Raw genomic sequence first — 258,111 nt, forward strand, 5'->3', positions numbered from 1 at the left:
ATATTTTTGCCAAGTCTTACTTTTACTTCACTACATTCCTAAAGAAAAGTATGTACTTTTTACTCCATACATTTTCCCTGACACCCAAAAGTACTCATTACATTTCAGACAGGAAAATGTTCCAATTCTCACACTTATCAAGAGAACATCCCTGGTCATCCCTACTGCCTCTGATCTAGCGGACTCACTAAACACAAATGCTTCATTTGAAAATGATGTCTGAGTGTTGGAGTGTGCCCCTGGCTATCTGTCATTTTCTTTTGAAACTTAAGTACATTTAAAACCAAATACTTTTAGACTTTTACTCAAGTAGTATTTTGCTGGGTGACTTTCACTTTTACTTTAGTCATTTTCTATTAAGGTATCTTTACTTTTACACAAGTATGACAATTGAGTACTTTTTCCACCATTGCCTCTAGTTTAGTTCTAGACAGAGAAATAAGCCCAGCCATTTATGTCTCCCCACATTCAGCCATTGCAATTAGCTTGTGAAGGCCTTTAAATACAAAGTTACAGTATGTCTCTGTCAGGATGTGGTTTGTCCATGTGGACACAGCAATATAAGTATTACTTTGATACAAAGCTTGTCAAAGATGTCAAATGGTGTTTGAATGTCCTTGCATCGATTTACCATTCATTCGCTGCTGTTCCTGCTTACAGTTTGTATAACAGATGGAACTGGTCTCTGTTGTATTTTTAACCATAAAGCATTTCCCCTATAGGAGGTTGATTGTTATTTCTGTAGTTATGCTGCTACTGATTTATGAAAGTTTAAGCTGGATAATTCGTAGTACAACATGAGAGTTGTGTACAGCCTTCCCACGACCTTGCACACTCCTCGGATTTATTTATGAAGAGTGCTGGTGCTTGGTATGAAGATTTAGCCTCTCTTATGCCGGCCTGATCTCGCCAGCTTAGTACTATAGAATATGAGTGTATTTGGCTATTTAACCTTATACTGCAGTGGGCTAAATCAGGGTCACACAGAGTGTTTCTTGGTAGTCTTAAACAAATCTACTTAGAAACAAAAGTATACACCTCACATACATGGTTATGGACTTAAAAAGAAGACACCTGTACCATGTCAGATATAGAGTTGAATGTATAATATTTTGAGTTTGCATCCCAATACTACAATTTATATACATCACAGAAGACTGAAATATAACAAATCCATTTGACATAGAAACACTGGATTGTCAGTGTAAAAAATAATTAAATAATGTTTATTAATTATGAAATTGTGAAAAAAGATTAATGTCATTCCACCCATGAGGCCAAATGAAGGAGGTACACAGTGTAACCAAACATCCATGGCTAGCTGGAAGTTTAATCTGTCTGGAAGGCTAGTAGCATTGGGTGTAAAAGGGATATCCTGGAGGACATGATTACACATGGGCATCCATCCATCTCTCTGCTCTGCCTCTCTGCAGCAGGGATTAAACTGTTTACAGGTTCCCTACTGGCACCTGACTAGGGCCAGGAGCCTTATTAACCTTCAGGGCTAAGGACAGCCTTAGCATACTAGCATACTGTACATCATCTGAAAGGACAACTCAACCTTGTTTGCTACAGCGGAAGTCTGTAACATCATGGGTCACCAGCCTGACCTGCTGTATGGTACTACTTAATAACGTTCAGTCTAGGAGGAAAACCTGCTCCAATTATGCAGATCAAAGAATCGTGGGCTAATAAATTGAATGTGATTGAAATTGAGAGAGAGAATGATGTAAATAGCGAGAGAGATTTGGTTCCTTTCATGGCATCCATGTCAGTCAGGCCCAGTCATTCTAAGGATGTAAAGTGTTAATTATCAGGTTGAGAGACAGCCGGCCAGTCGTAAATCTGTGGTCCGAGGTCTCTCGGTAAAGATATACTGCTCAGCTCTCTGACTTCAGGACATGCAGTTGTTTGTAACACTTTGCCTGTAGTTAAAGTAGCTAGAGCTGCAATGTTGTCCTGCTTTAGACCTCTATTCAAGGTATTCTCATTACATTTACTGAATGACTGTATTGTTTTTGCGCTGCGTTACGTTCCCAGCATTGTTGTCAGTGGTTCCTGGCACCTAGTCTGACCGTAAGGAAGGTTTGTGGTATGGCAGTGAGTTATGATCTATGTCTGTGTCTGTTTAGTCACTGAGGCAGCACTGCTTTAAAAATTCACTTCATTCACACTGAGGGCTGATTCAATCCTACACTCTTAGAAAAAAACGATGCTGTCTACAACCTAAAAGGGTTCTTTGACTCTCCCCATAGGAGAACCCGTTGAAGAACTACAGTATTGAATAGTTTTGCGTTCCGGGTAGAACCCTTTTGGTTCCAGTGCATATGGAACCAAAATGTAAAACCCTTTCCACAGAGGGTTCTACATGGAACCCAAAAGACTTCTACCTGGAACCAAAAAGATTCAAAAAGGGTTCTCCTATGGGGACAGCCAAATAACCCTTTTGGAATCCTTTTTTTGAAGAGTGTAGATGTATTCTGAATGGAACAGGCCCATGGTCTTCTTCGATCGCCCTGCTGGTTATGGAAAGTTCAGGACAAATCGTTTTTGGTACATTAGTGTCGTGTTTGTTTTGATTGTTGTCATGGTTATATCCTTTGCAAGCTGCCACAATTCACTGGTATAGATAGACCTAATCAACAAACTGCATATGCATTGGATTGAATACACTTACATTATGATTGATGGAAATTGTACAAATATTTACAGCATCTATTCTAAACAGCTTGAGTTCAAAGGAAACATTTATTGCCTGTCTACTCATATTGCATACTAGAAATATTAGAAATCTCACCAAACACACACACACACACACACACACACACACACACACACACACACACACACACACACACACACACACACACACACACACACACACACACACACACACACACACACACACACACACACACACACACACACACAGAGGCTCTGTAGCAGTGTGCTACAACCTGGAGCCCACAAGCTGATCTTGATGACACGAGGGTGCTGGGGTGATTTACACTCTGAGTTCACTTATCCATGTCACTGTTTGACGCACAAGAGGTCCAATGAGAGAGTTAACGGACAAGGGCGTTTTAAAGCACAGCCAGGCACATTCCTCCAGTCAGAGCTCAACGGGTGGGCTGCCCCTGAGAAACACACTCAGAGGACAGACAGTAGTGAGAGGAAGGAGAGCTGACCGAGCCCCCCTTGTACATGTATCCTTTATTCCCCTTCTGGGTTAGACACAGCACAAACCATGTACCACTACAGCAAACGCAGTAACTTTACCTGGAACGGAACCCTGAAAGAGCTGGGTAACTACTCCTGCAGTGGTAAGCAGGATATGCATCCTTGATACAGTATGCATCCTTGATATGTCTTGAATGTGCTTTTGAAATCCCTCACTTGGCGCAGGTCTCGAATCATTCATTGAGAAGTGGTGAGAGTCAGGGCTTGACTTACACATGCAAAGCTCTCGGTTTATGCAATAATATTGCATGCATATCCTTTTTGTTAACACTGTACAGTGTTACCTTATTTTTTTATGTTGCAGACATGATTATTTTCAGTGTCAGTGCAAACATGGATCCCAGCATAGATTTGAATTTCACAATGTTATCTTACGTGCTACTTTTTGAGAGGCTGTGATTCTAAGTCATGCGTGAGTTCAGTTTTATTAGTCGGCATCCCATTGCCTCTCCCCCTTCTGTCTCCACAATGAACTCGGCAACCACCACTGGTCTTGCAAAAATATATTTACCTAACTGATATCTAGCCTAGTAGTTTCAATGAAAATCTTACAGTTGATTGCCTAATTAATATTGTGTTGAAGTTAAAATACAAAAATGTTTCCTTCTTTCTGCCACAACATTACAAATGCTTCATCTGAATAATGGTGGTGCAAGCATGCAGATGCAGGATGATACAGGATCCTCCAAGCTAATACCAAGATATGTCCAACGCAGCAAAGTTGTGCCTCAACATCCTTTCTGTTACCTATAGGAACAGATACATACATTGCAGTATATATACAGTATGGTGTCGGCTATTAGGACTACTTGGAGATATTTATTTTAACACCTTCTACTTGATTGCCTTTTTGGTGGAACCCAATACGATAGCACAGCAGCAGTATCATGGTGTGTTGCTATTAGGAGATACACTTGAGACTATATACAGAATCTCCGCTTTGCACGCTTCGGTGTACTGGATATGTATAGAAATGTATGCCATCTTGTCTGGTGTCTTTACAGGCCCATGCATTAAGGAGGCTTCTGTGTACTCATTTCACCGGGAACTCAGTTTCTATATGCACCTGAGTAGCAAGCTGACAATGTCAAGCATTGCTATACAAATGCCCTTACTTCTCCTTTCCAGCCAGTCATTTCTATGGCGCTATCCCTTTCATTATCAGATAATGTTATATTCGATGGTTATATCTGTTTCCATATTGTATGTTGTAAAGTCACAAATAGGTTATACTATATGAGTCAAGTGTATTAAGACAGTGTTTAGGAGCAGTTGAACATATTGTGTGGAGAGAGAGAGAGAGAACTACATGTCCCACAGGTGTAGGTCATAACTCATAGACCGTGTGTGTGGATTAGGGAGGGAATTTAGTTCTGTTGTGACAGGCAGTCACCTTGCTTAATTCGCACGGCTGTATGGACGAGAGCTATATAAAATGGTTGCAACTCCTCCTCAAGAAGAAGTAATTGAGTTGTGCGTGAGTTTGTGTGTCAGTAAAACACCTTGAACTTAACGCTGAATCTTCAACAACAGATCTTCATTTCATATTAGAAAGACATAAATTGCATCTAGCCTTGACAGCAGACATGTTTTGAGATTTTAATTATCTCAGCAATTCAATTTTAAATTCTCATTCATTTTGGTATTTTGCTTGAAGCTGCTACTGCAAAAACCATATGAGAAGGGGAAAAATTGGTTTGATACCTTCTAGGTACATATCTTTTCATGATTAGAGCATAGCACTGGTAGAGTGGTAATTTTAGCTCTGACTGAGTAGTGAGTCATTTTAATATATGACTGTTGTTTTTGTGCCACAGAGGGATTTAGGTAGCTTTAGTGTAAAAGCCAAAAGGCAGTACTTGTGTGACACCAACGCTGAACACCAGTTGGGGGGGGGGGGTAATTCAACTCCAGGGTCAAATTGTTTCTTATTAATAGCTACTTATTCACAGAGCCATAGTTATCCCTCTGTGTCGTTCTGAGAGGAATCTGTTTGATGAAAGATGCCTTCAGTCTCATCATCCTATCCCACTGTGAACGAGCCATTTGAGTCCTGGTTTACCCTGTGATGTGCTAATTAGCTAGGATTTAGGTTACCTCTAATTCATGCACCTTAACTGGACAAAGATGTCGCTCTGTTGTGGCTCTGCAGATTAGCAATGTGATAGCGCTTCTTTGCAACTGTGGACTAATAGGACTAATAGCCCTGGCTCGTGCTTCTGTGAGGAAAGATTTGTCTCCACAGCCTGGAGGTGGTTTCTAATTTCCCTCTGAAGTTCAAGGTCAAGTTTACCGTCTTCCTCCTCCTTGAGTTATTTTCAACGACGGACTAGTCACCTAAGGAAACAATGCTTTAAAGGGACAAATTAATTTCTCGCTTCTGAAATATTAGTAGGGTTATCTTGGGGTGTTGATATTCGCTGATATTGGACCTGTCAGAGAGCCAGTGAAACTTAATGAAGCCAAGGCTCCCATAATGCCACAGCATTCGTCCTCAGCTTTGTTTTATGACATACTAGGTTTCAATCTCCCACCTAAATATAGCTGCTGGAGCCAAAACAAGAAATTACCATCTGGTCACCTTGTCATCAGTTAACATTTTGACCTGAGGAACTGGATGTTTAACCCCTATTTTATAGTCATCCAATACTAAACATACAGGACATCTTTCAGCAATTTCTGAAGCAGTAAGCAGTTATTTGACGTTTACAGCCACAACCACCCACCCAAATTCCTACAAGATCTCAGCCACAGGTTGTAGGTTAGATTTAGGAGTGGACATCCTTTATGATTTGACACCTGTCTTTTTAGGGGTCTATGTTAACAAACCAAATTCTATGCACTGGCGGTAGTGCTATATGTTTATGGGTCTACTATTTTCACAACCAGAATTATGGGCGCAGTAGCTGGTGGTAGCACGAAAGTGCTGGGTTTCGATGAATTTTTTTTTGAAGGTGTGTTGACCCCTCACTGACCAATCAGGATGTGCACCATGGCTAAATATGTGGTTGTTTCAAGTTGTGTATTTATGGTCTTTTATGTCATCACATTATCATCAACTCTGATTCAAATGTTAGTCTGTTATAGCCTAGTTTGTTAAATAGCCAACAGTACCAAAATAACAAAATGTAGGCCTATCCCATATTTGTTAAATATGTTGAACTGTTTTTGAACTCTAATTACATGACTTCAATATATTGTTAACATAGCATTTGCACTGATATAGGCCTAGGCCTACTGTAAAATGCGTTATGGCTGAGCCATGGACATGCCAATCGTTGTCAATAAGCAAGATTAAATTCACTATTGATAAGGCCTAAAAAGATTCTAATAAAATAAACTTGTTTTAACTAGGTTATGTCTAAATACTGTTACAGGCACCATAATTGCTCCCTGTGGGCATATCATATTAGGACTAAGACAACGTAGACTATGGAGGGTTTTACGCACATCCAAACCTTCCATAGGAGCTGGAAAAATATCCAATATAAAGAGAAACGGGAATGTCCACTCACCATTACTGCTCCCAAATATATATATAGCTATAGCCTACCATCGCCGTTGACATGGCCAGTAGTGACTTTGCCACGCAAAAGGTAAACAAACAAACAGGCAAATATAGCCTACAAATGGATTCAGCACCATGGGCGGCCATCGGAATTCCTGTGATTTGACAGTTAGGTCCAACATAGGTAAGTGGAAGATTCCTTTTTGACAAAGTGAGAAACGAAAAACAATAAGCAGTCTTTAAAAAAAATGTATTGTTCCTTAACGAGGCTTCCTACAGTTACTGACACCTTTCATGCAATGGGTATTGCACATAATGGGTTCAAATGTTTCACAGAAGCTGGACAAAAATAATGTTCAATATAAATAAAAAGGGGAATGAGTGTTTTGCTGCTTGTAATATTTGAATAATACATTGGCAATGCACACAAGGGTACTATGTGCGCCTCCGCTGGCATAATCAACACCATAACCAACTGCGTTACCGCTAAGACCAGCTTTTGCACGGTCTTAAATATATCTATTTTTGCACATTGAAATTGGAATATTGGGGCACGTTTTTAAGGAATTGCAAACAAAATTGCAAACTATCGGCGTTTGACACTTGCGCCTCCTTACCGCCACCCGAAAATAGAGCCCTTAGTGTGTTATGTCCATCGTTAAGAAACATTAGTGTGATTTAAGTCTTAGCTGTTATTGTAGAGTGTATACCGATGAAGGTTGAAATGGCCACCAAGATGTGTTTCACAGCAAAAAGGGAGTAGCCCAGGAGATGGTGTAACCTTTCAAACCGTAACTTTTCAGATGACGAGACAACCTACACACTGGAGGGCAATGAGGGCAGAGGGACTATCTGAACGCTAGCATCCTAAAACGCTAACTGGGCTACGACTATTACATGGCTCAAAATGATGTTAAATATTAGGCTTCATACTTTAGCTGGACAACATTATTTTATTGTGAGGCATGAATGAAGCTTTATAGGGACAACTTGGCTCTACAGTCTATTACATGTTTACATTTTACAGCTCATCAGGGCCGTTTCTATGCATAACCAACATAAGCGGCTGCTTAGGGCCCCACGGCCACTAGGCCAGATTTGATCGGCAGTTTTCCTCATGTTTTGTCAATCACTGCCATTCAGTCACTCAATTGATAGCTAAGTTAGTTAGCCAGCCATTTAAACCTTGTAATTGTTACAAGTTCTAGAAAGCTGGCTAGACTAACTTACCTCATGGCTAAATTACTTACTGGGCACTCAAGACACGTGCCAAGTGGCCCTGAACTCCAGGGGCCCCCATTAATTGATATCATATGAAGATGGCATAAGTCATTACAAAATGTATAGAGCTGCAGGGAATTAGCCTTAAAACTGAAAAATCTTCTCTCCATCCAATGGCAAAATATGTAGAACTGCAAGAAATTTGCACGCTTTACTCTCACCCCCCCACCCCCCAATTTTAGTTTTTTGAATCGCAGAAAATGTGCTTTAAAACAGCAACATTTTCTCTACGCCCCCATGGCAAAATGTGTAGATTTGCAGGACATTTACTTAAAAGCTGTACATTTTTCTCTCTGCTGCCAATAGCAGGGCCACTAAAATGTTTTGCCCACAAGGTGGGGGGGCCCCCAACCAAATCTTGCTTAGGGCCCCCAAAACGTCTATGCAACTCATGTAACCATTATATTGTATTGGCTGCAATAACAGTACTTGATGACTGTATTCAATGTCCTTTTAGTGTAAGGGGGGTAAAGACGAATTTCATTCGCACATTTCATTCGCACATTTCACAGGCCAAACTGTAAAGTTTTCATGTTTTGTTGAAATGTTAGGGTCATCCATTTGGTGCATGACCACAAATTGGCTGCCCACTGTAGCAAAGAAAACTAATAATAATTGTCAGACTATAATGTTTAATCTTAACACAACAAATCCTTTTGCACCTGTGTCAGTAACCGATAGAGCACTGGGGCAAAGGTCCACTTTTTCCTCTGTTTCATAAAATACTATTCTGTTAGATAGTCTCCTACGCTGTATATTTTTTACTTTTTTCAAATGTCTGAAGACTTGATGGCTAAATTATGCCCTTAGATTTAGAAGGCGTAAGAACACACTTCATCGATAAGAGCACACCACTTATTTAGTGTACTGTGTCCAATACCAGGTTTCTATGACATTATCACAGCAGATTATCTTTTCGTTGGATCCCCCTGTTATCTCATGTCTATTTTTAATGTAATTGTCTCCCTTCGAATGTCAGATGTAATTTGGCAAAGAATAGCTTCATTTCAATCTGCTTCCTCACTTTAATTATACAGTATGTTACCCCATAGGCTACACTGTGCAGCCTTCTCGTTACAGCCCCCCTAACATTCATTGTAGGTTCATACAGGTTCATTGTAGATTTGGCCTCCTTGGTCCCCTTGACATGAGAAAAAGTGTACCTGGTCCGTACTCTGAAGGCTGCTGTGTAATAAAGTTATATCTGGTCCTAGCAGCTGGCTGTTCTCCTCTCTGGTTCCATCTCGGGCCAGTTTCATCTCCCTGCCAGCCTGGCCTGTGTCGTCAGGAGGCGGGTCAGGGTGAAACATGGTTGACTTCTCAAACCAACTGGCGTCTCCATTCTGACGCCACCAACACGTACAGGAGGCCTATACATCAAGCACATATAGGCTATACACTTAAAACACCTGCACACACACACACACACACACACACACACACACACACACACACACACACACACACACACACACACACACATATGCAAAACACCCTCTCTTTCTTTTCCTCCTTCCCACTCTCCCTCAGATCGACACATTCTGGAGCCGGTCTTTCTCTGGCTCATTTGACGTCAGGCAGTGGCTCATTTATTTTCCATCTGTTTGCTTTCATTAAGTTATTTCTGATTTATTGCTGCATTTGCAAGTCAATGGCTAGCAAGGTTACATCCCTGTACCTTTCACTGTACAGTAGAAAGGAACATGAACTCTTTGTTGCATGATGTGCTGTTGTGTTAACCGTTTATGTTTAAAAAAATGTTATTTGCTTATTGAATATGCTATATTAAGATGAATGGATTCTATTTACAGTATAGGAAGTGTTTTATGTACAGTAGAGTTTAATCCAGACAGTATTGCCAGTACGGAACATAGCACTTTGACTAGACAACAACAGAGGAGAGAAAAACCTTTTTTTTTGGGGGGGGGGGGGTGATGAAATCGAGCCTTGTGTCCTGTCCTTCAGCCTGACCCCTTGTGGTCTGTGGAGCCTTGGCTCTCTCCCCTAGTTCCCTTTGCCACCTTAATCCTCACTGTCACCCACCTGCCTTACTGCCAACTCTTTAGCCCATGAACTTCACAGTGCCCTTTGGATCCCCGTTAAATTCACAGTGGTAATCTCAACCTGACATCATTCAACCCATTCTGTTCTGCCCAATGATTTCCGTCTGTCCGAGTTTGTCTGCTGAGCACCCTGCTACAGGTCAAACAGACAGTTGGGATTGGTCTCTGAAGACCGTCAACACATGGACCTGGCTTAGCATAGCGGAGAGAGTATTTTAGGTGTGTGAATAATGATCTCTGTCCCCTCAGCGGCAGGTCAACAGCACATTGGATTTAGGGCGCTATCTTTGGTTGGATAGTTGAATGGTTCAAAATAAGAAAGGGGGGTGTTGTGGGGTATCCGTTGTCTTTGGGACGAGTGTAAAATGGGGTTAATGCAGGAGGTGGTGGGGGAGCTGTATACCCAACCCAGCCGACCCCAGCAAGATCGGGCATGTCTCTGTATAGTCCACTACTCTGCAGGGAAGTCAATTCCCAACCGTGGAATCACTCATCCTCACTAGGCTCAGTCAACTGTATTTTCACTAAACCTAATCGTATTAACAAAATCATTTGTCTTGTCTGTTTTATCAGAGCAAAATCCCTTTTACAGATAGTTTTATAATCTGTATAACTTTTATCAGCTGGGTAATGAGCCAGTCAGATTGACTATGACTTCATCAAATGTTAAATTGAAACTCTCTTACGATGACAGAAATACTCATGCTTATTTAAGTGTCCAAATTGTGATGGCTTGTAAAATCTGTGTTGTTAACAATATAATCGCTGTAGTCCTGCAGACATTATTCCACAGATATTGCTATCAGCACCCACATTGAACAGAGCTCTCTGACAGGTGGTCCCTTACAGTACACAATGTTTATTTTGGTGTACACACATAAACACACTTACAAAACAAGTACATCCCAAGTTGCCCATGTTGGATAATGGTACACACTTTTTGTAACAAAGTTGGTATAATCTGTACACAACACTTCTATAGCACTTCTATACACTTCTATAGCATTACCAGTATTACCCCCATGATTTGATAAAGCAAGGAAAGGTATACTGGCCTCTAGTGTTTAGATCGGGCTGCGGGCACCATATGCAATTTATATACTGAACAAAAATATAAACGCAACATGTAAAGTGTTGGTCACATGTTTCATGAGCTGAAGTAAACAATCCCAGAAATGTTTCATACGCACAAAAAGCTTATTTCTCTCAAATGTTGTGCACAAATTTGTTTACATCCCTGTTCGTGAGCATTTCTCCTTTTCCAAGTTAATCCATCCACCTGACAGCTGTGGCATATCAATAAGCTGATTAAACAGCATGATCACTGCGCAGGTGCACCTTGTGCTGGGGACAATAAAATGCCATGGTATGGGTTATGGTATGGGCAGGCATAAGCTATGGACAATGAACACAATTGCATTTTATCGATACCGTGACGAGATCCTGATGCCCATTGTCGTGCCATTTACCCACCGCCATCGCCTAATGTTTCAGCATGATAATGCATGGTCTCATATCGCAAGGATCTGTACACAATTCCTGGAAGCTGAAAATGTCCCAGACATGTCACCCATTGAGCACGTTTGGGATGCTCTGGATCGACACGTACGACAGCGTGTTCCTGTTCCCACCAATATCCAACAACTTCGCACAGCCATTGAAGAGGAGTGGGACACCATTCCACAGGCCACAATCAACAACCTGATCAACTCTATGTGAACTCTGTGAAAGAGACGTGTTGTGACCACCATTTGCATGAGGCAAATAGTGGTCACACCAGATACTGACTGTTTTTCTGATCTATGCCTCTACTTTTTTTAAGGTATCTGTGACCAACAGATGCATATCTGTATTCCCAGACATGTGAAATCATTAGATCAGGGCCTAATGAATTGATTTCAATTGACTGATTTTGTTATATCAACTGTTATTCAGTAAAATCTTTGAAATTGTAGCATGTTGCATTTATATTTTTGTTCCGTGTACATTAGGGACCATATGGGCAAGCCATACGAGCATTCCAAGCCCCCCACTGTGAAACTATGCCAAGTGTTCCCAAGACATGACATGTCTTTTAAATGGAAAATGGATATGAAAGTTTATACGCCTCCTGAAATACTATAAATACTACCTGTCCACAGTTTGATAATTTACATAATTTCCATCAATTCGTATACATTTCGTATTAAGTTAAGCAGCTAAAGTTCTGTATATATTATAGAAAATACTGTAAACCCAAGAAGAGCCACTCTTCCGGACATTATCATAAGGCTTGACATGCTAACGACAGGTTTTTAGACTCTGATTTATTCTATTGATATCTAATGCCAATCCAAAAAAGTGGCCCACCAAATTAAAAGTGGTCCTTCAAAGACTATTAAACATTGACCATAATGACTGATATTATTGGTTTGAGTCTTATTTTAGCTCAATAACAAGCAACATCTAAGTAAATGTACCCTCTGATGAACAGCTGAAATCCATATGGAGTTATAGAACATCTTAGCCATTTGTCACTCATCTTTGGTGAGGATGGGTAAGCTAAGCCTCCCCGTTTTATCAGCCAGCGTCGTACACATCCTCTAGCCTTGAGTTGGATCTCGGCCACCGCTATCAGAGCACACAGCACCTTGTTTCCCTAGACGTTGGTCTGTCTGGACGACGTCTTCCAGGAGATCATGACTGTGCTGTGCTGTGTACTGTAGTGGTTGTTACAGTAGCTCTGAAAAAAACCTCAAGTCTGGACGTAGAGGTTGACCTTTAATGTTACAGGGGTCATAGAAAAACTATTCTAAAGCCAGTCAAACAACTGAGATAAAAGCAGTTGATTAAACAGTTGATTCTTTGTGTGCTCTCCAATGACACATCAACGGTAGGCCTATGGGTTGATTCCTATTTAGATTTGTCCATATTCAGAAATGAATGTAAGAAAATTGTTAGTGAAATCAAAGTACTACTCATGTTACAGAGCAAGCTTCATATGACACCAATACTTACTTTGTAGCACCTACAGTACATATGAAACATTATGAAGTCTTGAAGGAGGCCAGGGTAATGCCAAAATGTCCGAAATATTCCAACTTCAATTAATCATTTCCCAATTATGATTTTAGATACAAATGTCAAGTATATGTCAGCAATCCTTCCTCCAAAGGACCATTCTATGGATTAAATCATGGTCCTTTTTTTGTCCTGGTTTTGTGAACAATCACCCTATGGGTTGTTAGATATCTCAAGGAATCAAAGGCCTTATACTCAGTAAAGGCTAAATACTATGCTCTAAGACCTCTCTCAGCACTCAATGACACAGCAAATGTGAAAACCGGGGCACTGAAAAGTAGAGAGAGAGTGAAGATGGTGACATGATAGTACGTTTGAAATTTTACATGCCTCTCGTGTCACATTTCATAATTTACAGGGTCGGTTCTAAGATGATAAATCCTTGTGGGCAGTCAGACATTTTTTGTCTGTTTCAAGCTTGGTTACTGCAACATGACATTTTGGGTGGGCAATGCCCAACCCTGAACCCCCTAGAACCGGCCTTGTTTTTGGGTTTTGTTCTGTTCTGGTTGTGTTTGTGTCCTAGACCTGGTGAGTGGGTTTCCCTAAACTAACAGCAGATCAGTATTATCCTCAGCATTGCATATATTCCTTCAGAGCGAACACCATGTTCCATTCATCTGTTGGTGCCAGAAAGTTCCTCTTGACATACCCTGCTGTCATCGCTCATAATTTACAGCCTCTCCTGTCCATCCTTTCTCTAATCCACACGGTAAAAATAGCTCAGCTCATACATACTCACTCTGTTCTCCATAGCCATACACTGATGGGGTTTTGAGGAGGAATAGGACCCATTACAGTGTTGTCATATGATTTGATGAAACACCATCGTTATATGACATTTTAATGAGCTCTATAAAGATGATCCAGGGCTTGGGGAGGATGGCCAATGTCATAGGGAAAGAATTCTCTTCCTGTGGGCCTTTAAAGGGACTTTTTTTTAGAAGAAGGTGGTGTGTACAATTTGAGGCAATGATTTCTCTGTCAGCCCACCAACTGCGCTTGAGTTTGCCTTATTGGCGCCATTGTCGCTCCTGTTCCCTCGTTCTAACCAGACGCTGCCCTCTTCACAAGGGCTTGAGCCAAAGACGTGTCAATCCCAACCACTGTAAACGTAAGGGAAACCTCAAGAAGAAGAGTATCAGTTTTCAAAAGCAAGGACACTTCACCTTTGTATGATCTTTCTCATGAGAACGTGTCCAGCTTGGGCTTTCGTAACAGTATCTTCACTTAGGGCCCTGCTGGCCCACTTGTGGAACAGCATTTAGCACTGAATGTGTTGCTTGCAACGTTTCTTAAAACAGAAAGTTCTCAGTCTATTTCTGTATGTCACTGTATGTGTGCCTTTAACATTGACATAAATTATCATGGGAAAATATACATACTGTACTGTATGCGTCACGCACATTTCTGTTAAATAGTTAGGTATGCAGAGACCTTGCATTATGTGGATAATCATAAATAGGTTGACACCAGCAGATCATTTGAATCAGGTAAAATTAATCGAACACAGCAATGGAAAACAATATTGAGGAATAATTTTCCTTCATTGCTGATTTCCCTTACCTAACACCTATCTCCAATCTGCTACTGTAATGTGTCCTTGTTGTTTGCTGTGGTTAGCTCGACCACTCTATCCCCATGACGCCATTCACACTACATAATATTTCCCAAACACAAATAATCCTACGCCAATCACACTTTGCCTGTGGAAGATTTTAAATGACACTATTCAAGTGAGACATTTGAAATAAATGCCGTTCTGCATGTGAGACATTTAGCCCCTGTAAGTGTGAATAGACTAGGCATTATAAGCAGTTAAATACCGTGTGGCGTTTGTATTTCCTATGAAACCTCAGTGTGTTGGTTGTGTGCTGTTTATTAAATAGTTGTTACCACTGGATGTGTGACCTATTGTTCATTAGTGTTGCAAAATGTAAAACAAAACAGAAGCTTTTACCATAGGTTAAAAGTGAAAGGGTAGGTGTAATGTCTTTCATGTTCTCATTGTGTCATTCATGTTAGCTTCAATAGAGCCCCACAGTGGAGGTGTCATAATACCAATAAAACCTAGCGGTCAAACAGGGAAGTAAATCTCTCTCGGACAAAGTGACTTTTATCAATATATTCAGCTCTATTGACTCTCAGATTCAAAAAGACTAATTTGCATCAAAGTAGACATCATGAAAAACTACAATCCCTGCAAGCTCATGCCCGTCATCTCTATCTGACAACTTTGCTAACAGATATTGGGTTAATTTAAAACTTGCACAGGTTAGTTCACAGAATGGTCCATTTAATGAAATGTAGCTAATTTATACATTACTACATTTAGCTAACATTAGATAGTTAATCCAGAGATTCAGCAGTCTCGTCCAGATCATTATGGCATTTGTAGTTCCTTCTGATAGCCACATTAACAGCTAATTAGCGTTTAGTTTTTTTTGCGGCGTAAATACAGACGAATATGTTGATAAAAGTCACCTTGTACGAGAGAGATTTACATGGTTATCAAAACATCATGCCTACACGAAACACAGCCTTTATTTGAAGTTTTTCTAAAATCCCTTATGGGAAATGTTAATGGTGGAAAAACGATTCGAACCATTTTCCTGTTTGACCGCCAAGTTTAATGGGTATTATGACTCTGTGGTACTCTATAGTTACTAACCAACATCCTGAAAGTTTTTAAATGCATCTGACGAAACACTAATTACTAACATGGATGATAGACAGTTGTGTTTTGTTTTGTTTCCCATTTGTCCGGTCAAGCTCCCCCCTCCACCCAACACACACACACCCCTCCACCCAAACATAATAACGACACACACACACACACACACACTCCTCTCTCTAGCCCCTGTGTGTTTTCCTAAACTAGGGCGGCCTCCTGTGGAATGCGGGGCTCTGTTTAATCCCTGAGTCTTGTCAGGCCCTTTTTATAGGAAACTCATCTCAACGTCCAGCAACAAATGGAGCGCAGGGATTTATCCGTGGAGATAGAGTTTCAGCCTGCAGCTGAACGCCCCTCTCTCACAGCTCCACTAGGCTTCCTTGTTAAGTTAAGCCACAAGGAGACTGTGTGTCGCTGCTGCTAGGCTCCTTGGCTGGGTCTGTGTGTGTGTGTGACGTGGGCTTGATTCTAGCCTGATCTTCCTTTCTGTTTCCCCTGTGTACCTTCAGAGCGAGTACGGGCCAGCATGGCAGCCCCCGGCAGCTCCAGCGGACTAGAGGTTCTCCTGTCTACTCTGCAGGTAGGAACACACTGGGTCTGGGACTGTGTATGTGTGTGCCTGTCACGGTGTGTGACTGTGTCTCTGTTTGCCCATGGTCGCTGATATGGCAGTCTAAAGTGGAACGCTCCAAATAAAGTGGGCAGGGGTTCTGCTGACGGACGGGAAAGGGACGCTAGGCTAGCAACAGGCACTTTCTCCGTAGAGCTGAACGAGGAAGATAAATGGCGAGCTTGGAACTAACTATAAGGTTCTATCTGCATTTTTGTCAAAATGTAGTTATTGACATAACCTTGTTCTGTTCAATGTTCTCTACCTACTGTATATAGCACTTTAAATACCCCAATTCATGTTGTTAAATTCAAAAGAATACTAAATAGAAATCGCTGACACCATTCAAACCAATGAGGGTTCGGAACTTTAAAGCCAATTATCTCAGAATCCTATTTTTGCAGATAAAACCTTATAGTTCCAAGGTCTCAGAATAGTGATCACCAGCATCAACACCCAGAAAATACTACCTGGAAACATGTTCACAACTTTCACTTGCCAAACAGCTACTGTTCGTACAAATTAGCACAGGGCATAGATCACTCTAGTATTACACAGACAGCTAATAATGTAGCTTACTGTGTAGCTTCTAGAAATGTACGTTTCAATTTAGGTTGTGTTGTTCAAATAACTTTTGTGAGATGGTTAACATTTCCATTTCAATATCAGTATATTGTATAGTAGTAGTATTTTAGTGTACTGTTAGTCAGTGTCGAGAATACTGTAATTTATACACTCCTGACTGAATTAAATAAATGGTGAAAAATATTTTCCAATATTGGTTTGTGCCCACTTTATTTAAAATAGCTAAACTACTTCATAAATCAGTTTGTGTAGTTTACATGACATTAACTTGTGTATGAAAAAGCTTGTGAAGTGAAATGCATGACCAGCTGTAGGAAGGCCGGCAGAAGGCTGGCGGGCAGATGTCAGTGGGGATAGCTAGCTATACTGTAGCTGTTCTGGTGGGAGAGGAGCAGAGGATTACAATATAGACCGGATGGTGTGTGAGATATTATCTACAGCCCAGTGAATGCAGCTGATCCCTCAGTACTGCGGTTGTCAGGATCCACATTTAAAACCAGTTTCATAATGTTATGTTGTTGGTGCTGTTGATGCATTTGGTTCTGTTGAACCACAGTTGTCAAGCATGTTGGTAGACTATTCCTTTTTTTCATGAGTTTGTAAGTAATTACATTTTCAATTATGTCAAAGCTGTTATATGTTTTGGCCTTCACGGTTGTTGTGTTTTTGCTTTAAAAAAGTATGAAATTAGAAAATAGTATGAAAATAGAATTGCATTATAACCAAATGTAAACAACATAAATATAAAGAACTTTGTATTCTTATATAAAAATGGGCAACTTTGTATTTTTTAAATATTCAATGTTTTAGCATGCTTGTTGGTAGAAACAGTATTTTAATTTTGACCAAAGAAGACAGTAGGTTTTCTCTTAATTTGAGTGATAATTATTAATTTGATTTCTGATCCACTTCCCAGCAATGTATCCTGATCAAATCAAATTTCAAATCAAATGTATTTATATAGCCCTTCTTACATCAGCTGATATCTCAAAGTGCTGTACAGAAACCCAGCCCGAAACCCCAAACAGCAAGCAATGCAGGTGTAGAAGCACGGTGGCTAGGAAAAACTCCCTAGAAAGGCCAAAAACTAGGAAGAAACCTAGAGAGGAACCAGGCTATGAGGGGTGGCCAGTCCTCTTCTGGCTGTGCCGGGTGGAGATTATAACAGAACATGGCCAAGATGTTCAAATGTTCATAAATGACCAGCATGGTCAAATAATAATAATCACAGTTGTCGAGGGTGCAACAAGTCAACACCTCAAGAGTAAATGTCAGTTGGCTTTTCATAGCCGATCATTGAGAGTATCTCTACCGCTCCTGCTGTCTCTAGAGAGTTGAAAACAGCAGGTCTGGGACAGGTAGCACGTCCGGTGAACAGGTCAGGGTTCCATAGCCGCAGGCAGAACAGTTGAAACTGGAGCAGCAGCACGGCCAGGTGGACTGGGGACAGCAAGGAGTCATCATGTCAGGTAGTCCTGAGGCATGGTCCTAGGGCTCAGGTCCTCCGAGAGAGAGAAAGAAAAAAAGAAAGAGAGAAAGAGAGAATTAGAGAGAGCATACTTAAATTCACACAGGACACCGGATAAGACAGGAGAAATACTCCAGATATAACAGACTGACCCTAGCCCCCCGACACACAAACTACTGCAGCATAAATACTGGAGGCTGAGACAGGAGGGGTCTGATCTGATAATGAATTATGATAGAGCACACTGACAACACCATTAATTCCAATGCTTAGCCGGAGACAAAGTGTCGCCCCCCACAAAGTAGCAGTCTTACCAACTGTTATCATTAATTGGCTAGCCTTACAAATACACTGGCCTTGGTGGGCGGCTGTTGGTGCCTGTATTGCTAGCACCGGTAATTAATATATTCATGTCATATACTGAACAAAAATATAAACGCAACATGCAACAATTTCAATGATTTTACTGAGTTACAGTTCATATAAGGAAATCAGTCTATTGAAATAAATTCATTAGGCTCTAATCTATGGATTTCACATGACAGGGCAGGGGCGCAGCCATGAGTGTTCCTGGGAGGGCATATGCCCACCCACTGGGGAGCCAGGCCCAGCCAATCAGAATGAGTTTTTCCCCACAAAAGGGCTTTATTACAGACAGAAATACTCAGTTTCATCAGCTGGGAACAGCTCTGGTGGACATTCCTGCAGTCAGCATGCCAATTGCACGCTCCCTCAAAACCTGAGACATCTGTGGCATTGTGTTGTGTGACAAAACTTCACATTTTAGAGTGGCCTTTTATTGCCCCCAGCACAAGGTGCACCTGTGTAATGATCATGCTGCTTAATCAGCTTCTTGATAAAGGAGAAATGCTCTTGATAAAGGAGAAATGCTCACTAACAGGGATGTAAACAAATTTGTGCACAAAATGTGAGCGAAATAAGCTTTTTGTGTGTACAGTATGAAACATTTCCGGGATCTTTTATGTCAGCTCATGAAACATGGGACCGACACTTTACATGTTGTGTTTATATTCTTGTTCAGTAATAGTATCAAGAATCAAGGTCAGACCCAGATGCAGACTGTCAAAGTAGCACTGTTTATTGTAGCAAACAGGGGCAGACAAAGACAGGTCAAGGCAGGCAGGGGACGAAAATCCAGGGTAGGCAAAGGTACATGATGGCAGGCGGACTCAGGGTCAGGGACAGGCAGGGTTCAGTAATCTAGAGGTGGAGCAAAGGTACAGGACGGCAGGCAGGCTCAGGGTCAGGCAGAGAGGTCAGGTGGGCTGGTACAGGGTCAGGACAGGCAAAGGTCAAAACCGGGAGGACCAGCAAAGAAAGGCTGGGAAACGATAGGACCTGACAGGAAAATGCTGATAAGCTTGAGCGAACAAGATGAACTGGCAACAAACAGACAGAGAACACAGGTATAAATACACAGGGGATAAAAGGGAAGATGGGCGACACCTGGAGGGGGGTGGAGACGAGCACAAGGACGGGTGAAACAGATCAGGGCGTGACAAATAGATATTGCTATGTGATGGGCCCATGTGCAGCGGTCTAAGGCACTGCTTCTCAATGCTAAAGGCGTCTCTACAGACCCTTGTTCAATTCCAGGCTGAATCACAACCGTCAGGGATTGGGAGTCCCATAGGGACAACCAATGTTGGGAATGTTGTCTGGGTTAGGGTTTGTCTAGGGTAGGCCATCAATGTAAATAAGAATTTGTTCTTAACTGACTTGCCTAGTTAAATAAAAGCTAAACAAATAATTGTCTGATCTGATGTGATAGAGACATGGAGAGTAACAGTATGCCAATGTCAGTAGTTCTTAATGAAACCAATGGCCACCAACCATCAATTCTAATGTCTTCTGAAGTGCATGTGACAGAAAGACATGGCTCTGCACAGCTACACCTTATGTCAGCTCAGCTGTAATAGATCACCTCTGTTGGGTGTTGGGTCCTGTCTCTTATTCCCTCTGTGACAACACCTGTCGTAGAGTATGCACACAGAAAGGCCAACAGAGAATCTATCTTCTGCACTGTTAAATGTCAAGGTCATGTAGTAGTTCCCCTAGATCCTGTCATATGTTCTGCTATTGTTTTCCCTTGTAGTTTTTCAGAAATGCTGTACTCACAGAGTGTTTATTTTCGGAGTATTTTACTTACGTTATTTGTTTTCATTTCTTTCGGGTTCTGTAGTTTTAAAGAGGTGCGTAAATACTGTACTATCCTTCAATAATGTCTCCCTTTGCATATCTCTCTCCCAGTGGTTTATTGGAGAACCAGCGTTTGAGCCTTCTTTACGATTCTTCGATTTTTCCAGTTTACTGTGTGGTCCGTCAGTCTGCACCTCGTCAACTATTAAGCTTTGAGTCCGCAGATTCTACCTCATCCCTTTCCATATCTAAAATCATCCCAATCAAATAATAATACAGCCACCTGTCTAACAAACTTAACCCTTTTCAGCACATATGGTATAGGCCAATATTTTCCCTGCCTGTTATCATACAGGAATTCTCTGTTATAAATGTCAAAGTGCGAGCCTGGATCGTGTAGGTGATCCATTCACACCTAATCACCATGCCTGTTTAGGTGCTGTCTGTCTACAGAGATACCAAATAGCACCTTATTCCCTATGTAGTGCACTACCAGGGCCCATAGTAGTGCACTATATAATGAAAGGGTGCGATTTGGGACTTCTCTCTGGGGATTAGTGCCCCCCATACAGAAAGGCTGTCATCTGCTGCTTCTTTTAAACACAGCACCACAGCCCCTGCTGGGCCTGGGGCATTCGGTTTCCTGCACCTGGGCCTGCTGCAGTATTTGGGACCCACGCTGTGTTGTTGTGAACTAAGTGATCTCACCACCTAATTCATCCTCAAAATTAGACGTCCGAGTCAAAGCTCCCCAGCTGGGTCTTGGGAAATGCATTTGCGTTGCCAGTCGAGAGCATGGTCACATAGTTAAATATAACAACAATGCCAATGACAGTTCTCTCGTTCAAGTTGCCACTCTACAGCCAACACTACAGAAGACAACAGCAGCAGCCTGGCTGAGGTTTTGACATAGTGTTGATCTCTTCTCCCCACAGAATGCAGGGGACATTGAGAGCACCCTCAATATCCTCAATGTGCTGGATGAGCTGCTTTCAGCTGGTGAGTCTCTGTTGTTGATTCAGATTCATAGTAATTCCATGCAGATAAAATGCTACGGTACGTCTACTCCCCCTAGAGAGCTACAGTCTACTACCCTTCTTTGGTTTAGTCGTGTGTGTGTGTGTGTGTGTGTGTGTGTGTGTGTGTGTGTGTGTGTGTGTGTGTGTGTGTGTGTGTGTGTGTGTGTGTGTGTGTGTGTGTGTGTGTGTGTGTGTGTGTGTGTGTGTGTGTGTGTGTGTGTGTGTGTGTGTGTGTGTGTGCGCGTGTGTGTGTGTTCCAGGCACAGACAGACGGATCACCTACATGATCTCGAAGGGAGGCAGCGAGGCCCTCCTAAGCGCCCTGGTGACCACAGCCAGGACTTTCTCCCCCAACTTCACCATCCTCCTCCCCCTGCTGCACCTCCTGGCCAAGGTCGGACACAGAGGTGAGGCTCCAACTGACAGATCGGAATGGAAATATAGTTTACAAGAACGTGAAGTGATACAATATTTGGAGATATCATAAAGTGTGTCATTATTTAGCGGTTGTCATGAAAGTACATGGCTATTTGTCTCAGTTATGCTGCATGTTGTCGTAAGAGGTTGTCAAACGGTCTGTAGATCTCAACCTTTCAACACAGTGGGTAGCTTGATGATTTTCTTAGTTACCGTCTTAGAATGTCAACAGGAAGTGAGTCCCCATCAAATAATGGAGATATCATGGCTTTCTCCTCCTTGGCCGAGGTGTCCGTCAGCTTTTAAGAGAAAGGCCGACAGGTCCATCTGACTGTTATCCGTGTTATCCATTATGTGACAAAGCTTCACTGACATGGATGCATACCTTCATATCGTCACAAGTGGCATGTGGCCACTTGTATGAGTGGGATAAGCTTTCTCCATTCATATTCATTGCAATGTTTATTGTCACCCAAGCTAATGAAGGATTTATGGTAACTGGTATCAGCAGCATCAGCTGGTTTCTAAAAACCCATTTTGGTCTCAAGCTATTTTGACAAGAATGAGAAGCAATGGTCAATTTATATGGTGCTATGCAATATAATCGATCAAGGTGATTTTATTACTACTTGAATTAGATCCCACAACTCTTTACTTTCACATCTGTTTCATGATGTTATTGCTAAATAGCACATATAGTTGAGTTGTATTGGTCTCATCTGCATTCCAATAAAAGAAAAGCTTTGCCCTGTACTTCAGGGCCTGATGAGCCTTTTCTGTCTTCTCTACAGAACATAGTACAGTCAGTCATCTAATGGGTGCCTTTGACTGGACTCTTCACATTTAACAGGTGTCCTCCGATCACTAAAATGCCAGCTTTGAATACTGATGCAATATTCAATAAAGCCAGTGACGCGTTTGAACGTTGGTTTAAGTGGTTTTTCCACTGTAATTGCTGTAATATTGTATCATTCACTAGGATTTGTGTGCCTGGTTAAGCATTGTTGTGTGTCAGTGATTAGTAGAAAATCATACCAGATCTATTCCACTCCACAAACCGTCAGGCAATTCACATGTGTTAAAGCAGTGAGAAATCATTCAAGCAGATAGACAATCTAATAGCATATTTGGATTGCATATCATTCAGTGAAAATATTGTCCTCATGCGCCCAAGCAGCTTTTATTCATGAATTCATTTCATTATGGTGATTCTCAATGAGAAGTGTTTTCTTGTTATTTTAAGTGGCGGATAAAATAAGCAAACCACATAGGCCTACAACTGTTTTAATTATACTAATCAAATCTTTATCTTCATTTTAACTTGATCTGTTTTTCTACCCCATAGAATGTTTAATTTTCTCTGAAAAATAACTGTGCAAACATTTGCACTGGTGTAAACAGTGTCAGTGGGTGGTCAGTATCATTAGATCTGGGGGTTACTGATTGCTGTCTGTGGTGTTATGTGTGTCTCGATCAGACCGTCGTATTGGGATGAAGGCAGAGAAGGCGGAGGCTGTGCTGCCAACTCTGACTCTGCTGAAACAGAATGTAAAACACACCAGGAGGACGGCAGCCTGCCTTTGGGTCCTCCAGGTTTTCTGCTCCTCTGGTAGGTCAATAACCCAGTAAAGCGTCAATCACACTTCCCTGCTTTGTCTGTTTTGTGATTTACTCTCAATGTCAACAGTATCCAGAATTAATACAAAGATCTCTATGGGACTCTGTGAGTTCAGGGAGTATGGAGGAGGTCTACATTCTGAAGAGGCGCCACACATTTGACTTGAGTGCAGATGTGCTGGTGCCCTTCATTTAGGATAGTAATTACGATTTAATGAAACCATACTGTATATAAATATTGACCAGTGAAATGATTAAACAACATGGTCACAAGGTCTGATCATTTTTATGATGACTGTAAACTGTCAGAGTCGCTTATATAGTCGCTGGTGAAAGTACAGACTCTCCACAATCTTCCAGTTTTGCTGCCTTAAAATGTAATTATAAAAGGGATTCAATTAGATTTTTTCCCCTATCAATCTACCCAGCCTAATCCAAAGTGAAAGAAAAATTATAGGACATTTTCCAAATTACTACAATATACAAAAGGAGGATGTATTGATTGCGTGTCTTCACACCCCAGGGTTAACACTTGGTGGAAGCACCTTTGGCAGCCATTATACCTGTGAGTAATTTTGAATTGGACTCTTGTTAGAATTATACTCTTGTTAGAATTGAACTCTTAAGGAAACATATGTCCTTTTTTTCATGAAAATTGCTCAAGCTCAGTACATTTGGTTGGGAATCAATGATGGATATATGTATTTTTTAAGTATTATGGTGGTGGCAGAATCATGTTACGGGTATGCTTGTCATTGGCAGGGACTGGGGAGCTTGTCACAATCTAAATAAATATGGAAGGAGCAAAGCCCAGTAAAAAGATAAAGGAAAACCAGCCTCAGTCTTCTGAAACCGTGGGATAGAGAAGTATTTTTCAGCAAGACAATTACACAAATGTTCATGCCAAAGACACACCAGAATGGCTTTCCAAGAGGTGTTGAGCTTTCCTGAGTGGTCTCATCTCAGTCCTGATTATGTTGAACCAACTTGTAACCTAAATCCAATGGCGAGGTCACATTTTTGGTTGATTTCACTTTGAATTCACGTTTGTCGACAACCAAATGTAAATCCAAACTGGACGATGAACTGACATCTGTGCCCAGTGGGAAGATTCTGCAAGGGGTGTGTAGACTTTCAGTAGGCGCTGTAAATAGAAAACTTTTGTCAGTAAGCAAATCTAAAGTATGTGGTGGAAGTTAGAATTTTGGTTGATGTTGAAGTCTCTTGAAATTCCCATGAAGCCAGTAGATTTCCACTCTGGACTCGTAAGGAATTGGACAGGGAGAAACGTCATCAATTAGCACTAGCCATTGAATGCAAGTATCAATGGCATTTCTATATCTTTCAGTCACCACAGCTACGCTGCTGGGACAAAACCAAGGCCTGGACGTTATATTCAGACTGATACCCCCTCACACTACGAGGCACAAACGCACCATCAAGTGAGTATCGTATATCATGTCCACCTGTCATTGGCTGTGCCAGAGACATGCCACAGCTACAGCCAGAGCTCTACAGTATACCCACCGTTGCATTCTCTAAGCACTACACATATCACGGACGGATCAGATCGCACTGAAAATGAGACTAACCAAGTCCTGGGTGAATCAAATACTGCACTCTATATGATTTATAGCCCAAGATTTAAACATAAGTTCTGCTGAAGTGCTGTAAATTGTTCTCTGTGGTTAGGCAATATTTAACAATCTTAGTGTCCTTATCAATAGGCTTTGGCCTAATAAATGATTGTCGCACGAGAGGTGTAATGTTTATTGAAGATTTACTGAAGGTAAAAGTTTATTAATAATATCATGAATTTGGCATTCTATTTATAGGGCTAATGGTAACTACTTCTAAACTTCCAAAGATCCAATCAGCCATGGATGAATGACAGTAAATCAGATCTCAACGTAGCTTTCATAAATCCAACTTCATTCCAAATGTACTTTCACATGTAGATTGTTTAAGAAAACAGTCTACATGTGATTGTAGTACTTTAAAAGATTCAATTTTATTTAGGTAGTATATGCAAAATTGTATGGAAGCTAATCAATGTCTAAATGTGCTGACATGATAGCTCAGCTGAATCGAGCGCAGTTTGTTTCCAAAGCTGAGCATGGTACTTGCTTCAGGTCCTTAGAAAACTATGCAGTTATTCGTTTTTTTATGTATTATTTCTTACATTGTTAGGCCAGAAAATCTCAAGTGTTATTACATACAGCCGGGAAAAACTATTGGATATAAAAGCAATGTCAACTTACCATCATTACGAACAGGAGTACGTCTTTCCTGAAGTGGATCCTTTGTTCGGACCTCCACCCTGGACATGCAATCTTATCCCAGAGGCCGACCCAAAACAATGCGGTCGCTGCAGGAGACTCAGAAGGCGAGCACACCATCCACCGATTCCGAGCATATTACTGTCCAATCTCTAGATAACAAGGTGGGCGAAATTAGGGCACGAGTTGCCTTCCAGAGAGACATCAGAGATTGTAACATTCTCTGTTTCACAGAAACGTGGCTCACTCGGGAGATGTTGCCAATACAGTCGTTACAGCCACCCGGCTTCTTCACGCATGCACCGACAGAAACAAACATCTCTGTGGTAAGAAGAAGGACGGGGGAGTATGCCCTATGATTAACGACTCATGGTGTAATCACAACAACATACAGGAACTCAAGTCCTTTTGTTCACCCAACCTAGAATTCCTTACAATCAAATGCCAACCGCATTATCTTCCAAGAGAATTCTCTTCGATTATAGTCACAGCTGTGTATGTCCCCCCCAAGCAGATCCCTCGTCGGCCCTGAATGAACTTCACTAGATTCTATGTAAACTGGAAACCATACATCCTGAGGCTGCATTATTGTAGCTGGGGATTTTAACAAAGCTAACCTAAGAACCATACTTCCTAAATTCTATCAGCATATCGAATACGCGACAAGAGCTGGTAGCTTTCTGGATCATTGCTACTCGAACTTCCGCGACGCATACAAAGCTCTCCTCCGCCCTGCCTTCTGCAAATCTGACCATGACTCCATTTTGTTGCTCCCAGCCTATAGACAGAAACTAAAACAGGAAACTCCCGTGCTCAGGTCAATACAACGCAGGTCTGACCAATCAGATTCCATTCTTCAAGATTGCTTCGATCACGTGGACTGGGATATGTTCCGGATAGCCTAAGACACTAACATTGATGTATACGCTGACTTGGTGAGCGAGTTTATTAGCAAGTGCATCGGAAATGTCGTACCCTCTATGACCATTAAAACCTTCCCTAACCAGAAACCGTGGATTGATGGCAGCATTCGCACAAAACTGAAAGCGCAAACCACCGCTTTTAATCATGGCAAAGCGACCGTAAACAGGACCGAATACAAACAGTGCTGCTATTCCCGCCGCAAGGCAATCAAACAAGCAAACCGTCAGTATAGAGACAAGGTAGAGTCGCAATTCAACGGCTAAAACACGACATGTATGTGGCAGGGTCTACAGTCAATCACGGATTACAAAAAGTAAACCAGCCCCGTCGCGGACACTGACGTCTTGCTCCCAGACAAATTAAACAACTTCTTTGCTCGCTTTGAGGACAATACAGTGCCACTGACACGGCCCGCTACCAAAGCCTGTGGGCTCTCCTTCTCCGTGGCCAGCGTGAGTAAAACATTTAAACGTGTTAACCCTCGCAAGGCTGCTGGCCCAGACGGCATACATAGCTGCGTCCTCAGAACATGCGCAGACCAGCTGGCTGGTGTGTTTACGGACATATTCAACCAATCCCTATCCCAGGTCTGTTTTCCCCACATGCTTCAAGATTGCCACCATTGTTCCTGTTCCCAAGAAAGCTAAGGTAACTGAAATAAATGACTATCAGCCCATTGCACTCACTTCTGTCATCATAAAGTGCTTTGAGAGACTAGTCAAGGACCATATCACCTCCACCCTACCTGATACACTAGACCCATTCCAATTTGCTTACCGCCCCAATAGGTCCACTGACGATGCAATCGCCATCACACTGCACACTGCCCTATCCCATCTGGACAAGAGGAATACCTATGTAAGAATGCTGTTCATTAACTACAGCTCAGCATTTAACACCATAGTACCCTCCAAACTCGTCATTAAGCTCGAGACCCTGGGTCTCAACCCCGCCCTGTGCAACTGGGTCTCCACCCTGCTGATCCTCAACACTGGGGCTCCACAAGGGTGCATTCTCAGCCCTCTCCTGTACTCCCTGTTCACCAATGACTGCGTGGCCAATCACGCTTCCAACTCAATCATCAAGTTTGCACACGACACTACAGTGGTAGGCCTGGTTACCAACAAGAACGAGACAGTCTACAGGGAGGAGTTGAGGGCCCTCGGAGTGTGGTGTCAGGAAAATAACCTCTCACTCAACGTCAACAAAACAAAGGAGATGATCGTGGACTTCAGGAAACAGCAGAGGGAGCACCCCCCATCCACATCGACGGGACAGTAGTGGAGAAGGTGGAACATTTTAAGTTCCTCTGCGTACACATCACGGACAAACTGAAATGGACCACCCACACAGACAGTGTTGGGAAGAAGGCGCAACAGCGCTGCTTCAACCTCAGGAGGCTGAAGAAATTTGGCTTGTCATCTAAAACACTCACAAACTTTTACAGATGCACAATTGAGAGCATCCTGTCAGCCTGTATCACCACCTGGTATGGCAATTGCACTTAACCTCAAGGCTCTCCAGAGGGTAGTGCGGTCTGCACAATGCATCACTGGGGGCAAACTACATGCCCTCCAGGACACCTACAGCACCCGATGTCACAGGAAGGCCAAAAAGATCATCAAGGACAACAGCCACCTGAGCCACTGCCTGGTCACCCCGCTATCATCTAGAAGCCGAGGTCAGTACAGGTGCATCAAAGCGGGGACCGAGAGGCTGAAAAACAGCTTCTATCTCAAGGCCATCAGACTGTTAAACAGACATCACTAACATAGAGAGGCTGCTGCCAACATACAGACTCAAATCTCTGGCCACTTAAATAAACTGACTTAATAAAGGTATCACTAGTCACTTTAAATATCGCCACTTAATAATGTTTGCATATCCTACATTACTCATCTCATATGAATATACTGTATTCTACACCATCTACTGCATCTTGCTTATGCTGCACGCTGTCGCTCATCCATATATTTATATGTACATATTCTATTTATCCCTTTACATTTGTGTGTATTTGTGTGTATAAGGTAGTTGTTGTGAATTTGTTAGATTACTTGTTAGATATTACTGCATAATCGGAACTAGAAGCAAAAGCATTTCGCTACACTCGCATTAACATCTACTAACCATGTGTATGTGACCAATAAAATTGGATTTGATTTGATACTTGGAGGTAGGCATCTGGATGGTAGACTTGTTCTCACCGCAGTGTATTACCCCTCGTATACCAGTAGGAGTCACTGTTCAGGCAGGAATCTATCGACACTTTTTATTACTTACTTCAATCTTTATTTGGGTTTATGGCATGATGTTGAAACAATGCTGTTGATTCAAAAATACCGTTTTACTGTCAGCATTGAACCAAGGTCAAATAAAATATGCCTAATCAAATATGAAATTCAAAATAATTTCAACCACCCAAATACACTGAGTGTACAAAACATTAGGAACACCTTGCTAATATTGAGTTCAGTTTTGCCCTCAGATCAGCCTCAATTCATTGGGGCATGGACTCTACAAGGTGTCAAAAGCATTCCACAGGGATGCTGGCCATGTTGACTACAATGCTTCCCACAGTTATGTCAAGTTGGCTGGATGTCTTTTGGGTGGTGGACCATTCTTGCTACACACGGGAAACTGTTGAGTGTGAAAAACCCAGCACCTTTGCAGTTCTTAACACACTCAAACTGGTGCACATGTTACCTACTACCATACCCAGTTCAAAGGAACTTAAATCTTTTGTCTTGTCCATTCACCCTTTGATTGGCAAAGATACACAACCTACGTCTCAACTGTCTCAAAGCTTAAAAATCCTTCTTTAACCTGTCTCCTCCCCTTCATCTACGGTACCGAAGCGCTAAGTCTAGGACCAAAAGGCTCCTTAACAAATCCAATGTATTTTCCAATTTTTTTGTCATCTTATCCAGAATGACTTACAATAGTAATTAGGGTTAAGTGCCTTATCCAAGGGGGTATCTGCAGATATTTTACCTAGTCTGCTCAGGGATTCAAACCAGCAACCTTTTAGTTTACTGGCCCAACACTCTTAACCACTAGCCTACCTGCCACCCCACGTCACAATATGTTGAAACAACATTGATTCAACCAGTGGGTCCAGTTCACAGATACTGCTATAAAATCACTCACTCTACATGACCACCACTCAATTTCAACATTAACTTTTTATTTTACCTTTATTTAACTAGGCAAGTCAGTTAAGAACAAACTCTTATTTTCAATGCTAGCCTAGGAACAGTGGGTTAACTGCCTTGTTCAGAATGAAAGATTGCAGCTCGGGGATTCAAACTTGCAACCTTTTGGTTACTAGTCCAATGCTCTAACCACTAGGCTACACTGCTGCCCCTTGAGTACCAGTATACTTGGACAGTTCAATTCATAATTTGTCTAAGCTAACTGTGTCTTATGAGTTAACAAAGTATGGCCTCGCTCAGGAGAGGCTGTAGTGTCTTCCTAGTACTGCTAAAGGGCATGGGCCTACTGTGCTGCCACCGTGAAGCCAAGAGCCCAAAACAGTGTGTTGTTGCTTATAGATTCAGACATTATGTTTGTCTTATATCAAAAATAGTTTTACCCTCTACGAGCAAGAGAGGTTTTACATTTTCTAAAACCGAATCCCTGAAAAAGCGAAACCTTTTTTGTGTCTGCACAAATTTAACAATTTGCATAAGTTTGCCTGGCTCAGGTTTGTAATTAAATGTGTGCCTTAAAGCAAGAATCCGCCGGGCAGAGGAGGAACTTGCTGAACCTGCATTCATCAAAACTTTCCACAGCAGCTCATTTAAAGGGAAGTAGGTTACTCATGTTTAATGGAGTTGGATCACGGCAGGGAGCATATGTATTGGCAGTCTCTTTCTGTGCAAAGTAAAATGGAAAGTAAATTGTTACCGCCTTTGGCTGCAGGGGAGAGTTTGAACACCTGACGTTCTCACTCAATTTGACATAATGTTATAATACTTTGCAAACACTAACGCGCACAATCAAACACATACACATGCAAGCAAACACACGCTGGCCAAGCACACACACAGGCACACAAGCGACAGTCACACACACCCAGACACATACACATTTGTTAGTAGTGCCTGCTATCAACAATCCAGCACCAGAGATCCCTGCTCCCAGCTTGGATTCTGATGGGAATTCTGACACATGTAATTATTTGTTCACATGTTGGAATAGGAAGAGACTTATCAGTCAAGTATGTAGTGAATTGTCCCTTCATAGCCTTTCCCCAACATGGTATTGAAAACGCAATACATCCAGATGTCCCTTTTTATTGCCCATAGTGTTGACTGTGCACCATAGGCACTTATTGCCCATAGGGAGAGCCCCAGTGCTGTATGGCTGCATGGCAACCACATTACTGAGGGCTGACAATGTCACAGTCAGCTGGGTTTCAACACAACAAGCTGTAGTCGATGAGAGGCTATGAGCTAAGCCTTAATATGACCAACAAGCTTTTCAAGGACATAATTAACAAGACTCTCTCCCCCTCTGATGATCTCCTCTGTGTGAGAGGGTGTGTGTGTGATCATTGATCTGTCCAGAGGCATGTTGTATTCCCCGTAGAAACAACAACAGCCACAGCTGTGAGGAACAACTTTATTATGACCCCTGTTCAAACAGGCTGAAATTAGTCCCATTTTTCATGTGATTTCGAGGTAGAAGAAATCGTCCGGATAATTCGTTTTCACCGCTCCGATCAGATATCCCCATGGGCTCTTTTATATACAGCACCGCTAGGTGCCTGTGTTAAACTGTTTCAGTTTGAGTCTGAGACAGGGAGACGGTGTGGCGTATTAGGAGAACTGAGAGCATGGTAACTGATTGATTTAATAGGCTACATATGGTACACTGTGTGAATGGTATTGATGTGGACTCATCAGAGGGGAAGCACACACTGCTGATCCTTAATAATGGGACATGTCACAGGAGACGTATCCTCTTAATGTGGATCCGGGACAATCAACAGAGAACAATTCGCTGGCATGACATTTCCTGTGTTCCAGCGACTGCATGCAACACTGTTTTTTTGTTTGGCTTGTTTATGCCCTTCACCTCAGCTCTAGATCAAAAGAACACACATCCTAATTCAGAAGGCAAAGTTAGGATTTATGTGGCTGTAGAGAGAACCACATTCATAATTAATCTATGTTCACACTGTTGTGGCAGAATATATGTCTACAACCCTGAATCAGCAGTTGTGTTCCTGGTAATAAATGCTTATGATTGCAGTGACAGGGATTTCGACATTACTAAAGCAGGTGCCTCTGTGCTTATGTAAACTATAAAATGCTGACTGGGACATTGGAGAGGTGCCCATCTTCTTGGTTTTATTCTGCAGAAGGAGAGCAGCTCCTTAATCACTGTTGTATGTAAAATTACTTCTCTTTTCTTTCGCAGGGCAGCAATCGATGCACTGGCAGCACTTTTATGTTCAAGTAAGTATTCTTCAGCCCCTCTTACTCATACTTTTTCCCTTTTATAAACTCTTACCTTCCACACTAGCAGTCTGGAATAGTTCTATCCCAATCGACTGTGCTATTGGCTGTCTCAGATGATCTAGTTCAAGGCCATGAGAGTAATCAGGATCATAATGGGGAGGAATATTGAGTGGCATTTTGTGTTGGATAGCCTCGACTCCAGCCGGGTAATGTGTTAGATGGTCTGTGCCACAGGCTTTGTTTTGACCACACATTTAATCTATTCTCTCGATATCAAACCCCTTAATTAACTGGTCAAACGTGGTCATTTTATCGAGTCTGTTTACAAGCCATTGTTGTTTTATAACTATTAATATTATGCAAGCGTGGAAGCGTATACACAAAATATGGTTTAGTGATATAGGGAAACCAGCTGTGAATTAGCTCTGTGCCATTTTGTACATAATTGTGATAATATTCCAGGCAATTTACTTTTTCAAATGAGCACGCAGGAGACTGTTCTTCTGTAGGACCCTAGAAGTTGTTTTGTGACCGGGAATTGAATATGGATATGAAATGTATAGTATTACCAGTTTTAGCAATTCTGCTAGCAGAGGCATTGGTGAAATATGCATATATGACAAGCAATGCTATTGGGATTAAAATTAAGTTTTTTTTTTCATTTTTACTTAGCTCACATCTTCTTGGGTGATAATAGTGGACATCCAATCTCCATGTCTGTGTTAACCCTCAGAGTGATCATCTTCATGAAATTATTGATTTGATTTGTTGTCTTGCACCCCTTCCCAGTCGGATTCACTCAGTTGAAACACAGTCATACTCAGTATAACATGATTACACAGAGGTTCTCCACAACTTCACAGCTTGTCAGACAATGATTTAATATCACATCTCCCTCACTGGATATTTGCTCATAACACAAGCTATATTAGCTATTGATATTGTAGTAAATGTTAAAAATCACTTTAATATTTCTCCCTGTGTGCTTTAACAGAACCGGTATTTCCTTTAATCATCGAGGGAAGCATTTTTTCCCCCCAACAAAATGAAGTTTCTGTTTTCTCCGGGCGTTCAAAATGCGTAAAGGCATGAAAAACACACAAGCTCAGCTATTAATCTGCCAGGGAGAGGTTGCTCAGCTCTGAGCTGTTATAACAGCCAGGGAGAGGTGTTCTGGTCTACCTGTGGGTGGCAGTGTGACTCTGTGCCTTACTCAGCTCCTCAGCCCCCTCTTTGTGTATACAGGCTCTGCACCTGTTGATGCACTGCAGTTGCTGAACGATTCTACTTGTGAATAACATTAGGCTCCTGGTTCTCTCTGAAGCCTATTTTAAAGATGTGCGCCTAGGCGGGGATGGTGCAATTAATTCTCTTTCATTCAGCAGCAATTTCCAGTGCAGTCGCTGCTCTTTGTCTATGCAGTCCACAGGGAGCTTTATTACGCTTTGTGATGTTATTTATTTTTTGACTTTCCTGGTTTCCTGTTCTCTCAAGGGGGATGTGAGTCAGAGGTAGTCGATAACCATCGAACAATTCACCTCCTTCTTCCTTGTGTGGTTTGACGATCAGTTAGTTGTGCAATTTAATTCAGTGCTACACATTTAGTCGTCGTAGGCTAGATGATGTTTCTGTATCAAGCTGCTCAGACAGCAGCTTCAAAAGATGGCTTGACATGTGAAAAGGAAGGTCCCAAATACATCTTTTTTTCCCCAGCTTTATTTTCAATGTTTTACCATTTCAACTAGGCTTGAGCTGCTTCCACTCTTACGCATAGTCCATGTGTTGATGCAGTATTTCTGGGCAGCCGTTATGACACAGTATCTCAATCCAAATTATACTCTCCCCATAGGATTAGAAAACCAAACCTTTTATAAACCTTTCTAGGATAATGAGATAGGCCTACATCAAGACGTATTGCTTGCATACATACCTGTCCCTGTGGCTGTGATTGGAGTTATGTGAATTAGCTTTGTACTATGCATTACCTACCTATCCATCTGCATGCATTTCACCGCAAGTTGATCTCTCGTCCCATGGGAGAGCAAAGAAAAACCATTTCAGAAAGCTAGATAATAGGAGGGAGAGAAAGGAGATACCTAGTCAGTTGCACAACTGAAACGTGTACTTCCACATTTAACCCAACCCCTCTGAATCAGAGAGGTGCTGTTGTTCAGGGTTAGCTGCCTTGCTCAAGGGCAGAACAGAACATTTGTCCACCTTTGCTGGCTGAGGGATTTGAACCCACAACCTTTTGGTTACTGGCCCAAAGCTCTTAGTTGCTAGGCTACCTGCACGCCAGAGTGAGCTACAGAGAGAGAGAGAGGGGAGCTCTTGCACTAGTGAGAGAACCCCCAGTCCTTTCTCATTTGTTTCCATACTCACGCTACACTCCATCTCCTGTGATCATCTGTCAGACACTGTAGTGGGGAGATGCACTTGAGCACTTCCCATGCTGCCCCAGTCCAGCATACTGCACAGTACCCATGTCAGGTTGACCTTCAACGCTAGCTCAGTCCTCTGTGGATTACTGCAGTGGCACTGTAGATTCTCTATCAGTGTAGCTCTGGCTCTGGCATTGGTATTGGCCAGGCCCCAGTTTCCTCATCAGATACAAGGATGCATTCTGTTATAAGATCAGCAAGCTGTGTCAATGGGAGTATACACATTGTCCTCCCCTTCACTGAACAGTAGAAAGGCTCATGGCCATTGTGAATAGTAGATGTACTTACGCTTCTGTTTATACCATCCAGACTGAACACACGCAGCTAGCTACAGTAACTGAACAAAGCCAGCGTATTGTTACATAGCTAGTGCCTTTAAACTTAGATTACTAATGTTCATTCCACAAGTGCTGGCTAGACTAACAGTCTTTCCTTCAATTATGTAGCCGTTGTAGAACTCACTAGACCTTAATTATCATACCAGTTGGACTTCTTACCATATTCTTCATCTTAACAAGTTGTTCTGCCCAATGCTATCATCATGGAGCCTATATGCATTGTAACACAAACTGCCCTCATCTCATTGAGTTTCTCATCTCATCCCTATCGGAGCAGTCTTCCTGCATTTCACATCTATTCCCCCCAAAAATGCATCATTATGACACCGAATGCCATGTGTTTTTATCTGACTTCGACACTTCAGTTCATTATAGTATTGTTTATTTGGCCTCTCAGTGCCAAGATGATGCATGCTCTTATTGTGTTATTTTAATAAAATGCACAGCGAAGCATGACATGGAGGAAAAAAGCGCCAGCCGGCATCAATTTGATTATGAATAGCTAATACAGCTGCTTGTAGTGAACATTTATTTACCCAGACCCAGAGAGTAAACAGACAAGAGACGAATGGAAATGCAACACAGCTTTTTCTATAACACTAAGGTGGTGGCTAATACTTAAATTGATGCAAAGGTCACGTGTGAATAAATATTTGAAAAAGGTTTTCAAACTCCCTCAATACTTTTGAATCCATTTAGCACTCAAGCCTATCTGGAGGACATATGATGGATACTATGTTTTGCCTTCTGTTAGGCCTTGCCAAATTATAACTGAAGAGAAGTAGAGGGGCTTCAGAGAGGTAGTTAAGTGATGCCAACAGGAGAAAGTGCTTCAGGTTTCCAAGTTTATTTCATTCTGTTGTGTTTCATTGTAATGAGGCTGGAAATGAGGACACTTGGGTGTTTCTACTGCTATTAAACCAGGTAGAAAAATGTTGCTTTCTCTAGAGAGCTGTGATAAAAGCTTACCCTGCAGATACTGAATGCAATAGTATGTATTTTTCCAACCATGACATCTCACGCTGTGTGTTATGCAGTATTCTACATCTTCCAAGAAAGACAGCTCTCTATGTCAAAGTAATAACACTCAATGACCATAGGATCAAGATCCTTGACATTACCGCTGTGGGCTTGATAAATAGGGCAAGAATGTATTGTTAAGCATAGCTGCTCAATAAATATATACTATAGTACAACTACAGTGCATTCGGAAAGTATTCAGACCCCTTGACTTTTTCCACATTTTGTTACGCTAAAGCCTTATTCTGAAATGGATTAAATTGTCCCCCCCCATCAATCTACACACAATACCCCATAATTACATTTTTGCAAATGTTTAAAAAAAAACAACATGAAATATCACATTTACATAAGTATTCAGACCCTTTACCCAGTACTTTGTTGAGGCACCTTTGGCAGCGATTACAGCCTTGAGTCTTCTCGGGTATGACGCTACAAGCTTGGCACAACTGTATTTGGGGAGTTTCTCCCATTCTTCTCTGCAGATTCTCTCAAGCTCTGTCAGGTTGGATGGGGAGCGTTGCTGAACAGCTATTTTCAGGTCTCTCCAGAGATGTTTGATTGGGTTCAAGTCCGAGCTCTGGCTGGGCCATTCAAGGACATTCAGAGACTTGTCCCGAAGCCACTCCTGCGTTGTCTTGTCTTTGTGCTTAGGGTTGTTGTCCTGTTGGAAGGTGAACTTTCGCCCCAGTCTGAGGTCCTGAGCTCTCTGGATCAGGTTTTCATCAAGGATCTCTCTGTACTTTGTTCCGTTCATCTTTCCCTCGATCCTGACTAGTCTCCCAGTCCCTGCCTCTGAAAAACATCCCCACAGCATGATGCTGCCACCACCATGCTTCACCGTAGGAATGGTGCCAGATTTCAGGCCTGGCATTCAGCCCAAAGAGTTCAATCTTGGTTTCATCAGACCAGAGAATCTTGTTTCTTATGGTCTGAGAATGTTTAGGTGCCTTTTGGCAAACTCCAAGCGGGCTGTCATGTGCCATTTACTGAGGAGTGGCTTCCGTCTGGCAACTCTACCTTAAAGGCCTGATTGGTGGAGGGCTGCAGAGATGGTTATCCTTCTGGAAGGTTCTCCCATCTCCACAGAGGAACTCTGGAGCTCGTCAGAGTGACCATCGTGTTCTCGCTGACCAAGGCCCTTCTCCCCCGATTGCTCAATTTGGACGGGCGACCAGATCTAGGAAGAGTTTGGTGGTTCCAAACTTCTTGCATTTAATAATGATGGAGGCCACTGTGTTCGTGGGTACCTTCAATGCTGCAGATCTGTGCCTCGACACATTGCTGTCTCGGAGGTCTACGGACAATTCCTTCAACCTCATGGCTTGGTTTTTGCTCTGACATGCACTGTCAACTGTAGGACCTTATATAGACAGGTGTGTGCCTTTCCAAATCATGTCCAATTAATTGAATATACCACAGGTGAACTCCAATGAAGTTGTAGAAACATCTCAAGGATGATCAATGGAAACAGGATGCACCTGAGCTCAATTTCGAGTCTCATAGCATAGGGTCTGAATACTTATGTAAACAAGGTATTTCATCTGTATTTTTTTTATACATTTGCAAAAGAATCTACCAACCCTGTTTTCGCTTTGTCATTATCAGGTATTGTGCGTAGAATGATGAAGGGAAAAAATTATTTAATCCATTTTAGAAAAATGCTGTAACCTAATAAAATGTGGAAAAAGGGAAGGGGTCTGAATACTTTCCGAATGCACTGTATTTAAATAAATCAAATCAAATCAAAATGTATTGGTCGCGTACACAGATTTGCAGACGTCATCGCATGTCCAGCGAAATGCTTGTGTTTCTAGCTCCAACAGTACACTAATATCAAGCAATACAATAACAATACACACATAAGAAATATCAGAACGAGCACTGTCAGAGTCCGGAGTATACACTGCACAAAACATTAAGAACACCTTCCTAATATTGAGTTGCACCCCTCTCCTTTTGCCCTCAGAACAGTCTCAGTTCATCAGGGCATGGACTCTACAAGGTGTCGAAGATTTTCCACATGGATGCTGGTCATGTTGACTCTAATACTTACCACAGTTGTGTCAAGATGCCCTTTGGGTGGTGGACCATTGTTGATACACATGGGAAACTGTTGAGCGTGAAAAACCCGGCAGTGTTGCAGTTCTTGACACAAACCGGTGCGCCTGGCACTTACTACCATGCCCCGTTCAAAGGTACTTCAATCTTTTGTCCTGCCCAGTCACCCTCTGAATGGCACACATACAATCCATGTAAACCTGGTCAGTTTATGTCATGGAAAGAGTTATTGTGTGTGTGTGTGTGTGCGTGCGTGCGTGTGTATATATATATGATTATATATATATATATATATATATATATATATATAATTAGAGTGTATAGACATTATGGACAGTATATGAATAGAAAAAGTGTGTACAGCAGTAGTTATATAGGATTAGCCATGACTAGAATACAGTATATACATATAAAGCGGGTAATACAGAATGTAAACATTATTAAAGTGAGCCCCCAACAAAAAGGCCCTTTATAATAAAGCTATACACATGGGGAACATTTGTTTGCAGGGTCATGACAGAAAGCATTAGCTTAATCTTTTTTATTACCACATACTGACCGGAATGAGTGGCTACACTGACAAACTGAGATCAATCTGGTCTTGAATTCAAACAAACAACAGCCCAGGCCAATGAGGTGACATACAGATTGTAGAATATTAGGAGGTAAAATATATATTATCGGCTACAGCAGGCTACTAAATACAAGTTCCAGTGGCACACTGATTCGCCCAATGATGAAGATGAAGCCATGCTGTAGGATACTACTCACGGTGATGGCCGACGCGCTCCTCTTGGCAATGGCCTATTTCAAGATGAGCTACTTTGAAAAACAGTGCTGCTGTTCGCCAAAAATGTCTGTATTTAAACATTTGCAAAAGGCAAACAGACAACCGCAATCAACCATAGAAAAATGATGTATAGATGGCAGTTTCCATTGAAGTTAGGACTGGCAGCTATTGCTAGCATACCCATGAGTTTAACACTCAAACTGTCAGAGTGAGAGGTTCCAAAATCCTTCTATGAGTTATATGTCTATGGGCACAATGCTACAAGTTGTATATTTGGCGTGCATGCTGCCCAAATTGCGGCCTTCCTGACTATAGGCAACCGGTAACTGACAAAATAAATGAAAATACACTATATATACAAAAGTATGTGGACAACTCTTCATTTTAGCTGCACTTGTTGCTGACAGGTGTATCAAATCGAGCACACAGCCATGCAATCTCCATGGACGAACATTGGCAGTAGAATGGCCTTACTGAAGAGCTCCAAAAGTATGTGGACACCTGCTGGTTGAACATCTCATTCCAAAATCATGGGCATTTACATGGAGTTGCGACCCCCCCCCCCTTGCTGCTATTACAGCCTCCACTCTTCTGGGAAGGCTTTCCATTAGATGTTGGAACATTGCTGCTGGGACTTCCTTGCATTCAGCCACAAGTGTATTAGTAAGATCGGGCACTGGTGTTGGGCGATTAGACCTGGCTCACAGTTGGCGTTCCAATTCCTCCCAAAGGTGTTCGATGGGGTTGAGGACACGGCTCTGTGCAGGCCAGTCAAGTTCTTCCACACCGATCTCAACAAACCATGTCTGTATGGACCTCGCTTTGTGCACAGGGGCATTGTCATGCTGAAACAGGAAAGGACCTTCCCAAAACTGTTGCCACAAAGTTCAAAGCACAGAATCGTCTGGAATGTTATTGTATGCTGTAGCGTTAAGATTTCCCTTCACTGGAACTAAGGGGCCTAGCCTGAACCATGAAAAACAGCCCCAGACCATTATTCCTCCTCCACCAAACGTTACAGTTGGCACTATGCATTCGGAAAGGTAGTGTTGACATCCGCTAAACCAAGATTAGTCTGTCGGACTGCCAGATGGTCAAGCATGATTCATCATTCCAGAGAACGCGTTTCCAGTGCTCCAGAGTCCAATTGCGGCGAGCTTTACACCATTCCAGCCGACACGTCGCATTGCGCATGGGGATCTTAGGATTGTGTGCGGCTGCTTGGCCATGGAAACCCATTTCGGGAAGGTCCCGACTAACTGTTCTTGTGCTAATGTTGCTTCCAGAGTCAGTTTGGAACCTCGGTAGTGAATGTTGCAACCGAGGAACTCTGCCTAGAAGTTGCCTTTTCACCGTTGACGTTGAGACTGGTACTATTTAATGAAGCTGCCAGTTGAGGACTTGTGAGGCGTCTGTTTCTCAAACGATACATTCTAATGTACTTGTCCTCTTGCTCAGTTATGCACCGGGGCCTCCCACTCCTCTTTCTATTCTAATTAGAGAGTCAGTTTGCGCTGTTCTGTGAAGGGAGTAGTACACAGCGTTGTATGAGATCTTCAGTTTCTTGTCAATTTCTCGCATGGAATAGCCTTCATTTCTCAGAACAAGAATGGACTGACGAGTTTCAGAAGAAAGTTCTTTGTTTCTGGCTGTTTTGAGCCTGTAATCGAACCCACAAATGCTGATGCTCCAGATACTCAACTAGTCTAAAGAAGGACAGTTTTATTGCTTCTTTAATCAGGACAACAGTTTTCAGCTGTGCTAACATAATTGCAAAAGGGTTTTCTAATGATCAATTAGCCTTTAAAATGCTAAACTTGGATTAGCTAACACAAAGTGCCATTGGAAGACAGGTGTGATGGTTGCTGATCATGGGCCTCTGTACGCCTATGTAGATATTCCATAAAAAATCTGCCGTTTCCAGCTACAATAGTCATTTACAACATTAACAATGACTACACTGTATTTCTGATCAATTTGATGTTATTTTAATGGACAAAAAAAATGTTTTTCTTTCAAAAACAAGGACATTTCTAAGTGACCCCAAACGTTTCAACGGTAGTGTATACTTAATTTAAAAAAAGTGCTTTCTCTTGGGCACCCCACTGGCCTGGGCCCAGGGGCTTTAGCCCCGGTAAGCTCCTGCATTAATCCGGCCCTGGGTAGAGTACCTAGTGGTGATGACTATTTCAATGTCCACAAAGCAGAAGTTATATAGCAGGGCAGAGACGTAACCCTTGGCCACAGCAGTGATCTCTAAGGAAAGGTAGGTCGAGCCACAGCCTGTTCAACCCATCTACCATCCAGAAGGCGAGGTCAGTACAGGTGCATCAACGCTGGGACCGAGAGACTGAAAAACAGCTTCTTTCTCCAGGCCATCAGACTGTTAAACCATTTTCATATCTTTCTTTCAGAGGCCAATGTCAGGGCCGCTGTGGCTAAGGGTTACGTGTCTGCCCTGTTGAAGCTGTATGAGGACTGGCACAACAAGGACCCGGACCATGAGACCATCCCCATCCGCCTGGCCCTGCTCCATTGCCTGCACCAGACCACCCGCTGCAGCGCTGGCCGGGACACTCTGGTGGCACAGGGGGGCATCAGCCTCCTCTACCACACCACACAGGTATACCCACACATAGCTTCACATGCTACCAGTCACTGTTATAAGCCATAACTAATATCCCTTACTTTAATTGCTTTTTTTTACTCCTTTGTAATTTCTCAGATCTAATTGCTTTAATGATAATGGTTTTTTCTAATTGGAGTTGGTATTGCCTGGCAATTCTGATTGCCCTCGCCAAGTTATTTGCGTATAATACAGAGCTTGATTGTAATGCTGGATAATGCATGCTAATGTGTGTAAAAAAAAATCCTAAATACATATAGGAGGTGGCTGTGTTTCTGTTTGTATTGCTGTTTTGAAGACCTGCCTGGCCAGTAAAGGTCTGGAATCTCTGGTGGAGCCTGCTGTCCAGCTGATGAGGAAGTGCTTTCCTAAATGTCCCCTGCCTCTGACCTCGGATCAAAGTGTTTATACCTTCCCCCTGCCTGGGAGGCCTACTGACACTGCTCCAGGACCCCAAGGTATTGTTTGCCTATCTCTATTTTCATCAGCCTCTCTCCCTCGTACACTTTATCTCTTTCCTTCACTCTCTCTCTCTCCCACTCCCTATCTCTCTCTCTCTCTCTCTCTCTCTCTCTCAATGTATCTGTCTTTCTCTCTCTCTCTTCACTTCTGTTTCTCTCTCTGTCTCACACTCTCTCGGATATTATACTGGGAGGCGCGTGATGTTTAAAATGTTGATGTAACTGCGAGAATATGATGAGCGACATTATCCCACTGTGAACACACTGGCAGTGGTCGGCAGTGAAAAAGTCGTCCTGCCATGTTTGTCATTCAGCGAGCATAGGCTTGGTTACCCTGGCAACCCTGGGTCTCTGAGGCAGACTCTTTAGATGCCCACCTCATTTTTCTTAGTGATGGGGCACACTTCATCTGATCTGCCTATAAGCAGGCGGCAGTGAAACTCTGTGAGAACAGGATGGAGCACAGGCTGATCCATCCACAGGAAAGAATAGGCATGCGCCATGCATTAATATATGATTGTACGTGTTGCTGAACTCCAAACTGGCACGTGCTCTTACAACGTGAGAAAAATCGGAAAAGCCATTGAAGATCTATATATACAGGGACCAACAGGGACATATTTGACAGCTTTCGAAACGGGATACTGTCCGCACATCAACATGATCAGTCTGCAACGTTGAAATGGAGTGTCTCTCCGGTGACATCAACGGTGACACACCTCTAAAATCTGCTAGAGGGCAATGGTTCCTTTAAGACCCCTGCAGCTACCGATCCCACACGGCCCTCTCAGTAATGACCCTCCAAATTGAAATACCTTGATATGGCCGCCGTTGCTACGAGGCAGATTTCAGTTTGCCATGTTCCTAGCTCATTCTGGTGCATTCTTTTCATCTGTCTGCTGAGATAGCCCTGACTTCACCTCTCTCATCTGCCAGTCGAGTTAGCAGACTAGAACATCAGGCTGACAGGTCTACAGAAACAAAAGAAGATCAAGTTTTTGCGTTTTAAGTTCAGGCACATTGCTGTAAAATCCACATGAGACAGACGTGTTAGGACTTTGTAGAGTATAGAAGATACAGGAGCATATTGAAGCTGTCATATGTTTTTTGGTTTTGATCCCTGCCACACATCTGTACTGTGCATTTCACATTTTGCATATTAGCCATGCACACATACATCACATGTCAGACAGGAACAGCTTTCTCACGGACCAGTTTGTTTTGATCCTACACAAATAGTGCAAAAGCCTTTGACATTTACATCTTCGTGTCTTTTCTTTTCCCTAGATGTCAGCTTCGAAGATGATAGTGACGACGACATTGAAAATGAAGAGGCTGACTGCGGCAAGGAATATGTGAGTGATTTGTGATCCTCGCTCGGAGGCAACACACACATGCACACGGCAGTCATGCGCACACATACACACATGCAAACACTCACTCAAGCACTCGCACCCAGTCACACTCGCACAGGCACAGACGCAATCTGACACATGCAATTTTCCTCTGTAATTTCTCCTAAATTAGTATATTTGACTGATCCATTACTTGTGAAAAGGAAGACGGTCTGTGCATGCCGTGAGCTTGACGTGAAGTGCTTCCTGCCTTCACGTTACTTCAATAACAGGACCTCTGATGGAGGCAGAAATCAATGCCACCTCGCTGCTTTCGTTCAAACCCCCAGTGTCCGATCTGGAGCATGAAGTCCCGAGCTCTGCTCGTCGGCTACCTAGCGGTGCCAAAAGCCCTGGTCTGCCTTAGAAATGTAAATTACGATTGCCAGAATAAATTGACAGCCGGTTTTGGGATCTAAAATGTGTTACATCCCCAAGGTGAATTATTTTAAAGTTCACTTTGAAATAAATAGTGATCCATTCTGACTAATACATTTGTCATCATACAGGACCACGTGCTGACACAGACCAATCACGGGCTGGCAGGCTACAAGGAGGCTCGCGCCATTATGCACACTCTTTGCACATGTCTCTCAGGCAGGATGAAAATGACTACATCGACCATGATCCTTTGGTAGTTATGGCCACTCTCACCGTGATTCTTAGCAATTTTTGGTGCCATTCAGCCACATTCAGCAATATGGCGTGCTTCAAATTCAAATACTTCCGGCTTCATGCACCATTGGAAGTTGTCCATAGCAATACGTGGATGCCGTCTGCGCTGCCACTATCTACAGATTTTAACGTCTATGGTTCGAACACACTGAAGCCCCCATTATCCTCCTCCCTCCTAACATATCCATTTCATTGTATGGACCTAATCTGATGTGGCCAGGGGCTAGGCGCGGCTGTGGCTGTTTGTGAATAGCAACATTTGGCACGCTGCAAAATCGACTTGTTGTGGGTAGAGGGAGAGGAGGAAGGCAAAGCCAGGGTATCAGATCCATGCTGACAAACACCAGCAGCCACATCTATTATCTGACACATTTGTGTATGTAAAGCAGCAGGAGTGTTGTGTTCTACTGAGTTACTGCTGTTCTTAAGTCTGAGCACTGTGTGCTGGTTAGCATCCAGGCCCTGCTGCTGGACACTGTCAGAGATGGGGCTCTTTAGCAGATAGATACTGTCCTTAAATGGCCTCACCCACGTAATCGGATATAGCCCAACTCTCTATCAAGTGAATGGGTTTATCATGCTGCTAGTGGACTGTTCTGTGCAGGACAGTATGTGTCTGAGGAGTTGTTGTTGTCTGTTGATGAGCCTGACGCCAGCCGTTTGTTTACCTGCCTCCTCCCTCTGGAGTCCCAGAGTCAAAGGTTCACTATATTCCTGATTAATGGATGTACGCACCAGGTGTGTCGGGGTTTAGAGTGCAGACAAATAGAACAGAGGTCATGTTGTCCGGATGTGTGCAGTGCTGATGTGGCGGTAGAGCTGGGAGGATAACCCGAAAATGATCGAAATCGGTCACTTACCGTGAAGATTTAGCTAATTTTGCTCATGTTGTGAATTACGATAAATAACCTACTGAAGACTTGTGAAGTTTGAAATGAAATACGTTTGCATTTATAGGTGATTGTTAATGGGACAATCGATAGCTACAACATTCAATGTAGCAGTCATAGTTTTAAGGGTAATATATAAAAAAAAACTGTTGTGCACACTAAAGAGGCAATCAGCTGTTGAAGCAATAATATAGCGTACTCCCCAACACTGTTTCGGTAGAAAGTGGTGGGGTTGGGGCTGGAGAAATGTAACCACTCTCAAATTCAAAGACAGAGCTATGGATGCAAGGACTGACCGTCCATGATACCAAAATGATAGTTTTAACCATGTTGAGGCTATACAGTGGGGTACGTGTCATAAAATAAGTTGTACTCATCCTTGAAAATGTCGTACTGGAGAGAAGAGGACCAAGGCGCAGCGAGACTGTGAATACTCATACTTTAATAGACTCCAGTAAGGCATCCACAGGAAAACAATAACACGACAATAACAGTCTGACTAGGCACACGGCTAAGCACAGAACAATTCCCCACAACCCCAAAGACAAACACACACACCTATATAGGACTTCCAATCAAAGGCAACTATACACACCTGCCTTCAATTGGAAGTCCCAATCATCCACCCAACATTTAACCAACACAAACATGCCACGTCCTGACCCCAAAACTAAAACACTAGCTCCATCTGCTGGTCAGGACGTGACAGTACCCCCCCCCTCAAGGTGCAGACCCCGGAATGCACCTACCAACAAAAAACCCCAACACAAAACCCATAAACAATAACCCTAAAACAATAAGGGAGGGAAGGGAGGGTGGCTGCCGTCACCGACGGCACTGTGCTACACCCTCCCTCCCCAACCCACCTATCCTGGAGGTGGCTCAGGTGCAGGGCGTGGACCTTGCTCCACCGTCGGCGTAGCCCACTTCGGTGGCGCTGCTAACTGCGCCGGGCAGATGGGCCACTTGGGCTGACCCTGGCAGACGGACCACTCGTGCTGGGCCGGAGGACAGGAGGACCCCTCGGGCTGGACCGGGGGACAGGAGGGCCCCTCGGGCTGGGCCGGAAGGCATGCGGGCCACTCGGGCTGGGCCGGAAGGCATGCGGGCCACTCGGGCTGGGCCGGAAGGCATGCGGGCCACTCGGGCTGGGCCGGAGGGCAGGAGGACCACTCGGGCTGGACCGGAGGGCAGGAGGACCACTCGGGCTGGACCGGAGGGCAGGAGGACCACTCGGGCTGATCCTGACAGGCCGGGCACCCTGGCAGATCAGGGCAGGCGGACCACTCGGGCTGGGCCGGAAAGCATGCGGGCCACTCGGGCTGGGCCGGAAGGCATGCGGGCCACTCGGGCTGGGCCGGAAGGCATGCGGGCCACTCGGGCTGGGCCGGAAGGCATGCGGGCCACTCGGGCTGGGCCGGAAGGCATGCGGGCCACTCGGGCTGGACCGGAGGGCAGGAGGACCACTCGGGCTGATCCTGACAGGCCGGGCACCCTGGCAGATCAGGGCAGGCGGGCACCTCTGGCAGAACCGGGCAGTCTGGCCACTCTGGCAGTTCAGGGCAGTCTGGCCACCCTGGCAGTTCAGGGCAGTCTGGCCACCCTGGCAGTTCAGGGCAGTCTGGCCACCCTGGCAGTTCAGGGCAGTCTGGCCACCCTGGCAGTTCAGGGCAGTCTGGCCACCCTGGCAGTTCAGGGCAGTCTGGCCACTCCGGCAGTTCAGGGCAGTCTGGCCACTCCGGCAGTTCAGGGCAGTCTGGCCACTCCGGCAGTTCAGGGCAGTCTGGCCACTCCGGCAGTTCAGGGCAGTCTGGCCACTCCGGCAGTTCAGGGCAGTCTGGCCACTCCGGCAGTTCAGGGCAGTCTGACCTCTCTGGCGACTGTTGACTGGCGGGCAGCTCTGACGACTGTTGACTGGCGGGCAGCTCTGACGACTGTTGACTGGCGGGCAGCTCTGACGACTGTTGACTGGCGGGCAGCTCTGACGACTGTTGACTGGCGGGCAGCTCTGACGACTGTTGACTGGCGGGCAGCTCTGGTGATGGTTGACTGGCGGGCAGCACTGACGACTGTTGACTGGCGGGCAGCTCTGGTGACTGTTGACTGGCGAGGCTGGGTTGACACACTAGACTCCTGATGCGTGGGGCTGGTATAGGACGTGCCAGCCTGGAGACACGCACCTCCATGCTAGTGCGTCTGGCGGGAAACACTGGACCGAAAGGGCGCACTGGCGGTCTTGAGTGCAGGGTTGGCATCACCCCTTCCGGCTCGATGCTCCCCTTGCCCTGGCACCTGCGGGGCGCTGGTACTGGGCGAACTGGGCTGTGCGTCCGTATAGGCGAGATGGTGCGCACCTCAGCGTAACATGGCGCCCTCCACCTCGTACGCACCTCCCTGTAGTCATGGGTAGCTGGCTTACGGCTCTTCCCTGGCCTGGCCAAACTACCCGTGTGCCCCCCCCAAAAAAAATCTTGGGGCTGCCTCTCGGGTTTCCTAGCCAACCGTGTTCCAGCGTAACGTTCCCGATGGTTCCTCTGTCCAGCTGCCTCCACTCTCCTGAGTGCCTCCACCTGTTCCCATGGGAGGCGATCCCTTCCGGCCAGGATCTCTTCCCAGGTGTAGGCTCCCTTGCCGTCCAGGACGTCCTCCCATGTCCATTGTTCCCTTTTTCTCTCCTGTGGCTTCCTCCTCTTCTGCTGCTTGGTCCTTTGGTGGGGAATTCTGTCATAAAATAAGTTGTACTCATCCTTGAAAATGTCGTACTGGAGAGAAGAGGACCAAGGCGCAGCGAGACTGTGAATACTCATACTTTAATAGACTCCAGTAAGGCATCCACAGGAAAACAATAACACGACAATAACAGTCTGACTAGGCACACGGCTAAGCACAGAACAATTCCCCACAACCCCAAAGACAAACACACACACCTATATAGGACTTCCAATCAAAGGCAACTATACACACCTGCCTTCAATTGGAAGTCCCAATCATCCACCCAACATTTAACCAACACAAACATGCCACGTCCTGACCCCAAAACTAAAACACTAGCTCCATCTGCTGGTCAGGACGTAACAGTACGTCAGTTCAACTAAAATCATGAGGCATGTATAAGTTATATTCTTCAAGAATCAATTTGTACATATCATTAATTTATAAGTAAGAAAACGTATGCAGCAACTGCTAATTTCCCCTTTAATGTTATAAACGTTTCATAAAATTTGTCGTGATATGGATTTCTGTCCATATCACCCAGCTCTATGTGGTGTTACAGCTCTGTGTGTGTGTGTGTGTGTGTGTGTGTGTGTGTGTGTGTGTGTGTGTGTGTGTGTGTGTGTGTGTGTGTGTGTGTGTGTGTGTGTGTGTGTGTGTGTGTGTGTGTGTGTGTGTGTGTGTGTGTGTGCGCGTGCGCGCGTGCGTATGTATGTATGTGGGTGTATCGCCCCGGCAGGATGACGACCTGGAGTCAGACGTGAACAAGCTGCGGTTCCGGCCAGAACCTGACAGGCCCCTGGAGCAGCTGGGTCAGTACGTCAGACTGTGTCCTGAACTCCACCACGACTTCCAGGTAAACCTTGTTCTCCTGTGCCCTATCCCTCCATCTCTCCCATAGGAGTCCAGTTAGTGTCAGACATTGAAGGTCTGCTCTAAATAAGATGTTATCAATACCACATCACAGCAAATGCCTGACTGACTCTCAGCAGTTTATATCCATAACTACTAATTTACTGGTACATTGTGGAATGTGTTTAATCAATTGTTGATTCCAGCAGGGCTCCAAGAGCCCAGCCTGAGGTGGATAGATGTGTGAATACTAGATGAGTGTCCCATGTAGCTCAGTTGGTAGACCATGGCGCTTGCATTGCCAGGGTAGTAGGTTTGATTCCTACGGGGGACAAGTATGAAAATGTGTGGAATCACTACTCTAAGACACGCTGGAGAAGAGCATCTGCTAAAATGACTGTGCATTGTGCCCATCCTAAAAGTCAATCTAAGTGCTGACGCCACTTCTCAGGTAAACATTTTCTACTCAGCAAGACCCAGAGAGCCTGGGAAGTGGTCTGACTGTGAGAGGCTGATAGCTGGTAGCAGGGTATGACAGCCACTATTATCCTCTGATAAGCAAACCGTTCTCAGGGCAACATTCAAAATCATTAACCTCTATGGAAGTTCTGGGTAACAGGGTTTCGGGAGCAGAAGGATTCTAGTGAACCACAATGGGATTTCAGAATTTGCGTCAAATTTCCTGATGTGAATAATAAGACGTATTATTCTTTACAATTTTCTGTAGGATTGTCAGGGTAATACTAATAGGGTATCTAATTTCACAAGTGAGCTGTTGGCATTTAAATTGCCCCTGTAACTTGACTGACATGTGTCAGGCAGTGTGATACCTTACCCCATGACATTGTGGCATTGTGGTAGATTTTAGACTGTTGTTGAGTTAAGGCAAATTGAAATGCCAACAAGCCTGTGGGAATGTATCTCCTCCCGCTGCATGTCTTCTCTCCTCCTGGCGCAACTCTCTTCATTTCAATGATATCACAAGATTAACTGCCTCTGCTGAAAAATACTTCTTCCCCAATTAATTTGCGGCTGTCTCTCTCTACTGATGTAGTAATTCAGCATGCCATGAAACAACAAGACAATTAGGTTAGTTACATTCCCAGAATGCCCTTCTTCGGAGAGGGGGCAGAGATTACACAGAAAGGTCGAATGCATTTCACATTCATCGTTCACACGAACTAGCGGTGCATTTTAGTTTGGCTACTACAGTGTGTTCACGTTTGATTCTAGTTTTAATTCTATGTAGAAATAGGACTCTGAACACACAGCACTGGAAGTTCATTTTCTCTGAGCATCGGTTGTGTTTCAAGAAGAGAAAATCATTGCGATGCTTAGACAGGCGACGTACAGTAGGCATAACTTATCCATTATTGAAGTCATACCTGACTGATTACATGTAATGAGGTTGTCATATCTGCTGATCTCCATGATCAAACAAAACATATTAATAGGCATACAGTACCTTGATACAGCATGTGACTACAAGGTAAAATAACCATGGTTCATTTATAAATCCTCAATCAGTTTCCTTATATATTTTTTATCTTGTCCAAGTCCAAGAGATATGCTTTCCCTGCCCTGGGGACTGTAGTATAGGCGTATGGGAGTGGAAGGCAGACAGGGGAGTTTTCTCCCCCTTACGGTCAGATGCCTGAGGAGACTGCAGCTTACTTTGATCAGAGCTGCTTGTATAACACCTCTCAATGAGACCATGGTTGTCCATTCTCCACTGTTATCCCTGGATCTTCAAGACGTTCACTGCAGCACAACTCCCAGGTGTTCCTCTAATTATGGCTTTGATTATTATGAGACGTTAGAATGTGAGCGTCGATTTCCGTCCTGCACCTGCATCATATCTACGGTTTAATCAAGAGAGATTCTAATGATGATGTTCTGGAAATTGCAAACAACACAATCATGTTTTCAACAGTCCCTTTTAATTTGCTGGATTCAGTAATCAAATTGACACTAGAGATTCGATCTATAGTGTTTGTTTATGGGGCCTTTTTCATTTTAAATGAAAAGGATAAGTCACATTATTCCTGTGCAGCGAGAAAGCGAGCTGTTAAAATTGATATGCTATTTTGTTTAGTTTTGTTTCACATGGTACACATTGCTTTGTTGAGTGCATGAAGCCAAACATGCATTATTAAAGCCCAAGAAGAATGATGCCTTCAACTTTTTCCCCTGAAACCTGCTACCCTGCTTTGACTGCATAGTGCCCAAAGTGATTTTTCAAAACATTTTAGCAGATGCTCTTATCCAGAGAGACTTACAGAAGCAATTAGGGTTACGTGCCTTGCTCAAGGGCACATCGGACATTTTTTTCACTTAGTCGACACAGGGTTTCAAACCAGCAACCTTTCGGTTACTGCCCCAACACTCTTAACCACTTTCTTTTTCTCTCCATCTTTCTTGCTCTGCTTCAATGATACCTACAGTATGCATTTCCGCATTATACTGTACTGTCCATTGGTATTCAGCTCTGATTTTAATGCTAATATGATGTGAAATGAAGTGAATCAGCAAGTATGCAGTGCAAACACTGAAAAAACTCCCAAACTCATAAGTTTAGCATAACTGCTGAGGGCTAGAGGTTATGAGATACAAAGAACACACAGTAAAAAAATCTGGGTTTCCAGACATTCCCACATGCTTTACTTAACCTTTTACATGCTAATCAATGCCTGTGTCCGTGAACACTAGCCGTTGACACACATCGACTTTCTTATAGCTTCACAAGCTTCAAGGAATTAGTCTCCTGACTCCTCTCTGTGGAATCATAGAACAATTATGCATAGGTTTTAAATTGATATTCAAGTTGCGAAATTGCAAGGATGGGGCCTATGATGCTTCATATTTTCTGCTTGTCAGCTGCTGTAATTGCTAGACCTCATCTGCTTTCAATATCAAAGGACTGAACACCGTTTTGATGTCACTGGGAATGGGACGTTACATATATATTCTTGGGGGCACCATCAGAGGTGTTCTTTATGTTTTATTGACCTTAAGATGTATTTCTGTTTTTACTAATGAATGCATTTTAATGTTCCTTTTTTATTTCGATAAGATCCCTTGAGTTTATTATTTGCATTGAGTTGTTACGACGACAGTATATTTGTTAATCATGGCTGTTGTGCACTTTAAATGTAACCAGAGGCGAAGAGGGTAGAACATACCACCTTTAACCCCATTTAGGTTTACAGAGTACCATGTCTTTCAGGACTTGGACTCGGACTCTGAGGTAGATTCAAGCTCCGATGAGGAGGGTCTACTCAATGAGGACTTCAGGACTGATGGAAGATCCAGAGTAAATCTCAGAGATTCTCAGTCCCATTCTCCCCTGGAGCACCCAGTCTCAACAGTAGAGGGAGACCAGGATGGCAAAGGAGAACCTCCAGAGAACCATCTGCAGGCATGTGACTTCCACAGCCACTTCCTGTCTAGCTCCAGTGTGAAGCAGGACAGCCACCCTAGCATGGTAGACAGGCTGCTGGAGAAACACGGGGCCTGCATCCCCAACCATGACCCACGCATGTACACCGCAGCAGCAGCCCTCACCAAGTCCATCCCTGAGTATTCCATCTTAGCCTTCCCTGACTTCTGGGGACATCTCCCTCCACAGAGTAAAGAGCCAATGGCTGGAAGGAAACCCAATGTGCAAAGGTAGGTAGATGTCTCCATATGTCAACCAATGGTTTTATATTTATGTAAGTTGAAGGAAAAATGCCATGGAGGACAGAAGAAATAGCACTGCTGTGGCTCCCCCTAACTAAATTGCAGTGATTGATGAGTGTGGGAATGATCAAGCCATGTTGATGTATTCATCACGGCATGATGGGAGGCCTTGTCTCAGTGTGGTACTAACCCATTAGACCCATCCCATCACTTCATTTCCATAAATCCCATTTAAAGAAGGAGTTTATGGAGCGTGTTGGAAGCATGTCAGGAAGGAAGATGTCAAATATAAGCTTGGTCCTCCTGCTTTCCCACTGTCTTGATTCCTTTCTCTCTCTGTATTGTCGGCTGTTGCTCCTCTCTGTCACAGATGGCACAGCACAGATAGCATTCATCCTGTCAATTGTCTCGGATTGATTTCATGTTTGGTGTATGCCACCTTTGGAAAGTGGTTGATGGAAGCAGGTTTCTGGAAGTGATTGCCAGAAGAATTTTTGAGAAGAAACAGACATGCCGGCATGATTAAGAATCATGGCGAAATTTTCCCTGTCTTCTTGGATGGTCACCTCACTGTAGTGGTTTAACAGTCTAACACCTTTCATTGAGGCGAACACAGTGTTCAGCACTGTGGGAATGTTTGAGGGGGTTTGTTACTGGTGATGGGGGAAAAAATCGATACAGTTACATATCGGGATATTATTTTTGACTATATTATCGTATTGTTTTGACAATATCGCAATATTCTTTTCGCGCTAGTTGGCTGTACCTGCACCAAAACCCCATCTTCTTTTTAAATAGGGAGTCAATTTGTTTTCAGCCCTTTTATTTCCCTGACTGATCAAAACAAATGTTCTCATGCTCTTTCTTGTCTCTCTGCAGCAGACAGATGGGGCAATATGTTAGGAACATCGAAACGCAATAAAAATATTGAATTGCAATAAAAATAGAATCGTGAAAAATCGCAATACATATCGTATTGGCACCTAAGTATAGTCATAACATCGTATCGTGAGGTCCCTGGCAATTCCCAGCCCTCTTACTTTACTGTACACTTTTCCTGGTTGAATATTTTAGATCATAGTCTATTTCTACACCCTACTACAGAGTAGTAATTTAGAGGGGCCATACACAACAGTGGGAGATGTTTCTGTGCTTGAAACAAATAATTTGCTGCTGCTTTCTGCAGAGTGAGTAATATAGGCTTACAGCATTACAATCTTATGTTGATTGTAACTGGCAAATTATTCTGTAGCATCTGAGTCAGGTTCAAGTGCTCTTTTTCAGTGTGAAATACCGGAAATATTGTAAACAATATCATGTCATTGAAGCGGCATATTAAATGCAGATTTCTTTTGACCAGTAGTGTTTCACACTTGAGCTGAGAACACAGTAGAAGCTTAGACTTCTCAAACCTGTCAAAGGCATTATTCATATCATTTCCTACCCTAGAATATGCACAGAAAGATAGGACTTAGCTAGTCTTGAAATGTTTTCCACATCTGATTTTGGCATTATTTACAAGCAAGACAGTATGTGTAGTGTGTTTGTATTCTATTAAGTAATTGTTTATCCTTTTAATGAAAATGCTTTGGTCATTTGTTTCTGAAGCTTTGGGATTATTTGTGAGTCTCAACAAATGCTTAAGTGTCATTGACATGTGTAATCCATAATGGATAGATACCCACCTTTCGCTTATCATTATCTCAAGCAGCCAAGCTGTATAATTTGTCAGTGCACAGGATCTTTGTCGGTCCCTTTCGTTCTACTGCTCACCACTGAAGTCAGTCAACCCAAATGCATCCCAAAGTGCCAACCTTTTATTAAACACTTATTCAGTAATCTAATTAGGCTATGTAGCGGCTGCCCGGACCAAAACTTGTTTTCTTGGAGAACTTTTCAAGGTGCAAATGGCAGATTGTGTGGAAAGGAAGTTTATTTCAGTCATTTCACAGTTCATTGTGCTCACCCTGGGAAGAGATAAGTCTATGTTAGCTCTATTTAGTGTCTTCTCTGCAAAAGCCATTTTTCGGGACTTAAAGTGATTGACAGTCTGTGACATTTAGGTTGCACAGATGCAATTTTGTCAGGCGCTTTACTTTTTGGGAGTGTTCACATTAAATAGTTCTAAATACTTTTAAATTCAGCTTTCACCACAAGTGTATGTAAATTGAGATTTCCCTAATGTAAAACACATCTAAAGTTTATATTTTTAGGAAAAAACAAGTCGACTCATTTCATTTGAAGGGCATCCCGTCCACTGGGCCCCGCTTTCTTGAGAAAGTGTTTTCAGCCTCTCTCTAACTCTTTCTAACCCAGTGGGATGGTTACTGGCTGTTCTGTCCCCTCAGGACCCGGTGGGATAGAGCCAGGGCAGTGGTCCTCACAGGCATGGCCTGATCAAACAATCACACCCTCAGGCTTCATGCGGCCTGTGTCCCCCTAGCCTCCTGGTGATCTCCCAGCCTTTCTGATTGTCCTCTGGTGTATTTGTTTAGAGTGTTCTGAGTCAGAGCGCCCTGGACGGGGATGAAGGAGGGCTCTGTGGCTGCACTGGAGACTTTTCTCCTGCCTCGTCCTGTAATCCTTTATTCAGAGAGAGGAGGAAAGGGATGGCGGTCTGATGCAGTGCTCCTCTGTGCCCCTCGCCTCTCCTCTTAATTTGGGGAGTGATAATGGACCTTAGGGAGGTGGTGATGGGATAGTGAGAGGAGAGGAGAGGGGAGGAGAGAGTGAAGTGCACCACAGAATCTTTCTTTAGCTACAGTGCTGAGAGAAAGGAGGTCCTGTAAATGGTATGCCCGTTGCTGTGCTGACTCACCACTCCACTACACAGAGAAACTAGGTCTGCATGGGGTTGGAGGCATTTTAGATTTAGTTTGGGGAAATATAGAAATGTCCAGTCGAACTGCCACATGCACTGAGTGTACAAAACATGACAGATTGACAAGGTGAATCCAGGTGAAAGCTATGGGATCCCTTATTGTTGTCACTTGTTAAATCACTTCAATCAGTGTAGATGAAGGAGAGGAGACAGGTTAAATAATGATTTTTTGGTGATACATGGATTATGTATGTGTGCCATTCAGAGGAGGAATGGGCAAGACAAAAGATTGAAGTGCTTTTGAACGGGGAATGGTAGTAGGTGCCAGGCGCACTGCAACTCTGCTAGGTTTTTCACGCTCAACACTTTCCCGTTTGTATCAACAATGGTCCACCACCTAAAGGACATCCAGCCGACTTGACACAACTGTAGGAAGCATTGTAGTTAACATGGCCCAGCATCCCTGTGGAACGCTTTTGACACCTTGTAGAGTCCATGCCCCAATGAATTGAGGCTATTCTGAGGGCAAAAGGGGGTGAAACTAATGTTCCTAATGTTTTGTACACAGTGTACATTTACAGTATATGCCCGCTTTAGGCTGACTTCCAGGGTTTATGAACTCTAATGTAATTGTTTAACTCAATGAGACTATCATAACATGCTTTAGATGACAAAATGCTGTGCTATTTTGGTAATAAACCAATATTTAGGCTAGTATCAGCAAATCTAAATATGTTTCTATGTCTTTAGGAACATAATTACAGAACCGTAATTAATACGATTCTGTATTATCCTCAGTGAAAATGTACTGTACTCTGTCTCTGACAGGAAGAAGGTGTTTGAGGACGTCCAGCGTCTCCTCAACCCTGAGGACGTTATTGATGAAGTTGTGTTTGACCTGGAGGACCCCAGGTGAGTGTTAACAAATCAGCCACTCTCTAGGACTGAAGCCACTCCTCTACACAGGCAGTTGTCATATGTTCCTATCCTCTATGGACTGTTCATGAATGTCCGCCATAGTTGGTTGAGACGGGGACATTTCTGCTGAAATATCTTGCTTGTTATATAGACCAAATGTTGAAACAGCAGAGCACTTGAGTGCGTAGGTGGATGTCTAATGGAAAGAGGACATTGAGTAGAGATATTTCTGGGCTCTGCTGCTGCGGACTCGCCTGTTTTGATTTGTCAGTTGACTGCAGAACTGCTTTTTAAGTGCTGTGGTAATGGAGGATGTCAGAGGTATAGCATGGATACTGTAAGAGCAACTACACCATCCTGGCTGGTGTTGTGTTATTACGGCATGCTTGATAATCAGAGCATCGCCAGGCACTCTCAGCTAGATTATGTGCATAATGAGAAACCTCAGGTGCCATTTTCTGTTACTGGTCAGACTGATAATGGATGGGTTCGGTCACTGAAGTACAAAAGCTAATTCAAAATGACCATTACCCTCCTAGTCATTTTTGATGTAGTCAGGTACTCTGTATTAATGTACCCCCCCCCTTCCATCCCCAGCTCCCAGGGCTCTCCTGATCACTCCGACTCCCTGAGCTTCTTCTCCAAGTTTGAGTGCGGAAACCTGCGCAAAGCCGTTCACGTCCGTAGGTACGCTTCTCCGCTTTGTTCCAGCTCCTTCCTGCTTCCTGGCAGAGACCTGACTACAAGTAGCACATTCCCCTCGGGGCTCATTTACGCTGCATTGGAAATCAAACAGAGTCTCTCAAACCTCTCCTTTTGGTTCTGTAAGGAAGGTGTCCCGTTGACATATTTCAGATCAAATTAAAGGTTTAGTCTATACTTGGACTGGAATTTCTTTAAATAATACATTAAGTCTTTATAAAACCGTTGCATTGTAGAACAGTTAGAATACAACATAGAGGGAAAGACTTCTTTCTTCATGATGTAGGATGTGTCCCAAATGGCACCCTATTCCCTTTATAGTGCACAATGTTTGACAGGCTCTGGTCAAAAGTAGTGCACTATACAGGGAATAAGGTGCCATTTGGGATTCATATGTAATCTTTGTCTTCAACCTCCTCCCTCCTCCTCAGTCACGAGTACGATCTGATCCTGAACGCGGACGCCAACTGCTCCCAGCACCACCAGTGGTTCTATTTCGAGGTCAGCGGTATGGCGGCAAACGTGCCCTATCGCTTCAACATCATCAACTGTGAGAAAGCCAACAGCCAGTTCAACTACGGTAAGCACAAATAGCCAGCATAATGACACCTCACTGGATAAGCACCGAGGTAGAAGATTGTCAGTAGGTATTTTAGGACCCCTGTGTTGTTGATCTGTCTACACGTTGGGGGATGGGTCCTCAGTCCCCCTCAATGTGCCATTCCCAGTCCCCCACACACAGGGCTCCTTCATTCTCATCCTCGTCTGTTCTAGAGCTCAGCAGTGGGCCTGGGCCACAATGGTACTCCCTAGAAATGTGTAATTGGAAAAAAGTACAATGGCATTTTAAAAGTGATTTAGGGAGTTTACTTTCTATAGATTTAGTAAACTGTACTGTATGTTCTCCCTGTACTGTGTGCTCACGTCTAACGGTGCAACGTTCTGTGTCGTTTATGTTGTATTGTTATCAATCTGTTCATTAGTGTATAGATACCTAACAGATGCCTTTCTGTCTGTCCCCAGGGATGCAGCCTGTACTGTACTCTGTCAGAGAGGCTCTGGAGGGACGACCCAACTGGGTCAGAACTGGAACTGAGGTCTGCTACTACCGGTGAGTGACAGGAGAACACTTACACAACATTTATGTTGCCATCACTCAAATAGGCTGCAGATACTTAACGATAGCTAAAAGAGTGAGATTTGCCATGTAATTTGGTGCGTGAACACACCATTATATATTTACTGATATCCATTGCAAGCAGATTTTAATGGCTTGTTTGTTAGAGTTTGCTTTGTTCTGTAGCTAGCAATGCAAGCACTGTCAGTGCTGACACAATGTTACTGTCCCTGCAGTGGACTTGTCCAAATGGCATAACATTTTGTAACTTGAGTAATGCTGTTTTTGCAGAAACAGCTTCTGTCCGAGCCGAGGCCAAAAGAGCTCTTCCTTCTACACCCTGACCTTTACCGTGACCTTCAAACACAACGAAGACGTGTGCTACCTGGCCTATCACTACCCCTACACCTACTCTGCCCTCCAGGTACAGCACTCAACACCCTGCTATGTGTGTGTGCGTGTGTGTGTGTGTACTTACACCCACACCAGCCTTGAGGTAGTCTTGGCATTCTCCTTCCAGAGCATGTGTCTAGTGTGGTTATTTTGGATGTGTGTGTACGATCTATTTGTGTTAGCAATTATGCCCAATGCATCACGGCAGTTTATTTTACAGGCCAGTGGTTATCGCTGTGTTTCAGAGTCACCTGCAGGTGCTGCAGCGGTCAGTGGACCCTCGCAAGTTGTTTTTCCGCCAGCAGAGTCTGTGTAACACACTGGCTGGTAACCCCTGTCCCCTGGTCACTATCACTGCCTGCCCCTCCTCCAAAAGCTGGAAGGACTTGCATCAGCTGCGTGAGTATACAAAACCATGTCCCGCTGCACCTTTGCTGTGTGTGTTTGTGTTTGCGAGCGTGTGTGGTGTGTGTGTGTGTGTGTGTGTGTGTGTGTGTGTGTGTGTGTGTGTGTGTGTGTGTGTGTGTGTGTGTGTGTGTGTGTGTGTGTGTGTGTGTGTGTGTGCGTGCGTGTGTGTGCGCCCATCATGTTTTGTCATGTGAGAGAGAGATGCTCAACATGGGCTCCTGATATATTTCATTTTTTTGCTTTTAGAATGAGATAAACACTCGAATCTAAAAAGAATTCCAGACAAGAAGTGATGAACAACAACTCTATTCAATCAGAATTTAAAAAAAGGAACTTTGCGCCTCAAGTTAAGAAGTTTTGACTCTAGCTAGTTAGCTACACAACAAAAAACCTAGCCAGCAGACTAACAAGCTAGCCAGAAAGAATGAGCTAGAACAAACCTAGCAAGGGGCGTTAATACAACTACATGAAACGACCAAACTGAGTGAGTAAACCAAAAAGGAGCACGGACTAACTTTAAACATATCTTCAGTTTTTTTTTGTGTGTAAAGATTTGTCACTCTTTTTGCTGGTTTTTGAACTAAATTAGAGCCAGCTAGTAACAGCAGCTGATAAACAAAGCGGTTGCCATGGCAACGGGGCAGCAGTAGTTGCAGAGCCCACAGGCACCATGTCCCCACTCCCCCTCAGCACTGAATCCATTCTCTACCCTGCAGAGGCCAAAAATTACACAAGGAAAGCTTTTAAACAGAAACTACTAAAGGGGAGGCCAGAAACCCTTTTTCGCAGACCTCTACAAAAACGGTGATGTGAGTAATCTCATCTTTCTCACTGACCAGCCAAATGCATGGCGCTCAGCAGTCTGCTCTCACTACCCATCCATAAAGAAAGAGGGAATCTGTAATGGGTGGAAGCTGAAAGTCAAAGAGACAGACGACCCTGACAGCACCATGATAACAATCAACCTCTTCAAGACTGGAACTGTCATGGTGCCAGGTAATCTTAGGCTGTTTGAAACAGACTTTCAGACCATTAAGGAGAGAGCAGAGACAGAGAAGGACACCACTAGTGACATGCCCTCCCACAAGACAAACTCCACCAGCACCACCCTCACCCTTACTATCCCCACCCAAAAAGGCACATCAAGCACCTCTCTTCCCACCATAGTGGAAAACACGCCCCAGGAGGAGAGCAACCCCCTCACTGCAGAGAACAGAGGACAGGCTGCAGGAGAGAAAGAGAACAGAGGACAGGCTGCAGGAGAGAAAGAGAACAGAGGACAGGCTGCAGGAGAGAAAGAGAACAGAGGACAGGCTGCAGGAGAGAAAGAGAACAGAGGACAGGCTGCAGGAGAGAAAGAGAACAGAGGACAGGCTGCAGGAGAGAAAGAGAACAGAGGACAGGCTGCAGGAGAGAAAGAGAACAGAGGACAGGCTGCAGGAGAGAAAGAGAACAGAGGACAGGCTGCAGGAGAGAAAGAGAACAGAGGACAGGCTGCAGGAGAGAAAGAGAACAGAGGACAGGCTACAGGAGAGAAAGAGAACAGAGGACAGGCTGCAGGAGAGAAAGAGAACAGAGGACAGGCTGCAGGAGAGAAAGAGAACAGAGGACAGGCTGCAGGAGAGAAAGAGAACAGAGGACAGGCTGCAGGAGAGAAAGAGAACAGAGGACAGGCTGCAGGAGAGAAAGAGAACAGAGGACAGGCTGCAGGAGAGAAAGAGAACAGAGGACAGGCTGCAGGAGAGAAAGAGAACAGAGGACAGGCTGCAGGAGAGAAAGAGAACAGAGGACAGGCTGCAGGAGAGAAAGAGAACAGAGGACAGGCTGCAGGAGAGAAAGAGAACAGAGGACAGGCTGCAGGAGAGACAGAGAACAGAGGACAGGCTGCAGGAGAGAAAGAGAACAGAGGACAGGCTGCAGGAGCAGCTAGAACACCACTCTTATGACCTGCCCTCACACAGCAGAGGAGCCCACCTCAACCAGCCAGGCTTCCCCAGCCCTGCCTGCTGCACACCTCCCCCAGCCCACAGAACAGCATCCCACTGACAGTGGCACCGGCACAGACCAGCCACACCCCAGCTCCAACACCCACCAGCCCCCCCTCTACCCCCTCCAGTCCAGAGGACACAGACCAGCCACAGCCCAGCTCCAACACCCACCAGCCCCCCCTCTACCCCCTCCAGTCCAGAGGACACAGACCAGCCACAGCCCAGCTCCAACACCCACCAGCCCCCCCTCTACCCCCTCCAGTCCAGAGGACACAGACCAGCCACAGCCCAGCTCCAACACCCACCAGTCCCCCCTCTACCCCCTCCAGTCCAGAGGACACAGACCAGCCACAGCCCAGCTCCAACACCCACCAGTCCCCCTCTACCCTTTCCAGTCCAGAGGACACAGACCAGCCACAGCCCAGCTCCAACCCCCACCATCCCCCCCTCTACCCCCTCCAGTCCAGAAGAAACAGACCAGCCACACCCCAGCTCCAACGCCCACCAGCCCCCCCCTACCCCCTCCAGGCCAGAGGAAACAGACCAGCCACACCCCAGCTCCAACACCCACCAGCTCCCCCTCTACCCCCTCCAGTCCAGAAGGAACACTGGCTGACATCGTCCTGTTGATGAACTCAAATGGGAAGTTGGTTCAGGAGAATACACTTTTCCCTAGACACAAAATGAGAAAGGTGTGGTGCCCAACAACGCAGAGTGCCATGGAGCTGCTTGATAAGGCCCAGCTCTGGTCGCCAAGCCACATAATCAAACACACCGGAAGAAACGACCTGCGTGCTCAGCAGGAGAGGGTGGCGTCTTCACTACGGGGAGTGATTGAGAAGGCCTCCGCAATCTTCCCCAACTCAAGGTTTGTGGTGTCAACCCTTCTACAGAGGAAGGACTTCCACCCTGCCACAATCCAAAGAATAAACGCCAGCCTCTCCCGGGACTGTGCCCTGCGACCCAATGTACACCTGGCCCACCATCCCACCCTTGATCTGAACTGTCTCTATGACCATGTTCATCTGTACAGGGAGACAGTCCCCATCCTTGCCAAGACTCTCAAGGATGTTGCTTTAAACCGAAGCCCGACCTCTCCACCCAGGAACAGCGGAGCAATCTCCACCCTTCCAAGATCATCGAGACAACACCCCGGACCAGCACCCTGGACCCCCCCAGCCACGACCACAGCACCGCCAACCTCAATGCCCACCACAGCCAGCGCAGCACAGACCACCCCAGCCCAGCTTCAGAGCCACCCAGACGAGGCCTACCACCCCCCTCCTCCCCACCACAGACCCACACCTGGAGTCGCAGGCAGAGCTACGCACAGACTGTGAGAGGAGCAACTGGCCCAGCCCCCACCAACCAAATGAGTGACATTAAACACATGCTGAGTCTACTATGCTCACATGTGATAGGCCGAGGGTCATGGTAAGATGAGCAGAAGAACTCCACCATCCTCACACTACATCCACCCAAGTGGCATGACACAAATGCTATCTTAAATGATAAACAAATCACATTTGCATCATAAGAGTTTACGTTAATTGAAAAATCCTCTTTTCATAGTTCTTGTTGGATTGTGAGTGTTTGTCTCATTTTGAAGGTAAAGAAAAAACAGTTATGAAATCTTTTTACATTGCATGTTGGAATTTACAAGGATTGAAGTCCTCTGCTTTTGGGCTAAAGAGCAGAAACCCAGACTTCCTGAAAGAAATTGATGATGTTGATATTGTAGTACTACAGGAAACATGGTGCAGAGGTGATGTTTCCACTGGCTGTCCACTAGGTTATAGGGAGATAATCAAATCAAATCAAATCAATCAAATCAAATCAAATTTATTTTTATATAGCCCTTCGTACATCAGCTGATATTCTCAAAGTGCTGTACAGAAACCCAGCCTAAAACCCCAAACAGCAAGCAAAGCATGTGAAAGAAGCACGGTGGCTAGGAAAAACTCCCTAGGAAAAACTCCCTAGAAAGGCCAAAAACCTAGGAAGAAACCTAGAGAGGAACCAGGCTATGAGGGGTGGCCAGTCCTCTTCTGGCTGTGCAGGGTGGATATTATAACAGAACATGGTCAAAATGTTAAAATGTTAAAATGTTCATAAATGACCAGCATGGTCAAATAATAATAATCATAGTAGTTGTCGAGGGTGCAACAAGCACGTCCGGTGAACAGGTCAGGGTTCCATAGCCGCAGGCAGAACAGTTGAAACTGGAGCAGCAGCACGGCCAGGTGGACTGGGGACAGCAAGGAGTCATCATACCAGGTAGTCCTGAGGCATGGTCCTAGGGCTCAGGTCCTCCGAGAGAAAGACAGAAAGAGAGAAAGAGAGAATTAGAGAGAGCATATTTAAATACACACAGGACACCGGATAAGACAAGAGAAATACTCCAGATGTAACAGACTGACCCTAGCCCCCCGACACATAAACTACTGCAGCATAAATACTGGAGGCTGAGACAGGAGGGATCAGAAGACACTGTGGCCCCATCCGATGATACCCCCGGACAGGGCCAAACAGGCAGGATATAACCCCACCCACTTTGCCAAAGCACAGCCCCCACACCACTAGAGGGATGTCTCCAACCACCAACTTACCATAATCCTACCATCCACCAAATTAAAAGGAATCAGACAGGGTAGAGACTCAGGACAGGGCAGAGACTCAGGGGGAATGCTAATATGGTATAAATCTGAACTAACTAATTAAATCAAATTGATCAAAACAAGAGAATTCTTTATCTGGTTAGAAATCAACAAGGAGGCTATCTTAGCAGATAAAAACATCTTCCTCTGTGCCACATACATTCCCCCGTCAGAGTCACGCTACTTCAATGAAGAGAGTTTCTCCATTCTAGAGGGAGAGATGAGTCACTTTCAGGCCCAAGGCAACGTGGAGACCTGAATGCTCGAACAGCAGAAGAACAAGACACTATTAACAGTCATTGGGATAAACACCTACCAGGAAGCAACAACCTTTCCCTCCACACATACCCCCCCAGAAACAACTATGACAAAGTGAAAAACTAAAATGGAGTAGAGCTCCTGAAGCTCTGAGTCTGTACATAGTCAATGATAGGCTGAGAGGAGACTCTTTTACATTTACATTTTAGTCATTTAGCAGACAGTCTTATCCAGAGCGACTTACAGTAGTGAGTGCATACATTTCATTTTGTACATTTCATACATTTTTTTCCCATACTGGTCCCCCATGGGAATTGAACCCACAACCCTGGCGTTGCAAACACCATGCTCTACCAACTGTGCCACACGGGACAACACCCAGGACCAGCACCCTTTTGGTAGGTACACCTACAGCTCATCCCTTGGTAGCAGCACTGTAGACTACTTCCTCACTGACCTAAACCCAGAGTCTCTCAGAGCCTTCACAGTCAGCCCACTAACACCTCTCTCAGACCACAGTAAAATCACAGTGTATCTGAGAAGAGCGGAACCCAACCATGAAGCGTCACGGCCCAATAAATTACATGATACTAAACAGGCCTATAGATGGAGTGCAAACAGTACAGACATCTACCAAGAAGCAATTAGTAGCCAAAAAATACAATCTCTCCGGGACAACTTTTTAGCCTTAACATTCTCCTATAGCAATGAAGGTGTAAATTTGGCCATTTGGAACATAAACTTTATATTTAACAAATTAACCTCCGTGGCTAATCTAAATAAATATAAGAGCAAACCAAAAATAATAGATCATGAAAAATGGTTTGAAAGTGATTGCAAAAATCTAAGAACGTCATTGAGAAATATATCTAATCAAAAACACAGAGAACCAGACAACAAAAATGTACGCCTTCAATATGGGGAAACAAACGCACCCTAAGAACAAAAAAGGAACCGCACATTAGAAATCAGCTGGATGGAATTGAGGAATCCGTAGGATCAAACCACTTCTGAGAGAATTGGAATATATTAAACAAACCTCATCAGGAGGAATTGGCTATTCAAAATTGGGATATGTGGAGAAATCAATTTGCAAACCTTTACAACAATATAACAAAGAGCCCAGAACAAAAAGATATACAACAAAAATTACAAATCCTTGAATCAGCAGTCAAAGACTATCAGAGTCCTGTGGATACCCCAATTACAGAAGAAGAATTATTGGAAAAACTATGCACACTCCAACCCAAAAAGGCCTGTGGTGCTGATGGTATTTTAAATGAAATGATCAAATATAAAGACCACAAATTGAAATTGGCTATACTCAAACTCTTCAACATTATCCTCACTGCAGGTATTTTCCCCAATATTTGGAACCAAGGATTGATCACACCAATCTATAAAAATGGAGACAAATTTGACCCAAATAATTTGAGGAATTTGCGTTAACAGCAACTTGGGGAAAATTCTCTGCAGTATCATAATTCCCACGGGGGGCCAGTACAACAAAAATATATTTATTTTATTTTTTCATTATAATGAAATGTATGAAATGTATGCATTCACTACTGTAAGTCGCTCTGGATAAGAGCGTCTGCTAAATGACTAAAATGTAAATGTAAATAAATAGCAGACTACATAATTTCCTTTATGAACACAACATCCTGAGCAGAAGCCAGATTGGATTTCTAAAAAATTATCGTACAACAGACCACATTTACACCCTCCATACTCTAATTGACAAACAAGTAAACCAAAACAAAGACAAAATCTACTTGTGTTTTGTAGATTTCAAGAAAGCATTTGATTCAATTTGGCAAAAGTTTTTTTTATAAACTAATAGAAAGTGGGATTGGAGGGGAAACATGTTATGTTATTAAATCAATGTACACTAAAAACAAATGTGCGGTTAAAATTGGCAACAAGTGAACAGACTTTCAGGGACATGGAGTGAAACAGGGCTGCCCAATAAGTCCAACACTATTTGCATCTACATGAATGAATTGGCAAAAACATTAGAAGAATCGGCAGCACCTGGTCTCACCCTACACAACACTGAAATCAAGTGTCTACTGTACGCAGATGACCCGGTGCTGCTGTCTCCCACTAAGGAGGAGTTACAACAGCACCTAGATCATCTGCAGAGGTTCTGTCAGACCTGGGCTCTCACCGTTAATCCCCCCAAAATCTAAACAAATATAATGATATTCCACAATCAGGATGACAAATATAAATTCTATTTGGACACAGTTCTATTAGAATACACCAAAAACGACACGTATCTAGGACTAAATATCAGCAACACAGGTAGCTTTCACAGGGCTGTGATTGAGCTGAGAGACAAAGCAAGAAGAGCATTCTATGCCATTAAAAGGAACATTAAAATCAAAATTCCAATTAGAATCTGGCTCAAAATGTTCCAATCAGTTATAGAACCAATTGCTCTATATGGTAGTGAAGTATGGGACCCACTCTCTAACAGTGAATATACCAAATGGGACAAACATCCAATCAAAATACTGCATGCAGAGTTTTGCAAGTGCAAAGAAAACTCCAAATAACGCCTGTAGAGCAGAATTGGGCCAAAACCCACTCCTCATTCGAATAGAAAAAAGAGAAATCAAATTTAACAACCATCTAAAAACAAGTGATCCCAAAACATTCCATCACACAGCTCTACAATGTCAAGAGATGAAATAAGAGAAGAGTCCCCTCAGCCAGCTGGTTCTGAGGCTCAGTTCACTAACCCAAACCAACCCCATAGAACCTCAGGACAGCACTCGGAAATCTGGCCTAACCAAATCATCACAAAGCAAAAATAAAAATATATCACCTATTGGGAAGACAACACAAAAAATCGAAGTAAACTTCAATGCTATTTGTCTCTAAACAGACAGTACATGGTGGTAGACTATCTGACCACTGTGACTGATAGAAAACTGAGGAAAACACAGACTAGGTACAGACTCAGTGAGCACAGTCTGGCTATAGAGACCGGTGGTCACAGGCAAACCTGGCTTCCCAGAGAGGACAGGCTGTGCTCACGCTGCTCCAGGGGAGAGGTAGAGACAGAGCTGCATTTCCTATTACACTGTGGCAAATACTCAGACCTAAGAGAATAATTCAATACAAAGAATTTGAAACTATAAAAGATGAAGAAAAAATCTAATATTTATTGGGTGAAAAGCCAAAATCCTGCCACAACCTGAGGGACAGCCAGTGAAAAGTGCAATGTAATGTCAATAATATTTCCCGTTTTGTTTTGACTTTCATGTCATGTGTCTTCTCAGTCGTGTTGAGACTGGTCTACAACTATTGCTTTAATGTATTATTTTTCTCATGAATATTGTTGTTGTAGTTGCTGTTAATGGTAATCCCATTTCCACTACTACTATCATTGCTGTTGGTCCCACCAATTCTATATATATATATATATATTTATATATTTGTATACTTTGACAATGTAAGTAATTTAACTTGCCATGTCAATAAATCCAATAGAGAGAGAGAGAGAGAGAGAGAGAGAGAGAGAGAGAGCAGTTGCTCAAAGAAACTCCTAGCAGCAGATATAACACAGACAGCTCCTGTCAGAGCTGGAGTTGTGATGTGGAGAATGCAAGGTGATAGACTCACTGCCAGTGCCAACTGTTGACTCACCACATGATACATGTACTGCTGGAGTCAGAGGAGAAAATAAATAACACTCATAGTTACATTGCTTTGAATCCAAGTCAAACAAATGGGCCAGATAGAAGGTGAGTGAGAGGGCTTTGAAGTGAGACGTAATCCCTCTGAAGGACAGTGTGTTTATTTCTGGGCTTTCGTCATGGCCTTCTGGGCATTCTTATTACGTTTAAGCTGATTCCTTTACAGGCGATGATGATGCTGTATGAATGAGAGAGGAGCAGTCTGAGCTGTGTGTCTGGCTTGGCTTGAAAGAGGTAGAGCGAGATAGAGACAGACAGAGGCTGGGGGATGGTGATGGATGTGTGGGGTGGGGAGAGGGAGGTAGGGACAAGCTGACCCAGCTGACCCAGCTGTGGGACACAACCAGGGCCGTGCCCCCGGGGAGGGGAGCACTGTCTCCATCCTGCCCACACCCTCCCCACACCCTGTGGCCTCGCGGTTAATAAGAGTGTAATAAGAAGAAGAAGAAGAAAGGTCGCTGGTTTGAGTCCCTGAACCGGCAATGTGGAAAAATCTGCCATTCTGCCCTTGAGCAAGGGAGTTAACCCCCAAGAACTACTGCTCCCTGGGTGCTGATGACATGGATATTGATTAAGGCAGTCCCCCGCACCTCTCTGATTCACAGGGGTTGGGTTCAATTTGGAAGACAAATTTCAGTTGAATGGATTCAGTTGTACACCTGGCTAGGTGTCCCGTTTCCCTAATGTAAGTCCTATATTATAGTAGGTACATACACTATACAATACTCCATGTTTACAACATGCGTCTTCAGTTAGTTTGTCCTCCCCCTGCCACTCTACTAACACATCACTCTGCAGTGCGGTGCATTAATCCAGCCATGTTAGGGCGGGAAAGTCTGTAATCGGCTGATTCAGCAGCAACGCCATGGACTTATTCCCACTAGGGACATTAAGAGTGCTGTCATTCACTGTCTTTCAAACAGGGACCTGCCCTTTTGCATTTTACTGCCTTTAAGTTGTATTAAGGCCTATAGAACATTAAGTTAATGTTTTGTGGCGCTGCCATGACAACCTTTTGAGGGGAGGAGGAGGGCATTTCAGCTGGTCGGTCCTAACTCCTGTACACATGTTCATTTCTTTGTTATGTAACACATTTGCAAACTAGTGTTATAATTATGCCCTAATTAACACTATGCAAGTCAGTTGCACTACAGAAAGTAGTTGCTATAACTTCAGCTGCATTTGGTGGTTTTATTTCATTAGGGCTGATATTAAATCAATGATACTCCGCTGTCTCCCACACCCTTCACAACAAGCAAATGAAGACTAATTTGTAATCTGATATAATCATTATCATATTTTGTGTAGGTCATGAAAAATTGCTTGGCGTTAAATGTAATAAAGCTTTGTGTTTCCTCCTAAGAGGGCCTGTTGTCTGGACCTCTGGCAGTCTCTATGGGTGTACCACAGTGTTCAATTCTCAGGCCGACTCTCTTCTCTGTATACATCAATGATGTTGCTCTTGCTGCTGGTGATTCTCTGATCCACCTCTACGCAGATGACACCATTCTGTATACTTCTGGCCCCTCTTTGGACACTGTGTTAACTAACCTCCAGATGAGCTTCAATGCCATACAACTCTCCTTCCGTGGCCTCCAACTGCTCTTAAATGCAAGTAAAACTAAATGCATGCCATTCAATCGATCACTGCTCGCCCGTCCAGCATCACTACTCTGGACAGCTCTGACTTAGAATACGTGGACAACTACAAATACCTGGGTGTCTGGTTAGACTGTAAACTCTCCTTCCAGACTCACATTAAGCATCTCCAATCCAAAATTAAATCTAGAATCGGCTTCCTATATCGCAAAAAAGCATCCTTCACTCATGCTGCCAAACATACCCTCATAAAACTGACCATCCTACCGATCCTCGACTTCGGTGATGTCATCTATAAAATAGCCTCCAACACTCTACTCAACAAACTAGACGCAGTCTATCACAGCGCCATCCGTTTTGTCACCAAAGCCCCATACACTACCCACCATTGCAACCTGTACGCTCTCGTTGGTTGGCCCTCGCTTCATACTCGTCGCCAAACCCACTGGCTCCAGGTCATCTACAAGTCTCTGCTAGGCAAAGCCCCGCCTTATCTCAGCTCACTGGTCACCATAGCAGCACCCACTCGTAGCACGTGCTCCAGCAGGTATATCTCACTGTTCACCCCCAAAGCCAATTCCTCCTTTGGTCGTCTTTCCTTCCAGTTCTCTGCTGCCAATGACTGGAACAAACTGAAAAAATCTCTGAAGCTGGAGACTCATATCTCCCTCACTAGCTTTAAGCACTAGCTGTCAGAGCAGCTCACAGATCACCTGTACATAGCCCATCTGTAAACAGCCCATCTATCTACCTACCTCATCCCCATACTGTATTTATTTATCTTGCTCCTTTGCACCCCAGTATCTCTACTTGCACGTTCATCTTCTGCACATCTACCATTCCAGTGTTTAATTGCTATATTGTAATTACTTCGCCACCATGGCCTACTTATTGCCTTCACTTACCTCATTTGCACTCACTGTATATAGACTTATGGTTTTCTTTTGTTCTACTGTATTATTGACTGTATGCTTTGTTTATTCCATGTGTAACTGTGTTGTTGTATGTGTCGAATTGCTATGCTTTATCTTGGCCAGGTCGCAGTTGCAAATGAGAACTTGTTCTCAACTAGTCTACCTGGTTAAATAAAGGTGAAATAAAAAAATAAAAAAAACAGATTGATGACTGTCAGTGAGAAAGGGTCATTTAATTCTGTGACATGTCAAGTGTCTGTGTGGGTGTGGTTGTGTATGGAGAGTCCGGCGATAAGAGTAGGTTGATGAGTATAAACTAATCAAATCAAATGTTATTGTTCGCATACACATATTTAGCAGATACTATTGCAGGTGTAGTGTAATGCTTGTAAAAATGTTCTGGGCTAATAATGTGAGAAATAGCATTAAGCTTAGAGTTGAATTGGTTTCTTGTTTGTTTGCCAATCTGAAATAGCTTTAAACACAGAGGATGTTGTTTCCATAGGAAAAAGATGTTCTTGTGTTCGTGTGGGTGGAAAGATCATAGAAATAGAATGAATAGAAGGGGTTTGGAACGTCTGACCCTGGCAATTTGACTGGTAAATGAATGGGTACACTCACAATGGCTGCCTGGTATTGTGATGCAATCATTTCCATGGCAATGTAAAATGTTCATTCAAATGACGCTAAGTGATGTGACTCATGCAATGGAATGTATTTTGTATAATGTCAGATTGATGGGTACACTTCCTGTTTTTACTTCCTGCTTTGCGCTTATGGGTACACTCGCAATGGCCACCAGTCCACCCATTATGCCATAATTGACTTGGATGGGGACGCCCATTCTATTCATTCTATATCTATGGAAAAGATACTGTAGGAGTGAGAATAGTTTGTCTTTGTCAACATGGTTACTACCGCCTCATTATGTATCTGATTTAAACTTCATTTTAATCGAATCAAATCGGGTTTGAAATATGCACAATCATGAAACAAATGAAGGCATGTACTGGTAAATAAATACAGTATTGTTGTTGAGCTTGGAATGTTAAATAGAACATGTCCCCTCTGTTTACAATACATTCTCTATACACTGTTATTTTCACCATCTGCTCTCTGATGCTCAGTATGTCTCCTGATATTTGACAAGTCCGTCATGACGCTCACATTTATCACACCCCATTGGTCAGATAGCCTGGTCGAGGTACATTAGGTGAAGATAATTACTTTGATATCACATGAATGATCCACTTGGCTCCCCCATCACCCTCAGAACACACTGTCACCACAGTCAGCAGTTGAGGAACTAACTTTGGTGCCGTGTTTCAGTAAATGCAATCTCTGAATGTATTATGCTTTTGGTGATTTTCAGTCCTAACGTCATTCTCAAGGTGTACACAATGGAGTGATACCATACGAACTCAATGACTGATGAACTCAATCAGAATGCTGTTTTTTAGAATGGCTGAAATGGGCTCAGATCTGAGCTTTGGGCGATGTTATAATCGCTCTTTGAATAGGTCAATTTATTCTCCCTTTTCTTGTCCTGTAGCTTGATTCAGACATGAATTGTGTCTTTCATTCTGTATTGAACTCAAACTGGTGATCGAACACGTTGGTATGAAGTACAATCTGAACTGATCTGGCTCTCGTTTAACCCTGATAAATAAACACTAACAGTTTGTCGAGGTCTGACTCCTGGAAGCTATTGGAGTGAAACTAGTCTGACTAATGATATTGGTACACAAGCCTCCCAGTCCCAACAACCAGGCACATTTCACTTTCACACGGAGAGACAAAAATGAAAAAATTACCTCCCTTTAGATAGCTTTTAGCCACACTGTCATGCTAATTGAGATTATGTTTGATAATTAACAACCTCTGAAATGAGCCTGAGTGCAATTGCACTGGAACATTTTTAATTAATAAAACGGAAAATTAAAGCTGCATTTTCATAAGCTTTGCGGGGCAAATTCATCTTATGATTATAAATGGACAACCCTGATTTGTACTAATTAAACCTGATTTGCATATACAGGAAAGGATAACAGAGATTGGTTTTGATTGCTCAAGGCCCCCTTTGTACTTCTGCGTACATGTGTACACGAGGCAGGCAGCCTCTCTCTGCCAATATCGTGTTTGTCTCACTAACTGCCATTTGATCAGGGATTGCTTCAATTTAAAGTTTCAGCAACTTTCACTCACAGCGTGTTGCCTCCTCCTCACCTCAGGTGGTGCACAACATACCAGCTGGATGTTTTGAGAGTACAATTTCTGCATCTGACAGCTATCTGGAGATGATTTTATTTTGCTGGGGCTGAAACTGTGACGATCGTGTCCAAGTAGGTCTGGTTATGTATGCACACACCACTGGAAGTCTCTCTGGATAGGAGCATCTGCTAAATTACTCAAATGTAAATGTTATTAATAACCAGGGTTTTTTTCCTGCATAGGAAACCACCTGATCCAGGAAAAGGACCAGACGTTTAACTCTTTTAAGCTGCAGTTTTTCGAATTAGGATTTGTTTGATCTGTTATTGTGGACCCAAGTGATGGGGCATCATGGATGGAGTGGTTTGATATTAAAAGATCCTTATGAGAATAGGGAATGACAGAGCTTTGAATCACAACACAGGGGACCATTGAACTAATGGAAAAACCCAGACTCTTTACCCAGACAATCTTTACACAGTGTATCAAAAGCATCTGAGTACAGCTGGTCTTCATCTCAGTAACAAGAAGTTCACGCCAGGACACATATGGCATTTTTTGATGCTGTGTTTTGTTTTAAAAGCAAGCGCTTCAGGGCCAGATTTATTACCTGGTAGAGTGGTTGGAGAGTCACCCAAAGGGACTAAAGTGTGTCACTTAATCATCAAGGTGCTCAGTGAGAAAGCCCTCGATGGAGCCTCCAACACCACTTACGCCTCATGGGAGATGACGGATGCACCTGTCCAAGTGGGTGAGTAGCAGAGAGCTCGATGCACCAACAACCACCACTACTCAGTACATAGAGAAAAGGAAAGGACCTGGCAATGAGTTGGCAACCAGACATTTAATGTCAACTTTTACCTTCACTTTTCCACAAACAAGCCACTTATTTCAGGCATGTTCAGTCTAATGTACAGTCAATTCATAGCAATTCATCACTCTAGAGAAGTATGATAATTGTGCAGTTTGTCGGTCAAGTGCATTATAATGGAAGGATAAGTGGTCGTGGTGAATGATAAGCTAATGTTAACTGAATCGAGGGGCTTTTACGGCGAATGTGGCTATTGTATTTTAAAAGGTTTTTTTTTGAGTGTTTCTGTTGCCTACACTACAGGACGATAGCTTATGGGGCAAAACATAATCAAATGCATAATAAAATAAAATAATAATAAAACGCATACTCTATAGTGGTCCAGGCTTTAGAGTCCTACTGCCATATGTGGATTTACTCTTAAAGGACAGTCACTGTCAAAATGTACACCACAGAGCAGGGGTACTCAAGTACTAGGTCCGGCCACACAAATTTCCTAGGTGGCAAAGGTCCGGGTGGATAATGTAATTTATCAGCGTAGTAATAAACCCCCACCTCGCAACCCATGCGACCTCAAACTGTTCACACCCCTCTTGTTAGCGGAGAGAAAATGTTGCTGTTTTAATGCTAATTTCCCGCAATTCTACACATTTTGCATGGGGCAGAGATTTTCTTTGCTGTTTTAAAGGTAATTTCTTGCAATTCTATGCATTCTTCCATGTCTTATGTGTGTTTATATGATACCAGGGGTCGAAGCCTGACCAAGTAAAAAAAAAAAAAAACATTCGGGACCTCCGGTCCGTTCTGGGTCCGGATCTAGTCCACTGTCCGCCAGTTGAGTATAGACGCCATTGAGGAAACATTCTGTAGAGGAACACACCCATAGGAAAACACACAATCACACATGCACATACACACACATTTGAAAAAGAAGAAAACAGTAATTTGAGGGTGTTTGCTCAGATAGCCAGTAGTGGATAGAGAGACAAAAACACACACATTTCCAACCGATTCTCTGTATGACAGCTTGGCTGATGATGCCTGTGTGCCCAACACAGGTCCATATCAATGAGAAGAGTCACAACACACACAGCCTGGCTGTGTGCCTCTCTCTACCTACTGCTGAGAGTGTAGGTAGCTTTGGCCTGGCTGTGTGCCTCTCTCTACCTACTGCTGCGAGTGTAGGTAGCTTTGGCCTGGCTGTGTGCCTCTCTCTACCTACTGCTGCGAGTGTAGGTAGCTTTGGCCTGGCTTGCGTCCGATTGGCAAGGAGAACTGTTGACGATCGCTTGATGCCTTTCAGAACATGTCTACATCCCTCCAAGCTTTATACTTACATTTACATTTACATTTTAGTCATTTAGCAGACGCTCTTATCCAGAGCAACTTACAGTAGTGAATGCATACATTTCATAATTTTTTTTCTCCATACTGTGCCAAGTATTATTAGGCCCTGAATAGACAGGATGAATGGAAATGGGATCAAGGTTACGGTTATGGTAGTTCTGGAAAGGAATGTGTAAGAGCCTACTGTCGTTTGTGTGGTTCTCCAGTTAAGAGTTCATCCTAGTGTTGCTGCTTGTTTGATTAATTTATGCTGTTGTACCATCAGAAGATATCACAGTTCAGTAGCGTAGGTTTGACTTGGTGAGGAATAGGAAACACTCAAACACTCAACACGGATTGGTTACACACACACACACTACATCACACAAAAGTGTGTGTATATGAAAGAGACAGCACAAGGGAGTTGTGGAATCTTTTTCTTCTTCTTGAGTCGAAATTTAATTTATACATTTTTTCCAGGCTCAAACTGGCTGCTCTTGCAGGGAATGGAGCCCCATGCTATTGGCTGATGTGATATTTATCACTCTAATTATATCTTCTGGACTCTTCCACAAGATGACTGCATTCCCACTCAGTCACCTTTGTACGTTCAATCTACTTCAGTTTGCAAAAGCCTGAAATAAATCGTATGCTTTGCAATGACATTTTCTCCCCTCTAATGTGTTTTTTTATTTTTTTATATCATTTCACTCTGCATTGTTATGCATTCGGCTATTCACCCACAACGTATCATTGTTGTCTGAACTGGACAGCCTACAGCCAAATTATGGCTGGTTAAATTAAGGCAAAAGTAGGAGAATGCTGCTTTATCTCATTTTGTTTTACAAAAACAAATTACTTATTGCTCAAACCTGATTGCTCATGCTCACATGGATTCAATTAAACATAGAAACGAAATGAAGCATAAAGAGGGTGTACACTTTACAGGCCTTGCAGAAACTCATTACTGTGTGATCAATGCAGGAGTCAGAGGAATTTGTCTCTTCCGTGGCTGTCTTTTGTGGAGTGGCAGCCCTGGCCGCAATTGCCAGGCTAAATTAAAATTGTATGTGCCTCTGAAAGCATATCCATCTCCTCCCTTTTTCAACATCTACATTTTCACAGGACCTGCTGTATAGATTCTGCCCTATAGAAGCGCATACGGAATATATCACACGCTTCAGAAATGTGATTATCTTTTTCAAAACAAGGGACCTGAATAGGACAGGCGATCATTTTGAGTAAACCTTAACAATACATGTGCGTTAAGATGTGGATTTATGGTTTGTAGAGAGCCTTGTTCCAACACAATGTGGAAGAAGTGGTGGCTCGAGGATTTACTTATTTACTGTAAAGAGTGTTACTAATCCTCTTCAATGTGGACATTGGTGGACTAGCATTCACTGTGTAACCCTGTCTCCCCCTCTCTCTCCACCCCCCCATCCCTCCCCCAGGTAACCGTCCGTGTGTAGTGCTGACAGCACGGGTCCACCCTGGGGAGAGTAACGCCAGCTGGGTGATGAAGGGAACCCTGGAGTTTCTGTGTAGCAGTGACCCTGTGGCTGAGACACTGAGGGAGGCCTACATCTTTAAGATTATCCCCATGCTCAACCCCGACGGGGTCATCAACGGCACGTACGTACTCTGCACTCTGACACCCACCCTAACCTTTGACCTCTGTCCTCAGACCTATACCTGTCACCCTCCATGTTAACTAGTACACAGTCATTTAGCTAGGCAGTCCAGGAAGCTAACCTGTATGTCCAGGTTACCACAGGGTTATCTTACAGACACGATGGGTATGCAATGTCATGTGAGTCTGTGGCATCATCATACTGTCAATAGAGAAAGCAGAATTAACAGGAAGGGAGTTTGGGTTGGAGTCAAGTCCCAACTCAGAAAATACATTTTGGAGTTTGGCCCCTTTTCATTACATTGTATCAAATGCATTTGTAAGTACAAATCTGTTTAGTAGTACCAGTACTTAACAAAAGCTACAGTGTCATATTGGTAGTCTTATTAATGGGCTTGAGGGTGATCGATAAGCCTCTTCACCCCTCTGTACCAATCACTGACCTGACTCCTTACTGACGCCATGTAAGAACTAGACCCAGTCAGAGCTGCACTCTTTTCATTATCACCAGGCTGGTGCTCAGTGAGCCTGAGCAGAACAATCATTGATCAGACTGTAGCCTATTACATACTGCTTGTTTGGGGCTGGAGAGAGATTAACTCAATATGGACAACAACTTGGTACTGTAGGTCATGTTGTCTGAAGCTATTCCAACTTCTCTACGGTGTCCAGGTTTTAGAGACTGCAATGAGAGTACAAGATTATGATTTGTAACGCAACAATAAACATTTAAGGTGTCTTCTAAAAACTGTATGCAGAAATCCCCCAAACTCATATATATGTTATTACCGTTAGCATACATATACATGTTGACATGTCACGACTCTTTGAAATGGAAATTGTGATTTGATATGTTGAAAGGTCACATTTGCTTATATCAGTTTCACCACAGATCTCAGGAAGACAAAAATGCACTACACATAAAGCAGAGCTAATCTGAGATCAGAGCTGTCTGACTATGTTAAACCGTCATTTAATTTCCTTTTATGTTCATCGAGCCATGAAGACACAACATTTACTTTGGCTTGTACATTGGACTTATTGAAATACGTCTTCCGCTTGCATTTTTACAATCCATCTCCCTTGGCAACTGATTGCGGTGTCAAGTTGTTTGCCGTTCGGGGGAACACAAACACAAACTTGTTTCACTGTGCACTATCTTGACTCTGCTGCTATTTTCAGTTCACACATACAGCATGAATTATTGGGTCTTCAGATATGATAATTGCTACGAGTCTGAAAGCCCAATCTGCATCACACAGCTGGTCTGACCAGAGGGAGAGGGAGATGTAAACCGAGCTGACTTTTTGACTAACAGCCTTTTGCTTTGCTGTTATTTTCCTGATTGCAGAGAGAGAGGGTGATGACAGTATGCTAGCTGCTTGTATTTAGCAGGGGACCAAACGGTAAGAGGTGAGAACAGAGTAGTGTGTGTCAGTAGGGAATCCACTAGTGTAAAACCAGGAATAGCACATGCACAGCCACATCCCTATGTCTGACTGTGACACTCACTGTCTGACAGCTTTCATGTGAAATCCCCGGTGCTCTGTGCAGCAGCAGCCTGCCCAGCCGTGCATGTCAGCGCAAGCAGGTATTTACTTAGACATTGGTGTGAAATCTGAGAAGACGGGGAAACCAAGTGTATCTTTTCATACCTTCAGTGACAGGTTTTGCAAATGCATTTAGAGCGCCCTGAAATTGGGCATTTGAGGGCAACGCTGTGAAAGACGAAGTATTGATTTCCTCCAATATAGCATATTGGACAAGCCATTTGAGGTTGGAGCATGACACATTGGGGTCCATTGTTGACAAGGGCAGTATGTGTTCAGTGGTGAATGCTGCTCAATGTTCCAGACTGCCAGATGAGAACTCATTTAAATGTTAGTCATTTAGCAGAGGCTCTTATCCAGAGCGACTTACAGGAGCAATCAGGGTTAATTGCCTTGCTCACGGGCACATTGGCAGATTTTTCACCGAGTCCGCTCAGGGATTCAAACCAGCAACCTTTCGGTAGGCTACCTGCTGCCCGTCTAATAAAACATAAATGCTAACATCACCATGCACACACCATGGAATTGCTTGATGTTTTGTTCCTTTGTTACATCTAATGTGTTCCGTTAAAGGAATTAAGCATCAGTTAATAAAACTCATTGAGCTTTTGAGATATTTGACACAAAATGTCATCATTAGATCTGAGCGGTTAATTGTCCCTGAAATTGAATTCGTTTTCTGTGAGTGATGATTAAAGACGTTGGCATTGCACGGCGCCATATCACTTCTGATACTCTGCTTTAGTGGGAGATAGAAGACATGAAGACTTAGGGTTCAGTGTTGAGGAGTACAGAACAAAAATAGAAACACAACATGTAAAGTGTTGGTTCCATGTTTCATGAGCTGAATTAAAAGAACACAGAAATGTTCTATATGCACAAAAAGCTTATTTCTCTCAAATTGTGTGGAATAATTTGTTTACATCCCTGTTAGTGAGCATTTTTCCTTTGCCAAGATAATCCATCCACCTGACAGGTGTGACATATCAAGAAGCTGATTAAATAGCATGATCATTACAGAGGTGCACCTTGTGCTGGGGACAATATAAGGCCACTCTAAAATGAGCTGTTTTGTCACACAACACAATGCCACAGATGTCTCAAGTTTTGAGGGAGTGTGCAATTGGCATGGTGACTGCAGGAATGTCTAACAGAGCTCTTGCCAGATAATTTAATGTTAATTTCTCGACCATAAGCCGCCTCAAAACATTGTTTTAGAGAATTTGCCAGTACATCCAACCAGCCTCACAATCGCAAACCACGTGTAACCACGCCAGCCAAGGACCTCCACATCCGGCTTCTTCACCTGCGGGATCGTCTGAGGAGGGGGAGGGGTGTATTTCTATCTTTAATAAGGCCCTTTTGCAGGAAAAAAAATAATTCTGATTGGCTGGGCCTGGCTCCCAGGGGGTGGCTCTGTTTTCCAAGTGGATGGGCCTATGCCCTCCCAGGCACACCCAAGGCTGCACCCCTGCCCAGTCATGTGAAATCTATAGATTAGGGCCTAATGAATTTATTTCAAATGACTGATTTCCTTCTATGAACTGTAACTCAGTAAAATGTTTGACATTGTTGCATGTTGAGTTTAGATTTTTGTTCAGTAATAGTTCAACTAGTAATTTAACTACATTTTGTAGTATATTGGTGGTAGTTTAACTAAATTCAAATCTATAGTATGTAGTGTTTTCAGTAGTTAATTACTGTTTTACCATGTTGCATTGTAGCTAACTACTGGAATTACACAATACTTTCTTAGCAAAACGAATAGAACATATGGGTGAAGTAGGCAATCATTTCCTTTCTTTTTCGGTATCAGACCTGCCTAATTCTCACTTGGAACATTGTTTTTGTGTTTAATAGGCTAAATTATACATTCTACTAACATCTGACCCCATAGTGATCTGTTCTTGCAATTTGTAGTCTATGACATTTAAGATTTACAGTATATATGATAATTTCTCACATAGTAATTTGGATGTAGTGAACTACTTTTTCAAAGTAACTTTAGTTAATAAACTGTATTTTTATTAAGGGTAGCTTTAGGGTAGCTTAACTTCTTCCAGTGGTAGCTTGGCAAACTATATTTTTTACAGTATTTTTAGAGTAGCTTCCCCAACAATGCTTTTCCACATGTTTGATCAGCTCCAGCTGTCTGGCTGTACTGCACCTTTGCCCTATTTTTCCTACATTGTTTTGTTCCTATTTTAATGATGTAACGTGTTTTGTGACCCATGTACTAATTGTCACTTGAATTCGGACGTGGCCATGCTCTGAAGGTAACCCACACATGTCCTGGATACTTTGAATGCTGCTGACTCTGCTTGGGTGGGGAGGTTCGGATGCAGACGTTCGCTTTGAGTCAAAATCAGCAATACACGCGACTCAATAGAACATATCCCTGAGATTCGTGGGTTGTCACGTGTGTTGGATACAAGCACTCTTTGGGAATTGAACTTTGTTGGAACAGCCTGTGTGTGTGTGTGTGCATGTGTAAGTGTTTAAATGTGATAATATTCTTCCATTATGCCAGGGGGTTGCTCGGGAAAGACAACATGTTATTTTTAGTCTGTTTGATTTAGTGGATGAGATTTACCCAAGACAAGCCTCCTCAGTCAAGTCTCTTTGACTGCTGGGACTCCTAGTCTCAGCTCGGCTGATTTGAGAAGTTTGAGGATGCGTCTCACATCTTGCCTTTGACAGCCTGTCTCCCTTTCCTCTCCACCATTGATGTTTATCACAACTCTGGTCTATAATTATGTAGGGAGAACAACTCGATGTGCGTGGAGGGGAATACTGTCCTGCTTCTTACCTTCCTACCTGTGACCTGCGTCTCTCACTCTGCCAGCCAGGTGGGGACTGACTGGTGTGAACAGATTGTAATTTCCAACACTGACCTTGGGAACGGAGGAACAGAGGATTGCATCAAGTAGCCCCTGGGGAAGGACGACTTCCTGTAGCCAAATTTGAGAACCTGTCAAAGTGGATCATCTTGTTATCACAACCAGACTTGAAGACCAGAACACGAGATTGACATTTCACAGTCAAGCAAAACTATTTTGTATGTTCACCTTGAGGTATTTGTCTTGTACACTATTAAAAAAACGTGCTATCTAGAACCTTAAAGGGTTCTTTGGCTGTCCCCATAGGAGAACCCTTTGAAGAACAAAACTTATTGGGGTGGCAGGTAGCCTAGTGGTTAGCGTGTGGGGCCAGTAACCAAAAGGTTTCTGGATCAAATGCCCGTTCTGCTCCTGAACAAGGCAATTAATCCCCTGTAGTCCGTCATTGTAAATAAGAATTTGTTTTTAACTGACTTGCCTAGTTAAATAAAGGTAAAACACTTTTTTTTTAAAGAACCCTTTTTCCTTCCAGGTAGAACCATTTTGGTTCTAGGTAGAACCTTTTGGAGTTCCAGGTAGAACCCTTTCCACAAAAGGTTCTACATTGAACCCAAAAGGGTTCTACCTGGAACTAAAAAGGGTTCTCCATTGAACTAAAATGTGCTCTCCTATGGGGACAACCAAATAACCCTTTTGGAACCCTTTTTTCTAAGAGTGTAGCAGAGAGCAGGGGCGTGCTACAGTGGCGTTGGCAGTTTATCTGATCAGCGTTACACCTGCAATGTTTGAACAGAATGTTAGCATCCAGGCAGCTCTTTAACTACCATTCATTGTCAATGGTGCCATCACCACAACACAGAGGCCCTTAGACCATTCAGCAGCACAATGCGACAAGGGACATGAATGGATGAGACAAATGGGAGTTTTTACATTTCTGTTCCCTCTTTACATGCAGTGAGAGTGGGATCGGTGACCATGACATTGGAGGTCACATTTGAGCACAGTCCAATGCCCCAGAGAAGGGATGGTTGGTTATATTTCTATAACTGTTCAGCTGGCTTTAACCATGCTATCCCTCCCAGTTCCTGCCTCTGGGTGAGGGACCAGACCAGCTGGGAGATGGTTAACCCCAGCCAGCCAGGGACAAGGGTGGTTTAAAATATTTTTGTGTCAATAGCATCGGTTTGCCTCAATTATAGGTGAGTGTATCCAGTATTAGACTCAGTAGGGTGCTCTCGCTCCATCTCTTGAACAAGGAGTAAACTTGCCCCTAGCTCAGAGAATCAGAAAAAGGCCTGACCCCATTCCATTTGTATTGCTGACACAGAAAGAACATTTATTCTCAAGGTAGAAGCTGGCCAGATCACATTGGAGAGATGTTTTTTTTCTTGGACTGGAGTCAGTATGAGCCATTTTGTGTTATTGTGTTTTTCATTAGGAGAGAGGTGGTTTCTACACACTAAAAACAAATGACTCTATATAGTGCCAGTTCTTTGGCTTGTCGCGATAGCGGAACCCTTTTTGGCGCTATATAGAACCCTTTTTGGAAGGTTTTATAAAGAACCATGCTCGTAAGGTTCTAAATGTAACCTTTACGGTGCTATAAAGAATCATTTTTTAAGGTTCTATAAAGAACCATTTAAAAAAAGTTATACATTAACACCAAATATGGTTTTTATAGCGGTACAACCCTTTTGATTCTGTATAGAACCCTTTTTAATGGTTCTGTATTTAACCTTTACGGAGAACGGTTCTATAAAGAACCTTTCTCAATCTCAAACGTTCTGCAAATAACCTTTTAAAGAACCATACAGGGTTCTTTTTGCTGGTTAGCCATACTATTGTTAAAATGTCAAAGGTTTTATAATTGTATTATTTGACAAATTGAATCAAGTGTGCTAGCTCTGGAATGGCTGGGGGTCCCCAAGGAGGGAGATAAGAACCACTGTTTTAGACATCAGTTCTCAATTGACACAACGCCATATATGAGTCTTTCAAAAATCACAATCACTGGCCATTTTCATATTTAACATACAATGGCGTAACACAACAGATCAGATCAACTGGAATGACACTCTCACTCACGGTTGCACAAAAAGAGCTTTGCCATTGCCCCTACATTTGAATGATCACTATTAGAAGAAATAACTATTTTCTGAACCGCAAATAACCATTAACCGGCTCAAATGGTTCTTTGAGTCATCATGGTTCTACATACAGTATAACCGTGCCCTTCCCAAAGAACCCTTGAGGAATCTTCTTTGTGTGTACCTGCCTCTTTAAAAACACATTTTTATTCAAGTAGAGTGGTGCTTTCAGTACTTTTTATTATCCTTTTTCATCAGGTACCATTTTATAGTATTTTGTAATGTCTCCTGTTGTGTCTACCTGCCTTCTGTTGTCATAAAGCAGTCTATTTCCTCACTCTTTCACCCTCCATCATCTACAACTCTGTACCGGCATTAGTTCCGCCTCCGCTTCTCTTCAGAGGTTATGGGAAATGTTCTACAGGTGTAGGATCTTAATTTTGAATATAATTAATGGACATTTTTGTAGGGGTTGATAATTTGAATGTAAGGGAATTTCAAGTCGGATATTTCAATGTGGAAATTAAAAACTTCAGAAGCCTTTTTAAACCTCAAATACACTAAAACGTTCTCCTGCAACAGGGTGATCAAATTAAGATCCTACGTCTGTACCCTACCCTTCTGAAATCATTAAAAAAAATTGTATGTCTGTAATTTTCGTTAATGCATGTTTACAATATGTGTAGAAAGCAGCAGACATGAAAGATTCATGTCACGGTTTCCACCCCGTCTTTGATAAAACCAGGAGAGGTACACGGGTCAGCCAGCCTCCCTGCCATGAACAAAGAGGAGAGCAACGAGAGGAAGCATGGAGCTGAGCTGTATTAAAATGCTTTGATGCATGGGGGTGGTCCAGCATGCGACACTGAAGTATTATGGAGACCACTGTAGCCTGGATTGAGACAGGCCCATGATAAATGGAGGAGAATCCACGCTGTTCATCATTTCACAGCAAGGCTAACATTGACCACAGCCAAGCCCGTCCACTCGCCCCATACCATCCTCTCCTCCTCCCGCTCACAACCCTCCTCCCTCCGGTCCAGTGTTCTGGCACAGGTGATGGCTACCTTGCTCAGACGGGCCAGCAGATGAGATTTACCCACGGTTCTCTTCTTCCTCGGAGGCAGTATTATCAGTAGGCCCTTCCCCTCTGCTCTTCCTGTGGGGGAGGGAGGTAATGAGTCACTATCTCCCAGGCTTTGGTATGCCTCCCCAGTCCAGATCAATACCCTGGCATTTGAGTTATGGGGAAATACAATAGCGTGAATACAAAGCCTCACAATTTGTCATTGTCCATTTGTTGATGTTTTCATTAGTGTGCTTACTATAGTAGCAAGGGCAAACATAAAATTGTACATCAGAAATGTTTGTGTTATTAGAGTGGTTCTCATGAATCTGCCCAGAGTCATTACTTCTACCCCTTCTTGTTATTTTCATCCATGGCCTTCATCTCCTGCCCTCATGAAGGTAGACATACAGTACATTTCCAAACCTACTATAGCTCTAGTTGGACTCTGGTGCTTGATGAGATGATACATTTGTTGCCTATATTCAGTGTCATGTGTTGTCATGTGACAGCATACTGCATAGTGTCATGTGTCGAGAGGCTGTCAACACATGATGCTGCATGTTCACTATTGAGGAATACAATATGTGAGCAGAGATACACTGTTGATGGTTGATTGAAAACGTTTTTTTTTCTCTGAGGTCATCTTGGGAAGTTGATCGGTCACTTACAATGACCTTTCATATCTGTCAGCCTTTGGGTGATCTGAATGATCCCAGTTTGCTGCAGTTGATTGGAGGAGATCGAGAGGTTGACTCACGTTCGTGAATGAAGTCTGCTGGTCACTATTCCTCTTAACAGCAGAGTAATAGAGAGAGTCATTGTCCTCACTGAACGCCGTCCAACCTGTATGTTTGTGCCAAGACCCAGTGGTTGTATCATTGATCAGAGAGGCAGCTACTAAACGGATGCATGTCAGATTTGTGTTACATGCTGGTCAGCTGTAAGTGTTGGAGACAGTGTGTGCGCCCCAAATGACACCCTATGACACCTAAATGACACCCTATGTAGTGCACTACTGTTGACCAGGGATTTGGTCATAAGTGGTGTACCTTATAGGGGATAGGGTGTCATTTGGGACGCTCCCAGAAACGTTGGCTGTGACGCCGGCTGGGCCGGCGTGTTGAAGTCACGTTAACCTCCCTGGCCCTGGAAGTAGATTAAATTGACAAAGACATTGGGACTGGGATCCCAGGGGACCACACATAACTGGAAGCCCATGAAGCCCGTGACCTCATCATTGTTAATCTATTAGAGGCCATTTTATGCATCCATTTATGCATCCAGCCACTTTATAGTGAATATCAGGCATTTCTCTTCATCATCTTTACTCTATATTGAATTGCTTCAAAGTACATGGAGATGGGTTGTTTTACTGTGATCTATTTGTTAATGATGTATTGGAACAATACACAACTGCACATGTACGTCACTACAACAACACCCTATTAGTGACGGGCCGTTACTGATAGACCTTCCTCACGCTAGCTACCTAGCCCTTATTGATTCAAGTTGGTGGTGAGAGTCCTAAGAGGGAACCAACCGACGCGAAACACTACCAGATGCATTCTTATAACATTCAAGTGGTGTGGCAGATAACGGATTCTGTAGACAACATGACTGATTCCCTTCCTGCTCGAGGTTACACAGTCTCAGAAATTAAGGATTGCTTTGTGTGCCTGGAATGAAATGACTGGGCCACTTCCAGGCTTACCCAAGCCTATCATGCAGTTCAGAAAGCAGCATTCTGCACCATACCCTATTTACAAAGGCTTAACACGACCAGGCAGGAAAGGAGAAGTTAGGCTCAGACGGCTATTAGATTCCAGAATGTACGTGAAATGGGAGGTATCATTGTGAAGGCAGTCAAGGGCACACCTTTGTGCTCACCATTCCAACTGGCTCACTTTTCTCCATTTCTGAGTCTGCTAGTTCGTTCTGCAGCAGAGTATATGAAATACTTAAGAAACCAAAATAATCCTACCATAAAAGTACATGAGTACATGATTCACAAAAGTATTGTTGTGAATCTTTAGATACAACTGCACTGTTGACACCCGCAAAAACATCTCCTAAACATGTGTATGTGACCAATACAATTTGATTTGATGATGAGATCCACTTGGTCAGTGTCTCAGGGCTCAATTCAATCACTCTCACATTGCATTATTCTCACGGTAGCTCTTTTTGCAGTGGTTAACATTTACCACACAGTGGGGTTTTTTGGACTGTTTAAATCTATACTACTGGTGACAGGTAGACTCTCCTGTTTCCAGTTTTCTGAATCAATTTGTCGGTGTACAGTTTAAACAACGATACAGTGTAAACATTCCTGTTGCAGATTCTATTATATTCCGTCCTAAATGGGCACAGCCCACCAGGGAGAGCTCTGAGGTGTTCTAGCATTCAGTTTATTTTCTGTAACCATTATCCGTTTTGGCCTGTAATAGGTCCAGTGGTCTAGTGATTTGATAATCTGCCTCATGCTCCCTGACCTCTGACCCTCCCCCCCCCCCTCCCCCCCCCTCCCCCCCACACACACCCTCACTTCCCACCTGGTGTCATCCCCAACCACCCTCCTCAGTCACAATCAACCCTCCACACCTCATCCCCAAAATACCTCATCACTCACTCACTCACTCACTCACTCACTCACTCACTCACTCACTCACTCACTCACTCACTCACTCACTCACTCACTCACTCACTCACTCACTCACTCACTCACTCACTCACTCCACACCTAGCGTCATCCCTAGACAGTAAACGCCTCCTTACACACTTTGAAGTAGAGCAACATGCCTACACCACCAGCAGCCAACTAATTGTGTTTCGTTCAAGCATCTAAGCAAGTCCCTCAGCAGGTGACTCATATAGTGTTAGATTGTGAGGGATTTCAAGAGTTACCTCGGAGGTACGTAATCAGGAGGCAGGAGAATGACTCAGATGAGCAGGGATAGAGTTGGTGTTGATGCACACCACTGGATATTTAAGCAATAAGGCCCGAGGGGATTTAGGGCTGCTCTTATGCATTTAGGGCTGCTCTTATGCACGACACAAAGCGGAGTGCCTGGACACAGCCCTTAGCCGTGGTATATTGGCCATATACCACAAACCCCCAAGGTGCCTTATTGCTATTATAAACTGGTTACCAACGTAATTAGAGCAGTAAAAATAAATGTTTTGTCATACGGTCTTGAATTATTATTTTTTTACCTTTATTTAACTAGGCGAGTCAGTTAAGAACAAATTCTTATTTTCAATGACGGCCTAGGAACAGTGGGTTAATTGCCTTGTTCAGGGGCAGAACGACAGATTTGTACCTTGTCAGCTCAGGGATTCGATCTTGCAACCTTTCGGTTACTAGTCCAACGCTTTAACTACTAGGCTACGCTGCCGGTCTGATATACCACGGCCGTCAGCCAATCAGCATTCAGGGCTCGAACCACCCAGTTTATAATGCTCATTAGACTACGAAGTGTAACACGAGGCAATATGTTAGCTCGTTTGATATGGATAACAACAGTAATCTGCAAAGGATTTCAATTTTCAACTGTATTTCATTATCTTTTTAGCTCTGTGTCTGAAACAGTACCTATTTTACAAGTAGCCAACAACACTGCCCCAATCACAGGAGAGGTCTCTGATTGTCATCTCAGCCATTCATTTCGATATGTACTGGAACATCAGAATAAGCTTTTTATGTAACCTTGGTCTGTCAAGCTAAACCACAGCCACTCTAACAATTCACAATGTATTTCTTCCTCCGAAGCTCCAATTTGATGCTGCATAAATGAACTACTCAGATGAGCCCAAGTTATTTCAGAGTGAAACAGGCCAATTAGACCGTGGAGGTCAGTGCTAGTTCGGCAGAACTATGCTTATATCTGGAATAAATAAAGGAAATAGACTGTGTTTTCATACGGGAGCCACATTGACAGAGACAGTGGTGTCATTACCTAGTTATGTGTTTCCAGGACAGGAGATGAGCACTCTGTCTGTCTGATGGAATGGGGACAGGGAATGCTACAAATCTCATAGTTTCCATTCCATTTCCCTCTTTTTGGTGAGACTCGGAGGCGAGGGACGACACTTTCTTGACTTTTAACTAAATTGATTACGGTATCTGGCTTCAACTACCATTGTTATTCTTGGCTGAGAAAACATATGCACAACAACTGGAGAGAAATGTGCAGACGGAAAATGCCAGTGGAACACATGATTTTCCTGAGACTGTGATCAGTCAATAATAATCCCTCTGCATGTGTTTTCTCTTGCAATAACGATGCTGTTCAAAATCCTATACATCCATTGTATTGACATTCGGTTAGAGCCATGTTGACCATTAAAAAGTCAAACTTGTTGTTTCACTCTTCTAGAAATGTGTAAATGTTCCTTGCTGGCTGCTCTATGGTATTGAACTAATAACAATCAATGTGACCATGGTCCTCCTATTGCAGTGAAGACCAAGAGCATTTACATACATCAATACCACAGAGCACCCGCCCTTGGCTCTCACTGCTCAACACTCCATAGAAACGCATTCAATATCTAGCACATTTGTATTACTTTTTACTTGTCCTGTCCGTGCAGACAGACACAAGTATTTTCAGCCTACTTCATACTGGCACTTCATAAAGAGATGCACTAGATAAGACCATGAGTGATAGACAAGCACCCTATGAGGTTCTCATAATCATCTCCTCCAGAGTGGCTGTAGAAAGCATCCCATCCATCCCACCGCCCACGTGCCCCTGTGGCTAAGCTGTTTCAGTAGGAGGAAGGGTTCTGAGGGGTGAAAGATAACAGGTGGAGGGTCTCAGCTTGCCTCCAAGGTTGTTTGACCTGTTAGCTCCATCACTGTGATTAACATAGTGGTGACATGGTGGTCTTCTGAAAGGCAGGCAGTGTGGAGGGTGTTTCACATGAAACCCTGATGAAGACAGCTTGATGTCGAGACTTTGGTAAATAAATGATTGCATCGGAGCTCTGCCATCATGGACATGCACCATCAGGGTGGGCTCTGCCATCAGGGACATGCACCACCAGGGTGAGCTCTGCCATCAGGGACATGCACCACCAGGGTGAGCTCTGCCATCAGGGACATGCACCACCAGGGTGAGCTCTGCCATCAGGGACATGCACCACCAGGGTGAGCTCTGCCATCAGGGACATGCACCACCAGGGTGAGCTCTGCCATCAGGGACATGCACCACCAGGGTGAGCTCTGCCATCAGGGACATGCACCACCAGGGTGAGCTCTGCCATCAGGGACATGCACCACCAGGGTATAAACTCTGCCATCAGGGACATGCACCACCAGGGTGAGCTCTGCCATCAGGGACATGCACCACCAGGGTGAGCTCTGCCATCAGGGACATGCACCACCAGGGTGAGCTCTGCCATCAGGGACATGCACCACCAGGGTGAGCTCTGCCATCAGGGACATGCACCACCAGGGTGAGCTCTGCCATCAGGGAAATGCACCACCAGGCAATCTTAAAGACAAGAATGACCATCCTCAATCAACTCAGCCCATGGGATTGATGCCAAGACCCTTCATTATGTACACTATGGTTAGTGCATGACTTCCCCTCCCACTGCTTGAAATAGTCATGATTTCCCTGTAGGCTGAAATAGTCATGATTTCCCTGTAGGTTGAAATAGTCATGATTTCCCTGTAGGTTAAAATAGTCATGATTTCCCTGTAGGTTGAAATAGTCATGATTTCCCTGTAGGTAAAGCCCCTTACCTACACAATTCCATGTCTCAAGTCATGCCAAGGATAAAATATGACATTTGTATGTTTACTACATTCTAATGGAGAGAAGAGAGTGTTATGCATGGTTTTGTTGTGTCTCACAGCAAACAGTACATTGTAAAGGTTAGATACTGGTCCTTAGAGCGGTCATTAGGGTTTGTCTAGCAGCCCCCTACAGTATAATCTAAAGTCTACATTTTGTTACTTTAACAATATGCACTTTACCCCTAATGTCTATTTCATAACATCCAGGACTGGCCAAATGAATTATGTTATTTCAGTAACACATACTGTAGATCCACACAAAATATTTATTTCAGTGAAGAGACTCTGATGAGTGGTAAGATCAATCATAAGAGCTACACTCTCTGTCTCACAAAGCCTCCTCTATTTCAGCAAGAACCCAGCCCAGCGAGAAGAGCCCTAGAAGGAAGCTGAGCCCCTCTACAAGTTTTGAAGCCTTTGCACTTAAATGTTTAATGATCTGGATATTAATCTTCTGTAATGAGGCATTCATTCTACTTCCTGAATCATTTCACCTATTTTTAATTGTAATTATTGGCTAAACAAAAGCAAACTAAAGCATACAACTGGGTAATAACAAAACCCTCAAGCTCCAAAAAGTTTTGCGACAGACAGAACACAAATGTATTTTTATCCTCATCAACAAACAATTTGTTTAGGGTTCTACTTGGGCTCCATGCAGCTTTCTGATCCAGGCTGCATCACATCCGGCCGTGATTGGGAGTCCCATTGTAAATAAGAATTTGTTCTTAACTGACTTGCCTAGTTAAATAAAGGTTACATTTTTTTTTAAGTCTGCCATATTGCCGTGGTGTATTTGGCATGAAGCTAAAATCCCGGCATCTATACTGGATGTCAATGGGCTGTGTGGAGGGCCACAGACCGACAGCAGCTCTCAGATGAGCAGCAGTACCACACCTCACCACCAGCAACAATACAGGGCCTGCGTAGGGTTAAGATCATCGTTAGAACCATTTAACGATGTATCTTTAGTAGCCTAACAGTTTCCCAAAAACATTGTTTCTAATGTTGGACTTTTAGTTGACCGACTGCCTCAGACCACTCGTAGAACAACTAAGTGCGCTGTTAGATGCTTTTCTCCGTCACTTTATAAGGAAAGGGGGATCCCTAGTCAGTTGTACAACTGAATACATTCAACTGAAATGTGTCTCCCAAATTTAACCCAACCCCTCTGAATCAGAGTGGTGCGGGGAGCTGCCTTGATCAACCTCCACGTCATCGGCGCCCAGGGAACAATGGGTTTACTGCTTTGCTCAGGGGCAGAACGACAGACTTTTGCCTTGACAGCTCAGGGATTCGATCCAGCAACCTTTCGGTTACTGGCCCAATGCTCTTACCCGCCAGGCTAACTTCCTTCCCTCTTTTTACACAGAAGATCAGCAAAACACAGAATCAAGAGGTTTATCTGTCTCTCTGTGACTGCCGATAACTTCAGAACGAAGTTGACTACAAATAGCCTACAAGTTGCTAATGACTTTGCAATTGTTACAAACAAGCGAAGAATAAAACAATCCTTAAAATGAAAACAGAGATGACTGCATGAAATAGATACTGTAAATTATAGGCTACATAGCCCTATATTTCGATCACATTGAAATATATTTCATGTTCATTCAATTGAATTCTATTTAGCCAATTCTCGGCTACTGTCTGTCATTTTTATTTCGCAGTATTTCATGATGTGTAGCATAACATGTACGCAATTATGTGCCAAGTCTCTGATTTAGTGCATTGTTATAGGGTGCACACTAGAATAATCCACCTCAATATTTGCAGCCATTGGTGGTAATATCTCTCTAGGAGCTGATCCGTAGGCAGTATTGTGGAATAATTCTAATGCTATTTGAATGGAGAAAAATGATCAGAGAGCAGCACTGACACATGGTGCAATGACACACCGAGCAAACGTTCTCTCGACCTGCTTCTTTAGGAAACACTATTCAAAAGTTGGCTCGTAAATAACGAAGCATCTGGTACGATCATCGTAATGCTTAACTTACATCACAACTGGGAAACAAGGCCCAGACCTGCTCAGGTGTCTTCAGAGCCCCTAACAGCATGGGCATGTGAATATGCATGACTGCTCTCTGGCCAACTGCTGGGAGCATGTTATCTCAGCCACTAGAGCCATTCTATGGAGAGGATTCTGAAGTGTTGAAGATGAATCATTTAGCATATTTTAAAATATTATGGGGGTAAGAGAAAAAAAAGCTATTTGTACAATAACAGTTTGACTTTGCCTTTGGAAGAAAGATGTAGAGATTAATAAGAACAGAAATATGAATAATCAGAGTGCGTTTAAAAGCTATGAATTTCCTGGGGACTGTAATGGAATAGCCTTTGAAGAGCAGATAATGGAACTTCATTCACATGACTATTCAAATCAAGTGCAAAAACAGGCAATAGAACGGAGACACACTCCTATTTCCTTCAGCTTGTATTGCGTTGGTGGGAGGAACAGCCTTTGTTACTCAACACAGGCAGTGTGTGTGTGTGTGTGTGTGTGCGTGTGCGTGTGCGCGTGCGCGTGTGTGTGTGTGTGTGTGTGTGTGCGTGCGTGTGTGTCTTTAGAGGTGGCCATGTGTGCTGAAATGAGGATGTGTGTGTTTTCCCAGAGCCAGAGTAAGCTGCTGCTCATGTTGTGTTCAGTTCATTTCCCTCTCTGTCTGGAATAACACAAAGAGAAGCCACACAGCAGAGGAGGTTATGTGAGAGTAGCCACATCCTGCGGTATCACAGGTCAGAGAGGACCACTCAACCCTCATCTAATGTCCTCTCAACGTGAGGGTAGTTTACAGATAATGACAATGATGTGATGTTTTAGTTTTCCATTTTATTCTGTTATTCCGAATCCCTTATCATAGTTGTATACTGCAATTGATACTGTATGCGTACTTGACAAAAGTACATCATAAAATTTGATATAACAGGGCAATGTAATGAGCTGTTCTGATTGCAGTTGTATTAGAGCATTATTTGAATGGGATTTTAAAATGTATACAATGAGTCTTGTTTATTTGAATATTCAATACAAATGTTTTTTGTCTTCTCCTCAGAGCTCCACATCAAGGGAGATATTTAACAACCTCCCATGACTTTTCCCTCGGCAGAATGATTGTGCCCAGCAGGCACGAATAAGCAAACAAATGAATATTCAAAACAAAGCCATCCCCCATCTCTATGCTTTGCACACAGGTGATAATACAGTCAGTCCGACCCAGCCATGCACAACAGAAGAAGCTCCGTCAAAACAACTGACAGGCCCTGCTTTAAATCCACTGTGAGATTTGAAAGGAAGAGAGAGCATCCAGGAGAGAGGGGGTGGGTGAAGTAGGCACTTGAAACACAACTCAACTGCTGGCTTCACGCTTCACTCAGGCTTGTTGTGGTGGATTGTGGGACGGCAGTCACTTGTAAATAATGCACAGGCGCAATGCCGGACAGGGTGAATGTGTCTGAACCAGCCCAGCCAATCTAGAGTTCCAGGAGAAGATGTAGACTAAATGGCTGTAGAGTAAAGCAATAAGACATGATGGTATAGGTGTTGCTGCGGTTATTGGCATAGTGGTGCTGAGTGAGGTTGCCTGGCACTGCCTATCAGCATAGTTGTCACATTGGTGTTCTAGATGATTTGAAGATCCAGTACCAGAAGTCTCCACTTGCTTCAGTGTTTCTACAGTATGATTCTCCATGGTGGAGAATAGATGCATATAACTGATATGAGTTCTAAGGATATTTTCATATTTGGGTTCTCAGAGTACATCAGTGTAAGACAGTCAGTAAGAGGTTCAGAGGGTTTCTGAGACGGCTTTGAACTCCGGTATGGAGGAGACGCTGGATCCGTTAGCTTAACGGAGAGCAGAGTTTTTGCATTTAAGAGCATTTCAAAACTAACTATCTTCCCAGCAGCTGTCGTCTGCACTTACGTCTCTCCTCTCAGACATCCCGAGGGACACGTCAATCACACAGACAATGTAGCAGCAGCCAGAGTTCTGTTAGGGTTTCCATGGGCATCATCTGAAGAGATGAATGCCTGAGTCGAAAATGGTTTAAAGCTATCAGGCAGTATTATGGAAGCACACGCTTTGTGTAACAAGCAGGAGCTTTGTTATTATCTCTCTCAAGGTAAATAGAGGGAAATGATACAAAAGAGGATTTAGGAATTTTCAGGTGTTTTGTTTTCAGCGAGGTAAGAAATGACCTAATTTTTTTGTTATGTGAACACAAGGTTTATGCTTTTTCCTGTATACAGTAGGCCTGCCTGGTCTCCGGTGATTTGGTTATGCAAGTTTCCCTCCTTGGCAACATCACAGAGATGAAGCACCAGGCAACGGTGTCAGAACCAATCAGCTCCAGTCTATGCTTTCCACAAAGGTGACAGATCGTTATTATTTATCCAAATCGTACTAAGCGTCACAATTACATCATTAATTTGGTTAAAATGACCTTTTTATTTGAGTCATTGAGCAGAACGTTTTAACATTGGATGAATAGCTGATTGATAATTCAACTGGACAAACAGGGGAAATGTGATTGCCACAATTGGAGTGAGTAACAGAGAAATGTTGGTATTGTTGACATAGCTTTGATGATTTCCTGCCACACGTTGAATGCTCCCGATGTTCAATTTTTAACACCAAGTTGAGTAAAAGCCTTCTAGGCCCTTCAAACGAGTTACTATACCAGCTAGCTATGATCATTTTTAGGCTATTGTGATGTGACGAATAGGCTATACTGTGATAGAAAAAAAACAGCCATTATTCATGGTCTTGTGTGGATGCACAAATGTCAACATTTATATGGTTGTAGCTTATCTGTCTAGCTATGCACACTATATATACACAAAATAATTTGGACACCCCTTTCAAATTAGTGGATTCGGCTATTTCAGCCGCACCGGTCGCTGACAGGTGTATAAAATTGAGCACACAACCATGCAGTCTCCATAGACAAACATTGGCAGCAGAATGGCCTTACTGAAGAGCTCAGTAACTTTCAATGTGGCACCGTCATAGGATGCCACCTTTCCTACAAGTCAGTTCATCAAATGTCTGCCCTGCTGGAGCTGCCCCGGCCAACTGTAAGTGCTGTTACTGGGAAGTGGAAACGTCTAGGAGCAACAACGGCTCAACCGCAAAGTGGTAAGCACACAAGCTCACAGAACGGGGCCGCCGAGTGCTGAAGTGCATAAACATTGTCTGTCCTGTTGCTACACTCACTACCGAGTTCCAAACTGCCTCTGAAAGCTACGTCAGCACAAGAACTGTTTGTCTGGTGCTTCATGAAATGGTTTTCCATGGCCGAGCAACCGCACACAAGCCTAAGATCACTATGTGCAATGCCAAGTGTTGACTGGAGTGGTGTAAAGCTCGCCGCCATTGGACTCTGGAGCAGTGGAAACGCGTTCTCTGGAGTGATGAATCACGCTTCACCATCTGGCAGTCCGACAGATGAATATGGGTTTGGCCGATGCCAGGAGAACACTAGTGCCAACTGTAAAGTTTGGTGGAGGAGGTCTGGGGCTGTTTTCCATGGTGCGGCTTAGGCCCCTTAGTTCCAGTGAAGGGAAATGTTAACGCTACAGCATACATTCTAGACGATTCTGTGCTTCCAACTTTGCGGCAACAGTTTGGGGAAGGCCCTTTCCTGTTTTAGCATGACAATGCCCCCATGCACAAAGCGAGGTCCAAACAGAAATGGTTTGTTGATATCGGTGTGGAAGAATGACTGGCCTGCACAGAGCCCTGACCTCAACCCCATTGAACACCTTTGGGATGAATTGGAATGCCGACTGCGAGCCAGGCCTAATCGCCCAACATCAGTGCCCGACCTCACTAATGCTCTTGTGGCTGAATGGAAGCAAGTCCCTGCAACAATGTTCCAACATCTAGTGAAAAGCCTTCCTAGAAGAGTGGAGGCTGTTATAGGGGGGGACCAACCATGTAGTGTATCCTCTCTCATTGACCTGAATATGAAATGGCATTTTGTTCTCTTTGAGTGCATCAACCATTAATCGCATGATCTTCATCAACCTCTCTCCTGCTCTGCTCTCTGTGGGCTGTATTTGTGTTGTTGATGGATGGAACATGTGTAGCCTTTATGATGCTTTCTCCTGTGAAGAGGAGCCATGTGTCATGTGTGTTCCATAGCTCAGACAGGACATTGATGTGTCAGATCAATCTGCAATGTACAGTATGTCCAAGAACCCATGACTCTCTCCTGGGAGGTCTGCCATGTCAGCCACATTTACAATCTCCTTTAGAGCCAGCCCATCCTCCATCGTGACGGCCGTGGCCACGGACGGAGGTGTCAAGGCTGCTCCCTCCCCTGCTCACCTGAGCCTCTATCCTCTATCTGTGAAGCCATCAGAGCACTCCAAACAAAAGGAAAATGAATTTCCACTTTCCAATTCCACCAGTTAATGGGACTCACCCATGTGCTGCCAGACAGAGCGCTTCCCCCTCCCAATAGTGATAAGAGCTCCAATATCTGCTCAATGTTTTCCATTAGTTTTAAATGATAAACTCTGGGATACAGTAACAGTGATTTTCCATCCTGGCAATGCTTAATGCTTAAATCCGAATCTGTGGCATGGTGGGGTGCAGTGACTTTGAGGTCGAACTAAATGCTCATTGTGCACATCCATGTCTGATGGAGATTTGAGGGTGAAACTAGGATGTAACCCCATTAGACAGGGCATAGAAATCTATTTATCCCCCTGAACTGGCGACTCCCTGTAACAAAACTAAATTGAACTGTCTTTGTCTGGGATGTAAAGTGGACCCAGCGGCAGATTGCTTTGTTTGTAAAGGACAGGAGGTAGACTTCTGTGTCCAGGAGTAAAAAGACAATTTGAATTAATTAATTTTTCATTTATTTCGAAAATTAATTCCGTCAAATGCTATAAAGAGATGAAGGTGCTTTTGTACCCTGACATCTGTTATAATGGTGACTGAAGAAATATCAGACTGTGTGAGACTACAAGTAAACACGTTGTATGAGAACAAGATTGTGCCAGTCATCGACTTTGTGAATTTACAGAAAATCTGTCGATTGAGATTATTGATTGCATAACACGTCAACCCTGTTACCTATAGATAGACAGGCTAGAAATGTTTCAACAATGTATTTTTTTTTGCATTGAACTTCCACTCTTTTTTTAAAATGTTTTATTTTTTTATTGAATATCCAAAACATATAATATAATATACTTGCAGTGAAGCCACTCAACCATACCAGTCATCCAACAGACTCCCATTCAGAGCGACACACAGAAGCATCCAGGGTCAACACCATGCTCAAGGGCACGTTGACAGATCTCCCACAAGGCCGAAAACGGGGACCCGAACCCTCCAAGATCCCCCCCACAGTTCCCCAAGAGCTGCCCCTCAACCATCCGAGATCCCTCCTACAGTCCTCCCCCAAGTAAATAATAATAATAATAATAATAATAATAAGTCCATTCCCCACTCCCAAGAACCCCTCCAATGCACCAACAACCAAGAAAATGAAATAAAAATAAAAAGAGAAATCAACAATGCAAAAAAACAAAGGACATCAAGGACAACTAGAGGGCAGGGTCAACTCAAGGACAACATCAAGGACAACTGGTATGGAATAGCCTTCATTTCTCAGAACAAGAATGGACTGACGAGTTTCAGAAGAAAGGTCTTTGTTTCTGGCTGTTTTGAGCCTGTAATCGAACCGACAAATGCTGATGTTACAGATACTCAACAAGTCTAAAGAATGCCAGTTTTATTGCTTCTTTAACCTGTTTAGGATAGGGGCAGTATTTTCACGGCCGGATAAAAAACGTACCCGATTTAATCTGGTTATTACTCCTGCCCAGAAACTAGAATATGCATATAATTAGTAGATTTCGATAGAAAACATTTTATTTGGATAGAAAACACCCTAAAGTTTCTAAAACTGTTTGAATGGTGTGTGTGAGTATAACAGAACTCATATGGCAGGCCAAAACCTGAGAAGATTCCATACAGGAAGTGCCCTCTCTGACCATTTCTTGGCCTTCTATAGCCTCTTTATTGTTAGCTAATCCAAGTTGATCATTTTAAAGACAAGACTCTCCTTTATCTTACCACATTGTCCAATTTCAAAAAGGCTTTACAACGAAAACAAAACATTAGATTATGTCCGGAGAGTACCCAGAAATAATCAGACACCCATTTTTCAAGCTAGCATATAATGTCACATAAACCCAAACCACAGCTAAATGCAGCACTAACCTTTGATGATCTTCATCAGATGACAACCCTAGGACATTATGTTATACAATACATGCATGTTTTGTTCAATCAAGTTCATATTTATATCAAAAACCAGCTTTTTACATTAGCATGTGACGTTCAGAACTAGCATACCCCCCGCAAACTTCCGGTGAATTTACTAAATTACTCACGATAAACGTTCACAAAAAACATAATTATTTTAAGAATTATAGATACAGAACTCCTCTATGCACTCGCTATGTCCGATTTTAAAATAGCTTTTCGGTGAAAGCACATTTTGCAATATTCTAAGTAGATAGCCCGGCATCACAGGGCTAGCTATTTAGACACCCACCAAGTTTAGCCCTCACCAAAGTCAGATTTACTATAAGAAAAATGTTATTACCTTTGCTGTTCTTCGTCAGAATGCACTCCCAGGACTTCTACTTCAATAACAAATGTTGGTTTGGTTCAAAATAATCCATAGTTATGTTCAAATATCTTCTGTTTTGTTTGTGTGTTCAAGACACTATCCAAATGGTAAAGAAGGGTGACGCGCATGACGCATTTCGTGACCAAAAAATTCTAAATATTCCATTACCGTACTTCGAAGCATGTCAACCGCTGTTTAAAATCAATTTTAATGCCATTTTTCTCGTAAAAAAGCGATAATATTCTGACCGGGAAAGCGTGTTTAGGTTCAAAGAGAGAGAAAATAAAAACATGGGGTCGACTCGTGCACGCGCCTCCGTCCCATTGTCCTCTGATAGAGCACTTACCAAAAGCGCTAATGTTTTTCAGCCAGTGGCTGGAATTACATCATTCAGCTTTTTCCCGCCTTCTGAGAGCCTATGGGAGCGGTAGGAAGTGTCACGTTACAGCAAAGATCCTCAGTTTTCATTAAAGAGAGCCAAGAAGAACAAGAACTTGTCAGACAGGTCACTTCCTGTAAGGAATCTTCTCAGGTTTTTGCCTGCCATATGAGTTCTGTTATACTCACAGACACCATTCAAACAGTTTTAGAAACTTTAGGGTGTTTTCTATCCAAAGCCAATAATTATATGCATATTCTAGTTTCTGGGCAGTAGTAATAACCAGATTAAATCGGGTACGTTTTTAATCCGGCCGTGCAAATACTGCCCCCTACCCCCAACAGGTTAACCTCTTGAGATGGGAAACTTTTTTTATTTATTATTAAGTTGGACATGACAGAATGTTAAAATGAAGTGAAATCAAACGTTTATTTTGACCAAGTTACACTTCTCAAAAAGCACTGAATTGCTGGAACGACCCAGCTGTTACTGTCAAAGATCTGAGTGACTCCCACATCCAACACACACAGAGAGATACACTCATTTAGTGTGATGTTGTATTGATGACCATTATATTCCAATCCATTCACGCGTGATCAAGTCTGTTTCTAATTAGATCCTATAAGAACATTACTCGTGCTTGGGTAAAAATATGTTGGAGCTCAGTCCTGCATTCATGAACTTAAATACAGCATATCTGGGTGAAGTTTTTTTTAGAGACGTTAGGAAGGCCTGGAGTACAATTTTTGTCAGCACAGATTTGTCAGGTTTTTGGTGTAACGGTAGTTTTCTCTTTCATCCCCAACCTGAAATGACTGAGGCACAAAATAATCACATGCGCAAAGATTCACTATATTAGATCTGTATCACACTGTAGTTAATATGAGACACATTGGAAAATGTACTTCAGATGAAGAGTTCACCATTCAAAGCTCACAAATCTGGCTTTAATGTATTATACTGTGCGCTATGACAAGATAGATCGAGCTACATTCATCATGTCCGTCACTCTCATGACATGTACGTATTAGATCCATACCCACCCACTTACTATTCCTAGTCATCCAGATTGTTGAATTTGTGAGCATAATGTGGGATGGCCGGCGGACATCTTGCAGGCTGTGAAACGGGGACAGGCTGTCAGACTGTAACACCCAGTAAATGGAAACAAAATGCTCTGCTGCTCTTGCTCCTCATTGAATGGGAACTCAAAGGTCTTCATAAATTATTACTGTCATGAACAAAGCAGAGTTTAAAACTGAAAGATATAGTCTTTCATTTCTGTGTCATTTTCAGCAAAGCCCGTGGATTACCAAACTGCCTGGCAACAGAGGCTTTGTGATCAGATTGAATTAGAAGTTAGAAGGCATGTCAAGACGGATAATTCGCCAAGTGGAAATGATACCTCAACAGGAGGTCTACTCTATTTTTGGGGAAGCTTTTTTTGTGTTTGAATATACATTGTTCATAATATTATTGTCTTCTGTACAGCAAGTGAATAGATATAACTTTTACGATAGAGACGGGCAGTTGGTTGATGTCCACTCCAAAGGTCAGTGTCAGTTTGAGTATGTCGCTCCCAGAGAGCTTGGAAAGGTGCCCTTTCAACTGCTAGGTTGTTATGTAGAGATAACTATAGATTTTGATGTCTAATATTTAGGTGTATCAAAACTAGCCTGTAGCATATTGCAGGGCATACTGTATTTCAAAGGTATTATCGCTGGTCATATAAAATCTAATCTGGCCTTGGTCTGTTTCTGCTCTAGACAGTCAGTGTCATGGTCTTCACTGGTAGCTTCATTATGTGTACAAAACAATGTCACGTTTATTCCCCTTGAAGTATCGTAAGGTATGGAAACTAACCAGAGGATGCTGGTTGGAGGAGCTATAGGACTCATTGTAATGGCTGGAATGGAATTAATGGAACAGAGTCGTGTGGTTTTCATATGTTTGATGCGTTTGATACCATTCCATTTATTCCATTCCAGCCACTACAATGAACCGTCCTCCTATAGCTCCTCCCACCAGCCTCCTCTGAAATGAACACACTAGTGAATATAACTTGATCCCATTTAATACATAGGATTGGCTAGATAAACACCTTCGTGCCACTTTGTTCCACCTTTTCCCTGTGTGCTTTGCAGTCGTGCTGTAGAAATACCAACCAACAGTTCTCATTCACCACTCAGTCCAACAGTTCTGAGGGTCCAGAACTCAGTCATTGATTGACATCTAACCTGCCAGGCCAGTGTTCTCTGCCTTGGCAGCTCCATGACAGGCTGTCAGTAAAGATTGGAAAGGCTGCCCTCTAGTTTGGCAAGCAATCACATGTTAAACACCTGTCATTTGCCCCTCTCATAAGTCATGGAAAATGATCAAGCTCCTGGCTACTGAGACGTGAAGTTTTGCTTCTGGTGTAGCTGTTATCTGCTGAATTGTTTTTATGTTTACCATTTTAGTTTGATCATTTAGGTGGATTTAGCACAATTTAGAACGTCCCCCCCCCCACTATGTGTGCATTGTATGTTCAAATTGAGCATGATATAAAATGTTAAATCAAACTGCTCTCTGTTGCTCTACCATATCACACAGAATGTTCTGAATGTTACACTTCGAAACGGAACACGGCTGTTAGTGAACGTCTGCCACTAAATGCAGAAGTGCCTAATCTAACCTAAGAGCTGCACTGCCTGACCGTGTGGCACTTCCCAGATGAGTCACGGTATAGCTCATCTGGACTGAGAGAGATGGAAATGAGTACAGGCTACTTTGAAAGCCAGCGACGCTAGTTATCACCATTAAATGCAATGTAACACGGTATAATAAATGATGTGATACATTTTTCACCATAAATGTTCATTTGAGACTATAGCATCATATAACTATTGATTTGAGAAAAACAGAGCTATGCTCATCTGGCTAGGAACATGGCAATAGGATACTTTCGCCACGGTACATGAGACTGTACCTTTCCTCTATATTTTGTATAAATCTTATGTCTTACTGCATTGACGTTAATAGGAGATTTCTGCATCACTTGAGTTGCCCGTGCAGCACAGGAGACTGCTGAGGGGAAAACGGCTTATATTAATGGCCGGAACAGCGCAAATGGAATGGCATCAAACACCTGGAAATCATGTGTTTGATGTATTTGATACAATTCCACTCATTCCGCTCCAGTCATTACCACTAGCCCTTCCTCCCCAATTAAGGTGCCACCAGCCTCCTGTGCTGTGCAGATCTCAAGTCAGATTTGGCCCTATGTGATTTGAGTTGCTGTGTGTTTAATACAGCAGGTACTGTAAATGCTCTCTACATAATGCCTTTCCATTCAAAGGTCATTCATATGATTCCATGCCAACTGCAGGATAGACAGGGTAGACATTCAGTATCGCATAAACAATCCTAAAATGGAGGGTATAATTTGACACTCTTGACTCAACTTGACTGCTACTGTATTGGTCTGCTTAGATCAAACCGAAACGGATCGCTATTGTTTGTATGTGCTGATCTCGCAAACCCTGAGATGGATGACCACATGTTAGGGTTTTGCAGATAAGTGCACTGAAACTGTTTTTTTGCTTTATGTTTGTAAAGAAGACTTGCATTATTCAGCAGTATACCTTACAGTGTGTATCTCTGTTGTGTTGTTAACAGTCACCGCTGCTCTCTGAATGGTGAAGATCTCAACAGACAGTGGATGAAGCCTGATCCTGTTCTGAGCCCTACTATATACCACGCCAAGGGCTTCCTCTACTACCTCAACAGCATCGGCAGGACACCTCTGGTGAGACGTCACTCAACAGCTCCACACTTCACTTCACAAGCATTTGTACAGTCTTAAAAAAAGGGTTCCAAAAGGGTTCTCTTTTGGGTTCCATGTGGAACCTTCTGTGGAAAAGGTTTACAAAACCCAAAACGCTTCTCCCTGGAACCAAAAAGGGTTCTCCTTTTGGGGACAGCCGAAAAAACGTTTAGGTTCTAGATAGCACTTTATTTCTAAGAGTGTAGAACAAATAGATAGCTCTCTTTCACTCTCTCACTTTCTCTCTCTCTCTCTACCCCACCCTCTCACAGAAATACTCAGAGACAGCACATGCATTGCTTTGACAATAATTTGATGCAAATGCACTTATGTTGTTCATTCAGATATATAACTCAACATCCCTGGTCTGTCTGATTCACCTCCCCTGGACGTTATGTTGTTCATTCAGATATATAACTCAACATCCCTGGTCTATCTGATTCACCTCCCCTGGACGTTATGTTGTTCATTCAGATATATAACTCAACATCCCTGGTCTATCTGATTCACCTCCCCTGGACGTTATGTTGTTCATTCAGATATATAACTCAACATCCCTGGTCTGTCTGATTCACCTCCCCTGGACGTTATGTTGTTCATTCAGATATATAACTCAACATCCCTGGTCTGTCTGATTCACCTCCCCTGGACGTTATGTTGTTCATTCAGATATATAACTCAACATCCCTGGTCTATCTGATTCACCTCCCCTGGACGTTATGTTGTTCATTCAGATATATAACTCAACATCCCTGGTCTATCTGATTCACCTCCCCTGGACGTTATGTTGTTCATTCAGATATATAACTCAACATCCCTGGTCTGTCTGATTCACCTCCCCTGGACGTTATGTTGTTCATTCAGATATATAACTCAACATCCCTGGTCTATCTGATTCACCTCCCCTGGACGTTATGTTGTTCATTCAGATATATAACTCAACATCCCTGGTCTGTCTGATTCACCTCCCCTGGACGTTATGTTGTTCATTCAGATATATAACTCAACATCCCTGGTCTGTCTGATTCACCTCCCCTGGACGTTATGTTGTTCATTCAGATATATAACTCAACATCCCTGGTCTGTCTGATTCACCTCCCCTGGACTTTGTGTTGTTCTTTCTGAATCTACTTATCTTGTTTATAGCTAAGCTGTTCTGCTGTGATCTCTACCTGAACTCCAACAACCATTTGCTCTGTTTCCAGAATGTAAAGTCAGGCAAACATCTAGCTCTGAGTTTCTCAGCCCTTCTTACCACAAACTTGATTCAACTGTTTTAGAACTATTTAACCTCAGTTACAGGTAACTCATTTAAATTATGACAATCTGGCAGGTTTATTTCTGTAACTGAAAATGCATTGCACGTGTCTTTAACCTTGAACTGCCAAATATAAGTTAATTATGTCAAATCAATGTTCATAGTGAAACAAAGGCTTTTTTGAGGGCCATGATTACTTTTCCTGCCTCAGCGTAAACGTAACGAATCAGAAACTTTCTCACCTATGGGCTTGATCATTTTTTAACTGTGTTGGGAAATGAACAAGTCAATTGTGTGGCAGCAGTATAATTAAATAATTAACTCGATTTGTAAATCAATTGAACCGTTATTTACAGTTTATTATTATCGTAATCACCCAGTGTACCTGCAAATTATTATGAGCATGAAACTGTATTATTATCACTAAACAAAACAAGTGCTTAATGCATGCAATTTATTGATAGTGATTGACTTCTCTTTGTTGTAAATGTTGCTAACCAAAGTATCTTCCACGTGAATTGATGCGGTTAATGCCCACTTTGACTAGACAGTCGACTGCATTTGTACTAACGCTGCTGTGTTATTATCTCACACAATGGCCCTTAAAACCTTGTCATTTATGTGATCCCCGTTAGATTAATGAGGTTCAACGACGCCCAAAACCTTGTGTTCCTTCAGGGCCGTCATCACAGCTGTGTCATGTTGCCTCCATAGGTGTTCTGTGATTACCATGGTCACTCGCGGAAGAAGAATGTGTTCCTGTACGGCTGTAGTGTGAAGGAGACTGTGTGGCAGTCAGGTTCTGCTGTCAATACTGCCACTCTGAAGGAGGACCCAGGATATAGGGTAGCTATTACTGGATATATGAAGTAGAATTACTTTTAAGCTTGGTCATCATTACCTAGCTACAGTATCAAGCTTTGTTTGGGTGTAGACAATGTGTCTTAGGAATGTTGTCATGTAGTTAAAAAACGATGAATTTATATATTCTAAATCATTTAGCAATCATTTATTAGAGCTTCAATGAATCATGACGGTAATCAACCTTTCTTTATCTACATTATTTGGGCTAAACAGTGTAAAGAATACCCACCCCTGCACCTGTATTAAAGCCCATTTCTTCTCCCTCTGTCTTTGTCTCCAGACCATCCCTAAGACTCTGGACCGGATAGCCCCAGCCTTCTCCTTCAACAGCTGCAACTACCTTGTGGAGAAGTCCCGAGAGGCCACAGCCCGGGTGGTGGTCTGGAGGGAGATGGGTGTGCTCCGGAGCTACACCATGGAGAGCACCTACAATGGCTGCGACCAGGGCGTCTTTAAGGTTGGTACACAGAGACCGCTGTTATAAGCCCTGGCTTAGTGTATATGTCTGTAGAAGTCAACATCACGCTTTTACGATGTGCTTCATGAGTCTGTGTTGGGGCCAGTTCATTGATACATCGGTACAGTAGGACTATTCCGTCAACTGTGGAAGATAATTGGTTTGAGTGCCTTGTCCTAAATAGACAGAGAAGGATAGCGCTTCAAAATGCACCGATGCACTGGTTTCCTCTGGGATTGTAGTGGTATGTAATCAGTGTTCCCTCCCTGAGGCACAAACACTCACACCTCCTTTGAGAAATAACAGTAGTGTAGAAATATTATGTTTGAATAAGCACAGTGGATATCAACAGAAGACTCATACTAGTGCATCTTCTCATGCTGCAACATCTCTTGAGAAGAAATGGTTCATATATTATGAAGAGGGGGAGAAAGGAACACCTCCCAAACGCAACATGGGTAATTAGGCTTGCACTCCTAAAGTAGTCCTAAAAAGTTGGCCTGTAAACTAGACCCACTTTTGCAGTAGTTTTCTTTGACCTATAAATAATTTGTCTTTATATGAGCAGCGGAAGTTTTCACTCTCCTTGTGCTATGATTTTTCTAACAGTAGTTCTCCTATGAAGACAATAAGAAATAAAAATGTCTTAGTAAAGGTTATTCGGTCCATGGAAGAAAATATGTAGCTACAGTTGTGCCAATGTTTCTCCCCTGATAAATATTCCACTAACCTTAGCTGTACTGTAGTAGTCTTGGGAGGGAAGTGTTGGCATAACAGTACAGGTTTTGCAATCCTCACGTGTCCATGGATCCCTCCATTTGACCTTCCCCCAAACACCCCCTACCTACCTCTTCTCCCCCCTTTCAACTCCCCCCCATGTAATGATCTCAACTCCCCCCTCTCTCTGTCTCCTCATTATAGCCTGCAGAAGCTAATAATCAGTTATTGCACTGCTGATTGGTTCACATGGGGGTTTTTTGTAATCATGTTTTAAAAGCTACTAGGCATCGTCTCCCAGGTGATTTCACAAATTTTGCCTGCATTTTCGATGATGCAGAATTATTTTTGATTGTTATTATTTAGCCTTTATTTAACTTATATATATATATATATATATATATATATATATATATATATATATATATATATATATACACTGAACAAAAATATAAATACAGCATGAAACAATTTCAACATTTTTACTGAGTTAAAGTTCATATAAAGAATCAGTCCATTTAAATAAATTCATTAGGCCCTAATCTATGGATTTCACATGATTGGGCAGGGGCGAAGCCATGGGTAGGCCTGGGAGGAAGCCAAGCACCCACTGGGGAGCCAGGCCCAGCCAATCAGAATTAGTTTTTCCCCACAAAAGGGCTTTATTACAGACATAAATAGTTATCCGTTTCATCAGGGTGGCTGGTCTCAGACAATCCCACATGTGAAGAAGCCGGATGTGGAGGTCCTTGGCTGGCGTGGTTACACGTGGTCTGCGGTTGTGAGGCCAGTTGGACGTACTGCCAAATTCTCTAAAACGATGTTGGAGGTGGCTTATGGTAGAGAAATAAACATTCTATTCTCTGTCAACAGCTCTGGTGGACATTCCTTCAGTCAGCATGCCAATTGCACACTCACTCAAAACTTGAGATATCTGTGGCATTGTGTTGTGTGACAAAACTGCACAGTTTAGAGAGGCCTTTTATTGTCCCCAGCACAAGGTGCACCTGTGTAATGATCATGCTGTTGAATCAGATTCTTGATATACCACACCTGTCAGGTGGATGGATTATCTTGGCAAAGGAGAAATGCTTACTAACAGGGATGTAAAGAAATTGTTACACACAATTTGAGAGAAATAAGCTTTTGGTGCGTATCGAAAATGTCTGGGATTTTTATTTCAGCTCATGAAACATGGGACCTGAAACATGAACACCTTACAGTACATGCTGCATTTATATTTTTGTTCAGTATATATATGCTTCTTTCACATAAACATTAAAGTAAGCCACGTCATCTTCCTTTATTCACCCTTTTCAAGCCATCTTTAAACAGCGTTCGACTTCGAGTAAGTACTGAAGATTCACTTATGATCATCAGTGTGGGCAAACAACCTTGGTGAACAAATTACACATAATGTTCAGACCATCAGAAATAAGAGACATTAAATTGGGCCGCAGAGGCAGCCAGTGGATAGGTGGGCACATTGCCAGACTACCTTCTCCTTTTTAGATGAGTGCCATGGGTCCGTTTATGCCCATAGTTAATCTTGACCTTGGTGGTAATATCTTATTGTATGGTATATTTATGCTGTAACTTTCTATAGCATACTTTTATCAAAATGAGGTAAAGGCTGTTCCATAGCAGAGTGTTCCTAAGCATGAAGAAATAAAGTTGAGTCAATGAAAGATCACTTTCAGGAGGATTAAGGTGTTGATTACATGTTCAAGTCCTCTATTTTAACCCCACCAAAAAAAATCTACTGTTAAACTGCCTTCATGGTTTCATGTAATTCCTGATTTAAATGAGATTAAAAGTTCCACAAGTGATGGAACTGTCTCTGTAGAATTCAGCAAGCACATTTTGACAGCAATACATGCAGATCAAAGGAATTCGTTCAAATCGGCGGTCCCCATTGGAGACCCTTTGAAGAACTCTTTTTGGTTCCAGGTAGAACCTTTTTGGCTTCCATGTAGAACCCTCAGTGTAAACTATAAAGGGTTCTACCTGGAATCAAAAAGGATGCTCCTATAGGGACACCCAAAGAACCCTTTAGAAACCTTTTTTTCGAAGTGTGTAGCTATGCTACCAACTTATATGAACGGGAGTTAGCATTTAGCAGGCAAGAAACCCGAAAAGGACAACTTCTAATTACTATGCAGCGAAAAACAGCCAAATATATCCAAATTTGATTTTAGTAACCACATTGTGGCCGGTTAGAACACATATAGTACATGATGGAATCGATGAATATCCAGTTTCTTCCATTTTTTTCAATAATGGTGTCCTTGTGCTTTCCCCCAAGGTCTGCGTTCCATTGCCCTCTTTACCGCATGTACAGTTGAAGTCGGAAGTTTACATAGACTTAGGTTGGAGTCATTAAAACTTGTTTTTCAACCACTCCACAAATTTCTTGTTAACAAACTATAGTTTTGGCAAGTTGGTTAGGACATCTACTTTGTGCATGACACAAGTAATTTTTCCAACAATTGTTTACAGACAGATTATTTCACTTATAATTCACCCTCACAATTCCATTGGGTCATTGGGTCATTGGGTTACATACACTAAGTTGACTGTGTCTTTAAACAGCTTGGAGAATTCCAGAAAATGATGTCATGGCTTTAGAAGCTTCTGAAAGACTAATTGACATAATTTGAGTCAATTGGAGGTGTACCTGTGGATATATTTCAAGGCCTACCTTCAAACTCAGTGCCTCTTTGCTTGATATCATGGGAAAATCAAAAGAAACCAGTCAAGATCCCCAGAAAGAAAATTGTAGACCTGGTTGTAGTCTGGTTCATCATTGGGAGCAATTTCCAAATGCCTGAAGGTACCACGTTCATCTGTACAAACAATAGTACACAAGTATAAACACCATGGGACCCTGAAGCCATCATACCGCTCAGGAAGGAGACACGTTCTGTCTCCTAGAGATAAATGTACTTTGGTGCGAAAAGTGCAAATCAATCCCAGAACAACAGCAAAGGACCTTTTTCTACCTTTATTTAACTAGGCAAGTCAGTTAATTAAGAACAAATTCTTATTTTCAATGACAGTGGGTTAACTGCCTTGTTCAGGGGCAGAACGACAGATTTTTACCTTGTCAGCTCAGGGATTCGATCTTGCAACCTTTCAGGTACAAGTCCAACGCTCTAACCACTAGGCTACCTGCCGGCTAGATGCTGGAGGAAACAGGTACAAAAGTATCTATATTCACAGTAAAACAAGTCCTATATCGACATAACCTGAAAGGCTGCTCAGCAAGGAAGAAGCCGCTGCTCCAAAACTGCCATAAAAAAGCCTGACTACGGTTTGCAACTGCACATGGTCTGATGAAACAAAAATGTCCGTAATGACCATTGTTATGTTTGGAGGAAAAAGGGGGAGGCTTGCAAGTTGAAGAACACCATCCCAACCGTGAAGCACGGAGGTGGCAGTATCATGTTGTGGGGGTGCTTTGCTGCAGGAGGGACTGGTGCACTTCACAAAATAGATGGCATCATGAGGGAGAAAAATTATCTGGATATATTGAAGCAACATCTCAAGACATCAGTCAGGAAGTTAAAGCTTGGTCGCAAATGGGTCTTCCAAATTGACAATGACCCCAAGCATACATCCAAAGTTGTGGCAAACTGGCCTAAGGACAACAAAGTCAAGGTATTGGAGCGGCCATCACAAAGCCCTGACCTCAATCCTATAGAAAATGTGTAGGCAGAACTGAAAAAGCGTGTGTGAGAAAGGAGGCCTACAAGCCTGACTCAGTTACACCAGCTCTGTCAGGAGGAATGGGCCAAAATTCACCCAACTTATTGTGGGAAGCTTGTGGAGGGCTACCCGAAACGTTTGACCCAAGTTAAACAATTTAAAGACAATGCTACCAAATACTAATTGAGTGTATGTAAACTTCTGACCCACTGGGAATGTGATGAAAGAAATAAAAGCTGAAATAAATCATTCTCTCTACTATTATTCTGACATTTCACATTCTTAAAATAAAGTGGTGATCCTAACTGACCTAAGACTTTTTACTGGGATTAAATGTCAGGAATTGTGAAAAACTGAGTTGAAATGTATTTGGCTAAGGTGTATATGTAAACTTCTGACTTCAACTGTATGAGAGTCATTTGAAACCATTCTCTCTATGCTCTCTCTATAGCACAGTCAATGACTTAGAAGACTGAGTCCAGCTGGCTAGAGTAACACTCACTAAGTGTTGCTGTGTTGGTTATCAGATCAGAAGCTGAATGTGGGTGATATGGACTAATGGATGAGAAAATCTGACTTTTCATTAGGATGGCCCAGTGAGCAGGTGGTGGGCCATATGTTTGCTACATGCACTTTAGGGTTGGGAAAAAGCCTGAATGTTTCTTGATTAAAAAGTCTGTACTAATATCGTCAGGCCGTGTCAGAAGTCTGGCAGACCATCAGACTCTCTCTCTCTCTTTCTCTCTCTCTCTTTCTCTCTCTCTCTCTCTCTCTCTCTCTCTCTCTCTCTCTTTCTCTCTCTCTCTCTCTCTCTCTCTCTCTCTCGCTCTCTCTCTCCCTCTCTCTGCTGCTCTTTATGTGCTGCTTGAGCAGTCACTGATGAAATGACCTCAGTTCACCGTTAATTCATGCCAATTAGTGGCTTGTGTGAGACGTGGGATTGGCTGTGGGATTCGTCAGGGACTAGAAGCTTAATTATCCTCTCAGACAGTCACTGAATCAGAGACTGGGTCATTGATGGGAGTTGCTCACCACTGAGTTAGCAATACGCTGGGTTTGGTATGCAGGCTTGGAGAACTAAGTGGTGGTTTTATTCTACATGTAGGAGAATATTTTTAAACAGTGACCAAAAATATTCTGTACTTCATTCACACATGGATTTGTATAATTTTTGTATCCTGAAATTCCTCAGGCTTGAATTTTTATTTTCAGAACTGTATGGGCAATTCAAGGGGATTCCTGGACTGAACTCCTAACATCAGTTTAATCTATTATCTTTGTTTTTCATAATGATAGTCCTGTCAAAATATGAATACATTAATGTGCTTATTGCTGCAAGTATAACTGTTGAATATGAGGTTTTCAGATCAGCCACAAAATAAAAACTGACTATGTGAATTGGGACAAATGCATATTGAAAGCCATATTGACTTTTCCCTTCCCACTGAATCTTTCCATTCACCACCATGACACTGGGTTTCTATTGCTTGATGCAGTAAGACTGTCTACGCCAAAAGAAGGGAAATCTTCAAAGGAATCTAATTTGCATCACAAAGATTCTACCTCTAATCACCTTAGCTTTGCATTTCCAGCTAGAGGGGGAGAATGTCTGCTGAGTTGTCATTTCTTTACGCCCAAACTAATCAAGTCTTATTTTTCTTAAGGACACAATTAAGACAAACGAGTGGCAAGATAAATGAGCACAAAATACTTTGATTAGGTTTCTGGAGTTTCTCGCTTCCTCACAAACTATCGGTTGTCTTCCTCTTTTATGGTCCTTCATTCTAAATACGCTTCCAAAATAAAGAAGAGGACAAGCAGATGACTTCATTTATAGGGCTTTAAAAGGCTTTTATTTGAAATGTAAAATTTTGTCGGATAATGTAAAGGTGCCAAAAAACAATCACAGGATGCTCCACTAAAGCCGAGTTGAATAACTACAACACAAAATACATACATTAGGCAGTGATTTAATAATACAGAATAAGCTTTCCTAGTGGGACCACATACATATAGAGGACAAGAGAGCCAGCACATCAACTTCAAACCCCAGGGCAGGGACCTCAGAATATATTTTCTGAAGGTCAGTCTTTCGCTGAGGAAGGCAGAACCCATCCAATATTCATCAGGGTCTAATATCAAATGAAAGAGTCATGACGAGAGAGCCTTTTAAAAGATACACCAAATGCCAAATCCCAGACAAAATCCTCCTGCACTACATCCGTGTTGCAGGGAGTGTGTGTGTGTGTGTGTGTGTGTGTGTGTGTGTGTGTGTGTGTGTGTGTGTGTGTGTGTGTGTGTGTGTGTGTGTGTGCGTGTGTGTGTAACGCCTTGGTGGACTCACCTTACCACACTCCCGGCTAACCTGTGTTCTGCTGTGTTCTGTTTGAGGACTGACTGAGGTGCGTGAACCTGTTAACAAGACCATTAGGGAGTTGTTGTTTCCAATGAGTGGCCACCGCAGTGGGAAGGCACAATCTGCACAGGATATAGACAGTGATTTCTTCAGGGAGGTTAGAGGACACGCTAACCAACATCAGGAGACTAGACAACTGTTTCCCAATCCTGGTCCTGGGGACCCAAAGGGGGTGCACATTTTTGGTTTTGCTTTAGCCCTACACACCTGATTCAAATCATCAAAGCCTGATGATGAGTTGATCATTTGAGTCGGCTGTGTAGTGCTAGGGCAAAAACAAAGGTCCCCAGGACCAGGATTGAGAACCACTGGACCAGATACACAGACTAACTCCCCAAACAAGGGACCAAGAGGCTCCAGGCTGTTTGCTTAGTATCATGTATTGCAGGGAAATATTAATGTGTGTTGTGTTCAGACTCCCTTTTTTAATTTCCTGGGGCTTGAAAGGAGATATGATTTACAAGTGGCTAAAGAGAGGAGGCTAATGATCATCTGAAGGAAATATCCTCCGTTACCGTAAATCTCCTAAAGGAATGTTCACAGAAATGTAAATCGAGTGGGCGGTACAATACAGGCTACACATAGTATGTTGGGAAATCTGTGGTAGAGGTTTGAAACCATGTTGACATGATGGAGATCTGTATGCATGGCTAGGAGTTCATTAAGAGATTCATCAAAGCCACAAGATCTTTTTAAGCATTTCTCCGTAATGCCCGCTTGAAACCCACACATCTAATTATGGACATATGCTATACAAATCAGCCATCCCAACATGGGACAAGGACACTTGGCTCTCTCCTCAAACAGCAAATGAGGTCCCTCTGATCCCATGGTTGGAGTTATCTCACATGAAAAATACATCTAATTCAAGCACTGTTTCAAATGCTCAATTATTATTTCCATTTGTCTGATCTTTGGCATAGATTTATTATGAAAGTGAAACATTAAAGTCTAGCAGTATTTTGCTGTTTTTTTTTATTTAGCAAAGGGGTGTGTCAGAAGGTTTCCAGGCCAGCTGTACGACAGATAGAAAACCCCATGAAATATGTAGGACAGACATAGCTGCTGTATGAGACAGCATAATGAATACAGTTGTATTCGTTTAGTATAGTCCCTGGGCCACCATCTCAACGGCATTATTACGTACTTGGTCGATAATAAATGTATCAAATGGCAAATTACAATTAAATGATTTGTGAACCATTAGTGTAATGTCAGACCCTGCAGTTGAACTGGAAGGGGATATAGGGAGCCAAGTCTCTCTCTCTCTCTGATGTACAGATGTAGGATCTTAATTTGATCACTCTTTTGCGAACTTGTAGTGTATTCAAGGTTTAAAAAGGCTTCTACATTTAGTAATTTCCACTTTAAAATGTCAGACTTGATTTGCCCAAATGAAAAATGAATCAAACCCTACAAAAACTGTCCATTAATTATAATCCAAATAATAATTCACATTTCTTGTTGCTGCAGGATTATTTTCCTGCTGTAGCAAACTGGCTCAAATTACGATCCTACATCTGTACTTGACACTTGGAAGCTCATAGGCTATTATTTTCTTTAGCTATTAACCAAACACTATGCCCTTTGGGGGCTTGCTGGGTAGTTCATATTGCTCTATTGTGTTATACTCAGATAGAGAAGGTATTGTGTCATTTAGGAAGCAGCTTGTGCTCACAGATGCATCAGATACTTCCTTCCTTTCATTAGCCGTAGCATTAGTGCCAGAAAGGTGTAATTAACATTCCCACATTTCCATTGGACATATCTGTCTGAGAAAAGGAAGAGCGGTTTAATTACATGACATATCCTTATGCCAAACAGTTTGACATTTTGAGGAGGGTGAGAGCAGAGTCAGCAATTGAAATGGTCAATGTTGCCTCCACAATGCAAACAGGGGAAGAATTGATTTTCCTTCCCAAGCAAACAGCCAGGGCTCTATGCATGCTGGACATGTAAACCTCTTCTTCTGCACTCTGAATTATTGAACAGCTATCCCTTGCACACTATGTACCACTCATTTTGACAGGTTGGTCTGTCTTCTTAGTGCAATATATGGTGTTTCTCAGGGGGTATGGATCCAGACACACACACAAACACAATACACACAAACACACACACACACACACACTTCCAAGCCATGACATTTCCGTGTCATGGCTTTAGACAGTCTCCTCCCATGAGTCACAGAGCTACTGCGGGCCCAGCACCCAGCTCTCCAGTTCTCTAGCTCTCCTCTCTGCCCTGTCTCATTGCACATGCTGCGCACGGAGCAGGCATTCCACTTATCTGCTCTGACATGGTTCCTACAGGGGAGGAGAAAAGGATATTGGATGGAAGAAAAGCATGGCCTAAACACAGGATTAAAGAGGAGGAGAGTCATCTGGAAAATTGCTACACTATTTGTTTTGCCATTATGGCGATTGCGGATGAAAACATCACACCTGCTCTAAAGAGACTGCATGCGGAGCAGAGCATCTGATTCCGAAGTCTCATTGAGTACTATGCTGGAGCGGGGTGACATATAGGCCAAATGGATACATGGCTGTAGCAGGCTGAGAGTCACTTGTGAGGATCACGAGGCTGCTGAAAAACATGGCGTCATCATGTCATGTGTCACCCGTATTTACTCTACTATTTGCATAACCACGTCCTTTTGTAAAGCATGCCACGTTTCATCAGTTTGGTGACAGCCGCGGAGAGAAGCCAACAGCCCGGTTGGATGACACCCTCTGGGGATCTGCTGCTGGTGGTCTTCTCCTAGCCCTTAGAGAAGTAGCTTCTAATGGGCATGTGCTAATAACACGGTTGAGTACGCAGGTGCAGTTGCCTGTAGAGCAATTATCTGCAATCATTATGACATCATGAGATTCCCAGGCAAAACATACAAAAGCTAATGTCCTGAAGGTGCAAGTTCTATGTATTCAGAGCTGATAGGTTAATGAGCAGATCACAGATCACAGCTATTTCTCCATGACAGTCCCCTCCTTTGATATGAATACAATTATCCAGAGAGGCTTTCTATACAACACACTCAGTGGTTATGAGCTGTAGGCTAAATACCCCAATGGCCCCACTCAGAAGTATTACAATTTAGTTACCCAGCTAATGTATAGCTGAAGCAATCCTACTTGTACGGAAAATATTAGTTTGGTTACAAACCAGTAATCAGAAGGCTATTTATCTTGTTTCTTTCTAATGAAAGACCGGAAGCTTTTCTAAAGACCTCATATCATATCCTGGTGTTCTTGTGTTTTAAATGGACCTTGTCTGTGTTGTATTGTTTGTTCTAGGGCATGCAGACTGGCACGGGGGAATTGGAGGAGATGGGGGTGAAGTTCTGTCAGTCGCTGCTCTCCCTGAGGAGGAACACCATGCTGTACAACAGGAGAGTCATCAGCCAGCCAACCCTGCTCAACCTGGATGACAACCTCCTAGACCACAAGTCCCGCAAGTAAGTCCTTTTTCTGATGGTCCATAGGTCCCTCTGTCCCCTGTCTCCAGCCAACACACACACTACATACACACACACACTACACACACTGCACACACACACTGCACACACACACTGCACACACACAGCCCTGTTGGCAGGGTGAGCCCCTGAGAGTAGACCCCGAGAAACACAATCAAACAAGCTTAGATTGGATCAATGAAAAAATGTTTTGTGGTGGGGTAGGCAGCAGTGCTTTTTAGAGTTCATTGATTACATACTACTGTATGATGAATCACTTAGAAAAGCATTTAATAGTGGATACACTTTTAAAGACAGTCCAAGTACCGTTAAATAATATTAAGCAGTACAAGGGCTATCTTTAAAAGTGTATGGAAGCCAAGCCATTGCCTGGAAAGGACCCTCTTGGCCACTTACTCAAACACATTTTACCTATACACCAATTAAATATTGGCTTGACTGTCTTGCTATAATCGTTTCCATCTGAGTTGCTGGCTTTCCAGTAATTACAATTTGAGACGCACCGCCATTTCCTGGTTGCAAAAATTCGAATAGTTTGCCTAATATCAGTATGTGACAAAACAAGCAATGTAAATGTATAGTGTAGAGAATCATTGTACCATCTAAATCGCTGTGATATATATTTTCAATAACCCCAAATATTGTATTTTCAGCTGGTTTACAAAACCAAAAGTAAAAGACGCAAAACAAAACTTAAGAATGCATAGAAATATCGCACATAGAAACAATCTACCACTTCTTAGACTTGCTTTCAACGAGAATGACAGATCTATAACTCATATTTTCTATGTGAATTTGGTCAGGTCGCCCCAAAAAGTAGTATAGTGCAGCTTTAAAGGAACTTTTTATATTTTGGAGTGCTATGCTTCCTTTTTTTACTCTCTCGTTTTTTTTCCAGATATCCACAAGTTTTAGATTCACTTACTGCCTGCATTTATGGAATGGAATAAAATGGATAAACTGCACTATACATTTTTTTACTTCAATTCAATTCTGTTTTGTGAACATTTTGTATTATTACTGTACGTCTTGTCCTCATCGACAATTTGGTCGGGATTATTGCATTTCTTACACTTTCTTTCTCTTGCGGGGTTATATAAAATGTTTTTACACGTATAAAACCCCTCACTAGGTAGAAAAGTAGGATCTAGTTCTGTTAGGTTAGCTGTTCCTTCCCTGGAGCATTATGCAAGTGTGGTAGTAGAGAGAGGACACCATGTCCCACTGTGTTAGCCTTTTACTCAACTTATCTTACAATAACATTAGAGCAGTTGAAAGTACAGTATGAGAAGGTGGCCTTAATATTTGCCCACATTCTTGAATATGTGACTCTGGCCGTGACCCCCCTCTTCGAGGGTGTCTCAGGGGGAGTTGGGATATGCAAAAAACATTCACAATTCACACATGCATATAATACACACGTATTCATGTGTAAAACAGGACAAATATAAGCACCCACCAAATTATTATAATTACTATTATTATTATTATATTTACATCAGCTGACACTGCATAAAATGGCCTGTGATTAGATGTGTGATTAGATGTGTGTCCAAATGTCTTTAATCTAATCATGACTAGTAGAAGTCATGATAAAAACAGATCTCAACAGTCATGAGTTTGGAATTTCTGTGAACTTGTCTGAGTCATCAGCTCTGGAAGGACATGGATCTTCACACATGCTAATAGCTCTTAACACCTTGGCCATTGTCCTCATTCATCCCGATCAGTTCAGCAGCAATTTTCTCCAAACCTGTGCATGGTAGCCTTTGAAATTGGTTCACATATTTGAAAATTGTCTTAATAAGAGTTATATACTATTAAGTTCACATATAGAAACCCAAGATGGCGTAGCAGTCAGACGTCTTTGTCTTTGTCCTGTCGTGTCCCTTGTATATATCCTTTTACATATTTTTCTTTGCATATCTTTTAAAAATATTTTCCTAAACCTCAACTTGTAAATATTCTCCTGCAACCCGCCTCACCCAATGTGGCGTGGGTCTGGTTTTTTTTTGTAAAGTATTTCTATTTACTTCGGATCTGGAATCCCTCAACTGAAGCTAGCCAGCTAACTACCTACCAGCTATCAGTCAGGAAACCACTGCTAGCGGTCATCAGCTAACCTTTAGCTCGGAAGCTCTCGCCAGTTCGTACAACGTGACTCAAACCAGAGCATAACGGACCTTTTTTTTTCTCTCCATATCCCCGGATTCCTACCGCAAACTCGGAACATTTTCATCTGGATCTTCGCAACTAGCTAACCGCAATCCCGGGTGACTACTCCTGGCTAGCGTTTCCATCCCGGAGCAAGCACCAATTAGCCTGAAGCTAGCCCGGCTAGGGCTCCTGGGCTATCACCGAAGCCCACTCCTGGGCTACAATATCCGGACCCCTTCCACTGCCGATACGGGGCACGGAACCTCGCTGATCCTCTACGACTGGAATACCGACATAATCTGCCCGAGGATTCCAACAGGCCCCTCAGGCACGACGTCCGCTGAAGGCCCATTCTGCTAACCGCGGCCTGCTATCTACCTAGAGCTACTTGGAACCCTACTAATCCACGACTGGTCTATCGACGTCACCACACGAAGAGGCAAAAACAGACTTACCTCCATTTCGACGTCCCTCAAAGGCACTTCTGCTAACTTGCTAGCCCCGGTCTACTAACTGCTAGCTTAATAGCCTCGGTCTGCTAACTGGTAGCTTGCTTGCGCCGGTCTGCTAACTGCTAGCTTGCTTGCCCCGGTCTGCTAACTGCTTGCTTGCTAACCCGGTCTGCTAACTGCTAGCTTGCTAGCCCCGGTCTGCTAACTGCTAGCCCCGGCCTACTAACTGCTAACTTGTTAGCACCGGCCTGCTAACTGTCTGAATCGCCGTGTCCCCAGCCAGCCCAACCACTCACTGGACCCGTATGTTCACTTGGCTACGCATGTCTCTCTCTAATATCAATATGCCTCGTCCATTATTGTCCTGGTTAGTGATTACTGTCTTATTTCACTGTAGAGCCTCTAGCCCTGCTCAATATGCCTTAACCAACCATGTTATTCCACCTCCTACATATGCGATGACATCACCTGGTTTAAACGTCTCTAGAGACTATATCTCTCTCATCATTACTCAATGCCTAGGTTTACCTCCAATGTACTCACATCCTACCTTTCCTTTGTCTGTACACTATGCCTTGAATCTATGCTATCGTTCCCAGAAACCTGCTCCTTTTACTCTTTGTTCCGAACGTGCTAGACGGCCAGTTCGTATAGCCTTTAGCCATACCCTTATCCTACTTCTCCTCTGTTCCTCTGGTGATGTAGAGGTTAATCCAGGTCCTGCTGTGCCTAGCTCCACTCCCACTCCCCAGGTGCTCTCATTTGTTGACTTCTGTAACCGTAAAAGCCTAGGTTTCATGCATGTTAACATTAGAAGCCTACTCCCTAAGTTTGTTTTACTCACTGCTTTAGCACACTTTGCCAACCCGGATGTCTTAGCCGTGTCTGAATCCTGGCTTAGGAAAACCACCAAAAACCCTGAAATCTCCATCCCTAACTATAACATTTTCCGCCAAGATAGAACTGCAAAAGGGGGCGGTGTTGCAATCTACTGCAAAGATAGCCTGCAGAGTTCTGTCTTACTATCCAGGTCTGTACCCAAACAATTCAAGCTTCTACTTTTAAAAATTCACCTTTCCAGAAACAAGTCTCTCACTGTTGCCGCTTGCTATAGACCACCCTCTGCCCCCAGCTGTGCCCTCGACACCATATGTGAATTGATTGCCCCCCATCTATCTTCTGTGCTTGTGCTACTAGGAGACCTAAACTGGGACATGCTTAACACCCCGGCCATCCTAAAATCTAAGCTTTTTGCCCTCAATCTCACACAAATTATCAATGAACCTACCAGGTACAACCCCAAATCCGTAAACATGGGCACCCTCATAGATATCATTCTAACTAACTCGCCCGCCAAATACACCTCTGCTGTTTTCAATCAAGATCTCAGCGATCACTGCCTCATTGCCTGCATCCGTAATGGGTCTGCGACCAAATGACCACCCCTCATCACTGTCAAACGCTCCCTAAAACACTTCTGCGAGCAGGCCTTTCTAATCGACCTGGCCGGGGTATCCTGGAATGACATTGACCTCATCCCGTCAGTAGAGGATGAAAGGTTATTCTTTAAAAGTGCCTTCCTCACCATCTTAAATAAGCATGCCCTATTCAAAAAATGTAGAACTAGGAATAGATATAGTCCTTGGTTCACTCCAGACCTGTCTGCCCTCGACCAGCACAAAAACATCCTGTGACGTTCTGCACTAGCATCGAATAGCCCCTGTGATATGCAACTTTTCAGGGAAGTTAGAAACAAATATACAGAGGCAGTTAGGAAAGCTAAGGCTTTTTCAAACAAAAATATGCATCCTGTAGTACAAACTCAAAAAGGTTCTGGGATACTGTAAAGTCCATGGAGAATAAGAGCTCCTCCTCCCAGCTGCCCACTGCTCTGAGGCTAGGAAACATTGTTACCACTGATAAATCCACTATAATTGAGAATTTCAATAAGCATTTCTCTATGGCTGGCCATGCTTTCCACCAGGCTACCCCTACCCCGGTCAACTGCCCGGCACCCTCCACAGCAACCCGCTAAATCCCCCACCATTTCTCCTTCACCCAAATCCAGATAACTGATGTTCTGAAAGAGCTGCAAAATCTGGACCCCCTACAAATCAGCCGGGCTAGACAATCTGGACCCTTTCTTTCTAAAATGTTCTGCCGAAATTGTTGCAAGCCCTATTACTAGCCTGTTCAACCTCTCTTTCGTATCATCTGAGATTCCCAAAGATTGGAAAGCTGCCGCGGTCATCCCTTTCAAAGGGGGAGACACTCTAGACCCAAACTGCTACAGACCTATATCTATCCTACCCTGTCTTTCTAAGGTCTTCGAAAGCCAAGTTAACAAACAGATTACCGACCATTTCAAATCCCACCGTACCTTCTCCGCGATGCAATCTGGTTTCAGAGCTGGTCATGGGTGCACCTCAGCCACGCTCAAGGTCCTAAACGACATCATAACCGCCATCAATAAGCGACATTACTGTGCAGCCGTATTCATGGACCTGGCCAAGGCTTTCGACTCTGTCAATCACCACATTCTTATTGGCAGACTCGACAGCCTTGGTTTCTCAAATGATTGCCTCGCCTGGTTTACCAACTACTTCTCTGATAGAGTTCAGTGTGTCAAATCGGAGGGCCTGTTGTCCGGACCTCTGGCAGTCTCTATGGGTGTGCCACAAGGTTCAATTCTCGGGCCGACTCTCTTCTCTGTATAGATCAATGATGTCGCTTTTGCTGCTGGTGATTCTCTGATCCACCTCTACGCAGACGACACCATTCTGTATACTTCTGGCCCCTCTTTGGACACTGTGTTAACTAACCTCCAGACGAGCTTCAATGCCATTCAACTCTCCTTCCGTGGCCTCCAACTGCTCTTAAATGCAAGTAATGCATGCTATTCAATCGATCACTGCCCACACCTGCCAGCCCGTCCAGCATCACTACTCTGTACGGCTCTGACTTAGAATATGTGGACAACTACAAATACCTAGGTGTCTGGTTAGACTGTAAACTTTCCTTCCAGACTCACATTAAGCATCTCCAATCCAAAATTAATTCTAGAATCGGCTTCCTATATATTGAAGTTATAGCATTTTTTAGGTATTTGTATTTCACGCCACGCTCCACCATTGGATATTGGTGCGGGAACGTCTGTCCCTAAAAGGCTAAACTAGCCTACCTGGCTAAATAAAGGTGAAATAAAAAGTTATTGTAATCTATATTCATATGACTAATAATTGTAATTTCATCATTTCAAGATTTAACATCTAATTCAACTATTTTTATTTTCACATTTTATTTTCACACTTTAGAGTAAAATTATAAAATGAAAGATAAAAAACTAACAAAAGGCAGTAAAAGACATGAATCAATGAAGATAAAACAAAGGATGTCAAAAATATCAACAAAGTTGTCTTTATTAGGCCAAGCTAAAAAGGCAGACCGTCAAATTATATTTAACCTCTATGGGCTAGGTGGGACGTTAGCGTCCCACTCTATTCAACAGGCAGTGGAATCGCGTGGTGCGAAATACAAATACCTCAAAAATTCTATAATTTCAATATTTCAAACATATGACTATTTTACACCATTTGAAAGATAAGACTCTCGTTAATCTAACCACATTTTCCGATTTCAAAAAGGCTTTACAGTGAAAGCAAAACATTAGATTATGTTAGGAGAGTACATAGACACAAATAACCGTACAGCCATTTTTCAAGCAAGCATATATGTCACAAAAACCCAAAATACAGCTAAATGCAGCACTATGTTCCTTTACCATACTTAGAAACATGTCAAACACTGTTTAAAATCAATTTTTATAGTATTTTTCTCGTAAAATAGCGATAATATTCCAACCGGACAATGCTGTATGCATTCAAAAAGGAAGAGAAAAAATGGCGAGGTCTCGTGGGTGGTGGACCATTCTAGATGCACACGGGAAATTGTTGAGTGTGAAAACCCAGCAGCGTTGCAGTTCTTGACACACTCAAACTGGTGTGCCTGGCACCTACTAACATCCCCCATTCAAATGAATTTAAATATTTTGTCTTGCACATTCACCCTTAATGACACACATATTTCAACCAGACAGGAGACAGCTAGACTGGATAGGAGAGGAGGCTTTCAACCAGCCACCAGGCAGTCCACTGACAAACTGTGCTCCTGTACTCTGCCCGGAGACAGGAGACGCGTCAATCCGCTTTCTGAATGCTTTAGAGAGCCAATGGAAGCCTTAGAAAGTTCTACATAACCCCATGGGTACTGTAGTTTCGATAGAGAAGCAAAGGGAGAACTACAAAATCGCAGACAGGCCACTTCCTGCTTGGAATTTTGTCAGGTGTTTGCCTGCCATATGAGTTCTGTTATACTCACAGACAGCATTCAAACAGTTTTAGAAACTTCAGAGTGTTTTCTATCCAAATCTACCAATAATATGCATATTCTCGTTTCTGGGAAAGAGTAGTAACCAGTTTAAATCGGGTACGTTTTTTATCCGGCCGTGAAAATACTGCCCCCTAGCCCAGACAGGTTAAACACATCAAGCATTTTCACTGTACATTGCAAAGTTCCATATCAAATATACTTTATAAAATATACAGTGTACATAGTGTAAATACTGCATGTCGATTTGTGTAAACTCTGCTTCTACATATGTTGTCTGTCTGTATATCCTGTTTATCTTCTGTCTGTATATCCTGTTTATCGTCTGTCTGTATATCCTGTTTATCGTCTGTCTGTATATCCTGTTTATCGTCTGTTTCTATATCCTGTTTATCTTCTGTCTGTATATCCTGTTTATCATCTGTCTGTATATCCGGTTTATCGTCTGTCTGTATATCCTGTTTATCGTCTGTTTTTATATCCTGTTTATCGTCTGTCTGTATATCCTGTTTATCGTGTGTCTGTATATCCTGTTTATCGTCTGTTTTTATATCCTGTTTATCGTCTGTCTGCATATCTTTCCTGTTTATCGTCTGTTTTTATATCCTGTTTATCGTCTGTTTTTATATCCTGTTTATCGTCTGTCTGCATATCCTTCCTGTTTATCGTCTGTTTTTATATCCTGTTTATCGTCTGTTTTTATATCCTGTTTATCATCTGTCTGTATATGCTGTTTATTGTGGCAGCATCATTTCACCAATTCAAATTCCTGTGAATGAAGGTGATTCTGAATATATTCTCTTGCTTGTATGCCCACGCTTTCCACTGCTTTTACGAATTCTTCCTAAACCTACACGCACCTGGGAGTGCTTCTTGCACTTGGAAGTGAAATGTAATTGAGTTTCAGTCCCTCCTTCCAATGTCTAACATGAAACTTCTTGTGATGGGAATGAAAGGTTTAAAAGTTCAGATCGTGACATTCATGATTCATCTACAATGCCATACTCCCCTTATTTTCCTCAAATCAATCTAAGCCTTCATGTTTAAAAAGGTTTTCATTACCCGTTGCTGGTGTGTCTGTGTATGTGTGTGTATATACTTGTGTGTATGTGTATAGTTGTCTGTTTTTGTGCTGTTTAAAGAAAGACGTCTTCTCCAGGTATTGTTTTGGAGTTTAGATCTGGTTCCTCCTCTGACAGCCAACACAGCTGCTGTCTACAGATGGGTTTCACCTTGCTGTGAAATAAGCCTTTCTCTCTGCCACCCTCCCTCATCAACCAGTCACATTATGCAGGCCCAGAGCAGCCACACCACACCTACAGTATTTACCTTGCTTCCTTCTATTATCCAGAATACAGAGTAAATTGCAGACAACTTTGTGAGCTGCACATGGATAGGTCTATAGATGAATTAGCAAACTCAAAGTTATGTATTTGGTAATGAGGAGGACAGTGTTCAATGAGACTAGAAAATAAACAGTAGTTTTATTTGGCATTTGTTAAGAAGCCTGACTTTTTAGTTTCTGGAAAACATATATACATAAAGTAGCAGTGATGGTGATTTCTATGAAATATATGTCCCTTGAGATTGCATTGACCTCAAATATAATTCAAGCAATATCAGTTTACCATGATTTACTTACTGCGATCCTGAGGTTTAACTTCTTTTTCCAGATCCAGCCCTGAAAAAATGTATCCTAATTGAATATTTAATCAATTAAGTGAATTGTTCAGTGCAGTTGTTAGTTTCACCCCGCTGGTCAATGATGCAGATGCTTAACTACTGAAACTGATCTCTCATCTTCAGATTAGAAACGGTTTCTGTAATGTTCTGTTTCTCAACCATAATCCTTGTTGTGCTCCATCACCCATTCCTTGGTCTAATAAAAAAACAGGCAATATCGTATCAGTCTAATATACTAGTTATAAGAAGCACTGTATACACATCTCACTATCTCTGTTATTGTATCACATTTAGGCTAACTCTCTTTTCAGTATCAAAGCGAGCTCAAGAAATGTTGATACAGTGCACTTGGCAGATTGATTACATTTCTGTCAGTTTCTTAGTTTCATAGATTGTTACAGCTTGCGTTCACTTCATACAATCCCAAACAAAGCAACAAGAAAAAAAACATTTATTCTGGCAGTTTGAAACTCATTCCATTAGAGGTTACCATGAACTGCATTAACTGGTTTATTCAGTCTGAATTGAGCATCGCCCTTCAGGAATCACAGTAAGCCTCACAGTTTACCTCTTCATGTAGGTTCCCTTCTCCTAGATCTACAGGTAACTGCCAAAATAAAGGAAACACTTGAGTAAATGACAGATGCAAAGTATATTGAATGCGGGTGCTTCCACACAGGTGTGGTTCCTGAGTTAATAAAGCAATTAACATCCCTTCATACATAGGGTCTTGATTAAAAATGCGCAGTTGCCCATTGTTTTGGGTACCATGGCTAGAAGAAGAGATCTCAGTGACTTTGAAAGAGGGGTCTCAAATGAACATAGGGGGTTTAAAGGGTGTTTGTGTCTCAGTCACCAGATCTCAACCCAAATTAACACTTCTAAGGAGATTCTGGAACGGCACCTGAGACAGCGTTTTCCACCACCATTTGCATTAGGAATTTATTGTGGAAGACTGGTGTTGCATCCCTTCAAAAGGTTCTGGATAGAACCAAAAAGGGTTCTATGCTTGCTTCACATATCTGCCACCCCTGGTTCCATGTAGAACCCTAAATGGAACTCAAGGGTTCTATATGGAACCAATTTTGGTTCAGTGAAGAAGAACGGTTCTACAGTATATAGAACCTTTAGGAGTGCCATATACAATATGAAGCAAGTGATAGAACCCTTTTTGGTTCTAACCAGAACCTTTTTTTCCAGACACTTGTTAGAATCTCGTGGTTGCCAAACACTTTATGTTGGTGTTTCCTTTATTTTGGTAGTTACCTGTAGATTCACATGGGTTCTCCTATAGAAGATGTCATGGAAAAGTAGCCTTGGATGATAAAGAGAACCATTGTATCGGACAGCCTAGTTGTATTTCCCCTCCATGAAGCTGTATAATCTTCAGTCCGCCTACAGTTTCATGCCTTTTTTTATTGATGGCCTGTTATTGATAGCACATTATGTTAGGAAACAGCACTGCTTTCATCTTTGCTCACACATACGATTGAGTTCATCTCAAATACCACCAGGATGACAGGCTAGCTATTGTATGCTGCATGCACTGGGTAGTCCTGCCTGATGGAGGATGTGTTTGGCATGGTAATGATGGTGAGAAGAGTCAACTAAAGCATACTAGATCAGGGCCCAGGTTAGTGGGAACTAGAGGTCTTCACAGGTCAAGTTGGACCTGTTCCAAAATGGATCCGTGACTTTTCCACCTGAACCGATATGCATAAATTAATTTTAAAAGAAAACGGAGACCCGTTCCGAATGGACTCAAGGACAGTCAGACCCGTTCCGAATGGACTCAAGGACAGTCAGACCCGTTCCGAATGGACTCAAGGACAGTCAGACCCGTTCCGAATGGACTCAAGGACAGTCAGACCCGTTCCGAAAAGGACAGTGGAAAACAGACACAAACAGACCCGTGCTGGTTCGGATCCGAGAGACACATTTTTTCTTGCGCAAAATGCATCAGGCCATTGCATGCATAGACCCTTTCCTGTAGGCTTAGTGGTCCACTATATGATATTAATCTAAAATATATATATATTAAGAGAAACAAGCTTAGGCCTAGACCTAGAGAGACTGAGAGAAAGATAGAGATATGCTGACGCCGTGTTACTGACATCAACATGGATTTATTTGTATTCTATATAGATAGGCTATTACTGCTGTACAGATACAGGGGTACAGAAGGAGGCTAATTTGTACATTTTCAATTAGAATATTTTTATAAAGATAATCATTGTATTGTTTGACCCAGCAAATAACAGCAAAAGGCTAATGCTATTTATTTTTTACAACAAGCACATAATAATAAGAATTATTATTATTAATGACTAAACAATTGATAATAAATCAATGAAAGGGAGAAAATTACATGAAACCTGAATAGCGAGTTGCACACAGTCCATTTGGCCGCACCAACGTTCTTCTCCTCTTTGTCTACTACAATATAAAAACTTGTCCCAGGGACATTCCCCTTGTCGGCTTCTTTTCACCATAGTCTTCCTCCTCTAACTTTCGTTTTACTTCAATGAAAAATAACTCCATCTTCGGAATCAACTTAGCCTAGGCCAAGGCTCCTTTTACTCGGTCCCTCTCTCGTCGAAGCAGCAGGCACATGTGAGGTGAGCAGTTGGAACTGGACATAAGCTATATGTTTTATTGAGTTGCAATTGGCTGACACAGATAACAAGCTTGTGCAGTTCTCATCACACAAGCAGTAAATTAACAGAGGTTGGTCCAGTTGGGTCCAGTCGGTAAATACATTTTTAGTTGCACATACCCGAGATCAGTGGTAATTATATCAGACCGGACCCAGATCCGAGACAAAGGTCAGAAGTTAGGACCCAGGTCCGCTCGGGTACCGGGTCGGATCTCGGAATTTGGGGTCTGTTGGACCTGTGAAGACCTCTAGTGGGACCACTCCTCCCAGCAGATCTAAAGTGGTAATTTCAATAGCATTCCAACTTATGTTCTTCCCACTGTCTTCTGCCGTCTTAGCCTGCGTTTGATGTGTGAATAAGCATGCTTTCCTACTCTGCCATAAAAGAAATGTCCAGCACAGACCCCTTATATTCATGAGTGTTAATTCACTTGAACAAGTTTCATAACTCCTGAGATGTGCTTTACAAACTGCTTGTTTTGAAATCAGGTTCATTAGTAGGGCTTGTAGCAAGAGTAGCACCTTCTGCTCTGCCTTTGGAAGGAACAAAGACAGAGGCCCAAGGGTCCTAAGCATTGGCAAGCCTAGTTTCAAACAGATGGAACAAGTCAGGTGAATATATTTAGGCAACATTGATTGTGTATTCAGATTGCGCAATGAGATACACAACATGACCAAAAGTATGTGAACACCTGCTCGTTGAATATCTCATTCCAAAATCATGGGCATTTATATGAAGTTGGTCACCCCTTTGCTGCTATAACTGCCTCCACTCTTCTGGGAAGGCTTTCCACTAGATGTTGGAACATTGCTGTAGGGACTTGCTTCCATTCAGCCACGAGCATTAGTGAAGTCGAGCAATGATGTTGGGCGATTAGGCCTGGCTCGCAGTCTGCATTCCAAATCATCCCAAAGGTGTTCGATGGGGTTGAGGTCAGGGCTCTGTGCAGGCCAGTCAAGTCCTTCCACACCGATCTCGACAAACCATTTCTGTATGGACATTGCTTTGCGCACTGGGGCATTGTCATGCTGAAACAGGGAAGGGCCTTCCACAAACTGTTTACACAAAGGAAGCACAGAATTGTCTAGAATGTCATTGTATGCTGTATTATTTGACCCTGCTGGTCGCCTATGAAAGTTTGAACTTCTTGAAGAACAATCTGGGCTTAAATGGCCATGTACTGTTATAATCTCCACCGAGCATAGCCAAAGGAAGACTGGCCACCCCCTCAGAGCCTGGTTCCTCTCTAGGTTTCATCCTAGGTTCCTGCCTTTCTTGGGAGGTCTTCCTAGCCACGTGCTTCTACATCTGCATTGCTTGCTGTTTGGGATTTTAGGCTGGGTTTCTGTACAGCACTTTGTGACATCTGCTGATGTAAAAGAGCTTTATAAATGCATTTCATTGATTTGATTGTAGCATTAAGATTTCTCTTCACTGGAACTAAGGGGCCTTGCCCGAACCATGAAAAACACCCCCGGACCATAAAAAAAAGAGAGCTGTCTGGGTGCTCGATTTATTACACCTGTCAGCAACGGGTGTGGCTGAAATAGCAGAATCCACTCATTTGAAGGGGTGTCTACATACTTTTGTATATGTAGTGTACATGTTTCCTGTCTCGTCATTTAATTAATTAATTGATGCTACTCCAACTATGATGTTGCATTTGAACACTCATCCATTTATACTATTTCGCTCTCTCTGTCTCTCTCTCTCGGCCTCTCCCTCTGCCGGCCTCTCTCCCTCTGCCTCTCTTTCTCTCTTTTTCTCTGCCTCTCTCACTCTCCCTCTCTCTGGTGACCTCTCTCGCTCTCTCAGCAGCAAAACAAAACAAAAACCTTATCTGCTAAAAAAAAAAAAGGGTGAATTTGCATGAATTATGTAACTGTGAAACACGTAATAATGACTGGTGTAGTGGCTACCTATTTCTCTTGCTTCTTCCTGTTAAACTATTTCTACTCTAGTAGAGTTATTTTATCAATAATCTGAGGTCCTTTGCAGATAACCCATTAACTGGTGCTCTGTAAGGGATCAAACACAGACTGGGCTAACATGAAGGATTAACTAACCACGTTTATTCAACTGTAGAATTATTCAAATGCACATTGCAATATTTATAAGTGTTTGTCAGACTTTCATAACATCACAAAAATGTGTCTGAAAAACATGTAGACCTCCCATTAGAACTTTGCTTTCCGGGGTGATGCATAACAGTGTATTTCTCTCATGTTTCAAGCAGATTGTAGATGCAAAAAGTAGAAAAGATACATCTGTGGAGTGGTGTTGATTCTAATGTGATCCTGGGGACATTGGATTGGGGAGGCGTTTCTTTTATGAAGTGTCTGGAGGGGAGGGAGAGAGAGAGAGAGAGAGAGAGAGAGAGAGAGAGAGAGAGAGAGAGAGAGAGAGAGAGAGAGAGAGAGAGAGAGAGAGAGAGAGAGAGAGAGAGAGAGAGAGAGAGAGAGAGAGAGAGAGAGAGAGAGAGAGAGAGAGAGAGAGAGAGAGAGAGAGAGAGAGAGAGAGAGAGAGAGAGAGACGAAGGCTGGAGCCCTGTGAAGGCTGGCTGTGAGGCGTAGCTCTGGTTCTCTCCCCTCCCAGGGGGGATCTGATTAAATCTCTGTCCCCCGCCGTCACACTGACTACCACACTCCGCTGACATGCCACACACTGCGCACACCTTTTAATCTGCATATTAAATTATTAGCGGGACTTCAACTCTCCTTTTTTTCCCCACTGTGTGAGAGCTATTTGTGTTAGACTTAAGCCTCTTAGTCATGGATCTGAATTGAACCTGAAAAAGGACAACCTTTAAATGTTTATATCTTGGGTGATTTGAAGCAACAAATGCATTGTGTTGTTCATTCATACATGTCATGCGCCAGTGCTATCATAGCCATCTCTGATACAGTTCATCTATTACAAACAGCCTATGTGACTGCAGCCGTACACACAGCTGTACATACCAAATTAATGCAAACTAAATGCTGAAAGTAGTAGGCTAGTTATTCATGCATGCAAACAAAAATACTGAATAGCAGTTTGGCTTAGAATACCGACCCAATTGCAAATGCGAACGAACGAATGTGAACCGAGTCTAACTGTGTTAGTCCAGTAGCTGGCCTAGTAAACAACATATCAGATCAATAAAAGCATAACACAATCTATATTTAGGCTAGTTACATTAACAGTAAACAAATTCAGCAAACAAAAGGCGAATGGAGATCCAAATAACCAAAACATAGCCTACTACAGTGAGATGCAGCCATGCACAGCTGTCTTGACAAATACGTAAATAGGCCTATACAGGCCCGCTTCAAACATGGAAAACCATGCTGCTCATGAGTTCAGCAACACATTGTGATATGGCACAATACACTTCTGTGGATCAAATTCGACCCACGCAATCAATTAAGCAATGCCAGCCTACCATAAACACGTTTCCAACACATACACTTCCATTTACAGTAACGACAACCAATAGGCTACCGAGAAAACCATAATAGAATGTATCTACTGTATATTTTTTATTTTTTATTTTTTTATTTCACCTTTATTTAACCAGGTAGGCTAGTTGAGAACAAGTTCTCATTTACAACTGCGACCTGGCCAAGATAAAGCAAAGCAGTGCGACACAAACAACAACACAGAGTTACACATGGAACAAACAAGCATACAGTCAATAACACAATAGAAAAAGTCTATAAACAAGTGTGTGCAAATGAGGTAAGATAAGGGAGGTAAGGCAATAAATAGGCCATAGTGGCAAAATAATTACAATTTAGCAATTAAACACTGGAGTGATAGATGTGCAGAAGATGAATGTGCAAGTAGAGATACTGGGGTGCAGAGTAGCAAAAAAATAAAATAAATAACAGTATGGGATGAGGTAGATAGATGGGCTGTTTACAGATGGGCTATGTACAGGTGCAGTGATCTGTGAGCTGCTCTGACAGCTGGTGCTTAAAGTTATTGAGGGAGATATGAGTCTCCAGCTTCAGTGATATTTGCAATTCGTTCCAGTCATAGGCAGCAGAGAGCTGGAAGGAAAGGTGGCCAAAGGAGGATTTGGCTTTGGGGGTGACCAGTGAAATATACCTGCTGGAGCGCATGCTACTGGTGGGTGCTGCTATGGTGACCAGTGAGCTGAGATAAGGTGGGGCTTTACCTAGCAAAGACTTATAGATGACCTGGAGCCAGTGGGTTTGGCGACGAATATGAAGCAAGGGCCAGCCACCGAGAGCATACAGGTCGCAGTGGTGGGTAGTATATGGGGCTTTGGTGACAAAACGGATGGCACTGTGATAGACTACATCCAATTTTCTGAGTAGAGTGTTGGAGGCTATTTTGTAAATGACATCACCGAAGTCAAGGATCGGTAGGATAGTCAGTTTTACGAGGGTATGTTTGGCAGCATGAGTGAAGGATGCTTTGTTGCAAAATAGGAAGCCGATTCTAGATTTAATTTTGGATTGGAGATGCTTAATGTGAGTCTGAAAGGAGAGTTTACAGTCTAACCAGACACTTAGGTATTTGTTGTTGTCCACATATTCTAAGTCAGAAGCATCCAGAGTAGTGATGCTGGATGGGCGGGCGTGTGTGGGCAGCGATCGGTTGAAGAGCATGCTTTTAGTTTTACTTGCATTTAAGCGCAGTTGGAGGCCACGGAAGGAGAGTTGTATGGCATTGAAGCTCGTCTGGAGGTTAGTTAACACAGTGTCCAAAGAAGGGCCAGAAGTATACAGAATGGTGTCGTCTGCGTAGAAGTGGATCAGAGACTCACCAGCAGCAAGAGCGACATCACTGATGTATACAGAGAAGAGAATCGGCCGAGAATTGAACCCTGTGGTACACCCATAGAGTCTGTCAGAGGTCTGGACAACAGGGCCTCCGATTTGACACACTGAACTCTGTCTGAGAAGTAGTTGGTGAACCAGGCAAGGCAGTCATTTGACAATCCAAGGCTGTTGAGTCTGCCGATTTAGAATGTGGTGATTGACAGAGTCGAAAGCCTTGGCCAGGTAGCATAGGTCGCATAGCGGAGAGAGGCCCAAAACATTGTAGCAGGATATCTAAACTGAGCTTCCACCAAATCTGTTTGGTGGAAGAGTGGTCGGCTATCAGCTAGAATCAGCTAGTTAGCTAGCTAGTTAGCTATTCTGTGAAACAATCTAACTAGGTTTACCCGTGATTGGAGTTTGTTCTGCTGTTGACATGTGCCTCTTAGGCCTCCTAACAAACAGTCTAATTGAAGCCTTCCATGTTCCTGACCGTGAGATGACACATGCAACTCAAAAGGTAGCCACTACTACACTACACTACACTACACTACACTACACTACACTACACTACACTACACTACCGTTCCCAGGATGTCTGCCTGCACGATGAGTGAAAGGGATTGGGAGGGGGAATTTTCCAAGATTCAAACATTTTAAATTAGCTAGTTTGATGGGCAATGTATTTGAATAACGAGAGAAAATAGACTAAAAGTTAATAAATAAAAAAAATCATAAAAAAACGCCACCAATCTGAAAGGGCACTTATCTCATAGGAGTGCAAAAGAGCAGGTGCTCATGCACCCTTATACCTCTTTCTGTGCACGAGCCTGGGCCTGGTAGTGAGAGGTATTTTCATCAATAGATTTGAGCATATTTCTGCCAAATGCCATTTTAATTTTCAATACAGCAGATTATCATTTTACATGTTGTGGAGCATTTTAAACATTTCTGGAACAGTTAATTGTCCAAACTGGACTGATGTAACATATCAGATTTGTGTGATTCGCCACTGACAACTATTGTGTGTTATCAGCCGATTTCTATGGAGAACTTGTGACACTGGTGTCTAAGAAGGGATTTGAAAAGTAATTATGGATGTTGCTGTTTGTTAATCTCTCTAACAGTTTAACTGAACTTATTTGGCATTCAACATAATGAAGGGATGCACATGCATTTAAATCACAATATTACTGCTGTAGAGTAATTAGAGATAAAGAATACTACAGACACGTTGATACAGACGATTTAAGTAGAATTAGAATAAAATGGATCAAATAAAAAATTTGTGCTGTACAAAATGAATTGTCACAAACAAAGTAACTTTAAAACAATGTTTGGCGCCCCAGGTAAACAATGTTCGGCAACCTACATGTCCAACTGCCTGCTTACTCGGAAACATCCCTGTCATTTTGTTAAACCTCTCTACAGTGAGGGAAAAAAGTATTTGATTAAAATGCAAATCAATTTATAACATTTTTGACATGCGTTTTTCTGGATTTTTTTGTTGTTATTCTGTCTCTCACTGTTCAAATAAACCTACCATTAAAATTATAGACTGATCATTTCTTTGTCAGTGGGCAAACGTACAAAATCAGCAGGGGATCAAATACTTTTTTCCCTCACTGTATTTCCATAATCAAATGTTATGGGTTTTGACAGTGGTGGGTTAATAAAAAACGGCAATGACAAAACTGAACTAACTCTGTGCCATATTGAGTTTACCTTTCTATTGGCAGCTAATAAGTAATTTAGAATGAATTAAGTTGATGGGTGAGTGGCGCAGCACAAATCAATAAGCTCTCATAATCACCATGCATGACTTGAGTGTGTCTGATTTAATAGGAGATCAGTGAGTAATTACTCTCACACCAACAGCAGAAAATATATTTTCGACAGTTTGGGAAGAGAAGAGACGGGCTGAGACACACTTCCTACTCCCCTGCTGTCAGAGCATTATTACTGATGATGATATGGGTGGTGCTTCTCTAGTCTTAAACAGATTGTGTTAATCAAATTAAATCAAATTTGATTTGTCACATGTGATGAATACAACAGCCCTTAACCAACAATACAGGTAAAGAAATAGAGATAAGAAAATATTTACTAAATAAACGAAAGTAAAAAATGTAATAAATTGTAACACAATAAAATAACAATACCGAGGCTACATACAGGGGGTTCCGGTACTGAGTCAATGTGTGGGGGTACAGGTTAGTCGAGGTAATTTGTACATGTAGGTAGGGACTATGTATTGAAAAAAACAGCGAGTAGCAGCAGTGTAAAAACAAAGGTGGGGGGGGCTCAATGTATGTAGTTACACTTGTACTGTATGTTTACCCATTACAGTAAATGGTGATATACTGAACCATTGGGCTGAGTTAAGTTAGAGTTGATTATAATGATTTTGTTTTGGCCTTATTTGAAAATCAGAACATTGCATTGCTTATTCTGAATATGTTGACATGAAAGACAAACTTACAGACACCGTGAAAAATACATTTTCAAATCAATATTCAACTCCAACAACCAGTTGTACTCACTTTTTTCCCCATTGAATATAATTCCGGATGGTGATGTAGTGCTCCCTGACCCACTGCTCTGTGAAGAGCCTTACACTGAAAATGAAATGACTGGTTTGTTTGGTTTCCATCCTGACCTGCAGGCTTTTGATTAAAATACATCAGAAACAACATATTTTCTTTCCACAGACCACGGTAAGTTTAAATCCTTTTTCTAATAGAGAAACGAGGTTGTTAACAGCCTAGACTGCTAACTTTCATTATCAGGGAAATACAGAGAAACAGAAGGAAAATGGTAATAACCTTGGATTAGATATTCTTGGGGTCAGGGGGAGGAAATGTTGGGATGAGATGTCTGTTTCTCTCTCAGCCCATTGTGTGTACAGTAATGAAGGTTGTACTATCTCTCCAGATCACTGTGCTTGATTGCAATGCGGCTGGCTGAATGGATGACATGAATAATCCGATTAAGATTGCATTTGCACATAATTATAAAACCGATGAAAGGATTTTCACTGTGTGTCCTTTGTCTGCTTGGTCTCATGTGTGTTCCCCTTGTGCTGAGAGATTGTGTGCAAATCATGTTTTACCAACGTATACTGCTCACAGACATACTACCATTTTGGACCTTTTCTTATGTCATTGGAGTAGGTATCTGTTGATCTAATGGTATGAAACAGAACATGATAGCATGACATAGGTAGAGCAATCACTTTAGTATGATTAATTCATGTGTGAGGTTACACTATGGTAATGGTCCCATGTAGATGGGCACACCACTTTCGACATAATGTTCATACAAGCTGCCCTCTCAGCAAACTTCTCCCCAACACAGCCAGTAGCAGAACTATTAATGATAAATCTGTTGGCTTGTTATGTTTTGTTTTGTTTTGTTTTGTTTCCCCACTCTCTTTTTTGTACCTTTGTGCTAATGATGATTTCACGGTCGATTGGTCACTCCTGACAACATGGCTAATAGGATTTGAATTGTAAACATTGGACTAGCTACTGTGTCACTGACTCACTGCACCAGCCAGGCAGCTTCTGGGCAACAAGAACCTGAGGGGTAGCAGGAAGGAAAGGAGAAAATGAGGAAAGGCTTAACACTTTCGCTAAAGGGAGTTTCAGAGGCTACAACAGCAACAGAGTTAACAAACTACTATCATTGATCACTTGTAGGAATCTGCTCATACTTAACTTCACTAGGGTAGGGGGCAGCATTCGGAATTTTGGATGAAAAGCGTGCCCAAATTAAACTGCCTACTACTCAGGCCCAGAAGCTAGGATATGCATATAATTAGTATATTTGGATAGAAAACACTCTAAAGTTTCCAAAACTGTTAAAATAATGTCTGTGAGTATAAGAGAACTGATATGGAAGGCAAAAACCTGAGGAAAATCCATCCTGGAAGTACTATTATTTTGAAAGGCTGTTTTTCCATTGAAAGCCTATCCACCATACAAAGACTTAGGACCCAGTTCATGATCTCTATGGCTTCTTCTACATGTGGCCAGTCTTTAGGTATTGTTTCAGGCTGAAAAATGAGGGAGATACAGCACTTTCAATGAGTGGACAGTGGAAATTTCCAGACATGAGTCCAGCGTGTAATCGGGAGCGCACCTTTCTTGTTTCTCCTTTTCTATTGACAAAGCTTTTGTCCGGTTGAAATATTATTGATTATTTATGACAAAAACAACCTGAGGATTGATTTTAAACATCGTTTGACATGTTTCTACTAACTTTTATTGTACTTTTTTTACTTTTTCATCTTGATGTTGAGAGCGCGCATTGTACCTTTGGATTACTGAACTAAATGCACCAACAAAACTGAGGTTTTTGGACATAAAGAGGGACATTATCGAACAAGTTTATCTTTAATCGTATGTTAAACACTTTGTTTCAGCAATGTTTATGATGAGTATTTCTGTAATTTGATGTGGCTCTGCATTTTCACCGGATGTTTGTTTGAGACAATGATTACTGTACATAACGCGCCAATTTCAACTGAGGTTTTTGGACATAAAGATTAACTTTATCGAACAAAACACACATTTATTGTGTAACATGAAGTCCTGTGAGTGCCATCTGATGAAAATCATCAAAGGTTAGTGATTAATTTAATCGCTATTTCTGACTTTTGTGAGCCCTCTCCTTGGCTGGAAAATGGCTGTATGGTTTTCTGTGACTAGGCGCTGACCTAACATAATCGCATGGTGTGCTTTCTCCGTAAAGCCTTTTTGAAATCGGACACTGTGGTTGGATTTACAAGAAGTTTATCTTTAAAATGGTGTATAATACTTGTATGTTTGAGGAATTTTAATTATGGAATTATTTTTAATTTTTTTTTGGCGCCCTGCAATTTCACTGGCTGTTGTCGAGGTGGGATGCTAGCACTGATACCAGCGAGGTTAATCTATAGCCAAATTATTGTTGTCAATGTTTGCAATTACAATTTTCTTTTGGATTTGTACTGCACAAAAGGCAGGGAGGGTATGTTCATCTACATGCTGTGTATTTCACATGACTTGAGTACCATAAACCAGTATATAGTCGTAGCGCTGAATTTGAAACACCGTATTGCTGAATGGGGCTGAATGGCACCAACAAATCGCTAAGGATCATGGTGAAAGTGGCCAAAGTCGTTTACATCATGCCTGAGAGATTTTAATGGAGCCTCCTCATAGCCTGCCGGCTGGTGATTGGTCTGTGTCAGCACGTGGTCCTGTGTTATGACAAATATATTAGTAAGAATGGTTCACTATTTAATTAAATATCTCGATTTGTAACAAACTTTAAAATAATTCACAGTGGGGATCGAACTTGATCATAAGGCAGACCAGGACTTTTGGCAACGCTACTATAGGTTGCCAGGTAGTAGCCGACCAGCAGAGCTTGTGACTTCACGCTCCAGATCAGACACTGGGGGCCTGGTGTATACAAAATACTTTCTTTTGTTGATGCAATGTAGTCAGAACCAAAGTGTTTTTTATGGGACAATCTGGAAAATTGTGGGGCAACAGCTTCAAGGGTTAGCTTTGTTTGTTAATTGTTTGTGTTTGTTGTGACTAGGAGCAGGGTTGGGAGCAAGTCCTTATTCTCTACACAACTGCCAGCTGGATGACTCCTTTTTACTCTACAAAATGTCCCCATTTCTTGTATGAAAGAGGTTTTGGGTTATAGAGTAAGCGTTTGTTAAGGGAAAGATTTCAGGTGGGGTATGGCAGGGCTTGCTGTTAGCAGTGAGCTCTAACATCCTCCTTCATCATTGCTCTTAAGGAATAATCTTAACACAAGGGTGATCTCGCCATTTTGCCCCTTACTTCACATCTAATCAACTCGCAAGATGAACAGATGAGATGAAAGGGATGAAGACAGAAATAAGAAAGAAGTAATGAAAAATCACTGAGGAAACATCCATGCAAAGGTATATCTTATCAGTTTTGAAAACTGCTTAAGTAAGATGGCGCCGGAGGGAATGGCTGCCGCCGGGAGGGGATGGCTGCCGTCTTATCGACTCTTAACCAACCATGCTATTTATTTATTTTTTTTGCGTTGTTCGTAACTTGTTTTGTACATAATGTTGCTCCTACCGTATGACCGAAAAGAGCTTCTGGACATCAGAACTGCGATCAGTCACCTCAGATTAGACGAAGAGTTTTTCTTCAATGAGTTGGAAGGGAGGGATATACTACAGACACCCGACCAGGCCCAGATCCCGGTCATTTGCTGGAGAAGGAAACCTGAGATTTTGTGGGAAAAGATCAGGGTGCCTTGTGAGGATCAGGCGACGAGTGGCTAATCTGCCTTTACCTTCCGTACTGCTAGCTAACGTTCAATCGCTGGAAAATAAATGGGACGAACTGAAAGCATGTATATCCTACTAACGGGACATTAAAAACTGTAATATCTTACACTATCATTCAAAAGTTCGGGGTCACTTAGAAATGTCCTTGTTTTTGAAAGAAAAGCAAATTTTTTGTCCATTAAAATAACATCAAATCGATCATAAATACAGTGTAGACATTGCAGTGGGTGGTCTGGTGCAGGCAGTCGAGCAGGGCCAGGCGGCTGGGGATGGTCTCATGGTCCGGGTCCATGTTGTGCCAGTCCTCATACAGCTTCAACAGGGCAGACACGTAACCCTTGGCCACAGTGGCCCTGACATTGGCCTCTGAAAGAAAGATATGAAAATGGTTTAACAGTCAGAAGGCCTGGAGATAGGATCTGTTTTTCAGTCTCTCGGTCCCAGCGTTGATGCACCTGTACTGACCTCGCCTTCTGTCTGGTAGCGGGTTGAACAGGCTGTGGCTCGACCTACCTTTCCTTAGAGATCACTGCTGTGGCCAAGGGTTACGTCTCTGCCCTGCTATATAACTACTGCTTTGTGGACATTGAAATAGTCATCACCACTAGGTACTCTACCCAGGGCTGGATTAATGCAGGAGCTTACCGGGGCTAAAGCCCCTGGGCCCAGGCCAGTGGAGTGCCCAAGAGAAAGCAACAACAACAAAAAGTATACACTACCGTTCAAAAGTTTGGGGTCACTTAGAAATGTCCTTGTTTTTGAAAGAAAAACTTTTTTTTGTCCATTAAAATAACATCAAATTGATCAGAAATACAGTGTAGACATTCTTAATGTTGTAAATGACTATTGTAGCTGGAAATATCTACATAGGCGTACAGAGGTCCATTATCAGCAACCACACTCACTCCTGTGTTCCAATGGCACTTGTGTTAGCTAATCCAAGTTATTCATTTTAAAAGGTTAATTGATCATTAGAAAACCCTTTTTCAATTATGTTAGCACAGCTGAAAACTGTTGTCCTGATTAAAGAAGCAATAAAACTGGCCTTCTTTAGACTGGTTGAGTATCTGGAGCATCAGCATTTGTGGGTTCCATTACAGGCTCAAAATGGCCAGAAACAACTTTCTTCTGAAACTCGTCAGTTTATTCTTGTTCTGAGAAATTAAGGCTATTCCATGTGAGAAAATGCCAAGAAACTGAAGATCTCGTACAACGCTGTGTACTACTCCCTTCACAGAACAGCTCAAACTGGCTCTAAAATGAATTGAAAGAGGAGTGGGAGGCCCCAGTGCACAACTGAGCAAGAGGACAAGTACATTAGAATGTCTGGTTTGAGAAACAGACGCCTCACAAGTCCTCAACTGGCAGCTTCATTAAATAGTACCCACAAAACACTAGTCTCAACGTCAACAGTGAAGAGGTGACTCTGGGATGCTGGCCTTCTAGGCAGAGTTGCAAAGAAAAATCCATATCTCAGACTGGTCAATAAAGAGAAAAGATTTAGATGGGCAAAAGAACACAGACACTGGACAAAGGAAGATTGGAAAAAAGTGATATGGACAGACAAATCTAAGTTTGAGATATTCGGATCACAAAGAAGAACATTCGTGAGACACAGAATTGTTTTTAAGATGCTGGAAGAGTGCTTGACACCATCTGTCAAGCATGGTGGAGGCAATATGATGGTCTGGGGGTGCTTTGGTGTTGGTAAAGTGGGAGATTTATACAGGGTAAAAGGGACCTTGAAGAAAGAAGGCTATCACTCCATTTTGCATTGCCATGCCATACCCTGTGGATGGCGCTTAATTGGAGCCAATTTACTCCTACAACAGTACAATGACCCAAAGCACAACTCCAAACTATGCAAGAAGTATTTAGGGGAAAAGCAGTCAGCTGGTATTCTGTCTATAATGGAGTGGCCAGCACAGTCACCGGATCTCAACCGTATTGAGCTGTTGTGGGAGCAGCTTCACCGTATGGTACGTGAGAAGTGCCCATCAAGCAAATCCAACTTGTGGGAGGTGCTTCAGTAAACATAGGGTGAAATCTCCTCAGATTACCTCAACAAATTTGACAACTAGAATGCCAAAGGTCTGCAAGGCTGTAATTGCTGCAAATGGAGGTTTCTTTGACGAAAGCAAAGTTTGAAGGACACAATTATTATTTTAATTAAAAATCATTATTTACAACCTTGTCAACGTCTTCACTATATTTCCTATTCATTTGGCAACTCATTTCATGTATGTTTTCATGGAAAACAAGGACATTTCTAAGTGACCCCAAACTTTTGAACAGTACTATATGTTTCACTGAGTCGTGGCTGAACGACGACATTAAGAACATACAGCTGCCGGGTTATACACTCTATAGACAGGATAGAACAGCAGCCTCTGGTAAGACACGGGGCGGGGGCCTTTGCATATATGTAAACAACAGCTGGTGCACGATATCTAAGGAAGTCTTGAGGTTTTACTTGCCTGAGGTAGAGTTTCTCATAAAAAGCTGTAGACCACACGTACCCCAGTACGCACTGGAAGGGAGAGAGGTTAGTGGAGGAGTGGCGAAGCGAGTTCTGTGCCATCTCAGCACAGGGCACGAGCGCCGCCCACTCCCCCGGCCGGTCCTGGCAATAGGACCGCAGAAACCTGCCCACATCCTGGTTTACTCTCTCCACCTGCCCATTACTCTCAGGGTGAAACCCCGAAGTAAGGCTGATCGAGACCCCCAGACGTTCCATTAACGCCTTCCAGACCCTAGACGTGAACTGGGGACCTCGATCAGACACTATATCCTCAGGCACCCCATAGTGCCGGAAGACGTGCGTAAACAAGGTCTCCGCAGGCTGTAGGGCCGTAGGGAGACCGGGCAGAGGGAGGAGACGACAGGACTTAGAGAAACAATCCACAACAACCAGGATCACGGTGTTACCCTGTGAGAGTGGAAGATTGGTCAGAAAATCCACCGACAGGTGCGACCAAGGCCGTTGTGGAACAGGTAAGGGGTGTAGCTTACCTCTGGGCAGGTGCCTAGGAGCCTTACACTGGGCGCACACCGAGCAGGAGGACACGTAAACCCTCACGTCCTTAGCCAAGGTAGGCCACCAGTACCTCCCGCTCAAACAACGCACTGTCTGACCAATCCCAGGATGACCAGAGGAGGGTGACGTGTGGGCCCAATAGATCAACCGCTCACGAACAGCAGACGGGATGTACAGATGCCCAGCGGGACACTGGACGGGAGCGGGCTCTGCACATAACGCCTGCTCAATGTCCGTGTCCAGCTCCTACACTACCGGTGCCACCAGGCAGGAGGCGGGGAATATGGGATTGGGATCCATGGGCCGCTCCTCTGTGTCATACAGCCGAGACAATGCGTCTGCCTTCACATTCTGGGAGCCTGGTCTGTAGGAAACGGTAAACACAAAACGGGTGAAAACATGGCCCACCTTGCCTGGTGAGGGTTCAGTCTCCTCGCCGCCCGGATGTACTCCAGATTACGGTGGTCAGTCCAGATTAGAAAAGGGTGTCTAGCCCCCTCAAGCCAATGTCTCCACGCCTTCAAGGCCTTGACGACAGCCATCAGCTCCCCGGTCCCCCACGTCATAGTTTCGCTCCGCCGGGCTGAGCTTCTTCGAGAAGAAGGCACAGGGGCGGAGCTTCGGTGGCGTACCCGAGGGCTGAGAGAGCACAGCTCCTATCCCAGCCTTGGACGCGTCCACCTCTACTATGAACGCCAAAGAGGGATCCGGATGGGCCAGCACGGGAGCCGAGGTAAACAGAGCCCTCAGGTGACTAAAAGCCCTGTCCGCCTCAGCTGACCACTGCAAGCGTACCGGACCCCTTCAGCAGTGAGGTGATGGGAGCCGCTACCTGACCATAACCCCAGATAGTAGTTGGCAAACCCTAAGAACCGCTGCACCTCCTTTACCGTGGTGGGAGTCGGCCAATTACGCACGGCTGAAATGCGGTCACTCTCCATCTCCACCCTGAGGTGGAAATGCGATACCTTAGGAAGGAGATGGACTGCTGGAAGAACAGGCATTTCTCAGCCTTGACGTACAGGTCATGCTCCAACAGGCGACCAAGCACCCTGCGCACCAGGGACACATGCTCGGCGCGTGTAGCGGAGTATATCAAAATGTCATCAAGATACACCACTACACCCTGCCGTGCAGGTCCCTGAAAATCTCATCTACAAAGGCTTGGAAGACTGATGGCACATTCATCAACCCGTACGGCATGACGAGGTACTCATAGTGCCCTGAGGTGGTACTGAAAACCGTCTTCCACTCGTCTCGCTCCCGGATACGCACCAGGTTGTAAGCGCTCCTGAGATCTAGTTTGGTGAAGAAGCGTGCCCCGTGCATTGACTCAATCGCTGTGGCTATGAGCGGTAGCGGGTAACTATACCTCACAGTGATCTGGTTCAGACCCCGATAGTCAATACACCGGCGCAGACCTCCTTCCTTCTTCTTCACAAAAAAGAAACTCGAGGAGGCGGGTGAAGTGGAGGACCGAATGTACCCCTGACGCAGGGATTCGGAGACATATGTTTCCATAGCCTCCGTCTCCGCCTGTGAGAGGGGATACACGTGACTTCTGGGAAGTGCAGCGTCTACCAGGAGATTTATCGCACAATCGCCCTGTCGATGCGGTGGTAATTGAGTCGCCTTCTTTTTAGAAAAGGCGAGAGACAAATCGGCATATTCAGGGAGAATGCACATGGTGGAGACCTGGTCTGGACTCTCCACCGTAGTAGCACCAACGGAAACCCCTAAACACCTCCCCAAGCACTCTCGCGACCACCCCGTGAGAGCGCTCTGTGGCCAAGAAACAGTAGGGTTATGACAAGCTAACCAGGGTAGGCCTAGCACCACGGGAAACGCAGGAGAGTCAATAAGGAAGAGACTAATTCTCTCCTTGTGACCCCCCTGCGTCACCATGCCCAGAGGAGCGGTGACCTCCCTAATCAACCCTGACCCTAATGGTCAACTATCTAATGCGTGAACGGGGAAAGGCACAGCCACAGGAACAATGGGGATCCCTAAACTATGGGCGAAGGCTCTATCAATAAAATTCCCAGCCGCGCCTGAATCGACGAGCGCCTTATGCTGGGAATGCAGAGAAAACTCAGGGAAAGTGACATATGCCTGCTGCCTCGATACCTAGAGGAACCAACCCGGCACCGACCGGCAGTGTGACCTCTGCGGCCACAGATGGTGCATGAGCTGGAACCCCCTCCGGTCTCCCTGTGCACCGCCCCTCCCAGCTCCATGGGTATTGGAGAGGGGGTGCGTGGGGATGGAACTAACAGACCCTGATCTGAACGTCTGCGGGTAGCCAGCAGGTTGTCCAGCCGGATGGACAGGTCCACCAGCTGGTCAAACGTGAGGGTGGTGTCTCTGCAGGCCAAATCCCGACAGACGTCCTTGCGCAGACTGCAACGATAATGGTCGATCAGGGCCCTGTCGCTCCATCCCGCGCCGGCAGCCAGGGTTCGAAACTCCAGGGCGAACTCCTGGGTGCTCCTCGTGTCCTGCCTCAGATGGAAGAGGCGCTCACCCGCCACTCTACCCTCGGGCGGCACGTGAACTCCACAAACTGGTCCAACGCCGCATCTCCCTCTCTCCACACGGCATTGGCCCACTCCAGGGCTTTCCCGGTGAGGCACGAGACGAGGGCGGACACCCTCTCACGGCCCGAAGGAGCCGGGTGGACGGTTGCCAGGTATAGGTCCTGTTGTAATAGGAACCCCTGGCAGTTCGCAGCCGTCCCATCATATTCCTGGGGAAGGGAGAGACGAATCCCACTGGGACCAGGAGAGGGAGGTTGCGCATAGTGGAGACCCCGGTTGTGCTGGTGGAGGAGCTGGGAGAACTCCCAGCGGTCCATTGTCTGGACAACGCGGTGCCAAGATGGTGGAGCATTGCTGCGTGCTCCCGGACGCCGACCGCCGAACGTCGCTGAACAAGGAGAGGGACCGACTTCGGAGGAAGTCGTGGCAGAAGCAAGTAACACTAACACATGCATGAGAGTATCAGCAGTTCCGGATGACTGTGTGATCATGCTCTCCGCAGCCGATGCGAGTAAGACCTTTATACAGGTCAACATTCACAAGGCCTCACGGATTACCGGGAAGTGTACTCTGAGCATGCGCTGACCAACTGGCAAGTGTCTTCACTGACATTTTCAACCTCTCCCTGTCTGAGTTTGTAATACCAACATGTTTCAAGCAGACCACCATAGTCCCTGTAGCCAGGAACACTAAGGTAACCTAACACCAAGACAGTCATGAAGAGGGAACGACAAAACCTATTCCCCTTTGGAGACTTAAAAGATTTGGCATGGGTCCTCAGATCCTCAAAAGGTTTTACAGCTGCACCATCGAGAGCATCCTGACAGGTTGCATCACTGCCTGGTATGGCAACTGCTCGGCCTCCAACCACAAAGCACTATAGAGGGTAGTGCGTACGGCCCAGTACATCACCGTGGCCAAGCTTCCTGCCATCCAGGACCTCTATACCAGGCCGTGTCAGAGGAAGGCCCTAAAAATTGTCTACGACTCCAGCCACCCTAGTCATAGACTGTTCTCTCTGCTACTGCACGGCAAGCGCTACCAGAGCGCCAAGTCTAGGTCCAAGAGGCTTCTAAACAGCTTCTACCCCAAGCCATAAGACTCCTGAACAGCTAATCAAATGGCTATGCATACTATTTACATTGCCCCCCCTCCATCTACACTGCTGCTACTCTCTGTTATTATCTACGCATAGTCACTTTAATAACTCTACCTACATGTACATATTACCTCAATTACCTCGACCCTGGTGCCTCCGCACATTGACTATGTACCGGTACCCCCTGTATATAGTCCTGTTCTTTTCTTCTGCTGTTTAATTATTTGTTATTCTTATCTCTTACTTTTTGGGGGGGTATTTTATGAAAACTGCATTTGTTGGTTAAGAGCTTGTAAGTAAGCATTTCACTGTAAGGTCTACACCTGTTGTATTCGGCGCATGGGACAAATACAATTTGATTTGATTTGACTTTGGGAGAGAGGAGAGGTAACTTGCACAGCAGGCATTTCCATAGAAAGTTATAGCCCTTTGGATATAATCATCTGGTCCTGTAGACTGTGTAGCATAATGCAAGGCTTTTGGAGGAGCCACTGATTGTTCTTTCAAAGCCCCTGAAATCTTGGCAGCTGATAATAAAAGACCAATCTGAAAATACTGTGCTGAGGTGTAAAATTAATAATCAATTAATAATAATTTATTCAACTTCTATAGCACTTTACATTACAAAAAACCCTCAAAGTGCTTGAAAAAGGCAGACAATCAAGAATCAAATAAACAGCTACAGTATAGGATAAGAGTTGATCTGTACTACGATTTTCAGCCAGAGTTGAACGTTTTGAGTGTTTCAAGCCTCCAACAGATGGAGCAACAGTCAATAGGGAACCACATGGCTTGAGCAAACCACCATGCATTATAGTCCTCCTCATTGTAGTAGAACCCCCCGCCCAAAATAGGTTGGTGTATTAGAATCAAAATACACTAGATAGCTAGCTTGATAGCATCGCTAGCTAGCTATCGTGAGAAAGCTGATTTGGCGCCATGGCAACCACGGAACTCCAAAATTCTAGTGTTACTTTTCAAAGCGGCAGGTTTTAAAAGCATAGGTCCCCTGCCACTCTTGATGCCCTCCTGGAAAATAGAAATTACCCGCCCCAAAAAACATCATCCTCCTTTCTGTTAGGAGAAGCAGACAGCCCCTCTCATCACAGTACCATATGTTATCTTCTATTTAATTCTCATTCAGAGCAGAAATAGACAAGCACTCAGACAGACAAACACACACACACACACACTCACATGCACGCATATAAAGAGGTGAGTGTGTGGAGAAGGTGTAAATCAGTGTGCCTGTCACATCCTCATCCCCAGTGGATCCCAGTGTGTTCTAATCTGATTAGTGTAGAAGGGCTTTATGTTTGCTGTCAATCAAGGGTTGGGCTATCTGAAGGTCACAGCATCCTTCACACATCTGAACTGCTGGTGGAGTCAATTGGCACCTTTACAACCGGCACAGAAATGACAATTTGCCTGCACACACACTTTTGCCAACACAATTTGCCTATGCATTAGCGATTACCATGGGCTTCTGCATGCATTAATGTGGGCATTACAAAATGGGAATAACTTGACAGGTAGTGTTGTTTACATTCACAGCAGTAGCAGGTTGTTCCATTCCAGATGAGGGAGGATATGTATTTTTTATTTATTTAATGAGCATGGCCGTATTTCTATTGGACAGCATACTGTCATTCATATTCCATTCACCCAGGTCAATGTAACATTGATAGGTTTAGGCTACTACATGATACTCAAATTTGCCCTATACCCATCATGAGGTTACCTAGCCTATGAATGAAAGTTTATAATGTAGGTGCACAGGTCGAGAGACATATTGGAGTAATGAAGGTGACTCTTGCCTGCATCTAGCTGATCTGAGGTGTAGCAACATCTGTAGCAGTCACATCTGTAGTCGTGAAATGCTTTGATAGGCTGGTCATGGCCATGACAACACCAACATCCCAGACATCCTGGACCCACTCCAATTTGCATACTGCCTCAGTAGATCCACAGGTGACGCTATTGCACTTCCCACTGCACTCTCCCATCTGGACAAAAGGAACAACTATGTGAGAGTGCTGTTCATTGAGTACAGCATAGCTTTCAACACCATAGTGCCCTCCAAGCTCATCCTAAACTCAGGACTAAACACCTCCCTCTGCAGCTGGAGTGTGTGCTTTGTCCCCTCCTGTACCCCCTGTTCACCCACGACTGCGTGGCCGCACACAACTCCAACACCATCATTAATACATTTGCTGATGACACGACGGTGGTAGGCCTGATCACCGACGACGAGGCTGATACAACCTATCGGGAGGAAGTCAGTGACCTGGCAGTGTGGTGCCGGGACAGAAATCTCTCCCACAATGTCAGCAAGACAAAGGAGCTGGTTGTGGATTACAGGAACATAATGGCCTAGCACGCCCCCATCCACATCGACAGGGTTATAGTGGAGCGGGTCGAGAGCTTCAAGTTCATTGGTTTCCACATTACTAAGGAATTAACATGGTCCGAACACACCAACTTAGATGTGAATGAGATACGACAAGGCCTCTTCCCCCCTCAGGAGGCTGAAAAGGTTTGGCATGGGCCTTCATATCCTCAAAAGGTTCTACAGCTGCACCATTGAGCGCATATTGACTTGCTGCATCACCGCTTGGTATGGCAACTACTTGGCATCCGACTGCAAGGCGCTACAGAGGGTGGTGTGGGTGGCCCAGTACATCACTGGGGCGGGGCTCCCTGCCATCCAGACCACTATACCAGTAGGTGTCAGAGGAAGGCCCTGAAAATTGTCATAGACCCAACCCCCCAAGCCATAGACAGTTCACTCTGCTACCGCACAACAAGCGGTACCGGAGTGGAAAGTCTGGGACTAAAAGGCTCCTGAACAGCTTCTACCCCCAAGCCATAAGACTGCTGAACAGTTAATCAAATGGCTACACAGATTATTTGCATTTACCCTTTTTTGCACTGACTCTCTACGGTACTCCTTGTATATAGCCTCGTTATTGGTATTTATTGTGATACTATTTTCTATATTTATTTGCAAATGTTCTTTTGTTTGGTTTAATTTGATTAATCATTAGTTTCTATTGGACAAATTCAGGTAGCTTCCTCCCTGTTTCGTTCGGTTTGCTTCCGTTTAAGAAACATTTTGCAACAGAATTAGCTAAATGAATACACCCCTGATCACTGGCACACACAGTTTACTTTCAGCAGCCACATACTGAATCATCCATTCACTCATTGTAAAATTCTATGCGCTCTCCTCCTCTAACCAACAGCTGTCTGTGACCAGGCACAAAGACCTCTCCAAGCCAAACCTTCATACCATAACCGCTAACCGCTACACAGCCGACATCGTTGTCACCATATTAACATTGTAGCCAACAAACTAGAACTAACACATTAGTAAACCCACAATCCAATCCATGTGTGCAATCACGCAGTACAGTGTACAGCAAGCAGTTTAGCTCTTACACCGGTAATCCCCGGTGGCAATAAATGTATAAATTCGAAAGATTACCTTGATTTGAAAGAGTTGTAGTGTTGGATAGCCTTAGCAAGCTAACTAACATAAATAGCATTCCTCTCTATTTGGGTCAGGTTATTGAGTAGGCTAAATTAGCTGCATTAGCTAAGTAAGTGAAAGGTAAACTAAGAAGAAAACAATACAACAAACACTGCGAAAAAGGTCAACATCAGTGAATATATTTATCGATATGTTTCCAGATATCTGACACTAATATGGAGTTGGTCCCCCCTTTACTGCTATAGCAAGTCCCCACAGCAATGTTCCAACATTTAGTGTAAAGCCTTCCCAGAAGAGTGGAGGCTGTTATAGTAGCAAAGGGGGGGACCAACTCCATATTAATGCCCATGATTTTGGAATGAGATGTTCAACGAGCAGGTGTAGTGTATCTATTACCTAAGCCTTTATACTTAGGCATATTTTCAGAAATGTATCATATCTGTAGTCATCACCTGATCATATATAAAAACATATAATTTCATTAGATATCCTTACACGATATGTAATATTAATCCTTGTATTTCTGATAAAAATGGGTTGAATCCAAATTATGAAATGTCCAGCTCCCAAATTATTTTACCTGTGGAGATTGCAAGGCTGTGTGCTCAATTTTGTACACCTGTCAGCAACACGTGTGGCTGAAAAAGCCACTAATTTTAAGGGGTGTCCATACACTTTTGTATATATAGTATAGCTACTCTACCTGCTTCATTCATGATGAGAAAACTAACTGGAATAAGCTAGCTAGCCAAGCTATAAATTAGTTAGCTTATATTAACCAGGAATACAAAATACACCTAGACGTTTTTAAAGGTCTCTTTGGGGGTAAAATAATAAATCCTGAAGGGAAGGCAATTTCATTATTTATTAGCTAGCTAGTTAGCTAATTAACTAGCCCTACTGGATTTAGCTAACGTTCTTCAATCTAGTGACTAAAATAAATTAAACATCTCAAATTAGTTACTCACTTTAGAGGTAAATTCTTTGAGATCATTTCTGTACAGCTTCTCACTTCTTTGTTTTTCCAGTTGTCAATTTGAGCACCCACCGTTTGCACACTCATTTGTGGTGCCCAAATTCAAAACAGAAAATGTGTGATTCTTATTGCAATTCTATCAGTTACAGTGCTTTTAGCTTTTGGTTTGTGTGCAACTTTATCCGGAGGGAATACTGAAAGTATAGCTAGTTGTTAGGGGTGTGTACGGGAGGCAAAGTCAGGTGCAGGAGAGTAGAGTGTAGTAAACAGGCGCACTTTAATTCCAGTCCAAAAATGACAGCACATAAAAACAATAACGTGCCAAAAACACGGAACATAGCAAAAGTATGTTGCCTGACAATATCCACATAACAATAAACAATTACACACAAAGACATGGAGGGGAACAGAGGACTAAATACATGCAGTGTGATTATGGAATGAAAACCAGGTGTGTAATGGAACAAGATAAAACAAATGGACATATGAGAAATGGAGTGGCGATGGCTAGAAAGCCGGTGACGTCGAACGCAGCCCGAACAAGGAGAGGAGCCGACTTCGGTGGAAGCCGTGACACTAGTGTCTGAAAGAATGATATGGATTTAATATTTGTCAAATTATTTAGCTAGCCTCAAAACTCATCAGAAATTGTCCTTATTTAGAATATCAAAATGTATATCAAGATCCTGATATGGACCTTAGTCAAGAGCATATGCATTGTATGTGCTGAGAAGATTTACTAAACTCAGCAAAAAAAGAAACGTCCTCTCACTGTCAACTGTGTTTATTTTCAGCAAACTTAACATGTGTAAATATTTGTATGAACATAACAAGGTTCAGCAACTGAGACATAAACTGAAGAAGTTCCACAGACATGGCATTGTCATGCTGGATGGTCATGTCAGGATGAGCACGCAGGATGGGTAGGTACCACATGAGGGAGGAGGATGTCTTCCCTGTAACGCACAGCATTGAGATTGCCTGCAATGACAACAAGCTCAGTCCGATGATGCTGTGACACACCGCCCCAGACCATGACGGACCCTCCACCTCCAAATATATCCCGCTCCAGAGTACAGGCCTCGGTGTAACGCTCATTCCTTCGACGATAAACTCGATTCCGACTATCACCCCTGGTGAGACAAAACAGAGACTCGTCAGTGAAGAGCACTTTTTGCCAGTCCTGTCTGGTCCAGCGGTGATGTTGTTGCCGATGATGTCTGGTGAGGACCTGCCTTACAATAGGCCTACAAGACCTCAGTCCAGCCTCTCTCAGCCTATTGCGGACAGTCTGAGCACTGATGAAGGGATTGTGCGTTCCTGGTGTAACTCAGGCAGTTTTTGTTGCCATCCTGTACCTGTCCCGCAGGTGTGATGTTCGGATGTACCAATCCTGTGCAGGTGTTGTTACACGTGGTCTGCCACTACGAGGATGATCAGCTGTCTGTCCTGTCTCCCTGTAGTGCTATCTTAGGCGTCTCACAGTACGGACATTGCAATTTATTGCCCTGGCCACATCTGCAGTCCTCATGCCTCCTTGCAGCATGCCTAAGGCACGTTCATGCAGATGAACAAGGACCCTGGGCATCTTTCTTTTGGTGTTTTTCCAGAGTCAGTAGAAAGGCCTCTTTAGTGTCCTAAGTTTTCATAACTGTGACCTTAATTACCTACCGTCTCTGTAAGCTGTTAGTGTCTTAACGATTGTTCCACAAATGCATGTTCATTAATTATTTATGGTTCATCGAACAAGCATGGGAAACAGTGTTAAACCCAATGAAGATCTGTGAAGTTATTTGGATTTTTACGAATTATCTTTGAAAGACAGGGTCCTGAAAAAGGCAGTTTCTTTTTTTACTGAGTTTATGTAGGCCTACTGTCAGTACTTATAATCTTATAAAGAAAATAAGATGTCCACATAGGCCTATCTCAGGATATTTAATGAGTCAATATCCAGCCATACCATGTGTGATACCCGGAGGGAATCGAGAATTTATTTGTGCATGAAAGAAAAATATGGATTTCATGTTTGTCAAATTACTGATAATGTGCTGAAAACTCAGAAATCCATCAGAAATCGTCCTTATTTTCAGCATATCAAAAAGCATATCAAGATCCGGATATGGACCTGAGCCAAGAGAAGCATATCTGGAAACAATATCGCTTCATATCTTGAATGTGCTGAGAAAACACAGATATGCGACCTATACAGTCAGTATTTGTCAACATGATGAGAGAAAATAGGATATCATATATCTCAGGATATTGAATGAGTCCTAATCCGGTCATAGGAAATGTCCATGTGTGATATTCGAAGTAATCCCAATATCACAGACTGTATGTTCACAAGACGCAACTGGATTCAGAATTTGTCACGATATGGTGCATATTCTCTCTCTCTCTCTCTCTCTCTCTCTCTCTCTCTCTCTCTCTCTCTCTCTCTCTCTCTCTCTCTCTCTCTCTCTGCTGCTTCTCCTTGGTTTTTCTTCTCCTTTATGCACTGCAGTGCTACCTAGCTGTAGCTTATGCTTTCAGTACTAGATTCATTCTCTGATCATTTGATTGGATGGACAAAATGTTAGTTCATACTGCAAGAGCTCTGATAGGTTGGAGGATGTCGTACGGATAATTACTGTGATAATTACTTTGTGAGTCTATGGAAAGGGGTGAGAACCACGAGCCTCCTAGGTTTTGTATTGAAGTCAATGTACCCAGAGGAGGTGCTACCCTGGAGGGTGCTGTTGAGGCTACTCTAGACCGTCATTGCAAAAATGTTTGTTTTAATCAGTTATTTGGCGGTATGTGAATATAGTATAGTTTTATCTATGTTTCACTATTTTATTTTTCTGAAAATCACTGAGTAGGATGTTCCTCCCCTTCCTCCTCTTAGGAACCTCCAATGACGCACAGACACCAATCCAGCAGCATTACCTCAGCTTGCATTGCAACTAGTATAATCTCAAACAGCATTACACTAATGTGGTTTTTGGACACAACGTTTCTGATATTGAGGAAGTAGTGGCGTTTTTCCCAACACTACATACTGTGTTGTCTTATCAGACATCTCAATGATAACATATCCAATCCAAACCCAGCATTTACTACAGTGTATGCTCGCTTTGCAGTACTCAGACCCTGCTTCTGTCTGTAATAACCCCTCGAAGGATATGAATGAGTTACAGCCTGAGTCTGTGGCTCGTGCCATGGATGTCAATGAGCTCAGGCTCACTGGAAATGACTGGGGAACTATGACTGTGCTGTGAAGCAAGGTGGTAGAACTGACATGTCACAGTGTGTAAGAGGAGATGGAAATGTATGGAAGCTTTTGGTGGTGTTAATCACCAAAACGGTAGTTATTGATTTACTGTACTCCGCTCCACTCCCTTCATTAAGCCATCCATTTCCTTTGGTTAACTGACCCTCTCCTCTCCTCTCCTCTCCTCTCCTCTCCTCTCCTCTCCTCTCCTCTCCTCTCCTCTCCTCTCCTCTCCTCTCCTCTCCTCTCCTCTCCTCTCCTCTCCTCTCCTCTCCTCTCCTCTCCTCTCCTCTCCTCTCTCCAGCTGCTTCGAGGATGATGAGCCACCTTGTGTAGAGGAAATTGAGTATCTGAATGACAGCTTCCCCGAGCCCAACAGAAATGATCTGGACTCTGAGGTCAATGGCAACACATCCAGCGCTGAGGAGGAGGAAGATGATGAGGAAGAACACCAGCCAACTGGGAACAGTCAACGACGCTCAATGAAGTCCCGCCTCTATCCTCACTTGATAGGCCAAGAGACTCTGAACATCAAGAGGAGCCCATGCAATGGAATGAACATTTCAAATGGACAGTATCTGAGCTAAAGTCTCACAAGAAGGACATTCCCCCAAAGCACTTATTTCCTTTTTTTAATAATACATTTGATAATGGAAATTCTAATGTATATGGTTGCTAAGTTAGTGGCTATTTCCCTTAGGTTTTCAGAACAGTGGATATATAAGCTATAGCAGTAGAATAGTGGACAATGGCTTTGTATGATTTGTATATGCCTTTGTATGAGATGCATGTGAAGGATAGTCCGGCATGACGTGGGCTTGTTGAGGCCATATTCTCCACAGAGAGTCTAAAGTAAGTGGGTATATGGGTGAAGTAGGGTACTAGATAGTATTATATTATATGATATTATATTTATATTATTTGTGTATAGTAAATGTATCAAATACATCAGAAATAGGGTGGGGCTGTCACAATGTTTACCTATTATTAACATGCAGTATGATCTAAGTTCCAAAATAACAGGCCACCATAAGCATTGTTATATTTTTAACATTCATAACCTGCAATTCATTTACATAGTGCTAACCAGCAAACTGTAGTTACTTTGGGGGAAAATATATTTATATTTTTTGAAATTATATAAATATGAAGTATTTGTATAACTAAACACATTTTGCTAGTTGACAGTTTTCATAATGTCTAAAGACGATAGTATTGAGTAATAACTGTTCGTTATAAATGTTCCATTCTCCTTCCTCTTAAATATGTTGGAACCGAAGAGCACTACAATAAAATAGACTTTTATTGAATCAGCCGTTCCTTGTGTCTTACTTGATATTGTACTGTACACGTCATCACAGCCAAGTAGTCGGGTCCTACGGTCCTAGCGCTCAGTTCTGTTGGAAAAATCCAATGTAAGAAGAAAACCTTTGAGGAAACTGTGATGTGTGTCACACAGCCACCAAAAGAAAAGGAACGGGGATCCATGGGGGGGTTCACGTTTTCCACCGGCCTGCATCAGAGATTCCAATCCAGATCTGCTCAGCCGTCTCCCACAGACAGGAAGCCAACAGGAACACTGACCTCCACAGCGGCTCGCTGGCCTTGCCACACACTGCATTATTCCAGGCAGACTGATAGATTTGTCTTATTTTGGCTGGCCTGGCTTCCTTGGCATTGTGAGGATCCTTTCAGTGTGTCCCGAGGAGCAGAGGAATCAGAGGCTTCGTCCCAAATGGCACCCTATTCCCTATTTAGTGCGGTACTTTTGACAAGGGCCCCGATAAAAAGTAGTGCACTAAATAGCGAATAGGGTGCCATCTGGGACAAAGCCAGAGGCTGTCAGGCTCTCTCACAATGACATTGGGCTACTTGCAGTGTGGCCCTGTAGGCTCTTAGCTAATCCTATCACTACAGACTCAATGGGCAGACCTGCACACTGACATTGGGGCCCTGAAGGTTGATGGTTCATTGTTACTGTTGACCCCCCAAGGCTGTAGCTATTATAGCTAGATTATATAACATATTGCTATTCATCACATGTAGTACACTGATAGTTGCAGCTGTGCTTAACTGTTGACACATATTGCAGTCTTGAAAAGTCCATTCTTTTGTTAGAAAAAAACATGAAAACACAATTTCCTTGGATCTGATCATCAACTCTCCTGCAGCATATCAATTTCCAGGTGAGAAGATGTGGTACTGTCCAATGGGTTATAGGAAATGACTGATACAGGCTGATCCGGATGCCACCTTGGCATGATGAATGTTAGTGCTTCGCCAGCGTTTCTTGGCTGACCCAGTCAGAATCTTCAATACATCCTGGGTGTCAGTTTTGTTGGATGACCTGGGCCATCTGACAGTACGTTAGCATAGGAGTGGATTCAACTTTGAATATGGCCATTTGGAGACGAGATAAACTGTGAAAAGATACTGATAAAAACACTTCTTCATCCATCTACCATGAAGTGGTTTTCTGGTCGTTAGTGTAATAAAAACAATCTTCAGTGGAACAGCTACAGAATATAACACGATTAGCAGCTATCTGCTTGATGTTGTCTTTTTTTATTGTTCTATTAATACGCTGTGTCAGAGTTTGACCAATTTGAATAGACGTAATGACTTAGCTATGACCTACACGCCTGCCTTTACTGCGACACGTAACGAATGCAGCGCAGTGCCCAGCACTGTCCTGTAATCTCATTCCCTTTGCAGATAGATGGTCTAATTAGATCCTGGCATGGTGAGCTACCTGATCACAGAGAGGTAAGCCAGCCTTCATTGACATGCTGCGAGCAGAGCTAGGACTAGTTCCGCCTGCACACACGACTGCATTTCTTAATTAGTGTTTCATTCCAGCACTGCCTGACTCTTCATAGCTGATTCAGTCCACCATTACGTCCCAGGCACAGCCTGCCCTCCGTATAGGGAAGCCCTGTAGAGAGGCCTTCAAAACTACAGTTGAAGTCGGAAATTTACATACACCTTAGCCAAATACATTTAAACTCAGTTTTTCACAATTCCTGACATTTAATCCCAGTAAAAATTCCCTGTCTTAGGTCAGTTAGGGTCACCACTTTATTTTAAGAATGTGAAATGTCAGAATAATAGTAGAGACAATGATTTATTTCAGCTTTTATTTCTTTCATCACATTCCCAATGGGTCAGACGTTTACATACACTCAATTAGTATTTGGTAGCATTGCCTTAAAATTGTTTAACTTGTTCAAACGTTTTGGGTTGCCTTCCACAAGCTTCCCACAATAAGTTGGGTGAATTTTGCCCCATTCCTCCTGACAGAGCTAGTGTAACTGGGTCAGGTTTGTAGGCCTCCTAGCTCGCACACGCTTTTTCAGTTCTGCCCACAAATTTTCTATAGGATTGAGGTCAGGGCTTTGTGATGGCCACTCCAATACCTTGACTTTGTCCTTAAGCCATTTTGCCACAACTTTGGAAGAATGCTTGGGGTCATTGTCCATTTGGAAGACCCATTTGCGACCAAGCTTTAACTTCCTGACTGATGTCTTGAGATGTTGCTTCAATATTTCCACCTAATTTTTCTCCCTCATGATGCCATATATTTTGTGAAGTGCACCAGTCCCTCCTGCAGCAAAGCACACCCACAACATGATGCGGCCACCCCCGTGTTTCACGGTTGGGATGGTGTTCTTCGGCTTGCAAACCTCCCCCTTTTTCCTCCAAACATAACGATGGTCATTATGGCCAAACAGTTCTATTTTTGTTTCATCAGACCAGAGGACATTTCTCCAAAAAGTACGATATTTGTCCCCATGTGCAGTTGCAAACCGTAGTCTGCTTTTTTATGCCGGTTTTGGAGCAGTGGCTTCTTTCTTGCTGAACGGCCTTTCAGGTTATGTCAATGTAGGACTCGTTTTACTGTGGATATAGATACTTTTGTACCTGCTTCCTCCAGCATCTTCACAAGGTCCTTTGCTGTTGTTCTGGGATTGATTTGCACTTTTCGCACCAAAGTAAGTTCATCTCTAGGAGACAGAACGTGTCTCCTTCCTGAGCGGTATGACGGCTGTGTGGTCCCATGGTGTTTATACTTGAGTACTACTGTTTATACAGATGAATGTGGTACCTTCAGGCGTTTGGAAATTGCTCCCAAGGATGAACCAGACTTGTGGAGGTCTACAATTTTCTGAGGTCTTGGCTGATTTCTTTTGATTTTCCCATGATGTTAAGGAAAGAGGCACTGAGTTTGAAGGTAGGCCTTGAAATACATCGACAGGTACACCTCCAATTGACTCAAATGATGTAAATTAGCCTATCAGAAGCTTCTGAAGCTATGACATCATTTTCTGGAATTTTCCAAGCTATTTAAAGGCACAGTCAACTTAGTGTATGTAAACCTCTGACCCAATGGAATTGTGACAGTGAATTATAAGTGAAATAATCTGTCTGTTAACAATTGTTGGAAAAATGACTTGTGTCATTGCACAAAGTAGATGTCCTAACCGACTTGCAAAAACTATAGTTTGTTAACAAGAAATTTGTGGAGTGGTTGAAAAACGAGTTTTAATGACTCCAACCTAAGTGTGTGTAAACTTCCGACTTCAACTGTATATGATCATGTCTATATTAGACTATTTATTTGCTTTGGAGGTTCCCTCTTCCACAACCTCGGTCTTCAGCGGTTAAGATTTATATTTTATGCATTTTTTGCAGATGAATGTTGAGTAATCCAGGTCAATGGCTTTCATAAGGGTGCAACACCAGTACATGTGAGATTTGGTTTCTGCTTCACGCGTTATTCTAGATTTTTCTCCATGTTGTACTATCAGGGAATTGCTCATCATAAGTGTATGCTCTTTTGTAGAAAATACATAATTGCAGAACATTTGTAGAATATACATGAGTTGTTAAATCAGGGCTTAGCCAGCAGCATACCACCCTGCATCCCACTGCTGGCTTGCTTCTGAAGCTAAGCAGGGTTGGCCCTGGTCAGTCCCTCGATGGGAATGTGTTCTCACTCAACTTACCTGATAAAATAACATAAAAAAAATATTGATTGATCTTCCATAATAGTGCACTCATCAATAAAAATACATACTTCATTCTAATATGTGAATTAGTTCTCTACTTCATATCAATGTGGAATGTTTCCGAAGCAAACAGACTTGGATTGCTTTACAAAGGTTAGAATCTGAGGAACATGCCAGTGAATTAGTTAATAGATACTGTTAGAGAAATAAAAGCATATTCTTCGATCTGCAGTCTGCAGAGCGGGAACTGTGTCTGTCTGCCCAATATCATGTATTTCTCAATTTGTTGATCATGACTGATTGGGTTGGTGACTTTCCCACTGGCCTGCTACACCAAATCACCACATTAATCAAATGGCTACCTGGACTATTGGCATTGACCCCCTTTATTATGTATTTATTTATCAATTTTTTTTGCACTGTCTCTCTTGCACTGACTCTATGCACACTCACTTGACTTTACACACACACACACACACACACACACACACACACACACACACACACACACACACACACACACACACACACACACACACACACACACACACACACACACACACACATGCATATTGACGGCACACACTTACATATAGACACACTTTCAGACCTCACATATGCTGCTGCTACTCTGTTCATTATATATTCCCAATTGCCTATTCACATTTACCATATGTACATGAATATACTGTATTAACTCCATTACCTCAACTACCTCGTACTCCTGCACATTATAGCCACGTTATTATTTTTATTGTGTTACTATCTCCTTTTAATTTTGCAAATATTTTTCTTACTTTTTATCTCTGCATTGTTGGGATCATGCTCGTAAGTAAGCATTTCACAGTATAATCTACACCTGTTGTATTCAGTGCACGTGCCCAATAAAATGTATGCAGCATTGAAGGTCCCCAAGGACACTGTGGCCTCCATCATTCTTAAGCGGAAGAAGTTTGGAACCACCAAGACTCTTCCTAGAGTAGGCCACCAGGCCAAACTGAGCAATTGGGGGGGGAAGGACTTTGGTCAGGGAGGTGACCAAGAACCTGATGTTCACTCTGACAGAGCTCTAGAGTTCCTCTGTGGAGATTGGAGAACCTTCTAGAAGGACAACCATCTCTGCAGCACTCCACCAATCAGGCCTTTATGGTAGAGTGGCCAGACAGAAGCCACTCTTCAGTAAAATGCACATGACAGCCTGCTTGGAGTTTGCCAAAAGGCACCTAAAGACTCTCAGACCATAGGAAATAAGATTCTCTGGTCTGATGAAACCATTGAACTCTTTGGCCTGAATGCCAAGCGTTACATCTGGAGGAAACCTGGAATCATCCCTACGGTGAAGCATGGTGGTGGCAGTATAATGCTGTGGGGATTTTTTTCAGTGGCAAGGACTGGGAAACTAGTCAGGATCAAGGCAAAGATGAACGGTGCAAAGTACAGAGAAATCCTTGATGAAAACCTGCTCCAGAGCCCTCAGGACCTCAGACTGGAGCGAAGGTTCACCTTCCAACAGGACAACGACCCTAAGCACCCAGCCAAGACAACACAGGAGTGGCTTTGGGACAAGTCTCTGAATCTCTTTGAGTGGCCCAGCCAGAGCCCGGACTTGAACCCGATCAAACATCTCTGGAGAGACCTAAAAATAGCTGTGCAGCAACACTTCCTATCCAACCTGACATAGCATGAGAGAATCTCCAGAGAACAATGGGAGAAACTCCTCAAATACAGGTGTGCCAAGCTTGTCCAAGAAGCATATCCAAGAAGACTCAAGGCTGTAATCACAGAAAAAAGGTGTTTCAACAAAGTACTGAGTTAAGGGTCTGAAAAGTTATGTAAATGTGATATATATATATTTTTTTTGTTTAATACATTTGCAAACATTTCTAAAAATGTGTTTTTTCTTTGTCATTATGGGGTATTGTGTATAGATTGATGAGGCGGGAATTATTATTTTTTTTAAATAAGGCTGTAGAGTAAAAACAAATATGTAAAAAGTCAAGGGGTCTGAATACTTTCCGAATGCGCTGTACTTTAATAGAAAATGACTCAAGTAAAAGTGAAAGTCACACAGTAAAATACTACTTGAGTTAAGTATAAAAATATTATGCTTTAAATGTACTTAAGTATCAAAAGTAAATGTAATTGCTAAAATATACTTAAGTATCAGAAGTTAAAGTAAAAGTATAAATCCTTTCAAATTCCTTATATTAAACAAACTAGATGGCACAAATGTATTTTTTTTCTTCACGGATAGCCAGGGCCACACTCCATCACTCAGACATAATTTACAAATGAAGCATTTGGGTTTTGTGAGTCTGCCAGTTCAGAGGCAGTAGGGAGGATCAGTGGTGTTATCTTGATTCGTGGGTGAATTGGACCATTTTCCTGTCCTGCTAAGCATTGAAAATGTAATGAAAAAATTGGGGTGTCAGGAAAAATGTATGGAGTAAAAAGTGCATTTTTTCTTTAGGAATGTAGTAAAGTTAACCCCAAAAACAGACTCAAGTAGTACTTTAAATAATTTGTACTTACTCTAAACCACTGTAGGGAAGTAGACCAAGATGTCATACGTTCTAACCTTTTGTCTAACTTCTTGGGCAATTTGCCAAAGTACCTGATTTGTGTCAAAAGTGACATTGTTTACAGTGAATGTTGTAGCCATGATGTCACAATGGGGAGCTTTAGAATGGACAAAAAATATATAAAAATGTAAATGTAAGCAAATCAATCCAGACCGGTCCACACGTTTTAAAGTTTTAATTGCGTTTATAGCTTAAATGGTGTAAGAGGAGTAGCGTGAAGAAGAAGAAGAATGATGAAGATGTAAAGTTTTGACTTTTGCTTCACAAGTCCCACCTAATAACAATCAATATTTAGCTTAACCTAAACAACTACAATAAATCAGGTGAGTATTCAACCATATTGTAAATGTTACGATAAGGATGGTGCATGATTAGCCAATGGAGATTACATTTTCCTTAAATTGACTCGGCCCTGTTTTCATTATCCTGATTTATTGTTGTAACTGTTGCTCTAATCCAATTTCATTCCATGTCTTTAAGAGCTCTCAGAACTCTCTGATGGTGACCATTCCACATTGATTGCCAAGTTCCCTGCATCTGAAATTCCATTATCAGCCACCACAGGGATTATCTGTAATTGAGATTTAATCAGAGTCTGTACTGTCCAATGACTGATATCAGTGCTGGATGTATCTGCTCAGTAATGACGGTTCAAGAACAACATATATCAAAAACACTTTGGTCTCAGATATGTTTTAGCGGTCGCATTTTAACAACGAATGTGTCGCAGTGGGTGGGGGGATTTTTGATGGTTAAATGAAATTGGTCCAATCCTCTAAACGAATTAAAAGCACCTTTTAATGACAATGCAATGCTGGGCTTATCAGCAAAATAGAAATCCCCTCAGCAAAGCAAGTTCTTTTTTTGGGGTGTCGATGCACTTTGACTAATTCAACTCTCTCGCCAGTTTTCTGTCCACAGAAATGTCCTATTGATTCTTCTATACAACACAGCCTTCCCTGTAGCTCAGTTGGTAGAGCATGGTGTGTGCAACGCCAGGGTTGTGGGTTCGATTCCCACGGGGGGCCAGCACAAAAAAAATTAAAAAAAATAAAAATGTATGCATTCACTACTGTAAGTCGCTCTGGATAAGAGCGTCTGCTAAAATGACTAAACACTGTATTGTGCCAATTGTGTTGTCTTTTGATGGACTCAACTATTCTCTGTTCAGCCATTTCTGTTAGTTTTACACATGGCAGGTACTTTTCAACACTTTAAAACCATAACTGCTTGAGAACCACTGTATGTTCCTCAGAACCTACTGACTCTAGCATCAGGGCAGAGAGAGGTTAAGACATTTTCTAAACATGTTACCATAAACACATCCTGCACACTGCCATACAAGCGTCTGCAAAAGAACATAATGACTTCACAAGTCAAGGTTTAGTTTAATTATTCATGTTTTGCTCATGTTTCTTTCAGTATTTTTCAGCATCCCCACCTTCTTCTCTGATGAGCACATGCTTTATTCATTACCGAACAAACATATTTCATTTTCAACGGGAAGATATCACTCAAAGTATCCTCTTATCCTTTTTGGAATTCCTAGGGCAATGGCTTACATCTGCTAAGTAAATAGAAGTACACAGGTAGGTAGGTATAGGTACACTATATATACAAAAGTATGTGGACACCCCTTCAAATTAGTGGATTCGGCTATTTCAACCACACCGGTTGCTGACAGGTTATGAAATCAAGCACACAGCCATGAAATCTCCATAGACAAACATTGGCAGAAGAATGGCCTTACTGAAGCGCTCAGTGACTTTCAATGTAGCACCGTCATAGGCCCTAAGATCACCATGTGCAATGCCAAACATCAGCTGGAGTCGTGTACAGCTCGCCACCATTGGACTCTGGAGCGGTGGAAATGCTTCGCCATCTGGCAGACCGACGAACGAATCTGGGTTTGGCAGATGCCAGGAGAATGCTACCTGCCCGAATGCATAGTGCCAACTGTAAAGTTTTATGGAGGAGGAATAATGGTTTTCATGTGACAGTCTATGCCCCTTAGTTCCAGTGAATTGAAATCTTAATGCTATAGCATACAATGACATTCTAGACAATTCTGTGCTTCCAACTTTGTGGCAACAGTTTGGGGAAGGCCCGTTTCTGTTTCAGCATGACAATGCCCCCGTGCACAAAGCAAAGTCGATGCAGAAATGATTTGTCGAGATCGGTGTGGAAGAACTTGACTGGCCTGCACAGAGCCCTGACCTCAACTCCATTGAACAACTTTGGGAAAAATTGGAATGCCGACTGCGAGCCTGGTCTTATCACCCAACATCAGTGCCAACCTCACTAATGCTCTTGTGGCTGAATGGAAGCAAGTCCCTGCAGCAATGTTCCAACATCTAGTGGAAAGCCTTCCCAGAAGAGTGTTACAGCAGCAAATGGGGGACCAACTCCATATTAATGCCCATGATTTTGGAATGAGATGTTCACATACTTTTGGTCATGTAGTCTAGGTAGGTAGGCGTTGTAGTGAATAATGCATTGGTCAGACAGACCGCCCACATTATTGACTATTCTTTCCTTTTCGCTTCATTATTCTGTCTTAGCTGTTGTGTGTTCCCATTTCAGCTCTGTTGCTGTCAAAGCAGATCCAGTCTAGGTTGCTCATTAACTTTGCTGGCCATTCCCTCCTATTCTTGTCAACTTTACATGCACATCCTCCAAAGGCTGTTCTGAGACAACATTTCTCATATGTTGCTGACATAACAACATATTTTTGGTGATCACTCACTACTTTGGTTATGTCAACGTAATACACAGATGATTATACTAATCCCTATAATAATTGTCCTAAATCTACGTGTAGCTACAGATCTCTCATTGTTCACTGTTCAGCTAACAGGCTCCTAATAAAACTATAATTTCTTAAAAAATGTGACTCCCCCAAATAACTGTTTAGTGCTAACCGTCCAGTCTGTCTGTCTCTGGTCCAGCACACACATTGCTTTCAACTGTGCCTTGGATTTGGGCATCTCTGTAACTGGCGATAAGAGACGAAGAACAGAGCTACATCAAATTACCGGTGTTAAATTTGCCTGTAGTGCATAATTGACCACTTTTCTTGTTCGTGGTGGATGGGGATAGTATTCTACCCTTAGGAAACCACAGGGAACTTTCCAAATGTGCACTACGCACAATAATGAATGTCTGGCGGAGAGAGAGAGTGAGGTGGCTTTTAGAGCCAGACTGGAAGGAAGCACAAGAACAGAGCACAGGATTGAAGAAAACATCCCTGGCCTTAATAGTTGGGTGAAAGTGGTCCACATACTATAAAACGTCACGTTAACTCCTCACACACGGACAGAGTTGTACTTGTGACTTCCGGCAGAACCTGTGTTTACAACTTGTTCTTTGTGTAGTTGAAAGAGTACATCATTTCAAAATCGTTGGTTTAAAAAAGCAGTGTTGAATAGAGCATCATTTCTAAAGAAGTTGGTATATGTGCTTAATCAGGCATGCTGCATAGCGACCAAAGCAAGAAGTTCATGGAGCAGGATATGTTTTGGCTAAAGGCCATCTGGATGTAGTTAAGTCTACTTGCATACAGTATATGGCCCATTAACCCACTCTCACTGGGAACAGTCCCTTGTACAAGACCAAGAACATTTCATGCCTGATTAACACTAGCCTGATTGTATTGGGCGTTGGAATCGTCACTGTTTTAATTTTTTTGGGGGTGGGAGTTAGTTGTTAGTTCATTGCACCAAATCACTCTTTCAATTTGAATGCACATTCAATCTAAGCATCTGCTTTTCAAAATGAAATATTCCCTTTTTATAGGATTTTCATGTAAAATGTTGTTAATACAATCAATTTCACGTAATAAAAACTGTTCAAAACTGATAACTACTGAACCAAAATGATGCAGTGCCTAGTATATATAGTTTGATAAGTGCTGAACACTGTCCATTTCTATATTTTTGACATATTTTTATGTTGGAAGGCAAAACCAAATCCTTGAACGGATGTGGCTGTAAATACTAGGTCATCATTCTCCATCAGCCAGTGTGCTTCAATAAGACAAAGTGGAAACAGTCACTCTATGTACTACCATTTGGAATTATAGTGTAGTGTACAATGCACTGCTGAAATACCTGGGTTGTATATAACAATATTCCACTCATTATCAGAATTTCATTGATACACTGTAAACTGATGCATTTCATTGATACACTGTAAACTGATGAATTTTAAGCGGACATACAGGCGATGCTGTATCAGTTGACAAGTCATGTAGAAAAGGTGATCTTGTACAATGTTGCCTGGAGCAGAAATGGCATACAAAACCGTGCTACATTTTTACAGTTGCCAACTCCTTTACCGTACCCTATTTCTGATGACTTGTCTTACGTATGTAAGGATGATGAAACTTTAAGACTGACATATTTCTCAACATGTACACAACCTGCCATTGAATTCAAATGATAAATGTCAAGTTTTTGTCAAATACTTTATGGAATATATTATATATATATATATATATATAATATATAAATATATTTACTATCTACTATTCTTTCTAACCAGCACTTCAAAAATAACAGTTTTGATATTTGTATCTTGTATTTTTTCCTATTGGATTAAATGGTAGTTAAAATGAATAAATATCAGCCTCCCGAGTGGCGCAGCGGTCTAAGGCACTGCATCGCAGTGCTAAAGCCGTCACTACAGACCTGGGTTCTATTCCGCCACTGGGAGACCTTTGAGGCATCGCACAATTGGCCCAGTGTCGTCCGGGTTAGGGGAGGGTTTGGCCAGCCGGGATGTCCTTGTGCTCTAGTGACTCCTTGTGGTGGGCCGGCTGCATGCACGCTGACTTCAGCCACCAGTATGTTTCCTCCAACACATTGGTGCGGCTTGGCAGGGTCATGTTCTGGAGGACGCATGACTCTTGACATTCGCCTCTCCTGAGTCAATATGGGAGTTGTAGTGATGGGACAAGATTGTAACTACCAATTGGATATCACAAAAAAGGGGTACAAAATTGTGACCCTAGCTGATGTATTGGTGACTAAACAAAATGTTCTCATGGTATTTCACAGAAAACTTTGATTTTGCATGAATGACTCAAGGGTGAAAGATGTGTGAAACCCCAATGAATGCATAATTAAAGGTTCTGAACATAAGATATTTTCAAAGTGGGTCCATGCAACTTATTATGTGACTTATTAAGCACATTGTTACACCTGAATTTATTTAGGGTTGCCATAACAAAGAAGTTGATTGCTTATTGACTCAAGATGTTTCTTTTTTTTGTAATTCATTTGTAAAAAAAAATCTAAAAACATAATTCCACTTGGTTTATGGGGTATTGTCTGTAAGGCCAGTGACACAACATCTCAGTTTAATCAATTTTCAATTCTGACTGCAACACAATAAAAATGTGGAAAATGTCAAGGGGTGTGAATACTTTCTGAAGGCACTGTCTCAAAGTTATTGACCTCACAATAAGCCAGATTCTAGTAACTTACATTGTGGTGCTGAAACTTGAAAATCGGAAATGGACAGTTCATTGTTCTGAAAGTAGGCATATTCAAGTTGGCTGAATTACTTTCAACCATCTTCATTTTAATTAGACTTTACTAATAACAAGAGGGCTTTGTGTTGGAGCCTATTTCTTACTACAGGTCAACCTGTTTGACAGATGAAATCTGGCTATGGGCTGCTATATCCATAGTTTTCTTGACCAATTCCTCCACCCACCATGCACTCTTTAAATAGCCAACCTCCGTGTCAGTGAAGGGCTGTTAAGGGAAAGCCAAGACTATAATTGAGGGGGTTTGAAAGGGTATGCCATAGGCCTACCTTTTATTAAATAAATTGCAAAAAGCACAGGCCTACCCCTTGTTTTTGAAGGAAATAAAACAGATCTGATTATATAAAGTGATCTATAACAGCGCTTTGGTCCCCAATGTTTTATGCAAGAAACCAGCTCTAAAATACCCGGGACAGACATGTCACCGATGCATATGGGGATATCATTGTTTAGTATCTTTGACATTGATTATGTTTACATGCACAGTAATATTTCGATATTAAACTGATTATTGCAGTAGGCAGATTATTCAATTGTCATGTATACACCTTACTCTGCTTATCTTAATCGCGTAAAGTCAAAATCGAAGTAAGAATATGCCGATTAAAGCACCTGGTTTTCTGAGCAATCTTTAGAATTATTGGGACATGTAAACACCTTAATCGACGTTCCAGTGGTGTATTTAATCTGCACAGGTGCCAGCACTATCTGAGCGAGCCTCCCTCTTTAGCACGAGTGAAGAGAGTTTGGAACAACTGAATGATTACGTCTTACATTGCGGTCGCGCATGTTGATTTTGTCCACCCACACCAGACGCCATCAGGACACGCAGGTTGAATTTCAAACCGAACTCTGAACCAACTATATTAATTTGGGGACAGGTCGAAAAGCATTAAACATTTAAGGTAATTTAGCTAGATAGCTTGCCGTTGCTAGCTAATTTGCCCTGTGATATAAACATTGAGTTGCCATTACTACAATGCACAAGGTCCTCAACTCCGACAAAAGGGTAAACCGAGTTAATTTCTAGTAATCTCTCCTCCTTCAGCCTTCTTCTTCTTTGGACTTTATATGGCGGTTGACAACCAAATTTAAGGTGCATTACCACCACCAACTGGACAGTTTGGACCTCTTTCAATCACCCACGTGGGTATATGCTCCTAAAAACCAATGAGGAGATGGGAGAGGCAGGACTTGCAGCGCCTCAAACGTCACAAATAGAACCAAGTTATTTTTTAGCGCCTGGCTGTGCAGACGCTCAGTGACCCGTGTGAGCAGTGTGTGTGCAATGATTGAATAACATTTATGTGTACATTTATTTTGCAACGGGAGCGGTCTGGTCAGCATGTTAGAAGTAGCTTTCACATCCGAACTCAGAATCAAATATGCTTCCCAAAAATAACATGGTCGCTGTGGTAGAACGTTTATTGTGATTGTCGATTTTCTGCATTTATCAAAGAGCCATCAAGTAGCCTGATTTCAGATGTGTGCATTTAAACAGGAATATTAGGGAAATCGCTCTTCTTGCAAAGCACATAAATGTTTTCACCAAATTATTTGCATTATTGTGTGCATGTAACCATAGTCAGAGACTGAGTTACAACCTCCTTTAGCTGAGGAGACAAAAAATGTACTTTGCTTGGGAAGTAATCTAATTCTGTCACTATCAATTGATTAAGCTATTCACTTTCTGTACAACAGAAGATGTTCAAACCCAGACAGCGTTTAGGGAAACACTTGTTATCTTCTCTCATTAGGTTAAGCCACAGAAGAAGAGTAGCCAGCAGTTAAAGCTTAGGTTTTTCTGTGTCGGTAGACCTACTCTGTCTGGGGTGGAAAGGTAGGCCTAACTTTTTAAAGTATCATGCTCAGAGTCCTAATGACGTCACAGATGTCATTTTTTGTAAACAGGGACAAGACACACTGATTTGGCATTGGAGAAATATGATAAGATGTACACATAGGCCTATCTCTCTGTCCCTTCCTAGCCTGTAATTTCGGTAATTTGTGTGGAATTAGAAATTATTCTGCTAATATGTAGAATGACGTAGAATTGCATGAAATGTTTATTAAAGGCTGTTTTTCTCGGACCTGCAAATACGGTGATAGATTAATGCAATGCTTATACTACCTTCTGGCCCACAGCCCTGTGCGCTATCAAACGTTTATAAAACGGCATAGCTAAGGCCCTGCTCTGTCCAAGAAGTGAATGTAAATTGTAGACATGTTGTCTGCTATCCACTTCATTTTTTATTATCGTCTTGGCTATAGAGGAGGGACACTTGTTTAGGTAAAAGGTTTAGGTAAAATATATTTTGCTGAACGGAGGGCCATCCATTTTCATTTCAGAGAGGTCCGATTTTCTCCATGTAACCCTTATTATAAACAGTGTTCACTCCCTAACATAGTGAGCCTTGCATTCAGGGTTGTGGGCTGTTGTTGTTTTTGTAGTTCTTGTCACTCCATGTGCTTCTCCATGCTTGGTGTGATGGTGGCGTGACTAAGGTATTTGTTATGATTATTATTAAAGTCATTTATTGCTTTATAGTTCAAGCTATTTAAAGTATTAATTGAGTAGAGCGCAAGCCACCATCCGGCTAGTCTCAGAAACCCAGACCTAAGCAACATCACTGACTAGGTCTGGTATCAATGACAGACTATTGGTAACTTCAAAAAGGGAAAACAAAGTTGTTCTGGGAAGGGTCCTCTTCAGACAGACAACTATCCAAACAAATCACAAGTTTGGGTGGGCGGGTCTTAAAATGCGGGCAGAAATTGAGGGGATTCGATTATCTGGCCTGGGTTACCCCAGTAGGAGAAGTTTGCATCGGATGAAAAATTTGTGTATTCATTTTGGAACTGCCTCCCGGGTGTATGCCAGGTGCCCCTTTCAAAGCCCACGGCAAAGTCCTATGTCTCATTTCAAGTTTTGCTAGAGGCTGGACCTCAAGATGGGCCCCCAAACTCCAAGAGACAATCCTCTTCCCAATCCTCTTCCTCACCTAGTAGGTAACTCTACTCTAGGTCACAAAGACAATCCCCTTCAGAGAGTGGTCTGTCCAATGCTAGGGGCTCCCCACTTGGACCCTAAAGTCCTACAACTGGGTAAACCCCAACCACAAGGTTCTAGCAGTCCTAACATGTTATCCTTAGTATAGGGCGCCTTCACCACATACAAGTTGTTCCAACTACATACACCGTCAGCCTCAGCCAGGTTTTCAGATCAGCAACCTGCCCTGTGGAGAACACCGAGGAGCAGTGACAGATCCTTTCAACCTATCCAGACTGCATCCCTTGGACAGCAGAAAAGGGGGTGCAACAGGCAGCAGTTCAGCAGAGTGGAACACTGCAACTACAGCAGAAACCAAAATCTCTCCAACTCAAGCAAGATGGACATCTGACCCACCATGCAGGCCCACAGTGGTACAGTGGACTTAACGGCCCAACCTAACAGACAGTTAACCTACCAGCTAAGCCACCAGATCGTACTCTCCCTCAAGCCCTACCTCTGCTGCTAGAGAGAGTCCAAGCTCAAGGCCAACTGGTCTACTCGCAACCAGCACCTGCTCAAGGTCAGCCAGCATGCTTTCAACCAGCCCCTGCTCCAGGTCAGCCAATGCAAGTCCCCCTCAGCCACTGTATGATGCTCCCAAACCCACCTTACCAGATTTCACCACTGATAGGGAAAATGACTTTGTAAATCTAAAACGGACACTGGACAACCTCTTCGACGCTCATCCACAGCAGACTGAGAAATACAAGTATCATGCCCTACTGGAACACCTCAAGGTCCCTGAAACACAGATGATTGGCCAGTTCTGCCATCATCACTCATCACCCTATACAGCTGGCAATCAGGGATTCCAGCACCAATATGCCCAACCTCATCAACTCGCTCAAAGTGACATTGCCGCCATCCTCACTGCCCAAGATGTGAAGGTTGGTGACTCTTAGGGGTTCCAGAGCTTCGCTTTACGAGTCCATCTGCTGATGAGCATGCTGCTATCCTTGGAAGTTCCTCTGGCTATGAGTTGAACTGCAGTTCTCATGTTGTTAGACATCTCAGCAAGCTAATGAGGTATATATCAAGGGGGCTTCAAGACAAGGCCCAGCAGCAGAGAACCTCTAGCAGACTCTCAAAGCAGTCCAGCGCTACCATCAAGAACCGGTGCAGAGCAACAGTAGAGAGAGCCAGAAGTCCATGTCCAAGGGTCAGACCACCAACATCTATCAAGGTGCAGACCACCCTGAATCCATGAGTGCAGAGAACACTCGATCAGTGGTAACTCCTGTTACTGAAACCCGTATGAAGTTCACTATCCACTGTATTTACTGTAACAGCAGTGAACACTACATCACTACGTACCCGAAAATCAAGGGAGAATCCAAAAACAAGAGGGGAATGGATTAAAGATGGCAAATGTTGCTGGCCATGTGGCTATGCCCACCTGCCTGGAGAGTGTATCCTGAATAAGTCATGTTTTGATTGGGGTGGGATACTGTACATCTATACGTGCTTCATCATGTGTCCCAGCAAGAAGCTTCCCCAATTCAAGTCACTAACAGAGGAGTGTGCCCTGCTCATGCCAAGCAAGTTGGTTGGGTTCTCCTGAATGTGGTTCCAGTGCTCTTGAGAAATGGATCCAAGTCACTCAAGAATTATGCCAATCCGGACAACTTGAGCAGAGAGAAAAATATTACTGCCTGAAACGGCAACTGTCAGGAGAGCAGGAGACCCTCATCCTCCCACAACTTCTCAAGGGCGCAACAGTCAGCTTTGAGAACCCCTCTCTCCAAACCAAAGGTTTAGATCTCACTGAACATACCTATCCAGTAAAGTCCTCTCTCGGCAGTCCTTCAGCAAGGTACACCTTGTCCTGTTGATCGGGTCAGATAATATCCACCTCATCACACCCACAAAGCCAATATGCCTAGGCACCAGAGAAGGATCAGCAACAGTCCATAGAAGACTAGGATGGACCCTACAGATACTGCCAGGCTATTTAGCCTTGCTCCTGAGCTGGACCAAACAACCTCTTACATTGCTAACCCCGACCCAGTGACCCCTAACATGCTCTTGATGAAGTTTCCTATGCCCCTGGCTCCATGGGGCAGAAGAGATGGTGATTTTGGACTTATTCATCCATCAGTACCAACCCACACTGCAATCCCGACAAAAGTGGAAATAATCCTATCGCGGGCTCGGTAACCAAGAGCTGCAGAGATGTCTTTAGGGAACAGTCTACACAAGACCAGTAGCCAGCCTCATGCCTTTGCCAGACATCACAAAGAGCGATGCCTGAAGAGCGGTCAGGGCACACATTAGCTGCACTAGTGTGGGGACAGCTGTTGCGGATTTTCCCACGTTTATTACCAAGTACACTGTCAAAGTGGCAAAGCGCCTAGCCAAGATGGTCCCCATGTCACCTGATGGGTCAGGTGGTCACAGCTGACCATATTAAGATAGCCGACACACACTCACCACAACAAACAATTAATTGTCTGGCATCCATCCTCTCAGGACACTCCAGTAGGCATCATGGATTGAATGAGTTCTCTATCTGCTGTAATGTGTTATTGTGTGCACTTTGATTTGTGAAATAGTTTGTTAGATGATTGAACCTTACTTTTGATGCTTCACTGCCCTATTGTTTGCTTATTGCCTTAGCATATTGTCCATTTGAGTTCTTACTGCCCTTCAAGTACTGCTTCTTAACCTTTGATGTAGAGTAATGTAACTTGTTATATTGTTGTAGCATTTAGCATACTGGCCAAGTTTATGCCATTTCAGTATTGCTAGTCTTAGCACTTTTGGGGTAGCATTATATGGTAAATGTGTATTGTTGAACTGTATAAGCATTGGTAATTGAAGCCTGCTTCTGTCAATTGTGGAACTGTTGATGCTATAACTTCAATGTCCTCTGATAATTGACCTGCTTGAATAAAACCGAGCAAAGAAGTCCTGAATTGGAGTCTCTCTGACAGGAGCCCTTTGGCGGCGTCGCTAGCTACCACAGTGATCCCCGTGAGAGTACCCAATTTCAGTGCATCATTCATATAGCTAACTAGTTGGCTGTGCTAGAAATGATGTAATCATGCTAGCTAATTAGTTCAACGCACCTTCCTAATGTGAAATTACAAGACAAAAATCACATTTACCTAAGGCTGTTTGTCTAGGTCCTCTTGGTTGTGATGGTAGTTCTAGATTAGCTAGCTAATCTAGTTCCCAAAGACTTCCATAGGCTGGGGATGAGGTTAGTATAGCTAGCTAACTTTTTGCGAGTGAACGCAAAACATTTTGCGAGGGAACCCAAAACCTTTTGCGAAGGATCTCAAAAGTTTTGCGAGGGAACGCAAAATAATAATAGATTTTGTTATTTTCTGTGTCCCTTCAGAAATTCTGTAGAATCCTATGTGAAAGAAGTACAAGATTACAGCAATCACTCTACTTCCAGAAATCACGAGGAACAGTAGAAAAAATGAAATTTCTATGCCTCAAATAACACTAACATTTTCACAGGTAGCAATAAGCTTCGTTCAACATTTCTTGTTTGCTTTCTTATTTGTTGTCCTTTTCATGTAACCTTGGAGTGTGATTATTTCAGCTCCTGATTCCTATTCTAAATACAAGTATCCAGTGTTATATTTTAAATACATATGTTTAGTTTTAAACTGTTTTGAACTGTTAATTTACTCCATCAATTGAATGCTTTGTAAACCAGGACAAGGTCTGTCCAATTGTATTTCTGTATTTTGTTCTTGCCATGGTATCTACAGGTCTACCATTCTTATTTTAATATGCCATTTTCTTAATTCTCTTTGTCAGGTTCCAGTTACTAAGTTACTATGGGTAGTAATTCTAGTGATTACATTTCTGTCTCCCTTTCCTTTACACAGAACTCACTAGAATGCATGAAAGAGAGAGGGGGGAGAGAGTAAGAGGGATGGAGCGAGGGAGAGATCAAATAAAATTGTATTTGTCACATGCGCCGAATACAACTGGTGTAGACTTTACCGTGAAATACTTGCTTATCAGCCCTTCCCAACGATACAAAATAATACAAATATTAAAAGAGAGAAGGAGAGGGAGAGGGAGAGATGCACATTCCCGAGCCTGAAAGTTGAATTCCACTGTACGTTTTTCGGTCGGAAGCTCAAAGAGCCAATGAAACATGAAATTGAATTAGAATCTTTATAAGTTATAGAGGCAACAGAGCCTCACAAGAATGATATACTTTTTCTTGCTTAGGTCTCCCCCTGGCCTCCCCAGCAAACGGAATATATATGTCCTCTACTCATTTTTGTATTCTTTGTCCATTTAATATGTCATGGAGAGAGACTGCTGCTCTTTACAAGCAAACCATAAAATCACTATTTTATTGCCATGCAAATATTTGGCAAGAAGATTCAGACATTAGATACACTAGAGGCGACAGTATGCCAACAAAATTCCTGTAACATGATGCTTCTTCTTCATGGTATAAATGGGGATTTAGATACTGAATATTCTCTGTGAAATGGGTCCGAAGTGTGGATTCTGATCCCAGCAATGTTTTGTCTCCAAGACCTGGATATGTATAAAGCAAAAAGCTGTCCAAGGCACAAAATTAAATTAATAATCTGTGTTAAAGCTTTATGGTGTAGAACAAAAATATTTTTGGGGGGTTAAGATGATAATGAGCATGCAAATCTGAGTTAAGATTCAGTTGATTAAGCCCACTGCTTTTAGATGCTTTCACGGGTTAAATTAACCAGAATGGCATTCCTAGTAATGTGACATGTGGCACACTAAGAGGTGAACAGTCACAAAAGAGCCATTTAATTTGTATTCCATAAAGACCGTCAGAAGAGGGCTCACCAATAGCAGACATAAATAAATAACAGCATGCTGAAAAGAAGCGGTATCAATTTTTTATTTTAACAAGTAATGTCCAGCAGGGAATGTAGTCTTTGAAGAGAATGGGGGAGTGGATGATAGTGAGTGGGAGGGAAGAGTAGGATTTGAGTGAGGATGTTTAGGGGCGTACGGTCTTGATTGTAGAAATGATTTACATGCTTTAGAGAGTTACGTTGTTTATTTTCCTCTCATTATGTCAGATATTTTCACTGTAAGAACAAACGAAAATCACAATCCCCCAAATTGTCTTGAATGTGTGACGGAAAGTGTGTTTTTAGGGTGAATTCCAGTCTATTATTTTTAAATGTACACTGAACAAAAATATAAACGCAACATGTAAAGTGTTGGTCCCATATTTCATGAGCTGATATAAAAAAATCCCTGACATTTTCCATATACATTTCTCTCAAATTTTGTGAACAAATTTGTTTACATCCCTGTTAGTGAGCATTTCTCCTTTGCCGAGATCATCCATCCACCTAATAGGTGTGGATATCAAGAAGCTGATTAAATGGCATGATCATTACACAGGTGCACCTTGTGCTGGGGACAATAAAAGGCCACTTTAAAATGTGCAGTTTTGTCACACAACACAAAGCCACAGATGTCTCAAGTTTTGAGGGAGCATGCAATTGGCATGTTGACTGCAGGAATGTCCACCAGAGCTGTTGCCAGAGAATTTCATGTTCATTTCTCTACCATAAGCTGCCTCTAACGTCATTTTAGAGAATTTGGCAGTACATCCAACCAGGCTCACAACCGCAGACCACGTGTATGGCGTTGTGTTGGCGAGTGGTTTGCTGATGTCAACGTTGTGAACAGAGTGCCCCATGGTGGCAGTGGGGTTATGGTATGGGCAGGCATAAGCTACGGACAATGAACACAATTGCATTTTATCAATGGCAATTTGAATGCACAGAGACTGTGATGAGATCCTGAGGTCCATTGTCGTGCCATTCATCCGTCACCATCACCTCATGTTTCAGCATGATAATGCACAGCCCCATGTTGCAAGGTTCGTACACAATTCCTGGAAGCTGAAAATGTCCCAGTTTTTCCATGGCTGGCATATTCACCAGACATGTCCCCCACTGAGCATGTTTGGGATGCTCTGGATCGAAGAGTACAACAGCGCGTTCCAGTTCCCGCCAGTATCCAGCAACTTTCCACAGCCATTGAAGAGGAGTGGAACAACATTCCACAGGCCACAATCAACAACAGCCTTACCAACTCTATGAGAAGGACAAGTGTCGTGCTGCATGAGGCAAACATTTTCTGATCCACACCCCTACCTTTTTTAAAGTTATCTGTGACCAGGTTTCTGGGGCCATGTATTTCACGCAAGGCTATAAGTTGTCAAAAGCATGAAATGTTGACATGCAAATGAACCATGGCTAGCCAACACAACAGACATTGGAGATTTTGATTATGAAAAAAAGCGAGTTGACCCAATCCTAAGTAATTAAAATGCAACAACACCTTTCATTTTTATTCTGTCTATTCTGCAATGTAAGATGAAACAATTACTGTGTATTACAATGTAAGGTGACACGATTACTGTCCAGCTACACAACATATGCTAACCGGTAGAGCACCTGGGCTACGATACATAAGATCAATTCGAACTGCAATTATTAGACTACATACCTTCGCACTCTCGCTTTGTTCTCAAAAGCGCCTCTGTATTTTGGCACAGCACCAGATCCAATCCATGGGCATACAATAGGTACAGCTGTGTCTTTGAGTTTTCTTCTGTGTTTTGTTCCCATAATTTCAGATTGTATATCTCTTTCGTGGTCATCGTTGATGAAGTGCTGTAGATTTGCAAGATTGTCTGTAGGAGTGTTTATAACGTATTTCCTGTTTTTTATTGCTACTAGCCATCTTTTGCATCTCTGTATCTTTCAATGGTAAACAGTGACATTTTGTGCCTTCTTTCATTGAAGACACAAAGCCAGGGACAGCACACCAGCTTGCTCTTGCTGCCATCTCTTCGGATTTCCACTTTTCAGAACTCACTTTAGGCTACCTATGATAAGTCTTCCAACTTCTGCACCAGCACAGGAACCCACCCCCCCGACTCAAAACGGACAATACATTTGATTAAATAGCTCATTCGGCCGTACGCATTCAATAAAGCCACAATTTCCAGATTTCTCAAACATGGTTTGACTGACAACAGCGCAGAGCTAGCGGTGCACAAAGACACCACATGAATCACGTGACCCGTTTATGAGAGGGGGAGAAGGCAAATTCCACCTAACTAGTTTCAATTTATGGAATCACTTGGGAAATGTTTTATTTTAGGTAAACTCCTTTAAACTCGTGAAATGCTAGGATCATTATGAAGACATCGTTGTCTATGCAGGGGCGTATGCACTTTCTATTCAAAATCAGTTCCTTTTGACTGGGTCTCTTGGGACTCTGAAAGAACATAAATGGTTGCATGACTCAAGCAATTATTCTTCATGGATTCAACACGTATGTAGTTCAATAAATCTATCCCATGAGGCCTGCAATTGCTGTGGTATGTTATTATGTTTGCTCCCTGGGAACTAACCTGGCTACCTCGTTTTAAAGCTCTAAAGGTGCGACTCACATGTAGAGTATTTGTATTCTATTAGCCATGGCTTTTGACTCGCCAGGTTTAGTCCGTAGTACTCAGAGGCTGGGGCGCATACCCAAAATGCCTACTATTTAGAACGCAAGTATGGTTGTTCAGAAATGGCCACAGGTTGAGTGCTGTTTCCTCTCCTTTGAAGTCAGAGGGCAATTTTGGGAGTCCTTTGTGACTCATTCCATGGTCATGGAACACAACTCTTGATTCCTTTGTCCCAACAGGCAAGACATTGTAGCCTATGCTGTACAACTTTTGAGCAGGGCTCCTCTCAAAGTTTTAACTCAGGGCAGGATCAATCCTTCACATCAACTACTGTATACAACAGGTATCACTAAATCTCTACTGCATGGAAAGAGTTACCCTCAGATTCTTAGTCATGGGCAGACAGGTAGCTAGTATATCACTATGGCAGTTCCAACGTTATATGCAATCAGGGAAAAAGTCTTTATTGGTGGACTAGTAGGTATTGCCTTGCCTGACCATCACGGCTGCCTGTTCTCTCACTCTGGTATTTAATTCACCACATTAATAATGCATAGACATCCAGGGTTATTGATGTCTGTGGCTAGTATGCACACCAAATAAGGCCTGCTATGTTTGGAATTTGATGCACTCAATTGAAAAGGTGTATTTTTGTAATAAACTCAGTGTAATACATCACTGTCTTGGGGAGGTGAGAGGGGCGCTAAATATTTCACACAATGACTACGCAAAAGAAAGGTTTCCCTGGTCACCTTGTTCCATATACAAGCATGTACCCAGTGAGTACACCACATCATTTCAACATGGACATTTGGGTAATATTTGGTTGAGACGTTGCTCAATGAGATTTCAACCTTTATTCAGCCACTCAAAAAGACAGAGAGAAGTTTGTTGAATTACCAGTGTGTTATCACTATGCTTTCAACCATCTAAAAGTACAACCAATTTCCAATGGAAAAACAATGTCTGATGTTTGGTTTAGTTGTCATCTAAATGTTATCTGCGCGTTCAACAATTTAAAAGCAAAACAAAGTTCAAATGGGATTACAATGTCCAATATTTTTTATATATAGGGCTACAACAACTTAATGTATTATCACTGGGCTTCATTTAACAGCACAACTGAATAACCTGGATGGCAGTTGAGATTACACTAAAAGTACCTAGTGTAACTGATCAATGCTGTCAAATCAAAATCAAATCAAATGTATTTATATAGCCCTTCTTACATCAGCTGATATATCAAAGTGCTGTACAGAAACCCAGCCTAAAACCCCAAACAGCAAGCAATGCAGGTGTAGAAGCACGGTGGCTAGGAAAAACTCCCTAGAGAGAAAAACTCCCTAAATTCCCTAAAACTCCCTGTTCAAGATTCTGCACAGATTATTATAGCAATTGTTAAGATCTCCACAGACCTGCGACCTTTGCATGCTATCTTGAACATGCATGCTTTCTATGATTAGGTAAGATGACATTTATACTTTTGAAGGTTGAATAAATACTGTTACATTGGTTTGTAAAGTATCCTTAACTTTAGGCTATTACTGTATTCCAAAAAATATTATTGAATTGTCTTTGGTTGACAATGCAGTATAGATTAATCTGAGCCACTGGCTTAATCTGACGAGCCCGAGGCGGAGGATATACGGCTCCCTCGGGAATAGGCCTCGAGCCCCGTGATCTGCATGAAGTGGAGGCGGAGAAAGGCCGGAGAGCTAGCTGCCTGTTGAGAAGTCGAAGGCGATCTAATAAACCCCCACTTCCCTCAATTCTGCTAGCTAATGTGCAATTTTTTAACAATAAAATCCTCGAGTTACGTTTAAGATTAAACTACCAACGGGACATTAGAGACTGCAACATTTTATGCTTCAAGGAGTTGTGGCTGAACGACGACAGCATCAACATACAGCTGGCTGGTTATACGATGTACCGGCATGATAGAAGGGGCGGCGGTTTATGTATTTTTGTAAACAACAGCTGGTGTAGGATATCTAAAGAAGTCTCGAGCTATTGCTAGCCTGAGGTAGAGTTTCTCATGATAAGCTGTAGACCACACTACTTACCAAGAGAGTTTTCATCTGTATTATTTGTAACTGTTTACATACCACCACAGTCAGAGGCTGGCACTAAGATAGCACTGAATGAGCTATATTCCGCCATAAGCAAACAAGAAAATGCTCACCCTGAGGCAACGCTCCTAGTAGCCGGAGACTTAAATGCAGGGAGACTTCATCAGTTTTACTAAATTTCTATCAGCATGTTAAATGTGCAACCAGAGGGGAAAAGTACTCTGGACCATCTATACTCCACACACAGAGACGCATACAAAGCTCTCCCTCGCCCACCATTTGGCAAATCTGACCATAATTCCATCCCCCTGATTCCTGCTTACAAGCAAAATTTAAAGTAGGAAGCACCAGTGACCAGATCAATTAAAAAGTAGACAGATGAAGCAGATGCTAAGCTACAGGACTGTTTTGTAGCACAGACTGGAATATGTTCTGGGATTCTTCCAATGGCATTGAGGAGTACACCACATCTGTACTTGGCTTGATCAATAAGTGCATCGATGACGTTGTCCCCACAGTGACCGTACATACATACCCCAACCAGAAGCCATGGATTACAGGCAGCATCTGCACTGAGCTAAAGGCTAGAGCTGCCGCTTTCAAGGAGTGGGACTCTAACCCGGAAGCTTATAAGAAATCCCGCTATGCCCTCTGACGAACCATCAAACAGGCAAAGCGTCAATACAGGACTAAGATCGAGTCTTACTTCACCGGCTCTGACACTCGTCGGATGTGGCAGGGCCTGCAAACCATTACAGACTACAAAGGGAAGCACAGTCGAGACCTGCCCAGTGAAACGAACCTACCAGACGAGCTAAACTACTTCTATGCTCACTTCGAGGCAAATAACACTGAAACGTGCATGAGAGCACCAGCTGTACCGGAAGACTGTGTGATCACGCTCTCCGCAGCTGACGTGAGTAAGACCTTTAGACAGGTCAACATTCACAAGGCAGCAGGGCCAGAACGATTACCAGGACGTGTACTGTGAGCATGCGCTGACCAACTAGCAAGTGTCTTCACTGACATTTTCAACCTCTCCCTGTCTGAGTCTGTAATACCGTAATACCAACATGTTTTATGTAGACCGCCATAGTGGAACACCTATGTGAGAATGCAATTCATTGACTACAGCTCAGCATTCAACACCATTGTACCCTCAAAGCTCATCAATAAGCTAAGGACCCTGGGACTAAACACCTCCCTCCTCAACTGGATCCAGCACTTCCTGACGGGCCACCCCCAAGTGGTAAGGGTAGGCAACAACACATCTGCCACGCTGATCCTCAACACAGGGGCCCCTCAGTGGTGCGTGCTCAGCCCCCTCCTGTACTCCCTGTTCACTCATGACTGCACAGCCAGGCACGACTCCAACACCATCATTCAATTATACAACAGTGGGAGGCCTGATCACCAACAACAATGAGACAGCCTACAGGGAGGAGGTCAGAGATCTGGCCGTGTGGTGCCAGGACAAAAACCTCTCCCTCAACGTGATCAAGACAAAGGAGATGATTGCGGACTACAGGAAAAAGAGGACCGAGCACGCCCCCATTCTCATCGACGCGGCTGGAGTGGAGCAGGTTGGGAGCTTCAAGTTCTTTGGTGTCCACATCACCAACAAACTAACATGGTCCAAGCACACCCTGACAGTCGTGAAGCGGGCAAAAGATCCTCAAAAGTTTCTACAGCTGCACCATCGAGAGCATCCTGACTGGTTGCATCACTGCCTGGTATGGCAACTGTTCGGCCTCCAACCGCAAGGCACTACAGAGGGTAGTGCGAACGGCCCAGTACATCACTGGGGCCAAGCTTCCTGCAATCCAGGACCAGTATACTAGGCGGGTTCAGAGGAAAGCCCTAAAAATTGTCAAAGACTCCAGAAACCTTAGTCATAAACTGTTCTCTCTGCTACCACATGGCAAGCAGTACCAGAGCGCCAAGTCTAGGTCCAAGAGACAGCTTCTACCCTCAAGCCATAAGACTCCTGAACATCTACACACCACTGCCACTCTCTGTTGTCATCTATGCATAGTCACTTCAATTAACTCTACCTACATGTACATACTACCTCAACTAACCAGTGCCCCCACACATTGACTCTGTAACAGCACCACCCTGTATATATTGTTATTTTTTACTGCTGCTCTTTAATTACTTGTTACTTTTATCTCTTATTCTTATCCATATTTTTTGAAACTGCACTGTTAGTTAGGGGCTCGTAAGTAAGCATTTCACTGTAAGGTTGTATTCGCCGCATGTGACTAATACAATTAGTTTTGACTTGATTTGAATCATATTCTTTAAAGAGTAACTTTCATGAAAAAACGTTATTTTCATCGAAAACTAGATGTTTTCGGCTTAGTTATAGTGAAACACGTAAATTCTGGTCTTCATTTTGACAGTTCGTTGCAAAAGTTATATATTTTGGTATTTTAGTACTAAATGTAGCAATTTTTTTCCGATTCAACTCTACCGTTGAAATCGTGATGCGGAGATGGTGCCTCTACGTCATCTCAAGGGAGGGGTTATACACTCCCTTCTAGAAAATACAGGGAAATACACTCCCTTCTAGATATTGGTGGTACCACCTCAAGGCTTATTATAAAGTGACAGCCCGCCTTCCTTGGCAATGGTCTTGGTAAGTGGAGTGTGCCAATATATTTAGCATGATGCTTATTTGACTAGACTACTGACATTACTCAAAATTCAGAATGCAGTAACTCTCAATCAGACCGACAGCATCATTGCGTTTTGGTACACCAGAAGTACATTAATTTCTAATGGAATGCTGCATTTTTCTTGCAGCATTGGGTTGTTCTGTGTGATGCATACATTGGATTTATTCAACATATGCATCAATTTGTATACGTAGACTTGACATAAATAGTAGCAATGTGGAACTTTTGTTGCACACATATCCACAAAATGTTTTGGATTACAGAATGAAAAAAGTTTGACTGCAGAATTTATTAAGAAGCATTGATGCTGTGATGCTTTCAGTCTGATTGAAGCCTCATTCACATTACCCATAAGCACTCCGTTACATTGCGCCGGATGTCATGCATTTCAATGGAGACGTCCATAACGGAGTGAAAATGCAATGCCCCCTTGCAGTTCAAGACTCCGTTGTAAGACGAACACTGCATACTTTGACAAATAAATGACAGGCTCTCTTCTATCTTGCATTACAAAAGGCACATTTTCGCATATGACCAAATTCTATGCTTTGGCATAGCATTTCATACACATCTACAGTATGTGCTTTTACAAAGAAATAAAAGTAGCCTATGAGGATTATACGTTTATATTCATAGCTACATCCATCATCGCCCGTGCCCACACACGTCTTACAATGAGAAGTGAAAGCATACTGTACCTGTGAGAGGGGTCACCCTGGTAGTAGTTGTAGGTTTTTATACAGTACCCAAAACCAATCTGTGGGTTTATTTGACCATTAGAAAAAGTGCTAATCTTTAAATACTGCAATGCGGGTTGGATTGAATTGAGTCCCTAGTCTTCATTTTCAAGGTGATGATGGCACTTGTTTCCCAACACAATACCTCAATAAATATGAGTCCACATTTCAAAGATTTTTTTTGTGCCCTGTGGGGGATTCTAATTTTCACCGCAAGTGGCAATAGATGTCAGGAACTCTGCGCCCCTTACCACTGTGAGCGGACTGTCCAGAGCTGTATTAGCTCGCAATGCACATCATTTTATTATCAGAGCATGCCAGTGGACTTTGGTAAGTATGATTTAGCGTTGGGAGCATGTACAGCTACATTTATCCACTGCCAAAATGAATATTTATGAGCAATTACCCACACCGACAACCCTTTAACTTTTAATTTTGGTTTGGTTGGAGACGTAAATCCAACATTTAACTTGTTAACAAGTTAATAGGCAATTTACTGTATTGCAAAACTTATACTGAATTGTGTTTGGTTGTCAACAAATTCCAGTTTGGCTACAAATTAATACTGTATATCATTTACATGTTGGATCCATCTCATCCAACAATCAAAGTTAATGAATAGGACTAAATCAAATCAAACTTTACTTGAAGTGCGTAGTCCTATTCTTTAACTTCCAACGTATTAATGATTAACTTGAAGATTACATTTGAAATCAACCAGCTTGAAAGCCTAAGCCTATATGTCTTGCCTATTTTTAGTTGTGTTGAATTGAAATAACATCATTGATGATGTAAAATAACACCATTGATGATATATGATTTATAAAGTATTTTCACATTTAATTTGCTCTGTTAAACCTACCCTTTGAAATGACTTTGATGTCAACAGTGAATATATTTAGTCACAAAGAGGTCTCTCAATAATCATTCTCACCGTTGCATATTGGTAGCAGTCAGGGCTGGGCTAAGCAGGGCTTGATTAAAACCCTGGATGGGAGACCAAATTCATTCTACAGTAGGAAGTGCTGCCCAGCCTATAGGTTTTTTTTATATTGTGGATATAGCATTGAATATCTGACGTTGTTTCAAAGGTACAAATTCATATTTTATACAAGTTTTGATTGGTAACAATGATGACAATATTGTGGTTGGAAATTTCACCCCCCCACCCAAAAAAAACTGTTGACGTTGTGACTTTTTTTCAAATCTAACGTATTTTCCACGTCACAATACGTTGACAAATGACGTCAATTTTTTTGGGGTTCAAGCAGTTTGTGCCCAGTGGGTAATGTAATGTGTGTTTCCAGTGGTTCTGGAGAGGTGGAGCTAGTTTAGTGCTAAGGTCTGGTATAAACCCTAAGGGGAATACAGTGTTAGTCAAACCAGGGTTATGAAATCATAAAGCCCTGTCCCACTGTGGGTTCTGACAGATCAAACAGAACAACAGAACATCTTCGGAAATCCAAAAGAGCACATATGAATGAAATCAAAAGCCCAGTTTCCTTTATCCCCTACTGTAGCCGTGTTGAGTTAATAGCATACAGTAACTCTGCGGCTTCTGTGCCTGTTATTATTGCTGGTTGAAAACAGCTTTGAAGAGATAAGGTGAATACTTTTCACAGTGGTGTGGAGCAGGTGGGAGAGACAAAGATGTCAGTTTGGATTATCTATCAAAACACGCTTGACATACTCCCTCCCTCCTATCAGAGGCAGACCAGAGGCTGCAGTGCCAGGCTGCTGGGGAAATATTGATAGGGTCAGCCAACAGTTTTAGAAGTATCCTGATTTTTTTAGTGGGTGTGCTTTAGTCGTGACAACCTCCTTCCTCTCTGTCTGTCTGACTCAGCACGGAACCATTCTATTTTTATGGCTTCAGCCTCGTTGTGTAAATAATAGACACTTACTGACAAGCTCTATTCATTATCACTACATTCAACATTCAATCCATTCAAATTGTGTAATTGTATAAAAAAAATAGCAGGATGTTCTGTTCATGTGTGAATTTGAGAGCATTTTTAATGTCGTCATGCAGGACCTTGTGGATTCAGTCTAGGCAGTGGACAACTGCCTAGACAACTCTACTATACAGTCACAGTCCAGTCCTTTTAGTGACTGGAACATAATCGTTAGCCTTCAGTGTTACCCTGGGCTAGCCCAGAGCCATCACTGAAGGAACACAAGCATGCATGCCAAGCCAACCTATCCAGCTGCAGGCTGCTGTTGGCCCATCTGCTCCTGCCCGGGGGAGACAAACAGACAGATAGACCGGCTGTGCTTGAAGAGCTGCATTTAAGTGCACAGCAGTCAGTGGATGGGAAACTGTTTCAACACAACATAAATCGATAACATTGTGATGCCATTCATGACAAAATTCAGGACGACATTCAGGACGACATTCAGCGACACAATAAGACATCCTCACCAGATATTTCCAGTAAAGACTGATACTAACCCCTAACAATTTAACTTTTTCCTATTATTCATTCAAGAAATGTCTTGTGGGCAAATTAAATGTCAGCCTTGAGTTTTGAATTATAAAGATCTAAAACTTTTTAAGTATTCATGTGCTGTAAGCTCGAAAACATGCAAGGAAAAAGGTGTTCATCTGCCAAAAAAAAGTCCCTTGTTGAAATATAGAGGAAGAAAATGAAACTCTAAATCCCTGAGCTCCAAACAGCCGTTACCCTCCCTCGGCACCTCATGCTACACGGCGGGTGCAGCACATTTTAAAAGCAATGGCTCACGCTAGGCTGTGGCTCACACACACACACACAGAGGTTCTATGAAAAGTAAAAAGGCATTGAAAGTGATTAATTTACAGTATGATGATGCCTGGAACCTGTCTCTCCCTCTCCTCCTTAACTAAACTCTCTTCTGGATGACTGGAATCTTGATATTGATTACAGTAAAACCTTATCCAACTCCTGAAGTTTTATTTCTCTCTTGATAAATATGTTATCCATTTCAATGAGCTTTTCACCCCTAAAGAAAGAAAACCTTTGATTGAAAATTCAACATACTTAAAGAATTTCTTCAAAGTTGAGCTTCAGGTCTCCCGTTTGTGGTTTGACACAGCAATAATAAAGGGGAAATACTAAGCCTAATATCTGGATCAGAGATGTTGGAAGGAAGACAACAGACCCGCCTCTCCCAAGCAGAGAAGAGAAGTGATGGGTGGCATGGCTGTCACGACAACACGTCAATTCATTATCCAGCCCAAGGCCCACAAATCAATTGTTCTTTTATATTCACTCATCCCCATGGCTCTACCTCCCACACACGTCTCATCATAGACAACCTACTCTAAGTTCACCTGCCGGGAAGGCCCAGGGTGTGCATGCATATTGCCCTAGAATATCTCTGTGTGCTTATTTGAAGGATAGTGTGAAAATAAATATAAATGACTGTTACCTCTGTTTCAGCACAATGACTCACCCTATCACACTGTCTGACTTCTTGGCAGAGCGTTGCTCGTGAAGTCACTGCTATGTCCCTGAGACGATTGGGGCCAGGTGACAAATGGTGGAAGTGCCCACATGACTGCCTGTCCCCATCAGTGGCAGGCAGGCAGGCAGGCAGGCTTACTGGCCACTGGTTAATGACTCTGGGCTAGGTGTGTGTGCTCTCATACTAAATCCCTGAATAACACAGAGAGGACAGATACACAGAGATACACAGCAAAAGTAATTAAAGTTATGTTATCTGGAGGGATGTGGAGGAGGATCTATTTTATCTTGAGCTTATAGGAGATTGAATTATGTTCAAAGCAGTTTGATTTAGTAATGCACATAGGATGGACTGAATTGCGACAAGCAAAATGTATCTTTCCAATTGGCATCTGAAATATCAAAAGTCTCTAGTATTGGACTTATGTCAACATGACATCCACTTTCATTGTGATTTCGTATTGGCAAGACAGCACGTTAGTAGGGGTTCGGAACTGTCCCAATTATTGCTGTTACATCCCCTCTTTTATTCATATGTATAATAAAAAGATTAGAAAATTATATTCTTCAACAGTTGCTCATACCTCAATGGACACCTCCACCCCCAAACATCTTCCCGCGGCTATGTCCTATCCTGTCTAAGAATGGCTTTAAGCTGCTGTAGAGACAAACTTTAGAGGACTTTAGATTTAGTATTATTGACTGAGTCTTTCCCCAATGCAATGATAAAACGCCAAGCTAAACCTTGACTCTCTTTGAAACGAGCAACAAGAGGATGGCATCAAAAAGCAATGTGATCTTTAAATCCACACTTCATTTCCATAAAGACTGAGAATTATGCAATGGGAATAGGAATATATAAATAAATAAATAAATAAATAAATACAATAAGTGCTGCCCACTCATTGGGCTTTTGGATGCAATTGTTTAGGATTAAATATATTTGTATGTATTTGAGCTGCTGCATAACACCAGGCACTTGAGTTGTTTACATGTGAGGTTTTTAAAAATAATAATAATAATGACAATACATGGCCTCCTTAGTGGGGCACCGGTCTAAGGCACTGCATTACGATGCAAGAGGTCTCTCTACAGTCCCTGGTTCAAATCCAGGCTGTATCCCATCTGGCTGTGATTGGGAGTCCAATTGGGCGGCACACAATTTGGCCCAGCGTTGTCTAGATTTGGCCGGGGTAGGCTGTCATTGTTAATGGTCTGTTGAGATCGGTGTGGAAGAACTTGATTGGTCAGCACAGAGCTGTGACCTCAACCCCATCAAACACCTTTAGGAGGAATTGGAACGCTGACTGGGAGCCAGGCCTAATCACCCAACATCAGTGCCCGACCTCACCAATGCTCTTGTGGCTGAATGGAAGGAAGTCCCCGCAGCAATGTTTCAACATCTATTGGAAAGCCTTCCCAGAAGAGTGGATGCTGTAAGGGATAGGTCCCTTTTTTCTCCATTTCCTGCTTGAATGACGTGCCCAAAGTAAACTGCCTGTAGCTCAGGCCCTGAAGCCAGGATGTGCATGTAATTGGTACCATTGGAAAGAAAACACTTTGAAGTTTGTAGAAATGTTAAAATAATGTAGGAGAACATAACACAATAGATATAGTAGGAGAAAATCATCCAAAGAAAAACCAACTGGAATTCTTTTTTTTGAGAGAGACCATCCTCTTAGAAATGCAAGAGAAAGGCCATATTGTAAATTAGACACACACACACACACACACACACACACACACACACACACACACACACACACACACACACACACACACACACACACACACACACACACACACACACACACACACACACACACACACACACACACACACACACACAATATCTATGGCTTCCACAGGGTGTCAGTAGTCTATGTTCAAGGTTTCAGGCTTGTAACTTCAAAAACAAATAAGAAAGAACAGTTTTAGTAGGACACAGTCTTGGAAATTCATATTTGTGCGTGTCATGAAGAAATTATGCACCTGCTAAAATGGGTTTCCTATTGAACATACTTCTTTCTGAAAAAATATTATAGTTTGATTACATTTTAGGGTATCTGAGGAATAAATAGAAACGTATATTTTTTAACAAAGTTTAGGGGTACATTTTGGGATTCCTTTATCTGCAAGTTGAACGAGTGGATTACTCAAATCGATGGCGCCAATTTAACAGACTTGTTGGGATATAAAGAAGGATTTTATCTAACAAAACGACACTACATGTTATAGCTGTGATCCTTTGGATGACAAATCAGAGGAAGATTTTCAAAAAGTAAGTGAATATTTAATCGTTATATGTGAATGTATGAAACCTGTGCTGGTGGAAAAATATTTTGATGTGGGGCGCCGTCCTCAAACAATCGCATGGCATGCTTTCGCTGTAATAGCTACTGTAAATCGGACAGTGCAGTTAGATTAAGAAGAATTTAAGCTTTCAGCCAATATAAGACACTTATATGTGCCTAAATGTTTCAAATCCATGATATTTCGGATTATTTATTTGAATTACGCGCCCTCCAGTTTCACTGGGAGTTGTTCCGCTAGCGGGACACCTATCCCTAAGAAGATTTATAGCAGTAAAGAGGGGCCCAACTTCATATTAATGTCACGATTTTGGAATGACATGTTCGACGAGCAGGTGTCGATATACTTTTGTTCATGTAGTGTATCACAAGGATCAGAAACCAGATTTTATCTTATTCTGGTTGGCTAGAATTGATTCCAGTTACTGGAGCTAATGGTTTTGTCACGCCTACTCCCGCTCTTCCCCCCTGGTGCTCGAGGGCGCCAGGCTCCCCAGCATTAGGCAATCCTGCCACCGTCATTACGCACACCTGCCTTCCCCCGTCACGCTCATCAGCGATTACTGGACTCACCTGGACTCAATCACCTCTGTCATTACCTCCCCTATATCTGTCTCTTCCCCCATTCTGTTCCCCGCTTCAGAATTGATTGTCATACAGTATGTATATGATTAGGAGGCCATCACGGCCACCTAATCATCCCCAGCTTACAATTGGCTCATTCATCCCCCTCCTCTCCCCTGAAACTATTCCCCAGGTCGTTGCTGTAAATGAGAATGTGTTCTCAGTCAACTTACCTGGTAAAATAACGGTAAAATAAAACATTAAAACATTTCCTTGTTTACCCGTGTGTTGACGCTGTTCCTGTCTTGTTTCATGTCTGTTCGAAATTAAATGTTTGACGCCCCGTACCTGCTTCTCTACTCCAGCGTCGGTCCTTATAGAATGCTGAAGCCACCCAATGAAGCATCGGGGAGTGCTGGCTTTCCGGTTGGTGGTGACGTCTGGTTCGGGGGCCGTCACCGTTGGAACCGGGGGTGCCTAAGCCAGCTCGTCGGGCTGTCACACCCTAGCTTGCTCAAGAGGTTTCTTGCCCCGGTTGGCTCATAAGGCGCCCATCCCACGTCAGGCCCCAGCCGGTTCGTCAGGCTGCTACGCCTCCACTGGATCATCGGGCTCCCATGCCTCAGCGGGATCGACAGGCCTTCATGCCTCAGCCGGATTGTCAGGCTCCTATGCCTCAGCCGGCTTGCCAGGCTCTCACGCCTAAGCCGGTTCGTCCAGATTTCACACCCAGCCAGCTTGTCCAGCACCCGTGCCTTGGCCGGCCGGTCTCGCTCGCCCAGGTGGGACGCCGGGTGGCGCCCCTAGAGGGGGGGGGTACTGTTATGCCTGCTCCCGCTCTTCCCCCCTTATCTCACAGAGGTGGTATCACACACGTTCAAAGAACTATACATTCCAGGATGGTTTTATTTAAACTTTTACTTATGATATTTGCTGTTCCCTTATTATTTTAACAATACAGATCACTTCCCCCTCTTGTTTACTTCTAACGGGAAAAAAACGTACAATGTACGAGATACATTCCAATTAGTAGTACCTGTAAATTGAAAGAAACATACAAAAGGATTTGTATGACTGAGTGAGTAAATACCCTCAGGGTAGCAGAAAGCCCTCAAACTGCAGTGAAATTCCTCTTTGCTGGATGACACTTTTCACACTCGATTACTGTACATTAATTGCTTTCTCTGAAAGGCAGAACAGAACATTTCATTTGACCCACAGTACAGTACAGTAACTTGGGGTACAGTAAGTGGTGGGCAAACACATCCAGTCAGGAGATATCATGTGTTTTTAATGGGAAATAATAGGGACAGCATTTTCTCTTATTTTACATCCCAAACATCCCAACTTAGAAGTCAAACCATGTACTGTGACCATGCAGATACTGCACATTAATACAATACCTGAATTCAAATGTAATGAGCATTGTGTAGTGCAGATTGCAATATCAATATTTTATCTGCGATACTAAAACAATACATTATGAACAAGTCATAATGTGGATATCTAATACCTACCTATCTTGAGACAGATTAATGCCGTAGGGTAATCAATTCAGCCATTAATCACTTACTGTAGGGAGGAAGTGATCTATTAAACATTTAACAGCCCTGGTGAATCCCTAATGACTGTTTTATTTTTTTACCGCCCTTTTCTCCCCAATTTCGATCTTGTCTCATCGCTACAACTCCCTAACAGGCTCGGGAGGCGAAGGTCGAGTCACGTGTCCTCCGAAACATGACCCGCCAAACCACGCTGCTTGATACACGCCCGCTTAACCCGGAAGCCAGTCGCACCAATTGTCACAACCTGATCTGGTTCACCTGTCCTTATGATTGTCTCCACCCCCTCCAGGTGTCACTTATTAACTTATTATCCCCGGTGTACATATCCCTGTGTTTCCTGTCTCTCTGTGCCAGTTTGTCTTGTTTGCCAAGTCAACCAGTGGTTTTCCTTGCTCCTATTTTTCCCAGTCTCTGTTTGTTTCTAGTCCTCCTGGTTTCGATCCTTGCCTGTCCTGACTCCGAACCCGCCTGCCTGACCACTCTGCCTGTTCTGACTACCAGCCTGCCTATCCCCTTGTACTGTTTTGGACTCGGATCTGGTTTCTGGCCCCTACCTGGCCTGACCTCGAGACTGCCTATCATCTGGTACTGTTTGGACTCTGACCTGGTTTATGAACTGTCGCCTGTCCCTGACCTGCCTTTGCCTACTCCCTTTGTTTTAATAAATATCAGAGCACTACCATCTGCCACCTGTGTCTGCATTTGGGTCTCGTCTTGTGCCCTTATACCAATGTGTCGGAGGAAACACTGTTCACCTGATGACAGGTCACCCTGCAGGCGCCCGGTCCGCCACAAGGAGTCGCTAGAGCAAGATGAGCCAAGTAAAGCCCCCACCCGGCCAAACCCTCCCCTAACCCGGACGACGCTTGGCCAATTGCGCACCGCCCTACGGGACTCCTGATCACGGCCGGTTGTGATACGGCCCGGGATCGAACCCGGGTCTGTAGTGATGCCTCTAGTGATGCTGTGCCACTCGGGAAGCCCTCCTAATGAATGTTTTAAAGTCGCCTACATCCATTGATTTCTTAGTTAATCTGCAATTAATAGGTCAAAATCTGAGGTGTATCATCATACAAATGCAATGATCATTCATATCAAATACTCATTAGATGATGATTTACATGTCATTAGACCATGTCAATGAATGAATTAATCTGAAAATATCTGTCCCAGGACTGTAAATGAATAGACCAGACAACTCTGAAGCCAACAATATCATCAAGCAAATATGAAAAAGAGCACACTATAAAAGCTGTTGGTGCATTCGGCAGGGTAGCTTAGTGGTTAGAGTGTTGGACTAGTAACTTAAAGGTTGCAAGATCAAATCCCCGAGCTGACAAGGTAAAAATCTGTCATTCTGCTCCTGAACAAGGCAGATAACCCACTGTTCCTAGGCTGTCATTGAAAATAAGAATTTGTTCTTAACTGACTTGTCTAGTTAAATAAAGGTAAAATAAGTTTGTGTTCCTTTGTGCAAATACATTGGATGTGGTAGTACGTATTAATGTAACATGATTAATCATCGAAATGATAGAAAATATGATTACAAAGACAGAGAACAACGTTCAAGTGCTGAGCTGTACTCCAGAGTTGGGTATTGATACATTTAGAACTTGTCTGAATGAAAAAAAACGAAATACTTTGTTGTCGGTTAGTCAATGACTGGCGAGTATTAAATATCTGAATAACACCGAATAGTAGTTGCTCCATGTAATGAAAGAAGAACACTCAATCATACCAATTAATGTCATGAAGAATGGTAATAGTTGGTTAAGTATCTCCCAAAGAATTAGCATGGTATTAATGACTGTCGTAGATATTCAGATAGTTGTGGCAGACGGGGTTGGCTACCCCATCCGTGTCATCAGTTGCCTGGGTGTACTGCAAGCCTAATGACATGGAAAACCATTAGTCACAACACCTAACCTTGATCCCTGATCTTCTTCTGCACATTTCTTTACAGAACCTCTTCACGCCCTGTCAGACAAAGGCACCAGGAATGTGTGTGTCACTGTGGGCCACAGTGTGTGTGTGTGTGTGTGTGTGTGTGTGTGTGTGTGTGTGTGTGTGTGTGTGTGTGTGTGTGTGTGTGTGTGTGTGTGTGTGTGTGTGTGTGTGTGTGTGTGTGTGTGTGTGTGTGTATCCATCATGGACACTGGAAGAGAGAAACTCCAGATCTCCTCCACTATGGAGCCATCCTCTCCTTGTCTTTCTTATTCAGCTCTGGGACCTGAACTTTAATCCTGGACCAATATTAAGTGGATCCAGTTGCACATCTCTGTTCCCTTTATCTCATGATGACACCACAAAGCAGAGCCTGCTGCTGCAGTGAGGCCAGATCATCACCATTAGATATCACCTGTGACCTTTGAAGTGCTCAATCACTGTTTAGATTTTTCTTTTTAGGAAGAGATTGAACCAATCAGCTCAGCTTTGAACTCAATACAAACTGTTCTACGATAAAAGACAGAAGGATAGCGAGCGAGGGAGGGGAAAAGGGACTGGAGAGAAAAGGAGGACTGTATAGTTGAAACACAGAGCATGACTTACCAGGATGTGGGTAGATGAGTAGCGTTTCGCTGGGCTATTAATCTCTCTCTGACATGTCATTTGCTTGTAATGTATGTGGAGAATACAGTATGGTATGCACCGGTGGGGCAAAAACTAGGCTGCCTCTACTGTGATATTATCAAAAGCACAGAACACAGGTAGTGATCATAAAGTTACATTTACACATGGTTTATAATATCCCATTATATTGTGCACCAGACCCAAAACTGATACACAGAGGATATACACATTTATCAAGGGCCTTTTCAGCACCTCCAACTCAAAACATCTCCCAGCGTCAATGATACCTACAGATGATGTAATGATGTTGTAATGAGGACGTAAAGATGATGTATTCATGCCCTCCTATTGCAGCATTTTTTTTCTTATTTTTTCTTTTTATAGTCCATTCCCCACCTAGATAAGAAGCTTACAGTGCTCTATGAAACAACTGAGAGACAAGGGGAGATACATTGTCTGGCGCTCCCCAACTGGCCACTAGCAGCGCTGAAGGCTTTATGTTAATGAGAGACGATTGTGTATTGAGACGGCAGCTAGTCTCCCACAGACTTGACAAATTGAGATAATATTGAAAAAAAGCTAGATGATTCTCCCCGTGGGGATTGTAATGCGTAAGACAATTTTTAATGATCTTTTTTAAGTAACCTTTATTTAACTAGGCAAGCCAGTTAAGAACACATTTTTATTTACAATGACGGCCTAGGAACAGTGGGTTAACTGCCTTGTTCAGGGGAAGAATGACAGATTTTTACCTTGTCAGCTCAGGGATTCGATCTAGCAACCTTTCGCTTACTGGCTGAAAGGTTGCTAAGTAAACATGTACATTTTTTCTACCAACATTTATCTTTGCATAACTCATAATCAACATGTAATCAACATATAATTGCAAACAATTTTTAGATTAGTGGCTTCAGAATGGTGTTTCATAATCAACATGATCAAATTGCTGTGAGTCACTTTTCTCCTACTACTCTGTCTGTTATCGTCAGTAAATAACTCAGCGGGTTGAGTTAATAACTCACAAAGTAACATTATTAAACTGTCATACCTGCCTCCAGCTAAATAGCTGACCATTCCCTTCCATGTTGGTGGTAATTTGTTTGGACAAAAGGGAATTGTATTGATTTACTCAGTTAATTGCTCATTTAAGTGTCCAATCCCAAAGGTCTTTTCAGCACACGGCTTTGGTAACATGTTAACCACAGACCGCATTCAATGCTGGAACACGTTCAGCTGAAACCTCAGTGTTTACATAATGTGCTTTCTCTCAAAGCTAGGCTACAAGACTAAAGATTCCATGCTGTTTAATTTCAGCCACAGTTGTCTTGGTGATGTCTGAGCTTGATATATTACTTCAGTTAGGTGATATATTACTTCAGTTAGGTGATATATTACTTCAGTTAGGTGATATATTACTTCAGTTAGGTGATATATTATTTCAGATCGGTGATCTATTACTTCAGTTAGGTGATATATTACTTCAGTTAGGTGATATATAACTTCTGTTAGGTTATATATTAATTCAGTTACGTGATACAGTATATTTCTTCAGTTGCTAAGCAATGGCATATATGCTGATTTCATTTATTTTTATTGAAACGTTATTTTATCAGAGAGTGTTGAAAGATATCACTGTAGATCATAAAAACACTGGCTTCATCACTGTGCTACTGTGAAACACACCAGCTGGGACACAGTAGCATTAGGTATGTTAAGGCAACATCATATTTCTATGCAGACATAATCAATGAATCAGATTCTATTATATGTGTCATGTGTTTCTGGAGGCCCAGACAAAAACAGGAATAGATATTATATCAGCTTCAAGTGTTTTGTTTCACTAAGGTCCACAGGGAAAGTCCTGCAGTGGTCCTTTAGAGTTCCCATATCAAGTTTGAAAAACAACTGAAATTTGACCGGTCTGGATGAGATCTATACAATAATATCATTATGATTATTGAATTCTTCTATCCTCTTACTAAAGGTCATGTCATACAATAGTGTATTGCTACATTCACATTGATTTGTCTCACTGTATAACCCTAACCCTAACCTTAACTCTAACCTATAGAAAAACGACCTACAGTAAAACACTTTTTACAATGTACCTACAGGAATACTCATACAGTAATAACAACACTTTACTGTAAAGTGTGACCATGAATTCAATGAAACCAGCAATTTTCAGAAATAAACACATTTCTTATCATTATTTACAAACCAATGCATTGCCTATCAACTTGTATGTCTTTCTGAGAATAATATAGTATTACACAAAATGTCCAAGGCAAACGAAACTGTACCGCCCTTTATTCCACCCCACGGCCATGCACATACTATAACATTTTGAATATAAACATACCTTGCCAGAATGACCCAGAGATTTAAATGGTACTATACAGAGAAGGGAAACCAATGGGTTGATAAATGCATTGCTCCTGATGCCATCTACTGTAGCAACATTTTCAGTTTACTACTTGGTGTTGGCCTTTTCATCCACCTAAGGCGACAGGCTACAATAATCATATCCCCATCTATAATGAATCTATATCACAGGGTCTGTATCTGCCTTTTCTCATGTTGTTTCCTTGGTATTTCACTTATATTCTGATTCAGCTATCTTTTCAGTGGCAGATGGCTTTTTGTTGGGTTGCAGTGTATATAATTACTTTGATAAACACCATGTCAGGATATACTGAGGCTGGGACAAAAATGGCATGGTTGGACCGAAAGAACAACTTTATATTCTGAGGTTGAAATCATCACTGCAGATGAAAATATATACTGTAGCAGGAGTACAGTAAATGTGGACATTTACACCAACTAGTACTGTAATGTCCACAGAGTAAAATGGACCGTACTGCAAGATTGGAACACACTTTCACATGGTATTGGATACTGTTAGAGTACAGTTTGGATTTTAGTTTGGTTAATCACTAGTTAAATATAATGGTTAAGTTGTTCATGGTTAAATAGAATGGTTAAGTTGTTAATGGTTAAATAGAATGGTTAAGTTGTTAATGGTTAAATAGAATGGTTAAGTTGTTAATGGTTAAATAGAATGATTAAGTTGTTAATGGTTAAAAAGAATGGTTAAGTTGTCAATGGTTAAATAGAATGGTTAAGTTGTTCATGGTTAAATAGAATGGCTAAGTTGTAAATGGTTAAATCGAATGGTTAAGTTGTTAATGGTTAAATAGAATGGTTAAGTTGTTAATGGTTAAATAGAATGGCTAAGTTGTAAATGGTTAAATAGAATGGTTAATGGTTTTGACATTGTCTCATCAATCATTTTATTGGCAGAAACAGACTTGTTTCTCTCTTATTGCAGCACAATGCATTTCTCGACTGTTCATTTTAGCAGTGCTATACAAAAAAAGATTTTGAAATGGACCATATCCCCCACCACTCTCCATTTAGTAATGTTTAAAGGCACTTACCACCTTATCATCTCATCTCCCCTGGCTGATGGGGCATATCTCTGTCACTCCTCTCCTCCTCCCAGACATTAACCATCTTCGTCTCTCTCTGTTTGTCAGACACACTCACGGGAGCTCCCCCAATGACACACCGTCTAAAAGCCTCTTCTCCCTTCCCTTTGGGCATCTTATGATTCCCTGGGTAATAGACTAGCATAGCAGGCTACTGTAATCTTCAGTTAAAATGAAGCTTGGCTTGATATATGCTTTAACAATGCCAAATTTGTTTTTCATGATCTCATATTGAAGAAAGGAAAGTAAGAAGTGGAGGAGTATGCCGTATTTATGAAATGTATTTGGTACCAATCCAAAATGTACATTTAGCTGTTTACCTTTCTTTGCAAACATTCAAACAGCTCATACTGCTTTGCGTCCACACTTGTTTAAGGTCATTGGTCAATAGTGTGAGTAATGTCATTTGCAACATGTTTAAACCCATTAGATACCGTGTTTCACTTCAAAAGAAAAAAAACGACTTCACTATTTAACAGCTTTGTTGTGCTGATAATGAGACATGAGTCAACTGCTGGTTAAAGAAAAAAGCCAATCAGTCAAATCAGCAGTTGACTCTATGGATACAGTATGTACACTATATCTATGGGGAAGTATCTATACAGGAAGATTAATTGTAAAGGTCGAAGAATGTATTTTCATGCCATATTTTTGGCACATTCTTATTCTGTTGTAATTCCGCATTTTCTAATGTTCTTCAACCTCGAGTTTCACACTATTGCAAAGTGCCGGTCCCCTGGGTGGCTGATTGTTTGCCATTACCAAAATGAGTCACAGCAATAATTACTTTGTGTTCAGCCATGAAAAAAAATAATTGATTTGAGAAGTTCGAAAGTGAGAATTCTATCTCTGTATGGACTGTAGGAGTTTTGGGACCTAAAGTTGTTAAGGAAATAGTTATTTAAAAAGAGGAACAGTGAAGGCACTTACCAGGGACCAAGCTCATCATACCCCATTTAAGGTTTAATCCATTAAAAGTAATCTCTTAATGTGTATCATTTTTCATACAATGTAATATGTTTCCTATCGAAAAATGCTGAACCGTATAGCAAATACAAGAATACAATATTGGACATCATATAATTACAGTATGTCACTGCCCAAGGCCTACAGGTTGTACCACCAATCATATAAATCAAACAAACACTGAGATGCAGCCCAGGCAGGATTGTGTGTTGCTGCATGATACTCAGACTCTGTCTAGTGCCTAGATGGGTATCCAAGGAGACATAGCCTTATCACTCTGTGAGAGCCTGAAAGTAGTGCCATTGAAACAACAAGGATTATCACAACTAAGGGCTCTATTCAATCTGCATCGCTGAAGCGTTACAGATTGCGAGCTAGAAATGTAAAGGTAATTTCCGATTGAGCCGACATGTGCAGCGTTTACTGTGAATGCAGTCTCATTGCTTTTACATTTCAATCACGCTGTATCGCTGAACTTCCGCAATACGGATTGAATAGAGCCCTAAATCTTTACATAATGTCTGACAACTCCATATTTGTGTGTAAATCTATGAACACAATTCCAGGGCCTTGAACAGGAGGAGTGAAAGGTTAACTACACTCCATCTTGTCTTTGTATCCTATACCCCTAATGCACCATGCCAACAACTATGGTTAGTTTTCTATACTGAACATATTTTCTCTACAGCACAAAATTATACCAGTGCTTTTAAAGATATCGTTATGCAGCTGCAAGAAAATAATGAGGAAGCAGAAAATATAAACACAGATGACCATAAAGAGAGGGCTAATACTGGAACTGGAAAACACCATTACAGGTATAAGACATAAGAACCCCAGCTCGTTAAAAGCTGCCAGATTCCCTGCAATCCTGGAATTGTCCATTAAAATGATTAAAGTTGGGAGGCAGGCAGCAGTCAGGCAGCAGCAGCTCTCAGAATGATAATAGGCTCTCTGCACAGAGTGAAGTTGTAGAGTACACATACCTTCCCCTGAGCATGTGACCAATCAGGGGTTCTGCACTAGTCTGAGTGTCCATAATAACACCTAATTTGACCTTTGTCCTCACTTACCTTGCCTTTGGAGACGTCTATGGAGTTGTATTGGCTTCGCTCTTTATTGTAATTAGAGGTGAAAATCCAATGAGCTTCGCTCATGTCCAATTTAAACATAAAAAATATTTATATTTTGTTAAATGCTGCCTTCGTGATATAGCCTAATCAAATGTTCTACCACAGGTTAACTGGAAACACAAGATGTTCTCTCAGGATTCTGGAATGAGCAGACTGTTACCTTGTGTGACGGCAGTAGCTCAACACAAGGTTGAAAATGTGTCTTCACGGATTAACCTTTTTTCACATCTTCCTTTAATCATGGTTTCAGATTTCCTACGCACAATGACTTCGATCCGTGCCAACAAACATGCTAATTCATTAAAACCATCAATTTGGTTACACCCCCACTGAGTGAGAAGCGGTATGATATTAAATTCCCAGAATCATAGGAACATAATTCATTGCCAATAATGGAATGCCATACACAATGGTCCCACCTTCAGAAAATGAAACAGCTTGACAGCAGGTGGTCAAAATAAACCCTACACTGTAAATGGGACTACAACAGATTTTCTAACTGATCATTTTGGAATACTAGATGGTCATTTTGTATGTTCGAATCATCAGGGCCAGCAGTAGACTGTCTGATAAGGATAGCTATCCATGATAAAATCAAAAGTCAATGTGAAGAAGATAAAACCATTTATTCTGGTAATTGTGTAATGCTTATTAACAATTTTTACCTTCAGATGACTAAAGAGCATATGACTGTTTGTTTTGGCTCATTCTATTCCATTTCTTCCTGAGGCTGTGAGCAAATAGCCTAGATGGAGGTTCATTTCCCAGGGGTGACTTCTGTGTGGAGTCAGGCAGAGAGTCAGGCAGACACCCACGGCCCCACGGTAGCATGCTTCGCCTGCCCAGGCATAATTCTATCAATCTAATTTTCACTGGGTGAATACCTGTCCCCACCCCATACTGCAACTCATATCTCAGGGCCAGGGTGGGGCCACCATGGCCAGGGTAGGGGAAGTTCTGGGGTTAGTTATCATCATGGGCTACTTATTGGTTACAAACAACACTTTGGAAGGTGATACTGGTGGCTTATGGATGTCTTCGGGTGTGAAAGTCGGTTGGACCTTGTGTGTAATTGACCAATGAAGTGATCTTAATCAAACATGCAAAAACTTTTTCTGCCTTTTTTGGAGCAGGAAGAAGCCACTGCTCCAAAACTGCCATAAAAAAGCGGTTTGCAACTGCACATGGGAACAAAGATCGTACTTTTTGGAGAAATGTCTTCTGGTCTGATGAAACAAAAATATACCTGCTTGGCAATAATGACCATCGTTATGTTTGGAGGAAAAAAGGGGATGCTTGCAAGCCGAAGAACACCATCCCAACCGTGAAGCATGGGGGTGGCAGCATCATGTTGTGGGGGTGCTTTGCTGCAGGAGGGACTGGTGCACTTCACAAAATAGATGGCATCATGAGGGAGGAAAATTATCTGGATATATTGAAGCAACATCTCAAGACATCAGTCAAAAAGTTAAAGCTTGGTCGCAATGGGTCTTCCAAATGGACAATGACCCCAAGCATACTTCCAAAGTTGTGGCAAAATGGCTTAAGGACAACAAAGTCAAGAGAATGGAGTGGCCATCACAAAGCCCTGAACTCAATCCTATAGAAAATTTGTGGGCAGAACTGAAAAAGCGTGTGCGAGCAAGGAGGACTACAAGCCTGACTCAGTTACACCAGCTCTGTCAGGAGGAATGGGCCAAAATTCACCCAACTTATTGTGGGAAGCTTGTGGGAGGCTACCCGAAACGTTTGACCCAAGTTAAACAATGTAAAGGCAATGCTACCAAATACTAATTGAGTGTATGTAAACTTCTGACCCACTGGGAATGTGATGAAAGAAATAAAAGCTGAAATAATTCATTCTCTCTACTATTATTCTGACATTTCACATTCTTAAAATAAGTTGGTGCTCCTACCTGACCTAAAACAGGGATTTTTTACTCGGATTAAATGTCAGGAATTGTGAAAAATTTAGTTGTAATGTATTTGGCTAAGGTGTATGTTAAAACCTGTTGTGGACAGGCGTTCTGCCAGCGGAATGCCATTCCGCCAGCGGAACCCCTAGCCAACAGCCAATGGAATCGCATGGCGCGAAATTCAAAAACAACTAAAATACCACAATTCAGTTTTCTCAAACAATCAACTATTTTACACCATTTGAAAGATAAGACTCTCGTTAATCTAACCACATTATCCGATTTCAAAAAGGCTTTACAGCGAAAACAAAACATTAGATTATGTTAGGAGAGTACATAGACCAAAATAATCACACAGCCATTTTCCAAGCAAGCATATATGTCAATAAAACCCAAAACACAGCTAAATGAAGCACTAACCTTTGATGAGCTTCATCAGATGACACTCCCAGGACATTATGTTATACAATATATGTATGTTTTGTTCAATCAAGTTCATATTTATATCCAAAAACAGCTTTGTACATTGGCGCGTGATGTTCAGAAAATGTATTCCCACCAAAAGCTTCCGGTGAATTTACAAAAATACTCATCATAAACGTTGACAAAATACATAACAATTATTTTAAGAATTATAGATACAGAACTCCTTTATGCAATCGCTGTGTCAGATTTTAAAATAGCTTTTCGGCGAAAGCACATTTTTCAATATTCAGAGTACATAGCTCGCCATCACGGCAAGCTATTTTGACATCCGCCAAGTTCGGGGCAAACTAAACTCAGAATTAGTATTAGAAATATTGTATTACCTTTGCTGATCTTCGTCAGAATGCACTCCCAGGACTGCTACTTCCACAAGAAATGTTGTTTTTGTTCCAAATAATCAATTTTTATGTCCAAATACCTCCGTTTTGTTCGTGCGTTCAGGTCACTATCCAAAGGGTAACGCGCGAGCGCATTTCGAGACACAAAAAGTCAAAATGTTCCATTAACGTACTTAGAAGTATGTCAAACGCTGTTTAAAATCAATTTTTATGGTATTTTTCTCGTAAAATTGCGATAATATTCCAACCGGACAATAGTGTATTCATTCAAGGAGGAAAAGAAAAAACAGAGTCCTCGCGAAAACGCGCATATCCAATCCCTTTGTCCTCAGGCAGACCACTCAGGAACGCTCTACTATACTCTGCCCAGAGACAGGAGAAGGCTCAATCCACTTTCTGAAGGCTTTAGACCGCCAATGGAAGCCTTAGAAAGTGCAACGTAACCCCACAGATACTGTAGTTTCGATAGAGAATCAAAAGAAGAACTACAATTCTCAGACTTTCCACTTCCTGCTTGGAATTTTCTCAGGTTTTTGCCTGCCATATGAGTTCTGTTATACTCACAGACACCATTCAAACAGTTTTAGAAACTTCAGAGGGTTTTCTATCCAAATCTACTAATAATATGCATATTCTCATTTCTGGGCAAGAGTAGTAACCAGTTTAAATCGGGTACGTTTTTTAATCCGGCCGTGAAAATACTGCCCCCTATCCTAAACAGGTTAAATAAATACTTATTCGAAAGAAATGCATTAACGACATTATAATTCAGGAGCAATTTGATCACCTTTAAAATCTAATACCAATTAATTACAACAAATAAACTGTATACCTGGTTTTAACAAGGGTATTACAATTAAATGAATCATTCTTTATTATCAGCAAGCTGGAGAGGTTCCAACAAACTTAATGCACCCTATTACACGTTGGTCAAGAGCTCTGTCGGGGCAGTCCCGTTAGTTCTCTTATATACTGCTTACACAGCCAAGATATATTTTCATTATTTACATGATTGATTATTCATAAATAATTCATCATTAACTTTTGGTTCATGCATGTGACCAACCAATACCTCACAAGGCTTCTCTCCAAGCTGAGACCTTGAAACTGACACACCCCTTTTAATTCTCCAAACAATGTTCTGGGCACATTGTCAAATTGCTTATATTAATAGTGAGGATTCCTCCCAGGTACGATCAATCAGTCACTTGCATGAACCCATTCGAATTGGTTATTAGAAAAACACAAACATAACATTTCCTTCACAATACACAGCCCTGATTGGTGGATAGGATTGTCTAGATTCTAGAGCCTACCCAGATTCTAGAGCCTACTTCTTCAAAGTAGGAAGATACATATGCAAATAAAAGATGACTAGTCATTGGTCAGAATAATCAGAACAGATTGTTATGTCATGCTCTTAAACTAAAAGGGCATTATCACAATTTTTACAACTTCAGTGTTAATTCGACCTCAAGGTATGCAAATATAATACAAAAACAGGAAATCAAGTTTTTTGACTGCACTGCCCCTTTGAAATAGGTCACCTTGGCCACCAGAGGGATATTTTAAACCTCCAATTTCAAGGTTAACTTTTTTGTTCCATTAAGTCTGTCTCAAGTGTAGAGTGCCAATATTGCATGATGCATCCTTGACTAGGCTACTAGCTACTAACGATAGACAAAATTCAAAAGGCACAATAATTAGGAGCAAGACACTACACTGTGAGCTATCTGAACAATCAGTCAAGCACACGGGATCTAGTTGCTAGGATTATTAAAACATGCCGTTGGACACTTTCAGGAACAAGTGTTGGATCACATCCAACTACCTCAACAAATATAATTGGCTGATATGGAATTTGTTACCGGATATACTGTAATCACGGCCAGCTGTGCAGGTTAGCATCATGCTAAATGTGCCAGGTTATCTAATGAGAACAGCTAACATGTAACGTTTAAACGTGCAACAACGTCAACAATTTTAATTGGCTGATGCGCATTTTGAAACAGAGAAAAAGTTTAAACTAAAACTTTTTTGTAATGTTCGCAAGTATGGACCCTCATCGTTTAGAGGTAGCAGTTGAAGCGAAAACAACCACACAGGTGTTTTATCACATTGGCAAGACGAGTGTATTTCACTCTGCTAAATCAGTACAGTACAGTGGCATTGACATAGTTGGTCTTGATTGTAGTACCGTCTAGAACATATTGTTGCAGTTAGTAGTCAGCACCCCACAGTGACTCAGCAAACAGTTTTCATTTTAGAGAAGGTGTTTAGGACACAAAACAAACACTTTCCTACTCCCAAAACAGTTGACAAACAATTCCACATTGTCTCTCCATGAGTCAGTTATCTGTACAGAAGAGCAGAACTCAGTCCCCACACAGCACGATGGCAGACGTCCCGGTGTGCTGTGCAATGCTTTGCGGGCAAATTGAAATGCTGCCTATGGATTTCTAATCATGTGCCTGGATACCTTCGGGACGCAGGTTTAAGTATTGTGCTCTGTGTCACCATGTCTTGTATTTTTATCCATTTTCTGCTCCACTTTCCAGTCCCCACAGGAGGCAATGCTGGGAAATGGAGGAGAAGTGGAGAGGCCAGGCGTGGCGATGAAAGGATGAGGTATCAAATCTTTAGATACTTTTTTTCAAACTCTTTAGGAGGGGGAACTGCTACCGATGTATGAGTCTAATGTTGGGCTAATCTCAGAGGAGTGCAATAGTGGAAGAGATGATCTTGTGTTCCAGTTAATGTGACTAAATAGGGATCATATTGAGGCATGAGAATGCCTCCTCCCCATCCCTCTTTACTACGCATATAGGATTATATGATTTTTGTGATACCAGGGAAGGATATTCAGTGTAAAAAGAAGCAGTATGCACCTAATATCTAGTGATGAGTCTCCACATCCCTCCCAGATCCCCAGCTCCCATAACACACAATGGGAATGTCCTCAATGGCAGCCTATTCCCTGAATAGTGCATTACTTTTGACCAGGGCACATATGGCTCTGGTCAAAAGTAATGCACTATGTAGGGAATATGCTACCATTTGGGATGCATACAACGTTTCAATTGAGAGGTATCAGGTATTCATCTGAGAGCAGTGGCTCATGCATGCAGCCATCCAATGACGTCATCACAGGAGTTCTTAGACTGGATAGAAATCTGATTTGTCCTCATCAAACTTTCAAAGCCTTATCTGTGACTCCTTGAAGAATTATGAACATGATGGTGGTGATCGTGAGGAAAATTGAGTCCATTTTCTGAAAAGAGACTTCAGAGGAGGCATGGGGGGGGGGGGAGGGAGGCAGTGATGAGCTGGCTACACATGCAGCAGCAGTTGGCTGAGGAGTGCTCTTAGATTGAAATGGTAGAAAAGAACATGAGAGGGATGTGGAGTACCTATTTTCATGTATAATTGATGCTTTATCTGTGTCCCGTTCCCCAATGAGCCGCTCTAACTGATAAGACTGACAGCTCTGATTTGCCCAGCAGCAACCACCCGACAGCTGCACAGCTCTCAAAATGGATGACATTATACTCTGATTACCACATTGGGACATAGGGAACAACTGTGACACCCTGCCTCCTCAACAATGTCGGCTACCATCATTGAATGTGAAGATTTAAAAAAATAGATGTAGATGGAAGTATACTTGAAAAAAAATGTTGGTCTTCAAAATCTAATTGGTTAGGACATTGTGGAGATTAGAGAGCCATGCTCTTAATACTTCCAGAAAGCACACAGTTGCTTGGTGCTGAAATAAACGCACGCTGCAGCATCTATGGTAATTGGGCAACGTCTGTGATCTTCTTCTCTGTACTCTAGCCAGTTAACAATTACAGACTCTGCTAATTATACAAGGCTCATTAGGATGAGTGATGTGTACATAACCTGTGTGCCGCGGGCAAACCCTGACTTTTACATGAATACTTGACCAACTTACCCAGTTACCTGTGCACTTATCCAACCACCTAAGGCTAACTTTACGTAATTAAAAATGAAGAGCAAGGTGTTCAGTCCACTTAAAGACTGCATCATGTAATATAATGTGTTGTCATTTTATCTAGTTATTTCATACAGTAAATGTATCTCCCTATCATGTATCTCCCTATCATTACATTGCAGATCAGGCCCAAGTAAATAAGATGTCGGGTACGTCATGACAACATCATCATATTTTAACTGAGTCCATGGAGGTGCAATTACTTGTAGTGTAGTGAAATATATCTATCATTCATTAATCAGGTATACTGTAAAAGGTATACCTACAGTATACCTGATTAATGAATGATAGATATATTTCACTACACTACAAGTAATTGCACCTCCTTGGACTCAGTTAAAATATGATGATGATGTCATGACGTACCCGACATCTTATTTACATGGACCTGATCTGCAATGTAATGATGAGCTCAGCATGGGTGTGTCAGGTTAACCAGTGCTTGAGTGCTGTGTTGTCACCCAACCTTGATTGTCACCCTCAATATGATAAATACAGTAACTGATTAAAACATGATGAATATGTATAGAGGAAACGCTGCTAAAAGGCTATCAGTCTGTAGATGACTTCCAAGTCCATATAAAGTATCAATGTACCATTTGTTATTGCCTCTACCTTAATTGCCTGAGCATCACCTTCTTAGACATCAAGTCACTGCATGGCCTGGAATATGATCCAGATGATCCAAATGTGTTTGGCTAGTTTATTTAAAGAGTCTTTGGGAGTTGTTAGCTACCTTCATCCCTCTTTGAACCAGCCAGGATAAATAGCTGTGGCCTTATTCAGTCTCAGAGGCTGATCACTGATACAACATCAGAGAAAACTGTCAGATTTCAATGGTGTTTCAGGGAGCAATGCAGTAGGGGAGATCTGTTAATAGCTCCTGATTGAGTAGGAGATCAGTCTCTTCACCGCCTGACGTGAAATGAATTTTAAAAACGCCTCTTGCCGCCGAATAAACGTAGACTTTTCAAATCTAGAAGCAACAGAGTATAACATTCATGATGTATTGAATGAGCCCTCTATGTGTTTAGATTTCTTTTTATCATGTCACCTGTTGCGTTTCTTCATCAACTTTATCTGGAGAAAACATGTATGATAGTGATAATGCATTTACATGATCATGTATGATATCATTATGCCTGATATAATGTATGATAAAATGGGATTATACATCACTATCATTTCCAATCTTATGCAGTAATGTAATGTATTGTTACAATGAGGAGGTATGAATCACTGAATCATTGTTCCTCATTCTTTTCTGGTCCTGGATATGAAATCCTGCTAAAATCCCTGTTTTAATGTGTAAATAGGAAGTGCAGTCCTGTGCCAGTGGCCCCCAGTAAACCTCCAACAGAGGCTCCAGGTTGTCCATTACAGGCGTGATTAAGTTAATGGAATAATCACTCTCACATATGTTTGAATTGCCTTATTGCAAAAGTTAAGCCCAGGGCCCCTACTAATATAAATATTACGGCTGCCAAAAACACACATCTTTCTGCTCCCCCCCCCCCACTGAAGCGTGGACGCTGATGGTGTACATGAAAGTGCCAATCCCTTCAATGATGCAATAAGTCACCGCAGAGAGGCATTAGACAGGAGTCGCAATGAAAGGTATTGGCTGGAATGAGAATAAAGTATTTTACATGATGGAAAGCGGCTTTACTGTACATTCTTAGCTGTCAGGAAATAAAAACATCTCCCTCGGAAATTGATTTACTTCAATAGAAATAGGATATCGATAACAGATAGATCGTCCTACTGAAAGGCTGTCCCAATAACAAATGATTTTGTCATCCCTGTATACAGACGGATTTGTTCAGGTGAGAAATGTCCTACATTTGATCAAATCTGACAGGCCTGCCTCCTTCAACACAGTATACTTTATCAACATATGAACTGACAGTGCAGTATGTATTATACTTATCTTAAAAAAGCATACACAACGTGAATTACAATCAGAACACTTTGTAATCATTCGTTTTGAATCCTGAGCCTGCAGGGTATAAAATCATATCAATGACCTGCTCAAAAAGCTGTAATAATCTCATCACCGGACACTCTGGCTGGGGGTGAGGTTTGACTTTTTTGTTAACACATTTTTTTTGCTCATTAAGCCAGCAGGTTCAGGCTGAGACGTGGTATGAAAGATGTTTTAATACATTTCTAGATTTCAACTAAGCTGCAAAGTTATTCCCTGAAGTCTGGCTGTTCCTTTGATCTGGCTGACCAGTGAAAAGTCTGGCTAAACACCACTTACTTGTAAAACCTCAGGCCAAACCTGGATGCAGCCACTTATTTAGTGGTTTGATGAGGAGATTAAGCTTTAAGCGTGATCTTGTTTTTCACCAAAGTGCTATTTTTTGTTTCTAGTTATACTCTATAACAGGGTTTCTCAAACTCGGTCCTGGGACCCACCCTGGGTGCACGTTTAGTTTTTTTGCCATAGCACTACACAGCTGATTCAAATAATCACCTAATCATCATGTTTTGATTATTTGAATCAGCTGTGTAGTCCTAGGGCAAAAACCAAAACATGCACCCCTTGGGATCCTGAGGACTGAGTTTGGTAACCCTGCTCTAGAAGATGGCATGCAGCCTTACACTACTGGTCATGTTTTTTTATTTTTATTTAACTGATAAATATTGCTTGAGCTGACATCAGCTTTTATGAAACGCCAGACAACATCATGAGCAGAGAGCAATGGATAAATCTTGCCGAACACCGCAGTGAGAGAGTCTGTGTGTTTCTGACTGGGCTGACTGGGTAGTATCGACAGCTGTGTGGAGGCTTGCTGAGCGCGTTCTCCTCAAACAGTGAAAAAAAGGAATGAATAAAGACAGGATTGAGACGATCAATTCACAGCCTGTGAGTCAAAGCAGAACCTGTTGTTTTTGCACCTTGTGTCCAGCAGTGCCGTTTATTAATGGATTCCAAGGGAAGCCAGGCTTCCCCCAAAAAATGTAATAGCAAAAACATATAAAATAATGTATCTTTCGTCTCTCTGTGTTTCATCATCTTCCTTCAATTCGCAAGAGGCTGAATGTATCTCACCATTAGAAAGCATCCGAGCGAGCGCAACAGTGCCCCTCTGTATGTGTAAGCCATCTATCTGATGCTGTGTGGTCAAAGTATTACATTGTTGCCACCCATAGCATTGAATGTAAGGGAAGCCAGCGAGCATTTGGCCTCCCTTGATCATTTTTTCAAGTAAAATAAAAGCCAATCAGCATTGAGGTAAACTGAGTGAGCTCAACTGTCCTGATATACCCCAAAAAAGTGTCAAGGGAAGCCAGTTTGGATTTGGTTTCACTCCAATCACATCACATCGAAAGCAATATGTCATTGACAGAAATTACTTGAATTGTTGCATCTCGTTGTGTTGTTGTCCTCCGGTGCCTAGCTAGCTAGCTAAAATTGGCCTTTTCCTAAGTTAGCTATGGATGGAGATAGGGATTTGAAGTTGTGGTTTTACTTAATTATAACCGCAATTCTGATCCAACACAAAATGCATACATTGTGCCCATGGCCTGAGAGGATGGAAGCTCAATATGTAGCTAGATGTAGAAGGCAAATTTTAACTAGCTGGCTCATCGTTGCAAATGAATGGAAGTTAGCGAGCAAGCATTTTAGCCAGGTATCTAGGACAACAGAAAATAAAAGTGAGTACTCTATGACAGTCATATACCTTTTTATCAACATGAAAGAGAGGATGGCATTGGCATTTCTCTACAAGTAGGGTAGGTCAACATGTTTTTTCTACTTGCATGAACACAGGCACACACAAATCAGAACCATGGAAAGCCACATAATATTTAGCTTATGTTGAGTGGATTAACCTCTACGGGATGGGTGTCCCTAAACTGGGATGGTTGTTGCTAACATGCGCTAATGTGACTAGAAGGATGATGTAAACAACAGCCAACTTTCCGGGACATAGACATGTCTTATATAGGCAGAAAGCTTAAATTATTGTTAGTCTAACTGTAGTGTCCAATTAACACTAGCTATTACAGTGAAAAAATACCATGTTATTGTTTGAGGAGAGTGCACAACAACAAAAAACCTTTATAACGGCAACTGGTTTGTTACATTCACTTCTGAAGGTAAATAATGTACTTACATTCAGTAATCTTGCTCTGATTTGCCATCCTGACGGTCCCAAAGATAAAATGTAGCATAGTTTGTTTGATAAAATCAATTTTTATGTTCAAATGTAAGAACTGGGGTCTACAGTTTGACCCCACTGCTGTCTCTGGCTCCACACCCACCCCACCCAGCCATCTAGATGTGTGAAAGTTAGCGTAGAAGCTAATGATCCATCATGTATGACATTTCAGGGAGTGTGTAACCTAAAAAAATGTATTACCATAGCATTTTTGTATGTTCTCTATAATTATGTATGCGAAAATGTATCAAGTGACCAATTCGGCACATTTGGGCAAACTCCTGGCAGATACAAAACATTGTGCGGTAATATAATTCTTCCCTGGATCAGTCTGAAACTTTGCACACACACTGCTGCCATCTGCTGGACAAACTCTAAATTACACCTAGACTCCTATCTGAAAGTATGGCCTTTCTCTTGCATTTCAAAGATGATTTTTTTTAATGGTATTATCTTTTACCAGATCTAATGTGTTATATTCTCCTGCATTAATTTCACATTTCCACAAACTTCAAAGTGTTTCCTTTCAAATGGTATCACGAATATGCATATCCTTGCGACGGGTCCTGAGCTACAGGCCGTTAGATTTGGAGGTTGTTTTTGGTAACTTTTAGTTGTCACTGTATTAGACTAAGCATAGGTGATTTGATGATGTTGAAATGTTGAAGTTGAAACGGTGCTGGAATAGTAGAGGCAGCTCCTGTTGTCTTTGCGACTTGCGAAAACTCTGAGGTTCTAAATCAATAGTTGTTTAGTAGTCCGAAAATGTCAGAAACATTAACTTGCTTGACCATGCTGTAGGTCATGTAACTGGTTGTTAAGTGCAATATGCTTTGTGGACTTCACCAGATAGAGATTGCTCTCCGGTTTTGTGATGAAACAAAGGTGTATTGCCGTTGTATCTTATTGTCTCGGCCTCAGGCCTACAGTGGTAAGAAAAAGTATATGAACCCTTTGGAATTAAATTGGTCATACAATTTGATCTGATCTTCATCTAAGTCACAACAATAGACAAACAGTGTGCTTAAACTAATAACACACAAATTATTGTATTTTTGTTGTCTATATTGAACATATTATTTAAACATTCACAGTGTAGGTTGGGAAAAGGCTAATGTCTTCTCCAAAAGCTAATTGGAGTCAGGAGTCAGCTAACCTAGAGTCCAATCAATGAGACAAGATTGGAGATGTTGGTTAGAGCTGCCTGGCCATATAAAAACACTCACAAAATGTGAGTTTGCTATTCACAAGAAGCATTGCCTGATGTGAACCAGGCCTCGAACAAAAGAGATCTCAGAAGACCTAAGATTAAGAATAATTGACTTGCATAAAGCTGGAAAGGGTTACAAAAGTATCTCTAAAAGCTTTGATGTTCATCAGTCCACGGTAAGACAAGTTGTCTATAAATGGAGAAAGTTCAGCACTGTTGCTACTCTCCCTAGGAGTGGCCGTCCTGCAAAGATGACTGCAAGAGCACAGCGCAGAATGCTCAATGAGGTTAAGAATAATCCTAGAGTGTTAACTAAAGATTCCAATTTGTAAGTCGCTCTGGATAAGAGCGTCTGCTAAATGACTTAAATGTAAATGTAAATGATTTACAGAAATCTCTGGAACAATGTAACATCTCTGTTGACGAGTCTACGATATGTAAAACACTAAACATGAATGATGTTCATGGGAGGACACCACAGAATAAGCCACTGCTGTTCAAAATTAACACTGCTGCACGTCTAAAGTTTACAAAAGAGCACCTGGATTTTCCACTTCGCTACTGGCAAAATATTCTAGACAGATGAAACTACAGTTGTAACGGCTGTCTTCTGTAGAAATGGACCAAGGCGCAGCAGGTATGTGAATACTCATCTTTAATTAAAATAAAGGAGTAGAGCATCCACTTAACAATATATACGACAGGAACAGTTTTGCAGGCACACAACACGCAGTGCAAAAACAACTACCCACAAAACCAAGTGACAAACATACTCCTACATATATGACTCCCAATCAGGAACAACGATCCCCAGCTGTTCCTGATCAGGAGTCACAAGACCAACACAGAACAATCACACACACAAGACTGCCACGTCCTGACCCCAAAACTACAACAACAGCTCCATCTGCTGGTCAGGACGTGACAGTACCCCCCCCCTCAAGGTGCAGACCCCGGAATGCACCTAACAACGAAAAAACACCAACAAACAAAATCCCCAACAAAACCCATAAACAATAACCCCTAAACAATAAGGGAGGGAAGGGAGGGTGGCTGCCGTCAATGACGGCACTGTGCTACACCCTCCCTCCCCAACCCACCTATCCTGGAGGTGGCTCCGGTGCAGGACGTGGACCCTGCTCCACCCTCGGCGTCGCCCACTTCGGTGGAGCCGATAGCTGCGCCAGGCAGACGGACCCCTCGAGCCGGGCCGGAGGACAGGAGGGCCCCTCGGGCCGGGGGGCAGGAGGGCCCCTCGGGCCGGGCGGCAGGAGGGACCCTCGGGCTGGGCCGGGGGGCAGGAGGGACCCTCGGGCTGGGCCGGGGGGCAGGAGGGCCCCTCGGGCTGGGCCGGAAGGCAGGAGGGCCCCTCGGGCTGGGCCGGAAGGCAGGAGGGCCCCTCGGGCTGGGCCGGAAGGCAGGAGGGCCCCTCGGGCTGGGCCGGAGGGCAGGAGGACCACTCGGGCTGGACCGGAGGGCAGGAGGACCACTCGGGCTGGACCGGAGGGCAGGAGGACCACTCGGGCTGGACCGGAGGGCAGGAGGACCACTCGGGCTGATCCTGACAGGCCGGGCACCCTGGCAGATCAGGGCAGGCGGGCACCTCTTGCAGAACAGGGCAGTCCGGCCACTCCGGCAGAACAGCGCAGTCCGGCCACTCCGGCAGAACAGCGCAGTCCGGCCACTCCGGCAGTTCAGCGTAGTCCGGCCACTCCGGCAGTTCAGCGCAGTCCGGCCACTCCGGCAGTTCAGCGCAGTCCGGCCACTCCGGCAGTTCAGCGCAGTCCGGCCACTCCGGCAGTTCAGCTCCGACGACTGTTGACTGGCGGGCAGCTCCGACGACTGTTGACTGGCGGGCAGCTCCGACGACTGTTGACTGGCGGGCAGCTCCGACGACTGTTGACTGGCGGGCAGCTCCGACGACTGTTGACTGGCGGGCAGCTCCGACGACTGTTGACTGGCGGGCAGCTCCGACGACTGTTGACTGGCGGGCAGCTCTGGTGACTGTTGACTGGCGGGGAGCTCTGGTGACTTGACTGGCGGGCAGCTCTGATGACGACTGTTGACTCCTGATGCGTGGGGCAGGTATTGGACGTACCAGCCTGGAGACACGCACCTCCATGCTAGTGCGTCTGGCGGGAAACACCGGACCGAAAGGGCGCACTGGCGGTCTTGAGCGCAGGGTTGGCATCACCCGTTCCGGCTCGATGCCTACTTCGCCCCTGGCACATGCGGGGCGCTGGTACCTTGCCTACCGGCCTGAAAATCTCAGGCCTCACCACAGCCCCAACCCCAAAGCACGGGCCCCGCCAAATAGCCCTTGTGCCCCCCCCTAAAAAATTATTGGGGCTGCCTCCAACATTCCTCCCTCACTTGCCTCTGTCCTCTTCTCCGCTGCTTGGTCCTTTGGTGGTGGGTAGTTCTGTAACGGCTGTCTTCTGTAGAAATGGACCAAGGCGCAGCAGGTATGTGAATACTCATCTTTAATTAAAATAAAGGAGTAGAGCATCCACTTAACAATACAAACAATATATACGACAGGAACAGTTTTGCAGGCACACAACACGCAGTGCAAAAACAACTACCCACAAAACCAAGTGACAAACATACTCCTACATATATGACTCCCAATCAGGAACAACGATCCCCAGCTGTTCCTGATCAGGAGTCACAAGACCAACACAGAACAATCACACACACAAGACTGCCACGTCCTGACCCCAAAACTACAACAACAGCTCCATCTGCTGGTCAGGACGTGACAGTACCCCCCCTCAAGGTGCAGACCCCGGAATGCACCTAACAACGAAAAAACACCAACAAACAAAATCCCCAACAAAACCCATAAACAATAACCCCTAAACAATAAGGGAGGGAAGGGAGGGTGGCTGCCGTCAATGACGGCACTGTGCTACACCCTCCCTCCCCAACCCACCTATCCTGGAGGTGGCTCCGGTGCAGGACGTGGACCCTGCTCCACCCTCGGCGTCGCCCACTTCGGTGGAGCCGATAGCTGCGCCAGGCAGACGGACCCCTCGAGCCGGGCCGGAGGACAGGAGGGCCCCTCGGGCCGGGGGGCAGGAGGGCCCCTCGGGCCGGGCGGCAGGAGGGACCCTCGGGCTGGGCCGGGGGGCAGGAGGGACCCTCGGGCTGGGCCGGGGGGCAGGAGGGCCCCTCGGGCTGGGCCGGAAGGCAGGAGGGCCCCTCGGGCTGGGCCGGAAGGCAGGAGGGCCCCTCGGGCTGGGCCGGAAGGCAGGAGGGCCCCTCGGGCTGGGCCGGAGGGCAGGAGGACCACTCGGGCTGGACCGGAGGGCAGGAGGACCACTCGGGCTGGACCGGAGGGCAGGAGGACCACTCGGGCTGGACCGGAGGGCAGGAGGACCACTCGGGCTGGACCGGAGGGCAGGAGGACCACTCGGGCTGGACCGGAGGGCAGGAGGACCACTCGGGCTGATCCTGACAGGCCGGGCACCCTGGCAGATCAGGGCAGGCGGGCACCTCTTGCAGAACAGGGCAGTCCGGCCACTCTGGCAGAACAGCGCAGTCCGGCCACTCCGGCAGAACAGCGCAGTCCGGCCACTCCGGCAGTTCAGCGTGAGTCCGGCCACTCCGGCAGTTCAGCGCAGTCCGGCCACTCCGGCAGTTCAGCGCAGTCCGGCCACTCCGGCAGTTCAGCGCAGTCCGGCCACTCCGGCAGTTCAGCTCCGACGACTGTTGACTGGCGGGCAGCTCCGACGACTGTTGACTGGCGGGCAGCTCCGACGACTGTTGACTGGCGGGCAGCTCCGACGACTGTTGACTGGCGGGCAGCTCCGACGACTGTTGACTGGCGGGCAGCTCCGACGACTGTTGACTGGCGGGCAGCTCCGACGACTGTTGACTGGCGGGCAGCTCCGACGACTGTTGACTGGCGGGCAGCTCTGGTGACTGTTGACTGGCGGGGAGCTCTGGTGACTTGACTGGCGGGCAGCTCTGATGACGACTGTTGACTCCTGATGCGTGGGGCAGGTATTGGACGTACCAGCCTGGAGACACGCACCTCCATGCTAGTGCGTCTGGCGGGAAACACCGGACCGAAAGGGCGCACTGGCGGTCTTGAGCGCAGGGTTGGCATCACCCGTTCCGGCTCGATGCCTACTTCGCCCTGGCACATGCGGGGCGCTGGTACCTTGCCTACCGGCCTGAAAATCTCAGGCCTCACCACAGCCCCAACCCCAAAGCACGGGCCCCGCCAAATAGCCCTTGTGCCCCCCCCTAAAAAATTATTGGGGCTGCCTCCAACATTCCTCCCTCACTTGCCTCTGTCCTCTTCTCCGCTGCTTGGTCCTTTGGTGGTGGGTAGTTCTGTAACGGCTGTCTTCTGTAGAAATGGACCAAGGCGCAGCAGGTATGTGAATACTCATCTTTAATTAAAATAAAGGAGTAGAGCATCCACTTAACAATACAAACAATATATACGACAGGAACAGTTTTGCAGGCACACAACACGCAGTGCAAAAACAACTACCCACAAAACCAAGTGACAAACATACTCCTACATATATGACTCCCAATCAGGAACAACGATCCCCAGCTGTTCCTGATCAGGAGTCACAAGACCAACACAGAACAATCACACACACAAGACTGCCACGTCCTGACCCCAAAACTACAACAACAGCTCCATCTGCTGGTCAGGACGTGACAACAGTTGAGTTGTTTGCAAGGAACACACACTATGTGTGGAGAAAAAAAGGCACAGCACACCAACATCAAAAACTTTTCCCAATTGTAAAGTATGGTGGAGGGAGCATCATGGTTTGGGGCTGCTTTGCTGCCTCAGGACCTGGACAGCTTGCTATCATCGACGGAAAAACGAATTCCCAAGTTTATCAAGACATTTTGTAGGAAAATGTAAGGCTATCTGTCTGTCAATTGAAGCACAACAGAAGTTGGGTGATGCAAAAGGACAATGACCCAAAACACAGAAGTAAATCAACAACAGAATGTCTTCAACAGAAGAAAATATGCCTTCTGGAGTGGCCCAGTCAGAGTCCTGACCTCAACCCAATTGCGATGCTGTGGCATGACCTCAAGAGAGCGGTTCACACCAGACATCCCAAGAATATTAGTGAACTGAAACAGTTTTGTAAAGAGGAATGGTCGAAAAATCTTCCTGACAGTTGTACAGGTCTGATCCGCAACTACAGAAAACGTTTGGTTGAGGTTATTGCTGCCAAAGGAGGGTCAACTCGTTATTAAATCCAAGGGTTCACATATTTTCCCACCCTGCACTGTGAATGTTTACATGGTGTGTTCAATAAAGACATGAAAACGTATAATTCTTTGTGTGTTATTAGTTTAAACAGACTGTTTGTCTATTGTTGTGACTTAGATAAATATCAGATCAAATTTTATGACCAATTTATGCAGAAATCCAGGTAATTCCAAAGGGTTCACATACCTTGTCTTGCCATTGTATATACAGAATCATGGTCGCAAGGCATATAAACTAACAGGTTATAGAGCCAACACATACAGTACCAGTTAAAAGTTTGGAAACATCTACTCATTCCAGGGTTTTTCTTTATTCTTACTATTTTTTACATTGTAGAATAATAGTGAAGACATCAAAACTATGAAATCACACATATGGACTCATGTAGTGTCACGTGCGTCATATGGATTGGACCAAAATGCAGCGGGTACGTGAATGCTCATTATCTTCTTTATTAAACAAAAATGAACACTGAACAAAAAGAACGACGAAAACAGTCTTGTCAGGTGCAACAAACACTAAACAGGAAACAACTACCCACAAAACCCATAGAGAAACACCCCAACTAAATAGGACCTTCAATTAGAGGCAACGAGGAACAGCTGCCTCCAATTGAAGGTCAAAACAATAAACTAGTCATAGAAATAGAAAAAATAGAAAATAGAACATAGAAATATAAAACATAGAACACTACCCAAAAACCCCGACAACACAAAACAAACACACCCCTGCCACGTCCTGACCAAACTACAATAACAAATAACCCCTTATACTGGTCAGGACGTGACATGTAGTAACGAAAAAAGTGTTAAACAAATCAAAATATATTTGAGATTCTTCAAAGTAGCCACCCTTTGCCTTGATGACAGCTTTGCACAATCCTGGCATTCTCTTCACCAGCTTCATGAGGTAATCACCTGGAATGCATTCAAATTAACAGGTGTGCCTTGTTAAAAGTTAATTTGAGTGATTGAGAGTAATGGAGTGCTGCATCAGATGACCTTGCCTCCACAATCACCTGACCTCAACCCAATTGAGATGGTTTGGGATGACTTGGACCACAGAGTGAAGCCAACAAGTGCTCAGCATATGTGGGAACTCCATCAAGACTGTTGGAAAAGCATTCCTCATGAAGCTGGTTGAAAGAATGCCAAGAGTGCGCAAAGCTGTAACACTTTTTTGGTTACTACATGATTCCAGAAAGAAATGCCATATTACAACCTACAGTACCAGTCAAAAGTTTGGACACACCTACTCACTCAATGTTTTTTCTTTATTTTTACTATTTTCCACATTACAGAATAATCGTGAACACATAAAAAATGTGTTATTTATTCTGTAATATTTATTCTGTAATGTGGAAAATAGTAAAAAATAAAGAAAAAACATTGAGTGAGTAGGTGTGTCCAAACTTTTGACTGGTACTGTAGGTTGTAATATGGCATTTCTTTCTGGCTTCCCCAGTGATTTAACCCATGCACTGCTACTGGTGTCCAATTAGTGAACCATTGCATATCTTCAACATCATTGTAAGATATTTAAATCTCACACAGCCTCAACATTGTCATTCTAGCATATCAAAACATTGCATTTTCAACCCTCGTGACTCTATACAAGTTTAGTTTGTTTCATTTTCTTAACTCTGTAAGAACCCCCATAACACAAGCAAAAGTGGCAGCGGGGTTCGATCCCGCCGCTTCTGGTTAGTCAATTATATACAGTGTATGAATCATCATGCAGGAAATCCATTCTTGATCCTTCCAGGCTGCTGTGCCTAGCACTGCATGAAAAGAAAAAAGCGTGTTTACTTTTAGTGCAGCAGATGTCAGATGGTAGGATCAAGCTGTGGACCAGTATGAGATCATAGTGCTCCTTTCTCTGATGTCCCACACTGCAATCGATGGAGATAGGCTAACAGTGCAGTGGGTGAAGCAACAGATCTCCCCCTGGAGAATAAAACAGGAGTGGACTCCATGTGACATGAGACATGGCTCTTAACAAGCACGAGCCATCCTTTCATTGAGATGTCGATATGAATGGAAGGGCTCTCCTGCCCTTCCTTCACCCCCCCCCCCGTTTGCAGCTTTTCCACTGGCCTCCCTGGCTCGCTGGCTCCCCTCTTTATCTCCATGACCAGAGGGCCTTGCCAGTGTTCATCATCCACCGTGCCACCCAAACAACATCCAGAGAGAGGAGTTGTCTCTAGATCTGCTATAAAGAAGACATCAGGGAAAAGCTGCAGTACCAGAACCAGAAAGAGGTCTCTACTGGGGAGATGGGAGGACCTCTGAGGAGTTGAGATGGAGGGTTGGACAGCAACTATGAATGGATGCACTTGGGACACTTCGAAGATACATCATAATCAAAGTCCCAAAAGTCAAATGATATTCTGTACGATTGAACCAACTTGAACATTTCCACACTGGATGTCGTGTTTCAGCTCATTCATTTGTCACATAAATGAACAATCACAGTATTCACATATAGACAGAAAAAAGGCATACGGGGAATTATTTTGTACAGTACAACAAATTTGATGCAATTTAGTTTATCATATTATTAACCTTTCACTTTGCAGTTACATAAGCATCATTTGGGAAGACACTGAACCTTGAAGCCTACAGGTGAAATAACTGTAGTGGAAATCAGTAATAAAACGGCCCCACTGTAATGTTCATATACCGTGCAACTTCTCCATGCCTTCCGATCAATTGTCATAGGGAATGATGGAGGCGATTAAGGACTTTGGACATTGCCCATGACCTTTGGAGGAAGGGAAAAGTCTGTTGTAGTAGAGCCCGTCATTGTGTTTCTATAAGATAACACATTTATAATGACCTTTATTCCCCCAAGGCTTTCAAGGCCACTTAGTCCATGGGGTTTTGGTTTAATATAAATATGATGCTTGGGTTTAGAGGATATGTGCATTGTAGTGTATATATTGTAATTTTTGCAAGTGGTGCCTGACAAAAACATTTTGTGTTCCGTGTGTGTATATTGTAACTGTAATTTTACTGACAACGAGTGTACTCTGGATAACTTTATGTTCTTTAATTCTATAAATTATATAGTAGTAATCTTTTAACTTTGTTTTTAATATTGAAGAGGGATGCCAGCTAACCTCCTTGGAGATGCCCAGGATCCAGAACAAATGCATGGTTTTACTGGATAGTCTTCCTGATATAAAAGAAGATTCAGCCAGTATCGATCAGACAAGCTCAGACACCTCAGACTCCTCACTGAGTACCCAGAAAACCTCTCTCTCTCTCGCTCTCTCCCCGGGAAGAAGCCCTGACCCATGTAACATAAGGAACCCAGGAAAAACAAGAGGCGAGGGTTGTGTAGGTGGCTTCACTAACACACTTAGAGAAGAGTATTGGATGTCGTGCAGAAGAAGAAAACAATGACAGACAGAGAATCGGATGACTGTCTGGAGGTGCTAACAGAAGCTGCTGGTATTCCATAACCCTTCTTGTTTTCATACAATGTTGACTTCAGACATTATGACACATTAGGAGGCAATAATAGCAAATGATTAAGAACAAAGGGTCCATTTAATGGGAACATATTATATACGGGTGCTTTTGTAAATTCGCTCTGGCTATCTACTCTGATTTCAGAGCACTCTCGTCTGAGTGTGCCAGAGTGCAGAATAACTAATGAATTTACGAACGCTCAACACCTGTTGAATATGACCTGTGTCAGTAAACCTCAGCAAAAAAGCGTCATAAATTGTTTCCAGCAGCATAGTTGCAGTCACCAACGCTCTGGATAACATGAAAACAGCCTAACCAGCTCTGCTAGGGCGAGAAAAATGGTCAGTGAGCTGTTCTCTCATTTATGTCTAGAAGTAGCTAGCAAACTAGCCAACTTTAGCCAGTTAGCTTGGGTGCTTGACTGCCGCTGTGAGGTCAGAACGCTCAGATCAACCCTACTCCTCGGCCAGAGTGTCCAGTGTGCCATCTGAACGCTCTAAGAGCAAAACACTCTGAATTTATGAATGGACAATCTGACAAGGCTCTGAATTTACGAACGCCCAGAGAGCACTCTGAGCACTCTCTGGCACTCCAGAGTGAATTTACGAACGCACCCTACGTATCCCTATGGAAAGTGGCTATTCATGCAAGAATTACTGCAGAGACTATGAGGCCTAACGAGATACACAGTGATTTTCTTTCACAGATTATAATATACTGATCTCTTGAATAAAACATGCATTGATTTACCCCTGTGGTGTGAAATATATTGAAACCATAGACACTATTCTGGTCAGAGACATTACGTAACTGTTCATTTAGAAAATTACGTCAATTTATCAAACCACAACAACAAGACTAGTACTTTCAGATAAATAAATAACAGGCACTGCATGCTTTTCTGTGATTAGGAATAAGGGAAGAATTGGAGAGTGACACATGCATGCGCTGTGGGCTGGCCTCTCTAAGGTGGCAGATGTTTGAGCCCTGGGACTGTCTGGCAGCACCTGCTCCGCGACGGCGCAATGGATGTTCAGCATTAAAAGGAACATTAAAGCGAGGTGAAAATAGCTCACTTTCTGAAATGTTAATGGGACCTCAGGTTATGCATCTTTAATAAATTATACAGAGTCGTCGGCGCCGCAGAGTGCTAGGAACATCCCAGCCAACCTCAATATATAATTTAATGCCAGAAAAATAGCCTCTTTACCTCTGAAACAGCTGTCACTGTTCTGTTAATTAGACGCTTTGATGTTGGCTGTGCCGCCTGCAACTTGGGGGTTGCTGGAGGAAAAAGATGCTAGGTTCCTTATACCTCTTGACACACAGTGGAGAGAAACAAAACATTTACCACATTCTGAGCTGTGTCATTGAAAATGATGGTAGCACTGCACATTACACAGCACTTATAGTGTAGCTACACTGAAATTACTCTTAACAACATTGTATTCAAATGTTGTGACATAGTTGTAGGCTAATTACACACATCAAATCGAATGGAACATGGACTATAAACATGACAGTTATCATACTGTACTGTATGTATAGGGAGGTCACAGGCACTTACCGTTGTGAACATTCTCAAAGACCTGCCATTTCACTGCATGATTAATGAGTCATTCAGTTCAATCCGTGCATTTCTTAGTCAAGGACATGCAACATGTCTCCCCATAAAATATAGACTTAATGGAAAATACACACCATTTAGCGCCAGAGGAGACATTTGAGAGTGGAGAGCTATTTGGATGGCCTGGTGAGAAGGTACAATAACAGAGGTGGGTAGGATGAATTCAGTCTGAATCTCAGGGACAAATTCTGTCCTCATATGTAAAAATAAAAAAATTAAAATGTACCTCTTTGCAGGCAAAACAAAAACCAGCCAAAAGAGGAGCATTCTGCTCACATACACTGAGCCACAGTGACTTCAGAGTTCATTAGTTTAAAACAGATATATATGAGTATTAGATAAACACCAACCACTTCAATCAGTACAGCATGTAAAACCTTGCTATTATGCACTGAGTGTACAAACATTAGGAACACCTTCCTAATATAGATTTTTTTTTTTTGTCGAAAGCGTTCCACCGGGATGCTGGTCCATGTTGACTCCAATGCTTCCCACAGTTGTGTCAAGTTGGCTGGATGCCCTTTGGGCGGTGGACCATTCTTGATACCCACGGGAAACTGTTGAGCGTGAAAAACCCAGCAGAGTTGCAGTTCTTGTCACAAATATTTTGTCTTGCCCATTCACCCTCTGAATGGCATGCATACACAATCCATGTCTCAATTGTCTCAAGGCTTAGAAATCCTTCTTTAACCCGTCTCCTCCCTTTCAGCTACACTGATTTAAGTGGATTTAACAGGTGACATCAATAAGGGATCATAGCTTTCACCTGGTCAGTCTATGTCATGAAAATGTACACTCAGTGTGAATCTGTGCATTTTGCTAAGCCGTATGCCCTGGCGCCTCTGTATGAAAATGAGAACGGATTTAATAGAGGAGAGGAGTTGAAAAGGCTAGGTCATCAGGCAGGACTGACAGGTTGACATTATCTCATTTGGAATCTGCTGGCAGGGTGCATGAGAGTCACGTCAAGCTCTTCCCTTAAGACCATCTCACACTGTCTTAATTACAGACACGGCTACAACTATATGCATGCAAATGAAATCTCCATGAAGCCCCTGTCTTCTACAGTATCCCTGGGTCAGTGACACACACTGGCCGTGGAGGGACCTCTTCAGAAATAGATTTACAGCTATCAATCACACCGTCATAAAGGAGAGCGGGAGAGAAAAGAAGACTAGTACAGGCAGAGAGGGAAAGAGATGGAAAAATAGGGATCTTGTTATGATCACGACAATAGTGCTGTGCTGTAGTCCTGGAGACCGTTTGCTGATTGTCATTGAATAGGGATAAAAGCAACGGACTACTTAGGTCTACACAGGGACTCTGCCAGAGAAGTGAGTAATGAAATTGCTGCCTGAATGAAATGGATTGTTGTCAAGCATCCAAATTGCAGCCCATAGAGTCAGACGAGGTTTGGAAAATCCAGAGCCCTAAATGCACTGTATACAGAGCAGTGTACAGACCTCCCATAGAGACATAGGAAGAACAGTGCACACTATGATGTCAGACGGAGAGTTGTGAGACTGCAGACTGTGTGGAGGGGCTGATACTGGCAGGCTGACTGGCAGGGTGGTAGACAGGATACACTTGCCCTCTCTGCTGGGGTTTTGAGCGAGGAGGTTATCACTGCACTGCAGGTGGAAGAGAGGGGAGAATAGACAGAGCCAGCCCCAGAGACACACAGCCCAGGGGCGGACTTAGTGGTTTGAAAGCCTCAGGCTTGTGCAAAGCACACATTTTAAAAATGGGTTTTATAGTAAAGAAGTGATTTAACTGTAAAAATGTATTACCTTTTAATGTGCTATGAACACAACCAGTCATGATGTTTTCATCTGACTGTCAAACAAATCACTTCAAACTGTATGTTACCTTCGCACGTTCATCCAAAATAATTCCAGCATCCGAACAGTGCACTGTGCAACTGCCACAGTGGCTGAAACTATCTCACTGGAGAAATCATCAGTGCGAACGAAACAGCACCCCTCTGTCTTACTATATGTAGCCCATGTATCTGAAGCTGTCTGGTCAAAAATATTATGACATGCCATACTCTTTTTGGCCAGATAACATCAGATACATGGGCTACGCATACAAATCAAAATCAAATTAATTTTATTTGTCACATGCGCCGAACCTTACTGTGAAATGTTTACTTACAAGTCCGTAACCAACAATGTAGTTAAAGAAATAGAGTTAAGAAAAAATGACATAACAATAAGAAAATGACATAACAATAACGAGGCTATGTACAAGGGGGTACCGGGAACCAAGTCAATGTGCGGGGGTACAGGTTAGTCGAGGTAATGTGTAGATAATAAACAATGTAAATGTAAATAGTCACGGTGGCCATTTGATTAATTCTTCAGCAGTCTTATGGCTTTGGGGTAGAAGCTGTTAAGGAGCCTTTTGGTAATAGACTTGGCACTCCGGTAGCGCTTGCCGTGACATAGCAGAGAGAACAGTCTATGACTTGGGTGACTGGAGACTATTTTCTGGGCCTTCCTCTGACACTGCCTATTGTGTAGGACTTAGTTGTCAGGAAGCCTGGGCCCAGTGATGTACTGGGCCATACACACTACTCTCTGTAGTGCCTTACGGTCATATCCCGAGCAGTTGCTATACAAGGCGGTGATGCAACCGGTCAGGATACTCTCAATGGTGCAGCTGTAGAACTTTTTGAGGATCTGGGGACCCATGCCAAGTCTTTTCAGTCTCCTGAGGGGAAAAGGCGTTGTCGTGCTCTCTTCACAACTGTCTTGGTGTGTTTGGACCATGATAGTTTATTGGGGATGTGAACACCAAGGAAATTGAACTCTCGACCCACTCCACTTCAGCCCCATTGATGCTAATGGGGGCCTGTTCGGCCCGCCTTTTCCTATAGTCCACAATCAGCTCCTTTGTCTTGCTCACATTGAGGGAGAGGTTGTTATCCTGGCACCACACTGCCAGGTTTCTGACCTCCTCCCTATAGGCTGTTTCATCGTTGTCGGTATCAGGCCTACCACTGTTGTGTCGTCAGCAACCTTAAATGATGGTGTTGGAGTCGTGCTTGGCCATGCAGTTGTGGGTGAACATGGGAGTACAGTAGATGACTAAGCACGCACCCCTGAGGGGCCACAGTGTTGAGGATCAGCGTGGCAGATGTGTTGTTGCCTACCCTTACCACCTGGGGGCTGCCCGTCCGGGAGTCCAGGATCCAGTTGCAGAGGGAGGTGTTTAGTCTCAGGGTCCTTAGCTTAATGATGAGCGTTGTGGCCACTATGGTGTTGAACGCTGAGCTGTAGTCAATGAACAGCGTTGTCACATAGGTGTTCCTTTTGCCAGGTGGGAAAGGGCAGTGTGGAGTGCGATTGAGCTCGCGGCTGGGTTTCCCTTTGTAGTCCGTAATATTTTTCAAACCCTGCCACGTCCGACGAGCGTCAGGCGATGGCAGTGTTATCAGCAGCACCTGTCTTGTTTACTAAAGATATGCGTTAACTTGTGGCCCTTTTCTGTTCAAATTAAATATTCTTTCTTACTTTTTCTTTTCTCTGCCACAATCTAAATGCGCTTCATTGCTGCAGCTGAATTGAAATGAAAGTCACATATTGCGTGAATACTTGCACGGGAACTTTGTCAGGGTGGAATAGAGTGGAGCATGGGGGGGGGCTCAAGCACAGAATTCTATATATAAAAAATCATTACTAGTATTCTTGAAAAAAATTATGCCCAGCTCACAAGGCCACTTGATGATGTGAGGCCTGAGGCAATTGCCTCTTCTACCTAATGGGAAGTCTACCACTGACCCAGTCAGAACCAGCAGTGGCTGCAAAGTGATTTCCTTGTCTGGGATATATGAGTGTGATGACAGATGAGGCTATATCATTCTCTAGCCTGCTGGGCTGAATACCACTGAATTATTCCTCTCAAGGTCAGACTAATGGTGGTCAGTGGGGTGGTGAGGAGTCGATTGAAATCCGGATTACACTACACATGGGTAATCAACAGACGATGAGGATGGTGATGAGGATTTATGCATTTGTACACTCAATAAAGCTATACAGCATAAATGTACCATCATCAATATTTTGAACGTTGAATAGTATCTTTAACATGTAATAACATCATGTCTGCTTCTTTCAGAACACACTTATCACATACAGAACAAAAAACATGATAGAAGTTGTGGTGTTCAATTTATTTATAGAATAGTTCTACATAAATCATTGTTGGATACATAGCTACTTAATTACAGCTGTTTTTAGTGTGTAGATGGATAGGTAAAGAGAACACTATGGATTAAAGATGGTTTACAATTGGAGGGACCATGAGTTAACTTCACACCTTGTTCCTTCGTCACTCTAACAAGGGTTGGACACACCGAGAGACAGAGAGAGAAATACTAAAGAGAAATAGCAGTATCAGCACTTTTTTTCAGGCGAGAAATACATTACTGATGATGTCAGAGGGCGTCACAAAGTTATTACTTCAACCGTACATAGCTTGATGAAAATGAAAACACCAAGTATTCGTCACAGAGAGATAGAGAGACATTTCCATAAACGCTTGACTCAATTCCTCCAGTCACAGCTCTTCAGTTAATCCCAGGTGGAGAAATAGATGTACAGGGAACAACACTCTTATACAGTAGTTATGGCAACGGACATCTGCTTCAGACATTAAAATATTGCATTTCATAGGAAATATTTACTGGAAGAAGAGATCCAGAAGCTATTGAAAAGTGTTGGTGTGTATAGTAGTGTAGAAACCTTACTGCATGGATAGCATAATATGTATTGTTTTTTCCCTCCTTTGCACAATGTATCTGATATCGTTTGTTTCATCAGGTGGAGATCCAACTCTGATCAATACCAATAATTGTATCCCCATGGTTGGGTTACCTCAGTGATGCATTGCCAGAACTATGAAAACGTTGTACTTCCTCTATTATGTATTTCTACAACCCGAAATACAATGCATTGTGTAAATGAAAAACACAACACTGTAATACATTTATCTCCCACCAACATTTATCTGAAGTGTGATTCGTCATATTGTTCATGGGAAATTGTGAGTCCTGTCACATCTCTCTTAGTCGGACTGTAACATCCTCCTCTACCCTCCAGCTACTGCCTCCCCTCTAGAGGTTGGCCCATCCCTAATGGGGTGGCACCTAGACTGGCAGAGCAGGTCCCCCAGCAGATGTACACCTATCGGGAGTGGCTGGACAGACTGACTGGGGCGGTCTGCTACTCTGCTTTTTTGGAGAATAAAGCAATGCTGGAATCAGTGAGGCTGTGCCATGGTGTTTGAATGAGATGAGATGCTGTCTGTGTCTGGACATGTCCTGATGCTCACAACCTCTCTGACATGTTTAGTCGGGCTTCAAAGCAGCGAGCACTGTGCCGTGCGTGCTGAGGGCTTTGTAGGGTCTCCTTGATAGGCTCCTCTGTGGATGAAAGCCCTGCTGCTGGGCGGGGGGGCGGCTGTTTTGTTTGTTCTGTGACTGGACCGCGTGAACGTTGAGTGAAATGTGAAGCTTCGCTAAGTTCTCTCTGCCTATAGAAATCGATCAAACGCTCGTCAGCGCGTGTCTGATCAGTACAAAGGTTAGGACTAGAAAGGACAGTGTGGATGAGACTGTTTCTGGTCAGAAGACCCATGTACGTACTAATAACACACACACAAATATATACACACACACACAAATATATACACACACACACACACACAAATATATACACACACACAAATACACACACACAAATACACACACACACACACACACACACACGAACACACACACACACACACACACACACACACACTGTGATCTAGATTCCAGAGAAGTACCATATCCCAGGGAATATGAACTCACTCACACTATATGCCCTGAACTTTAAAACACTATATAGCCTTAAACTGTATATCAGCCTTTGCCCACATCCTTTCCCCACAGAACTAACCGGAATACTATAGCGAAGAAAATGCATGGACGTGTATGAGAAGGAAGTAAAGTTAGAGTACATAAAAGAGAGAGTTAGGTTTTGAAATGTCATGCATGCACTGAGGCTAATGACGTCTGATCTGAGTCAAAGCCTGCCTCTCTCTCTCTCTCTCTCTCTCTCTCTCTCGCTCTCCCTCCCTCTCCCTCCCTTCTGTTCCTGGCAGCTCTTCTTCTAATCAGGCCTGTCTGCCTGGTGTCAGTGCAGGTGCCTGCCTCTGAGGAGGACCACCCTCTATCTCCTCAGCACAGCTGCTAACAGAAACTTAGGAAGTAGCAGGTTATTTACCGCTATTTTACTTCCTCCTTATGGTAAAGAATTCTGGAACATTACAGATGTCTGCCACTCCCTCAATCCTACACACTTGAACAAAATGCTCTCAATTTCATCAGGTTCTAATCATCGACAAACAGTGAGCGTGGTATGAAATATGAACTTTTTTTATATGCCTTTGGCTTAATTGTGGTATTTTGCAGCAGTACGAAAATATATGCACTCACTACTGTAAGTCACTCTGGTTAAGAGCGCCTGCTAAATGACAACAACCTGGTGGAGGGTTTTACGGACGGGTAGAGAGAAACCATATCTATCTTGCGTTCGGTTTGTTTACATCTACAGGCCTCACTAGGAGTGAGATGAGGAAGTTTAACGAACCTCCCAGTGCTATGAGCTCAAAGCAGGAAGAAGCTCAGTGCTGCAGGTTGAGAGAAAAGGTCAGACACTCTGTCCTTCCTAGAATCCCTAGCCATATTCTTTCCCAATACAGTCTACAATAGCAAGTCTAGTCTACAACAGCAAGAGACTACCCACTGGGCACACACACTGGTTAAATTAGCATGTTTCCACGTTGCACCAACTTGGAATAGACATTGAATTGATGTCTGTGTCAAGTGGGTACAGGCACCATGACCTGAGGTAATGAGAGAAACAGTGACTTAGTTCTCAAAACAAACTAGAATATTTAGCGATAGCACCACTCTGCAGGGTGAGGCGGGGGTTAGTTTAGTCCTTGATCCTGTTGTTACAGACCATGAATTGACACATTAATCAGAGATGGTTCTATTCTTGAAACAGCCAGACGTGTCTCTCGCAGTAGGTATTGCATTTAGAAGTAAACTTCAGGGCAGCGCTCAGCGCCATGCCAACTGTTAAGCAAACCAATTAAAGGTGAAGACCATTTAAATAGAAATGCTCCGGGTTGTAATCATGGTGAAAACATAAAGGTCCTCTGCAAGCTGACTAAACAGAGAAAGAGGACTGAATAATAGATTGGCGACACAGTAAAACAGGTTTTAAGATTTTTCACTGCTTCTCTCTTTGCTCATTGTTCTGTGGTGTACATCCTCTCTCTGTGGTGTACATCCTCACTCTGTGGTGTACATCCTCTCTCTGTGATCTACATCCTCTCTCTGTGATGTACATCCTCTCTCTGTGGTGTACATCCTCTCTCTGTGATGTACATCCTCTCTCTGTGATCTACATCCTCTCTCTGTGATCTACATCCTCTCTCTGTGGTGTACATCCTCACTCTGTGGTGTACATCCTCTCTCTGTGGTGTACATCCTCACTCTGTGGTGTACATCCTCTCTCTGTGATGTACATCCTCTCTCTGTGATCTACATCCTCTCTCTGTGGTGTACATCCTCTCTCTCTGGTGTACATCCTCTCTCTGTGATGTACATCCTCTCTCTCTGGTGTACATCCTCTCTCTGTGATGTACATCCTCTCTCTGTGATCTACATCCTCTCTCTGTGATGTACATCCTCTCTCTGTGATGTACATCCTCTCTCTGTGATCTACATCCTCTCTCTGTGGTGTACATCCTCTCTCTGTGGTGTACATCCTCTCTCTGTGATGTACATCCTCTCTCTGTGGTGTACATCCTCTCTCTGTGATCTACATCCTCTCTCTGTGGTGTACATCCTCTCTCTGTGGTGTACATCCTCTCTCTGTGATGTACATCCTCTCTCTGTGGTGTACATCCCCTCTCTGTGTTGTACATCCTCTCTCAGTGGTGTGCATCCTCTCTCTGTGGTGTACATCCTCTCTCTGTGGTGTGCATCCTCTCTCTGTGGTGTACATCCTCTCTCTGTGGTGTGCATCCTCTCTCTGTGGTGTACATCCTCTCTCTGTGATGTACATCCTCTCTCTCTGGTGTACATCCTCTCTCTGTGATGTACATCCTCTCTCTGTGATCTACATCCTCTCTCTGTGATGTACATCCTCTCTCTGTGATGTACATCCTCTCTCTGTGATCTACATCCTCTCTCTGTGGTGTACATCCTCTCTCTGTGGTGTACATCCTCTCTCTGTGATGTACATCCTCTCTCTGTGGTGTACATCCTCTCTCTGTGATCTACATCCTCTCTCTGTGATCTACATCCTCTCTCTGTGGTGTACATCCTCTCTCTGTGATGTACATCCTCTCTCTGTGGTGTACATCCCCTCTCTGTGTTGTACATCCTCTCTCAGTGGTGTGCATCCTCTCTCTGTGGTGTACATCCTCTCTCTGTGGTGTGCATCCTCTCTCTGTGGTGTACATCCTCTCTCTGTGGTGTGCATCCTCTCTCTGTGGTGTACATCCTCTCTCTGTGATGTACATCCTCGCTCTGTGATCTACATCCTCTCTCTGTGGTGTACATCCTCTCTCTGTGGTGTACATCCTCTCTCTGTGATGTACATCCTCTCTCTGTGATGTACATCCTCTCTCAGTGCTGGAAAAACAGATAAACTACTGGTCCTGTAATCAACGGAGAGAGAGAAATCCCCAAATAGTCAGGTCCCTAAACACAGCTATCGGCACTGGCCCTCTGGCCTACCCCTTCCCACTGTAGCAGCCAGCCAGGCAAAGCCAGGGGCAGGGGCAGAGGAGGTAGGTGTTTGTTCATCGCATCCGTTCCAGCATTCCCACATCCCCTCCCACTCAGTGAGCACAAACAACCCCTCAGATCTCCTAAAGAGAGGCGCACACACACACACACAGAACACGGGGGATACGAGGCGAGGAGGTGGGTGTGAGGGTGGGCAGTGCAGTCAGAGCCCTGGATTGGAGGGCTGGAGATGCTTTTTGCATTCCAATGAGACTCCGAAAACTCAGCACCAAGGTTAATCTAGATGTCAAAGTCTGCTGACAGCGCAGGAGATTGCTCCTGGGTGACATCCCATCTGAAGTCTTAACGCTGCAGTCAATTTCATCCCTCCCTCCAGGAAATGGAGTCAGGTTTGCCGTTTTTGTGAGAGTATGCAAGACTGTACATGGCAGGATTTTCTCATTTTCTCTTCATTTTACACTCCTCTTTTATGTTTCTGAGAGGATATATTCTGTTTTCTCATGTTTTGTCATGATATAATGCATGTGGTATTAGTGCTGTGTCTGCATGCATCTGGGACAACAGTCTGATCAACTGTGGCTCGTTCTTTCAATCAGTCTAGGCCAACAAAACCATGCGACACTAAGTCAAGACAAAAATGTGTGAAACTGCTTTTGAAACAACTGTCATAGTTATCTGTCATAGGAATAACATCTGGCGGAAGATGGCATCACAAAATCTACTTTTGACTGTTCTTCAAAACCCCTCTTCTGAACCTGTATGGTTGTACTCGTCTCCAAGATAAGAGGGATAACTGCCGGTTTATAGTCTCATAACTAAAGGAGCGTTTCTAAAATCAGATAAGGACATTTTAATTAAATGCTTTGAAGGTAGGTCAAAAATAATTTATCATGCAGGGAAGGAGAGAGGGGATAACTACCTGTTGTTGCTAGGATGGCTGTTCTGCAACGCCAGCGCTGATGCAAACGGACTCCATCAAGTACATTAGATATTCCTCCTATCCATAATTCAGTAACATTACCCTCCCAAACATGACGAAAGTAACACAAAAATTTGGTAAGCTGGAAACAAAAAAGGATCTTAGACTATGTTTTTGGTGTAAACTTGACGTTCCTGCTGTGTGTGTGGGGACAGGCGGAGATAGCAGAGGAGTGCTGCTGTAGCAGGCTAGCTCCACGGAGCCCTGGGTTATGAAGTGCTCAAAGAGAGCTCATTTCAACTGCAATGTTCCGCTTTCCTGCCTCCCTCCTCACTCCTCCCCATCATGATTAAGGTCTTAAACCCCTCATCAATCGTCGGCCTCTTCACTGCAGCAGCCATAACACGACACCGGCAGCCAGCTCTGTTCTCCTCTCTGGCCAATAGACAGCGCTATATTACTGGGCTGAAACATGCTAAGCATACGACCTTCACTGCATTATCCCAGCTCTGCTCTGCCTCCTCAACTGACCTCAAGCGATTACCCCCCAGCCAGGCCATCGTATTTAAAGGATATCTAAAAGCTGGAGCCAAAACCTCCTTTCATTGGTAATTTTCCCCCATTTCTGCAAGGTCAACTCATTAGAGTCGCAACCTTAGGCGCTTGTCCACTGTCACCCCTTACCGGTCACAGTTACTTTACTTAGTTACCTCTCTGCTTAGTCATACGCTGAGGTCATCTCCGGTATTCTTAGAATCAACTAATTCATCTATTTTCTCTCTGATGGATAAATAAGACATTGACTTCACATAAAGACATGTCGCCCTCCACTTCTCTCTCCCCTCAGTCGTCCACCCAAAGTCTCCTGCCCCGCCCCGTCCACAGTCTATCCCCCTCCCGTTGCTACCATCAGCACTAAAGCGTACTCTGTCCATGGGTCATTGAGCATTGATCAGCTTCAAGGTAAATGGAGTGTAAAATGCTTGGCTCTGGCCTTTCAGTCAAGTCACACACCTAATGATGAGAATCATCCTGAGGATACAGTGGCAAGAGCCATGATGTCTTGACACATTCTGAAACACAACGTCCCCTACACTGGGATTTATACAGCACATTCCAAGGGGGCTATAAAGGAGGGTAATGTAAACACATTTTATTTCAGGAACTCATTATGCAATACTGTTTATCAAACTATTTTATAGTTAATTTGAATATGATAGTATAGACTATCAATGTGCACTGTCCTTTACATTGTGGTTGCCTTGCGGTACCTATAAGCTCCTCCCGTCAAGGTTTACTCTGGTACGTTTACATTTTAGTCATTAGTACACAGGCTTATCCAGAACCACTGTGTACATTTTCATACTGGTCCCCTGTAGGAATCAAACCCACAACCCTAGCATTGCAAGAGCCATGCTCTACCAACTGAGCTACATTCTCAATCCAGTGTGGAAATGGTTAATACATGAGGCTCTGAGTCTGTTGTTTCCTATAGGAGCTTAGCTTGGGTAACAACCTCAGAAGTGACATGTCTGTTTCCTTCCAATTAGGACCTAATCTGGCACTAATAGTCTCTGTGCACTGCATATGATGTGTAAAATCTCCTAAGTCGCCCTAATGGCTTTTTTTTTTTCAATTATAACCAGTCCGTAATTTGTGCACTCATCCATGGAGGAGGTGTTAGGAGAGGAAGAGGGCAGAATTGTTTACCAGTGGAGCCACAATCACAGGCTGGAGGAGAGGAGTGTACTGTGGTGCTCTACCAGGGGAAATCTCCATGACTTCGTGTGGGAGCTCAGGACTCATACAGCCAGCCGGGTGAATTGTAAAGTCATTGAATGCAGACAGCAGGAAGCAGCAGGCCTCAAAACACGACAGGAATATTAAAGGAAGAGGCATCTTATCATACATAACTACAGTATGTCAGAGTCACACACCGGTCTTTGAAAGCTTCTGAAATCCTCCCCATCCCTGCTCGTTCATACAGAGAGAATGACTGGATCTCTCAAGGAATAAAATAGGAAACCAGACCAACAAATGTTCCTGTCACTTTCCCTTCCAAGCCAGATGCACCTAGGAAACTTTGTCGATGTGAATTCAGAGATTAAGGTGAAGAGTATTTTTTTGATGTTGTGATTAGGTAGAAGATGGGAAAACTACTTTTCAACTTCTTGCTAAAAAAGATGAGAAAACTTTGAGTATCTCGCCATTCTAACGTGAAGGAACTTTTAATTTGAAAGAAAAGTACAGTATTTGTAAGTTTGACCAGATAATTCATATTGAAGCTTTTAAAATACATTTTTGTTGAAGTAGGCAAATGATTCTGTACATAAACGTTAATATGAAATTGATCACATAATAATATATCACCTTGTTAAAAAAATGCAGATAGGCAAAACATGGTGCCAGTTTGGCTCAGCATTGAATAATTATGGATTTATCATTGGGGTGTTATTGAGACTAAACACAACCTTGAATGATTACATTACTCAGCGTAAGCAAGAGGAGAGAGAGCGAAGGAGAGCGAGAGAAGGAGAGAGCGAAGGAGAGCGAGAGCGAGAGAGAGAGCGGTAGAGAGAGTGAGCGTGAGAGAGGAGCACTTTCTCCCAAAGCCCCAGTGTTTGTCATCACAGCGTAATGTTCCAAACAGCCCCCATAGCTACAGAGTGCTCCATCACTAATACGTAATGAATAATTCACGTCACTGTGGTCTGCCATGTTTGCTATTGTTTAACATTGGGAGAGCTGAGAAAGATAAAGGATCGTTTGCAGAAATCTTGCGCACATTGAGAGAAGAAAACATTCTCAAGCCTGCATTACAGTAATGCTTTAACTTGAATGTACGTGTACAGAGAATGGAAAATGAGAGGCAGTTACTACTATTATATGAATGTATAGTGTCTAGTAGCGCATTTCCTGTATAAACTGCAGAAATTGAAACATCAGGGTCATGACTATCTGAAGGCAGTAGAATAACATTATCCACAACCTGGAAAACAAGATGAAGTATAATACAATGCCATATAAATGTAATTTTCAGAACACAGCCGGTGACAGCTTATAATGCTATATCATAGCTATAGCTCTTTGCTCTGGCTAGATGTACATGAGATACATGGTGATACAGAATGTGGGGCTGAGAGCAAATCTAAGCCTAGATTACACTGAAAGAACAACAGTGAGCTGGAATGAGGGGAAGTGGGGCGCTATGTAAGATCATCATAAATTCATACTGTAACTGTATGCATCCTGCTCAGTCTGTCTAAGCTCACATCATGATTACGCTACTGACAGTCTACTTCCTGTTCATGTCTCAACCTAACATCCTGACTCGTAAGGTCACATTGTAATCAAATATCCAAATCAAATAATAAGACTCTAAATAAAGTCGATTAAATTCATTAAAAGCAACAGAAACAACACACTGACCAGGTGAAGAAAATAGTAACACAAATGAAAGATTATCAAAATATCTATAGGATTCACTCACCATTACAACACACCAAGAAACTAAAATAATCTAAATAGGAAATGAAATAAGTTAACATATTTTTGTGACATAGAAATTTACAGTATATACATTCAATTTTAAATTAAGATGACTGTGTTGATTGTTGGCTCTGTCTTTCCTATGAGTTCCACATCTCAATGAAAAGCTGTTTCCTCTCAGTAGCCAATCGCCTTGTCGGATCCAGAGTCAGAGAATAGATCCAGCCAATCGGAGTGCAGTAAGGCTTTCTTCAAAAAGTCCCAGCCAATTGTCTGACTTGCCAATAACAAGAGGTCATCTCCAACAGGTGACATACAGTACCCTTAGCAAGAAACATGGCAGATATCCACACTTTGAAAATAAAAATAAATAAAAAATATATATAATATATATTTATAAAATGAAAAAGAAAATCACCTGGGAGTTTGATCTTCTGTCAAGCTGTCAGGATACCAAAAGCAAACCATTTTTCCAGGGTTTTCAGCTTTTTTTTGTGTACTTTTTGTAATTGAGTCATTTTCTAGCATTTTTTTTTTTTGTGATACTTTAAGTAGGCTGTTTTTACCAAAAAAAGAAATAATGTCCTCTTCATACAGTATTCAGTAACTGTACAATTTTAAATGCAGGTAAACAAAATGTAAAAGTGCTTTTTTAAATACTGTTATCCAGTGTATCGAAAGGAGTAGCAGGCACTTAAGTCCATCCCCATTTTGTAGGTGTTTGACAGTGGAGCAATAAGGTGCTCGTTGTTTGGGTTATTCCTGGGGTTTTGTTCATCTGTTGGGTAGAGACAGACAGAAAAACAGACAGATAGACAAACCCCAACGTACACTAGCCCAGGATGTCCAGGTAGACAGGCGTGGCTTTGCCCAAGGCATAGAGGATTTTCTGGATATCCTTGATGATCAGCCTCTGCTGGGGCTCCCTCTGCCAGCAACCCAACATGATGTCATACACCTCCTTGGGACAAACTCGTGGCCTCTCCAAAACCCGTCCTTGCGTAATACACTCGATGACCTGGGGCGAGAGAGAGAGAAAGAGGTCACAACCCAATTTAGAGTATTATACTGTTTACCAAGAGCACCACGAGACATTTACAGGCAGAATTATGTTTTGCTTAATCACCTTTATTAGCATCCCCCAGGCTATAACACCACAATATGTGTACTGTTGTAATTACATGGGCACAATGACCAGGTCATAAGGAATATTTAAAAGTGAAAGGTTATGCAGTGCGCATAAACAAACACACCGATGCAGTGTTGTCAGACTTGCCTGCTGATGTAAATCGGGACATGTATCATTTTACATGTGATCCCTCTGGGGTATGGTGGGAATTAGGAGTGTATGAGCTGTATAGGTTGTTATCAATACATGTCACAATAAGGTTGCAGAACATTCGATTGGCCTCCTGGGGGGGCAGGTAAAGCCTAAAGCTGCACTGTTAGCCAAATTGGAAATGGAATTACAATGGAGCAGGGTGGAAACACAATTGAAATGTATTTACAGAAGGGCTGTGGTCACCATTTAAGTAATACATTAAATATATACACCACATCGTGGGTCCATTATTTTCCAATTTCCATCTTATAGCAACCTAGCACAAGAATGTACTGTTTAGTCAAACATTCTAGGGTTGCTATTAGATAGAGCTCTTGTGTGAAGGAGAACAATGGCAGAGCAGACAGCCATTTTCCTCCTAATATTCATTTTTTTTTGGCCAGCTGGAATAAAAATGTAAGAGGACCAGTGCTTCTATAGCACAAAACAATATCACATCTCTGCTGTTTCCGTGTGATGTTGTTAGGCTACATCGTATCATTGTTCACTGTTCAGAGTGCACTGTTGAATAAGTGATTATATCAAGTTCTTTGTGGATGGATTTAACTAGCTTGCTAGAAGGTACGCTACACATTAGGAGATTAGTAGACCATCAGTTGGATATGGACTGAAAGACAGACGAGGACCACTAATGCCCCATTCACATTACATCTGAGGAGTCCGTTGCGTCATTCATTTCAATGGGGGACGTTCACAACGAAGAGGTATCGCAGTGCCCCCTTGTGGTTGAAGGCTCTGCTGCGAAACGTTACCAAACCACAGAACAAGATGAAAATGTGGTTTTCGGCGATGGCTTTATGGGATTGCTAGCAATTTGTAAACAATTATCCATTCCTATAAGTGATGTTTTATTATCAACTGAAACACTATGTTTCTCCTGTCTTGAATAAATAGATAACAATTATTTTTAATATGACCTCTGATGAGACTAGTCTCTCCTTCATCTTGTCTTGTGTTGAAACCCTTTGCTCTTCGTTCAGTAGCGGAACGAAATTGCATGAAGATGAAGTACGGCTTAATAAAGAGGACCTCTAAGCAAGGTGAATGGAGTGAAACGGGGCGGGATCATCAATTTCACAAATCGGGTTGCTGTAGGTGTCCTGGAGAGCAGGTAGTTTGCCTCCGGTGATGCGTTGGGCAGAGAGCACCACCCTCTGGAGAGCACTGCAGTTGCCGTACCAGGCGGTGACACAGCCCAACAGGATGCTCTCAATTGTGCATCTGTAAAAGTTTGTGAGGGTTTTAGGGGCCAAGCCAAATAAATTTTTCTGAAGTCTACGATCAGCTCCTTTGTTTTGTTGACGTTGAGTGAGAGGTTATTTTCCTGCCACCACTCTCCCAGGGCCCTCACCTCCTCCCTGTAGACTGTCTTGTCATTGTTCGTAATCAGGCCTAGTTTTAATTACGTAGTGCTTATGGTTGTCCATCGTATTTGATGATGACTTCCACTTTGAGTTAACGGTGAATTCTTTGGTGACTGTAGAGTCCAATCTGAGATCCACAAACTTTATTGGAGGTGGGGCATATGCAGTCTGTGTTGGCAGGGGCAGGCATGGTTGTATGTCTCCTGAGCTGTTTTTTCCGTCTCTTTGTGCTCCTCTCCTCCTCCCACCTCTGTACACCGCAGGTGGAACGGTTGGCACTAGCATCCTCTAGGGCCCCAGTGTTGAGGATCAGCGAAGTGGAGTTGCTGTTTCCTACATTCACCACCTGGGGGCGGCCCGTCGGGAAGTCCAGGACCCAGTTGCACAGGGCCGGGTGTATACCCAGGGCCCCAAGCTTAATGATGAGCTTGGAGGGTACTATGGTGTTGAAGGCTGAACTATAGTCAATGAACAGCATTCTTACATAGGTATTCCTCTTGTCCAGATGGGATAGGGCAGTGTGCAGTGCAATGGCGATTGCATCGTCTGTGGATCTATTAGGGCGGTAAGCAAATTGAAGTGAGTCTAGGGTGTCAGGTAAGGTAAGGTAGAGGGGATATGATCCTTAACTAGCTTCTCAAAGCACTTCATGATTACAGAATTGATTTCTATGGGGATCGTCATTTAGTTCAGTTACCTTTGCTTTCTTGGGTACAGGAACAATGGTGGACATCATGATGCATGTGGGGACAGCAGACTAGGATAGGGAGAGATTGAACGTGTCCGTAAATACTCCAGCCAGCTGGTCTGCACATGCTCTGAGGACGTGGCTAGGGATGCCGTCTGAGGCGGCAGCCTTGCGAGGGTTTACACGCTTAAATGTGTTACTCATGTCGGCCACGGAGAAGGAGAGCCCATAGTCCTGATAGCGGGCCGCATCGGTGGCACTGTGTTATCCTCAAAGCGGGTGAAGGTGTTTAGCTTGTTCGGAAGCAAGACGTCGGTGTCCACAATGTGGCTGGTTTTCCCTTTGTAGTCCGTGATTGTCTGTGGACCCTGCCACATACGTCTCGTGTCTGAGCCGTTGAATTGCGCCTCCACTTTGTCTCTGTACTGATTTTTTGCCTGTTTGATTGCCTTATGGAGGGAATAACTACACTGTTTGTATTCTGCCATATTCCCAGTCACCTTGCCATGGTTAAATGCGGTGGTTCGCGCCTTCAGTTTTGCATGAATGCTGCCATCTATCCACGTTTTCTGATTTGGGTAGGTTTTAATAGTCACAGTGGGTATAACTTCTCCGATACACTTCCTGATGAACTCAGTCACCATATCCATGTATTCGTCAATGTTATTCTAAGAGGCTTCCAGGATGATCATAACAATCTTGAAGCATGGATTCCTATTGGTCATACCAGTGTTGAATAAACCTTAGCACGGGTACTTCCTGTTTGAGTTTCTGCCTCTAGGAAGGGAGGAGCAAAATGGAGTTGTCATCAGATATGCCGAAGGGAGGGCGGGGGAGGGCCTTGTAGGCATTTCAAAAAGTTGAGTAGCAATGGTCCAATGTTTTTCCAGAGCGAGTACTACAGTCAATGTGTTGGTAGAACTTCGGTAGCGTTTTCCTCAAATTTGCTTTGTTAAAATCCCCAGCTACAATAAATGCGGCCTCAGGATTTGTGGTTTCCAGTTTGCATAAAGTCCAGGTAAGTTCTTTAAAGGGCTGTCGTGGTATCGGCTTGAGGGGGAATATACACAGCTGTGACTGTAACCGAAGAGAATTCTCTTAGTAGGTAATACAGTCAGCATTTGATTGTGAGGTGTTCTAAGTCGGGGGAACAAAAGGACTTGAGTTTCTGTATGTTATCACAATCACACCATGAGTAGTTAATCATGAAACATACACCACCGCCTTTCTTCTTCCCAGAGAGTTCTTTATTCCTGTCTGCGCTATGTACTGAGAACCCAGCTGGCTGTATGGACGGGGACCCTATATCCCAAGAGAGCTATGTTTCCATGAAACAGAGTATGTTACAATCCCTGATGTCTCTCTGGAAGGAGATCCTCGTCCTGAGCTCATCTTTATTATCCAGAGACTGAACATTAGCGAGTAATATACTCGGAAGCAGTGGATGGTGTGCACGCCAGCTTTATCACAGCTTTAATAAAGTGAATGGTGGGGTGGCTAGTATATCTGTTACATCTGCTATCCAACACAACAGATTACCCATCATGTTTAAGCTAAAACATTGCATATTAATTATACTACAATGTCATAGCCGAAACAAAAAACTCTGACAATACTTTTATTTTACCCACATTTTAATCGCATAGACAATCAGGGGAAAAGCAGAATATCAAAAGTGTCGCACAAGCATGAAGATGGGATGCTCGAGGGGGGGGGGGGTGGGGTCGTTCCTGCAGCTGTGCCCACATGCAGGAAACCAATGGGATAGTCAATGGTGGGTACAATCACATTTTACATTTTAGTCATTTAGCAGACGCTCTTATCCAGAGCGACTTACAGTAGTGAATGCATACATTTCATTTCATGCATTTTTTTTTTTTTTTTTTTGTATTGGCCCCCCATGGGAATCAAACCCACAACCCTGGCATTGCAAACACCATGCTCTACCAACTGAGCCACAGGGAAGACAATGGATGGAAAATGTACCTAAACCACACATACTGTACTTGTCAGGTATAGTATGGTTTTATTTTACATCAATGAAATATCCAATTAATGGTGGCCAATACTGAGAGATATAGGAATAGTTTTTGTGCTCTAATGCACTGAAGTGGGCTGCTCCTGCCCCCAGCTGAGAATGGAATGTTCAAAATGAAATGAAAATCGGACATTATTGATAACCTATTGATCTGGTGTTTTCTGTTGAATGGGTATGAGAACAGCTTCAGGTTCACATCCACAGTCAAAGACAAAGTAACCTGTCATGAGCAATAATTACCAATGAATCCACTCTGCGCTGTGACAAACAGGTCAGGGATGATAACGGGATTGCAATGCTAGTTAGGCACACCTTTGAGTTTTATGTTATGTTGTTTATGTTTTCATGTTATTTTACTCTGCTGCTCATTGTGATTAGATAGCAGGTGTGTTTATTCCTACATATTATACAGAAACATGTTTAGCAAAAAATAAGACTACTTAAATCTAGGGTTAAACAATTACAATTGAGTTGGATAGCTTTGTTGTGCGGTCTGTGTCTATTTTAGGAACAGTGAGAGGCTGTGTTGTCATCAGCGTGATACGCTGTCTGCACAACTGTAGCCCGAAGGCGAAGAGCTCTTTCCACAGGCGTTCAGTCAGTGAGTCACCACAGCCCCCCAGACTGCAGCCCAACCTTGTTACATTTACATTCACAGCACCTCCACATAATTCATATTTATAAAAGACTTCTGGCGTGGGAGACCTTGTTGTTTCTCTACCTATGGCTGGCCTCAGCATTGATTTATAATGCTGTTTTTCAGGTCTCAACGTAATAAGACAAGTTAGAAAAGCTGAAAGCTGCCGTAAATATATTAATTTGCTAAACAATGTCCCTGTCAAACTGTACATGCTGATGTTTGGCTGGAACCCCAAGCAGTGTTGTTCTGACATTTTAATTATCATGCCTTTTTAGGTTTGGTGGTCTACATTGTGCATTGCAACCCACTATTTCACCAAAGTTGCTGCAGAACAGTATATTAGTATAGTGCTTCTGTCAATGTCTACAGTGTGATGTCTTTATGCTTGAGAGGAAGATCAGTGGCACATGTCTGCACATTATTATTACTGCCATGTACTGTATATAGAGGACCTGCAACAAAATGGCTGCTCACCTCTTATTACCCCTTATTCTTTGAGTGTGATTTATGGTGTCTGAAAGGCATGTGTGTGTTTGTGTGTAAGTGGGAGTTGAGACTGGGAATTATTTGATTTCAATACGCTCAGCTCACACTAGTATAATGTAGGTGCTGCTCTCTTGTCATCTTTGCTTAAGTCAGGGATAGGCAACTTTAATCTGAACTCATCACGAGGGGCCACAGTTGCTTACCCACATCCATAACCACATTTTAAAGGCCTCACTCTTGACAGTAGAGAGACATTCAGTTCATTTCGCCATGGGGCATAGAGAAAGCGTTGCAGTTTTAAAGCAAGTTTGCAGCAATACTACATATGTTGCCATGGGGCGGAGAGACGATTTTGCAATTTTGTAACAAATTTCATGCAATTCTACTCATTTTGCCATGGAGTGGAAAGAAATGTTTGCAGTTTTTAATATGATGTCTGAGTGAGACTGACTAACAAAATCAATGGCGGCCTAATTCGACCATGATTACTAAATTCAGATAGCTGGCCGCTAGACTAATTTACTAATCTAAAAATGTTTTGCTGACATGGGCTAATGGAGTAGTTATGTTTCCATTAACTTGTCTAGTGTTTTTTTGTTGACATGTAGAAAGTTTGCATAGAAAATAGATGTGGCAATTGCCTGCAAGGGTGTTTCCATTTAACCATCTTGTGTCGATAAAAACCTGCTGGATATAATAACATCACATCTAAAAATTTTGTAAAATCACATCTAAAAATTTTGTAAAATCCTAGTGTCAAATAAAAATCTTGTTTGAAGTGTTTTCATTAACCATTTAGGCAAATTGCGCATTAATAAATTGTTGACAGCCTGTATCCCTCCCACCGATCCATTTTATGTTTCAGAGACCCCACGAAAGCCAGCGTGAATAAAATGCAATAATTGACTAATATATTCCGTATTCTCATAATTCTCATGTGCCGATCAACGTATCGCCACGGTCCGTGGTCGCCATGGTGAAAATTACACTCCTGTCGATCTGAAATAATTGGATGATGAAACTTGTTAGCCAACCAGAAAAAAAAATGTGACGCAATTCAGGCATTCTTGAAAGTCAGCACAATCGTTGTCCTGCAAAGAAACATTATTAAAACATGTTTCAATAAATTGCAAGCCGAAGGCATTTAGAATAAAATGTGGAGTGGAGCTTATGATAACATCACGTGTCCCTTGTATCTTCAAAAGTATTCGGCAATCATCATTTATTTGAAAAACAGTTTCCATCCTCATTTGTCGCAATAAAGAAAGTTAAAAATAAAACTCCACCCATGTCGAACAGATAAAAATGTTGTCCATCTTCATAGAATGTCTCCTATTGCTGCCGTTTCCATTTCACGTCGCAATTTCTTTTTTCTTTATCACATTGTTTTTGTCGAATAAACCTGGGTCAATGGAATCCTGCCTAGTGACTGACAAAACAAGAGAAGAACTGCTAATACACAACCACATTTGGAAATTGCACCATGTGTATTCTACTATTCTAACTCGCAACAGTAAGCTGAGGGGGGGATTGATCCGAGGGCCTTCAAAAGGGGAGCCGTGGGACGCCAGTTGCCCATCCCTGATTTCCGTCTTAATTGATTTCTCTTCTGGTCCAATATTGAGCCCAAAGGCCACTCTAAGAATAGGCCAATTAACCTATCTCACACTGCACCATTCTAGGGATTAGTAAGAGACTGTACTGGATGGTAGTCTTGGCCAAGGCAACAACTGCTGAATGCACGTTACTGCATTGTGTGGTTATGTTGCTTATTATCATCACTGTATTGCAGAAAAAATGGCAGAATACGAAGATGGGTGTGCTTGGCCAACGGAACAGGAAATATCTCTACATTTGGCCCATGAGGTCTGACAACAGCCTTCATATTGGATTACATTCCTAAACCCAAAATACAGGCATACTGCATACCGGTACCCCCTGTATATAGCCTCGTTATTGTTATTTGATTGTGTTACTTTTCATCATTTTTTACTTTAGTTTAATTGGTAAATATTTTCTTAACTCATTCTTGAACTGCACTGTTGGTTAAGAGCTTGTAAGTAAGCATTTAACGGTAAGGTCTACACATGTATTCGGCGCATGTGACAAATAAAGTTTCATTTGATTACGATATAAACCACTGAAATGTGAGTTGAACCCCTCTGTCCATGCAGTTACAGTACCTCATTGTTGGCCAGTTGAAACCATGGCTGCTTCCCGTAGGTGAAGATCTCCCAGAGGATCACACCAAAGCTCCACACGTCGCTCTCTGTAGTGAACTTCCTGTACATGATGCTCTCAGGGGGCATCCAACGGATGGGCAGCATGGTGTGGCCCCCCACCTGGAAGCGAGAGAGAGAGAGCGAGAGAGAAGGAGAACAACAGATGTCAGCACACAACGTTATAGACCTGGACTAACGGCTCAAAGGGATTTGAAGGTTAAATCACAACTGAAAAAGAAAAAAAAGAAAACTATTGTACATGTGAAAGAAACTGTAAAGAATACTTTTTTAATGACATATTCACCGAAAGGCATGCAGCAGACACACTTCGAATACTTCTAGATGGTCTTTTCTAGTTTTTTTTTTTAAACTTGTATTTTTCTTATAAAATATTTGAGAAGAAGGGAAACCTACACAGCCCTGTAACACAGAAGATGAAGAAGAGTCAATGAGGCTCAGCTGGGAGGAGGAAGAGAAGATGGAGCCAAGAGAGGGAAGGAAAAAGGATCCATTAAAGAGGTTTGACAGCTTCAAGCCATGCAGCAACATAAATGAAGTCTTCCCCTCAGCATTCCCTTCCCACTGTCTGTCTGACTGCCAGATATTATAAGAGTAAAACAATGAGGTACTAATCATCTGCACCCTCCTCTTTAACTCAACAGGATCGCTTCAAAATCGGTTTCCTATTCATGTAAATTGCACTGTGTTAATCCTATCTGTGGAAGAGTTGAACAAGAGTGACGTTTCAATAGCGGATGTCTGATTATTGTTACTTTCAACTCTTAAGTGGTAGCTGCATATTAATTACAGAGCTCATTAGCACTGAGCTCACTATGGGTCAAGGTATTGACGGAGCATGTGAATACAAAAGAAGTTAACATTACATTACATTCCCACATGAATTATACTGTAGCTACAAAGGATCGGTTTGCCATCGATAATAACAGTATATTATAGCATCAGTTTCCTTCAGGTAATTATGTATTGTTGGTTTTCTTTGTTAAATTTGGCCCGCTGAACATTATAATAAGTTGTTCCGTTTTACAACATCTTCAACATACTCACCCCTTCCTTCTCCCCCTCCTCCTTCTCCTCCTCCTCGTCCGCCTGCTCTCCTTTTTTAAGATTTATGACGGTTTATTAATGAGATTATGGTAAAAAGTCTGCCGGACCAGGTCCCATAAAGCCTGTGTGAATATGTAACCCTAACGACTACCACACTCTAGTGATCTTCTTCCAAGCTGAAAAGAGAAAAAAAGTGCAGGATGTTTGAAAAATCAAATGTTTTCATGTTCATTCATATAAATAACCCATAGCTTATTGTAAATAAGGCGGATGCAGATTTCAAATGTGTGTGTACTGTGCAGAGAAGGGTATAACAGTTTTAATGCATTTCTGGCCCATTAGGGAAAGGGCTATTTGTCTATCATGCAATCCACACGACAACCCTAATATTCACTGTAAAATCAACTTAAATGTTCTTACCTCGAATCCTCACCTTTGTCATAGCTCTACCCTACTATCCCATCTCCTGATTCAATCCCAGCCCTACCTCATAATCAATACTTGACAGGGAACAGGTCAGAATGTCATGGGAAGTCCCTATGACTTCTCCTAGTACAGTACATTTGCAAGGGACTCAGAAGTGAATTGGTATCCCTGCTGCAATGACCTGACACCCTTTCCATTCTGCTGGACCCCTGACTATTGACTTCATGTGGACAGATTGTTCTCTACCAGACCAATGTTGTTGGCACTACATGGTACACCACCCTAGAATGCAGGCTGGTGTCCAAAACAGTAGAACAGGAGGATGATACAAATTCACATACCGTTTTGAAGACTTACCACAGTTCTATGATATTTGCAAGATTCATAGGTTGTACAGGTAACTGCCAAAATAATGGAAACACTTGAGTAAATGAGGGATACAAAGTATATTGAAGCAGGTGCTTCTACACAGGTGTGGTTCCTGAGTTAATTAGGCAATTAACATCCCATCATGGATAGGGTCTGGGCAGGCCATTATTTTGGCTACAATGGCTATGCCCTCATAGGATGCCAACGCCCCCGTCCACAGGGCACGAGTGGTCACTGAATGGTTTGATGAGCATGAAAAGAAAAACGATGTAAACCATATGCCATGGTCGTCTCAGTCACCAGATCTCAACCAAATTGAACACTTATGGGAGATTCTGGAGCGGCGCTTGAGACAGCGTTTTCCACCACCATTTAAAAAACAAAAAAATTATGGAATTTCACCGTAGAAGAATGGTGCTGCATCCCTCCAATAGAGTTCCAGACACTTGTAGTTTCTATGCCAAGGTGCATTGAAGCTGTTCTGGTTCATGGTGGCCCAACACCCAATTAAGACACTTTATGTTAGTGTTTCCTTTATTTTGGCAGTTACCTGTATCTGCAAGACAGATTTGTGTTCGTTATGGAAGCTCTGTCTGTCTTGGGAGACTAGATCTGGTTTTCGGAGTCATGTATTTGTTAACTTGTTTATGTGTTTGTGTGTCTGTGTGCTGGGAGATTACATTAATTGATTGAATTTCAATCAATCTTAATGGCTTCTCCCTGGCAAGCACCACCCTCAATTCAGTCTGGGGTTGAACGGCAGATCATGGAAGCATATAAATTAGAGTGTGGTCTTCCCTTGTAGCGGAATTAAAACTGGCAGGGTGATGACAAAAACACCAACACAATTTAAAAGCATAGCACAATTAGCATATAGAGAGAAATTAAAGTATAGCTAATTTGTATAATCAGACTGACGATAACATATACATTGATTGAAGCAACTGTTAATACATTTTCAACACTGTCCCTCTATGTACAGTCTGGTCCATAATTATTGGCACCATTGATAACGATGAGCAAAAAATACTCAAATATATACACATATTGCATGCAACAAAAAAAAGACAATTGTATTATTACATACTAACACAATTGCTCAGAGAATGAGAGGTTGTTTAACAGCTAATAATAAAATGATCAGATAGGGGTAAAAATTATTGGCACCCCTGTTTTCAGAACTCCAACACCCTACCCTTGCGAGGATAATGACACTGAGCCTACTTCTAAAATGTTTTATGAGTTGGAGAACACATTGGGATGGATCTTAGACCATTCCTCCATACAGAATCTTTCCAGATCCTTGATATCCTTCGTCTGCACTTATAGTTCGGAGACTGAGATGGCCATTGCAAAATGTTTATTTTGTGGTCAATTAAGCATTTCTTCGTGGATTTTGATGTGTGCTTGTGGTTATTGTCTTGCTGGAATATCCACTTGCCGCCAAGTGTCATCCTCCCGGTATAGGCAACCAGGTTTTGGCTAAAATGTCCTGGTACTTGGTGAAGTTCATGATAGCGTTGACCTTAACTAGGGCCACAGGACCAGTGGAAGCACAATAGTCCCATAACATCAAAGATCCATCACCATATTTTACTGTAAGTACTTTTCTGCATATGCTTCAGTTTTTCGATGCCAAACCCACCACTGGTGTGTCTGGCCAAAGAGCTCTATTTTCATGTCGTCTGACCATAGCACCGGTTCCAATCCAAATACCGTTTATCAAATTCCAGGCGGCGTTATGGTCAGATGACATGAAAATAGAGCTCTTTGGCCAGACACACCAGTGGTGGGTTTGGCATCGAAAAACTGAAGCATATGCAGAAAAGTACCTCAAACCTACAGTAAAATATGGTGGTGGATCTTTGATACTGTTTTGTACAGTATTTTCTGCTCATCTTTATCAAGGGTGCCAATAATTATGGACCTGACTGTATGTCGTTACGTTCTAAAGAGCAGATGAATCATAATAATGAAGCTTTCCTCATTTGGAACAATGGCATTGGATTGTTGGATTAACATTGCAGCTGACCAACAGTGGCTGTTGAGGAAGTGTAAAGGAATTATACACCCAGCATAGTTAGTTAAACAGTGATCTGAATGAAAATGCATTCCTCTATGACGTAATATCATGCTATCATTGTCCGCTGCCTCTCAAACTGCTGCATGACCCATGCTCAATGTACATTCATGTGCATGTCAAGGTTGCCTGACTTCCCGTTGCCTTTCAGATTCACATAGCCTTGCTATTTGTTGTATCGTTTCCAACAGGGTCTATGAAGCCATGTCATACTTCTCAGCTCACAAACACAGTGCCATGTCAGATCTGTGTGCCTGCCTGCAGACTGAGAACCAACAGCTAATTTGGTTTGGGGGAGCCCGGGCATCATTTTCATTATACAGATGGGGCTGTCAGATATGCTGCCTGTGAAAAAACCCAGCTCAGACTGTGCTCTTGCTTACTGTGTCATATCCCTTGAGGGCAGTTTTCTTGCTTTTCCTGAAGGAGAGGAGCGGACGTCAATATGTCAGCAGTGTCAGGGAGATATGTTCTTGGCAGCCGCCCCAATTTATAATCACTCAACAACAGGGAATGTGTCCAATGCAGTTACGACCTCCTAATCTCTCAGCTCTGTCAGTGGACCATACAGCAGGCCTGGTCTGGCAGAGATGCCCAGGTCCAAAATGGCAAAGTCCCAAAGATGCTGCTAGACCAACAGGGGGCAGTCCAGCAATCCTGGTAGTAGTCTGGTGGTGAATCAGTCTCACACTGGCTTTTCTTTCTATACCTTACCTTAGTATCTAAAAGGAGAAAAGCCACATGACCCCACTCTCTGAGGGTGTCTCAGGGGGAGATGGGACGTGCAAAAAACGAATTTCTGTGTGAAATATAAATGTGTATTTTTGTATGTCCCAACTTCACCTGATACACCCTCTGAGAGTGGGGTCACGGAAAGCAATTAGAGTTAAGTGCCTTGCTCAAGGGCACAGCCACAGATTTTTCACCTTGTCGGCTCGGGGATTCCAACTAGCGACATTTCAGTTACTGGTCCCAACGCTCTAACCAGTAAGCTACCTGCCACCCATTTTACTGAGCTGCTTATTGCGAAGGTACCATTAAGGAAAAGTAGCCTGCAGAACACATTAAGTAGGATGAGACTCAATGGACTATTTGACATTTACTGCAAATGTAACTTCTTTTTCACAATGGCAATTACAGTCTGTATCTAGTGAAAATCCCCTGTGCCACAGTAATAATCCCTTTGTAATGCCAGCACAGCTTCAGCAACTCCATTCTCATCTCGGCTACGAGCTCTATATTCTGGTCACCGGGAAGAAGTCAAAGAAATAATCTTCTGCTACAAACAAAATACAGCGAGAGTGGTTCTGCCCTAGACGTGGCACATCTTCACAAATAGACATATTGAGCATGCATCACTTCTCCTTGTACATTTGTGCATTAGTAAAGGTAAAGAGTTCAGGGCAGGGCAGGTATCAGTAAAGGTCAACAAACACATCATCATGAGGCAGGTGAATGCAGGGCCACCGTCCACAGCCACTGTGTCAAAACACCACCTGTTCTCTAAAAACACTGTACGGTGACCAAAAATACATCATTGAGTCGATTATGAATGTACAGTATAGCTTGATATAACAAACAAGCAAATACATTTACTACATGAAATCATTTGTTATCTATAAAACATACAAAGGTGCTTACCCTGTAGTAGTCTGTGCTGTAGATGTCCCTGGACATTCCAAAGTCACCAATCTTCACCAGCAGGCCGTTGCCCACCAGGCAGTTCCGAGTGGCTAAATCACGGTGCACAAAGTGCTGGGAGGCCAGGTACATCATCCCTGCGGCGATCTGAGTGGCAATGTGCAGCATCTGAGAAAGGCCTAGCTCCCCATTGGTCTGCAGCGGCTGTCCGTCAACCAGGATCATAGCGTCGGGCCCATGGGCTCTATGGATTGGGATGGGAGGAGGGAGGGAGGGAGGGAGGGAGGGAGGGAGGGAGGGAGGGAGGGAGGGAGGGAGGGAGGGAGGGAGGGAGGGAGGGAGGGAGGGAGGGAGGGAGGAAGTCATCAAACCAATAAGGACTTGAGCTCAGACTTAGTGAACTTGTCTCAAGACAGAATCACCATAACTAACTTCATATTGCATTTTGAAATGGATTATTATTATAGCTGTGAATAGTATGTTACAGTAGTATGTTATTCAGTTGTAATGGGTTGGGCATTAGATGCATTTTACAGTCAACCTTTAATTGAGACAGGAACATTGGCAATGTCATTAATGAACAGGGCCACTGGGTACAAAACCAACAGGAGCTTCTCCGTATGAATTAATTCAGAGAAACATTAACGGAAATGCTATTAGCCATGACATTTGCATGTGTAAAGCCACCAGCAAGCCGACGTCTGCCTGATCTGCCTCTGCTATTGAGCACCGATGTTCCCTGCCACTGCAGAGGATCCAGAGGTTTAACAATATCCAACGATAAAGGAGATCAGCCATCTCATTTGCAATCTGAGTCACAGTTCCCCGTCTGTGGAGGCTCAGTCAGCAGTCTGCCGTTACACAGTGTTTTGTGGTTTTACACTTAACAGGTCATCGCTACTTAATGTACAGTGTAGCGAATAGGAAGTCACTGCTGCTGGCACTGGGTGACAGGTCTAGTGGAAAACATAAACATTGTATTTTCCCTCCTGTTTCTTGTACGCTACAACATTTCTCTGAGGGGAAGCAATCTATGAATTACAGCCTGATGCTTGCGGTAAGCCCTCAGGGTTGTTTACTTGTATGTAGAAATGAGGAAATGGACAATAACTTATTTTATCTCTGGAAATGATCACATCTATGATATTGCTGGCCAAAGGGTTTATTGTATGACCACCTCTAATACTGCTGATCATTATGCAGGTTAGTGTACTGTGGATCAGTTACATCACTACTGGGGTGCAGTCAACCTTCCATTCATTGTTTGGTCTATAGACAGTTTGATATTGGTAAACAGTGGGAGATGCGCGCCCCCCCCCCTCCGACACACACCTCTATTAAGCTGAGTAAACTTACACAACCCCCAAAAACATATATATATGAAGTCTGTTTCTCAGCTTGTGTTACTCATGGGCTACACCAAAGACAAATGTTTTGAAGTTAGTAAGAGTTTAGCACGTCTTGCTTATCTCACACATTTCTCTGCTTTATTCAGCTGAGTAAACTTAGCAAATCCAACTACACACATGATAAAAAATTATGTTTCTCCGTTGACAGCTTGTAATCCTTGGCTACAGCACCCAAAGACAGAATTTAGTAAGAGTTGAGCACATCTTGCTTATCCCACACATCTCTACTTTATTCAGCTGAGTAAACTTTCCAAATTCCACCAACACACACATTAGAAAAGTATTCCTCAGTTGTCAGCTTGTAATACTCATGGACTACATCACCCAAAGACTCATTTACAGAACTTAGTTGAGAGCTGAGCACGTCTTATGCATTCAGATGACACAGTTTACCTGAGAAACTTGTTGAGGTCCCCGTGCTTCATGTACTCAAAGACCATGATGAGGGGGTCTCCATCCACACACACACCATAGAACTTGACAATGTGCTCATGCTGCAGGTTGGTCAATAGTTCTGCCTCCCTCTGGAAATCTTTTCTCGCTGCAAGGGTGGGGTCCTTCAGCGTCTGAGAAAATACAAGGGTGGGGTCCTTCAGCGTCTGAGAAAATACAAGGGTGGGGTCCTTCAGGGTCTGAGAAAATACAAGGGTGTTTAACTGCTTAGCAAAGTATGATACTGTTGGACATAGGTTTTTCTCAAAGAAACAGAGCATTAAAGTTTGCTGGCTTCCTTACAATGAACCCTGGATAAACACTGACACCCACACACACAATAACCTCTGGCTGGTGCAAACACAACAGAGACAGGGTAATAAATGGAGCAGGGAGCGGTAAAGCACTTTAATCTTTCCATTTGAGGAGCAGAACATGAACGAAACATTTCTTGACATGTTGTCACAATGACCCGGCAAACTGTACAGCTTTACAGAAGCAGATCATTTTGTAATTGACTTCATTAGGCATCCCATACACAATCTGACATTTCATTATATAGCCGTGATAAGAGGCTCCGTGCCTCACCAGATGTAGACGCTGTTGTTGTCTACCGTATTGGCTAAGAGTTATGGTATCATTATTGACGAGCTTATCGGCTGGAAATAAACCTCCCTAAATTCCCACCTATGAAATAGCTTGGCCTTTACGCTCAATCTCTTGTCTCTCTCTGATCCTCCACATGTAAAAGGTAGGATTTACTCCTTACTGAGTCTGGGATGACTGCCAAGCAGTCATTGCTGGTTGCTTCTCCATTAAAAAATGAAACATTTTGCAGCTGTACTGTAAACTAAAGTTTGGAAACAAAATGCATGTTTCCCGGAAATGGTCATGATACAATCCTCTACTTATGTAAACCAAAATGATCATTCATAGAATTCATAATACTATCTAACAGATATTTGATATTCAACAATGATAATCACAAGGTTTTTCTAATGCTGTATTCATTTTAATTCTCTTGGATGACTTTATATGACGATGCAAAGGGGAATTTGAATGTATGGCAGTGCCCATGGACAGATGGCAAGGCATCCATCCCTATTCTCCTGGATGCTTTATGACCCCTATGCTGCTAGAGGAGTGGTGTGTTCCTAGTCCACCTGGATGTACAGGACAGACTAGAGAGACAGCCAGCTAGCTAGCACAGACACACAGAGTAAACAAACCGTTTTTACAAGGAGGCTCCTAGACTTGTTGACCTACACATATTTAAAAAATATCCTGACATTCCATTATAACCTATGTCTAAATATACAGCACATTCGGAAAGTATTCAGACCCCTTGACTTTGTCCACATTTTGTTACATTACATCCTTATTCTAAAATTGATTACATCGTTTTTTCCCCTCATCAATCTACACACAATACTCCATAATGACAAAGCAAAAACAGGTTTTTCTACATTTTTTATACATTTGCAAAAATGTAAAACTGAAATATCACATTTACGTAAGTGTTCAGACCCTTTACTCAGTACTTTGTGTTGAAGCACCTTTGGCAGTGATTACAGCCTTGAGTCTTCTTGGGTATGACGCTACACGCTTGGCACACCTGTTTTTGGGGAGTTTCTCCCATCCTTCTCTGCAGATCCTTTCAAGCTCTGTCAGGTTGGATGGGGAGCGTTGCTGCACAGCTATTTTCAGGTCTCTCCAGAGATGTTTGATCGGGTTCAAGTCCGGGCTCTGGCTTGGCCACTCAAGGACATTCAGAGACTTGTCCTGAAGCCACTCCTGCATTGTCTTGGCTTTGTGCTTAGGGCTGTTGTCCTGTTGGAAGGTGAACCTTCACCCCAGTCTGAGGTCCTGAGCACACTGGATCAGGTTTTCATCAAGGACCTCTCTGTACTTTGCTCCGTTCATCTTTACCTCGATCCTGACTAGTCTCCCAGTCCCTGTCTCTGAAAAACATCCCCACAGCATGATGCTGCCACAACCATGCTTCCCATTAGGGATGGTGCCAGGTTTCAGGCCTGGCATTCAGGCCAAAGAGTTCAATCTTGGTTTCATCAGACCAGAGAATCTTGTTTCTCATGGTCTGAGAGTCTTTAGGTACCTTTTGGCAAACTCCAAGCAGGCTGTCATGTGCCTTTTACTGAGGTGTGGATTCCATCTAGCCACTACCATAAAGGCCTGTAGGGGGGAGTGCTGCAGAGATGGTTGTCCTTCTGGAAGGTTCTCCCCTCTCCACATAGAAACTCTGGAGCTCTGTCAGAGTGACCATCGGGTTCTTGGTCACCTCCCTGACCAAGGCCCTTCTCCCCTGATTGTTCAGTTTGGATGGGCGGCCAGCTCTAGGAAGAGTCTTGGTGATTCCAAACTTCTTCCATTTAAAAATGATGGAGGCCACTGTGTTCTTGTGGACATGCAAAGCTGCATAAATGTTTTGGTACCCTTCCCAAGATCTGTGCCTCGATACAATCTTGTCTCGCCGCTCTATGGACAATTCCTTCAACCTCATGGCTTTTTATTTTGCTGTGACATGCACTGTCAACTGTGGGACCTTTTTTAGACAGGTGTGTGCCTTTCCAAATCATGTCCAATCAACTGAATTTACCACAGGTAGACTCCAATCAAGTTGTAGAAACATCTCAAGGATGATCAAAGGAAACAGGATGCACCTGAGCTCAATTTCGAGTCTCATAGCAAAGGGTCAAAATAATTATGTAAATAAGGTGTTTCTGTTTTTTATTTGTCATTATGGGGTATTGTGTGTAGATTAATGAGAAAAAAATATCGATTTTAACCATTTTAGAATAAGGCTTTAATGTCACAAAGTGTGGAAAAAGTATACACTCCTGTATATTTGTCTGTCATCTATTTCAATAGGATCCACTCTGGTGACTGGGGATGTGAATAAAGGAAGGAAGGAGGAAAAAAGGAAGAAAAAGCCAGCTCAGTGTTGCCACCATTACTCTTGATCAAAGCATCTGAAGAGTAGAACATTTTGGGAGATGATTTAACATCCCTCACAGACAGCCTTATTGCTTCAGCTGCAGCCTTGGTGCCTCTGTAAGGTCGGCCTCTTTCTCCTGCCTGTGCACTGCGGCTCCCTCCCTCCTGCTCCACACTATCATGGCTAACATCATTCCATGGATGAGCGCCTTGATGAAGAGTGATGGTGACAAGAGAGGAACAGTGATAAATGTGCCCCTTGTCACCAACTGGGATCACCATTATACTGTGACCCCCTCCTTCAGCATCTAGGTACCTTTTATGACCTTTGAACTTTAATATCCTCAACCCCTGTCAGTTGAAATTCGCATTTTAACACAGAGGTTACAGTCGAAAACTTTACATGAAATTGAATAAATCAAGCGCAAGAATTACTGACAGTCACTTCTCATTCAAGATTGTGACAGTACAACCCACTGCGTTTAAGGATGGATTTGACACAAATGTCATGTGACCAGCTACCAATATCATGTGATAATTTAAACAGGATTTTTTTTTTTTTTGAATAATGTATGACTCGATTTCATTGTGAACTAACTCAAAATGGATGTCGCTGTAAACAGGTTCTGTGTTAGGTGTCTCAGCATCAACTAGAGCTGATATAACACAATCCCAATAGACCTGATTAACCTCGAAGCTGTGAACATCTATACCTTTGTAATAATGGGTTACATGAACAGTCATAATAGGTACACAGGCTGTTTGGTGGCTACCGCTAGTGTTCTAAAGTACCTAAGTAAAAATACTTCAAAGTACTACTTAAGTGTTTTTTGGGGGGTATCTGTATTTTACTTTAGTTTTGATATTTTTGACAACTTTTACTTTTACTTCATTACATTCCTATAGAAAATTATGTACTTTTTACTCCATACATTTTCTCTGACACCCAAAAGTACTAATTACATTTTGAATGCTTAGCAGGACAGGAAAATTGTATAATTCACACACGTATCAAGAGAATATCCCTGGTCATCCCTACTGCCTCTGATGCAGCGGACTCACTAAACACATGCTTCATTTGTAAATTATGTCTGAGTGTTGGAGCGTCCCCCTGGCTATTCGTAAATAAAAAAATACAAGAAAATGATACCATCTATGGAATTTGAAATGATTTATACTTAAACTTTTAATACTTACATATATTTTAGCAATTACATTTACTTTTGATACTTATGAATATTTAAAACCAAATACTTTCAGACATTTACTCAATTATGATTTTACTGGGTGACTTTCACTTGAGTCACTTTCTAATAAGGTATCTTTACTTTTACTCAAGTATGACAATTGGGTACTTTTTCCACCAGTGGCTACCACCTTAATCAAGCCCCAAACGCAATCCAGGAGTATTCCTCTAAAGTTGCATAGATATTGATCGCTTTATCTAGCATTAGTAGTGTGTTACAAGGTACACACATGATGGCCCTGGTTGAATGACAGATGTAGGGTTTTGGTCTTAATGCTGCAACCAATCCCACTGAGACCCATTTAGGATCAGGAAGTCTATGAACACCCTTAAGCATCACTAACAATCAGCTATATTATAACGTGCCTCCTAAGACAGCCAGACATATGTTGTTGTTTTTTTAAAGACAATGGATCACTGAATAAGTCAGGGGCAATACTTATAAAAGGCCGATTATGGTATTTATTAATTGAATCAATATGTTCAAGGATGGATTGGACAATACAGTCCTTATTGCATAATCTTGATGTGGAATTAGATATAAATGTCTGTCAGCAACAAAACTGGGGTCTGTTCACAAGGTCTTTTCTTGTTGTTGTTGTAAATGCAGGGCTAATGCAGTAGACAGCATGGTCAAAGCCAAATCTACTTCCTTCGGCTGGTTACATTTCAGGGGAAGGACAAAATTACTGGGGGGTTTCAGAGAAAATGAAAACTTCTCAGGAGTGAGCTGCTGTGCTCAAACTACATGCACCAGGCATCCAGTCAGCTTCCCCATCTAAAAACCAATTTAGGGCTGCTTATTGTTTAGATAACTGCAGGCCTTAACACACTGAGGCTGTGTGTGTGTGTGAGTGAGTGAGTGAGTGAGTGAGTGAGTGAGTGAGTGAGTGAGTGAGTGAGTGAGTGAGTGAGTGAGTGAGTGAGTGAGTGAGTGAGTGAGTGAGTGAGTGAGTGAGAGAGAGAGAGAGAGAGAGAGAGAGAGAGAGAGAGAGAGAGAGGCAAACACAGATGGTTAATACCCACCAACTGTAAATATTGCTCATAGTTGTTTGTTCCAATTGACAGTTTGTTATCCAATTAATGCTATTTAGCCTTTTATTTTATGATCAGCACCATTGAGATCAAGAATCTCAACAGTGAAGATATAACACACTTCTTAGGCGTGGGCATTATATGATTTTCAATACCGTAAAAAAAAATTGTGGTTGGGTGCTTAAGTCAAGTATAATTATAAACTGGGTGGTTCGAGCCCTGAATGCTGATTGGCTGACAGCCGTGGTATATCACACCTTATACCACGGGTATGACAAAACATTTATTTTTGCTACTCTAATTACGTTGGTAACCAATTTATAATAGCAATAAATATAATAAATAATTAATACCTAGCTCAGAGCTCCAGCTATGCATTTTGTTTGCTAACTTGCTAAGTGGCTAAATATCATGAGCAAGTTTCTTGGTTACAGCAGAGGCATTCAATCCCCTCCTGGATCAAGATCCCTGTTGCCAACAAAAGTATTATTATTACTATTTTAGTTTTTAATAGCTCCACTTGTGTGCACTTCCGGTAATACCATAAACCCCGGTATGGTACAGAAATGGTCTGACGATGTGGAAATCTGGATACCACCCTGCCTTAACGCAGAAAGTGACTCAATACATCTTGACACAAAAGTTGTGTTATTCAAGTCAACCATAATGACCTGTACAACATGTAATACATGCTTCAAATTATGCCAAGTTAACCTGCTAGTGAGATATTTAGCCCCGAATGTGATTTCCAGAGAAAACTTTCTCACCCATTAGTCAGCTGTTGTCACTAGGGTTGAATGGCGGAAACCCAGTTACTGAGATTTACTGCCCAAAACCACTCCCTTTTCCCGAAATAAATACCTGAGAGAAACCGCTATATTATAATATACTATTTATGTGAACGGCATGGCGTGAAATGGAACTTAAATGATATGCGATGCTTAAATCTGGCTTCTCTACGGCCTCTGCATGATGAATCATCAAAACTCAGGGAGGAGACAGACAGCCCATCTCAGTATAAAGCACAGTTCACAGTGCATGTAGACCTATTACCTCATCATAGTAACTTTTGTTCTTGTGACAGGACGGCCTACATTTGCAGCAGCATAGCCTATGCTACAGTAATGTAAAGACTGAATGCGCGTCTAATTCACCCATCTCCATCTGGCTTTACAGGGTCACCTTATTTTGTTATTGTAACGATTTCAATTTTTTTGCAGATCCAGAGTTTTAAAAACAGCTTATCTGTCACGCCCTGACCTTAGAGATCCCTTTTATTCTCTATTTGATTAGGTCAGGGTGTGACTAGGGTGGGCAGTCTATGTTTTCTATTTCTTTGTTGGCCAGGTATGGTTCCCAATCAGAGGCAGCTGTCAATCGTTGTCTCTGATTGGGGATCATACTTAGGCAGCCTTTTTCCCACCTTAGTTTGTGGGATCTTGCTTTTGTATTGCTGCTGTTTAGCCTGCAGAACTTTATGATCGTTTTTGTATTTTGTTGTTTTGACGGTGTTCATTTTAAAATAAAGTAAAATGTTCGCCTACCACGCTGCACCTTGGTCCAATGTTTATGACGAGCATAACATTATCACTGGAATATTGTTGTTTTAAATCAGTGCATGCGCGAGCCCTCTCTCTCAGTCTCTCTCTCTTTCTCTCCCCATCAATTCCATTCAAAAGACATCCAAAATAGATAACCCCGTTCTAGATTTATATACAGTGCATTCGGAAAGTATTGAGACCCCTTGACTTTTTCCACATTTTGTTACGTTAGAACCTTATTCTAAAATGGATACAATCGTTTTTCCCCCTCAACAATCTACACACAATACTCCATAATGACAAACAAAAACATTTGTTTTGTCATTTTTACAAAAACTGAAATATGACATTTACGTTAAGTATTCAGACCATTTACTCAGTACTTTGTTGAAGCACCTTCGGCAGCGATTACAGCCTCAAGTCTTATAGGGTATGACGCTACAAGCTTGGCACACCTGCATTTGAGGAGTTGCTCCCATTCTTCTCTGCAAATCATCTCAAGCTCTGCCAGGTTGGATGGGGAGTGTCGCTGCATAGCTATTTTCAGGTCTCTCCAGAGATGTTAGATCGGGTTCAAGTCCGGGCCACTCAAGGACATTCAGAGACTTTTCCAGAACCCACTACTGTGTTGTCTTGGCTGTGTGCTTAGGGTGAACCTTTGCCCTAGTCTGAGGTCCTGAGCGCACTGGAGCAGGTTTTAATCAAGGATCTCTCTGTACTTTGCTCTGTTCATCTTTCCCTCGATTCTGACTAGAATCCCAGTAAATGCCGCTGACAAACATCCCCACAACATGATGCTGCCACCCCCATGCTTCACCGTAGCGATGAGCCTAGGATTCCTCCAGACGTGACGCTTGGCATTCAGGTGAAAGAGTTCAATCTTGGTTTCATCAGACCAAATAATCTTGTTTCTCATGGTCTGAGAGATCTTTAGGTGCCTTTTGGCAAACCAAGCTGGCTGCCATGTGCCTTTTACTGAGGAGTGGCTTCCGTCTGGCCAAACTACCATAAAGGCCTGATTGGTGGAGTGCTGCAGAGATGGTTTGTCCTTCTGGAAGGTTCTCCCAACTCCACAGAGGGACTCTGGAGCTCAGGTGTGTGCCTTTCCAAATCATGACCAGTCAATTGAATTTACCACAGGTGGACTCCAATCAAGTTGTAGAAACATCTCAAGGATGATCAATGGAAACAGGATACACCTGAGCTCAATTTTGAGGCTCATAGCAAAGGGTCTGAATACTTAAGTAAATAAGGTATTTCTGTTTTTTTATACATTTGTATACATTTCTATAAACCTGTTTTCACATTGTCATTATGGGGTATTGTGTGTAGATTGATGAGGAAAAACATTTATTTAAAAAGGTTTGAGCTTTTTCCTAGTTGTCCGTTTGAGTTTTACTCTGTCAGAACCTAACAGTAACAAAACGTGGAAAAAGGGAAGGGGTCTGAATACTTTCCGAATGCATTGTATTGCCCTATATATAGATGTCCTAGCCTACCTCTTTCAGGTAATAGATTATATGCAGTATTAGCCTTATATTTAGCTAATTAATGATGGGTTATGCATAATAAGCTTATAACTTATAGCCTCGGTCTGTGCTCTGCTGGCCTCTCTCCTTAAATAAATGCTCCTTAGCTCTTGGAGTCACATGTAGGAAAAGCTAGACTACAGTAATTTCCGGACTATTAAGCGCACCTGAATATAAGCCGCACCCACTGAATTAAAAAACAAATATTATTTTGAACATAAATAAGCCGCACATGTCTATAAGCCGCAGGTGCCTACCGGTACATTGAAACAAATTAACTTTACACAGGCTTTAACGAAGCACGGCTTGTAACAAAAATAAATAGGCTTTAACGAAACACGGCTTGTAACAAAAAATAAAAAATTAGCAGTAAGCTTTAGTTGTCTTTTTGCACTGAGTCAATTCCTCACGCTGCTGTTTCCAACGTCTTATCATCGACTCATTAAGACCAAGCTCCCGTGCAGCAGCTCTATTTCCTTTTCCAACAGCCAGATCAATCGCCTTCAACTTGAAAGCTGCATCATATGCATTTCTCCGTGTCTTTGCCATGATGAGGGTAACAAAATGACTACCGTAATCAGAATGATGGGAAGTTTGAGAGCGCTCGATTTAATCTAAACAGTAAACAAAAAAGTTGTTTGACCTTAACCCGTTTGGCAATTTCATTGGTCTAATGAAAGCTTCATGCTGCCAAAAAACTGAGCACGTTACAGAATGTGTTTTTTAAAAAAATAAATAAATTCTAAGCGGGAAAAATCCATATATTAGCCGTGTCATTGTTTAAGCCGCGAGGTTCAAAGCCTGGGAAAAAAGTTGCGGCTTATAGTCCGGAATTTACGGTAGAATAGCTTGCTGGACATTATCTTTTTAGCATTTCTTATACTAATAGACTACTCGAAGAGGGATGCAAGCTCTTGGTTGTTGAATGTTAAATACAGCAGCCAATATAACTCACGGCTCACATCAAAACCATTATCCCAGAAACCCTAAACCCACTCCAATTTTCATACC

The 258,111-nt window shown here is 42.8% G+C and overlaps 2 protein-coding genes across 11 annotated transcripts in view; one reads left to right on the forward strand and one right to left on the reverse strand.

Moving 5' to 3' along the window:
* Positions 1–3,125: 3,125 nt before the first annotated feature.
* Positions 3,126–153,006, forward strand: agbl1 (AGBL carboxypeptidase 1). Its single transcript, XM_014124437.2, has 24 exons — positions 3,126–3,323; positions 16,336–16,406; positions 21,585–21,648; positions 21,929–22,075; positions 23,563–23,694; positions 25,051–25,144; positions 32,333–32,370; positions 41,438–41,646; positions 41,948–42,107; positions 43,398–43,465; positions 48,521–48,637; positions 51,860–52,302; positions 55,964–56,047; positions 56,651–56,740; positions 57,187–57,335; positions 57,779–57,866; positions 58,164–58,296; positions 58,511–58,664; positions 75,599–75,779; positions 101,824–101,953; positions 103,944–104,075; positions 104,374–104,550; positions 114,685–114,845; positions 152,001–153,006. The coding sequence occupies exons 1-24, from the start codon at positions 3,248–3,250 to the stop codon at positions 152,281–152,283; spliced, it is 3,381 nt and encodes a 1,126-aa protein (XP_013979912.2). The 5' UTR covers positions 3,126–3,247; the 3' UTR covers positions 152,284–153,006.
* Positions 153,007–231,296: 78,290 nt separating this feature from the next.
* ntrk3a (neurotrophic tyrosine kinase, receptor, type 3a) overlaps positions 231,297–258,111 on the reverse strand; it is a 287,024-nt gene continuing 260,209 nt past the window's right edge. For 2 of the 10 annotated variants that reach the window (XM_014124431.2, XM_014124429.2), the window contains 5 exons: positions 248,756–248,994; positions 246,954–247,197; positions 241,787–241,792; positions 241,334–241,492; positions 231,297–233,610 (listed from right to left, as the gene is read on the reverse strand). In XM_014124431.2, coding sequence (XP_013979906.2) covers positions 233,425–233,610; positions 241,334–241,492; positions 241,787–241,792; positions 246,954–247,197; positions 248,756–248,994 — 834 coding nt within the window. In that variant the 3' untranslated portion in view covers positions 231,297–233,424. Of the gene's footprint in view, positions 233,611–241,324; positions 241,493–241,676; positions 247,198–248,755; positions 248,995–258,111 lie in introns of those variants that run through there. The other 8 variants (XM_014124435.2, XM_014124434.2, XM_014124433.2 and 5 more) reach the window with 7 other exon arrangements.

Source organism: Salmo salar, chromosome ssa10 (assembly GCF_905237065.1).
Source record: "Salmo salar chromosome ssa10, Ssal_v3.1, whole genome shotgun sequence".
NCBI classification, from domain to species: Eukaryota; Metazoa; Chordata; class Actinopteri; order Salmoniformes; family Salmonidae; genus Salmo; species Salmo salar.

Excerpts from the sequence above, each read along its gene's own strand:
- agbl1 (XM_014124437.2), top strand. The coding sequence starts at position 3,248 with ATGTACCACTACAGCAAACGCAGTAACTTTACCTGGAACGGAACCCTG. Across the intron at positions 42,108-43,397 it reads CACTGCTCCAGGACCCCAAG|ATGTCAGCTTCGAAGATGAT; the intron begins GTATTGTTTGCC and ends TCTTTTCCCTAG. Across the intron at positions 56,048-56,650 it reads TTTGACCTGGAGGACCCCAG|CTCCCAGGGCTCTCCTGATC; the intron begins GTGAGTGTTAAC and ends TTCCATCCCCAG.